This window comes from Dasypus novemcinctus, chromosome 9 (assembly GCF_030445035.2).
Source record: "Dasypus novemcinctus isolate mDasNov1 chromosome 9, mDasNov1.1.hap2, whole genome shotgun sequence".
NCBI classification, from domain to species: Eukaryota; Metazoa; Chordata; class Mammalia; order Cingulata; family Dasypodidae; genus Dasypus; species Dasypus novemcinctus.
This window is the reverse complement of record NC_080681.1, coordinates 98070576-98314368: the sequence shown is the minus strand read 5'-3', so window position 1 is coordinate 98314368 and position 243793 is coordinate 98070576. Positions and strand designations below refer to the sequence as shown.

At 46.4% G+C, this 243793-nt stretch overlaps 8 protein-coding genes, 1 long non-coding RNA gene, 1 other non-coding gene and 1 pseudogene across 27 annotated transcripts; 5 read left to right on the top strand and 6 right to left on the bottom strand.

The window, feature by feature from the left end:
* Window positions 1–2270: 2270 nt before the first annotated feature.
* THRAP3 (thyroid hormone receptor associated protein 3) lies at window positions 2271–70030 on the top strand. 4 transcript variants are annotated; one of them, XM_023582728.3, is made up of 12 exons: window positions 2271–2414; window positions 23271–23384; window positions 49996–50164; window positions 54180–55085; window positions 56788–57501; window positions 58667–58839; window positions 59583–59694; window positions 60649–60733; window positions 62655–62842; window positions 66093–66291; window positions 66807–66944; window positions 68468–70030. In XM_023582728.3, the coding sequence occupies exons 3-12, from the start codon at window positions 50028–50030 to the stop codon at window positions 68687–68689; spliced, it is 2874 nt and encodes a 957-aa protein (XP_023438496.1). In that variant the 5' UTR covers window positions 2271–2414; window positions 23271–23384; window positions 49996–50027; the 3' UTR covers window positions 68690–70030. The 4 variants fall into 4 exon arrangements, with proteins under 4 accessions (XP_023438496.1, XP_004472309.1, XP_004472308.1 ...); XM_004472251.5 differs by having other exon boundaries at window positions 2287–2414; window positions 66804–66944; XM_004472252.4 differs by lacking the exon at window positions 23271–23384 and having other exon boundaries at window positions 2284–2414; window positions 66804–66944.
* A 1053-nt stretch (window positions 70031–71083) lies between these two features.
* SH3D21 (SH3 domain containing 21) lies at window positions 71084–78204 on the top strand. Its single transcript, XM_058304725.1, is given in 17 exon segments — window positions 71084–71129; window positions 71312–71454; window positions 71548–71611; window positions 71851–71969; window positions 72141–72202; window positions 72204–72223; window positions 72417–72472; window positions 72563–72608; window positions 72753–72853; window positions 72972–73058; window positions 73273–73315; window positions 76181–76274; window positions 76365–76408; window positions 76536–76630; window positions 76811–77775; window positions 77868–77931; window positions 78019–78204. Coding segments are annotated over 17 exon segments (2121 nt in total). The 3' UTR covers window positions 78091–78204.
* An 800-nt stretch (window positions 78205–79004) lies between these two features.
* EVA1B (eva-1 homolog B) lies at window positions 79005–81427 on the bottom strand. Of its 2 annotated transcripts, none has more exons than XM_058303879.1 (3): window positions 80459–81427; window positions 79961–80058; window positions 79005–79600 (listed from the first exon to the last, which is right to left on the bottom strand). In XM_058303879.1, the coding sequence occupies exons 1-3, from the start codon at window positions 80915–80917 to the stop codon at window positions 79243–79245; spliced, it is 915 nt and encodes a 304-aa protein (XP_058159862.1). In that variant the 5' UTR covers window positions 80918–81427; the 3' UTR covers window positions 79005–79242. The 2 variants fall into 2 exon arrangements, with proteins under 2 accessions (XP_058159862.1, XP_004472311.1); XM_004472254.5 differs by having other exon boundaries at window positions 79005–79682; window positions 80459–80769.
* A 6026-nt stretch (window positions 81428–87453) lies between these two features.
* STK40 (serine/threonine kinase 40) lies at window positions 87454–131185 on the bottom strand. Of its 3 annotated transcripts, none has more exons than XM_058303876.2 (11): window positions 131088–131185; window positions 109169–109288; window positions 107402–107487; window positions 106873–107016; window positions 104352–104579; window positions 103020–103072; window positions 95642–95757; window positions 92187–92331; window positions 91918–92037; window positions 91467–91551; window positions 87454–89793 (listed from the first exon to the last, which is right to left on the bottom strand). In XM_058303876.2, exons 2-11 carry the CDS (start codon window positions 109278–109280, stop codon window positions 89575–89577), a joined length of 1308 nt encoding a protein of 435 aa, XP_058159859.1. In that variant the 5' UTR covers window positions 109281–109288; window positions 131088–131185; the 3' UTR covers window positions 87454–89574. The 3 variants fall into 3 exon arrangements, with proteins under 3 accessions (XP_058159859.1, XP_058159861.1, XP_058159860.1); XM_058303878.2 differs by having other exon boundaries at window positions 130976–131179; XM_058303877.2 differs by lacking the exon at window positions 131088–131185 and adding an exon at window positions 113861–113881.
* LOC139439690 (uncharacterized) lies at window positions 111912–112651 on the top strand. The gene is made up of 2 exons (XR_011649696.1): window positions 111912–112051; window positions 112436–112651. It is a non-coding gene; the product is annotated as an uncharacterized lncRNA (long non-coding RNA).
* An 8933-nt stretch (window positions 131186–140118) lies between the features above and the next one.
* LSM10 (LSM10, U7 small nuclear RNA associated) lies at window positions 140119–143344 on the bottom strand. Of its 12 annotated transcripts, none has more exons than XM_071217538.1 (5): window positions 143182–143344; window positions 142702–143052; window positions 142065–142112; window positions 141775–141850; window positions 140119–141160 (listed from the first exon to the last, which is right to left on the bottom strand). In XM_071217538.1, the coding sequence occupies exon 5, from the start codon at window positions 141134–141136 to the stop codon at window positions 140501–140503; it is 636 nt and encodes a 211-aa protein (XP_071073639.1). In that variant the 5' UTR covers window positions 141137–141160; window positions 141775–141850; window positions 142065–142112; window positions 142702–143052; window positions 143182–143344; the 3' UTR covers window positions 140119–140500. The 12 variants fall into 12 exon arrangements, with proteins under 12 accessions (XP_071073639.1, XP_071073640.1, XP_071073642.1 ...); XM_071217539.1 differs by having other exon boundaries at window positions 142065–142109; XM_071217541.1 differs by lacking the exon at window positions 141775–141850.
* Window positions 143345–158745: 15401 nt separating this feature from the next.
* Window positions 158746–206597, bottom strand: OSCP1 (organic solute carrier partner 1). Its single transcript, XM_058303868.1, has 10 exons — window positions 206028–206597; window positions 196704–196858; window positions 179660–179827; window positions 178595–178675; window positions 163100–163203; window positions 162536–162664; window positions 161958–162027; window positions 160275–160414; window positions 159341–159404; window positions 158746–159092 (listed from the first exon to the last, which is right to left on the bottom strand). The coding sequence occupies exons 1-10, from the start codon at window positions 206137–206139 to the stop codon at window positions 158976–158978; spliced, it is 1140 nt and encodes a 379-aa protein (XP_058159851.1). The 5' UTR covers window positions 206140–206597; the 3' UTR covers window positions 158746–158975.
* Window positions 167670–168465, top strand: LOC139439583 (bisphosphoglycerate mutase pseudogene; annotated as a pseudogene).
* Window positions 176697–176803, top strand: LOC111758826 (U6 spliceosomal RNA). The gene has a single exon (XR_002792980.1). It is a non-coding gene; the product is annotated as a U6 spliceosomal RNA (small nuclear RNA).
* Window positions 206598–211710: 5113 nt separating the features above from the next.
* Window positions 211711–218242, bottom strand: MRPS15 (mitochondrial ribosomal protein S15). Its single transcript, XM_004472258.4, has 8 exons — window positions 218057–218242; window positions 217734–217775; window positions 216794–216869; window positions 215952–216000; window positions 215394–215478; window positions 213958–214016; window positions 212119–212310; window positions 211711–211859 (listed from the first exon to the last, which is right to left on the bottom strand). The coding sequence occupies exons 1-8, from the start codon at window positions 218160–218162 to the stop codon at window positions 211725–211727; spliced, it is 744 nt and encodes a 247-aa protein (XP_004472315.1). The 5' UTR covers window positions 218163–218242; the 3' UTR covers window positions 211711–211724.
* Window positions 218243–219496: 1254 nt separating this feature from the next.
* On the bottom strand, window positions 219497–233752 carry CSF3R (colony stimulating factor 3 receptor). Its single transcript, XM_058303867.1, is given in 22 exon segments — window positions 219497–219874; window positions 219876–219935; window positions 219938–220063; window positions 220065–220148; window positions 220150–220242; window positions 220245–220294; window positions 220594–220730; window positions 220967–221028; window positions 221030–221072; window positions 221389–221518; window positions 221642–221788; window positions 222587–222688; window positions 223073–223261; window positions 224183–224390; window positions 224784–224863; window positions 224961–225114; window positions 225239–225408; window positions 226379–226566; window positions 226706–226829; window positions 227635–227931; window positions 230130–230214; window positions 233513–233752. Coding segments are annotated over 21 exon segments (2622 nt in total). The 5' UTR covers window positions 230194–230214; window positions 233513–233752; the 3' UTR covers window positions 219497–219760.
* Between the last annotated feature and the right edge of the window lie 10041 nt (window positions 233753–243793).

Sequence of the window (243793 nt, the reverse complement as noted above, 5' to 3'; positions counted from 1 at the left end):
TGATAAAATGTTCTCTTCCTTAAGAGGAGCTCAGAACCTAGTGAAACTGAATTATATACTTGAAAGTGGTTAAAATGGGAAATTTTAAGTTGTATATATGTTACCACAATACATATTTTTAAAAAACAAAACCAATGAAGAATGTAGGCTTGTAAACAATTAACCACTACACAACTATGTAATGCTGTATCGAAGGAAAAAAAGAGTTCAGTTTCTTAAATTTAAATTACTTGTGGAAAATCAGGATGACTCCCATAACATCTGGACCTACGTAGGAGAGTTGAGGTTAAGATGTAGATAAGGTAGTAAAATGCAAAGAGATGTTAAAGCTACCCCTGTGTGCCAGATGACTCAAGGAAAAAGGTCATTCAGGGAGAGAGGCTGGACTCTTAGGATGTTTCCATGACTAGGGATGGGGCAGAGGGTGAAGATGATAAATCAAGAGGAATGACTATGTTTTATTTTATCTTTTTTGTATCAATATAGTTCATCACTGTTCCCGCTATTTTGCACTGAAGCATGACATATAGTACACTCAAAAAAATCTGTGAATTAGGGAAACGGACTTTGGCCCAGTGGTTAGGGCGTCTGTCTACCATATGGGAGGTCCGTGGTTCAAACCCGGGGCCTCCTTGACCCATGTGGAGCTGGCCATGCGCAGCGCTAATGCGCGCAAGGAGTGCCTTGCCATGTGGAGCTGGCCATGCGCAGCGCTAATGCGCGCAAGGAGTGCCTTGCCACGCAAGGGTGTCCCAAACGTGGCGGAGTCCCACGCGCAAGGAGTGCGCCCGTGAGGAAAGCCGCCCAGCGTGAAAAGAAAGAGCAGCCTGCCCAGGAATGGCGCCGCCCACACTTCCCGTGCCCCTGACGACAACAGAAGCCGACAAAGAAACAAGACGCAGCAAATGGACACCAAGAACAGACAACCGGGGGAGGGGGGGAAATTAAATAAATAAATAAATCTTAAAAAAAGAAAAAAAACTGTGAATTGAAAAAATTAAATGAAAACAGAACATTTCAAGAAGCATTACCCAGTATGTGTCCCACAAGAAGTGCTCAAAGAAAGATTGAGCAGTCTGCAAGGAATGCTGTTGAGGTCAGTTAGGGATGAGGGCTGATGTGGCATGGTCTGCAACCTGATGAGCATTTCGTTCAGGCAGAGTAGTAAATTATCTCAATACTTATTGATGTTTACTTTGTCAACTTAGCCCTGGAAATGCAGAAATCTATCAGAACTTAGCTCTGTTCTCAAATCTGGTGGAAAAGACAAACACAGACCCTTGATAATCACAGTATATAATCCAAGTGTAGCAAAGAAATGAACACGAGCTAGTAAACTTGGAAGGCGTCACAGAATTATTGGCATTTAAGCTGAGATGGCATTTAAGGTACTCGCTTGTTCACTAGGGCAGGAATTCTAGAAGTAACCAAGCTGTGCAAAAAACCCTGGTAAATGCACTGGTTCCCAAAAACTTCTACGTGCCTAAGAATCACTGGAGCGGTCTGATTAAAATACATATTCCAGGGCCACACTTCCCCAAGCTTGTGGCTCAGCAGAAAAATGGCACCCGGATATCTGCATTTTAACAAGTTTCTCGGGAACAAGCTTTGGAAAAACGTCTTTGTGGGCTCCCTGTTTAGAAGACAGAAGGGGTAGGGGAGTGGATAGCGGTGGGAGACAGCTAGAGTGGTCGGCTCATCCGAGGTCTTGGGTCTCCTAAGGAGATCACAGTATCTCTCTCTCACACACACACAAAGCCAATTCCATTGTGCGTTGCGTTTTCAGGGTAAAAGAAGCTTTCCTGTATCTCACTTTGTCGGAGCATCCCAACTCTGAGGGATCAAAATTATGAGCTTCATTTCATAGCAGAGGAAACTGAGGCTCAAAGAAGGAGGGCGATTTGCTCAAGGTCACAAGACAAGACGTGGCAGGGAAGAGACTAACCCAGGAAACCCGATTCCCGGCTTGGACACCCCACAACAACGCATGCTAGGCGGCGAGCGTTAGAATCGCAAGCCGTACCTCGAGAACCGTACCAAAATGGTGGGCGCAGTGGCGTCAGCAACGCCCCCGCCCCTTCCGTCCACCTCCCCCCTTCTTCCGTAGGCCACCCAGGCGGGGGGAAGGGATGGACTGGAGCAACCCACGTGACCGCCGACAGTCCGGCGCGTGACGCAAAGCGGCGGGACCAACGCTCGTCTTGCCTTGTCGGAAACGTAGTTCAGTGACCTGCCAAATCGGCAAGAAGAGGCGGGCCCAAGACTACATTTCCCAGGAGGCAGCGGGGCGACGCAGCCGCTGCTGCCGCCGTCGTCGGAGAGCGGGGACGCTGGGCGCGTTGTCGGGCGGGGGCGAGATTCGGGCCGGTTGTGCCGTTGCGAGGCTGCAGCTGCGATCGCTGCGGTGGGCCCAGGTGAGTGCGCGCCTCTGATAGGAGTTAGGGCTGCTCGGCCTGCTCTAGTTGTTTCGTCTTGTATCCTTTACGTGGCGGCTGATTCAGGGTCCCCGAGAAGGTGCGGCGCGGAGCCGCTCCCCCGCGCTTACCCCGTCACTTCTGAGCGGGCCCAGCTCCCTCCGGCTCCTCCCCCTCCCCGCCCTTCAGGGCTTCCCTTTGCTTCGGCCTTGCTCTCGAGGCTCGGGGCCGCCTTCTCTCGAGCAGCTGCTGTTCTTATTTTTTCTCTGCCATCTGCCGTGGGTGGGCTGGGGCAGGGTGGGGTGGGGTAGGGAGCTCTACACCCTTTCTCCTTTGGTGGTACGAACCTTGTTATTTCGATTTTTCCTTTTCTCGGAACTCTTGAGTGCCCTTCCCCCACCTAGCCTTTATTGGCCTGCTTCTCTTCCTAGGGCACATGTGGCTGGCACTCGGTATTTGTTAGTACCTCTTCGGTTCTTCTCTGCCTTGTAGCCGAAGGCATAATCCAGATTTATCATCTACGGGGGTACTATTGCTCCCCATTCCCTGTTCCACTCCTATTTCAATATCCTGGGCTGGGGGTGAGGCCGACTTGCATTCCAGTGATGATTGGCGGGTGTTCTCCATGTACGAGACAATTTACTTTGCTTCTCTTACCACTTAAACAACTTTTATTAATTATACTCTTTGTTTTCCTAAATCTTAGGCATGGAGCAGGGCGCCTAGCTTTGGTTTCCAGAAGTTGGAAGCCATCAGTGGAAGTACAGTGTTTACAGGGAGGTTGTTAATTGGATTGAAGGGAATGAGAGTATGGGCCCTAGCAGGAGAAAGCCAGTGAAGTTTCTGTTAATAGTATAACGGAAGGATTCTGGAACCAGTTTTCCTGGGCTCTAATTTTTGTCTTCCTAGCTTTTGATTTTGTTCGAGGGGCTTCTCTTCCAGGTGCTTCATTTCCTTATCTACAAAATAGCGGTAAATAAGTGGCTACATTTTAAGATTATTGCGAATATTACGTCCGATAAACTGAAAACCTCTCGGTCATTGCATGGCACATGCTAAACAATTTATATTATTTATAACATTTTAAAATCGTGGGTCCAGAGCAGAAACTCATGTAGTACATCGTCATTTTTTCCCCTTTCAGATGACCTTTTTCCACCCTTTTTTTGGTTGTTTGTGGGAATAGGGTCTGTTGTGTTGTCCAGACAGCCTAGTGTACGTATCATAGAGAAGCTTGTCAGAGAGCCAAAACCGGAAAATGGCTGCTGCCGTGAACAACTTGTGGAGCAAATCGGGCTCATTTTGTTCCTTGCTGGAAGAGGTATTTTGCAAACTAGTTGGCGTACTTTAAAAGTCTCAAAAGCCAATTTTACTGCAGCCTTTTAGGCTTAATTGCATTCTGTAAAAGAGGTGATTGAAGTTTTTATATGAAAATGTTTAATTAAAAACCTTCTGTGCAATATAATTTCACCTCTTGTTTTTCAAACCTTTGAGCACCAGAAAAAGGTCTCTGGTTTTGGAGACAAATTTTTAGTCTGCATACCAGGTGGAGCAGTAGTGGTGATAGTCGTAGCAGCAGCAGTAACTCAGCGTATTTCTTTAATACAGTATGTATATATATTTTAATCTGGTTTAGCCAGTGAAATTATGGGCTACAAAGAGAGTGATGTGTTTTGTGTGAGAAATTGGAAGTATTTGTAAGAAGCTTGGAGTATTTGTAAGGTTAGCACTGAGCCAGGGAGGGATGAGACATATGCTTTACTGATTTTTCTTTTAGAATTGGTAATCTTCACCACTAAGAATCTTAGGATGCTAGTGTGTTTTTCTTAGGCTGCTAGCATGTTTCTCTTAGGCATAGTGACATCTGAATTGAAGGAAGTATGGTTAATGCTGTTTTCTCAAATACTAAATTTTTTAAAACTTTGTGTTTTGAAATAATTTCAAACTTACATGAAAGGGACAAAAATAGTACAAAAACAATACAGGGAACACTAATATATCCCCTACCCAGATACCCAGATTTCCCAACTTTTAACATTTTGCCGCATTTCCTGTCTCATTCTACCTACCTATCCATCTATTTTCTAAACATCAAATATTAGATTTTGATTGTTTTGTATCTTCTATAGACACCTAAGATTGAGTCACTGTGTAACTCTGATTGATCAACTGATTTAGCAAACAGTGCCTAAGAGCCTACCATGTATACCAGCTCATGTGTTAGACTCTGCATGTACCGCGGGATGTGAGGTAGATGAGGCTTGCCTTTCTGGAACTTACAGTGTAGTGCGGAAAGACAAATAGGTAAGCAAATAATTGCAAATTAAGAAAAGTGATGTGGTAGTAGCATTCAAGCAGGACACTCTGATGATAGTCACTAAAAGGCGGGGGAGACCTAAGAATGATCAGAGTAGTTCTTTTTGGGGAGAGTGAGAAGCCAGATCTTTAGGGCATTAAGGGTGAGCATTCCAGGTGGAGGGAACAGCAGGTGTAAAAACTTCAAGATGGGAAGAATTTCGTGTGCTTTATGAATTGAAAGGAGGCTAAATGTGGCTGACACATAGTGAGGAGAATCCCTGAAGAATGTTGGAGAGGTAAGCAGAGCTCAGGTTGTTTTAGGGAAGCTTGTGAGAAGCTACAGTGGGTGGGAAAAAGAGGAGTTGCTATTTATAATTTTAAAAAATCACCCTGAAGCAGTATGGAAAATGGATTGTGGGAGATATCAGCTAAGAACTATTGTTCTTGTTGGTAATGGTCTGAGGTAGGGTGGTGGGATAGGTGGAGAGGGGTTGGCAGGTTTGGAGATTAAGTAGGATTATTTATCTCCAGAGCAGGGCATTCTTTTTTAGGAGGTACGGAAATGGAACCCAGAACCTCATACATGGGAAGCAGGTGCTGAGCCACTGAGCTACATCTATTCTCCAAGGGCAGTCTTAACCTATGTACCGTGGACTCCATGGGGATCTATGAACTCTGTAGAATTGTAAGAGGGTTGCTTTTTCTCAAAAAAAAAAAGGGGGGGGGGCGGATCTTTACCTTTTATTATATTTATTAGAGTCTCAAAAGTTTAAGACCCCTGCTCTAGAGCCTGTAATGAAGGTTTTTATAACCCATAGGACAATAATTGGTCCAAATATCAGGATAGTAAAATATATGTTACATTTTTCTACAAGATTGAATTTCTTGGTCTTTCAAAGGATTTTTTTTTTTTTTTTGAGGAGAAATAATCTTTTAGTTTCTTTTTGTCCATAAGTTAGAAACTGATTTTGCATATAGCGAGGAAACTGAAAATTGATGAGAACCCAGTTTCACGAAAATCCACTTGCTAATGTTTTCTCCATTGGGCTTTGTTTATGGTTTCTATTTTAGTGGCAAAAATGGAGCATCCTAGTGTGTGAAGAGTACCATGGTTTTATTCTGGCTTTCCTTTAAGAATTAGAGGTTTCAGATTTATATTAGTATATTTATAGTATATTTTCAGTTGTAGTATAATACTAGGTGAAAATGTCTTACTGAAAGCAAAGGTTGTGCTTTCTGCCTTGAAGGTTAGAGCTCTACCTCTGAAAGAACCGTGCATTTTTCTATTTATAGCAGAGGCTGAAACCTGAAGTCTCGTGGACTAAATCCAGTCTGCAGATGTTTTGTTTGTCCCACACAGTGTTATAAATTTGAATTGGTTGGAAAAATTTAAAAGCAGGGAGATTTCATATAAAATTTTGGATTCTGCCTGCTCTTGAGAAATCAGATCTGGCAGCCGAGTACTGTGTTTGCTTTGCAGCAGCTATCTTCAGGAGTTGGCATATTCTCCAGTTTGCTACAGACCCCACCACAGCCTTTGCCATGTGTTGCTGACATGGTGCATAGTAGATAATGTTTATCATTTTACACCCTTATATTAGTTCTCTGTTGTAGACATTTGAATTTGCTTTCCCTGTTCTGGGTATATGATACAGGTCTCTATTCTGCTTCCCTAACCATCACTATTTCTGTTGTTTGTCTTGGTGCCTTATTTCTTTTCTTTGTTTCTTCTAAAAAAGGACATTTTAGGTAACTTTGAAAGAGGGAGGTGAAGCAATAAAGAGGAGAGAACTCCAGAATATTATTTTGTTCCAAACTGAAGAGTTTGGGATATGTAGAAAGTATAAATGCACTTATCTCTGACCCCTGCACGTGTGTTTTAGCTGGCATGTGTGTCCTCATTTTTGTTCTGCCTGGTTTGCATTAGCATCTGGAATGTTTTAACTGCATAACATGGCCAGTATCAGAAGATAGAAGGCCAAGCAAAGAGGAATTGCTGAATGTCTGATTAGAAGACTTTTGACTTCTGTCCTTGGGTATTAAGAACCAGTTATGTAGGATTTTTTTTTTAACTGTGGACCCATGTGATCCATTGCTTCCCTCTCCCTCTCCCTCTCCCTCTATTGATTTATTCTCCCCATTCCCTTGTTTTTCACTTGCTATGTCTGTTCGTCTTCCTTGTTTCTTTAGGAGGCACCAGGAGCCTAACCTGGGACTTCTCGTGGGAGGGAAGTGCCAAATCCTTTGAGCACCTCTGCTTAAGGCCATCTGCTTTGTTGTATCTCTCATTCTGTTTTTCTCCCCGTGTCTCTTGTTGCGTCAGCTCGCTGTCTTCTTGAAGAGGCACAGGGAAGCTCTGCTCCCTGCTTTGTTTTGTCTCTCAATATGTTTTTTCTTCTTGTGTCTCATGTTAGCTTGCCATGCCTTTCTGTTGCGCCAGCTCACTGTCTTCTTTAGGAGTCACTGGGATCCAAACCAGTGACCTCCTGTGTGGTAGGAGGGAGCCCAGTCACCTGAGTCACATCGGCTTCCCCCATTGCTTTTCTTTTCTTTTTTTTTTAGAGATTTATTTTTCAATTGTTTCTCTCCCCTTCCCCCCACTCCCACCCCAGTTGTCTGTTCTCTGTGCCCATTTCCTGCATGTTCTTTTGTCTGCTTCTGTTATTGTCAGCGGCATGGGAATCTGGGTTTCTTTTTGATGCGTCTTCTTGCTGCATCAACTCTCCATGTGTGTGGCGCCATTCTTGGGCAGGCTGAACTTTCTTTTGCACTGGGCGGCTCTCCTTACAGGGCGCACTCCTTGCGTGTGGGGCTTCCCTACGCGGGGGCACCCCTGCATGGCAGGGAACTCCTTGTGCGCATCAGCACTGTGCATAGGCCAGCTCCACACGGGTCAAGGAGGCCCTGAACCGCGGACCTCCCATGTGGTAGAAGGACGCCCTATCCACTGGGCCAAGTCCACTTCCTCCATTGCTTTTCTTTTAGTAATTCTATGTGATTTTTGGAGAGGTTTCTAACTCAAATTTCTGTGGGCGTCCTTTTACCCTCTATTAGTAAAAAGGATGGAATAAATAAGGATTGATAGAGTATGTCCTAGAGGTGAGACTGTTTTCTAAAGTTACCAGGAGATTCTTCATCCTAAAACTCTGTTACATGAGGTCTTTCCAGAAGATGGTCCCATGTTATCTAGAGTCTTGACTAAGATTACCTTTGGCTCTGAATTTTAACAGTGAAGACAAAGGATGCCAGGGTGGGGTTACCCAGTAGAAAAAATAAATTGGGTAAACTTTTTAATATAAAATTCTTGCTTCAGGCTTAATAAAGTTGTCTTTTACAAAGCTTTGCTTTGTATAATCTTATGTTCTTACTGCTTAGCTGTCAAATTGCTACATCACTTTGTACAGCCTTAAAAACAACCTTTGAATTATGGTATTTTGTTGTTCTTACATGAATAAGTGTACATGAGAACACTGTAAATTCCAAATGCCATGTGTGAGGCATTATAAATTATTGTCTTCATGGTGCAGAGATTCAGAGTTAACCGAGTGTGAAGAGCTTTTGAGAAACAGATCTATCCTTTAGCCCCTTTGACTGAACAGGTGTGGGCAGATTGCAGTCACGCAGCATTTTCTTCCTCTGTCTGTTTCCTAAAGCCCTTAATGCCAGGGCCATTAGATTACCCTTTAACAGCGTTTTTATTATATTTGGTTTCTGAGCATAGCATATTGAGTTCTTGGTAGAAAGGCAGTAAAATTTTACTGTATTTAAAGTTTTATGAAATAAAATCTAGAGTTAACTGGGGGTGGTTTGGGATAGTTGGCTTGGCTTAGTGGCAAGTTAATAGTCAGGCTGAAATACTGAAGTTTCTGACTCAGACTTTTATGTAGAGATAGAACTCAGCTTGCATATTCAGAGATTACACATAAATGAGTAGTAGGAAATAATCACTTGTTTCAAGTATATCAACATGAAGCCTGAAAAGTACTAAAAGGAAATGTATGTGAGTATGTGCATATACATGTGGGATGAGGGTGGGGAACAGGTTGACACCCATAATCCTGAATGTCAGAGTTGGGACTAGAGTTGCTGCCTAGAGTATTCAAGGCACCTGTGCAAGAGTGAGAGCAAGATTTTTGGAGGAGCAAGAGGCACGCCCACTAACTTGGAGGCAGAGATATGTGTAGTACTGGGCTAGTGTTCAGGGTATTATAACTCAAAAAGGATCTGTAGTCACACAACCACTGTGCCATTTGAAGATTTATTTTATTTATCCATTTCTCCCCACCTCCTTGTTTGCGTTTGCTGTGTCTGTTTGTTGTGTGCTTTTTTTTTTTTTTCCAGGAGGCACTGGGAACGAACCAGGATGGGAGGGAGGCACCTAATGCTTGAGCCACCTCCGTTCCCTGCTTTGTTGTGTCTCGTTATGTTTTCCTCCATGTGTCTCTTGTTGCGCTAGCCCACCACACTAGTCTGTCGCATCAGCTCACAGTCTTGCTCATCTTGAGGAGGCACTGGGAACTGAATTCAGACCTCCCGTGTGGTAGACAGGAGCTCAATAGATAGAGCCACATCTGTTTCTGCACTATGCCATTTGAAAGTATTTTTCTTCAAATCACATGTTGTTGGATCTGACTGTCTCTGTCTCAGAGCCATTTTTTCTTGCCATCATGTGCTTCCTAGATGTTGCGAGTGACTATACTAGGTAGTATTATCAGTGATCTTCTTGCTGGTCCTATCCTGCAAACTAATTATTATTCTCTTTACACATTTGACTTCCCTTATGTTCCCCTGAGTCCCCATTCTTGTCACATTCCAGATGATGTGCCTCTCCTCCCTGCCCTCAACTGCTGTCTTAACCGAGTGCATGGGGGAGAAGTGGGTGATCACCTCACCTCATTGCTAAGTACTGTTGGGGAGTTACCTCTGTGAGCTGTGCAGTCTTTGCCAAACTGGGATGCTTAGCGTCTTGCTTTAGGTTTTCCTGTGGAAACATTGACATACTGTAGGCTTGTACCAGTCACCTCTTTCCTCTCACCGTTCCTAGAGACTCATCTTTCTAATGGTAAATAGCTTACAGAGAGGTCTCATTCATGTGGAATACCACTTTAAAGAAATAGCCATTTCGGGAGTGGAGGTGGCTCCAACCATTAGGCACCTCCCTCCCGCACAAGATCTTTCTGGTGCGTCCTAAAAAAAAAACAAGATGGGCAGACAGCAGGTGCAAACAACTAAGGGGAGAGAAATAAATAAGTGAAAACAAAACAAACAAACATATATAATCCTTTAACTTAGCACATTCTAAAACTGCAGAGTCAGAGTTAGATAGAGCTTTAAAAGTTATCTAGTCTTGTATCTTGTGTTTAATGTGAGAGCTTATATTTTAAAAAAATACCAAAAAATGAAATTAATTTAAAAATAGTAAATGTAACCTTTTTAAAGCAATTATTTATTTTACACTGAATATTTATCAGTATTAGTTACATAATTTACAAGTTCTCTATGCTCAGTATTCTGAGTATTTATAGTAAAGATACTTAAAAGCAATTAATACTGCATAAGCATAGATTTTCTGAAAACTGGCCTGGTTCTGAAAATGCTTTATTTAGGGTAAGTTGTGGGAAAATATCTACATATGATCTGCCAGAGTTAATCAGGACAGGTAAAAAGGGATATTTGCCTATTTTACTAACTTAATGTCCTTTTTTTTTTTTTGAGATACTTTGGGGCAAAGCAGTCTCTCAACCACTGAGCTACCCACTCTTCTCTCTTTGATTTCATACTCAGTCTCCTTGACTTTGGCAGTTTTGATGTCCCTTTGTGTCCATGTATTTATCCCATAGAGAAGTGTTCTAGGGACACCTTCCTTAACTACTTATCTATGATAGCACCCCCATCACTAATCATGTTTAGTACTACTTGATTTTTTTTTAAAGATTTATTTTATATTTCTCTTCTCCTCCCCTCCTAATCCCCGTCCCCCTCCCCCCCCCATTGTCTGCTCTTTGTGTCCATTTGCTGTGTGTTCTTTTCCTGGGCTTCTGTTGTCAGCGGCACAGGAATCTGTGTTTCTTTTTGTTGCTCTTGTGTGTCAGCTCTCTGTGTGGGCGGCGCCATTCCTGGGCAGGCTGAACTTTCTTTCTTGCTGGGTGGCTCTCCTTAAGGGGCGCACTCCTTGCATGTGGGGCTCCCCTACGTGGGGGGCACCCCTGCATGGTAGGGCACTCCTTGCACACATCAGCACTGCGCGTGGGCCAGCTCCACACGGGTCAAGGAGGCCGGGGTTTTGAACCGCAGACCTCCCATGTGGTAGACGGATGTCCTATCCACTGGGCCAAGTCCACTTCCCAGTACCTCTTGAATTTGATTGTCTCACTCTTCACTTCTCTAGAGAGGAAAGTAAGAATTTACCTAATCAGCTGGTGAATCCTCACATCTGGCATGTTCTCTGATACATACAAGAGCCTCAGAAAATATTTTTTGAAAGAAAACATGCATTAATATGTAAATAAATAGATGGCTGGCAGTGTGGCAGTCTCTCTGGGAGTGTTTCCACTACCAAGTTCTAGCTTACTCAGGCTAGCAGTGGAAAAGAATTTGTACAGTGGGGGAGGGGGAGTGAGGAGATTGCCAAGGGCAAAAGGGTACTTTCTGGAGTGATGAAAGTGTCCTGTATTTTGATTGGGGTGGAATTTATGCAGTATATGTTGTCAGAACTCATTGAACTTTGTTCTTAAAATGTGTTTGTTTTATATGTGAATTACACCTTAATAAAGTTGATTTATGAAAATTGTATTAAAAACCCATCCTCTAAAGGCTCTTCTGTAGAACTGCAGGTAACTAAAAATAGATTTTGGTAAGGATGGTTTTCCTTAAATTTTTAGTAGATTTAGCCATGGATTGGGCAGGTGGTTTTTAAAATATTTTGTTGGAGTGAGGAGGTTCCTCAGGAGCCCGGGAGGGAGAGAGGCTGAGCTGGCAGAGCTTTGAGCTGTTCACACCCTCTTCAGTCGGAGCAGTTCTGCATTTGTTTTCCTTTTTTTAAAAGAAAATACAGTGGAGTCCCCAAAAGCCACTCCACCCCCAGCATTCACATTCTGTCAAACCATTGGTGGAGGCACGGTATTGGTTTCAATTTTTTCCTCCTCTACTCACAGATCTAATATCGGTGCTTGTTAAAAAAAAATTAGATATTATGGAAATATTGTAAGGTAGAAAATAAAAGTTTCCTGTAATGCCATCTCCTTGGGCTGATGTTAACCATTTTGATATATGCAAGAGATTTCTATCATTTTGGTGTGTTGTACTTGCGATTTTTTTTCCCCTATGAAGGCTGGTTATAAGGCTTTTTTTTTTCCTTCAAGCAAGGGTATTTATTTATTTTCTGAGGTACTGGGATCGGGATTAAAGCTGGGACCTCTCACATGGGACACGGGCATCCAACTACCGAGCCACATCGGCTCCCCTGCAATGTTTGTTTTTCCCCCGTTTGCGCATTGCCTGTTTTTTGTTTGTTTGTTCGTTCTTTGGAGGTACTTGGAAATGAACCCCAAATGTGGACTTCCCATATGGGAAGCAGGTGCTCAACCACTTGAGCCATATTCCCTTTCCTATAAGCATTTCTGAATAGTAAAGGTAAACAGTAAAGACCATGGAGGAAGTAATGATAAACCTTTGGGGTTTATTATGAAAACTTAATATTTACAATTTTGTTTCAGAAGGACTTGAGTTGCAAAAGTGTATTGGTCCTGGAAACGGACTTGGCCTAATGGTTAGGGCGTCTGTCTACCACATGGGAGGTCCGTGGTTCAAACCCCGGGCCTCCTTGACCCGTGTGGAGCTGGCCCATGCGCAGTGCTGATGCGCACAAGGAGTGCCCTGCCATGCAGGGGTGTCCCCCGCGTAGGGGAGCCCCACGCGCAAGGAGTGTGCCCTGTAAGGAGAGCCACCCAGCGCGAAAAAAAGTGCAGCCTGCCCAGGAATGGTGCCACCCACACCGAGCTGACACAAGATAATGCAACAAAAAGAAACACAGATTCCCATGCCACTGACAACAACAGGAGCGGACAAAGAAGAACACGCAGTAAATAGACACGGAAAACAGACAACTGGGGCGGGTGGAAGGGGAGAGAAATAAATCTTTAAAAAAAAAAGTGTATTGGTCCTGTTATTCCTCTTGTTTTCCTGGAAATTTTGGCAGGTTTTATGTTGTTTTGGTTAATTGTAAATGCTTTTTGTTCATAGCATAGAACTTCACTTGCTTGATCTTTTCTTTATTTCTCTTTCAGGCTTGTTAGTCACTTAGACGTGTTGTTATTGCTGGACATTTTATTTCCAGCAAGTATAAATTGTTTCAGCAAGCTATGGATGACATAATTGAGTGGCAACATAGAATGAGGAAGGATGAGGAAGGAATATATTTGATTATTGGCTTACAGTCTCCCCTACCCCCCAATTTTTCCCCCTCTCCTGTGGAGGCGTCTTGGTTTTAGGAGATACTGGTGAATGTGATGAGAAATGGAAGTCCCTGCTTCATCATCAGAAGCTTTTTTTTAAACTGGGATTTTGGGGCAAGTTGCTTAACTGCTTAAACCCTCCTGAAGATAGAATTCTCTAGCTCCAATGGGGTTATTGTGATGGCTAGGTTATTAGGCACACTGCAGGGACTCAAAATAATCTCATTATTATAAGTGGAAACAAGAAACACTGGGTCCCTGGTAACTATTTGGAAAAGTGAAGTAGTCATATGAAGGTTATTTTTTTCTTTCTTTGTTGTTTGTATCTCCTTCCTCCACCCCCCCAAGCATTTGAAGTTAAAGTGTAAAAGAACAGTGAGAAAGATCGAGGGTGCTCAAGTGATAGCAGATGGAAAGAGCAGAGTATTTGTTAATGGTGATATTTCAATAAACTGTGCTGTAACAACTTACTGGTCATTTTGAAAAATACTAGATTCTTACACTGACAATAAATCTTACATGAATTAAAATGAAACCATGAAAAAGCTAGGGATAAAAATGCATAATTGAATATGAATATAATCTTGTGTAGGGAAGACTTTTCTAAGCATGATATAAGCATAAACCAATACAACTATTTTCCTAGGTTTTGGGAAAGAGAAATTTACTTTAATCTTCAGTCTAGATCTGCACTGTCCAATTCAGGCTTGTTAAATTTATTTATTTGCTTATTTTATATACATTTAACAGTAATATAAAGAATACATGAAAAATTACACAGTTCATTATTTCTTCTGAAAATTTACTTTAATATGACTAAAGAACCAGGCAATTTTAAAACATAGTCACATACTGAAAGTCCTTGTATTTACTAAGTGGTTTCTGACCTTTAGTTTGGATGTGTAAAAGTGATGAAAATCCTGTGTCACATGGGTTTAGGCACAAATGGAACCAAAGACCTTTAGTCTATGACTGATTTTGCCTGTTACATAAACAGTGCTCCTTGAGCACACCAAAAATTCCTAAATGTACTTGTTTCAGAGTCTTTATTTGGAATTGACCACTGCAGGGAAATAATCTAAACATATCCATCATTGTTGATGGACTCTTGGTTAAAAAGCAAAGCATGGGGGAGCGGATGTAGCTCAAGTGGTTGAGTGCCTGCATGCCACGTATGAGGTACTGGGTTTAATCCCTAGTACCTCCAAAAAAAAAAGCATCCACACAAATGCAAAATGTTAGTAGGGAAAACTGTGTGTGGTTATATGGAAACTCTCTACTCTTCTGCAGGATTTTTCTGTAAACATACAACTGCTGTAATTAAAAAAAAAAAAAAGAGGCAATGGATCCAGTATCCATTTCTTTGTCTCCTCAAGAACCCCATCAATAAATACTTATTCAACGACTGATAGTGTCATTTAACTCTTTAAAATGCTTTGTCATATCACTTATGATCACTCCTTTATACACCTAAAAATTCAAATCTAATAATATGATAAAAACATGGATCTCCTTTACCTTTAGGATAGGGTAAAAGCCTGTGGCTCTGCAAGGGCTGGCCTCTACCATCTTTTTTACTTTCTCTTTTGCTCATTACTGGATTTCTTTTCTCAAGTACTGTATGAGGGCACAGACTATTCCCTTCACCTGGTCTCTAACTCTGCCTCAGGTAGGTTCCTGTGCTCTTCAACTTGGTCAAGCTCCCATTAGACCTATAGCAGTGATTGTGCTTAAAAGGTTTTTGGTGTTTATTTGGGATTATTTTATTGCTGCCCTCAGTGTAGATTTGCACGCTATAATATCCCCAGTACCTGGCATAATATGTAGTAGGCTTACGTATTGTGTCTGTGTGTGGTTCTCATTTTTGTAATAGAAAGTGTATCGCCACTGATGATTTTGCTATGAAATGTCACTACTGTCTGTTAATAGGGGTGGAACCAGGAGTAATAAATAAGGATTAACAAGAGAAAAAAATTGATAGGTTCTGACTTTGGAGTGGAGAAAAGATAAGACCAAGATCTACCAGTAAGAATCCTGAGGAGTCTGTACCATAGATGGTGGCTTAGTATTGATAAGAGGTAAACATGACAAACTGGTAGAGAAGACAGACTGAATAAAGGAGGTGAAGGAGCAGTTGCTCGTAATCATAATGATAACTCTTGAATTTCTCCAAGAAATTAAATTTTCTGTTAGCGTAAGGTAGGGAACGTATTATCCAAGGCATTATCCATCAGTGCTATAAACTTGAATAAATTAAGTCCTGTGAACCCTAGTGTCTAAACTGAAAAATAGAGATGGGTAGATATTTGCAGAAGTCTTTCTGAAATTGTGTTTCATATTTTCTGAAGATGCCGATGCAGTGTGTGGTCAGACTAAATACCTACAGTAGAGAAGCAGTATGTCACTCTACCTTCAGAAACGTTTAGAAAACATGAACAGTGATTTAAAAACAAAAACCTGACAACTTTAATAACATTTAAGACCTGGAGGATTTTTGGGGAAGAAAGTGGCAAGGGGACTGGTACTGTGGAAAGATGTGATAGTCCACCAGTTTACAGAAGAAAGGACAGGCATGGTTTAAAAGAATAAATTATTTGAAAAATTAGATTGAACCAAATGAATTTAATTTTTTAGTAGGTAAAACAAGGCTAACAAGTCCCGACTTGCAAAAATGACACTTGAATATGGTTCAGTCTAATGTTAGCAGGAAAACCTTTAGATTTAAAAATAAGTTCACATAATTTATACCAAAATATCTCAAAGAAATTGAAATGGCAAGAACAGTTTATTAAAAACTAAGATACACATGTAATCTATGAGGTTTATTTTATATTATGTTAGGTCACATCATTTGATTGGATGCCCGTAACCATTTCAGCATGCTTTTCCAATACAAACTAGAATGACTTTAAGGCAGTGCAAATCAGAATGTCAAATAAATACAGTTAACAAACCAAGGTTTTACATAAATTAACCCATTTATTATAGGCTAGAGATGTTTCATATTTTGGCTGTCTACTACTGGTCTTTCAATTCCTTCATTCTACTGATGGCACACTTTACTGTGGTGTTGTAGGTCCAGACTCCACTAGCTGCTGTTTTCATGCAGGAACCACAGTACCAGACCCCTACAGCTCTTCTCTTCATTTGGTTTTGCCGCAGAAGGAGCAGGTGTACTTGGTGTGCTGGCTGATTTCAGTTTCATTTTTCTGAGTGAGGTCCCATAATGGGTCCTGTATCTAATGTCGATTCTGACCTTGGTGTGATTCACCATGTTGCTGTGAGCAACTCTTAGCCTAGAGAAAGTGAACATACTGCTTTTAAGTACCTTTCTTTCTTGTTTTGGCATTGGCTCTGTTTTTGCAAGCCTTTAACTGTTTTCTGGAGCTTTGAGAATGTGGTTTCTGCCAGTTCTATTTGTTCAAACCACTGAGGCACATCGGCTCCTGAGTAGGTTTTTTTCATTTGTTTGCTTGTTGTTCGTGTTTGTTGGTTTTTTCCCCCAATCTGGTTGAGTCATCTTTTTGGGGCAGGGGTCCTGTGCCTCTCCACACTGCACAGGTCTGGGACACCTTTTTTTTTTTTCTTTTTTTACCATGGGGTCCCAGGGGTCCTACCCGCTTGCTTCCCTGTGTTTGTTTTTAGGAGGTACTGGAGACCCATGTGGGAAGCAGGAGCTCAGCTGCTTGAACCACATTCCCTCCTCTGCACATATCTTTTTTTTTCTTTTGAATCCCCCTCCCCACGGCTTGCTTGCTGTCTGCTCTCTTTGTCCATTTGCTCTGTGTTCTTCTGTGTCTATTTATTTTTTATTTCCCTCCCCCCTTGTGACTTGCTTGTTGTCTTCTCTCTGTGTCCATTTGCTGCATGTTGTTCTGTGTTTTCTTTTCACTTGTCTCCCTTTTTTTGTTGCGTCACCTTGCTGAGTTGGCTCTCTGTGGCCTGCCGGCGGCACTCTGCAGCGCTTGTGGGCCAGGCAGCTCTCCACCAAGTGCGGGCGAACCTGCCTTCACAAGGAGGCCCCAGGACGCAAACTCACGGCCTCTTGTATGGTAGATGGGAGCCCAGCTGATGGAGCCACAAACACTTCCCCATATCATTTCATTTCATTTTATTTATTTATTTTTTTGAGGTACTGGGAACTGAACCTGGTACCTTGAATGTGGGAAGCTGGTGCTTATCCACTGAGCCACATTGGCTCCCCTGCATTGGTTTTTCCGTTTGTTTTGCTTGTTGGTTTTTGTTTAGGAAGCGATGGGAACCAAACCCAAGGGCCTCACATGTGGGAAGCAGACATTCAACTGCTTGAGTCACAACCATACCCTGCATGTATCATTTTAATTGAATGTATTTATCATAGGCAGGCATTTATTGAATCTATTAGTTTTTTTTCAAGATATTTGCTTTTTCAGCATGTTGTTAAATTGTAGATTGATCACTTCTGGTTGAAGGTTAGGGAAGCTCTTCAGTTGCACAGTCAAATGGATTTTGAAAAATTTGCAATCATATTGAAGTGGGAAAAATGCTGGAACTATAATTTGAGCTTAGGAAATATATCTACAAATTTGTGTGGGTATGGCAATTTCGCTTTTTTTTTACTTTTCTCATCGTAGGATGTGAATAAAGTAGATTGACATTACTTGTGATATAGAAAAATGTGCTTTTTAAAGTAAATATTTGTTCACTAAATCACAAAAAATAGAAGAAATGTGAGAAGTGTGGAAATGTTTTAATTTACTGCAGTGTAAGTTTTGCATAGAAGTACTATTTGCCTTTAATTTTATGTTGAATTTATTAAAAAACACTACCAAGTTTTCAGCAAAAGCTAATTTTCAAGCTATATGTTTGATAATAGTTTTTAAGAGTTGTTCTTGTTCAGAAAAATGTCATTCTTAGCCTTGAGCTGAAAAGTAACACAGTAGCACTTTACCACTACTGAGCCATCGAACTCCTCAGTGGTAGGGCAAGTCAGGATATTCAGCTTCTATTTCTGATAAAAATTCATTCAATTGACAATAAGTCTACATGACTGAAATGAAAGCCATGAAGTTTACTTTTCCCACTACTGGCTCAGTAACACATGATAGATACAAAACTGTGCAGAGCATCTGCTGATGAATATAATACAATAATGGACTTTAAACTTCTTACATTTTCAATTGTGAATTTGTCCAACTAAGTTCTTTTCTGCTCCACATATATTTTTACCACCGTCAGTTGAAATAAACATTAGCAGATTCGAGTTCAGGTTATGTTGAATTAGTGTTTTCTCACCTGACTATTCCTGGAGGAGTACTTTTTTTTTTTTTTTTTTTGAGGTGGAAAAGAGTCTTTAATACAGTTAATCTACCACACCATACCATACTTTTTTCTTAATTATTCCATATATTTCCACCCTCCAAATGAGAAATATAGGGTCACCAATGCCTTTTGAAAAAACTTACGCCATTCACAGTGTAGATTTCAATTATGTAAATATAACTGCTACACAGTAAATACTAGTGATAATTCTGGACTTCAGCCCTTTCTGTGCAATTCACTTGAGTTTCAGAAAATGGAGGAAGATAGAGCCAGACTTCTGGTATTGTTGGATATGATAGTTCAGATTTGGCTTCCTTGGTCTCCTGCTCTCATTGTCAGACATTCTAGGGCAGGAAATTAAAAGAAAAGTTGAATATCACCAAACTGATCTCTTGCTACATCAGCATCAAAAGGACTGAAAAAAAAAAAAACCAAAACTGTCCACATTTAGAAAACTTAGTTCAGCAAATGACTTCCCAACTCTTTCACCTCCAGGTCATGTTATTCTCATTCATGTTCCTGAGAACTAGACCAGTAAAAATGGGGAAATAGTCTTTAGAAATCTGTCTACATGGGGATCTCAGTCTAAGCTGCCTTATACTGATGCCTTGATGCCTTCTTCTGATACTTTGAAGTAAGTTAGGAGGCTTGTTTTAGGGCTCTATTTAACACATTACAACAGTTAAGTTGTCTTTTTAGGTCCCTCTTTAAAATATATGGCCAAAAGCACTTAAGAAAAATTGCTACCGAATTTTTTTTTTTTTTTTTACAATTAACAACCACTTAAGTTTACTTTATTCATTGAAGAGAAGGTAGATCTACATTTCCTTTTTGAACTTGATTTCATTAAACATGAATTTAGAGCTTTCATCATCTTAAAGATTTAATAAATACAATATTAATTTATTTAATTGATATACTGTAAATTAGGGAGATTACACATAAACTAAATAAAATTGAAACCATTCTATTTTATTCTGGAGAAGTACTTTTCAGTCACTTCATCCTCACCAATAAACATCAGGTGAGCACAGGATTGATAGCATCTTTTTTTTTTTAAAGATTTATTTATTTATTTAATTCCCCCCCTCCCCTGGTTGTCTGTTCTTGGTGTCTATTTGCTGCGTCTTGTTGCTTTGTCCGCTTCTGTTGTCAGCGGCACGGGAAGTGTGGGCGGTGCCATTCCTGGGCAGGCTGCTCTTTTCACGCTGGGCGGCTTTCCTCACGGGCGCACTCCTTGCGCGTGGGGCTCCCCCACGCGGGGGACACCCTTGCGTGGCACGGCACTCCTTGCGCGCATCAGCACTGCGCATGGCCAGCTCCACACGGGTCAAGGAGGCCCGGGGTTTGAACCGCGGACCTCCCATATGGTAGACGGACGCCCTAACCACTGGGCCAAAGTCCGTTTTCCTGATAGCATCTTTTGAATCAAGAACCAAGGAAAACCACTTGAAATCATCTGCCCTTAACTTTTATTAAGTAAATGTTTTATTTTAGAAAAGCTTTATATTTACAGAAAATATGCAGAGTTAGTAGATTTCTCACATACACCACACCCAGTTGCCCTTATTTGCTAACATCTTAAAATTATTATGGATGTTTGTTGCAGCTGATACATTATGTTTGTTTTAGTCCATGCCTTCTTCATATTTCTTTTAGTGTTTCACCAATTGTCCTTTTCTGTTCCATGATCCGTGCAGGATACCACATTACATTTAGTCATTGTGTCTCTCCTTTGGCTCCTCCTGGCTGGTTTTCTTAGACTTGCCCTTTTGTTTGTACCTCCCTCCCCATGGCTCCCTCCTCTATTTGCTCATTGGTGGTGGTGTGTCCGTCCTCCCCCCCCCCGTTGTTTTTGCTCATTGTCTCTTTTTTACTTGAGAGGCACTGGTACCTCCCATGTGGGAGGTGGGCACTCAAATGCTTGAGCTACATCCTTCCCCCTTGCCATGTTTTTGGGGAGTACTGGTCTGGTATTTTGTAGGATTGGTCTGGCATTTTTCTCATGATTAGATTGGGGTTATTGGTCTTTAGGAGGAAGATAAAATGCTATTTTCATCACATTTCCAGGGTGCATGCTAGCAACATGGCTTATTACTGTTGATGTTAACCTCGTCACCTGACTTGGGATAGTATCTGACAGGTTTCTCTATCATAAATGACTTCTTTTTCCCCTTTCCTCGTCATTGGTAGGAAGTCCCTATTTGCACCCTACACTTAATGTATGAGGCATTATGTTCCACCTCTTGGTGGATAGAGTTATCAACATAAATTGCTTAGAATTCTTCTGCATGGGAGATTTGCTTATTCTCCCTTGTTTGTTCTAATTGCTCTAACTTGGACCTTTGAGAGCTCTTTCAGTTGACTCCTGTGTCTTTAAGGCATACCCTCTTTATTCACAAAATGGTGGTTGCCCGTATTGTCCAGAGTAAAAGCAAAATCCTTATAATGGCCTTCAAAGCCCTGTGACTTGATCTACCACCTGCTCCCTTGGAACTTTTTTGTTTTGCCACCATCCTTGTTTTCTGTTCCTCAGACAACCAAACGTGTTCTCTCCCTTTCATCTTCGTACTTTCTTTTCCCTCTGCTTGGATCCCTAACTCTGGAATCTCTAGTGCCTAAAATGGTGTTTGGCATGTAGTAGGTGTTTAGTAAAATTTTTTTGTAGACTAAGTGGACGGTTATTATTATATGTAGACGGTAAAAGGTATATTGTTGGCAGTGTCAAATTGTCCTTGCTAGTAATACACTGGCATCTAGCCTAGGGAGGTTTAGGGGCTAGAGGCTGAAAAGTAACCTGTTGGCTTGCTGGATGACAAAGGCAGAATAAGCTGGGGGTCATAAAAACTGTGGTGGCAGAGGTGACTCAGGGCTTCTGGTATCTCCTTACAGTCAGGATAACAAAGGGCCAGAGCCTCAGGCTTCCTTCTCCACCCCTCTGCAACAATGAAAAATTGAAGACTGATAACATTCTTGCCAGTATCTGTTAAGAGGTTAATTAGTAAGAACATGAAAGAATTTTTGGATAAATATTTGCCATCTAGCTAGAATTTTAAGAATGAATGTATTGGAATAGTTTGTTTCAGTCTTGTCAAGATTTCTCTCAAGCAGACTGATGTGAGACCCTTGTGCTTGGCTGATGTAACCTAGGTTGCATTATAAGAATAACTGCAAGAATATATGCAAAAGTATTTTAAAAAAAAATGAGTTTTTGATAGTGTTATATTTTTGCTATTTAGCAACTAAGTAAATACATACCCATATTGCCATCATTTTGGTAGAATTTGAATACTGATTTTGTCTGGATAAAACAGTCTTCCTGATTGTGTTTTTGTTGGTTCTTTGTTAATGTTAATTATTTAATTAGCTTTGGTATAGGACAAGAATGTATTGCTTGGGTATTCAGTTTACTTACAAACATCTATTAGTATTAGGTATGTAAAGAGTTAATAGTAAGCCCAGTGGAAGAAATCAATTTAGAAATGTATACTACGACCTGAGTGTAAGAAGAGACTTTTCCAGGGTAAGACTGAGAAGCTATCTGTAACATAATTAGCCTGGAAGAGCCAGGGGAAGCTTGCTAGGGAAAGAGACACTTAAAGAAATGAATAGGAGTTTGGTGAGGAGGGGGCAGGGGGAATTCTAACCTGAGGGTTCTGCTTATACATAGCGTTTGGAGATCATAGTTTGAGGAAATAATTTCCTTTTCCTCCTGGCTAAAAAAGCAAGGGGTCAGCTTTGTGCAAACCATGGGTTTCAGAGAAAGCTCAGGCTGGTAGCCTGCACTTGAAGCGCTTAACATCTTCTGAGGTCACTTGAGTTCACAAGAATGGAAAATCAGCTCCAGAGATTGAAGAGAATCAGGAAGGCTGGGTCTTGGGATCAAAAGGGCATGCTGCAGACTGGATTATGAAGTCCAAGTGGAAAGTTTTCCATGTATTTGTAAGCTAGGTGGACCCCTGATAGGCCCCAGATGAGATAGTTGGGGAAAGTGGAAGAAGGGAGGTTTGTTACCTTCACTTACTAGCCAGCTCACTGAGTTAGTGTTGTTTTGTTGTTTTATATTAACTATACTTAGTAATAGAAAACAAAAGTTGAGTACATTGACTCAGACCTAGAGGTTATCTAAGAGCACATACAGGCGCTTGGTAAATATTGATTGAGTGAATGCTGCGTTAAATGAAGAAATAAAGGTTACTGTCGAGATTGTATCTTTGGGTTATTTGGATCTTGGGTGCCTTCCTACATCTACAGTAATAAAAATCAGCCATACAGCTTTAATAAGCTAAGAGTGAGGACATTAAGTCCATACATGAGCTTGCTGATCTTAGAACTTTGTTTTCCTGTTTCTACCTAGCTTTGATGTATTTAGACACTGGAGTAGATTATTTTGTGTGTTTGTGTGCTTTGAGAATGGTGATGGGAATTGTTTTAACTTGAAATGTATTTGTTAAATTTGGCTGAGCATAATTTTTTCCTTCAAACGTCTTATTCCTATGAAGTTCTCCTGGTTGAGTTATGGAATTTGTGAGTTAGGCTTGCATAATGTAAACTCTTGCACCTGAGGTATTGCTAGTGAAAGTATCAGGTTCTGAGAAGGTTTTAGTTTTCCATACTCCACCTTTATTCTAGGAGGTTGGGTGGATGAAAATGTGAGAGAGACCATCATCAGACCTGTATACTGTGTCCACTTGAAGTGGAGGACTAAAGTAGAGTTTTTGCTTATAGATTTCAAGCATCGGTGATGCAGTCTGCAAAGTGTGTGGGTAGCTGTTTTATCAGTTCTTATTTCCTCTCGTTCCAGAATTGTATCCTGGCTTTGTAAATTGGAGAAGACAGTGGCACTGCCCGTGTTCTTTTGTGATAGTGTCTCTTTCTGTTTGGGATCCAGTGAAAGTTGAATCATTGTTCAAATAAGGTAAATGCATGGAGGTAAAAGGATGTAATTACTTCATTGATTCATAATACCCATCTTTGTGTTAAGAATTAATTATCTAGAAGATTCCAAAATGTAAGGTCTGGTTTCTTTTTAAGCAGTATTTGTTTTTCAGTTTAACAAACAAGCCAGATAAAGTAGCTTTGCTCTCTGATTCCGTTCTAAATTGTAGAATAGCAGTTACTATTTTCTGACTTTCGTGTTCTTTAATAACATGTATTCACTTTTTTTTTTGTAAATTTTCAAGATCATCCATAAATATGAGGTACATACTGTTTAGTATTTTGATAAACAGTCTTTTCATGTATGTATTACTCATATATTTGGGTGTTTAATAAAAATTCGGGTTGTACTTTTTTGTCACCAGGTTCTTGTAAACAAAATGAGAGATATCTCCTGTTACTTGTTTTACTGCCTGAATGGATTTCATCATATGGATGTGCCATATAATATATTTAACTCATTCCTTTTGGTAGACATTTAAGCTTTCTCCCCATCTTCCCTTATCATAGAGAACTGTGATATACATGAATAAATTATTGTATATATCTTATTTCCCCCATGATACATTTTCTTTTCTTTAAAAAACATTTTATGTTTATTTGTAGATTTTAGTTTCAATTTTTATTAATACTTGTGTAAACAAACAAAAAAACAACACAGCACTATATATAGACATATGAGACAAACAATTCCACAGGGCTTTATATGAAAAACAGCAGTTTCTCCCCACCCTGGTTCCTTATCAGTCCCTAGAAGTAGTAATTTTCAATTCTTTGGCTAGTTCTTTCGTGTTGCCTTTCTAAATAATATGCTTATTTGCTACTTACTGATTTTCCAGTTGTTGGTATTATCTATTAATATTCCACCTTGGGGGGAAATTTTTTTTTTTTTTTGATAGACCACCTCACTTGCCCACGCTTAGTGTTACTATAGCGATAATTTCATTTTGGTTAGAGCAATATTCACTGTTGACAATACTATGATTCTGTGTAGCTTATTCAGAACCAATCAATTTGAATGCTATGGTTTTTCTTTTTTTTGAACACCTTTTTGTTTTCTCTTAATTATCTTTTGTCTGTTTTGTGTAGTTTTCTGTGTTTTTTGTCAGTAATTCTTCCCCAGACTCTACCCAGAAATATAAATCTTCCTCAGTATATTTAAGCACATTAATTATATTATAAATGTTATTCTCTTGGAGATGCCTGTTCATCTGCTCCATTCTGAATGTGTGCTCCAGGCACCTGCACAGCTGTCACACTAGCTAACCCCAACAGGATCATTCTGGTGATTTCCCACCCCCACCCCCCACCTTTCTTGTACTGAATCTCATTACCTAGTCTCATGTCTTTTTCTTTCTTGATTTAATCCTGTGCTTTGGAGGAACATCACTCTACAGAGGCTTTCTGAGAAAAGGCTATATGAGATGTAAATTTTTTAGACATTGCATGTCCAAAAGTACCTTTATTCTGTCCTTATTGGTTTTTTTTTTGACTGTATATATAATTTTAGTTTTCTAATGGTTAAAAATTTTTATAGCAAATATGATTTCTTACATCTTACATACTCCATAGACAGATACCCCCAAAATAAACAACATAAAAATGAAAATTTGGAAATATTTATGAGAAGATTTTATGATGGATATTTTCGCCTATTTAAAAATTCATTGCACATTTACTGCATATAAGAACAATACTATATTGGGAAGCGGATTTGGCTCAACTGATAGAGCATCTGCCTACCACATGGGAGGTCCAGGGTTCAAACCCAGGGCCTCCTGACATATGTGGTGAGCTGGCCCATGCACAGTGCTGATGCATGCAAGTAGTGCCGTGCCATACAGGGGTGTGTCCCGCGTAGGGTAGCCCTACGCGCAAGGAGTGTGCCCCATAAGGAGAGCCGCTCTGTATGAAAAAAGCTCAGCCTGCCCAGGAGTTTTGCTGCACATATGGAGAGCTAACGCAGCAAGATGATGCAACAAAAAAGAGTCACAGATGCCTGGTGCTGCTGACAAGAATCCAAGCGGATGCAGAAGAACACACACAGCAAGTGGACACAGAGAGCAGACAAGGGGGGGGAAGGGGAGAGAAATAAATAAAAAATCTTAAAAAAGCAAAACAAAACAGTGCTATAGGGAAGTGGAATTGGCTCAACTGATAGTGTGTCCACCTACCATATGGGAGGTCCAGCGTTCAAACCCAGGGCCTCCTGACCTGTGTGGTGAGCTAGCCCACGCACAGTGCTGATGCATGCAAGGAGTGCCGTGCCACACAGGGATGTTCCCCGCGTAGAGGAGGAGCCCCATGTGCAAGGAGTGCAGGGAGCTGCCCCCTGTGAAAAGTGCAGCCTGCCCAGGAGTGCTGCCGCAGCAAGATAATGCAACTAAAAGAGACAGATTCCGGGTGCCACTGACAAGAATGCAAGCGGGCACAGAAGAATACACAGCAAGTGGACATAGGGAGCAGACAGCGGTGGGGAGGGGGACGAAGGGGAGAGAAATAATAAAAATAAAAGAACAGTGCTGTGTGTTCACCTGGTTCAGTGTTGAGCCTGTGGGTTTCCTTTGTTTTTGTTTTTGTTTTTGTTTTTTAAAGATTTATTGTCTGCTCTCTGTGTCTGCTTGTATTCTCGGATCCTGGGACCTTCCAGAGTGGGAGAGAGGTGATCATTCTTTTTTATTTTTTCAAGATTTATTTATTTCTCTCCTTTTTCCCCCCAAACCCCCCTGTTGTCTGCTTTCTGTGTCCATTCACTGTGAGTTCTTCTATGACTGCTTCTGTCCTTATCAGCGGCACTGGGAATCTGTGTTTCTTTTTGTTGCTTCATCTTGTTGTCTCAGCTCTCTGGGTGTGCTGTGCCATTCTTTTTTTTTTTTTTTTTTTTTAAGATTTATTTATTTCTCTCCCTCCGCCCCCCGTCCCGGTTGTCTGTTCTCTGCGTCTTCTTTGTCCGCTTCTCTTGTTGTCAGTGGCATGGAAATCTGTGTTTCTTTTTGTTGTGTCATCTTGTGTGTCAGTTCTCCGTGTGTGCTGTGCCATTCTTGGGCAGGCTGCACTTTCTTTCACACTGGGTAGCTGTCCTTATGGGGTGCACTCCTTTCGTTGGGGCTCCCCTACACGGGGGACACCCCTGCATGGCAGGGCACTCCTTGTGCGCATCAGCACTGTGCATGGGCCAGCTCCACATGGGTCATGGAGGCCCGGGGTTTGAACCTCGGACCTCCCATGTAGGCGGACGCCATATCCATTGGGCCAAGTCCGCTTCTTGGCATCATTCTTTTGCACCATCTCACCTCCCTGATCTGCTGCGTCTCCTATTCTCTCTCCTCTGTGTCACTTTTTGTTGAGTTATCTTGCTGTACCAGCTCTCCATGTGGGCCAGCACTCCTGTGTAGGGCAACATTCTGCACAGGCCAGCACTCCACATGGGCTAGCTCACCACATAGGCCAGCTTGCCTTCAACAGGAGGCCTTGGGCATCGAACCCTGGACCTCCTATATGGTATATGGGAGCCCAATTGCTGGAGCCACATCCACTTCCCTCCTTTGTTTTTAAGTCAAGGTCAAAATCTTTGTTCATACTAGTGTGAATAATATGCTTTTTCTATTTAACAATAGAAATTTCTTGCTGTCTTAATCTTAAAATAATTCTGTTTGTCATCAAATTTAATGTGATTATTGAGTCAAGATTTTAAAAACAAATAGAGCTTTTATCCAAGTGTTTTTCTCTAATGTTTCTAGCTTCTCTTTTGGAAATTAGTGATGCAATACTTTACATAGAGAAGAGAGAAGTTAGAATATTTCATTTAGTTCAAAATTGAATTCATTAAAAGTGTTCTCTTCAGTAAACTGCACGATCTTGGTATAATTTTAGTTTGGGAGTAATTTACCTTCAGTTTTTTTTTTTTAAGACATTTATTTTTCTGCCCTTCCCCGCCTCCTCCCCTGCTGTTTTTTTTGCTGTCTTCTCATTTGTCTCTTCTAGGATTTACTGGGATTCGATCCTGGAGACCTCTGATGGGGAGAGAGGTTCCCTGTCAATCGCACTACCTCAGTTTGTGGTCTCTACTGCACTTCACCCTTGTCTCTCTCTCAATGCATCATCATCTTGCTGCGTGACTGACTTGCACGGGGCACTGTTTCACCACGCAGGCACTCGCTCACCACATGGGCACTCACAGTGGCACTGGGTTGCCGCGCAGGCATGCTTTCTCTTCTTTTTCACCAGGAGGCCTCAGGGATTGAACCCAGGTCCTCCCATATGGTAGGTCGAAGCTCTGTCACTTGAGCCACACCCGCTTCCCCCTTCAGATTTTTAAAGATATTGCTTTATTGCCTTAATTTTTTTTTAATTAAAAAAAATTGTAGCATATATACAACATAAAATTTCCCATTTTAATCACTTTCAGGTATACAGTTCATGGTGTTAATTACATTTAAAATGTTGTGCTCCTATCGCCACCATACATTACCAAAACCTATCCATAATTTTACTGCATGGGTTCTTTTTTTTTTTTTAATTTTTATTGTCTTTTTTTTTTTAATTTTTATTGTCTTTTTTTTTTTTTAAAGATACATAAATCACAAAAAATGCTACATCAAAAAATAAAAGAGGCTCCCACATACTCCACACTCCACCCCTCACTCCTCCCACATCAGCAAACTGCAGGGGTTCTTAACCAGGGATCCTCTATGAGCTTGAATTGAAATTCATAAAAAAACACTATTCTCTTGTGGGTGTGATATATTTATTAAATAATATACAGTATAGTGTGGATTTAGTAGGGGGTCCATGGTTCTTACCTCACTGGCAAAGAGGTCTGTGGAACAAAAAAGGTTAAGAACCCCTACTCCTATTATCTTTTGATTTCTACTCTAAGTGAAATGTTAGTTGCCTTTACATGTAACCTGTATGTAACTCCTGAAATTTCATGATATTTTGTTTTATGGCTGTTTTCATCCACTGTGCTAGCCTCTCAGTGGACTGAAACTTATTGCCCTCAGTTCTGGGAAATTTTCTGGAAATGTACCTTTAATTTTTCTCTTCTTCATTTTTGCTTTTCATTTTCTAGAATTATTTGGATGTTGGATCTTCTAAACTGATCCTGTAATTTTCTTGTTTTTCCTCCTAAACCATTTCTGCATTTTAGTTTTACTTTCTGGGAGATTTCCTTACCTTTGCTTTCCAACCTTTTTGTTTCCCTTTTTTGTTGTTGATGGTGGTGGTATACTTTTAATTTCCAATAACTCCCTGTTGTCCTCTGAAGTGGAGAGATGAAATGGCAAGGTATATAAGACTGTGGATAGTTTCCTCATATGTAAAATGGGGGGAATAATAAATGAAACACTTCATAATATTGTGAGTTAAATGTTTTAATGTATTCAAAGCATATATGTAGATCACTACCTGTTTATTCTATTATTATTTTTACTGTTAGTGAATTTCATTTTGTAATATATATGTTATCTTTTTTTCTTTCTGAGGAAATTAATGTTGTTTTGATGAGCTAAGTTAAGACTGGCATAGCAAATATAACTAATATTTTCTTTTTTAATAGCTGAATTTTTTTTGTAGTTCTTTAATATGTCTGAATTTTATTTTTGTTTATGGTAAGAAGTGGGCAGTCTTTTTATATCAGGTAGTTGATTAGTTGTCTCAATCATTGATTTATCCTTATTTCTCCCACTGATTTGAAAAGCTACCTTTTCTAGATATATTTCTAGAAGTTGTATTTTGTTCCATTGATCTATTTTTTTCCTTCCTTTTTCTTTATTTCTTTATTTAATTTTGATTCCTTTTTTTTCCCCTTTATTAGAGAAGTTGTGGGTTTATAGAACAATAAAACATAAAATATAGGATTCCCATATACCACCCCACCCACTGACCCCTTGCATTGGTATGGAGCATTTGATGTTACAATTGATAATAGTACATTTTTATAATTGTACTATTAACTGAAGTCCATGTTTTAACTTAGGTTTTACTGTTTGTATAGTGTAGTTCCATGGATTTTTTTTTTTTTTTTAAGATTTATTTTTTATTTCCTCCCCTCACCCCCCCCATTCTCCCCATTGTCTGCGGTCTGTGTCCATTCGCTGTGTGTTCTTCTGTATCTGTATTCTCATTTGTCAGCTCTGGGAACCGATCCTGGGACCTTCTGGAGTAGGAGAGAGGCGATTACTCTCTTGTGCCACCCTAGCTCCTCTGTTCTGCTGCGTCTTCTTATTTTCTCTCCTCTGTGTCTCTTCTTGCGTCATCTTGCCACGCCAGCTCTCTGTGTTGGCTGGCACTCCTGCGCAGGGCCACATTCCCGAGTGGACCGGCACTGAGCATGGGCCAGCTTGCCCTCACCAGGAGGCCCTGGGCATCGAACCCTTGACCTCCTATATGGTAGGCGGGAGCCCAGTTGGTTGAGCCACATCTGTTTCCCTGGATTTTTTTAAATTTAATTTTTATTCTGTTATATATATATGGTAACATATATATATAACATACATTTCCTCTTTTTTTGTGTAGTATTTATTTCTCCCCCCACCCTTGGTTGTCTGTTCTCTGTGTCTGTTTTGCTGCTTCTTGTTTCTTTGTCCGCTTCTGTTGTTGTCAGTGGCACGGGAATCTGTGTCTCTTTTTATTTTTTATTTTATTTTTTATTTTTTGTGTCTCTTTTTGTTGCATCATCTTGTTGTATCAGCTCTCCGTGTGGGTGGCGTCATTCTTAGGCAGGCTGCACTTTTTTTCGCGCTGGGCGGCTCTCCTTAAGGGGCGCACTCCTTGCGCGTGGGGCTCCCCTACCCTGGGGACACCCCTGTGTGGCACAGCACTCCTTGCGCGCATCAGCACTGCGCATGGGCCAGCTCCACACGGGTCAAGGAGGCCTGAGGTTTGAACCGCGGACCTCCCATGTGGTAGAGGGACGCCCTAACCACCTGGCCAAGTCTGTTTCCCAACATTTCCTCTTTCAGTCACATTCAGACACATATTTCAGTGCTGTTAATTTCATTTGTAATGTTGTGCTACCATCACCACCATCTATTACCAAAACATTATTGTCATTTCAGATAGGATCTCCACCCTGTTACCTGGTAACCTATGTTCTATATTCTGATTATATGAGTTTATTTTAATTATTTAAAATCAGATCATATAATAATTGCCCTTTTGTGTCTGGCTTATTTCGGACAACCTGATATCTTCAGGGTTCATCCATGTTGTCTAATATATCAGGACTTCATTCCTTTTTATGGTTGAATAATAATTCCATTGTTATGTATATGCCACATTTTGTTTATCCTTCTTCAGTTGTTGGACACTTGGATTGTGTCCATATTTTGGCATTGTGAATAATGCAGCTATCAATATCGGTGTGCAAATATCTGTTTGAGTCCCTGCTTTTAATTCTTTTGTGTATGTACTTACTAATGGTTCTCTATTTAATTTAATTTAATTTTTAAAAATTTTTTATTTATTTTTAAAAAAGGATTTATTTCCCTCCCCCCCACCCCCCGCTCCCCAAGTTGTCTGCGCTCTGTGTCCAATTCGCTGTGTGTTCTTTTGTGTCTGCTTCTATTCTTGTCAGCAGCACCAGGAATCTGTGTCTCTCTTTGTTGTCATCTTGCTGCGTCAGCTCTCTGTGTATGTGGCGCCACTCCTGGGCAGGCTGCACTTCTTACATGCTAGGCGGCTCCCCTTATGGAGTTCACTTCTTGCGTGTGGGGCACCCCTATGTGGGGGACACCCCTGCGTGGCATGGCACTCCTTGTGCACACCAGCACTGTGCATCGGCCAGCTCATCACATGGGTCAGGAGGCCCTGGGTTTGAACCATAGACCTCCCATGTGGTAGGCAGACGCTCTATCCATTGAGCCAAATCTACTTCCCTATTTAATTTTAATCTTATGCCAATACCCAGTGATTTAATTATTATAGCTTTATATCATCTTTAAATACTTAGTGGTACAATCCTTTCTTTATTCTCCATTCTCATGAAAAAAAAAAAAGATTATTTCCGTACTTTAAAATTTATTAATCTGACATATATATGACATAATATTTGTGATTTTAGCTATTTTTAAGTGTACAGTTCTGTGGCATAAATTGTATTCACAGTGTTGTGCCACCATCCATTACAAAGACTTTTTTGTCACCCCGTACTCATTAAGTGTAACTCTCTATCCCTGCCCCTGCCCCTAGTAATTTCTCATCTATTTTCTGTCTCAAATTTGTTTTTCTAAATGATTTGTGTAAGTGGAATAATTTATTTGTGTTTAGTTGTTTTTTTCCTAAAGATTTACTTTATTTATCTCCATATAGTAGGCAGATGCTCTTATCAGTTGAGCCACATCTGCTTCTCGTATTTTTAGTTTTTTATTAGAGGAGTTGTGAGCTTACAAAACAACCTTGCATTATGTGCAAAATTCTCATACATCACACCTCCACCTTACATTGCTGTGGAACATTTGTTAACATATTATGAAAGAACATGATCAGACTGTTACTGCTAACTACAATGCATAGGTTATGCTTGGTATATTTTTTTCATATACCCCTATCATTAACAGTTTAGTAGTGTACATTTGTTATTCATAAAAGAACACTTGTATTTGTTGGAATCATTTAAAAAAATTTTTTTATTGTAACACATAACATAAAATTTTCCATTTTAACCATCTTAAGGTGTACATTCAGTGATGTTAATTACATTCACAATATTGTGCTACTAATGCTACCATCCATTACCAAAACTTTTCCATTACTCTAAATAGAAACTCTGAACTCTTTAAGCATTAACTTCCCATTTTCAGCCCTCCACCCCTGTCCCTGGTAACCTGTAATTTATTTTTTCTCTATGATTTTACATATTCTAGTTATTTCATGTAAGTGGGATCATAATATTTGTCCTTGTGTATCTGGTTTAGTTCATTCAATGTGATATTGTCAGCGTTCATGTTGTAGCATGTATCAGAGTTTCATTCCTTTTTATAGCTGAAGAATATTTATAGATGTATATGTATACTGCATTTTATCTGTTTATCTGTTGATGGAGACTTGGGTTGTTTTCACATTTTGGCTTATTGCGAATGATCCAGCTCTGAAATCAGTATATATTTTATTCCTGTAGCTCATCTCAATTTGTATCAGCCGTATATCAGCTGCTCAGTTGGCAGTGGCTCCTATATTGAAAGTGCAGCTCTAATAACTTATACTTCTGAAGGGAACAGATAATTAACTTAATATGCTTCATTTGGTGAATGATACTATACCATATTCCAAACTTAATTTAAAGCTGTGAAAGATTAACATAACAATGAAATGAACTTACACACACATTTTTTACTCCCTCCAAACCTCTGTGATAGATTTTTTTAGAAAGATGATTTGATTTTAAAAAGACTAGTCTCTATAAAAGATGTCAAACAAGTTATTTCTCCTACTACAATGTAAACAAGCTTTGTATAGAACTCTGTAAATAGTGGATGTGAATGTGTCATCGGTGGGGATGATCACTAGATGGAGAATCCCAGTACTTGAAATCTGTACTGTTGATAGCCCACTGGCTCAACTCTTTCCACACTCTTTGTTTCCCAAATTAGAATCTTCGTGAGTAGACATTTTAATTATTTGTATTTTGGTAACATATATACAACTCAGAAATTTCCATTTAAACCACTTTTATGTGTACTATTCAGTGGCGCATGTTTTCAGCGTTGTGCTTCCATTATCAAGACTTTTTCATCATCCTAAACAGAAACTCTATACTCATTAAGCAGTAATCCCTTCTACAGTATCTAATTTACTTTGTGTCTTTGAATTCGCTTATTCTAGATATTTCCTGTATATGGAATCATAGAAACATTTGCCATTTTGTATGGACATTTTTAAAAACTGTAGGTAATTGCATGTCTGCCACTGGTTCAGCTCAAGGTCTTAGTAGGAATAATTTCATTTTTAAAATAGTTAAGTGTCAAGATTGGCTGCTTAATTTAGTTTTTAAAAAGGTTTTGAGGTTTTCCATAATGAATGCTGGAAAGAAGCCATTGGTTGTTAGTTAACCTAGGCTATAGTGTCTTTATTTAGTAAAGTTGAGCGTTTCTCTAAAACGTGAGAAGAAAATATTCCCCACTGATAACACACACGCATTTAATACGGGAACTAAAATGTTGTTACCTTCCCCTAGGAATATAGGAGAGGGGTCTCTAGGGTGAATTGAAGATTTTTTAAGCTGCCGATTATGCTGTTCATGCTGTTTCTCTAATGAGCAGAGATTAATTGCATAGATGATCCTGAGTTTTAATAGACATCCATTTGAATAAATTCTCAAGAGGACATACACCAAGTTGCTTATACTGGGAATATTGTGATGAAAAGTTCCAACTGAGTGCTACTCTGTTTGACATTGATTTTCTTTGCCAGCGTCCAACAGCACAGGGATTTGTCTTCTGAAGGTCATGACCTTGAGAACACGATCTTTTCTTTTGCTTTTCGTGCTCCTTGTGTGCGCACAACATATGCCAGTTTAGTCAGTAAAGGTACAAAACACTATTGTACTGTGTATGAAGATATTTATTACTTATAGACAGATAAACAGTAAGAAAATAAGACTCAGTATTGACATCTGTTTACTCTTAGGAAAGTCCCCAGATATCTTCCTCTTTACTCTGTGCTATAGCTAAACATAGCCTAGGGTGTTAACTCACCTGCTGTATGTTCGGTGCATTCATATATACTTCTTTACTTCTCTTGCTCCTCTTGTGAGGTTGGACATATTATTCCACTTCTGCACATCAGAAGACTGAGAGAATCTGGCTGATGGGTGGCGGAATCAGGATTTGAACCCTGTTCTCTTTGCTGCCAAAGTCATAACCCATTGCAGAACCTGGTCCGGTGTTATAAAGTGACACTGTAGGGTTCTGTCCATTTTGGACAGGGAATTTTAGATTGTTAATTTACTTCAGCATATGTCCTCATCTAATAGCAACACTGACCTTTTTTTTTTTTTTTTTTTAAAGATTTATTTTTTTATTTAATTCCCCCCCCTCCCCTGGTTGTCTGTTCTTGGTGTCTATTTGCTGCGTCTTGTTTCTTTGTCCACTTCTGTTGTTGTCAGCGGCACGGGAAGTGTGGGCGGCGCCATTCCTGGGCAGGCTGCTCTTTCTTTTCACGCTGGGCGGCTTTCCTCACGGGCGCACTCCTTGTGCGTGGGGCTCCCTCACGCGGGGGACACCCTTGCGTGGCACGGCACTCCTTGCGCGCATCAGCACTGCGCATGGGCCAGCTCCACACGGGTCAAGGAGGCCCGGGGCTTGAACCCCGGACCTCCCATGTGGTAGACGGATGCCCTAACCACTGGGCCAAAGTCCGTTTCCCTTAATTTATTATTTAATTAATATTTTTTCTGATGTTGAAAATATTAGATAGACAAGAGCTAATTATTGCCCCTCCACATGCTGTATTCTGTGCCCTTATGGAAAATACATATCTTACTTTCCAAGTTTTTCTTACTTTTCCAAGTTAGTGTAAAGTAATGTCATCCTGTTCCTTTAAACAGTGAATGATGGAGGTGGTGGAGTTTGCCCTGCCTTCAGGATAGAAAACTAATTCACTTTCTGAAAAGCCAAGAAGGAAATGTAACCTCTTGCCTTCTCTGTGCTGGAAGAAAGACAGCAGTGGATAGTACCTTGTCCTGACAGGGTTCTCTAGTGGACCCTTAACTTTCTCTGGAGCTCTTCTTTCCCAAGTGAGATTGGTGCCACCTTAATTTGGTGTGGGTGGATTGCCTCAGATGCAAGTGGTAAGTTCAAGTACGTTCAGCAGGTCCCTGGACTCTGTTACTTAATATCAGACTATTTTCAGGTAGATTGGTTAGTTTTAAAAAGCTAGAATATGATATGGATCTTAATTTCTTGTACAGTGAATTTCAGAGTTGATTGGGGGATGTGGAGAGGATTCTCTTTTAGAAACAAAAGTTTTAACCCATTTTTAGGGCATGGCTGAAGTAGTGATGGGGCATGTCTTTCTTAATTTGTGTAAACTTTTAAGTGATAAGAGTGTTCCAAACCATCATTTTACGCCTGAAACGAGCAGAGAGGTAAAAACACTTGTTCCAAAAAAGCTTTATTAAGAGCCTAGGTATAGTTTTGATACATTTCTCTCGTTTAAGTGGCTTGTACACTTGGTGCAGTTATTTTTTTCAGTCTTTCATTGCCCACCAGTGGCCATGAAAAAGATCCATTTCTGCCCTCCTTTTGGGGCCTTGATATTTGGGCAGGAAACAGGGCAGTTTGCAATAGCCAAATAGGAGGGAGAAAGCTTGGTTGTGCTTGGAAGGAAATGAGTCAGGAAGAGCGTTCTTTCTGAGGCTCCCTTGCTAGATGGACAGGAGCCCATGGTTCCCACATCCATTTTCAAAATACAGGGTACCTGGTGACTTTTGGAGAGCAAACAGGTCCAAATGTAGAACAGGACTAATGCAATACAGGTCCTATTTGCATTGTGGAGCCCAAAGTATGAGTAGCAGTACTATTAGAAAGGAATTTTAAAACTCTTCCCTCAAATTTGAAGTGACAACAAAATGTCTTTTTTTTTTTGGCAGTACAGTTTAGTATGAATTTTCTAAGAGGCCGATAACCCAGTGCTCCTGTTTGCTGTCCAAAGAGTAATAATTGGGATAGGACAGGAAGATCAGAGATGGGTGTTTTGGAGCGCTTGAAATTGGACTTCTGGATTAGAACTGGTCTAGTACTCCCATGCTGGCAATATTCTTGACCTAGGGGGGAAAATGCTCTTTTATTATTACAAATAATCCTTGTGAAAATTTATGCCAGGCTTGCCATTCCTTAGTGTCTATACTTTAAACTACTTCTGAGTTTTACCCTCAGAGAAACTTAACATCCACTTAGAGAAATTACCCATGGTTTTTTTAAGTAGTGAAAACAATACACAGAGATGGGCCTTTTGTCTTCTCAGTTACCCTGAGACATGAACCAAGGACCAGGTGTTATGGAGCTTGTGGGCTTTACCGGTCATCCCTCACTCTCTTCCATTTCTGACCACGGAGGCTCCCTGTGCTGAATTGTTTCTTCCTTTGAAGAAGGAGCTGGTTCTTTGAATTCTATATCAAGCTCAACAACTATAGGGAAGGACAGTTGAGAATTTGTTGTGTAAACAGAGGCATTGTTAGGATGTGTGAACTAAAATACGTGCTTTCGCTAATAAAGGAGTTATTTCAAAGTTGATAGACTAAAAAATATATAAATAAATAAAAGACAAACAAAAAAGATAGTAAGACTAGAATAGAAACACACTGGTAAAACGTTGGAATGTCAGATATTCCCCCAAATGCCAAACAGTTGAGGTGAAATAAAATTTTATAGAGGATTTGGGCCTTACCTTTTTTGAGTTACTAGTCTGTGGATTATTAATGTGTATTTTTTCCCCTCTCATAATAATTTTCTCAGCTGTTACAGAGTATTCACACTTCTAAAAACAAGTTGATGAAACAAACAGTCCACAGTGGGAATGGTATTTTGGACTACTCATGTCCTGTAATTAGGAGATAGTTTAAGGTTGCACTTTGGAATTCACTTTAAATGTGTTTGAGCTTAAATTGGAGTGGTTATTTCCTGATGGATTTTTTTTTTTTTTTTAAGACTTATTTACAGAGCACACACACATGGAGAAGCAAGTAGAGGTGGTGAGCCTTTTGTGGGTGCCTTCATTTCATGTCTGGTTTCTTTTTACAAGGAAGCTATAATTTATTTTTATTTTTATTTTTTGGAAAAAGGTAAGGGAAAGGAGCTGCAGAGACTGGCTATATCCACCCAAACTTAACTAAGATTTTGATCATGAAAGGAGCTTACCTGCAGAGTGTTGATACTGTTTTAAAGTTGGTTGATCAGTACATTTGGGTTCCTTACATACTATTCATTTTACTTTTGTGTATGTGTGAACAATTTCATAATAAAAATAATTTTAAAATGATAGAACCCAGTTGTTATGTGGCTAGCCCTCCTTAAAATTATATAGCAAATGAATGGCACATATGTTTGTTTTTGTATAATTGTGGACAAAAAAATAAATCCTCTTTTGCAACCCAGTATAAGTTTTTATTTTTATTTATTTTTATTTTTTGGAGGTATTGGAACAGGGGATTGAACCCATGACCTCATATGTGGGAAGCCGGCACTCAACCACTGAGCTACACTGGCTCCTAGTATAAGTTTTTGGGTTTTTTTGTTTTGTTTTTTTATATATATTTAGTATGAGGTGTTTTTTGTTTTATTTTTGTTTGTTTTAGGAGGTCCTGGGAAGCAGGTGCTCAATCACTTGCTACATCTGCTCCCTTAGTATGAATTTGTTTGTTTTTGTTTTTTTTTTTAAGATTTATTTATTCTCTCCCACCCCTCCTGCCCGACCCCATCATTGTTTGCTCTCTGTACCCATTCGTTCTGTGTTCTTCTGTGTCTGCTTGTCTTCTCTGTTAGGCGGCACTTGGAGCAATCCTGGAACCTTCTGGAGTGGGAGAGAGGTGCTCAATCTCTTGCGCCACCTCAGCTCCCTGGTCTGCTGTGTCTCTTACTGTATCTCCTCTGTGTCTCTTTTTATTGCATCATCATGCTGGGCCAGCTTGCCATTACCAGGAGGCCCTTGACATCAAACCCTGGATCTCCCATATGGTAGATGGGAGCCCGTTTGCTTGAGCCACATCTGCTTCCCAGTATGAATTTTGATATAGATAAGAAGGGACATACATGATGCCTCGGACAGTTTAAGGTTTTGGGGGTATTGATAACCATAAAGGTTAGTTGTAGGACTGTAGAATAGAATAATAATAATTAAAAAGCATCCATCACAAGGGAAATAATAGGTATGATAATTTACCATTCTAATTTTGATATTAACATAAAACATTGAAATCAGACCTCTCTGAGGCCTTATCATGAGATCCTGATGTATGGAGTTTCAGGTATTGGCATATCCCATAGATCTTTACTTTTCTTGGCTGTGGAACTTTTAGGAGCAAGATAGGAACTCATGATTAGAGGTTGTCTGAAATAACCAAGCAGATCTACCTGTTCTGATTCTAAAGGCCCTAAAAGTAAATAATTTGAAGATATTACAGCCCAAAAGTTCTAGGTAGGGAATTTTTGAAGTATATCACCAGTATGTCCATATGCAAGTGGAGATGAAAAGTAGCCCATTTAAAAGAATTGTGACAAGACTGATCACTAATCACCAACAGTTGGGATTTTCTTTTTTTTTTTTTAAGGGCTATCTTGAAGATAAATCTTGCCTTAAGCTTCAGAGGAACTAAAGTGAATGAATGAATCACAACCTGTCAAACTCCTTAAGTAAAAATTTATTGACTTTAAAAGGAGAGTAAATTACTTCTTTGTAATAAGGTTTCTGAAATGGACTTTGAGTAATTAAAAATACAGGTTTTGGGAGTGGATGTGGCTCAAACAGTTGAGTGCCTGCTTCTCACATGGGAGGTCCCAGGTTCAGTTTCTGGTGCCTCCTAAAAACTGAAAAACAACAAACAAACAAATGGAAAAAAAAAAATCAACCTGGGGAAGCCAATGTGACTCAGTGGTTGAGTGTTGGCTTCCCACATACAAGGTCCCAGTACCTCAAAAAACGTGTGTGTGTGTATTTTTTTTAACTTAGGGCCATATGGAAATTACTATTTTAGATTTCACTATTTCAGCAGAAGATAGGTAGCTGTTTGATTCCACATTAAAGATAGGGAATCAAGGCCATTAACTTAATGAATGTAAAAACAGGTGGGTTTTTTTGTTTTTGGGTTTTTTTTTTTTTTTAGAATAATGGGAGTAAATCACCTGTAAGATTACTGACCCAAAAAAAAAAAAGATGTAAAATAAGGAACAAATGCTTCCACCCTGTTTGCTCCATCTGGTGTCCACCCTCTCCTGCCCCTTTCCTGTTGACAGCTTCCTTCCTGCTCCATAGATGAAACAGCTGGTAACAGTTTGCTGCATGTGTTTATCTAGGTATAGCTTATGCAAGCATCTTTACTTATATATGACACAATTTTAAAGCAGGTTCTATCAAATTCCACCAAATTTAATATTTAAAATTTAAGGATTTTAATATTATAGAATAATTCTGATTTTATAACACTGGCAAACTTTTGTTGTATCTTTAAATTGTTTAAGCAGTAAAATCACCACTAAACCCAAACAATCCTCCCCTTTTCAAGGGGGATGCTTAATGATTATGTGGGTATACATTTTCTGTAAAGTTAAGACCTCAGAATTGAAGTGAGTGCTGTATTTGTAAATCTATCTAGAGAGCCTTGGTAGCCACTTTAGTAAATGTTAGGAAGAAGTCTGGTTTGATTTCTTTAGGGATATGGTTGGGGTTGGTAAAATGGTAGGAACCTAGAGATATCCACAGCTGCTTTTGATTCTGTTTCTCTCTTTCCCTTCCTCTTATACTTAGGAAAGGATAATCTCCAGAGAGAAGCATAAAATAGTAAACATGTTTAATATCTCACCTGAGTGCTGCTTTCCTACCCCTAAGTTAACTATCTAGAGGCATACAGAACAAAAATCAGGTTCACAGCTTTGTCTAAAACCCAAACCCTTTTTGAGTGATGAACTTCTTTCTTGGTATAAGGGTCTCCTTTTTTTTTTTCTCCTCTAGGATTCACTGGGATTTGATCCTAGGAACCTCTGATGGGGAGAGAGGTTCCCTGTCAGTTGTGCCACCTCAGTTCCTGGTCTCTGCTGTGTTCCACCTTGACTCTCCCCTCGGCTCTTTTGTTGAGTCATCATCTTGCTGTGTGACTCACTTGAGCGGGGCACTGGCTCACCATGCAGGCACTTGGCTCACTGCAGGCACACTTTCTCTTTTTTACCTGGAGGCCCCAAGGATTGAACCCGGGTCCTCTTATATGGTAGGCACTTGAGCCACATCTGCTTCCCAGGGTCTCTCTTCTTTATCTCAGTTATTTGTCTCTTGTTCAAGAATTTTCTACTTCTTTTCGTTTAGTGACTGTTGAAAGCATGACTGTCTTAACTGCTCTTGGCAGCCCTTGGAGTTTTACTCTAATCTGGCACTAACAAATGAAGCACAAGTTTCTCCCTAATACTTAGATCAGCTTGGCCTTTAAGTTAGTATAGGGATAAGATTGGTTTCAACTTTTGGTTTAGCAGGAGTTATTAGGGCTTTGGTGTATACTTATTTTATTCCTGGGCTGTATTGTTAATATTTGATGAACTGAACTTTTGTTATTCCTGCTTATATGGTGAAGAGAATGGAGGGTGAAGAGGAAGTTTAAAAGAGCCTGTTAATTCACTTAGTAAATACTGTCTACTTCGTGACCAGCACTGTAAAGCACTGGAGATAGAAAAAGGGTGTGCTGTCTACTTTTCCCATTCTCTTAGGGCTATGCTGGAGATCCATGAACAGGGGAGACTAATTTTGACATCCATTTTAAAGGAAAGTGTTAAGAGAAATAATAATTGAAAGTCAGTTAATGTTAAATACACCATTATCAATAGACTAAAGGGACAAAACTGCATGAGCATCTCCATAGATGCAGTAAAACTGTTTGATAAAAACCAGCACTTTTTCATGATTAAAATATTCAAGAAATTTGAAATAGAGAGGAATTTCCTCAACCTGATAATCTATGAAAAATCTGTATTTAACATCATACTTAATAGTAAAGGGCTGAAATGTTTTCTCTTTAAGATTAGGAACCAAGACAAGGATGTCTGCTCTTGCCACTTCTGTTCAACATTGTCCTGGAAGTTTTAGTCAGGGCATTTAGGCAAGAAAATGAAATAAAAGGCATCCAGATTGCAATGGAAGAAGTAAAACTATTTGTACATGACATGATCTTAAATATATATAGTCCTAAGGAATCCTCTAAAAACTGTTAGAACTAATAAATGAGTTCAGCAAGGCTACAGAAAGATTAATATATTTTTTAAAAAATCAGTTGTAGGGAAGTGGATGTGTCTCAAGCAATTGACTTCCCATCTACTATATAGGAGGTCCAGAGTTCAATGCTCAGGGCCTCCTAGTGAAGTCAGGCTGACCCCTATGATGAGCTGGCCCACCCAGAGTGCTGGCCTGTGCAGAGTACTGCCCTACGCAGGGGTGCTGCCCCGTGCAGGAATGCTTCCCGGCGCAGGAGTGCTGGCTTATGTGGAGAACTGGTGCAGCAAGATGACGTAACAAAAAGAGACACAGAAGAGATAATAAAAGACACAGCAGACCAGGGAGCTGAGGTGGCGCAAGAAAATGATCGCTTCTCTCCCACTCTGGAAGGTCCCAGGATGGGTTCCTGGAGCTGCCTAGTAAGAATACAAGCAGATAACAGAAGAACACACAACAAACAGACACGGAGCAGACAATGGGGGGGGGGGTGGGTAAAAAAAAAACAAAACAGTTGTATTTCTGAATGCTACCAGTGAAAAATCCCCAAATAAAATTAAGAAAACAATTCCATTTCCAGCAGCATCAAAAAGAAAAAAAAAACAAAACACATAGGAATAAACCTAAAAATCCTGTACAGCTTGTACTCTGAAAACTATAAAACATTGTGGAAAAAAATCCCAGGTTTATGGCCAGAGGCAGCACAGAAATCCTTTGCTAGATCATGTGTTAATTTTTAGGTTTGAACTCTATGGTCTTTCTCTAGGTGGATATTTTTCTTTAGATAATTGGTAGATTAGCCTTCTCTTTCCCTGAACTTGGAGAAAATGCAAGTTCTTATGCTTCATTTTTCCCCTTCCAGTATTTATTAATTACTAAAAACTGTTTATAAACTTATATTATAGCTATATTACACATTTCAGTATTTCTGCCTATCTTTCAAAATTCTTAAATCAGAGATTCCCTAAGAAAATTCTAAATCTTATGCTGAGATTTTTGCATTTCTTTTTGGAGCTTATTTCTTGGAACAATTTCCATAAGTGTCCTTATCCATTGTTGTGACCATTAGTTTCCGTTTAAAGGATGGTTATTGACTGAATTTTGAAATTCTCTAGGCTTGGGTCCTGTAACCCAAATTAAACAAAACAAATGATGTTCCTTTAAGGCACTCCTTCTTCTTTGAATTAACATTTAGCTTTTGTGTGAGAAGGCCATGGAAAAAGAATTTGGTAGTGCAAGCTTCTAAAAACCTAGATAATAAATTCTAATAACCTAAGAAAATAAGCCACCTCTGAATGCTTTGTTGCTGCAGAAAGCAGTCAGTGCTAAGAGCCTTGTAAGGAGAATACCCTACTTTGTTTTGTCCTAAATTGGTTATAATGTAAACATTGAAATGAGTTAACACATGAGAAATGTTCTAAGTATGTTAAAAGGTACATCAAGATCTCGAAGAATTTGAGTATCCTCTGAGGCTGTCGGTTTGGTATTAATGAGAGTGGGAGTGTGGGGGTGTTGGTAGTAGTTTTGCCCAGCAAAGCACTGCAGACATTAAATTACAGCTGTGGAGCCATTCAAAACAGTTATGTGCAGATATCTAGAGATCAGATTAGTCACTTTAGGCATGAATTACCATATTCTTCCATAGGTTTGGAGAGCTTAGATTTGAATTGATTTTACATACCAGGAAGGCTTTAGGTCTCTCTTTATTTGACTTGTTTTGTTGTTAGCTTATAATATGTTTGCCTTTTTTTTGTTGACTTAACGGTAAATTGTTTTTTCTGTAAAGTTAAACAGTTAAGGCTTTTCTTTTTTTTTTTTTTTTTTTTTTTTAACGATTTATTTATTTATTTAATTCCCCCCCCCTCCCCTGGTTGTCTGTTCTTGGTGTCTATTTGCTGCGTCTTGTTTCTTTGTCCGCTTCTGTTGTTTCTTTGTCCGCTTCTGTTGTCGTCAGCGGCACGGGAAGTGTGGGCGGCGCCATTCCTGGGCAGGCTGCTCTTTCTTTTCACGCTGGGCGGCTTTCCTCACGGGCGCACTCCTTGCGCGTGGGGCTCCCCCACGCGGGGGACACCCTTGCGTGGCACGGCACTCCTTGCGCGCATCAGCACTGCGCATGGGCCAGCTCCACACGGGTCGAGGAGGCCCGGGGTTTGAACCGCGGACCTCCCATATGGTAGACGGACGCCCTAACCACTGGGCCAAAGTCGGTTTCCCCAGTTAAGGCTTTTCTGAGAAGACCTTTTTGAATATGAACTGGGTATTTGTGGACTGAAGGATGGTTGTGTAGTTTATATATAGCTTGGTTGTTCAAGGCTCCCAAGATTGGAATCCCCAGAGTGGCCTGCTGAGAGGTTCTATTTGGTACTGCTCAGTTCAGGGAACCCAGCCCCTGCCAGATAGAACCTCTACCTTTAGGTTTCCAGACATCAGGGCAAATTACAGCAAATACTTCCAAACTGTTGGTTTTGAATTCAGCAGTGACATACCTTGTGCCAAGCATGATGCTGTCCTGGTCACAGGCAAATCAAAGAAGAAACTAATAATCTGGAGTAAGAAGGGGAAATGGAGAATCTTGCTTTGGCCTTCTCTACCAATATTATTAACTTTTTCTTGGAGTTGAAAAATAAGATATTAAGTCCACAGGTGGTGTTGGTTTTTTTGTTTTTGTTTTTGTTTTAATAAAATGCATCTTACCACTAACACTGTGTTCTTCAGAGGCAGTTGATCTGCTTGCTAGTTAAGCAGTGGTTGGGGTAGAGAAGCATTGGGATTTGAAAAGGGTGATAAATCTGGGAATACTCTTTCATGTGGCTCTGCAGAACATTTTGAAAGCACACCTTTGCTCCAAGTGATGGAATCATACCTGAAATTATTTCAGTAGACTATTTAAAATTCCATATTTGGATTTTAAATAAAAGGGGTAAATGAAAGAAAGACAACAGGAGTTGTATAAATACAGGCTGGAAGGGGAGGACATCTTGCAGCTGCTGAAGATTTTATGGAACAGGACTTCAAAGCTTAGTGACTTAGTGACTATGCTCACCGCAACTCTATGGTGTGGCTGCCAGAAAGACTTAAAATTTTTGGATGCATTAAGTGTCCAGATAGTTCTGTATTAGACAATATTTAGAGAATAATGTTAATAGCTGAGTGTTGCAGGGCGGGAAGACAAACTGGAATTCATCCAGGGCAGACAGGGTAATATGTGGGGATGAAAAGATGTCATCTGAGGACTGTTGGAAAGTTGAGGATATTTGGATTATATATATTGCAGGCCCTTAAAGAGGAGTTTAGGAACCAGGTCCTATATTTCTGCATCCTTAACTTGAGGAACACATACTCCACGTGGTGATCATTACTTGTTTACTTGGTAGAATCTTCTAAGATACTGATGTAGGATCATGGCTGGTATCTGTTGTACCTACCTTAATTATGTTACTGTTGTGAGAAAAATTCTTTTTTTTACCCACAATAATTGCATTTGAGAGGACATGTTTTTAGAGGCACATTTCATGTCCATGAAGTATGTTACAACATTATTCCATAGTTATTCTCTAGTGACTGGACTTTTTCATAACACCTATGAAACTGCATCTCCAGGAAGATTAGGCATTATTGACTAAGCCTAGGTAAACTTAGTTTGAACTGAAACCAAATGTTAGGTGCGCAACATGTAAAAGGTACTTACCTGATTTTTTTTTTTTTTTTAAGAGTTCAGCCTTTTATCGAACATTTTACAAAAGACAGTTCTAGTCAGAAAGACCAAAGCCCATTTTATCATCTAATTCCTCAGATTCTTCTTTCTTTGCTTCTACTTTCTTCTCCTCAGCTGGGGCAGCAGTGGTGGTAGGGGCATGCTGGTGCAGCACCTGCTGCTGGGCAGGTCCATCAGCCCTTATGTTGCAGATGAGGCTCCCAGTGCTGACGCTGGCCAGGGCCTTTGCAAACAAACCAGTCCAGAAAGGTTCAGCATACACACCAGCTGCTTTAGTGAGGGCATTGATCTAATGCTCCCTGACGGTGACTTCATCGTGGAGTATGAAGGCCAAATAGAGGCAGACAAGCTCGGAGGTGGGGGGCCATTGTGCGGGTAAGTGCCAGGCGCGGTGTTAGTCGCTGGATGAAGTGAGGGTCTCACCTCAGTGCGGCTTTAGCTTTCTCGGAAGAACCAAGCACCTTGGCAGCAGCTGAGGAAAGAACCTAAACTGATTTCTAAGACTGTATTTTCCTGTACCACTTCCTGTTAAATTTTTAAAGCACAGACATGGAAGCAATGTTGCAAATGGATAAAAGATTTGTAATCAGATGAGGTTTAAAGGTCTTCAAAATAGAAATGAGTTTTTTTGAATGAAATTTGTCCCTAGTGTTGATTGTCCTTACCATACGTGAAAATGTATATATGAATTTTTTTCTTTTCCTCTCTCTGGTTGTGTCATTGTCTTTTTGGTGCACCTCTCCGCGCCGCGTGGGGGACCTTGCGCCTCACTGCTCCAGTCTGGGATGCCTTTTTTCTTTTTTTTACCAGGAGGTCCAGAGGGTTGAACCCGGGTCCTCCATATGGTAAACAGGAGCGCAGTTGCCTGAGCCACGACCATTTCTCTTTGTATGTATATTGGGAGCAGAAACTTCACATCTTTTGGACACTTCTTCCCTTTTCACATGACTTGCTTTTCGTCTTTAGGTGTCAACTTAAATGCTTCCTCTTGGCCGCCTTACCAAAATAAGTCACTACCACCCTGCATTATCTGCCAACATTATATGCTCTTTGTCTTCTTTCCTAGTACTTACCAGAATTTGTTACTATATTTTTGTCTGCTTGCTTTATTTGTTATCTGTCAGCACCTCTAGAGTATAAGCTCCATGAAGGTAAGGACCAGGTCTATTTTAATTTACCAGTGTTTTTCCACTGTCTTAGGGTCATGTTCAATGAGTTTAGTGATTCAGTGATTTATTTCCAGCTGTGATTTTGTATTATACAGAGTTATTCCACTTAATTCACAGGGCATAATGATGTCATTAAAATTAGTTTCAATTTACATTGAAGTAGGAGTGGGGTAGGGTATAGTATTGTGGCTGTTGAGTTTACTTGTCAATTCCAGTAAGTTTTAATAAATGTAGAATTATTGAGTTAGGCTCTTTTTGTATTTAGGTGACTTTTTCTTCCATCTTAATGAAAATTAGCTTCTTATTTCTCCAGTTCCTGGATGTAGATGTGAGGGTTGTTTGTTCCTCTCACTTGTATAGTGACACTACTACCAGAAATCTCCAAATTGAAACACCTCTGACCTTGTTAGAGAAGACAACAGTTTGGTGCTTTTGGCAGGAACCAAACTGCAGATGCTTGTACCCTCATCTAGCAGTCTCTTAAGAGACTCCTCTCTCTCTGTTCCTGGCTTCTTATCAGTTTCTCAGTCCTCCTTCAAATTGTGTTTCCAAGATTATGGAGCTGTATCAGCTTCTGGATGTCTTTGCTTTAACAGAATTTCTTAAATTCAAATCTAATATTCTAATGTAACAATTAGGAACAATTAACACCTTTCAGTTTGTCTATTCCTTGCCTTCTTTACTTGATCCTAGACTCTGTAAGGATGGGGACTTGCATTCATTCATTCCATACATATGTGAGTGTCTCCTTTGTGCCATATACTGCTCTAGAAAGGCGCTATAACATAGCAGTTAAGAACACTGACTTTTGAGGCAAATGGTTTGGGTTCAGATCCCAGCTATGTGATTTTCTCCATGTTGCAGTGTCCTCACCTATAAAATGGAGTATAATCATGCCCATCTTGAAGATAAAATGAGTTAATAAAAGCACTGTTTAAGTGTTTGCTGTTAAGACCATTGGGGACACAATAGAAAATCAGAAAGACAATTTCTGCTGGTGTAAAATTTACGTTCTAGTTGGGTAAAGACAGAATAACAAAAAGATAAATAAACAAGATAGTTTCCAATACTGAATTTAGGGCTCTGAAGAAAAGGGTGCTGGACTGACTGGACCCTAGAGGAAATAGACTGGGTGGCTCCTTTGAATTGCATAGTCAGGCAGATCTCTTAAGTAGATAGCTTTTGAGCTGAGATAACAAGAAGGAGGTAGCCCCATAAAATCTGAGGGGTAGGGGAAGGTTAAAAAAGCGGGGAGAGAGTTCCAGAAAGCAGGATTAACACGTGCACAAGCCCTACTTTAGGAGCAAACTTGAGCAAACTTGTGTTCAAGGGATTAGGAGAAAGTCCTTGTGATGGTATTATATTAGGTATGAGATGAGCGACTTGTCCTTTTAACTTTTTTTTTTTAAAGATTTATTTTATTTATTTCTCTCCCCTGCCCCCTCCCCCAGTTGTCTGTTCTTTGTGTCCATTTGCTGCGTGTTCTTCTTTGTCTGCTTCTGTTGTTGTCAGCGGCACGGGAATCTGTGTCTCTTTTTGTTGTGTCATCTTGCTGTGTCAGCTCTCCATGTGTGCGGTGCCATTCCTGGACAGGCTGAACTTTCACACTGGGCGGCTCCCCTTACGGGGCGCACTCCTTGCGCGTGGGGCTCCCCTACATGGGGACACCCCTGCGTGGCACGGCACTCCTTGCGCGCATCAGCACTGCGCGTGGGCCAGCTCCACATGGGTCAAGGAGGCCCAGGGTTTGAACCGCGAACCTCCCATGTGGTAGGCAGACGCCCTATCCATTGGGCCAAGTCTGCTTCTCATTTTAACTTTTTTTTTGTCTTGTTAATTTTTACACCCCAGAACAAAGTTCATTCCCTTATACAGTAAATATTTGTTGGTTGTTATTTTCCCTCCACATTCAGGGGCAGTAAGTATGACTTATAGGAATGTTTTACTAAGCAGTGAGGCAGTGAGGTGTGGTAGAATAAGCCCTGGCCTGGAACTCACTCTTGGAGTTTGGGCTGAGTTTGAGTATTAACTAGCTTTGTGTGATTCCCTTACTCTTACTGGTCTTTGATAGACATGTGCTTAGCAGTTGAAATTTTTGCTACCTGGAAGATAAACTTGAATTGTCCAGTGTGCTAGTAGGGTATAAAGGAGAGAAGTTCAGCTTGATAGTGCACCTTGTAGACCAACCCAGTGCACCTGCTTATCAGGGCAACTTTGAGGCTTTCTCCATTTCTGTGGAGTGGGAAAGGAAAGAAAAAAAGACTGTTTTTTCTTTGTGGGAAGATGGCCTTGAAAAAAAGTTGACTCGATGCTAATGAAGAACTAGAAAATGATAGTTGTTCTTCACTTTATAAATTACTTTAGTCCTATATTTATTGCCTAACATCCTATATTTCACAAGGGTGGAGTATATATTGTAGTATTAGAATATTTCACAGTCCTCTCTCCTTTAACCTTTTCCTTGGGAGCAAATACTAAGGATATGTTTTTGGCTTTGAAGGCTGTGGAGTCCTCAAAGAAAACTGTTAGGTGTAAAAAATTGTTAATTGTTTTACGTACTCTATACCAAGATAAAATTGCATAGATTTTCTTCTGTTGAAAGTGTGAACCCACAACTGCCTTCTCACGTCGTGAGAAGAAGCCGCTGGGGGCATTTGTGCGGACAAACAAAAGTGTAGGTGACAAGCTGAGACTTTGCCGCCAAGCTGGGAACTGGTGAGATGGCCGAGACTGACCCCAAGACCATGCAGGATCTCACCTCGATGGTGCAGACACTCCTGCAACAGATGAAAGACAAATTTCAGACTGTGTCTGAACAGATCATTGGAAGAATTGATGGTATGAGTAGTCTCATTGACGATCTGGAGAAAAACGTTGCAGACCTCATGACAGAAGCTGGAGTGGAAGAACTGGAAGGTGAAAACAAGATTCCTGCCACACAGAAGAGTTAAAGGTTGCTAATTTACATTGAAATCTGGAACACCATTTTTACAAGCCAAGAGAAGATAGAATGGCTTTTTGCAACTACTGTGTGTACATAGGTTTTATATTATAAAGTATGCATTCTTATCATATACTTTTTTAAAAAGTGTGAAACCTGGTTAAGTCATCTCGTACTATTATTAAATAGTTGACTTAGTTCTCAAAACTTGCCTGCTTATTAAGAAAACACCATGTGTTTCCATCATCCTCATCAGTCCTTCATAATGTTTTCCCCAGTTAGTTACTTGTCAGATTTTCCCTTTGCTGCTGTGGCTTGTTCTGTTTGGCATTTGTATTACTTAGAAATCCCTCTTGAATGAGCAAAGAGTGATTTTTTTTTTAAAGATTTATTTTATTTAATTCCCCCCTCCCCCGGTTGTCTGTTCTCTGTGTCTATTTGCTGCGTCTTGTTTCTTTTGTCCACTTCTGTTGTCGTCAGCGGCACGGGAAGTGTGGGCGGTGCCATTCCTGGGCAGGCTGCACTTTCTTTCACGCTGGGCAGCTCTCCTTACGGGGTGTACTCCTTGCGCGTGGGGCTCCCCTATGCGGGGGACACCCCTGCGTGGCACGGCACTCCTTGCGCGCATCAGCACTGCGCATGGGCCAGCTCCACACAGGTCAAGGAGGCCCGGGGTTTGAACCGCGGACCTCCCATGTGGTAGACGGATGCCCTAACCACTGGGCCAAGTCTTTTTCCCCAAGAGAGTGATTTTTTAATCAGTCATTTCATCTATTTTTTTTTTTTAATGTTTTAGTGTCTAGAAAAGTTCAAATTTGCTGAGGGACTCACTCATTTGTTTGAATTTATTTACTCACATTAGGTGTAATTGAAAAGTTGACCCTACCTTCAGAGATGTCAAAAACAAATAAATCCAAGTCTGGATCTCGCTCTTCTCGCTCAAGATCTGGATCAAGATCTCGTTCTCGTTCATTTTCAAAGTCTCGGTCCCGAAGCCGATCTGTGTCTCGCTCAAGAAAGCGCAGGCTGAGGTAAGAGGGTGTCACTGTCTGTTGATGTACTCACTGCATCAGTCACGGTGGGGTTCTGCAGATCTTTTGTTAGACTCTCTCCCTCGGTTTCAGATGGGGTGGGGTGGGGGGTTGACCTGAGGTGTAGTGTTAAGTTGTAAGATGTCCAGGTCTCTTCAAACATCACAAATCCAAATCAGCATTGTGTGCCCTGCTTTTTGGCTAATTTTTTTCCTCCTCTGTCAGCACTTACTATTTTCTGTCAGTTTTAGATGAATGAGTATTTTATTTTTATTTGAGCTGCTTATATCAAATCTCTTCACCTGATTGTTTTTTTGCTGAAGTATTTTTGAAGACTTGGTCCAAACTTCGTTTGTGTCATCAGTGTAGAAAGGGTAGCTAAGAGGATTCATACATAGTATGAATGTGAGGAGAGAAGCCATAGCCCACTAAAAATAATTAAACTTTAAAAAAACCTATCAAGTCATTTGCATATACCAAATGTGCCAATTACTAACAAGTTGCATCTATTTAGTAAAACACAACTAAAAAGTATCTAAAAATCAAAATTGTTGTAAACATCACTTTGTCTTACTAAATGTGAAAATAATTATTTTGAATTTATTGCCAATATTCTTTAATCCAGTCAGTTTTCACATCTTTAGGTGGATTTCCCTATTTCAGTTATGTCTTGGGATAGGATGCCAAACCTCCAGCATCTTTCCTCTTTTGATGTGTTGTGAGTTGGGTTTTTCCTTCTTTCTAAGTGTTTTAATTTTTTGTGGGTACGTAAGAACCTTTTGGTAGATAACACGTTTCTGTATGTGGCTTTGGAAAATGTGGTTGATGCATTTAAGTACTAAAGGGGGATCTTGGCATAATTTTTCTATCAGAATTACACCAAACGAGATAATTTCTCAGTTTTGCCACTTGGAATCCCTGTTGTTTATTTTAGTTGATTATCTACAATGCTTTTCGTAGATGGAATTTAAAGTAAGCCTCAGAAAAGGTAATTTATTAAGCTTATATTGTTGATGTTTTCCATAGCTTCATAGTACTTCTAAAGAGTCTGTTTCTATTGGGGTTTTTTCCTCCCAAAAAGAACAAGTTAATTCTTTAATGGATTCTCTAAAAAGCCTGCCTGAAAAATTAATTTGAACAAAAAGTAGGTGTACATAAATATTGATAGCTCCAGTGTAATGCAGAATGGAAAGTTATAAATTTTGAGTATCTCCCTCAAACAAAAGAAAAAATAGATAAAGAAAAAAGATAACATTATATTTTGAGGGTAATCAAGTCCTAGCTTTTGTTTCCCTCTCCTATATTTTTTGGGCATGCATGTTCATTCCAAACTTTGTTCAAGCTCTAAGCTGGAGTCTCTCTGAAGCCAGTTGTGTGTGTGTGTTGGAGTCTTGAGTAAGTTAAATTCCATCCCACCTCTCTACCCCTCCCCCAAAAAGGAGAAAAACTCACTAAATATATTTACTTCTACCTCAGGAAATTGCTATAAAGGCCTTTGAACTGAACAGAGACATTTAAGCAGCTCCTATCTTTGCACCCAGCATCTTTTTGATTTTGGTGGTTTAAACCTTAGTTTTATTTACCTCATTTTGTTCTGAAAGGTACCATTTTAAAACTTAATCTAGTATATGAAAATTTTTAAATTGGTTCAGAAGAGGAGATTGTATAACCAAAACTGGGAAACAGAATTGAATTGACATAAACCAAATTGAAAGATGTTAACCAACTCTGAAATATTTGTGACAACTGATTTCTGGGCAGATCTCTAGACAGGTCTTTTCTCCTTGTTTTATTAATCATTTGGCATGGTCATTGATTTAGCAAATGGGGGGAAGTATCTCAGCCAGGCAATTATGTGCTCACTATATGTGCTGTTTTATACTTCGAAGATCTTAATATTGAAGAACTTTCTCTACTAGAAACCCTGCCTTTATACTTGCTTCTAGTCTGAGTTCTCTGTTTTTTAGAAGCAGATAAATTTGCCACTGACGGTCAATTTTTATTTCTGGCTTATCTGTTTCATGGTTTGTTTTTTTTTTCCTTTTGTTTTCCTTCTCCTACAAGGGAACTATACTATCCAGAGAGTTTGAGAAACCATACCTTTAAATTAACTAACTGCTGAGTTCTACAGATTTGGAGAAAATTGATTTGTTTCCTTGTATTTCACAGACTGTATCCTTTTAAGTGACTTCTCATAAATAACTTCATTTGCAATCTGCAGACTCGCATTCCTGTGTCTGTACCATGGCTGTGGGTTTTGGATGTAGTTTGCCTCAGGGTCCTCACTGGTAGCAGCAGCAGTAGCCGTTTGAGGATGGGAACATACATGCATTAAACCTTCTTGGTACTGGTGGATCACCTTTCCCTAGCGTGGTTTTTTAATTGGGTTGTACTCAGTTTCAAAGCTCATCTGCCTCTCCTTTCTTTTTCTTATATTATTGTTACGTTATTCAAATGAAAAAGTGTGGAAGGTAAGTTTTTTTGTTTTTTAAAAATTGTACTTAAAAGCAACTATTAGTAAACAATAAAATGCATTTTTGCCAGTTTCTGTATTCTTGGGGTAGATAAAGAATCTGAGCATGGTGGGTAATAAATAGTGGAAAAACCAACCATATTTATTTTCTTTAGATTAAACGGAATGTAAGTTTGTTTTTTAAAAAGTGAGTTGTTTCATTTAGTTGTTAAACTCTGAAAGAACTTCACACATTTGTTAAAGGGTTATTTTTTAAAACAAAAATGTATGTTGCATTCAGGTCTGAAATAAGGTGGCATACAGATAAACTGAAGGGTTTTTATTCTATTTGCAAAGAAAATATTTTTGGAAAGAGTTTTCTAGTGAATTTTACTTATGTATAGCTAACTGTTTAGGAATAGTGGTCAATGTTAATGGTATAAACTGTAGTTAACGAATTAAGTGGTATCAAGAACCTTAGTGTATTTTTATACCAACAAATGTATAGTTTTTGACTTTTTGATGGACACAAAGCCCCCTGTCATTGACAAGCCTGGAGTGTATAGTTTTTACAAAGTTAGTTACTATTAAATCCCTGTGGTTCTGGAATTGTGTCTTCTGTATTAAATGAAGAGCAAAATGCTGGGCCTGAGGTTGACTTCATATGTGCATGCATGCTGGGGTGTGATATGTTTTTGTAGAGCCTTTCTTATTGGATACCTTGTGGTCAGATGGTGCCCTCTTGTGGCACCTACGTAAGAGCTACAGAAATTTGACCCAACGAGGTCATTTCTAGGATTCCAGTAAATAACCAATATTCATATACTTTGCTGATCCGATTTTCATAAATCCTTTGAAGAAATGAAGAAATGCATCCTCCAAGTCCCTATTTAAGTGCTGTTTTGTTTAGATCTGTTTTAACTGTATTTTTACAGCATCAGGTCTTAGTGGGAACTAAGAAATTAGCTCTGCACAGAGAGAGGTGAATATGCTAGAGAATAATAAAGTGTTAAAACTGTTGTCTAGGGCCCGAGGATCTGAATAGTTATTTACCTGTCTGGCATCACAGCTTACAGTTCCTGCTCACTTCCAGTCATCTCGGGACCTGTCAGATTCCCTGTGCCTATGAAACTGAGTAGTTATGCTATATTGTTTAGTTTACTACATTAAGAAAATTTTGATATCCTACCAGTCATTGTAGAAGTACATTTCCATTTCAAATGTGCTGTAATATTAATGAGGCAATCTAAGTGTCTTATCATTTGTTGCAGTGATTCTTATTTATATTTTTGTACTTAAAATGGACCACAAGTAGTGGGGTTAATATTTAAGTTTGTGTCTGATTTGAAAACAAAACTGAAAACGGATGACAAGTAAGAGTCAACAGCCATTTCAAAATGTTACCTTTGTTGATAGGCTTTTCTTGAATAAAAATATTATGTCAAAAATTGAAATGTAAAAGGAAAAAAGGGGAGCAGGTACGGCTCAGTGGTTGAGTGCCTGCTTCTCATGTACGAGATCCTGGGTTAAGAAAAAAAATTCAAATATGTTTCCTCTTTTCAGTTCTAGGTCTCGTTCCAGATCATATTCTCCAGCTCATAACAGAGAAAGAAATCACCCAAGAGTTTATCAGAATCGTGATTTCCGAGGTCACAACAGAGGATATAGAAGGCCCTATTATTTCCGTGGGCGCAACAGAGGCTTTTATCCATGGGGCCAGTATAACCGAGGAGGTTATGGAAACTACCGCTCAAATTGGCAGAATTACCGGCAAGCATATAGCCCTCGTCGGGGCCGTTCCCGATCCCGGTCCCCAAAGAGAAGGTCCCCTTCACCAAGGTCCAGGAGTCATTCTAGAAACTCCGATAAGTCTTCCTCTGATAGGTCAAGGCGTTCCTCCTCCTCTCGTTCTTCCTCCAACCACAGCCGAATTGAGTCTTCTAAGCGCAAATCTGCAAAGGAGAAAAAGTCCTCTTCGAAGGATAGCCGGCCATCTCAGGTTGCTGGAGATAACCAGGGAGATGAGGCCAAGGAGCAGACATACTCTGGAGGCACCTCTCAAGATACAAAATCATCTGAGAGCTCGAAGCCATGGCCAGATGCTACCAGCTACAGTGCTGGTTCTGCATCCAGGGCCTCTGCTGTTTCAGAGTTGAGTCCCCGGGAGCGAAGCCCTGCTCTCAAAAGTCCTCTCCAGTCTGTGGTGGTTAGGCGGCGGTCACCCCGTCCTAGCCCTGTGCCAAAACCTAGCCCTCCACTTTCCAACCCATCTCAGATGGGCTCTACTCTGTCGAGTGGTGCTGGGTTTCAGGCTGGGACACACCAAGGTCAGTTCGACCATGGTTCTGGGTCCTTGAGTCCATCCAAAAAAAGCCCTGTGGGTAAGAGTCCACCAGCCACTGGCTCCACATATGGCTCATCTCAGAAGGAGGAGACTACTGCTTCAGGAGGAGGAGCCTATGCAAAAAGGCAAGTAATCTTGTTTATTCTGCTTGTTTCTATCTCACCAGCTGGCAGTTTAATTGTAAAGCTGTCTGAGATAGAGCTTTGATTAATGGTCATAAGCTAATCCCCATTTCTTAAACTTTTCATTAGCAAACTTTAAAAGCATCACCCAAGGATATCTGTAGCCTACTTCTAACTTTCCTACCTTCCTGAATTTGTGTTGCAGCATAAAGTTTCTTTAGACTACTCTGTAGTGATGTTTTCACATTTAAAGTTTGCCTTGGATCCTACACATGTAAGCCAGAGAGCATTAGAAATTTGTTGGTCAGCTACCAAAAAGCTATGGCTTTGCCAAAGTGAATGGCCGTTGGAGCTTTTAGACCCACTAGGACCGACCATCTGCTGTTTGATCTGCATCAGCCCATCATGGTGAAGAGCTGTACCCTCACACCTTCCAGTTGAGACTGGGCAGAATGGGAAAGTCCAAGGCTTAGTCCAGGAAGGCCTTGTTTTAAAACCTCAAGGTGGGTTTATGTCCCACCTTGCATATTAGGAGAGAACATGACAGTGCTTCCATCTTTCTACCCTGGGGGACACGGTGAGTGGAACATGAATCTTTGTTTCTGTGCCTGAGTGGATGAATGGATTGGGTTTGCAGAGAGATTACAGGGAGGTTGCATTGGGAACAGGATGTGGTTAAGAGGGACTTACCAGGCAAGTGGTTTCAAAATTTTTCTTCTCTCTTATTAGCATATTCTTTGTTATCCTGCTACCCTCTGCTTCGTCTTTGCTGTTTTAAAGCACCTATAGCCTGATTAGGCTTTTTCCATTAATGGTACAAATGAAATATTCAGAATCTGTACTTTCTAGCTTTTATTAAGTCTTACTTTAAAGTGAGTTTTGTTCCTTGCCAGGACTCTGAATTTCTTTTTTTTTTTAAAGATTTATTTATTTATTTAATTTCCCCCCCTCCCCTGGTTGTCTGTTCTTGGTGTCTATTTGTTGTGTCTTGTTTCTTTGTCCGCTTCTGTTGTTGTCAGCGGCACGGGAAGTGTGGGCTGCGCCATTCCTGGGCAGGCTGCTCTTTCTTTTCTGAATTTCTTTAGAAGGCTTGATGAGCATGAGCTCTGCTTTTCCATAAGAAAACATCTGATAAATTTGTCCCCAATTAACATCTATTTTGTTTTTATTTGTGTTTGCAGTACATTTCATATTTAGATCTTCTAGGTGACTTGCATCAAATTTGAAGTCTCTTTTGAGACTTATATTTCCAAGTGTGTGTTGTATAAAAGCAAAACAGCCCAAGTTTGAACATTTTATGTTTACTTTGCTGAAAGCAGATTTTAAGTGACTGAGTGAAGGTTGGGTAAGACCTTCTCCCTCCCCCTCCCCCAACCACATTAAAGGTAAGTAGGTTTAAAAAATTTTTTTAACTTTTTTTTTTAAGTATCCTAAAAATAACTTGCTGTTCTCTTTTTGGTTGTTTTTGTAAGACGCAGTTCCATGGACCATATATTTTCCTCTTAAATGCCAAGCTCATGGAGCTGTATAGGTCAGTTTAGAAATTATTAGAAAGTAACCAGATACAAAATTCTTTGGTAACACTGAAATATATGAGATACATTTATTTTGAGAATCAAATATCAGAGATGATATAGTGCTATTTTAGAACAAGTTGCTTAAGAAGTGCATTTTTTTTGTTTCTCCCTTGTATTTTTTTAACTAGGTATCTAGAAGATCAGAAGACAGAGAATGGAAAAGATAAGGAACAGAAACAAACAAATACTGATAAAGACAAAATCAAAGAGAAAGGGAGCTTTTCTGATACGGCCTTGGGTGATGGGAAAATGAAATCTGATCCATTTGCTCCCAAAACTGATGCCGAGAGGTCTTTCCGGGGCAGTCAGTCTCCCAAAAGGTATAAGCTCCGAGATGACTTTGAGAAGAAGATGGCTGACTTTCACAAGGAGGAGATGGATGATCAAGATAAGGACAAGGCCAAGGGAAGGAAGGAATCTGAGTTTGATGATGAACCCAAATTTATGTCAAAAGTGATAACAGGTGCAAACAAAAATCAGGAGGAGGAGAAGTCAGGCAAATGGGAAGGCCTGGTGTATGCACCTCCAGGAAAGGAAAAGCAGAGGAAAACTGAGGAGCTGGAGGAGGAGTCTTTTGCAGAGAGATCTAAGAAAGAGGATCGGGGAGCAGCCAAGAGAACCGAAAGTGGGCACCGGGGGTTTGTGCCTGAAAAGAATTTCCGAGTGACTGCTTACAAAGCAGTCCAGGAGAAAAGCTCATCACCTCCCCCAAGAAAGACCTCTGAGAACCGAGAGAAGCTAGGAGCCAAAGGAGACTTTTCTACAGGGAAGTCTTCCTTTTCCATTACTCGCGAGGCCCAGGTCAATGTCCGGATGGACTCTTTTGATGAGGATCTTGCACGGTGAGATATAGTTCTTGATCCACAGTATGTTAGTGGCCGAAGTGGTGTCTTCTAACCCCTCTTCCTGAGGATTTTCTGGACCTTCTTTGTTGTCCCTTATTGTCCAGGTTTCAGTGCTGACACTCTGATCATGTCTCCTATCCTCAGTGTAGGGTGCTTGTCACTGAACAGTTAGGTGCTAGGGCCAATATCACAGCAGAGATCAAGTGTCTTTTCAGTCTTTAGCGACAAGCTTTCTTGGTTCCTGGAACATGCTCTCCATCACCCCCACTCTCAAGCTGTTTCTTCATAAGTGTGTTTAAGGTATCTTTTCCTGTGAAGCATCCAGCATCCATTTGTCCATACTTACCTGGGTCACCAAATATTATATCGCAATCCTCACAAACAGATAACAGCAATTTTAGAGTTGGGATGGGAAGGGTAGATCGGGCAGGTAGATGTGTTTGCTTCCCTCCCTCAACCAGCACATACACAGCTTTAGAAAGGGTGAGTGGTAAGGCCCAGGCTGGCTGCTTTTCACTTTTTCCTGGTGAGTGGGACATCGGCCTGAGCAATATTCCATCCACAGCCCACTCTTGCTTCATTGTGTCATCTTCCTGAACGGCCCTAGCCAAGTTAGTTGATTTTTAAAAAATACCTTCCCATCTGCTATGTATTTTCTGGTTTTTGTTTGTTTGTTTGTTTTTTTACAGTTCTGTGAGTTGGTTAAAAATGTTTATTGTGGTAACATATGCAGCATAAAAGTTCCTACTTTAACCACTTTCAAGTATATAATTCTGTGGTGGTAATTATATTCACAGTGTTGTGCGACCGTCTATATTATCCATTACCAAAACTGGTCCATCACTTCAAACAGAAACTCTGTATGCTGTGTGTTTTAAAACCATCAGCAACCCCGTGAGCAAAATCAGTGAGGTTTAGCATTTTACCCTCAAATTTGTTCCTATTAAAGATTTTTAAAAAAGAAAAGAAAAAGCATGGAACAAAATTCTGTTTGCTCTTTACCCTAGTTCACTTACACTGAATGTTTGTAGGAAGAGAAAAGGAAACTTTATGGATAGATTTTAAAAAACTCCTTAGGGAAAGCAAATACTGCTTATTTTGGGGGTTTGAATGTTCTGATTTTCATTTTGTTACATTGGGCCTCCCCATGTTTCTTTTACAGACCCAGTGGCTTATTGGCTCAGGAACGCAAGCTCTGTCGGGATTTAGTCCATAGCAACAAAAAGGAACAGGAATTTCGGTCCATTTTTCAGCACATACAGTCAGCTCAGTCTCAGCGTAGCCCCTCGGAATTGTTTGCCCAGCATATAGTGACCATTGTTCACCATGTTAAAGGTGAGTCCAGACTCGGGCTTGCTTCAGGCTCCCCCTCCACACTCTTAGAGTCCTCATTTATAAACAGAAGGACAACTTGGTGAATACGGGAACCTTTTAGGGCTCTTTATCTCTTCTAGAGGGCTTTTGAAGCTAGGAGCCTTGAAGGAAATTCCTTCCAGGCAGGATTCCACTTTTTTAAATTACAGAATTGAACATTTTGAAACACTAGCAACCAGTGATCGTGAGAATAGGTAAAATCCTTTAATGTGAAGATCTAAGGTGCTGGATAAATTGAAGGGATGGAAAATGGCTTTTCCAGCACCTCTGTCTTTTTTAGCAGGTGGAAACATCTGCTGGTCTCATGCAGACCTTCTGGTGTGCAAATCATTCTACCATTCCCTGGCAAATGGAGGTGGGCAGGTTGGGGAATAGCCTAGAGAAATGATGTAGAAGTTGGAGTGGGCCAATTACAGGTTTCATCTCAAACTTAAACTCAAGCAAGAATTGGTGCTGTGCTTTAGAGGGAAGTAAGCTCCAAGTTTCTGTGTCCAAATTCTAAGCCAAGGATGCTGCAATGGAAATCCAGTGCCTAAAATTGGATTGTGTCTGAACCAGCCTTTTTTTTTTTCCCTCTTTCCAGTATTTTTGTTGTATGAGTTTGACTATTTTAGTCACATCTCTGCGGGTTCACGCAGAAGAGTTGAATAGCATGTCTGTCTTTAGTAGCATAATGTATTATGTGTCTCTTTGAATTTCCACAGAGCATCACTTTGGATCCTCAGGAATGACATTGCATGAACGCTTTACTAAATACCTAAAGAGAGGAACTGAACAGGAGGCAGCTAAAAACAAGAAAAGCCCAGAGATACACAGGTGAGGACCTCAGCCTTACATTGGATGTAGCAATCAAAGAGTTTGCGTCAGATATTTAACTTGTCTGTTTTTTTGGCCATGTTATCCAGAATTTAGGATAGCTGAGAGTAGAGGGGACATGCTGTATATATAGGTGAACCCTCTGTATTCTTGGGACTGGCACATGGCAACCTGAAATCACCAGGCTTTCTATAGGTAGAATAAATAATGTTAATTTCTTTAAGTGAACCCATGTGCTTAATATATCATTTCTTCTTTTGCAGCAGGGGTGAGGATGGAGGAGCTTATAGAATTACCTCAAAGGGTTTAAAAGCCTGGCAGGGGAGTGGGTATAGGTCAGTGGTTGAGCACCTGCTTCTCATGTACAAGGTCCTGGGTTCAATCTCCAGTACCTTCTCAAAAAAATAAAAATAAAAAGCCTAGAAGAGTTAATGAATATCCTGTTTGATTATGGAAGTCTACTCAGCAAATAGGGAATTTGTCTAGAAAGAAAGTTGACCTTATCCTCAGTAGGCAGCTCATGAACCTGTTGAAGTAGGTTGGAATACCAAGTTTGTACTGCAGTCTTGGATATTTAGGGTCTCTTGGTATGTGCACACCAATCAGTTTTCTCTAACCTACACCTAAATGTCATAGGGGAATAATGGGCCCTTAAATTCTAATTCCCCAAATGGAAACTGCACCTGGAAGTTAGCAGGGCCTACCTAAATGGTCTTGATGTGATCTTGAGATTAACAAACATGACTATAGGAGGATCTGTGTGCCTGACTGTAACAGTATTGGGAGGGAACAAGCAAAATGCCTTTGAACTTGATTTAGAAATTTAGGATTTAGTATGTTTATGCAATAAAAAGGAATGCCAGTGATTTTGTTACCCAACTTAATAACTAGAATATTACCAATACTGTATGCACGCAATGGAATATTATATTAATTTTGTATTTTCAATTTTAGGAGGATAGACATTTCCCCCAGTACATTCAGAAAACATGGTTTGGCTCATGACGAGATGAAAAGTCCCCGGGAACCTGGCTACAAGGTGAACTGTTGATTTGATCAGTAATTCAAACAAAATGAGTGCGTTGGGCATGAACTTGACAGAAATGTGTTTGTTTAAATTACTCTCTACTTAAGTTTGTGTTTTTCTTTTAAGGATGGGCATAATTCTAAAAATGAACTACAAAGGGTTAATTTTTATTAAATGTATCAACAACCTTTGTGAAGTGGTTATTAGAATATGGTAAATGACCCCAAAGTCTATTGAGGTGAGCTTGAGAAAAAAAAGAGAGGAGTTTTGGAACAAGTGCCCATGATGAGAGAAGAAACTTTTTGTGATATTTTTCTGCTTGTAAGTATTATCAAATCAACTGTATACATGCACTATTTCCAACCATGATTTCAAAAGACATGCATGTCAGAGGAGAGTGAAATATTCATATCTTAACTGAGTAGACGATTTTAAACAGTCCAGTTTTTTCCTAACATTGTACCATATCTATCATCTGTTGGTTAATTGTTACTTTAAAACTAAACATTACTTTGGTAGCCCAGCTACATTTTGCAATTCTGTGCACGTAAACACTGTTCTTAAGAGGTTTAGAGGGTGTATGCAGTCTTTTACTATAAAATACTAGATTTGGATTTTTGTTTTTGTTTTTTTAATCTTAAGTATTTATTGACCTTCATTCACATATAAAAATGAAATTTAAAATTAGACATGGCGGTTCCCAAGCTGCTGAAAGCTTTTCTAAAATATTAATTTTCAAGTTTTCCAGACAATTATGAAATTGGTTGAATGTGATGAGAGGCACTCTCGTGCACTCCCTCTTCTCTCCCAACCCCTTCCTCTCTTTCTCCCAAGTACCTACCAGCTTGGCACTAACCATGTGAAACTCAAAGTTCTGAAACATCTGAAGAGATCTCGTCCTCAGAAAGCCAACTCATTAGAGGTGCTGTCCGCACTGCCTAAGGGAACAGCAGCTGCATTTGTCTTTTTTTTCTTTTTTGTATGTCTTTGAAGGATACAGAGGCCCCATTCCCTCCCTCAAAAACACAATAATAATAAAACAATAGACCTACTTACAACCACCCCTGCTGCAAATTAAACTTTATTTTAACAAAAAGTTTAGTAGTTCATGTAAATAAAATGTTAATACAGGGTGGACCATTCATTCCTGCCTTTTTTAGGGAGGATTTACTTCCATGAGGCAAGTCCTAATGTAAGATGTCCCTGAAATGGCCTTCCATATCTGCTGTCTCTGAGTTTTTTGCCTCAAGAATTGTTGAAAGCCATTGCTATGCTGTCTTGGGGGCATTATGCTGCTGCCACTGCTACTTGGGTTCATACAGTATCTGCAGCATACTCCAATTTGTGAAACTTCCAGAAAGTTAGCAAAAAAGTGTTGTTTTTTTCCTCCCTCCCTTTTGTAAACTTAGACCTGGTGTTACCACATAACTCGGCACTTTGGAAAGTCTCTTAAATTTTGCTTAAGTCTCCCATTGTCTCTCTTTGGACTTAGCACTCAGAGAGGATAAGCAGAGGGGCCTGTTTACCCTGTTAGGTGGGGAAGGGTAACATGAGCAGGGCTATGAGGTTTTCCACTTTGTATGGCAATCTGTCCAACTGATTTCCAGAGCTGATTTTGGCCTTCTCAACTTGTAGGCTAGCCAGTCATTAATGGGTTACATAGGAAACACAGAAATAAAGCAAGATCAACTCAGAGCCTTTTTAAAAGGCTACCATCTTTAATTTAGAGAATTGGCTTGGACTTTGTTGAGGGATGCTCATGAAGGGACTCCTGGGAAACATCCTGCATCTCCCCCCAAGCTTGGGTGAGGTGACTTGCATTCCCAGTGCTTCCTCTGCACCACTCCATTGGAGTAGAAACCACAGTTTGTGGGGTGGTTGAATTGGCATCCCTGAGTCCCAAAAACCTTAATTTTGACTTCTCTTTTGGCAGACTGAGGGAAAATACAAGGATGATCCCGTTGATCTCCGCCTTGATATTGAACGGCGTAAAAAACATAAGGAAAGAGATCTTAAGCGAGGTAAATCAAGAGAATCAGTGGATTCCCGAGACTCAAGCCACTCAAGGGAAAGATCAGCTGAGAAAACAGAGAAAACTCATAAAGGATCAAAGAAGCAGAAGTACGTAAACCTCTGTCACCCCATTCAGACTCTTTGTAGGGTCTCTCTCCTGTCCCTTTTGGGCTGTGCCCCAGACCTTCAGAACCATAGGGCTTTGGGTTAGGAATGATAGCACCTTGTGCAGTTTCTTCTTTTATATAACAGTCAACTGGGACCCTGTCTTAATTTGCCACAGTTTGCTGATGTAAACTACCAGAACCAGGCTGGCTTTTATAATGGGGATTTTATTTAGGGTAAAAGCTTACAGTTGTGAGGCCATGAACTATCCAAATGAAGGCACCGTTAGAGGTGCTTTCTTACCAGTTAGCTACAGGTAATCCTGACGTCCTGCCTTGTGATCAGGCATATGGTAGGGTTCCTTTCTTCTTGATCCTCTCTCTGGGCTTTGTGCTTAAGCTTTGGGTGCTAGTGATCCTTGAGTCCTCTCACATAACAGGGTCAAAAAATGGCAGCTTCCTCTTTCTCTCTCTGTCTCCCTTTATATAAGACCCAGGAAGAGGGTAGAGATCCCTCACTGATGTAGTCCAATCAGAAGGCCCCACATCCACAGGAATAGATTAATTAAAAAACATAATCTTTTTCTTTTGGGATTCATAAAAGAACTTCAGACAGTCATAGGCCCCTAGGTTGAAAACAGAACTTTCTTTATCAAAGTATGATCCTTGTCCAAAGAAGGCCTCCTAGGAGAGCGGCAATTAGTCTGGCTATAGGGATGTTGTGGAGAATCATTTAGAAATTCCTTTTGCAGTTGTTTTAGACCTCTGCGTGTGTTCTCTGACGTGTTCTTTCTCATCACAAGTCTTCATGCAGAAGTTATACTTTAAAAATGGCTTAGAGTCATTGTTAGGTAGTAACATTGTTTGGCCACAGAAATAGGGTGGAACTAGATAGGGCAGGGTAGTTGCTCTTATATTTTAACCTGGTTTCAAAGACAGTTCCAAGAGAAGTGTTCCAATTTTTTTTTTTTTTTTTAAGATTTATTTTTATTTATACCCCTCCCCTCCTCCCCAGTTGTCTGTTCTCCGTGTCCATTTACTGTGTATTTTTCTGTGTCTGCTTATATTTTCATTAGGTGACTATAGGAACTGATCCTGGGACCTTCCAGGGTGGGTGAGAGGCAATTACTCTCTCGCGCCACCTCTGCTCCCTGTTCTGCTACATCATATTTTCTCTCCTCTGTGTCTCTTGTTGCGTCATCTTGCTGCGCCAACTCTCCGTGTCTGCTAGGACTCCTGCGCAGGGCGGCATTCCTGCGCAGGGCGGCATTCCTGCGCAGGGTGACATTCCCACATGGGCTGGCACTCTGCCTGGGCCAGCTCAATGCATGGGCCAGCTTGCCTTCACTAGGAGGAGGCCCTGGGCATTGAACCCTGGACCTCCTATATGGTAGGAGCTCAATTAGTTGAGCCATATCCGTTTCCCCGACATATTCTTTAAACAAAGGTAGCATTGTTGAACTTTGTAGGACAAAGGACCTGATGATTTTATATATACTTTTGACAGTTCCATAACTTTTCAAACATGCTTCATTAAAAGGAGAAGAGTTGAAGCCCCACCATACCTTGTAGGAAGCAACACTCCTGCTGTTTCTGAATGTCAACATACTCATTATCCATTTTCTTATAATAGCCCTTTGAGATAAGTTGAGTGGTTTTGGTGTGATTCCTGTTTTGCCTTTTGAAAGATAAAATAAAAACTAAGCTTAGAATGACTTGTCTGAGATCACACAAGGATGGGCTGGCATCAGACCCATGTATTCTCTTCTACTTCATCTCATGTTCCACTGTGTTACTTAAGCATTAGAATCTCTCATAGCTCTCAGGGCTGATGATGATAAGAAGACCTGATACTTTTCAACAGGAAATGGAAGTGGTGGTACATAAAGACCTCAAGGCTGCTGCTGGAGGAGGAGGGCAGAAGCCCTTTAGCATTTCAGGGTTGGATTTGGTTATCTAATTCTGATTTCTCTCCCTGGAACACCTGACTCTACTTCTCCCTTGCTGGGTGACCTTGAACAAATCCCTTGCAACTCTAATTTCCTGTGATTTGAGGCAAGAAAAAAAACGGTAGAAATGATCCTGTTCTCATTATCACACTACCATTTATAAGAACTCTTTCTGATGTAACTGAAGAATGTCTTACCTAAGGTAATGATACAACTAGAGCCAGCAAGTGGCAGTGTTGACATTATTTTTGTAAACCTTGAAATGACACTGATTTCCAGTGTTTCAGTGTTACACATCTGAGTTATAAGAATTTTGTGACAATAACTTAGTATTTGAGTTCTGAAGCTTAAGTGTGTGTGTGTGCGGGGTGGGGGGAGGGGGGGGCTACTTATCAAGTAGAGGGGACAACAGATTACAGCATTTACCCGATTCGGAACCCATGTCTATTCCTGAGCTGAAATATCTGCCATCTTAGAGGTAGCTGGTAGCCTTCACCTACCACATCACCTACCACATGCCAGAACTGGCACCCATCTCTGCTACAAAGACAGTGACTCATCATATTAAGCTAATTTGTCCTAGACTATAATTTCCCCCAGATGAAGGGTTTCTTCAGATCCTAAGCTTAATAGCACAACCTGTTAGGACTCAGTGGGAGGTGATTGGTAAAGTAGTGGTAAAATTAGAGCTAGGTTTGAACCCAGGTTCTGTTCATCCTGTCATCTGAGTCACCCATTTATAAAATGGAGGCGACTGTACTGAATAATTATAGTTGCCATTAATTCATTTATTGCATGTCTCTTATGTCACTGTAAAGTGTTAAAACACATTTATTTAACCTTTAGAGTAACCCTGTAAGACAGCAATGTTATCCCTATGAGACGTACAAGTAATGTAAAGCACTAACATGGTAATATATAAAGCCGCTCTGGCCCTGTATCAGATCCAGGGTGGCTCTTAATGCAGTGGTAGTTTCCTTATCTCTTTTTAATTCATGCAAGTGTATATGACTGAGCTCTTAGAGGCCATGACCTTGTTTAGTTTCTTCTGCTGTATATGTCCCGTGTTCATCACAGCTCAGGCATAGATGTGTCACTGAACATGACTAACAGAATTGGGAGGAAGTTCCCTGGGTCCCTTGGATGGACAAGTTGGGGGTGAGTTGGGTAGTTTTAGGTTGCTTGTCTTCAGTTTCTTCATTACAGCCTCACTCCTGATGGCCATGGGCCTCCATCCATGATGCTCCAGCCAAGGGCCCTATCCTCAAAGCTTCCGTGACTTACCTGGCTCTTCTGTCTTCACAGGAAGCATCGGAGAGCCCGAGACCGGTCCAGGTCATCATCCTCTTCCTCTCAGTCATCCCACTCCTATAAAGCAGAAGAATACACTGAAGAGACAGAGGAGAGAGAGGAGAGTACCACGGGCTTTGACAAATCAAGATTGGGGACCAAAGACTTTGTGGGTCCAAGCGAAAGAGGAGGAGGTCGTGCTCGAGGGACCTTTGTAAGACCCTGCCCTTCCCCCTTTCTCCAAGTCCCTTGTTCCCACTAATTCTGATGATATTTTTTATTAGGGCACCAGTTTTGCTACCTTTGAAATGAGTAATCCAGCCTACAGGCCCTTCTTCTGTCCCCCAGGCTTTCCATTTTTACAATAATTTTTCTGTCCATAATCACTTAGCTAGATCTTCCCCTCTTGTTGACTCCTGTGTAAGGGGAGGACATGGGACCTTGTTTATCTTCCATTCAGGCTATCACCTTGAGATGTGGTGAAAGGGAATGGCTAGAAACCAGTCAACAATCATATGATGGGTGAGGGGGTGGGGGTATATGGGCACCTCATGTTTTTTTTGAATGTAACATTAAAAAATAAAGACAAAAAAAACAATCATGATGGAAAGGCACCTGTCCATTCTGTGCTAGAAAGATGTTTGAACAGAATGCAGGAAGTTAATTTTTGTTCATTCCTAACATAGTCCTTTGTTCCTTCCACACCCCCACATTTCATTGCCACAGCAGTTTCGAGCCAGAGGAAGAGGCTGGGGCAGAGGCAGCTACTCCGGTAACAATAACAATAACAGCAATGATTTTCAAAAGCGAAACCGAGAAGAGGAGTGGGACCCAGAGTACACCCCCAAAAGCAAGAAGTATTACTTGGTACGTGTTTGGGGATAACTAGGAAGGGCCAAAGGGCCTTTGGCACACGTGGTGGCTGATCCTAAGGCCTTAATTGTTCTCTCCAAAATGGTGATTAAATATGTGTGCACACGTATTTGCTCATGTTGGGGAATATGAGCTTGGTGGGTGTTACAGTGGTGGCTTGGGTGGGTGTTCTCTGGAGAGGTAGTGTTGGCCTTGAAAGGGTTTAACATCTAAGGTGTTATGGATTCCCAAGGTAAGCAAGAAGCTCTTGCCTTTTTCATCTGTGAATTTATTTAACTGCTCATCCACATTTTAACATCCTTCTAGCCTGATAGAGCCATAACTCTCCCCTGATTCTGCAGTTCCACTCTTGTCACTCCCAGTGCAAGATTGACAGTGAGGAAAAACAGCTCAGAATTTCTTTGAGAAAGGAAGTCTGTCTCCAAAATTAAATGCTACTGGGGCTTCTGTCATCTAAGCTGTTGGTCATTCCCAGGTATCTCTAGGCCTCCCTCCTGTTCTCAAGTAGGCACTTCTCGGCTGGTTTACCTGACTGGCCGATGAGTGAGCTTTCTTCACCTTGCTATGTAAACAAATCCAAGCAGGTGTGACTCTTGAGTGTCATAACTAAGGTAAACTTGTAACTGAGTCTCCGTCACTCACCAGAAAGGCTGGTGTGGACCTGTATTGTCCCTTGTTAAGCTAGGAAACAGGTTGTTGTGTGGATGACTGCATAGCCACTTGGGCTCTGAGGCACCCAAAGCAGTCCTGACCCTGTCTCTAGGGAAATGTAGTTGTCTGGGCCCAGGACAGGTCCTGGAGTGGAACTGCTAGAGGGGGAAGGATTAAAAGCCACACAAGGCCCCCTTCCCCTGACTCCACCTGCCACCCTCATTCATTTAGGCTGGTAAACAGACATAGCCCTGGTAAGAAGCAGCTGGCACTTTACCCAGGCTGACCCTAGTAGCTTAAGGCTCTAACCTATGTGAGTGTGTGAGGGGAATGGGGACAGGCAGGAAGAGCTGGGGCCCAGCTCTGTATTTCAAGAATTGCTTCCTCTGACTGTTAGCAACCCAGATCAGGCATAGTTTCATATTTTGGTGCGATTGGCTTTCTCAAACTCGTGCGTTTGAGAGATGCTGCACTAAGTAATGTAGTCAGAAGTTTTTAAGCCTCTTTCCTTGTTTTCATTGTGCAGGGGTGGAGGTGATGTTAGGGTAAATGTGAGAATTAAGTGAGAGAATGCTTGTAAAGATCTTTTAGTTCAGTACTCAATGAAGGTTGGTTTCGTTATGATTATTGTAGAGCCCAAGTTACTGCCTACGGGAGAAAAATCCCAAGGCATCCAACTGAATATGCTTTTGGCTTTATATTGGTGGCTTATTTTGGAGTAGGGGCATAGGAGAAAGGCCGAAGGAACAAAAGGCTGGCTTGGGGCACACATCCTTTTGGCAGAGACACATTTGGATGGGTGCCAGAGAAGAGGGGGCTGGCCACTTCTGTACATTCTGGCATTGATGACAGCTTTTTCCTTTCAGCATGACGACCGTGAAGGTGAAGGCAGTGAGAAGTGGGTGAGCCGGGGCCGGGGCCGAGGGGCCTTTCCCCGGGGTCGGGGCCGGTTCATGTTCCGGAAATCCAGCACCAGCCCCAAATGGGCCCATGACAAATTCAGCGGGGAGGAAGGAGAGATTGAAGACGACGAGAGTGGGACAGAGAACCGAGAGGAGAAGGACAATTTACAGCCCACAGCTGAGTAGGGGCCACTGTGATGGGAGCCCCTGCCCAGGGGAAAGAAGCGCTGGGAAGATGGCTGGTGAAGAGCTAAACAGAGAAGCCTCAAAAAGATTCTGAAAATCCCCCACCCCCCACCAGCCATGCAGAATCTTAGAACAGCCGAAAGCATCCCTGGCGCTGCGTCCCACTGGACAGAGGAGGCCGGCCATGAGGCCTGGGGTCAGGCCCAGCTCTTCAGCAGAACACAACGCATTGGGCTTTAGCTGTGTTTCTCATTTGTTGTTGGTGTGTGGGGTGGGACCTGGGGTGGGGAGGGGAAGAGCCATGCTTGGATTTTGGTTTGTTCCCCATTAGAAACCAACAGTTTTGTTCTTAATTTCATTTTATTTGGAGCTAAGAGGACTAATTTTGATTATTTTCAATCTCTTCTCCCCTTTCCTGATTTTAAAAGCCCTTTTTTTAGGTATATGTAGTAACATTAGCAAAAAGATTTAATTTGGGCAACTTTGATTCTTAAAACAGAAAACAAAGCATGTGAATAAACATTGAAGTGTTCACCTCAGTTTGGGACCAAACTGCTTGGATCTTTGTAAAAACCGGTTTTGTATGTCGTGGAGGAGTTCAAGGCCTTTCTCACCACCTTGTGTTCCCCTTTTCTGCGCAGCCATGTATCTATCACATGGTGTTGCTCTTAACCACACCCCCGCCCCCATCTTTTCTGATTTCTTCTGGGCTGGGCTTCCCATCCTCCACCAGCACCTCCAGTATCCCAGACTTCCTAGTCGTGCTGATCCTCTCAGCAACTGGGTGGAAACTGGAGGGTGGTTTCTGGTCTGTTTTCTAAGAAACTTCTGAATTCTATTATCTTTACAAATATAAGATACAAGAAAATAATTTTTTCAATATTTTTTATTAATCTTTTTATAAAATGAAAAGAAACTCCTATGATTGATTAAGGAAGGTGGTTGTGGTTGGGTGGTTGTGAGTTTTGTGGGGTTTTTTGGTTAGGTTTTTTTTTTTCCTCCTTTTTTTAAAACCTTTAACTCGTTCTCAGATGTTTGGGGGGGTGGGGGGGACACATTCTCTTAAACTGGGTCCTTGTGCTTGCCTTCTGGGGAGGCGGTCCTGAGCAGGTGAATCATATGGCATTATGCATATGGTATATGCGGACTGCACCCATCTCTTTCCCTCATCTTTGCCTAGGGTTGTTGTGCTACTTTCCCCTTACTTTGCTACATTTCTATAGAGTTAAGTTGGTTTTACTTGAATGATTCATGTTTGGGGGGGGATGAAAAACACCCTTAAGACTTGTTTCAAACTCCTCCTGCAAATAAAAAAAAAATAAATGAAGTGGCAGACGTAAATGGGCTGTGGTCATTGTCACCCTGTGTCTGGGGGGTGGATAGTGGATATTTCCCCACAGCAGTTTCAGGGAACCCGCAAGAAAGTGTGTGGAGCCTGGGCCCAGATTGTTGCTCAGCCCCATCCTTCCATGCCCTGCGTGCACTCACCTGTTCGCTGAGGGGGCCCTCAACCATCTCTCTCCCGGCCAGTAACACCTCATTCCCACCCCAAGTACGTTTGTTGCTTAATCCCAGTCCGTGGAGCACGCTTGGAGACGTTTTTTCCCTCTGGTGTCATGGGCAAGGATTTTGGCCTCCTCGGGTGGGGCAGGGGCTTCTGCTTACCACTGACCTCTGGAGGATTACCCCAGAAGCCTGGCCCCAGGTGGGCCCTGGCCTTCAGCCCTTCGCTAGCTCTGGGCTTGCTGTGAGCAGGTAGCTGGGAAAACTTTTTAAGTTCCTTGTTCTGCTTCCTACCCCACCCCATCCCCAAGGAAAATTCGAGGTGTGGAGGTGTTTCTTGAAACCACTCTAGGCTGGGGTGGGGTGACCTCTCCAAATGGGGTCTTTTGCTCTCCTTCCTCTTCTGGAGAGGGAGATGCACCTTGTAGAAAAGCGAGATTTGAAGTCTTCCAGTAGCTTTCTGTCCTCCATGCAAGCAGCCACCACCTCCACCCCAGGATTTGAGCAGTTCCTGCCTCTGGGAGCCCCACCCTGGTATGTTCCTCTCCCTACCTTTTCTCCTGCAACTAAAAGCTTGCAAGCTGGGAAATAGGGTGGGCAAGGGAAGGCTTCGTGGGTGGGAATTTTGGGGCCAAAATTAGGAGAAGGGAGACAATGGGCAAGGCAGAGTGTGGATATTGCTCTAGGCACAAAGACCCTGGGGTCCCTTCAGACCCTTGGTTTGGGGGCCACACCTGCTGAGCCAGGCTGACCCCTCGCCCACACCCACTCCCAGCACCTGGGTGCTGCCTATCGGCTAGTGTCTGCCTCCTTTGCTTCCGAACCACGCGGCCTGCCCCACCCTAACCGGGCGGGCCTGGCATTTGGCCACTGGTGATGCCACATGGTCCTATGTCCCTACACTGCCGAGCTCTGGAAGGCATCCTGGAAGCTATGGGTAGGTAGAGGGATTTGTGTGACTGCTCTGAGCCACCTGTAAATATAACAAATTCCACAATCACTACCGCACTCTCGCTGTCCTTTATATGGAGCCCGGGCCTTGCCTGGGGACGTGCCCTGGCCAGTGTGCACCAACTGGGCCTGGCTGAGCCGTGTGCCCGTCCGGTCCTCTGCCCGCAGAGGTCCTGGCCCTGGCTGGATACCGCGCACAGAAGTTTGACCAGCTGAGCCTGGCGCCCCGGGGACGTGAGAGCCCGGCACCGGGCTGGCTGCGCGGAGAGTTGGGGGGCTGCTGTGGCCTTTTCCCCGAGGTCCTGTTGCAGGTGAGGCCGGGCCGAAGGCGGACCGGGGGTCTCAGCGCACCGCCAGTGAGCTGAGCGCCCCCCGCCCCTCCCCTCCCCTGCCTTCATTCCCAGGAGAGTCCTGAGAAAATGCGGGGCGCCGAGAAGGCGTGGAGACCGCGCTGTGCGCGCCGCGGCGGTGAGCGCCAGGGCCCGTGGGCCAGTGCGCGGACCCCACGCGTGGAGGCCGATCCTTCCCTGCGGTGGCCGGGCGGGGCTCTGGGCGGGGCCGCGCAGCGTTCTGTGGCCTGTGATTGGCTCTTGAGTACAATGCTCAGGCAAGAGGCGGGGCCCGGAGGTACTAAGGGGTGCGCTCGGGGTCCACCTCTCCCCTGCGTAGCGGACCGGGAAAGCTGCTGTCCTCTCGTCCGACCCCAGGTCACCCCGCCAAATATCGGGCGCCACAAAGATGGTGCAAAGTGAACTTCAACTACAGCCCGGAGCAGGCGGACGAGCTGAAGCTGCAAGCTGGGGAGATGGTGGAATTGCTAAAGGAGGTGAAGAAATGAGGCGTTGAGCAGTATTGAGGGAGATAATGGAGCAAGTGAGGGGTGCTGCAGAGATGGGGAAGTGGGGGAGCAAGGGAGGAGGGTGTCCTCGGGCAGAATGGCAGAACCAGGGGTGTCAGCCTTCCACAGCCCCTTGGGGCATCCTCCTCCCCTCCCCAGACTAAGGACGGCTGGTGGATGGGGAAGAAAGACAGGCAACTAGGAGCCTTCCCATCCAAATTGGTTAGACAGTGGGCCCCCAAGTGAGACCTCTATCCTGTGACCCTGTCAACTCTGTGACCATATTCTGCAAACTCCAGTGACCCTCTCCGGGCCTGAGCCCATATCACACACACACACACACACACACACACACACACACACCCTTCGACCCTCTCCCATCATCTAACCTGTGAACTAGCAACTCCCCCTCTAACTTTCATTCTCCCCTACCAGGCCTTGGTCACCCAGACATTCCTGCGGTCATCGCTGGTCCCCAGCGGCCTCCCAAGGTAAACTGGAGTGGGCTGGGCATGGATAGGCTGGTTCCCCTTAGGGTGGACAGAGGCTCAGCTTGTTCTTCCCTTCCCTGCCCTCCACAGCTGAGTCACCTGACCTATGACAGCCCTCCAGACTACCTGCGAACAGGTGAGCACTCTGTCAACAGGTTCCCCGGTGCCCGCCCCCCCAAGTGACACTGACCTGGGAGAGGGGGAACCAACGAGGAGGCTGATGGGATAGGGAGTGGCTGACGGAGGGATGGTTGGCTTCAGTGGATTGCCCTCCTCTCAGTCTCCCATCCTGAGACCTACAGGGTCCTGTTTGACTACCAGCCTGAGGCCCCAGACGAGCTGGAACTGCGCAGGGGAGACGAGGTGAAAGTACTGAGGAAGGTGTGAAAGGAACAGGGCAGGGGAAGGCTTAGGGAAGGGGGTTCTGGGAATGGATGGGAGCAGGAGAAATGTGCTTGGGGGCCCTAATTCACCTCCCCATCCCTTCTCTCTCTCTTAGACCACAGAGGATAAGGGCTGGTGGGAAGGAGAGTCTCAAGGCAGTCGAGGAGTTTTCCCAGACAACTTTGTGCTCCCACCACCCCCAGTGAGTACAGACCCAGAGCCAGACACTCGGTGGGAGGGCTGAGCTAGTTTGAACAAAGTTGGGGGTTTTGTGGCTGGAGGGGCCTAGGACTTCCTGGAAACAGCTATGGGTTTATGGCAATTCCTGGACCCAGCTGGAGGGTCACCCGTAAATGAGGGTAGACTTGAAAGTGTGGGGACTCCTCCTCAGATTCTCATGCTTCTTTTTTGAATAGATCAAGAAGCTGATCCCACGGAAAATAGTATCTCGGGACTCAGGTGGGTGCCCTGGAAGCCTGGGATTTGGGGGGGGAGGCATGCTCTCTGGGAGGTCTGCCAGTTGAGTTGCAGTCCCCCCCACTCAATATACCATCACCCTCCCCTGTGGGTCAAGGCCTGGTAGGAATTTATGTGGGTCAATGTGTGGGAATATGCCAGTTTGTATGTGTTAATGTGTTACTGTATTTTGAGAATGGGGCTGTCAGGGTACATGTACTTGTTCATTTTATGAAGAAATGTATGGGTCTATGAGTCTGTGTCCGTGAGACTGTGTGCAGTGTAATGTGTCCGATGTCAGTGCTCAGTTCTGCATGTGTTCATGTGTCATCTATCTTTTAACAATATTTGGCACATGCCAAAAACCTACATAACATACGTAGTATAAAGTATGATAAACTCATAGTCTATCATCAAAACCCAGGAACTAAAACATGGCCAATAGTTCATGTGTTCTCTCTCCCATTCAGTTACTTGCCCTACCCCAAAAGTAAACACACTCCCGAATTCTGGGTTTATAATTCCCTTGAGTTTCAAAACTTTCTTACTTATGTATGTGCCTAAACAGTGTATCACTTTTTATTTGCGGAGCTTGTTTTAAACTTTATAAAAATGGTATCATCCTGTGTATAATCTTCTGGGACTTGCTTTTTCAATCAACCTTATGTATCTAAGATTCATCCATGTTGTTGTGTGTAAATGTAGCCTATTTATTTGCTCTGCACTATAATATTCCCTGCAGGGAATATACCACAATTAATCTATCCAGTTTCCTCCTAATGTTGGACATTTTAGTTGTTTCTCTTTTTTTCTATTGCAAATAGTGCTTCTATGGACATTCACGTGCATGGTTTTTTTTTTTTAAAGTGTGCAGTTTCAATAGCTTCCTTAGGGTCTAATCGTAGGAGTGGCACTGCTAGATTAAAGGGTATGTGAATGTTCAGCATTTAAGAGATAGTCACATTGGTTTTGAAAGCGACTGTAACCTTGAACACTCTACCATCAGTGTATTAGCAGTTCTATTGGTCGACAGCCTCTTTAACACTTGATATATTATCATATTTCATTGCTTTTGTGAATCTAGAGGAAACTAAAATGACATCTCATTGTGGACTTGATTTGCATTTCCTTGATTACTAAATATTTGCAGGAGTTTTTGTTTTTTAATTAATTAATTAATTAATTTCTCCCTATCCCTTGTTGTCTTTTACTTGCTGTGTCTCTCTTCCTTGTTTCTTTAGGAGGCACCAGGAGCTGAAGCTGGGACCTCTGATGTGGGAGAGAAGTGCCTAATCACTTAAGCCACCTCTGCTCCTTGCTTTGTTGTGTCTCTCATTACGTTTTTTCTTTTTGTGTCTCTTGTTGTGTCAGCTTGCTGTGCCTGCTCGTTGCAACAGCTTGCTGTCTTCTTTAGGAGGCACCGGGATCTGAACCAGCAACCTCCCATATGGTAGGCAGGAGCCTGGTCACCTGAGCCACATCCACTTCCCTGTAGAAATTATTTATACAATCTGAATACTAATCCTTTAGGAGTTTTACAATCTGTAAATATTTTCTCTAAGTTTGCAGCTTGTATAAATTATGTTCTTTGATGAAGAAACATTCTTCATTTTTAATTTTTTGGGTTTTTTGTTTGTTTAAACAATCTTTCTCTACCCTAAATTCCAGAAGACAGTTATATGTACTTTAAAACTTTTAAAGTATTGCTTTTCATATTTAAGAGCATGTAAGTAGAATTGATTTTAATGAGTTAGCCAATTATACCTCTTTCCATATGGACAACCAGTTGTCCCAGCATCATTTATTGAATAACCTCACCTAACTTCACCTTTCCTCACCTATCTGTGATGACATGTCATCTGTAAAATTCATGTATGTGGGGGTCTATTTCTGGGCCTTCTATACCATTGATCAATTAGTGTATTTCAGCATCATTAATACAATCTCTTAATTGCTATAGCTTTATTAGTTTTGATCTTTGATAGGACGTGCCCTCCCACCTTGTTCTTTAAGAATGGCTTTGGCTATTTTTTTTCATGACCAAAACATTAATTAACAAAAAATTAGTACAATAGAGAAAATAATAATAACAAAAAAAGAAATTAGAAGTGGGATTCAGGGTAGAAAAATTGTAAAAGCCTTGGTCCCTAGGAGACCAACACTCAGGCTGAGCTGGCCTTAGCCCCAGCCCCTTCTGAGTTTTCCCTGGCTGCTGGCTTCTCGTCTTCCCCCATGAGACAAATGTGCTTTTCCCAGAATACATTTAGTTCTTTTACGTTTGCCTGAAGCTACTATGTTAGTGTCTCAGTAATCTTCTGTATCTGCTCCTTGTTGGTTTCGGATGTTTCAAGTGTGTGACGTCACTTAGCAATCCAAATGGAAATACTGAAAGGGCAGTTGGATATGAGTCTGGAGCTCAGGAAAGAGGAAGCAGGTAGAGATGAAAAATTGGGAGTCATTTGGCTTATAGATGGTATTTAACTCCATGTGACTGGGTGCGATCTCTTAGTAAATGAGACAGAGAAGACCAAGAAGTGCTAGAGAGGGTTGATTAGGAAGGGGAAGGCCGTTGCAGTGGTCCAGGGAAGAGATAAGGTCTGAACTAGGGAAGCAGCCAGGGGCACTAAGAAGGAGACAGGTCTTGGAAGTGTGGAAATAAAATAGGCAGGACATGGAGTCATCTTCCTGGCAAAGCCTTCCCTGACACCCAGCAGGCTAGGTGTCCCTCTGAGGGGCTCCCATGTGGCACGAGGGTGGTCAGAATATGATTCATCTGTCTCTAATCCCCTGTGCACAGCACAGGACAGAACCAGTGACTGTTGAATGAACAAATGAATGAGCACATGACTCTTCTCTTTTCCCTCCCAGTTCCTGTTAAGGAAACCAAAAAGACGATGGGCAAAACAGCCGTTCCTATAGTCAAGAAGCTAGTGACAGCCCCCACTGGGCCCAGCAAAATCAAGTAAGGAGTAGGCTATGGGGGTGGGAAAAGTGGGGGGAAGGTACAAAGTAAATGCCCCCACACCCAGGGGCTGATGAAGGTATGTTCCAGGACACCCAGTGGGGAGAGTCAGAAGCGCCCCTCCCGTGACTCAGGTGAGGACTGCCTCCCTCCAGTGGCGGGGAGCCTTGGGGGATAGGGGTGGGGTGGTGCTGAGGGACATATTTGGGAAGAGACTAAGGGTCAGAGTAGGCCTGGGCCCCTAAGGTTCTTCTCCCATAGGTTCCAGCAGCAGCTTCCTCAATGGGAGTCTTGGCTACCCTGGCAGAAAGCAATCAAAAACTCAGGTTCCCCAGCAACGTTCTGCACCCGATCAGGTGAGAGGCCCTGAGACATGAAAGTAGAGAGGATGGGGGTGGAGTGGGGAAAGGAAAGTGGGCAGAGTCTGGTTCCCAGAGATACGATGTGCAAAGGTGAAGAATCCCAGGCAAAGGGGAACCAGACCGGAATCTTCACTGTGTTGAGCCCTCAGTTGATACCCAACCCCGTCACTACAGGGGGAAGAGCAGAGCAGCCTGGCCAAGGCCGCCTCTGTGAATAAAGCCCCTGCTCTGGACAAGACCCCCAACCCAGAGAAGATGCTGTCTCCAAATAAGGCCATCACCCCAGAGAAGACCCCGACTCCTGACAAAATTCCCACCCCAGAGAAAACCCCATCTCTGGACAAAGTCACCACTTCAGAGAAGACCCCAACTCCTGACAAGTCCCTTACCCCAGAGAGGGTCTTTTTTGTAGATAAGGCTTCTGCCCCAGAAGTCCCACCTGAGGATGAAGCCCCTTACTCAAAGATGACCCCTTCTGGGAATGAGGCCCCTCCGCTAGACAGCGTCTTCACCCCAGAACAGGTGCTCCCTGAAGAAGAGGCTTCCACCCAAGATGATACTCAGCTCCATCATGCCTTTTCAGAGGACGCCCTGCAGGCGGCCAGGTCCTCTGTGGTCAAGGAGGCTCAGTCCCAAGAAGAGGTCCACATACCGAAGGAGCCCTTGCTCCAGCCTCACTCCCCAGAGAGTGTTCTCTGCATGATGAACCATCCCTTGGATAAGAGGGACAGCTCCCCACTCCAGCCTGAGCCCAAGTCCAAGCCCAAGTCCATGGCCTCCCTTGAGAAGCCCCACCCACAGACAGAAGCTCCAGCCCTCCAAGAGGAGGCACCAGTGAAAGATGAGACTACCCCAAAACAGGAGATGGCCTCGAGAAAGGAGGTTCCCCCTAAAGAGGAGATGCCCCTGAAAGAGGAGGTCTCTCCCAAAGAGGAGGTACACCGCAAAGGGGTAGCTCCTGCCCCAAAGAAATCACATCCCATCAAGCAGACTCCAGATCCCCAAGAGACTCCCTCCCTCAAGTCCGTGGCCCCACAAAGTCCCACCAAAAGCAAGGGTCACAGCGTGGACGTAACGAGTCTAAAGGGCGAGATGGAGTCTCTAAGGAGGTCGCTGGAACTGATGGGGGTGCAGCTGGAGTGAGTGGAGTCTAGGAGCGGGAGTGGGAAGAGGGGGCGGGGCTCCAGGCCTGCCCGTTCCTCCTCCTCACTACCGGCTCTGGTGTATGCAGAAGGAAGCTGACCAGCATCTGGGAGGAGCTGAAGAACGAGCGGGAGAAGCGCCTCTTGCTGGAGGTGGGCGGGATGTGGGCCCCAGGTGGGTGGGCGTGTGTGGGGAGCGTGCTGACGGGTGGCTCTCCCCTGACGCCCTCGCCCTACTAGGTTCAGATGGTGCAGAAGACGCAGAAGTGCCCGAGTCGGGACTCCATCCCCGCGGAGACGCAGACGTACTGAGGACAGACCCGGGAGGGCTCATGGTCCGCCCTAGAGGGCCAGATGGACACATGGCTTCGGCCACCCACGTCCTTGTACAGGACTTGGGGAAACTCGTGAAAGTAAACTCGCCTAGTGTGCGCACCGTGCCTGGTGGGTGAGGCGCGGCGGGGCGGGGCCTGCGCGGCGGGGGCGGGGCCAGCCGGCGCTCGAGGCCCTGCGCGTTCCTGAAGGTCTCTCCCGGGCACATCTGGCCAACATGTGGCTCCCATTACCGTTCCCAAGGCCTGCGCGCGGCTATTTTTATCCACCGGAAGGTGGGGGGGAGGCTTTCTCCTTCCGACGCCAGCCCTGCGCAGGAATCCTGGCGGGCTAGAGGGGCCCCGCGGGGTCAGCCTCGGCCCGCGGGGCCGGGAGGCCTGTTCCCTAGCCCCGACCCCTCCCGGTTGGCCCCAAGTGACCGTTCCGAGGGACCCAACAGGAACCCACCTCGGCCCCTCCAGAACTCCGCAGCCAGCTCAGGCACACACTTTTCCACTGGGGCTCACAGGAGCTTGGCTTCAAGGTCAGGGTCCCCCAGAGGCCTGGTGCGCGCGCCTGCGCGCTTGTCTTGTTGTACCGTGAACCTAGGGCGCTTGCAGGCGCAGGTGTGACGTGCTGCTCAGGCGTTTGCGGTAAGGAATGCAGTTGTAAGGAACGCCATGGTGATGTGTGTGTGAGCACGAGAAGTCACTAGGGTGGAGACTGCTGATAGCTCACGGTGGGTGTAGAAGTGTGTGCTTTTGCCGTCCAAGAGGTGAACACGGAGGCGTTGGGTGGGGGCACCGAGGGGGCTGCAGCAGGGTAAGCAGTGGAGTGGGGCCTCGGCCGGGGCGCCCCCAGCATAGAGGGTCCTGGGGCCGCTGGGGGCAGGGCTAACAGAGGGAGAGACGGAGTCACAGAACGCAGCTTTCATTGGTCACGTCACCTCTTCACCTGGGGACCCCACATCCTGCCCTCCCCCCAGGGACTTCGGCAGACTGGGGCAGAGTCTGGGGGTCCTGGCCCAATAGCACCATGGGGGCTGTGGAGGCGGGGCCGCCCTCACACCGGGTGCGGGAAGCCGAAAGGTGCGGGGCAGCGCCGGGCCCCTCCGAGTCCAGTAGCCAGAGTGCGCGGCAGCGGCCCGGGCCATCAGTAATAGTGCAGGCGGCCCAGGGTGCCCGCGGCCGCGGGGCCGGGCCCCAGCGTGCCTGTGCCCAGCAGGTCCGGCTGGCCGGTGCGCCAGATCTCCCGCAGGATCCGCTCGCGCTCCTCCAGCCGCTGCGCGCGCTCCAGCTCCTCGGCGGACGTGAAGACGTTGACGCCGAGGGGCCCGTCGGGCTCGGGAGACAGCTCGGGTCCCGGCAGCGTGTCGTCGGGGCCCAGCCGCGTCACCGTGTCCTCGTCGTCGTCGTCGTCCTCCTCCTCCTCCTCGGGCTCGAGGATGCTGCTGCGGGGGTCGCGGCGTGCAGCGGGGCCCCGGGGCCGCGGGCGGGGCGCGCAGGAGATGCTGATGACCAGGAGGCACAGGGTCAGCAGCAGGCCGAAGCAGACGCCCAGCACGAAGTAGAGGCCAAAGCTCTCGGGGTTAGCTAGGGGGCGGAGGGCACAGGTCACGCCGGGGGCCGGGGCGGGAGGGAGACATTCCTTCTCGAAAAGGCTCCAGGTTGTAGGTAAGAGGGCAAAGACCTTCACCCAATTCCAAGGGATCTGAGGGAGCCGCCCACGGCGCCGGGGGGGACGGGGCAGTGAGGGTGGGGAGAGCTGGGAGTAGGTGACTGGCCAGGAGGTGGGTATGCTGGCAGGGTGGGGTCGGAGAGGAGCAAGGAGGGGGCCAGTCTCCCCGCGCCCTGGCGGCTGCAGCGCTCACCGCGGATGTGTGCGTAGGCCGCCAGGCTGTTGCTGAGTAACTCCATGTCCCTTCTGGGGGCGTCCATACTGCTCTGGGCGGGTAGCTCCCCGGTCCGCCTGCGAGGGCAGCAAGGCCAGAGCCGGCCCCCCAGGTCAGGGCTGAGTCCGGCCCTGCGCGCCGCTCGGGCAGCGCCTCTGCCGAGGAGCAGCCCCAGCTTCCACCCAGTTGCGAAAGCTTCCCTAACTTTGCAGCAGGCCTGGGCCCGATCTTGGGGGGTGGGGTCACCTCCCTGGCCCGGTCGGCCCTCCATTCTGGGGGGCAGGGGAGAGGGCCGCCGGAGCCCCCGCCCCCTTGCGCCGGCTACGCCTGCCCGGGCGCGGGATGGAGAACAGGGACGCGGGCGCTTCCCCCACTTCCTTGGCGGCCTCGGGAGAGGTGAGGCCGCCTCCCTCCCCGCATCCCGCCCTCCCGCGGGGACCCGCCGGCAGGGAGGCCAGGAGGCCCAGGCTCGCTCACCGTCGGCGCCCCGCTTCCCGGCGAGTCCGGCGTCTGTCCCGGGGGCCGCGCACACGCCGGGCCGGCCGCTCCCGCCCCGTCCGGTCCTGGCCGCCCCACCCGCCGGGCTCTGCTCCCAGGCGGCGGCAGCGCGGCCCCGACACGGGCCGATGGACCAGCGGGCGGAAAGTTTTCTCCGAGGAAAGAGGAGGGATGGGGCGGGGCGGGCGGGGGAGGCGGGGAGGAAAAGGGCCGGGAGAGGAAGGGGAGAGGAGCGGGCGACCGGGAGGAGGGGGAGCGAGGCCTGCGGGGGCCGTCTGCTCCCCTACAGGAAACCGCCCGGGGCGGGGGGGGGGGGTGTTGCAGGGACCCACCCCCAGACTCCAGCAACAGTGACGATGATGATAGCGCCCGAGGAGGTGCCAGGCAGTGGGCGAGTGCCCCACCTACTCCTTCATTTAATCCTAACAACCCTAGCATGGAGGCACCACCACCCCCAGTTTGCAGAGAAGTAAAGATCCAATTTACCAAACAGGAGGACTTGAACCCCCTGCCCTCTGACCCTGAAGCCCAGGTTCTTACCCACTTCCCTATACCTTGCCCCTCCCAGAAGGCCCGGCCCCTCCTTCCCAGCCCAGATGCTCAGCCCCAGCTCCCAGCCCTTCTGGCAGAGGTCACCAGCCCCAGTTCCTCACCCCCCTTGCAGGAGAGGGCTCTCTGCCCCTCCTCCCAGGGCCCAGGCCTTGAGTGTGTCCAGCTGGCCAAGCCCTGGTCGTGCAGGGTTAATGATTATTGGACTCGGCTTGGAGCCAGGCCTGGGCCAGCCTTGCAGAACCCAGCGTGGGGCCTCTGTGTGTACACTCGAGCTCCTGTGCTCTGCCACGAGCCTGTGGCAGGGATGCGTTGCCCCCTGGCTAAACGTGCCTGTGCGCACAGTGCATTTCCACCCGGATTCAGGGCTTGGGCACGAAATGCACTGCCCTGTCAGTGTGCGCAGCTGGGGGCTTCTTGCCCGGACTCCCAGCACACCCTCCTTATGGGTCCCCCCTCCCAGTGAGGAGGCTGGGGTGAGGGGGAGGCTTTCTTGGCAGGAGTCTTAGAAAGGAGGAGGGAAGGAAGGGGGAGAGGAAATTGCAGGCATAGCTGAAGGCGCTGCCTGAGGCCTGTGGGCCAACGACCCCCTCCCTGTCCAGGCCGGAGACCCCCACTCTCAGGCCTGTGACTGGGTTCAAGCAGAGGGCAGATGGAGATGGGGGATGGACTAGGACTGACCCTGTGGAGATGGGGCGGGACTGGGTGACTGTTGGGTCTGCTTTGTGCGTGTGTGGGGAGCTATTTCTGCCCACATCTGTTTATCTGTGTGTGTCTTTATGTGGTATCTGGTTGAGTATTTTTGTGGAGGAGAGATGTCTGTGTGTAACTATATGGCGGCTAGTCAACAAATACTACAGCCTTCTCAGATAATGGGGACTCAGCAGTAAACAGAATGGGCAGCGATCCCTGCCCTCACGGAGCTGACACACTAAATCGGAGGATATTTTGGGTACAACTAAGTGGTTGGAGGATGATGGAATAGGGTAATGTGATGGAGAGCACCTGGAGGTGCGTCTGCAGGGCCCTGACTCCTGAGGAGGCGGCCACCATGCCAACATCTAGGGAAGAGAGCAAAGGACCTGAGGCAGGAGTGTCCTTGGCTTATTCCAGGGCAGATAGAAAACCGTGGGGCCATTGGATGTCATGTGAGCACAGGGCAGAGTGATGGGGTGATCATGAGGGGACTTGTGGGTCCTGGTAAGGACTTGGGAGCCCCCTGAGGAGTTTTAAGCAGGGAAGTGGCGTGGTCTCATGGCACACTTGGGAAAGTGTGTCCTGTGGCTCAGTGTAGGATGGGCCAAGCCGGACAAGAATGGAAGCAGGGAGAGCAGTGAGCAGGCTGGCGGCTGTCCAGGCAGGCAGGGGCAAGGGCTGGGACAAGGATGGCCAGGAGAGGAGGTAAGAAGTGGTCAGATTCAGGTGGGATTCTGAAGGTTGTGCCAACAGGACCTCCTGGGTTGCAGGTGGATGGGAACAAGGAATTTAGGGCCACTTGATTTGGGACCTGAGCACCTGAGGAGTACTTATTGGGGAGCAGGGTTTTGGAGGAATCAAGGTTTCATTTTGTATATGTTAGGTTTGAGATGCCTGGTAGCTATTTAGTGGAGATGTCAAAGAGGCATCGGGGCTGGAGATGGAGAGCTGAGAGTCCTCAAGTAAGAGGGATCACCTAGCGCGAGGGGCAGGGAGAGAAGAGGTCTGAAGCAGGCCCTGGACACCCCAACACTGGGGGGGGGGGAATCTCCTGTTGGTGAGGAAATCCTGATGGGGGGCAGCAGGGAGAGGAAACAGGACTGAAAGAGGCCATGCTCAGCCATGCTAAATTGGGTCGAGACGCGAAGATAAGGCCAGAATTCATCCACTGGGGTGTGTTCTCCATGGGTGTCCATGGGCCTTGATACGTGTGGACCTGCAGTTTACACAGGTCGTGTGTTCCTGGTATCGGTTATACATGATGTGCATAACATGGCAGCCATGCTAACACTGGCGTAGGCTGCAGCTGTGCTTCTGTGGTGGCTGTGTGCGTTGAGTGTGTCCCTTGGTTGCATGGCATGTCCCTGTACCTTTGTGAGGTCCACCTACCTTTTTCTTTGCATGTGTGTAGGGTTTTGAGTTTTGTATCCATCTTCTGTTTATCTCTGTGCCATGCATATCTCTGGAGAGCTCTACTTGCAGGCAAAGCTGTGTCTGTGTCTGAGTTTGCGTGTTTGTTTGGAGTGGGTCAGCTATGACTCAGCCCAGATCAAGTAGGTGGCCCTGCTGGTGCAAGGTAGGGGCTGAGGTGGTTGCTGGGCCCTTCAGAGAGGAATGCACAGCGCTGAGTGTCGCTTTTTCCAGGGAGACGCATGTGGCCATGCTAGGCCAGATGGGAAAGGTGGCAACCTTGCTGTGGAGCATTCCTGGAGGCCCCAGGGAAGTTACCTGTATTAGTCAGGGTTCTCTAGGGAAAGAGAATCAACAAGAGATACCCGTCGATAGTAAGATTTTATCAGGGTCTCTCACATGACCGTGGAGATGCACAAGTCCAGGTTCCGCAGGCAGGCTGTAACCAGGGCTCCAGTGAAAGTCCAGTGAAGGTCCTCGATGAGTTCTGGGAGATGTTGGCTGTCCAAAGAGGAGCTGGGAAATTCTCACTCAATGCTCTAACTTCCCCTTTTAAGGCATTCAACTGATTGGATAAAGCATCACTCATTGTTGATGGCCATCTCCCTGATATGTAATTGTAATCAGCCATCTATGATTTACCACTGCAGTAAAGTCAATGGTGACTAAAGTCCATAAATGCCCTTGTATTACAATTAGCCCAGTGCTTGCTTGACCAAACTACTGGGCACAATTACCTGGCTGAGTTGACACAATAGCCTAACCATCATAGTACAAGAAGCCTTTTGCCCATGGGGGCCGTCCCTCCTAGTCTGTGTGTCCTTCAGGCCACCTGCCTGTCTGCTTTCGGTCGGTCTCTCCCTGCTTGCCGGCCTGTTGGCAGGTCTGCTCAGACACCTGCTCTCCAGTCTTCTGGCTGGCATCTCTGCACATCTGCCACCTGCCTGCCTGGCTGGTCTCCCACCTACCCACCTACCGACCCCCTTCCCACCTCCTCCCTGCCTGTCTACCTAGGACTGAGCTGCTGCCTGCCCATCTGCCCACGTGTTGGCTGCCTCTCTGCCCTCCTGTCTGCCTCTGAGACTAGGAATGTGTCACCTTGGAAGACACAAAGAATGGTCCCAACATGAAACACAGGTAAATCAAGTGTTGACGAGGGGTCCAGCGCCTCTGGGAGGGGCCGCAGGGGCGCTGGTCTGGCCTACTCAGGGCCCGTCACAAAGCCCAGCACAGCTGGGCTCCTTCCCCCTGGCCGGGCTGGGGCTGGCCCCCGTGGCTGTGTTCCTGACACTGGAGCCTCACCCCGTTCGGAGGGCAGGGGCTGCCTAGGTCCAAGTGGGGAAAGGGGACTCCCTCAGGTACTCCCGAGCCTGCTCAGGCCTCAGCATCCGGCCCAGCTGCTGGAAAGGCCCTGGGGTAAGTTTGGTCACTGAGTAATAATAGTTAGGCATACTGAGTGAGCTCCTGGTACCTGGCCCTCTGCTAAATACTAAGCACACCCAACCCTTCAAATCCTCCCCACAACCCTGTGTGAGGCTCAGAGGAATTAAGGATGTTTGTGCAGCTACTCGGATGTAAGTGGTAGAGTCTGGATTTGAACCTCAGAGCCCATGCCCTTAACCATTCTTCCACAGGGCAGCTCTAGGTCCCCATGAGACCCAAGGCTGCCTTTTTACAATACTTTTTATTGCCCCTTTGAGGCTCCTGAAATGAAATTTATGGTTAATATACCAACCTCCACATGTAACTAAAAAAAAAATTATATATATATATATAAAATTATATATATATATATAGTTCTATAATATAAAGGAAATAAAATATAATGATATGTATTTAGTTGTGAAGTGGTCAGTTGCTGGGAAGGTGACAGCTATGTGTGCAGATTGATCCAGGAATATTGTGACAGGGTCAATGTGAAATGATGAAAAACTCTTGGCAAAGTTCCCCCAATTACCATGCCCCAACAGTGGACACAACAGAAAAGATTCCTGCTTACCATTTGAGTAGGAGAGAGATATAATAATCAAATATATAATGTCAGGTTGTGTTAAATGCAATGCAAAAAAGTAAAGCAGGGTAAGGGGCCTACTTTGCCAGGTGGATGGGGCAAGGGAAGGCCTGTCTAAAGAGGCGATGTTTTGAGCTGACACCTGAGAAGTGAGGGAGGGGACCATGCAAATGTCAGGGGGAAGAGTCTTCCAGACAGAAGAGCCAATGCAAAGGCCAAGAGGCATGCATGGCTTGTTCATGGTGTGACTGGAACAGAGAAGTGAGCGGCACAGACTTGAGAAGCAGCCTGACAGAGTTGTAGGCTTTGAAAATTTTTTTTTAAAGATTTATTTCTCCCCCCTCCCTCCATTGTCTGCTCTCTGTCCATTTGCTATGTGTTCTTCTGTGTCTGCTTGTATTCTCATTAGGTGCCTCTGGGAACTGATCCTGGGACCTTCTGGAATGGGAGAGAGGTGATAGTTCTATTGCGCCACCTCAGCTCCCTGATCTGCTGTGTCTTTTTGTCTCTCCTCTGTGTCTCTCTGTTGTGTCATCTTGCTGTGCCAGCTCTCCATGTGGGCCAGCACTCCATGTGGGCCAGCACTCCTGCGTGGGGCAGCACTCTATGTGGGCCAGCTGGCCACACAGGCCAGCTTGCCTTCACCAGGAGGCCCTGGATAGCAAATCCTGGACCTCCTATATGGTAGATGGGAGCCCAATTGCTTGAGCCATATCTGCTTCCTGGTTTTGGGATTTTTATTCTGCACGGGATGGGAAGCTATTAGAGGCTTGTGAGCAGACAGAGATAAAATCTGACTGTGGAAACTGGGCCTTTTCAGGGTCAGAGCAAGAGCAAGACCAGTGAGTCAAGAGATGGTGGCTTAGATGAGGACGGACACAGTGGAGGTGTGCGAGGTGAGCAGATCCTGCCCAGTTCTGAAGGCTGGGCTGGCCCACAGGAGGAGCAGTAGGCTGGACATGGGGTATGAAAGAGAGTCAAGGGTAACTTGGGTTTGGAGCCTGAACCACTCAGCTCTCGAGACGTCATTTCCTCACATCCTTTCCTGCTTCGGATGGCTCCAGCTGGCTTCTCTCTGAAACTGTTCTTTCAGAGGACCCTAGAGACCAAGCGGTAGCTAAAACTGAGCCTCCTCAGTTCTTGCTTGACCTCTCAAGTGCATAGGAGGCTGTTGATCACGCTTTGGTACTTTCTGGTTCTTTTCCCTTTCTTTGCTTCCAGGGCTCACAATAAAAAGTTGTTTACCAAAAGCAAAAACCAAAAAAACAAAAAACAAACCCAACAACAAAAACTCTCGCTGAAGGAAGAGCTTCTAACATTCCAGTATAGGAAATTTTCAAACAGTCGTGGAGTGCCACTGTGTACCAGGCATTGTTCTAGGTGCTGCAGATACAACAGTTAGCAAATCGAAGTCCCTGCCCACATGGAACTTGCTACCTTGTTTATGGCTGACTCTAAGTCTGACAAACGTAGGCGCCCTGGAGACATCTGCACACCAAATGGAGGCTGAAGGGGTGGCAGCACAAGGGTGGTGCTGGGGTGGGGGTGGGGCTGTAGGGCTCAGGGCCTGCTCTGGAGCATTTGCAGAAAATCCCCCTACGAACAGGGCCTCCTCGCATCTTGGAGAGCCCCCTCACCCCCAGTCTGGCTGTAGGGGACCCTTAGCTGGCTCTGCCTGTACAAAGCTCTGCTGTTCTTGTGATCTGGGCCCGAGGGCTCCAGGCCTATGTGTGTGGGGATGTGTGACGATCTGGGTGTGCGTGTTTTTCTGGGACCATAAACACAAGAGTGAGTCCATGTGGCGCAGAGGCCTGCCGGGGAGGAGCTGGCCCACCTCTAGCTTCACTGCTCAGGAAGTTCAATCTGCAAAAGTCTAAATTTAGGTAAAGGAAGGAAGGAAAGAAGGAAGGAAGGCACCCCCTTGGCTTCCTATGGAGAGAGGGGAAGGGAAGGGGAAGAGGGGCAGGAAAAGGCCTGGCCTGGCCCCTGCCCTTCCCCCAGCTGCCCCGAGGGGCGTTTGAGCAGGGAGAGAAGCTCAAGACTCGCCCAGCAGCAGCTGCTCTGGGCCGCCTCCTGCCTGCACTTAGCAGGACGCTGGACCAGTGGGTTTGGGAGACCACTGGGTGGCTCTGGCTCCCCTGCCCATTCAAAACAGTGGTGCCACTTGCTGGCCAGGCGTGTATCGGTGCACCTGGTGGCAGAGCCAGGTGCTACAGAAATCTGAGTTTGGGACCCTGCACTGTCTAGCCGAGAGACGGAGGCGTGGGTGAGAAGGGCGGGAGCGGCGGACAACACAGGCTACGGCGGCTCCAGATGAGGAAGTTTTATTGCTGACATGCAGGAAGAGTCCCCATGTAGTACAAAAATATGTCTTTATACAAACTTTTTTGTGACTTTTTCCGTTTTGTTTTGTTTCTTTACAATAGGACTTCTCTCAGTGTGACACCCAGTGAGGGCAGACCTAACCTCCTCTCGTTTGCTTTGCCAGAAATGTAATCAGACACATGGGTGAGCCTTGGAAGGGGCGGTCTGTCTGACAGGGCTGTGGAGACCCGGAGGATATTGCTTTGAAAAGGAGGAGAAAGACCACACGAGGAAAGCAGGCCCTGGAGGGGTCTGGGCAGGCTGCTGGCACGAGGGGCTCTGCAGTGAGGCGCCCCGGCCAAGTCTCAGGGCTTCCCAAGAGGAGTCACAGGGGCTGGGAGCCCTGGGCTGGGCTGCCTTTCTACTCCCTTAGGAGTTTTCTTTTTGAAATAAATATAGACAGGAGGGCACCCCCTGTCAGCACGATGCCCTGGCTTTCAGCAGTCAGGCAGCTGATAGAGGCAGAGCTTGACGTTCAGGGGGAGTAAGTGCTAGGCTCAGGTGGGCTCCCACAGACCCACTGAGGCAGAGGCATGAGCTGCCCAAGTGCTAGGATGGGGCTATGGGGAAGAAGGGGCGTGGGTGGCCCTGCTACTGCTGGCAAGAGGTGGCCCCATTTTTTCCAGATGGGGAAACTGAGGCACAAGGAGGTTTGGGAACTTGCCCAAGGTCACTCACAGTGAGTCAGCTTTGGAGAGGCGGCAGCTTACACTCTGGGAACATGGTCACTGAGGCTTTGGGCACCTCCCCCTGGGGAGCAAGGCCAGACAGGAAGGGGCCCGAGGGCCCAGGGCTGCCTGGAAGGGAGGCTCAGCCTCTCTGCGGGGATCCTGCCAGTTGGGCAGAGGTGTGGGGGTGGGCCTCTGGGAAGGGTCTTTGCTTGACACTGGGCAGGGTCAAGTCCAGTGAAGGGCAGGGGAGGGCATTCTGGTGAGAACAGCGTTTCTGGCAAGACAGGCATCCACTTCAAAAAAACTTGGCTCAGCAAGGGCAGCGGGGCTGCTCTCAAGCCAGGCAGGCCAGGCCCCCAGTCCCTCCAACTCTCCCCACGAGCCCCTACTGCCACGGAGGACCCTGGCCAGGGACTGCTAGGAGACCCCAGGGCAGGAGACGTGCCACCCCAACCATGCTCTGAACATAAGCATGGGGAGGGGGCAGCAAGAGCGTGCAAGCAGGCCCCCCCAGCTCTCAGGTCCGGCCCAAGCAGCAGGGACCCCCTCTCACACTGTCAAGGTGACCTCGGTACCACGGGAAGGGCGAAGGAAACCAGGGTTAATGCAAGTGTACAGCACCTCAGAGAAGCTACTGAGATGGGGAAAGAACCGAGTCTAGAAAGGCCTCCCTGTCACCAGAATAGGGGCTAGTGGGCTGCAAGTGAGCGCCTGGGGGCTGAGGAGGGGAGCCTCTCTGCGGGTGGATACCCGGGACTGTTCAGCCAGGCTGGGGGGGCAGGGGGGACAGGGGCTGAGCCACCTGGAAAGGGGAGAGAAATTGGTTTCAGTAAAAAAATAAATATAATTTGAATTAGGCTGTGGATGAGGTGGAGGTTTTCCAAAGCTGGAGGGAATGAGGGGCCTGGGCCAGTGTGGGGAGGGGAGGGAGGGAGGGAGCAAACAGGGACCATGGGAGGGCCACAGAGGCGGGGAGGAGTGGGAGTTCATTTTGGGGGCCAGCAACGAGCTGCACTTTCAGCTTATTTGGACTGTGGGGAGCAGCTGCCCCTGGGCTGGGGCCCCGGGCGGGGTGGGTGGGCTCCCTCCTCCTCCCTCACGCTCAGTCCAGAGACAGCATGGTTAGAGAGACAGAGGTAGATTAAAAACGTCATGATCAAAAGCAGATTAGTTATCTAGGCTTCTCCAATTAAAAAACCAACAACCAAGCAGTCGTTCTGAAAGGTAGCCACGTGGTACCTCTGCTGACCCTGGGTGTGACCTGGGCTGTCCCCGTCCCTGTCCCCATGGCAGCCTGGGGAGAGTTCAGCACTACAGGGCTCAGCCCCAATGGCGGGCCTCTGGCTGGGGGCCAGGAGGAGGCGGCAGCTGGTGCTGGTGCCTCGCGGAGGCTGCTATTTCCGCAGGTAGCGCTGGGCCAGGATGGCGGCATCGAAGGGGTTCATGGGCTGCGCGTCGTGGCCCAGGCGTCGCACCGGGGGCACGCTGCCGAACTGCCGCTTGGGCACCCAGCCCCGCGCCTCGTGGATGGAGCTCTTCTCCTCAGCCAGCAGCAGCTGCTGCCGCATGTAGTTCTCAAACTCATACTGGGAGCACTCCTCCGTCACCTTCGCCTGCGAGGCACAGAGAAGGAGGGAGCCAGACGGAAAGAGACATGGAGTGACCAAGAGACAGGATGACGGGGAGACAGAGACAGAGGGAGAGGGAGAGTGGCGGAGATAGAGGGCAGAGAGCGGGGGCTGAGGGCCGGCTGGTCTGGTGCCTGAGGCCTCCCTTCCCAGGGCACCCCACCCTCGGGCCTGACCTAGGGCGGGTGGCTGAGCACTGGTCCCTGAAGCCCTCCAGCCAGCCTGGGCCTTGCTGGCTGCCACCGGGGCTGGTGCAGCAGGCTCCAGCCGGAGCACAGACCTGCCGTCAGGTCCAGCCCATGCCTTCCTAACCCCCGGACCTTCAGTCAGCTCTCTTCCCTGCAGCATGGGGTGGGAATCTCCCCTCCAGACGTTCTCGTGAGCCCTGAAGGGCCCCTGGGTGTCAAGTGTTGAGCGGGGCCTGATACATGCTGCAATATGGATGAGTCTTGTAGACACACTGAGAGAAGTAACTAGACACAAAAAGCCAGATATTGCATGAAATAACTAGAAGGTGCAAATTCATAAAGACTGAAAGCAGATTACAGGGGCTGGGGGTTTGGGGAGTTACTGTATTATGGATGCAAAGTTTGGCTGATGGAAAAGTTTCAGTAATGGATGGTGTCCGATGGTAGCGGGACACTGAATGTAATTAACATCACTGAATTGTACACCCAAAAGTGGTTAAAATGGGAAATTTTGTGTTGTATATGTTACCACAAAAATTAAAAAAAAAAAAAAGAGTGGGGCCTGGCGCTGGGCTGCTCAGCCTCTGGGCGACCCTGCTTTATCTTGGCCACCTGTATGGGGTCCCAAGCTGAGCTCCCCAGAGTGGCCCAGGCAGACAGAAACACGCTGAAGTGGCGGGTCCCTGCGCTCAGCAGCAGAGGGAAAGCAGCCTTGGATTCAAGGCTCAGGTCCACCACTTCCAAGCTCTGAGACTTTGTGCAAATGATTCTCCCTCTCTGAGGCTGTTTCCTCTTCTGTAAAATGAGGACAGAACACAGGCTAGCCAGGCCTGCAGTGAGGACTGAAGGAGATGGGCTGGGAATGAGTCCTTGGCACCGACTATTGATGATGATTGTTTTTGGTGGCTGAACAGCCCCAGAAGCAGGGGGACCTGGGGGCATGAGGACTAGCAGTCCTTCTCCTAAAGGACCTGCAGCCCCAGGCCCAGTCCTTCCCATCCGACCTGCCCAGTGCCTGCTGTGGGACTGCAGGGCAGACTGGGAGGGAAGACCCTTGCAGCAGCCTGGGCCCGGCATCCTTCCTGAGGCCCGGCCAAGCCCTGTCCTCCAGGGGGCACCCTAATATCACCTACCAGCTGCTGCCCAGTGCCCTCGCCTCCTGTCCCCTCCCTGGGCCCAGCACTTTCTCCAGTGCAGGGAACAGGGCAGGAGAGAAAATGGAGAAAATGAATCATCTGAAAATTGAAAAGCAGGAAGGGTGAGAGAGAATGCTATGAGTCAGAAGAGCAGAGAAATGACCTTTTAAAGGGCCAGCACATGGCACAGCCAGGACGGCAGGAAGAGGAAGCTAAGGAGCTAGCTCCCACCTCAGCTGCTGGGCAGCTGCTGCCTCTGCCCCTGCCACCTGCCCTCCCTGGGGGCTGGGCCCACAGGACTCAGGTGACAGCCCGGCTGCCCTTTCAAACTCACCTCCTGGGAGCTGTCCGCATTGCTCATTTGGTCATCGATGTCAGGAACCACTTGCAAAGGCCCGCTCAAAGACGACAGGGACTGCCTGCAGGGAAGCAGACAGGTCAGGCGGCTGCAGGCAGCCCCAGGCGTGGCTCCTCACAGCTCTAAGACTTGGCTGGGTTTGGGTACTTATTTGGGTTTGCTGGGTTTGGTACCAACTCAGCCTCTTCTGGTTTGACTGACTGCTTCTCTCAGCCTCAGTTTTCTCATTCAACAAAGGGGGGCAATTTCTACCTCATAGGATGTGGTGACAGCTCACAAGTGGACCTGGCATGAGGGAGATGCTCAGACCTTGAGTTTTGCCTGCACCCATCCATTCTGGAATTCACGCTGCCTGGCAGAGCCTAAGGATGGGGGAGCGCGTCTTAGAGCCCAGATGTGTGCCTGGTACCAGTGCTGGTCCACTTACCAAGAGGCAATGATGGCACTGAGAGCCTCCAGGACATCAGCGGCGGCAAGGCGCTGCTGAGGGTCGAGGACCAGCAGTTTCCGGATGAGACACACCGTGTTTTCCGAAACCCTCCCGTCCCTGACGCAGGGAGAGAGAGGGAGAGAGAGGGCTCAGTGGGGTGCAGAGGTGCTGCTCTGTGACCCAGGGCTCCAAGCCTTGCTGTGTTGCCTTGGTCCCTGGAACCCTAAGGGCTGGGGCCCCTCCCCTTCCCGGGAGGAGGGACTCACTCAGGGATGGTGTACTCGGCAGCCTTGATCTTGCGGAAGAGTTCCTGCGGGATGCTGTCGTAGAAGGGGAACTGGCCGTACAGCATGGTGAAGAGCACCACGCCCAGGGCCCACATGTCGCTCGGCTTGCCCCGGTACGGCCGGCCTGGAGGCAGAGACACACGCTCAGCCCCCCCCCGCCTGCCTGCAGGGACCGCACTAGAGCCTGGAAAAAGAACGGCCCTGGGATGCCTCCTGCCAGGGGCTCGCGGCTCCTCAGCTTACCAGCCAGGTGCCTGACTTGCGACCCACGGCCCCTCCATCTTGCCACCCTCACCTCCGGGCACCACCCCTCCCCCCATTTCCCAGAGCAAGCCACACACACACTGCCTCAGTCCTCTCCTGAGCTTCTGCACACTCTGCCCTCTCCTGCTTATCAAACTGATTCCACTGTGTGCTGTGGAGTGCGGCTCAGCAGATGCTGTTCCCGACACCCAGGGAGAACAGAGCCCCCCTGCTGCGTGCCTTGCGCAGCCCCTCGAACTCCTGTCCTGCTCTACTGTACTTCCTGCCCCCTGGGCTGTAAGTTCGAGAGCTGGGCTGGGTTTCTAGTCCCTGCACCTGAGCAGGTCAAGAAAGGTTTATAGAATGAACACGTCAGCTTCAGCCCCCCGATTCCACCACCCGGCCTGTGTCCTGCCTAGTACCTCTCTCCGTCTGTACGGCTCCCCCTTTTGGTCTATTTGTTTACAGCCTGCCTCTCCCACCGGCAGGTAAGTTCTCTGCTACAGGTGCCTTCTCTGCCTTTGTTCACTGTTGAGTCTCAGTGCTGCCCATGGACTCAAATATTTGCTAAATGAATAAATGTCCAGTTAAGCAACCTCTTTGTGCAGTTTCCTCCTCTATAACACAGAAGAGAACTAACATTTAACGGAGAATCCCCTTCACGACAGCATTGTAAGAAACACTTTTGTTTCATTAAATGTGCCACAACTCTGTGAATTACATATTATCTCTGTTTCCCACAGAGGAAACTGAGGCCCAGGCATCTTATCTGCCCAAGGTCACATGGCTGGTCATGGGTAGAGCTGGGACATTCCCATTTTGGGGGAGAGTCCGTCATCTCTCCATCAGTAAGTGAACACCTACCACATGCCAGCTGCCTGAATTATTCCCCCAAATATAAAATACGATGATGACTCAAGCCTTTCAACAGCCCCTGCCCCAGCAGCCACTCCCTCTGTGATGGCGCCGTCTCTGGCACACCAGCAGGCACCTTGGCCACCCTGGAGTCCCCTGAACTCAACCCAACTCTTGATGGGCATGGAAGAGATGCTCTCAGGTACCTTAGTGTCACCTCCCAGGTAGCACTCAGGCCACTAGAACCCTCCTCTAGGTCTCCTGTAGTGAACATCCTGGCCTCAAAGCCTCCTGGCTAGCTGCAGGTGCCTCTGGGGTAGGGGACACTGGTTCTGAAGGTCTCACCAGGCCCAGTGAAGGTCAAGCAGCTTACCTGGGTGGGTAAATACATGAGTGCCTGGAGGGCCTTTACAAGATGCCACGGAGCCTCCTAAACTGAGCCTGGTGGTACACTGTCAACAGGATGGCAATGATGCTGCCTTCCCGGGGCTGCTGTGAGGCCTGCTCCTGCCCGGATGGTACAGGGAGGCTTTGTGGAGACGAGCCTCTCCCAAGCTATCCCTGAGGCTGCATGGCTCCCAGCCCTTTCCAAACCCCCAAAAGCCAAAGAGCAGCTCAGGGGACCTTGTGTAGTGGATCGCAAGGTCACCTCGAAGGCAGCCCCTTCCTTCCAGATCCTGTTCTATCACGTGAGGTCAATTTGACATGTGAGTCACCTGCAGAGAAGCATAGCTCTATATGGTCTCAGAAACTAGAAGGTGGTTCAGATGTCTGAGATGTCATCACAGGTCTCAGGAGGGGCTGCTCCTGCCAGGATAGGTGTGGTGCCCTCTCAGCCTGAGCTGGCTGACAGGGAGGCACCCAGAAGGTCCCCCAGAGGGAGGACGACTGCCTCTTCCCACCAGACAAACTCTCTGGGGAGCTCCAGCTCCTGCTCCTGAGCTTTGGCTTTTGAGGGTTTTTACAAGAACCTCAAATTTTCCTTATAGTAATAATAATGCCACCTAATGTTTATTGAGCCAGACATTAGGTCAAAGACTTTTATTTAATCCCTCAGGGACCTGATGAAGTAGGTACTATTAATATTCCTGTTTTATAAATGAGGAAATTGAGGCCCAGAGAGGTCAATAACTTAACCAGACTATAAACTCTATGAGGGCAAGGCTGTGTCTGCCTTGTCACAACTCCAGGCCAGATGCCCTAGGCCAGTGGAGGGGCAGATGTGGGGCTGGAACGCAGGCTGCAGGACTTCAGAGCACACACTGCCCGCCCCCCATCATCCCACTTAGTTCTCGTAATGTGGGAGCCACGACTGTTTTCAGCTTTTAATCCACGAGGAGACTGAGGCTTGGAGAAGGGAGTTAAGGGCCACAGTCACGCAGCTGGCCAAATAGCAAAGCAGAATTAGAATATGGGTCTCTGGCTTCCCAGTCTGGAACACTTTCTCCCGCTCATTCTCCCAGACTGGAATGAGTCTGGAAGAGCCAGAGAGACAGGCCATGGCAGCAGCAGGGAAAGCCAACTGCACGAGGGAAAGTCTACAGTAAAGCAGTTCTGAGCATGGGCTTTGGCAAGAGGTCTGAGCCTCAGTTTTCAGGTTTACTACTTGCCATCACTTTAAAGAAGACATTTAATCCCTCTCAGTCTCAGTTTTTCCATTTGTAAAAAACAGGACTAAAAAAGGGACTAGTTAACTATGGATTTTCAACAGAAAACGCAGGTCATGTGCTCAGCACAGGACTTGGTACCTAGAAATGTACAGTAGGTGGTAACTGTGTAATTCACTTTTATGTATCATTACCCATCTCACCGCCCACTAGGAAGTCAGCTCTGCAAAGGCAGGGACGTTCGTCCATTTTGTTCAATTCTGCATCCCAAGTGCCTAGAACACAGCCTTCTGCATATGGACCGTCAGAAAACAGAAAGAGACTATGGAGTGGAGGCACGAAGGAGCAAATGGGGTGATGTCTTTGAAGTGCAAATCTCCAAGGTGAACTCTTACACCAGTTTGTGGCTTCCTACTGCACTTGAACGGGACACACTGCCTCACCACCCCAAACACACACACCCAGTGAATTCCTATTTATCCCTAAGATCTCAGCTCAGCTGTCACTTTCTCAGGGAACTCCTTCAAGCACCAGCTACATGCACTCACAGAAATCATGTTCCTTTCTTCTGAGCATTAATCTCAGAGTAATTAAACAGGAGTTAGTGCGACAATCACCGTCGTCCACCACTGAAGCCCTAGTACCTGGCCCAGGGCCTGCTCACAGACATGATTTGTCTAATGAATGAGCCAGGCCGGGCGGCACGAAGGTCAAGGCGTGCTGACATACCGCTGAGCACGTCGGGACTGATGTAGGCTGGGCTCCCCCTCTGGTCCTTCAGCAGATCCCCCTCGCTCACGAGATGCTTCCCGAGGCAGAAGTTGGTGATGGTTATTCGATGCGTCCTAGGAGTGGAAAGAAGCGTGAACTAACCTCAGTGCATGTACCCACAAGGGCCAGAGTGGAGCAGGCACCCCCCACTGGGTCTGCCACAGCCTTGAAGGAAAGGAGCTCTGGGCCTCACTTCAGAGGGTGGACCAGTTGCCCCCACACCATATCCAGAGAGCAGAGGAGTCATGCCCACGTCCTTTTCTGCTCCCCTGGCCCTCACCCAAAGGCTGTCGGGTGCTATCTGCACCCTTGGCTGCCGCCTGTCAAGCTGTCTCAGCAGGGACCTGAGGCCCTGCCAACCAGGTGAGTGCTTCAGGATGCACCCCTGAACCCTGCCAACTGCTTGGGGCTCAGGGGCTACAGCTTAAGGCTTAGAAAAACTTTCAGAATTTTCCAAAAAAACTCCCTCATTTATGCCTGAAGAAAAGCAGTCCAGGAGAGCTCAGTGACTTCTAAAAGCTCCCACGCAATGCTATAACGCAGCCAGCGAAGGGGCTGCCCGAGTCTCCACCCCACTGCGGAGCATGTCACCTCACTGGTTTGCTTACTCCCCACAACTAGAGACGAGGAAAGGGTGAGGAGCTACATCAACTTCCCTGGGAGGGGAGGGGACTGAAACTAAACCTAGCACACACGGTCCCAGGGGAAGGTGGAGCTGGGCTCACGGGGACGCTGGTCCTACTGCCACCTCCCCGGTGTAGCGTGGAGGAGCTCCTCCGCTGTGTCCTCTAGACAGAGACCAGGCCCCATCCTCTCGGGGCCCCTGGGTCATTCCAGCCCCTCAGAGGGCAATGGGAGGAGAAAGGAGGGGGGCGCAGCACGGTCGTCACGGCACACCCAGACTCAGGCACCCTCTGCCCTTCCAGTCCCTGCGTGGGAGACCCTAGCATTGGAAGGATGCCCTGGCAACTTTTCTGGGCAATTCCAGGATAGCATTACCTCTGTCAGCATGTGTGACTAGTCAGTGGCCCAAGAGCCCCTGCTCTCGTGAGCAAACAGAACGCTGGATGTCCTCCCTCCTGACGGGCAGGGCTGCTCCCACTGGTGCAGAGCCAGGGTTGTTGGGAGGGGAGGCCTCACCGCTGGGGGCTGCCCATCTGTGCCAGGGCCGACAGGTTACAACCGGGCAGATGCTGGGACCACTCACGGGGGACCTATAGTTTGACTTCTCTCCACTGCATGGGACATGGCGCCTGTCAATGAGACAAAGATGCTCCATGCATCGGGGAGAGCTGTGTGTGTTGTGTATGTTCCTCCATGTTTTCTGTTCAGGGAAGAAATTCCGTGAAGGAGAAAAGCAGGCAGGTGGACTCCCTGCTGGGACCAGTCCACCTAGGCCACCAATCGAGGACCAGCCCATGGGCCCTTCCCAGAACTGCAGTGCCTGGGGTCGGCTAATTTGATGGAGAGAGGGAGGGGGAGGGGAGCAGGACAGGAGAGTGGTTAAGTTCACCCCAGGAAGAGGACACAGCCCTGCTGGAGACTGTGAGGCGGAGACAGCGTTGCACGCTACCCGGAACTGAGGGACCACCATGAGCCCAGCGTGAGGGTGAGGACGAAAAGGCAAGCTTCCCACAAGCCCAGGGCTGTTCTAAGCACTGTGTGGGGTCTAGCTAGTTTAATCCGCCACGCTGTTCTCATGTGCCAGATTGGGAAACTGAGACACAGACAGGTTAAGGACACACAACTACGTTGAGCAGTATAACCTCCACCCCACCTGTCATGGGGAGGACTTTTGGCAGCCAGCACTGGAGCACGGGCAAGGGGCCAAGACAAGGCTAGGTCTGGCCCTGGGTTTGGCCACTTACCAGCACGACGAATGACCTGACCTCTCTTAACTCTCATCTCCTCCTGAGGACTGGTGAGGACAAATGGGGAGGGCTCCTGGGTGTGGGTAAACCGCTTGGGCAGAACCCAGAACATGGAAAGCCCAGGCTAAATGCTGGCTATACTCATTACACAAGAACCTCACCCCAGTCCCCAGCCCTTGCCACTGCCCAGAGGCCTTTGGGGTGGGTTCTTGGAGTCCGGCTTTGAGCCCTGAGGGACGCAGCACTGACAACGGGAGCCTGGAGCTGGAGGTGCAGAGGGAGGAAGGCAGGTGAGCCCCCACCTGCAGCCACTGTGGGTTACTACGCTAGCACGCTCTTCTCCAAGCGCTACCACTCCCCACTGCAGCAGAATCTCCTGACCATATTCATCATGCAATTCCTGGGCTATGGCCCAGACCGACTAAACCAGAAGTGCTAGGGATAGGACCCAGGTCAAACCCTGGAGTCTGAGGCCTACTGTGCCAGAGCCCTTTCCCTTTTACTGTGAAATAGCAGCAGGGGCCTGGTCTTCACTGGCTTTCTCTGGGTTCAGGCCTATGGCCTCAAGGCCCCCCAGCTTTCTACCTATGACTGTGAGCAGATGAGGCCACAGCCCAGCCCTCCCATCTTGGGGTCCCCTGGCTGGACAAGCAGAGCCTCGCGGCAGTCGACCACCTGGGAGGCTTCCAGAAAAGCTCTGGGGCTCTACTGTGGGCCTCAATGAAGGCTCAGCAGTAAGCACCTACAAAGTACGTGGTCTCTGCCATGGACAGGAAGGCACCTACTCTGACTACCACCACCTGACAGCCAGGCACTGTCTTAGCAGTCGCTGGGAAGCATCTGCAGGCTGTGTGGCTGGTGATTCGGTTGAGATCAGTGACTTGCCCAAAGTCACACAGCTAGCGAGGGGGGGGGGAGCCACACCCAGGGCTGCCTGCCCTGCTGGGCTGACACCGGGTAGGTGAGTGTCCCTGGGCAGCACTTCAGCCCCTGACATTTCCTCCCATTCCACCAAAACCGACTCATCTTTGTTCTTGTACTTAAGGCTCTCCCCTGACCTGCAGAACCACAAATTCACCCTGACAGAGTCGTGGGTAAGAGCAGCTTTGGGTCTTTCTAGGAAGCTCACAATGTGCACAAAAGCAAGTGCCCCAAGAAGGATGACTTCCACATACCTGCTTGATGGGAATGGGGAGGGGGAACAGGAGTCAGGAAGCCCTTCTGTCCCCTCAAAGCCCCCACTGGCTCCAGTGTGCCGTTGGCAGGGGTTGGGAAAGGTCAGCTCAGAGGCCCAGAGGCTTCCTCACCCCTTCAGGGGAGAGAGCAGTGAGGAGGCACCCCATCCAGGTCAAGCAAGCCCGCACCAGCCAGCGGGACAGGGGCCCTGGGGCGGATGGCAGGAGGGAAGCTCCCTAGGGAACTCGGGCCACCTCTCGCTGGAACATATGTCAAGGGTGGAGAAGAGGGCAGCTCAGGGGTACAGGGTGTGTGTGGCTGCGGGTGGAATTCCCCAGGAGCTGAATCCAAGAGGCTCCAAGAGCCCTTTAGCTATCTTGGGGAATTCTGCGGGCAAAGGGCTTGGTGCAAAACAAAAACTAGTCTGTCTTCTGCATTCCAAATGCAAATGCTGATTCTAGTTCTCCATATAGGCCTGTCAGATGCCACTGAAATCTGACTGGTGGCCCCCAGGATACTGGAGCTGAGGGTACAGGCAAAGGATTTTAACCAATGATCACGCACATGTCAAGAAGTGGGTTGCTCCAGCTCTAAGCCTCCAGGTCACCTGCTCAAAACGTGAGGCTGCCCAGGTGTCTCACTGGGAAGTTTCCCAAGAGTAGATGTACTGGTCAGAGATGGCCACTGCAGCTGGCAACGTGGCCTGCGGAGGTGGTCTCTGAGGCCCGACACTCTGGGAGGAGGAGAGCTCAGGGGAGGGCTCGGGAGTTGGATTCAGGGTTCTAGTCCAGGTTCTGCCACTTCCTTGCCGTGTGCTCTCGGGCACGTTACGTAATGTCTTGCCAATAAGCCTCAGTTTCCTCATCACGGGGGAAATATTACCACGTGAATCCCAGCACTGTGTCAGGATTTAATACAGAGAATCTCATAGAAAGCACCTAGCCCAGTGCTCAGTGAAGACAGCCAGCACGATGACCTCATCCTGACAGGGTGGCACACCTGGCAGAGGCTACTGCCGGGAGAGCTCAGGAAAGAAACCACTTCTGGGGAAGGGAAAGCCTCAGGGGTGGGGATGGAGGCGCCATGTTGTGACAACAGGTCTGGAGGGCACAGGCCAGTGTGCGCTGCCGGTGAGGCTGTGGGCTCAAGGGAAACGTGGCTGAACCACGACCCCGCTGGGTAGCAGGGCTGAGTCTGCCTGTGCGGCTGGGCCCGCGGGGCATCCTGGAGTCTCTCCTGCAGAAAACAGCATAGGCAGTACCGAGACCTGCTCAACTGGCCTCCTGAAGCTTGGCTGTGGCCCCCTGCCCTGCCACTGTCACCCAAGTTGGCAGGATGGCACACAGTACCGTGGGAGTCCCAGAAGCCCCAGTCTCCTCCTGACAGGAAGTGGGAGGCAGCGAGGGGAAGGCGGTGGGCATCAGCAGGAGCAGCTCTGAGGGACTGTCACTCTTACTATGGCCCTTCAGGCAACCACAGTGTTTTTCACCTTTTCTAGGAACTTGGTATGCATCTTGCCTACCCAAAAGGAAAGGAGGAAAAAGAATGAACTCACAGCAAACCTCACATAACCCCAAAAAGGGAATTTCAGATTTCAACCCTTTCTTTTTTTTCCAAAACAGGATGCACTTGTCATTGCGGCTGCGTCACAAACACTCCTCTCTGTTCCCTCCCCTGGGCACTCTCTGTTCTGCTGCGGAGAAGGGGACGAATGCCTCCAGCTTGCCTGCCCATTCTTCAGCTCAGGGACTGGCACGGTGGGCAGGAAGCGGGTGGAACTCCCTGCGGTTGGCCCTCCACTTGGCAAGGGTGAAAGTGAGGGGCGTGTCCCAAGGCACACAGAGCCGGTTCTGAGCACTCAGGGCCGGTCTCCGCACCACCCCTCCCTGCCCCTCCAGAATGCCTGGGACTCAAGTGAATGGGGCCAGGACCTTTCTCTGTCCCAAGATACAGTAACAAGGGTTATTAGAGTAAAGGAAGTGCAGTCAGGGGGCAGGGTCTGAAGGAGGCATCTGTGCTCTGCAGTCTGAGGGCAATGTACACAGCAGAGCTGTTACCAGTATACGGGTGTCACTTAAGAGAGGTTTGACCTCCCGGTGACATTCCCAGAACCTAGGGGGCTTGGAGGAGAGAGAGCTGGAAGCAGTCCCACCAAGGAGACAGAGGTCTGCACTGCAGGTGTGGCTAGCAGCGCAGGAGCCCCTGGTTGTGTGCTCCCATAACGACCCTTAGGATGCTCACTGAGAGCCTGGGAACGGCCGCTGTGGACAGCCCCAAGAGTGGTGGATTTGGTGGTACCACCCAGGTGGATTTTGGTGTTCAAAACAGATGCTCTTTCTCTTATGAGCAGTCCGGAGAAGGATGGTGACAGGCCAGGCAGGACCAGGACTCAAGTGTCCCGACAGTCAGACCACCAGCTCTGACAACCCAAGGCTTGCACCCCAACGCTTGCCTTCCTCTGACAATTTGGACCTGGGGCTGGGGACCTGCTGGGCCTCCTCTCCAGAGGGAAGCAAGCAGACAAGGCCTCATTCCCCCGTCTCTTGGCCAAAGGGCCAAGCGATCTTCAGTAAGCCTCGCTTCTCACAGGTCTAACCCTGCCAGGCAGTTTCACATCCACTTATTTGCATCTCAAGCCAATCCTACCAGGAAGGTGTAATCCTCTCCCCTTTCACAGATGAGGAAATGGAAGCTCAGAGAAGTGCTTGCTACCACAGCTGGTGAATGAACCAACTAGTCAGTAAATAACCCAATGAGCGAACTCTCATGGTCTCAAAGATAATTAGGCAGTGCTGAGATGTGATCCAGGTCTGACCCTAAAGTCCATGCTCTTCACTGTCTTCCCTAACTTGCTTCATCCAATCAGGGGTTCAAGCAGCCCTGGAATTTCCTGTTGTCCTCCTCTCCTCTCTGCAGAGCACAACAGGCCAGGTTTTCATCACTCCACTTTCTCAGGCTGGCAAGTTTTGACTCATCCTTCAAGAATCAACACAGATGGCAGAATCGCTGGCCCCTCTCCCTGCCTCCAACCCTCTGCACATTTATCCTTGAATCAATGACAGCTCAGTGAGTGAGCTCTGCAGGCCAGGGTTCCAGGCCTTGGCACAAGAAGTGCATATGGTCAACAAAGGATGGCAGGGCTGACTGAGGGTGGAGACAGGCCCAATTGCTCAGGTGGGGCCCTCTGAAGTCCTCTCAGGTTGGAGCTGTGGGACCTGGTGCCGCCCCCCCCCTCCAAGGCCCACATCCCCACTTCTTTCTGGTGACCCCTGTGGCTCTGGTCACTTCACAGGGACAGTGGGCCCATAGCCCCCCCAGTGTAGGCCAGTTGCATGACGGAACGAATTCCACCCCTTCTGCAGTGTCATTTGTGCCACTTGCCATTTGCAAGCCTTCAGAGCCACTTCAACATCTGGAAGTGAGAGAAAGGTAAGGGAGGCTCTGGGAGAAGTGAGGAGAGGTCCACCCTTCCCAGGCCTGGGTCGTCAGGTTCCTTCTCAGTCAGTGCCCCTCTACCTGGTGGGGTGACGGCCCGAGGCAGGGGCCTCGGGTAACCTCCCTCTGCCGCTGGTTCACTGAAGATGCTGGGTGAGCTGCCCAGATCCCCTTCAAGACTGAGGCACTCTCCCCAGTTGCCTGAAGAGTTGGTTGCTGAAGGGTGGCCCTTAGCCAAAGGAAGTGGTCTTGCCACGGCCAAGCCCCTTCCTGGGGAAAGCCCACACCCAGTGACTGGTTGCTGGGGGTTAGGGTACTGAGGCCATGCTCCCTTGCCTTGAGTTGGGACACCCCTATAGGGCCATGTGGCCCTCGAACTGTTCAGGCCCAGGCCCTGTTGGGACTGCACCACAGTTCTGCTTCCTTCTCTGTTCAACTCCACTCCCCTCTCTCTGAGAGCACACCTCAGTAAGCCTCCTGTGCGCAAATTTGAGTCTGTTCCCTGGGAGACCTGACCTACAACAAGGCTTTATTTTGTTCATCTGAAACTTCTTTCACCCATTTGTGTCTATCTTTTAGCTATTTACTGAGACTTCCTAAAAGCCAGGCATGACAAATGAATGGACCAAGAGGACCTCTGAAATCCTTCCCAGAGCTCCCTCACGGTGCCTGCTGCGACTCCCATTCTTAGCAAGCATCATATTCCCCTGTGGCAAAAGGCAGAAGCAGGCAGCCCCATTCCCCAACTCCCTGGATTCCTGGGAGAAGTGGCTTTTCTGAATGAGGACCCCCATGTGAAGGCTGGGGAGTTGAGCCCCAAGGCTATACCACAAAAGAAGATAAGCAAGTCTTACCTTTTATTGAGCACCATGTTCCCAAGCTTCAGGTCTCTGTGTACAATGTTTTTCTGGAAAAGAGGCATATGGTTTATATATCATGAAGGTGAGAGTTGGGGTCAGGCCAATCTGTGATTGGTGAGCTCTCCTGCTGTTTGGGAAGGCAGGAAAAGTTCTAAGTCTCTTTGTATAGAGACTGATTTGTAAACCAAAGACAGATTAGGACAATTCGGGAAGCAGTTGTGGCTCAGCTGATAGAGCATCCGCCCACCATATGGAGGGCCCATGGTTCGATAACCAGGGCCTCCTGACCCACGTGGTGAGCTGGTCCATGCGCAGTGCCGATGTGTACAAGGAATGCCATGCCTCGCAGGGGTGTCCCCCATGCAGGGGTGCCCCATGTATGAGGAATGTGCCCTGCAAGAAGTGCCACCCTATGCGAAAAAAGCACAGCCTGCCCAGGAGCGGCGCCGCACCCACGGAGAGTTGACGCAGCAAGATGACGCAACAAAAAAAGCGACAGTTTTCTGGTGCCACATGGCAATAATGCCTGTGGCAATAATGCAAGTGGACACAGAAGAACACACAGCGAATGGACACAGAGAGCAGACAATGGGGGGGAAGGGGAGAGATAAATTTAAAAAAATAAATCTTAAAAAAAAAAAAAGATTAGGACAATTCCACCACCTCCTCAATCATGTATATGAACGGGACAATACACCTGGGCAGATTTTCTAGCTCTTTCTCCTCTCAGGGCAGGAACTGAGGGGGAAAGCCACCCCTTTGCCTCCCCTCTACCAAACACCTCACTGAAAAAGACAAGCATCTGTCTGCCTGGATTTGGTCATCAGAGATGAATTATCCCAAGGTTCTGGAAATCAAATAGTACAGGCTTGGCCCACAAAAGCTGTGAGCCTAGAAGAGGCCCAGGTTCTCCTAACCTTTACCTTGGGATATCTGACATCCTCAACCGTAGGAAAGCTCTCATAGACTGTGGCTGAACCCAGCGGCTATCTCACAGTTGTCACTTGAGCTGGCAGAGAACAGCTTAACCTCTTAAGTGATGGGGAAATAGTGAGCTGGGCTCTAGCCGGCTGCTCCGACAGCCCTGCTCCAGGATTGTAGGCCATGGCTTGCAGCAGTGGGTCTCACCTGCCACACATTTCATCCAGCCGCTTTCCCAGACTCTCAGCAGCAAAGTACGCTGGAGGGCAGGACAGAGCTGCTTTCTGCTGAGCAGCAGCAAGAAGGGGGCTTTCCCTGGTACGTGGGGCCAGGTGGCCTTTCCATCACTGGGAGGCGCAGGGCTCTTCCGGAGACTGAGGGAGCTGCAGAGGGGCAGAGGCTCACCTGGTGCAGGGCTTCCACCACACGCACCACGTCGTAGAAGATGACCACGGTCTCCCGCTCACTCAGGCGCTTTTCCTTGATGACGTAGTGCTGCAGATTGATGAGGTCGGCAGTCTTGTCGCTGAAGTCATGTGCACAGAGGCAGTCAAGGACGAGGCAGATGCGCTTCTTCATTTTCTTAACCATTCGGCCAGATTCGATGTCCTCGACAATTTCACAGGTGCGGTCCTGGGAGGCAAGGGGGCAGACCAGAGCTGGGCTGGGGGCCCAGCAGGGCCAGAGCCAGGGGTCTGAACTCTCCTCTGGAGTTGGATACAGGAACCAATGAGAGAGACCCACACAAGCCTGGATGCGTGTGGGCCGCTGAAGACTGAGGTCTGGGCAGCAAGGACCACGTGGCTGCTCAGCGTCACCTGGCTTTCCATGTGCAAGTGCCAGGTCCAGCAAGGGGGTCAGACCCAGGTTCCAAGCACCCCAGACCGGGGACCAGAGCCCAGAGAGAACAAGCCCACTTCCTAAAGGAAGAAGCTCTAGGTTAAGGTTTAATGCTCTGATCATAATCCAAAGGTTCTGGGTCAGGGCTGGGCAGTTAAAGCCAAAGGGCTGACAGAGCTCAGGGCACAGGCAGCAAATCTGGGGGCCAGGGGCGTCCTCCGCTCCTTGGCATGCCCAGGGATTCCAGCAATCATCAGGATAGATTTCCCTTTGCTGATCTGTGTCCAAGATGGTAGGGGGTAGACGGGGGCCAATCTGAGAAGGTTCTAGGGCTTACAGTGTTCTGTGTGCAGCCATGTATGGTAAAGAGTACAGGCTCTGGCATCAGACAGCTGGGTTCAGGTCCCAGCTTCACTGCATCCCAGCCATGTGACTCGGCAGTTTCCTTAACCTCTCCAAGTCTTTAGTTTCTCATCTATAAAAGGGAGCAAGCAACTCACAGGTGGGTGAGAGAAAGAAGTGTGTCACCGCCTGTCAATGGTTTGGCCAGGTCCTGCCAAGCAGGACTTGGTAAGGGGCCACTTACTACTAACACTGTGCTGCGAGCTTGAGACCCATTTTCCTTGTGGGAAAGGAGCTTCGAGTAAGACAAAACACAGGTGTGATGTGGGGATTTTACCCTACCAGCTCGGGGGAGCCCTCGGTGTCATCCCTAGCAGACTGAATGGCCCTTTGGGAGAATTCCTGGAGTAGTGAATATCCACATTTCTCCTCCCCGCCCCCTGACATTTCTCCTTAAGAGCAGGATCATACCTCTTCCTTTCTCTTCTCCAGAGGTCTCAGCACAGCGTCTGGCACACAGGTAATACACAAGAATCACCCAGGTTCTCTCATTCAAAATAACCAAGGCCAGGACTTTGAAGATATCAGGGGCAAATTACTAAGAAATCACAATCACCCTCAATTTGATTTCATGTTTCAGGAAAACTCTTTAACTTCTGGAGTTGTCTTATGATATTATGAGTTGCCTCTAATTGCAAATCTAAGAATCAAGCCTTGGTGGGGTGTGTACGTGGGGGGGTGGGGGGGCGTTTTCCATTTATTTTTATTTTAGGAAATTGAACTGCATCACCTGAAATAACAATGATGATGACAGCATCCCAGCAGCACTTGGTGCTTTGCACATTCTCACTCATTTTCCCAGCCACCTGATGAGGTAGTTACTTTCATCATCATCCCCATTTTACAGATGAAGAATCTGAGGCTCAGAGACCTGAAGTGACCTAAGGTCACATAACCTGAATCAAGACTGTTGGCTCCAAAGCCTGTGTGTCTCCATGATACCAGGCTCCCTGTCTAATATAAGGTCCATTTCAGCAAGAATTGGTTCTGGCCTGTGTGTTTGGCTGAGAACTTTGCAGAAGGTTTGTGGGAAGAGCACAGCTGCTCCCAGCCCTGAGCAGGAGGGCCCCTGGTCATTCAGAGTCCAAGTCTTCATTTCTGAAAACACAATTTCAGTTCTGCCCCAAAGATAGCTTCTTTCAGGGCACAGGGTGCTTGCTAATCAGCACCTTTCCTAAGGGACCTAGGGTATCTGAGCACAGGGCCCTTGCTGAACATACTGAAACACCTGGGAAGGGAAATGGACTGAGCACCCAAAACAACCGTGAAGATCTACAGGCCCCAAATGCCAAGCCTTCCTCATTTTTCTCTCTTCTGGCCTGGCCTGGCCAATTCCTGACAATGCAGCCGGGAGGGCCAGAGCCACTGAAACAGCCCATGTGTTTTTAAATGACTTCCTGCTTTCCTCTTTTCTCGGAAAAGCGGCTCTTCAAAGAAAGCTTAGCTGCTGTCAGCTGCAAACTGTGTGTTTCCTGCTCGGCTGTGAGTGTCACAGGAGGCGTGCCACTGCAATGAGTATGGCCCCAGCCTGACCTCCAGTCCACCCCGCCCAGGAAGTCCTGACGTACCCAGCATGGTAGGGATACCAGGGTGCCATAGGTCGGGAGCTGCTCCAAGTATGGACGTGGAGCCAGCCTGGGGTGGGGCTGAGGGGTGGGGTTGGAGGCAGGTGCCTGCCACTCACCTGGAAGAGCCCGTGGTGGTGAACCACGCCATCCTGCGTGTGGAGGAGGGAAAGCAGGGAGTACTCGGTGTGTAACAGCATCTTGCCTTGCCTTTCCTCTTGGCTTTCTATTCCTTGGTCCCCCCTTTCCTCAAGGGTAAGGATCTTTAGGGAAGTGCAAAAAAGAAACAAACAAACAAAAAAACCCCCAAAACATTACTTTACAAAGCAGAATCATGAGAAAAGGAGAAATGGGGGGAGGGGAGGGGTTCACTTTCTACCATGCAACACTTCACACACACACTCACACATATGCATACGAGGTAAAACAGGTTTTCTTAATGTGATGACAATGTAATTTGTGCACAGATAAAGGTCTTTTCAAGTCAGGAGTTGTTCAGAGTGAGACTGTGAACTTGATTGCTTCACAAGAAGAAATGGTGCTACTCTTGCTCGCAAGTGATGCAGGTGTGAAGGTGGAGAAGGGGGAGGTGCTGGGCTGGTAGGATGGGTCCCTGGGTCCTCAGCTCCTCCCTAGTGCCCAACTTACCTTCAGCTGGTAGAAGTCATCTGTGCCATCTTTCCTTGCCAAACACTGCACAATGCTCGGCACTGGCGAGTTGCCCAGACGGGGACCTTGGCGCAGGGAAGAAGAGCTGGCTTACTTTTCAGAAGCCCTGGCTAGCGGGGCACCACATTACCACGTGGTCTTCCAATTAGCTCTTCCCTTCAGGAGGTGCTAGAGTTCATATCCACTGCACTGACCCCCAATTAGCTCCTGAGACAGAGTTCTCCCAGTCTCTCCTCCAAAAACGGAGGAAGGTCTGTGCATCTGCTTCAGATACACCTGGCTTTTGTAGGCACACTTTTCAACCTGGGTGCATGTTGGAATCTTTGGGGAGTTTCTGTTAAAGAGACCTGGATCCTCTGAATCGCAAAATGCGGGGTGAGGATCCGGGAACTTACAGCTTTAACAGCTTTCCCTGGTGATTCAGATGTAGCTCACTGGGCTCCAATCCAAGTAGCCACTTTGGGGAACTTCTGTACTTCTGGAGATGCGTACTGTGCCTTGCCTTGTGACAGCACCCTGCCTGAGCTTTCAGAATGTAAATCAGATCACATCATGGTGTCACTGGCTTGCTAAAAACCCTTAACAGTGAGCCACTGCTCTTAACACACCATCTATACTCCTTTCTTTGGCCTCCCAAACCTCTGTGATTTGGCTCCTGCCCACTTTGCTAACTTTGTATGTCACTTGACTTGCTCTCCACACTCCAGCACTGGTCTCTTCATGTTAAGCCGTTCCTGCCCCTGGGCCTGTGCACTTGCTGTTACTTCTGTCTAGAATGCTTTCCCCTGCTCTTCACAAGGCTAGTCCTTATCACCCCTGGATGTCAGCTCAAATGCCATGTCCTCACCAACCCCTTCCTCGCCCACACTAGCTGCAGGCCCTTCTCATTCTCATGTCATCTTGTTTATTCCCTTCAAGGCACCTATCACCACCGGTGGTGAGTTCATCTGTTGTTTATTCTCTGTTTCTTTTTCCAGCTGGAATGGTAAGTTCCATGAGGGCAGGAACCTTGTCTGTCTTACAGTTGCAGCACTGCCAGACAGCACAGGCCGGCACATAGCAGGCACTGTCAACCATATGCGACTGAAGGGGGTGGAAACTAACCTGGCCCACAAGTCCACAGTGTTGTCCCAAAGCAGATCCCATACCCAGTTTCTGGCTGCCTGGAGAGCTGGGGTTCTCAGAGCCATACAACCTAAAAGCTTGACTTGCTGGACCTCAGACATCATGCAGAAAGGCCTTCCTGCTCCTCGGGACTACCAAGAACCCAATTCTATGGGCTTTCTCTCCTAATTTTAGAAGTTCTGTGAACTACACAAAATGCTTTGTGAAGCTAATCATGCCATACAAGAATGATAAAAGTACCACCTAGCATAAATGGATCTTTGGTTCTAATGCAGCTTGTGTGCTTCCCAGGGGCACTGCTGGCATCCTGGGAGCACATACAGTATTCTTTGGGGAAAGAACAGGATCTAGCTTTCAGCTGAGATTGACTGAAGGCCGGTGTAACTACAACAAAAATAACAACTCTTGGAGTGACCTAAGGCTCCTAGAGCCTCCATTGATTTAAATACACTCCATTTAAAGCAGTGAAGCTAGGGGACAAGGCTGAGGGTTGGTCTGGGTTCTGGTGATAGGTCAGGACCCACATACTTCACTCTGGAGTCTGCAGGTCTGACCATACAAGCCAGTGTGCCCTGTACCCATCCCCCAGCACACCCACTTGCCCGAAGGTCAGAGGCTTACCAAGGATGAACGGTCCTGCTCTCTTTGCATTATTTCCGGAAATCCCACTTCCTAGAGCCTTGGCCCTAGTCGACGATTCCCCAGCTCCTCTGTCTGATGCTCTCCGCTTCATTCTCAGCTCTAGACAAGACAGAAAATATCCCTTTTCACTGAGTAAGTTGGAGGGTTTCCTTATGCTAACCCAGCCTGGTGCTGCAAGTCTGACTTGGGGATGCGTCACACAGCTGCTGTTGTTCCTGCTGCCACCACCTCCACCCCCTCTTCCTAGAGGAGCATTGAGAGTTCCCACTGACAAAGAAACAAGGCGCCTTTACTTGGGATTAATTAGGGCTACAGGGGCATGTACTTCAAGGGAGCATCCACTGGCTGCAGAGGTGAAGGAGCCAGCCTGCCTCAGAGGTGTTGGTTGAATGCAGTGAGGAGGAAACTGGGCTTTGTGCAGCTCTGAAGCCAAAGGGGAGTCCTGAGAGACCACTATGGAGACAGAGGGGAGCCAGCCCCACCCAAATGAGACCTGGCCTTGAAGTGACTGTTGGCAGAGAGGCCTCCCCTCCAAATGCCTGCAGCACAGGGACCTGAGATGCCTATTTCTGGGCCCCCTTCTCTGTTCTCTAGGAAGCAGTGGGGAGTGGGACCTGGGAAATGACGTTAGACACAAGGCCTAGAGGGATTCTTCTCTCCCATGAAGTTTGAGAACTCCTGCTCTTGAGGATCCCCTCTCCCAAATATTCCTTGATTCTTAGGACTTCTACATGGAGGAGCATCTTTGGGTGTAAATGGGGTGTTCCCTTCCCACTCTGCTATTTTCCAATTTTTCTTAAATGAACACACTATTTTTAAGGGGAAAAATACACTGTGCATTGAAGAATCAGTTAAAGGATGCCATGGGAGATGGCTGAGTGCTTTGATTTATCTGATAATCCCTATCTCCTCATGGCTAAAATGAAAGGTGGATATAGAAGCCAGATTCTGGAAGACGTTAATCTCTTGACTTGGGAAAACAAAAACAAAAAAGGGGGTTTCTCCTCCCATCTCTCCAAAGTCAAACACCCTGGAGGTCTGGGAGGTGGAGCAAGGAAACAGATGTCCACAGACGAGTTCCACACGGGGCAGAGGACCTGAGGATAAGTCCCTGGTCCCACCTGAGTGAGGGGGCTCAGGGAGAAGTTCCCTGAGGAGGTGATGCCAAACTAGTGAGTAGGAATAGCCGGGCAAGGGGCAAGGCCATTCCAGTTGAGGGGACAGAGCGAGCAAAGGTACGTAGGTAAGAAACAGCAGAGAAGCAACAAAGAGTAGCTTGTGTTGCTGGAGTGGACAACATAAGGCAGGGAGAGGCGAGGAGTGACCCCGGGGGTGGGCAGGGGCCAGACCTAGGGGACCTGGTGGCTATGTTGAGGAATGGAGCCTTTACTCTCCCTTAAGGGGCCCAGAAATATACAGCCCTAAAGTTCTATATTTTTTCTTCTTACAAGAGTAATTAGTGTTCCCTGCAGAATCATTAGAAAATACAGACATGCAAATGTAAGGAAACAAGGCACCGTGACTTGCCACCCAGAAGGGACTGCTGTTAGCATGCTGGCAGACTTTTCCTAAGAGCATGTTTTTGTATTTTTCTATATAGTTGTATATAGTTATCAACCCTACAACAATGTGGACCCTGTATTGCGAGTTAGGAAACTTTTTTTCCCCATTTAAAATATAAGGGTGATTTTTTTTTTGAGGTATAGGGGCCAGGGAATGAACCTGGGACCTTGTTATGTGGGAATCTGGTGCTCAAGCACTGAGCTACACCAGCTCTTCTGAGTTGGGTTTTTGTTTTGTTTTGTTTTTAGGAGGTACCAGGGATCGAACCTGGGACCTTGTACATGGGAAGCAGGTGCTCAACCACTTGAGCTACATCCACTCTCCATATATGAGTGACTCTTTTTTTTTTTTTTAAAGATTTATTTATTTATTTAATTCCCCCACCCCTCCCCCGGTTGTCTGTTCTCTGCGTCTATTTGCTGCGTCTTGTTTCTTTGTCCACTTCTATTGTCGTCAGTGGCACGGGAAGTGTGGGCGGCGCCATTCCTGGGCAGGCTGCACTTTCTTTCGCGCTGGGCGGCTCTCCTTATGGGGCGCACTCCTTGCGCGTGGGGCTCCCCTACAAGGGGGACACCCCTGCGTGGCAGGGCACTCCTTGCGCGCATCAGCACTGTGCATGGGCCAGCTCCATACGGGTCAAGGAGGCCTGGGGTTTGAACCGCGGACCTCCCATGTGGTAGACGGACGCCCTGACCACTGGGCCAAGTCCGTTTTCCATATGGGTGACTCTTAATGGTATGTGAAACCTATCTTAATAAAGCTGTGAAATAAACAAAAAAAAATTATTATTGACATCCCTGCACAATATTCGTCTGTAGCATCACTTGAAATAGCGACAGTCTCCCTGGTATGAACAGATCATGATTTATCCTACCATGCCCCTCTTTATGGACATCTAAGCTATTTCCCCTTTTTCTTAGTCTTACACATACATCATGGTATACCTGTCCTATTGCCAGGTCAAATGGAGAACACAATTTTTTTTTTTAAGGTTTTAAAGTTTTGTTTTATTTATTCCCCGCCCTTGCCGCTTGCTTGCTGTCTGCTCTGTGTCCATTCACTGCGTGTTCTTCTGTGTCTGCTTGTCTCCCTTTGTTGCATCATTTTGCTGCACCAGCTCTCCAGAGGGCACAGACCTTCAGCTCTCTGCAGGGTGAGGGCAAGCTTGCCTTCACAAGGAGGCCCTGGGACACGAACCCAGGGCCTCCCATATGGTAGGTGAGAGTCCAATCGGTTGAGCCACATCCGCTTCCCTGAACATAATTTTTAAAGCTGCTTGCCATATACTGCCTGACTCAGGTAGGCTCTTTTAATTTACAGTCTCACCAGCAGTGTGGGCAAGTTAGTCCCAGCACCTATGCCAGGACTGAGCCTCTTCCTGTTCTTAAAATCTACCAATTTGGTAGGTAAAAAATTAGGCATATCATTGTTTAAATTCATAATTCTCTAATTAATCATGAATTTGAATTCACATGCTTACTGGTTGTATTATTTACTTTATGAATTTCCAGCTCATATTCTTTTTCTTTTTACTGGTATGTATTAATTTTATTGATATTTTTTGGTGCTCTTTATATATAAAGGCTATAACTAACATAGGATGTAAAGTTTTTCTTAATTTTTTTTTTTAATTTTAAAAAGTTAAAATTTTATGTAGACAAATATTTTTGCCTTTTCCTTTAGAGTCTGTGTTTGCTCTTATTCCTGGAAGGCCTTCCTTACTCCTACAAGTGCATATTCATCACATATATGGCTTTGGCCCCTATGCTAAGCCCTAGGAGACCAGATGCAGTGAACTGGAAAAGTAAGAAAGATGACTCAATGCACTTCTAGCCCAAGCTACCAGGCCTGCCTCCCATCAAGCCCCAGTGTGTTGATATAAAAGATCTGTGCCACTGAGGAGTGCACCCATGATTTCGTTTTGAATATAACCAGGACCACGTACCATCTCAGTGGGCCCCTGACACTCAACAGCCCCCGGGTGGAGCAGAAGCCATTTAGGTTTGGCTGCGACTTTCAATAAAGAGGCTCATGCAGGAAGCCCAATCAGCTATTCACACAACAGGGGGGAAGAACAAAAGTGCTTCTGGAAACATCTTAAAAAGCTGGGGATTAATGTAGCTGGAATGGTGTTTTCTTTATTCCTTGCCTGGCTAACAACTAAGCATCCTCCTCAGTTTAACTATCACTCCTTAGAGAAGCCTTCCCTGATACCCCCTCACCAATAGGTCCAAGTTAGTTTCACACGTGGATCATGTAATTTTCCTTCATCACACTTTCTGTATTTTGTAATTTCGTATTTATGTATATGCTTAATATCTGCCCTCCCCTATTAGACTGAACACTCCAAGGGAGGGGATATACCTAGATATACATATACATACACACACAGATATACATACATACAAATATAGACAGACAGGCATACAAACCCCATGGATGAACAGATGCCTTCCCTCCAGGCTTAGTAGCCCTGTGCTTGTGTGCCTCAGGCAGCTCCTGAGCTGATCACTGCCCTCACCCCCCAGGCTGGCAAGCCCCTTGGTAGATAAGCTGGTATCTCCACCATTCCCAGGCTGCTCTCCCTCCTCCCTGGAGCACTAACCTCCTCCCTTTTCCCAGTTCCCTGGGAAGAACTGCAGAAGCACTGTCATGTCTGTGTAGATGCTGCCTACGCCCAGGCATGGTCTAGACAACAGTTGGCTGGGAGCAGCTGCGGCACAGACAATGAGTGGGATCAGCCTGACCCCACCCACCCCACTCAGGATTCTACTCAAGCAAATGGCACGGGAACTACTCCAAAACGCAGGAAGACAGAAGGATGGGAGCAGACGGGCAGGGAGAGGAAAAAGATGCTGGCAGGGGAAGTAGTAGCAAGGCTGCTTCCCTTCTTGCACACCCCTTCATGCCACCCAGTGTTGACTGCAGCACAGGAAGCCTTGGGAAGAGGCAGACTGGAAAGTCAGCGGCTCCTACTGGCTTGCTCATCGGGTGAGAGAAATCAGCGCTCTTGGGAACAGACTACCCTGACTCCATGTGCCTGCTGATGTACAGGGAAGCTCTGCCTCACCCCCGAGTCATCTGATTGGTGCCCCTCTCGAGACACACCTCCAAGCGGTCCACAGATGCTTCTGTGGGGCAGTCCCGTCTTGAGGGATACTGGCTTCACGATAAGATCCGTGATGAGGAAACTCTGGCTCCCTTCGTCTCAGAAGGGCTTGGGGTATCTCAGAGCTGCCTGGTCCTCAAGCTGGAAGGGCCCTGGCCAAGCCTGGCACAAGGACAGCCATTTGCCTGGTCTTTCCCGGGACCATTGCTCAGCTTTCCAGGAACTTAACATCTCCAGCTCAAATGTTTCTGGAACTTTAAATCTGTCAGCTCTCCCATGTGCTATCCTCCCAAGTTCCTTCAGAACCTAGACTCAACAGGAAGCTCAGTGATGCAACAATGGGGGTGAGGGGTGGGGTCTAGGAGGGAGGCACTGCGAGAGAGCCCACCTGGCATCTCTGCCCCCCTGAAGACTGTGGCTGCACACCTGAGATCTGTAGGCAGGGGCTTCTATGTGCTTTGCCAAGCCCAGGGAGTGAGTGGGGCTTCAGAGTGAAAGGGCTGGGGCAGGAAGGCCTCTGTGACAACCACCAGGGCATGCCAGTGTAGGGAATGCTGCATCCCACCGTGTCATGTGGCGCTAGGCAATGAAGCCTGGGCTGCTGCAATCAGCTCACAATAGGTTGGCTCGAAGGGAAGGCAACACAGAACTTAAAGAAATAATGGGCAAAGAGAAATGCGAGTGGGCAAACCAAGGATAGAACCAGGAAACTCATAGTTTTTGAAACTGAGAGCCTGAAACCTAGTTTCTACATTGTATTTATTTAGGAACTAACAAGAAGCTGTTTGTTATTTACTATAATAAAGGACAGGTGCAACATTTACGATAATTACAGTACAGGTCATACAAAGTTCAAACACCTCCTCATGCAAACAATTTCTTGTGCTGACCAGACGGTGTTCTGTCTAGCCAAGGCCAGGTGTTCCTAAGCCTGCACTTTTTTTGTCTGCATTATGGAAACGTTTCAACTTAAAACCATGTTCCTACAACACTGGACTTTTAGGGTACATGCAAGGGTTCTAAGGCCAGTGAGGCCCAAAGTCGAGTGGTAGAGCCAGATAGGGCCCAGCAGTCAGGTGCGGTAGGGCCATCGGAAGGACACCGTACGGCAGAGCGGTGTTCAATGTAGTTCAATACCGCACCAACTTCCAAGGGCAGGTGGGCTGCAAAGGAAGATGGTACCCCAGCTCCACTCAAATGACAAAGCAGCTGAAGCCAAGCCAAGGCAAGGCAGGTCCCGTGCCCATACCCAGAGGCATTCCCGCAGGCACCCACACGTGCACATCCACACGCAGCCAGACACATGGTCCCTATGCACCAGACACTAGCACGTGCACACGGTCAGAGCAAGCCCCCCACACAAACACGGGCAGAGGAGAGGGTGGGGGGGATGCCCAGGTGTGTAGGTTTTGCACTCAACTTTTACTATCAAAGGACATAATTTCAGGGTGTGTGTATTTGTCAAAATGATTAAGCTGTACAGTTTTAAATGATCTGGGAAATTTACTGTGTTAAATTATACCACCACTAAGAAAAAAGAAAGCTGCAAGTTTAACCAAGTCAGTTTTTATCACTAATAAAATAAATAATGATACTGATATTGTGTGCCTCCTGATGTGATGCATTTAGGAGATAACATCGCCTATGTTAAAAATGCATAACCTGAACCTAATCATGAGGAAACAGGCAAACCCAGACTGAGAGACATTCAACAAAAAGGCCTGGATGCTTCAAAAACGTCGATGTCATGATAGTTAAAGAAAGGCGGAGAAACTTGCCAGATGAAAGGAGATTGGGATGGGGGGAAAAAGTTATAAAAGACACTGTGGTAGTTTGATATTTATGAATTCCAAAAAAGGAGAAAGATTATGTTTGTAAATGTCTCCTCCTTGGGTTTGATACCCTTTGGCTGTATTAAACTCGAAAGTTTAAAATTTACTTGATAAAATGAATTTAGGGCTTTTGATTCAGCAACATCAGTAAGGCATGACTCAGGTTAAACCTCTGCCCCCTTGGTGGGCCTATATAAATGGACACTCACTCTAGAAGAGACAAAGAAGAAGAGAGAACTTGGTCATTTTGGTCCTGCCATGTGACAGAAAGAAGGCTCAAACAGCTCAAGTCCTGGGGAGAGAAAAGTCAATTGCCTGATAGTCTGTAGCTAAAGAGAACAGAGCAGCTGAGCAGCTGAGCAGACCTGGAAAGAAATAAGTCCAATGTCAGAGACTGATATAGGAAGCCATAAGAGACCAGGCAGAGACTGCCCGCCATCTTGCTTCAACACGTGGCAGCTGACTTTGGTGAGAAAGTACCTTTTATGGTACCTTGAGCTGGACTCTTTAGGGCTTTGTAGCTGTAAGCTTTTACCCCAAATAAATACCCTTTAGAAAAGCCAATAGAGTTCTGGTACTTTGCATCATTATTGGCTGACTAATACAGACACTACTGGGGCAACTGGCAAAATCTGAATATATATACTGTATATTAGATAATAGTATTGTATCAACATTAAATTTCCTGAATTTGAAAATCATTCTTGTCACAAATTACATATTTATACATGAGTCCCAACCACTGATTTATCATTACATTTTATGCATTTGCCTTTTAGCCCTTGAAGGAAGTAAAAGATGGAGTTACAAACTAAAACTATTTACCCATGTCATTACCATGACTGTAGATCTTTATTTCTCCATGCAACTTCAATCTATTGTCTACTGCCCTTTCCTTTCAACTTACAGAACTCTCTTTAACATCTCTTGTAGGGCTGGTTTAGTGATGACAAACTTCCATAGCTTTGTTTATCTGGGAATGTCTTAACCTATCCGTCATTTGTAAAAGAAAATTTTGCTGGATATTGAATTCTTGGTTGGAAGTTTTTTGCTTTCAGCATTTTAACTATGGTCCTCCCATACCCTTCCTACCTCCATGGTTCCTATTGAGAAACTGGAACTTAATTTTACTGAGGCTCCCTGTACATGACATTTTGCCTCTATCCTGTAGCTTTCAGAATTCTCTGAGCTTCGACATTTGACAGCTTGATCATAATATGTCACAGCAGGGGAAATGGACTTGGCCCAGTGGTTAGGGCATCCGTCTACCACATGGGAGGTTCGCGGTTCAAACCCCGGGCTTGACCCGTGTGGAGCTGGCCCATGCCCAGCGCTGATGCGTGCAAGGAGTGCCTTGCCACTCAAGGGTGTCCCCCGCATAGGGGAGCCCCACGCGCAAGGAGTGCGCCCGTAAGGAGAGCCGCCCAGCACGAAAGAAAGTGCAGCCTGCCCAGGAATGGTGCCGCACACACTTCCCGTGCCGCTGATGACAACAGAAGCGGACAAAGAAACAAGACACAGCAAATAGACACAGAGAACAGACAACTGGGGGGGGGGGGGGGGGGAATTAAATAAATAAATCTTTAAAAAAAAAAAGAGAGAGAATGATTCTCTACCACAGTAAACTTCATTAAAAAAGAAAAAAAAATAATATGTCACAGCACGGGTTTGTTTGGGTTTATACTGTTTGGAGCTTGGGTGTCTTAGATATTCATGTCTTTCAATAATTCTGTAAAGTTTTCAGCCATTATTTCTTTGAATAGTCTCTCTGCCCCTTTCTCTCTTTCTTCTTCTGGGACTCCCACAAAAGGTACATTTGATGGGGTTCCGTAAGTTCCTCAGGCTCTGTTCACTTTTCTTGGTTCTTTCTTCAGTCTGCTCCTCAGATGGGACAAAATCAATTGTCTTATCTTCAAATTTTCAGGTTCAATGATTCTTTCTTCTGCCAGTTCCAATCTGCTATTGATCCCTTCTAGAGAATTTTAAATTTCTTTTACTGTGGCCTTCTGCTTTTTGCATCCTTTTTATATTTTCCTTCTATTGATATTCTCTTTGTTTTCATCTATTATTTTCCTCATTTCTTTTATTTCTTTGTCCATGTTTTTCCTTTAGGCTTTGAGCATATTAACAGTTATTTTTAAAAAGTCTTTGGTATACCCCAGGTCTGGTTCTTGTCAAAGATTTCTCCTTTGTCTGGATCATCACTTCCTGTTTCTTTGTATGTTTTATAATCTTTCGTTAAACCTGGACATTTTGATATTTTAATGTGTTATTGCTGGAATTCAGACTCTGAGGTATCTGCAAGCTTGTACCCAGTGTTAATTAAAGAAAAAAAAAGGGAATGAAGGAAAAATACCTTTCTACTCTGTGTGGATTTTGTGGATTGACCTGCTCCAGTGCTTTCCTTCAAAGCTTATCCATACAATGAACTTAGAGGATAGTCAAGGGCAAGGGTAGGGGCTGCCCTGATCCCTTTCTGCACAAGAGTCTAATCGTGGGCATGTGGCCCTGGGAATTCTGCCGTTTACTTGGATACAGATGTCCCTTCCTCCCCAGGCAATCAGTGTCCTCAGGGCCCCTGCATACTGCATTGAATCTCCTATAGTCAGAAATTCCTTGCCCCAGGCAGCTACTTAATTGCTTTCCCACAGTGCTCTGTAGGAGAGCTCTGAGAGTCTTCAATACACAGGGCAAGTTTTGGGACTGCAAGTCCCTCAGGCCATCACAAGATATATCAGGCCAGACATAACATGCTCCCAGAGGGTTACTCTACTCCCTCTGGAACTGGGACCGGGGTTTGCTGCTGGGATGGTGGGCTGGCTCTGTGCAGAGACGGGGAGGAGTGGGGGTGGCGCCAGCCAGGACTAAAGACCCAGGGCTGTTAAGTAGCCTTCTTGATTCCGTGCTCACTCTGCTACTGCGTCCACTGTTTTCTGGAGTTTTGAGAAAGATGTTTGTGCCTGTTCTTGCTGGTTATTCAAAGTTTCTGTGGGAGCACAGAGCCCTGAAGCATCTCACTCTGCCATCTTGCTCTGGGTGAGATTCATGGTAGGTTGTATAATTTTTTTGTAAGTTGTATAATTTTCTTAATTAAAACCAAAAACTTTTTTGTAGGTTGTATAATTTTCTTAACATTTTTTGTAGGTTGTATAATTTTCAAAATTAAAACTAAAAATTTCATTAACTTCAAATGCAATAAACTGAAAACACATATGTATGACCTGGGGTGATCACCCCTCCCCACTCAGAGGTGGGTTCTGAAGCTCAAGGTGTTATTAGGACCACACAGTAAGAAGGAAACACACCAATGCTAAGTGCCAACAACAGAGGGATATAAGGAGTACGGGGCTTTTCTTTTGGGGGTAATGAAAATGTTCTAAAATTGATTGTGGTGATGAATGCACAACTCTGTGATTACATTGAGAACCACTGACTATACACCTAGGATGAATTATATGGAGTATGAAGGTATCTTAAAATTCCTTTAAAACATGAGGAGCCACCTCTGCCCTAAGGCAGTCTAGAACCCCTCACCCTGTGACGGAAAGAAGCCTAGCTCTGCTAGGACCTTGGAATATTCTGGATCAATGGTTCAATAATCCAAGTTATAGAGAAAAGGGTGGGAGTATGGCTGGGCAGAAGAGGTGAGACTGCTTTTGGGGGCATGGGTCAGTAGTGGGGGCTAGAAGGACAGGAAGAAATGGGAGGAGGATTCTTCACACTGTCCCCCCGCTCCCTGTCCAGCAGACAGCAGCTGGTTCCCTGATTTGTCTGGAGAGAATCTGCTTCTCTCACATCTGCTCCCAGACTGCTGTGCACTGGCAGGGGCCAACTCTGCCCTTGATTCACAGAGGCTGGAGAGGAGAATCTGGCATGCTGGGGCCTCCACATCCAAACCACGGAAGGGCACTGGGGGATCTTTTTCCTCGTCAGACTGGGGTCTTTCATCAGGTTGGTCTAGTCAAGCTTTTAGGACTCCTCTGTTTATTCAAGAATTTCTAAATATGAACAGCAATGGCAGCATAATCAATCAAGCCCCCTACCCACCACAGGCCAGGTGTATTCTGCTGAAGCTGCCAGCAGCCCCAGGCTGGGGGTCCAGGCTGAGCAGCCAGGTGGCAAGGTGGTGGCAGACGTGGGGATGGAGCGTCTGCCTTTCGGTGCCCACAACTACTTGAAGGGTGTGGAATCCTAAAAGTTCAGAGCTGGATGGGGCTGCTGATGTCTCTAGTTCAACTCCCTCATCTTGTACAGGGGAGACAGTGGGAGCATTGGAAGACATCCACAGTACAGAGAGACCCATAGACACAGCGTGGGCCTAAGTCCCCAAGACAGCAGAGAAAGTGCAGCCTGCTGGAGCAGCTCAAGACCCCGGAGCAATCTGTGGTCCAGACTCACAGGTTCAAAGGGACTCACATGTGGGCACCCAGATGACAAGAGCAAAACTGGGACTTGTACTTGTTGGGCACCCAGTCAGGCAGCAGCAGGGCTTCATTCACCTAGGGCTCCCCCAGTCTGCTACACCTAACACTGCTGAATGAGTGGGAAGGAAGGAGGCCTTGTATCTCAAGCTCTTTTTATGACTCATCTTCAAAGGGCTGGCTAGTTTCTCAGACGAAGGGGAATCCTCTCTGTACTGGATGCAAGACGGTGGGGCACTGCTCTTCATCAGGGTGAGCAGGAAGGATGCAGGAGCGACTCCATCAGAAGACCCCACCTCAACTACCCACGGAGTAAGAGCAGACCACACATTCCTCCAGGATCTTGGGAGCTGCTCCAGCAGGCTTCACTTTCTCTCCTGCCTCAAGGACCTGGGCTGTTTCTCCCAAGGTCTTTAGAAAGAAGATGAGGCCTGTGCTACCTTTGCCTCATTGTGTTTATATGTACTCTAAATCCAGCCAAAACAATTTACTCAATTCCCTGAGTAAGCCACATATCCCCTCTCTTTGCCCTCCTCTCCCGACTGGCTCATTCTTCTCCCTCAGGACTCACTGAAGGCCTCCTGCAGAGCTGGCTGCTGCTCCTGCAGCCCCCAGAGGCCCTGAGCTCACCTCCATCCCCTCCCTCTGTACTGTGCCATCAGCTTGTCCACCAGGCTGTGGGCTCCCGTGCGGGAGCAACCCCAATTCATTTCTGCTTCCCTAGCACCTCACCTGTGCCTGACAAGATGCTGAATGAGGAAAGAGTGAGTATGGGACTGTTTATTATGCACCCAGCCCTTGGTGGGAAAGGGGACGTAGGTGGATACAGACATAGCTGAATGGAGAGATACAAGGTCTAGTTCACAGGCAGACTCTGCCCAACTAGAAGGCACCACTGACTTCTCAGTGCAAAACTGGCATTCCTCCTTTGAACACACTCATCTTGCATGATGCAGAGTTGTAATATTTTAAGTCTGTTGAATTGTTATTGCTTATTTGTGACTATCCTCCACTCCAAACCCTTGTCTATAAATAGAGATGAGTCTCATTTTTCTTTGTATTCCCTTCTATTATACCTAGTATCTCCCAAAAGCTGTTTAAAACATAAAAAAATAAAAGTGATAGCAGTAAAAAACAAAACAAAAGAACAACTCTACCCAACTAAAGGCCAGGGGTCTGAGTGGTATCCAGGGGACAGTGTGGATGCCTGGGCCAGCTGGTATATACCAGCTCAAGGCAGGAAACAGGATTAGGCAGAATTGAGGACCAGAGACAGGGCTCTGTAGATAACTGGGGCTGCATGGTTTTGGGAACAGAGTTTGGCCAACAAACTCCAAAGTCAGAAATGCATGGGGCAGGCATGTCCTGGGCTGACTAAATTGCTAAGGGTTGTTCTTGGTCAGTGTCTGCTGGTGGAGAGCAACCTGTACTGAAGAATGAAATCCTCAAAATGCCTGCAGCTTGTGCTGAACCCTTCATTGACCAGCCCCCAATGTGGAAAAATCCATTCTGAATCCAGCAAAAACAATCTGCTTTCCTAAAGCAAGACGGGGAAGAGTGTGAGTGACAGCTGGTCAGGCCCTCCAGGCCACTTTAGGTTTGTGGTGTGAAGCACAGGTCCTTCTGCTGGTCATAAAAATTCCTACAACTTTCAATTCCGAAAGAGAACTTCTGACCCAACAATGCATTTAGCTGACTACATCTGGTAAGCAATGTGAAAAGTGCATACTTGGTCCAACCAAGGCAATCTGTGAATTTAAGCTTTATAGACCCAGCTCCAACCACACTAGAGGAATGATTAAATATATGTATGTTACCACAATAGAAAAAAAAAATCAGGAAAAAAAGGAAAGCTATAGTTGAGCAGAGAAAGGAGGGGCTGTACTTGACCCTGGAGGAGGAGGCACTTTGGGCCCCTTGAGCAGGATCACCCTGCAGAAAAGGGGAGTGTCAGTGGCTGGGTTGCTGATACTTCCTTCCACCAGCCAACAGGGCAGCAATCCCGACTCTCCTGACCCAAGCACCCTGGGAGCCACCCCTATTGCACCTCAATATTCACATGTAGGTGCTTGTGCAGTGCCACTGACTTCCTACACATCTTGTGCCACTGACTTCCTACACATCTGCTCTCCATTCATGAAATCAGCTCAGGAAACCAAGGGAAACAAGTATTTCAAATCACTGGACAGTCACCCAAAATGCCAGTTTGAGGAGCAAGGTAGATTTAAGGGCCTTATAGGTCCATTACTCACTTGCTTTGTGACAGTGAACTGTCACCTACCATCAGTGGACCTCAATTTCCTCATCTGCAACATAGGGACACTAATCCTTCCTACTTCACAGGCCTGCTGAAGGATCAAACGGGATCCCGTGGCTGGCTGTGGTGCTGTTTGCTAGGTGAAGAAGTGAGTGTTACCTGATCCAAGGGAGGTCACTTCACTGGTGGCAAGTCTCTCCAGGCACATGTAATTTTCACCACCATTTAATGGTCACCCACTACTTGCCAGGTAACATTCTTATATTACCTCAAGTCTCTAATTCTCACAACTTTTATGAAGGAAAGATTTCCCCCTTCATTGCCAAGAACCCAAAGCCCAGTTAGAGGGCAGGACGAGGCTCCCTGAGGCTCCTTGAGGCTCGCTGAAGCCTGCTCGCTCCTCTCCTGCTAGGCCACCTGAAACGGAGTTCTGCATGAAGGCTTTTCCTTTGAGTCTGAATGACAGCCATCCCTGAAGCAGACACAAGCCCTCTCCCAGGGAGCTTGAAGGCTACAAGCCATTTCTCCAGAAACCCACCAGAAGCCATTTGCTTCTGTGCTCAGGATGGATGCTGGGAGGCTGGGGAGACAGATGGTGAGGAAGATTAGTAATCCCTCGGCTTCAGCCAGGACTCCCTGATGACAAAGATGCATGCGTGTGCTGTCATCTTCACTGTTCCAAAACAGAGTGATGATTTTGTTCATTTTGAAAATGCAGGATATGTATAGTTCCAATTTGTCAAGAATACATAACATCACATTATTCTCTAAAGGATATGCTTGACTGCCTCCAGGCTATCAAATGAACTTGTGGCTTCTAGTAAGCCCTCTCCTGCTTCACAGGGGGTGAATCCCACCCCCCTGAAGCCCAGCTCTGCGCAGAGCATGTGGGAGAGTACCTGCAGCAGCCAGAGAGGAAGTGACTCAGCCAAGTGGGAAGTGGGAGGGGCAGCCAGAAAGAGGCCAGAGCCGGGCCCACTTCCCCTCAGCATATCCGCACGGGTTCTCCTCCACTGCCTTTTCCTCAGCAGGACCAGAGTGTGCTGAGCACAGTGGTCCTGAGGGCCAGCAGAGGCCAGAGGGCTACACTGCTCACAGAAAGCCAAGTGTCTGCAGCTCGGGGGTCCAGTTTCGGTTTCCTTCAAGAGACATAGATTAGCCCCACACAGGAGATTATGTAATCAGTGATGTGTCTTTTCACCTCACTGCCCTGAGAAAGTCCCAGCTGAGCTCCTCTGAGGCCTACTTGAAGGCAGGAAGCTGGAGGAGAGTCTGGAGGCTAAAGGCCCATGGCCAAGAGGATGTGTCCTGGAGCAATTCTGGGAGAAAAGCCTCGGGGGCTGTGCATGCTGAGGCGGAATGAAGCTCTCTTCACAGGCCCCTCTGGGGAAAGGATAAATGGAGGAAACAACCAGTCCCTTGGATGCTGAACCAGGCTGGCTGGCCCTGGAGCCAAGGGCTTCACCAGCAGCCATCCTGAGGGCCACCAGAGCAGGCACGTGGCCAGCCCTGGCACCAGCTCACCCCCCTAAGGGCCTCCGGAAGCAGCTGATGTGATAACAAATAATCCTTCGCTGTGTGTGGGTGTTGGAGGAGGAAGGGACAGACTTAATAGCTCTTTCTGGATTGTGTGCTGGCCTGGTTCCTCCCATCCAAGGAAAGAGCCAAGCACACTGGCTCGGGACACATTCGTGGTGGCCTCTTGGCTCTGTAGGGGGCCTTCTGCATGTGCAGCGGCAGCAGACTGAGTCATTGATGGGCTAGCCTGCCCTGGCTGTCTTAGGTCAGAGAGAAGACTGTGACTAGAAGTTCCCTGGTATGAGCATGTGACTAAGGCGCCCTTCAGCTCAAACCATCAGCTGCTGCTTTGCTCAGTAACCCAGCCCAGGAACCAGGCCTGCCAAGGAGTGCCATGTGGAGCTCAAGTTATTGCCACCCTGCGCAGCCCGAGTCAGGCAAGAAGGCAGTAAGTGACAGAAGGGCGACTGGGTCTGAGAGCCACCTTCCTGTCCACTGTGTGACCTGGACACGTGTCCCTCTGCTTCGCAGTCTCCCCACCTGGAGGAGAGGGAGAGCGTGGCCTCCAGATAGGCTTCCCTGGAGGACTGCCGGGAGCCAATGTTTGGGAGGCACAAGAAAAATGTTTCCTTCCATCCAGACTTCCAGGGCAATGGACAGGAAAGCCCAAGCCAGGCCCAGGTACATGCAATTCTCTCTCTATATAGTTTCCAACAGCAAAAATTACTACAGTCATCCTGTGAGAATGGCAATTTGGACTGGGGATAGCAAACTGCCTTTCCCTAATTACCTGTCAAAATTAAATTTTAATAAAATTTCATGACTTTGACAATGAAAAACAGAGTTGGCCTTCTGAAGTTCTCCCAAATGCTGCCGGCTGTGACTGCTTAAGAGGCAAAAGGTCACCTGGCATGATTACAGAGTTAGATGGCAGGCTCTGCCACCAGCATGTCCTCGGCTGGTAGTTCAGACGGGGGGGCCTACATAAGGGCCTCACCGGCTTGGCCCTGCGGGGAGGCCAGCCACTCAGCCACTCACGAGGGCCACCAGCCACCCCCCGCTATTCACCGTTCATGCATCAGCAAGAGCACGCTCACCACATGTCTGCTTGATAGTGAGCTCCTGAGGGCAGGGCCTGGGCTTTCTCCCCTCAGAACCCCACGCCCTGCAGGGGCCCAGCAGGGGTACAGAAAGCATGTGTGAAACCACATCCACCAAAGTAAAAAAAACGCACATGTCTCTGACCTAGCAATTCCAGTTCTGGGGATTACAGAGCTACAGAAATAAGCACTCAAGTATACAAAGATAAACAGCCCAAAGATGGACCCTGTAAAACCATATGTAGCAGCAAAACAAACAAAACAAAAACGAGAATCAAAGCGCACCCTCCCATGTCCACCAAGAGGGGACTAGTTAACTAAATTATGTCCCATCCACACAATGGAATATACTATCTATTAAGACTAGATGCACACCTGCTCGTGAAGAAAGATGTCCATGATATGTTAAAGCAAACTGCAGTACTCTATGTATAATAATATGATCCCATTTGGGGGGGAAAAAACATTATAAACACTTTTGAAAATGTGTAGGAAATTTCTAGAAGGACTTAATAGTGGATACCTCCAATCAGTGGAACCAGGGATCCAAGGAGGAAGGGAGGGTTTTATTTTATATTCTTCTATACTGTTTGAAGAGTTGGGGGAAAAAAATCAGGCCTGTATATTGCTAAGCGATGGAGAGCCTGAACTTAACACCCGAGACTGCCGTTAGCCCGAGAATGGACACCTCTTGGCTGTAGGCTTCTTCAGGGACAGGGGATCTCAGCACCCCCTCAGGAAGAGGGATGTCAACCCCAAACAGACTGGCTCAAAGGGGTGGGGAGTGCAGGGGAAATAAAGCAGCTCCAGTTTGCTAAAAGGGTACCTAGAAAATTTAAAAACATTTACTCTAAGAGCTAAAAGGTGCACTTTGAGGCAGCAACCCCATTTCTAGGAATTTATCCTGCAGAGGCCCTACAGTGGGGAATATCATATGTATGAAGATACTCTCTTCCTGGAGAGCAAAAGACAGAAAACAACCTAAGTGTCCATCAATACCTTGTTGAGTAAATCACATACAGGATGGGATACCATGTAGTCAAAATGCCCTAGATGTGCATGTTACAAGGTGGAACGATCTCTTAAGATAGTAAGTAAATCAAAGCAAGCAATGCCATCCTTCTCCCTCTTGGCTCTTGATCACAGAACCTGGGAGGATACACAGGGTTGCTGTGGTCCCTGTGCCACCTCCAAGGCCATAGGCTCATCTGAGCAGGTGGAGGAAGAAGAAACACTCCTGTGCCAGGCCTCTTTCTCTTCTACCTTCTTCACACCACAAACCCAAGGACAACTCCTGCGAAAACCTCCTAAATTCCAAAGGGTGTGTGCAAAGCCCCGCCCACCAGCCTACCACCCTCTCAGAGGCAGGATGGCACCCACAGTTCTCAGGGGATAACGGGATAAGGGCACTAGGGCAGCCCCCTCTCACTTCCCTGATGGGGCCAGATGAGTGCAAGGTGGCCCTCTGGGGGAGGCCTCTCCTTCCTGAGAAGAGGGACCAAGTCTGTTGATCCAGTGTCAGGGGATAAATTCAATCCCAAGGTCTCTTTCTAAACTAGATCTCCTGGGAGCCCTGCGAAGGCCCTCTCTCTCCCGAGGATATGCTGCTCTTCAGGACTCTACCCATCAGCTGTATTTGCTGAATCAGGGTGGATATCCCGAACAAAGGGCTGCTTTAGGACCACTTGACAGCTGAAGAAATCACAGGAGTTTTGGAGACTTGGAGGCCCAAGTTTCTGAAAAACTGAGGAAGTTCATCTCCCTGGCCAAATGTGGGCAGAGGGAAGGTGAAGTAAGGGAGCTGCCCTTCTCCCAGATGCTGACTCACACAAAACCAGAGGGATGCCTGGCTTCCAAAGCCGGAGAGTGCTCCACGAGACGTTGCCACTGATCCTTTCCCATGAGGGTGCACTCAGGGCTTAGTGAATGGAGCTGGTGGGTTTCACTGACCATTATCTTCTTCCCGAGCCATTCCTATCTCTGCGTCACCCCTCACTCTGACATCCAAACCAGGAATCTCAGAGTCACCTACCACTGTTTCTTCCAAACACTTACAAACACTCCCAAAGTCCAGCTGATTTTCCCCTAAACAGCTCTGATCTCTGCACTTCCTCTATCCTCACTGCCTTTGCCCTGATCCAGGCCCCACCAGCTCTTCTGACGATCAGTGCAAAAGCCTCCAAAGAGGACTCCAGACCTGCTCTCTCCCCAGTCCAACTCTCCATCAGTAGCCAGAGGGCCCTCTGGAACATACAGGTGTAATGGTTCCCTTCACTTAAAGCCAGACATCCTATCACCAACAAAATAAAAAGTTCAAGCATCTTTCACTGGTGCCCACCTACTTCTCCAGCAAGCCCTGTGGAGAAGCCATGTGCCCTCATGCCCTGTACTAGAGCCCCTGTGGATCCCTAAAGTGCCACATGCATCAGCACGCATTCATGTCTGTGCCACACTGGGCCCTCTGCCTGGAGTGTTTCCCGAACCCCCAGAAGACTCTATTCACCTTCAAGGTCCAGTTCAAGGCCTAAGGGAACCCGGAAACTCTCTCCGACCTTCTCCTTGACTCCATGGTGATTCACTCCTTCCTCTAGGTTCCCACTGTGGGCTGCACAGATTTCTGTGAGCAACTTATCAAGCTCTATGCAAGCTCAGTTGGCTAGGAACCTGCCTCTATCCTTGCTCGACCACAAGCTCCTCCTAGGGCAGAACATGCTTCTCTAGCCTCCTTCCTACTACCTAGTACATCTCCAGCCACATATGGGAGATGCTGTGTGTGGAATTGGGGTTCTGGATTTTGAGCCACCATACAGAGTATGTGATGATACTAATGATGATACTAATTCAGATGCCAGACTAGGATGGTGGGTGGGGACATACAGAGAAGGAATTCTAAATACATTTTCTCCCATGTTTATTTTAAAATACTATTTTTTTCCCAGCAGTCCTACTTCTATTTTTAAAAAATGGTTCTTTTAAAAAGCCTAGTCAAATCATCTGCATGGCTCCCATACAGACTAGGTAAACTCCCCACAGATTTCCTTTTCAGAAAGAATACAATAAAATTCTGTGATCTTGTGATCCTTCCAGACACTTCTGACAGCTCAACGGGGCACAGTTCACTAATTGCTTCAACTAATTCTTGGAAGTTCTTTCCTGCAGCCTGTAATAAAAGTTAACACTGGGAAGTGGATTTGGCTCACCTGACAGAATGTCTGTCTACCACATGGGAAGCCCAGGGTTCAAACCCAGGGCCTCCTGACCCATGTGGAGCTGGTCCATGCGCAGAGCTGATGTGCGCAGGGAGTACCGTGCCACGCAGGGGTGTCCCCCGCGTAGGGAAGCCCCACGTGCAAGAAGTGTACCCCATAAGGAGAGCCGCCCCGCACGAAAAAAGTGTAGCCTGCCCAGGGGTGGCGCCGCACACATGGAGAGCTGACGCAGCAAGATGATGCAACAAAAAAGAGACATAGTTTTCCAGTGCCGCTGACAAGAATACAAGCGGACACAGAAGAATACACAGCGAATGGACACAGAACAAACAAATAGGGGTAGGGGGGAGAGGGGAGAGAAATAAATAAATAATAAATCTTTAAAAAAAAAAAAAAACCCTAACATTTACCAAGTATTTATTACTCTGGAGTGTGTTAAATGCTCAACTAGCAACTTCTTACTTAATCCTCACAATTGCCCTCAAGGGAGCTACTTGTATTACCCCCATTTTACAGATGAGAAGGCTGGGCACGGAGAGAATAAGTAACTGGCAGGGCTGGGATTAGAACCAGATCTGACTCCAGAGCCAAATAAGCTCTTAACCTCTACAACCTATTGCCTTCCCCAAAAGCCAAATTAAAGGCACAAATGAGCAAATGCAGCCTCCCCCTCCCTCCAACTGGCCTTCTGACCACCACCTGGTCCCTGAGGGGACCTGAAATCCCAGGAAGAGAGGGGCACATGTGCCAGGCACTTCTGTACCAGGCAGAAAAGCCCAGGCCAATGCAGGGAACTTGCACTTGGCACTGGTTGCTGAGAAAGCACAGAGTGCTTTTTTCAGCAAAGATCCACCACCCAGGCACCAATTCTCCTCTTTGAGAGGCCTGCAGAAGCTTCTGAAGAGGTTCTCAGCCTCTGATCTCTCCTCTTCCCTCCCCTTTCTTCCCTCCTCTGCTGAGACACCAGGGAGATCTTTCTTAAACAGAATCTAATCATGTCATTTCTCTGTCTATAACTTTATTTGGCTCCCCACTGTCCTTGGCATAAGGCCCAAATTGTTAAAGTGGCACTCACTTGTTAACCTATCCAGCCTCACCTTGTACCATGTATCCTTCCATACCAACATTTTGAACAATGTGAAGTTTCTGGAATAAACTAGGAGTTTATTTGCCTCTCTTTCTCTAAGTAGAACACCTTCTTCCTTCATTCTTTTTTTTTTTTTTTAAAGATTTATTTTATTTCTTCCCCACTCCGTTTGCACTATCTGCTCTCTGTCTTCATTCTTGCCTGTCTAAGCCATCCCATCCTTCCAGATTCAGCTTCAGAATCACTCTTCTGCAGAGCCTTCGTATTTTTTTTTAGACCACATTTCAATTATTTCTTTACAGGTCAGTCTCTCAATTAGATCATGAATTCCTGGAAATAAGAATAACAGCTGACATTTCTTGAACTCTAATCATGTGATAGGCAGATATGTTCTATGTGTTTTTTTATGTGTTAACTTCTAAAATCTTTATAACAACTTTATGTTATCACTCCATTTTATAGATGAAGAAACTGAGGCACTGAGAGGTTAAGCAATACGCCCAGTGTCATACAGCTAGAAAGCTACTGAAGCCAGAACTTGGGAAGTCTGGCTCAAGAGCCCACTCTTAACCACTATATTATACCTCTCCAGGGAAGGACCCTGTTGTTGTCCTGTGAAGAGTGAATGAATGAATGAATGAGGGCTACTTTCAGGATGTCTAGATCTAAAGGATAAACAACTGGCAGAGGAAAGCCATTAAAGGACTCTGGAAGAGCTCACAAGCCTGTTTACAAACAAGGATTCTTGTGGCCCTATGATTACATTTCCCCTGAGCTAGAGTCACCACCTATTCTGCTTTTCCTTATCTCATGCAAAACTACTGGGCAAAGAAGGAGATGTGCCCAGCCCAGTGTGACTACCCTCTTCTCCGATTCTCAAAACTAAGCAAAGCCAACCGGTTTCCTCTCATGACCTAAAACAGAGCAAAGTCTATCCTGCCACAGAAGGCGGCTGTCATCTCTTCCTTCTGCCAACAAAAGGGCTTCAAACACGAAGAGCAGGGGTGGGCAGAGACTGCTGCATCTGGAATGGGGATGCCCAGACCTACTGGTAGAGGGTGGGGCCAAGTGACACCAGAATGGGTGAGGCTGATTGGGGCATGGCAGGTGAAACACTGGCCACAGCAGTCTCTCTCCTTGGAAAAAGCTGGCCAAGTGTAGTACTTGCAAGCAGGTGGCTCTGACTACTAGCACCCGAACACTGACAGGGATGAGAAAATTCCCCAGCAGGGATGAACTCGTGCCAACGGGTGAGAGATCCCGGGAGGAAGCCCCGGTCCTCCCTGTAGACTCGTTCTAACTTTCAAATCACTCTGGGGATCAAAAAGGAAGCATGGAGAGGCAGGGGGTGTCTCTTGGGAAAAACATGGCTAGGTTCAAACGCCGGCTCCTTCACTTACTGGCTGAGTGACTTTGGGCAGAGCCAAGTCCCAGGGCTGCGGCGGGCACCAAGGCTCCCAGTGGTCACCCCTTGCTGGGAGGGCAGCAGCCCCCGCCCCCGGCGACCTCAGCTGCCCGGGAAGGGCAGACCTCAAAGGTAGAGGGGGTGGGAGGCGTTCGCTGTTGCCATTTCTGTAGCACCTGGATGGCCCAGGGCTGTCACCCGGATCCCACCGCCACGGCCGCCGAGGCCCTCCCCACCAACCCCCAATCCTTGCCGGGGTCTCCGCCCCGAGACCCCAGCCCTCACCTTCCCACGGTGCTCAGCGCTGCTCGCCCATAGTCCGTAGCCCTGAGCCGGGGCAGCTCGGCTCTCCGTCCCGGGGGGCCGGGGCCGGGCCGGGGGCGTGGGAGCCGCTTACCGCCGCCTCCCAGCGCAGCCACTCGAACAGCCGCCGCCGCCGCCTCCCTCCATGGCTGCGGCGCCGCCACCTGACAACGGAAGTGACGCACCGCCGCCCTTCTCTCGGGCCGAGCCGCAGCCCCGCCCCGCCCCCAGGGCCCCGCCCCCTTGCCCGGGTCCACCGTCCCTCGGCCTTCGGATTGGGGCGCCATCTTGACAATGGGCGGAAGCTTTCAGGCAAGAGGCCAGAATTCGATTGAGGATTGGTTTGAGGTAGGGCCTGGGCCGAAACCTGTGAAACGATTGGCCACTGAGAGCTAAAGGGGCGGTACCTACCGCTCATCTGTGTCTGTTGTGAGGCTGGACGGCGGCACCGCCTCCGCCCTGACTCCAGAGAACCTCGTGTGCCCTACTACACTTGCCCTGCTGGGGTTGGAGAAGTCTCGAGCAGTTGGAAGGTCGGCTAACTGGAGTGTACTTGTCAGGAAAGTGGCTCTTTCTCGACCCCCCATTTCCCGGTTTCTCGAGCTCTATGCGGAGAGCGCTGCGATTAGGTTCGATAAAGGACAGGAATTCCTGTCGCAGCTTTCACAGTTCATTCCCTTCCAGGCCCCTCGGTAGGAACCCTGAGGATGGGTAGCTTCAATGTGGTCAACACTCCTTGTCAGGGCTTAACGTGAAGAGTTCTTTTAACGCTTCCAACCTTCTAACCTCAAGTCCTTCCTGCTGTAGTTTCGGTCCCTTTCTCCTCCTCCTCCTCCAGCAACCACGCCCTCCATGAATCAGCTTCTTGCACCAGCAGATGAGCCCTTTAAAGGGATTGCATCAGGCTGGTGACTCACTGGGGCCCTCTGAGAGCCTGGCTTTTCTCCCCTGGCATGCAGAAGCAGCTAGAAGGGCTCAGTGGCAGCAGCTCTCATGGCCAGAGACCCACTCCTCTGTCTCAAAGCGTGAGCCAGGGCGTCTGCTGCATATGACTATCCAACTCCTGGGTGCCTTTCCAGCTGCCCATGGGCCACTTTGTGTCCACGTGTGGGCACACGTGTCCATGCCTGTGTGCACTGCTGGAAATGTGGCCAGGTAACTTAGGCGTATGTGCATTTGTCATCTCCACACAGGCAGTGCCGAAATGCCTGTGTGAGAGAGGTCTAACTGCCTCTGCCTGTGTCCTTTTCTTTGTCTCTCTGAATGCCTGGTGTCCACTGAGCTAATAGGACTGTATAACAATAGTAATAGAAACTGCTCCTGCTATTGTGCCAGACACTGTGTTAAGCACTTTAGGGACTTCGGTGTCTGATGGTGGGAGAAGGGAAGTTACCTGTCCAAAGACACACAGCAGACAATGGCAGGGCTGTGATTTGAATGAAGCCTACGAGATTTCAAGAAGCTTAGATTTGCATCCGTGCTGCATCAGGTACCAGCTGGGTGACTGTGCAAGTTCCTTCCTCTTCTCAGCCTGTCCAAGTACGTAGAACACTTCATGGGATTGCTGTGAGGATTCAGTGAGTTATAGAAACAGTTTCTCATAGTCCCTGGCAAGTACTCCACACTTACCTCAGTTACAGAGCTTATTTGAAGTGCATACCCAAAAGACAAGCATAAAGAAGCCAAGCCCTGGCCCACCAAGCTCCTCTTTCTGACAAAGGGAAAAGTCTAGGGATTCCGGAAGCCCTGACTCTGACAGGAATGAGTTTTGGGTTTGTCAGAGCTCTAATTATCAGCTAGATGAATCACTCGGGGCTGACACCACCATTCCCACCCCCAGGAGACTCAGCTGATTCAATATATAGGATTTTAACAAAGGAGAGGAGGAGGAAGAGAGAGAGGGGAGGAGAAGAGGTAATGAATAGAAACTAAAGGCGCCAGCCAGAGGAAATGAAAAGCTGTTATCAGGACACCAACATGGGGAGGAGGTGAGGCCGCCTGTGTGACTGACACACACATGGTGACATACTCTCCCCCTGGTTCTCCAGTTCTGGGCATACTGGCAGATGGCGCTGCCATAACAAAGTGATGCCTGTCACAACAACATGAGATGAGATGGTTGCTTGATGAGGTATAGGCAGATCTGCCTATCACAGAAGGAGAGAATGAGACCTCCAACCTGCAGGGGCTTCCTCAGCTTCTAACCCAGCCAGCCCTAGGGACTGGCTGGCTTCTGTTGTGGCCAGACCCCAAGGGCTGGGTATAACAAGTTTTGAGTGTCAGACCCATGCCCTGTGGCTGGGTACCACACCTTAGGTGAGCAGAGGCATTTATCTTACTCTGTCATCAGCGTGATGTGTTCAAGGGGGCTGGGAGGCAGAAGAGTATAGTGTCTGCAGACCCACGATCAACTCCTTCCCCTGAGGCTCACTGGCCCTGTGACCTTCGGCAGGTCACTTAACCTCTCTGAGCCTGTTTATTCATCTGTAAAATGGGGCCATTAAAATTTACCTCCAGGGTTGCTGTGATAACAAAATGAGATTATTCTTTCATTCCACAAAGATATTTGGAGAAACTGCTACGAGCAGAACACTGAGCTAGATGGGAGGGGGGCAGGGGTCCAGTTGGTACCAGAACAGACAACCGTTCTGCTCTCTGCCCTCATGAAGAATCACAGACCTGGCCTGGCACGCAGTGAGATTTAACAAGTAGTGGCTATTTTTATGAGGGCCCCTTGGCACTCTGCCACTAACTTAATCACAGGACCCTTTTTCCCTCTCTGCACCTCAGTTTCCTCAACTATAAAATGATGTAGTTGGACTGGATCAGTTCCTAATCTTCTCAACTCTAAAGCCTCTTTTAGTATTTTCCCTCCACATGAACCTCATACTTGGGTAAGATTCTGTCTCCTGTTCAACCTGCATCAAGTCATTTCTTCCTTTTACTTGTTACAGGCTCCTATTACAGTCCTTAGAGCTGGTGCTCGATAGGAGCAAGTCAATGTAATCACCACACCGAGCTGGGAGAGTTCCAGCCCAAAGCAGAGCCTGAACCAGCTGCTCACCCTCCGCACACTGTTTGCTATTTCTCTGGGTCCTTCTGCATCAATGCCAAGAGCTCAAGGAACCCTGCTGTCCTCAGAGACCCTTAAAGCTGGGGATGCCAGACAGGAAACCACTGAACTGGATGCTCTCCTCCAGCTTGGCCAGGCTGAGAGCTGCAGATACTAGGGACTTGTATATCCCCAAGGAGAGCAGAGCTTCAAGCTGCATGCCCACCAGCCTTCCTCAGAACCCTGGGAGTCCCCTCTCCCCAAATGAGAGAGACCCCTGTACTCTTCTCTCTAGGAACAGGAGGGAAGGGAGTGGAAACCCCCAGCCACATGAGTCCTCAGTATTCCTGGGGGCTGTCATTAACTGGCACCCCTACACTGACTGAAACTGCAGAGTGTATTTGTGTGCTTGAACAAAGACCATTGCGATGAGTAGTGTAAAACCCAAACTCTGATGAGGGCATAACTTTTTTTAATATTTGTTTCTTATTTATTTCTCTCCCCTACCATCATGCCCCTGTTGTCTGTTCTCTGTGTCCATTCGCTGTGTGTTCTTCTCTGTCCACTTGCATTTTTGTCAGCGGCACTGGGAATCTGTGTCTCTTTTTGTTATGTCATCTTGCTGCGTTAGCTCTCCGTGTGTGCAGCGCCACTCCTGGGCAGGCTGCGCTTTTTTCACACAGGGTGGCTTTCCTTATGGGGAGCACTCCTTGTGCGTGGGGCTCCCCTATGCGGGGGACACCCCTGCATGGCACGGCATTCCTTGTGCACATCAGCACTGCGTGTGGGCCAGTTCACCACATGGGTCAGCAGGCCCTGGGTTTGAACCCTGGACCCTCCATATGGTAGGCGGACGCTCTATCCGTTGAGCCAAATCCACTTCCCTTTTTTTTTGTGTGTGTGGTACCAGGGCTTGAACCCAGACCTCACATGGGAAGCAATCACCCAATCACTGAGCTACACCTGCTCCCTGAGGGCATAACATTTTGAAACATAGTTTTCATCCTTTCTTTGGTATCCTTGGCCCTTCCTTTATGCAGGTAGTTGGATTCTCTTGCCTTCCATACTTCAGGAAAGAATGATACAGCAGAATGCAGTCAATTTTTAGCTTCTGAATTCCAAGAGTTTAGCCTTCTGGGAGGAATGGAAAGAATTCCTGTGCAGAGATACCAATTTAGAAAAGTAACAAGGGGGAGCTAGAAGATTGAAACTTGGGAGGGTCCTGAGAACAGAGGAGCTTCTTCCCAGTTGAGGGGAGGGATGTGAGAGCATAGAGGAGCTGTGCTGCGTTTCGGGGGTGGAGCACCCAGTAGATAACAGGCCCCTCAGAAGAAACAGCTGGATGCTGCATTTGGGCAAAAGGGCCTAATGAAACTAACACCCTAAGAATTCCCTGGGCCTATGTGGCCTGGGAAAAGCACGGACAAAAAAAGATGAACACCTGAGAGGGCTTCGGGCTACACCTGGAGGGGTCTTTTGGTCAGAGAGGAGCAGCTCAGCGGCAACCTTCATGGACAGATACGAGAGACCGGCCGAGAACAGAACAAGAGCTTCTCAATGCGCACCAGTGCGGTCAGCTGACTGCCAGATGGATCCCTTTCCCGGGCTCTGGCATCTTGAAAACAAGGGCCCTAGAATTCAAACACAATTCCAAAGGAAGTGGAGGAATCTCTAACTGACTGGGATTAAGTTTCTGCCAGTCTGGCTGACTAGGGTAAAATAGGAATTCAGTCGAGTCCAAGAAAATTCAGGTTACATTTCTTGCACACCAGAGACTAGAACTTGCTACATTCCTTACCCACAAGGCCTTGTATCAGTTGCTCCACCCCCTTTCCCCTCCCCTCCCCCAACCCCCAAACTTTCCCACCTCAGGACCTCTGCAGTGGTGGTTTCCTCTGCTTTCCTTTTGCTCTTATTTATTTATTTTAGGAGGTACTGGGGATTGAAACTGGGACCTTGTACATGGGGAGCAGGTGCTCAACCACTAAGCTCTACCCACTCCCCCCTTTGTTCTTTTTTTAAAAAGATTCATTTATTTATTTATTTCTCTCCCCTCCCCCCCCACCCCGGTTGTCTGTTCTCTATGTCTATTTGCTGCGTCTTCTTTGTCCGCTTCTATTGTTGTCAGCGGCACGGGAATCTGTGTCTCTTTTTGTTGCATCATCTTGCTGTGTCAGCTCTCCGTGTATGTGGCGCCATTCCTGGGCGGGCTCTCCTTACGGGGCGCACTCCTTGCGCGTGGGGCTCCCCTACGCGGGGGACACCCCTGCATGGCAGGGCACTCCTTGCGCGCATCAGCACTGTGCATGGCCAACTCCACATGGGTCAAGGAGGCCCGGGGTTTGAACCGCGGACCTCCCATGTGGTAGAAGGACGCCCTAACCACTGGGCCAAGTCTGCCAGTCCCTTTGTTCTTTAAAGGCAGTTTCCTCCTCGGTTTAAATTTCACCTCTTTAGACCACTTTCCAAAATGTTATTCTTTCTCAAAATACTGTTTATTTTCTTCATTGCATCGGTAGATTTTATCATCTGTCTCCCCCTCTGGACTGTCAACTCCCTGAGGGCAGGGTCCTTGTCCATCTTGTCTTCTCCCTGTAGCTCATACTGTGCTTGACACATATTTGGCCCCAGAGAATTACTTGTGGAATGAATGACTTGTTAACAGGGAATTCCTGGATTCCCATAGGCCTGTGTGTCCTAAGCTCCCTCAGCCCTTACCTGGGCTCCTGTCAGCCTTTCACAGGGCTGGATGCCAAAAGATCCATATCCTTGGGGCTTGAAGATTTAGCTGCATTCTATCCCAGGGTTTCAGTGTGTGTATGTCTCAGCAGGCCAACTAGGGTCTGGCACAAGCACAGTGTGAAGGAATGTGTCCTGAGTCTTCTCAGCACTCTACTCTAGCTCTGGTCCGGGGGACCTCCCTTGCTCTGCTGAGCATATAGAAGACCCTGGCACAGCATTTAGAAACCTCCAAGCTAGATTTTTCCTCCAGCCCTAGGCTAAACTCCTAGCATACACCCTCTTCAAGTTTGGAAACATCTGCAGGCCTGTGGGAAACATCTGCCAGGGAGGCTGTCTTGGGGATGTACCACCAGTTCTTCTCATTCCCGATGGCCTGGCTCTCTCCCCACCAAGGGCACGTGGGAATTTTCAGGAGAGAACGTTCCTTCTGTGCCTGCCCTCTCGTTTCTCTTACCACAGTTACTTTGTGGTGTTGGTGCCCTTAACTCTTGTTGTCAGAGGGGCCTGGAAACTCACAGAAGTGGTTTTCTCACTTAGGACCTCATTGTTCTCTCTGCAAAGGGAAGAGGCAGAGTTGGGATGCCAGGACCTCTAGGCAATGGAATAAATATGATGTGCAGAAGAGTCCTGGGTGTATGCGTATTAATAATGTGAGCTCCTGGGTCCCAGATTCTGATTCCTTGTGGATCCAGGAAAGTGCATTTTCTACACACATCCTGGTTGGTTCAAATGAGATAGTCCAAGGACAACACTTTGATAAAGACTGGGCTGGAAAGTGAATGCAATGACCTTGACCTGAGCCTCAGCAGACTTGCAACTCCTACCCTGTGGTTTATTGGATTTAAACAGGGAGGTGAAGAAGGTCAACCACCACACCAAGGAGCCAAGAGTGCCTACAACTGCAAGCAGGAGAATTGCATCCAGCATCCATGTGGAATCTAAGCCCCATCTTGATGTAGAGGGGGAGTGGACATAACCATCCCAGGGTCCACAGGATGGAGGAATAGAGTATGGATTAGAGTGGACTTACTAGTGTTCTGCTGTGTAACTATTGTGATTAGTAATGGAAGAAATTGTAGCATTGATGTGGAGGAAGTGGCCACAGTAGCTGCTGATGGTAGGGAAAGGGAAGAAGAGATGTGATGTGGGGGCATTTTCAGGATTTGGAGTTGTCCCAGGTGGTACTACAGGGACAGATGCTGGATATTGTATGTCCTGCCACGGCCCAGGGGGAGGACCGGGGGAGATTGTAGACCGCAATGTAGACCACTGTCCATGTGGTGCAACAGTGCTCCAAAATGTATTTACCAGGTGCAGTGAATGTGCTACGATGATGGAAGAGGTTGTTCATGTGGGAGGAGTGGGGTGAGGGGGATTGGGAGTATGTGGGGGTCTCATTTTTTGAATGTAACTTTTAAGAGAAAATAAAAAAGAAGCCAAAAAATAAAAACAAACTTGAGAATCAGAAAAAAACACAACTTAATCTTGTTCAATGCAAGTAATAAAAGCTAACATAAAGATGCCCCCACGTAGGGGAGCCCCACGCGCCAGGAGTGTGCCCTGCAAGGAGAGCTGCCCCACGTGAAAAAAAAGTGCAGCCCGCCCAGGAATGGCACCACACACACGAAGCGCTGACACAAGATGATGCAACAAAAAAGAGATGCAGTTTCTCAGTGCTTCCTGACAATGCAAGCAGATCCAGAACACACAGCGAATGGACACAGAGAGCAGACAATGCAGGGGGAGGGGAGAGAAATAAATAAATCTTAAAAAAAAAGCTAACATAAAAAGATAGTTTAAAAAAAAAAAAAAAACTAAAACCAAAAACGATGACCTTGAGTCGCTCCTGCCCAAATGAACAGTCCTCTCGCAAATCTCCCTTAGGAAATGAAAACACTTCTTAAGGCCAGGGGCCCTGCCTTATCAAGATGGCACAGCAGTTCTTCAACTGGAGTCCATCTGTTTTTCTTGTGGCTTTTTTTTTTTGTAATTCCCCCTTACACACACACCTTGGGCTTGCTTGCTGTCTGCTCTCTGTGTCCATTAGCTGTGCGTTCTTCTGTGAGTCTGTATTTATTTTTTATTTACCTCCCCCCACTTGCGGCTTGCTTGTTGTCTGCTCTGTGTCCATTTGCTATGCACTCTTGTTTTTTCTTTTTTTGCTTGTCTCCCTTTTTGTTGCGTCACCTTGCTGAGTCAGCTCTCCACAGCACTTGCAGGCTGAAGGCTCTCTGTGTCGTGCCGGCGAGCCTGCCTTCACAAGGAGGCCCCAGGACCAAACCCAGGGCCTCCCATATGGTAGATGGGGGCCCAACTGATTGAGCCACAGCTGCTTCCATCTTTTGGATTTCTTTTTTTAAATTTATCACATTTATTTCTTCTCCCCCCTTGTTGTTTTTGCTTGCTGTCTGCTCTCTGTTTGGTGTGCTCTATGCCTGCTCATCCTCTTTTAGGAGGCACCAGGAACCGAACCTGGGACCTCCCATGTGGGAGGGAGGCACCCAATTGCTTGAGTTGCATCCACTCCCTGCTTGTTGAGTCATCTAGGTGTGTCAGCTCACCACCTTGTCTTCTTTATGAGATGCTGGGAACTGAACCAGGGACCTCCCCTGTGGTAGGTGAGTGCCCAACTACTTGAGCCACATCTGCTTCCCTCTTGTAGAATTCTTCCAATCCCCACTGGATTAGAAGGCCCTCTCCAGCAGGGACAAACCAGGAGAAGGCCTGGCCCACAGCTGGAGCTTTGTGGATTTTTATTTGATTACTACAAACACGGTTTCCACAGGACGATGAGATAGGTGTTTGCCTACAACAGGACTAGAAATGACCCCAAAGCATCTCCAAGTCAGCCCTGAGTTCTAACTCTGATAACCCTCTCGTCCCTCAGGACCCAACAACTCAGAATCCAAGACTGATTTCTTGCTGTTGGCTGAAATTAAGGTGATTTCACATCCTTGGTGAAGGGCCAGGATCCTCCAAGCTCTCTGCCTCAGGAAATGGAATGAGCCGAACAGCCTCTGCCCATGGGGGAATCTGAATAGAAAAGCCACTTTCTATCTGACCAGACTGAAGTACTTCCCTACTACAGGTCTCAAACTTTGCTGTGTATTAGACTCACCTGGGGAAATTTTTTAAAACTCCAGTGCCCAAGGCCCCACACTATACCAATTAAATCAATTAAATCAGAATCTCTGAGGCTAGGACTTGAGTCTCAGTAGTTTTTAAAGCTTCCCAAGCGATTCCAATATGCAGCCAAATCTGAGAACTAGTGTCCTACCACCCAGGAAAGACAGAGCTCAGCATATTGCAAGGAAAAGCATGAGGCACAGACTTGTTTGTATCCAAATTTAGTTTTATGAGAAAATGAACACAATTGCCAGGGAAAAAGGGACACTTAGGGTGGCTAAGGTCAAGCACATTTAATCATTCTTCACTGGGAGAGAATTCAAAACTATTTGGGAGCAGATATAGCTCAAATGGTTGAGTGCCTGCTTCCCAAACATAAGGACCAGGGTTTGATTCCCAGCTACCTCCTAAAAACAAAAACAAAACAAACAAGCAAAACAAATGAAAAAATCAACTCAGGGGAGCCAGCATAACTCAGTGGTTGAGCACTGGCTTCCCACATGTGAGGTCCAGGGTTCAATCCTCAACCCCATAACCTCAAAAACAAACAAAACAAAACATATTTGCATATTCTCTAAATCAGTCAATCAGGGATTCAGATGCAAATGATCAGAAGAGGGGCTTTTTCCAACACCAAGGCCACAGGCAGATAAATAGGATTCTGGATCCTGGGATGAGTCTGGGAGGGGGAACCCTGTGAAAGGCAGCTGTGACAGGTGTCTGTCAGACTCCAGTCTCTGAGCTGGCCCTGCTTCCTTCTCAGGATCTGAACAGGGAGGGGTGGCAGGGAGTTGGCTCACAACTTTGGCAGAACCTGAGTGGGAGCTGGGGCTTGCTGAGGAAACAGCCTCACGTATATAGTTTTTGGAGGGAAACTCGCGCCGGCCCTGGCCCTTGCCCCCAAAGTTGCGCACCCGATGGATGAGCTGCAGCTGCTGCTCGATGGTAGCGGTGATGTTCACATCATCTGGGATGTGGACATAGCGGACATTGCGGCCTGTTACAAAGAGATCATCCAACTTGACCTGATGCCCCCAACGGTCCGTGTAGGTGACCTCAGCCAGCCGGATGTTCATGAAAGCATCGACGTTGTCTATGCGTCCGCGGGCCACACTCTCGTCCCGCAGGTCCACTGTGGTTACCTGGCCCTGGAGGCCCTGCAGAAGGATGATCAGGCTGTTTTCAGAGATGGTCCGCTCCTTCACCGAGTGGCTCACGGCCATCCTGCTACACTGGCTGGCTGCTCACTGTAGGCAAGAGCACACAGATGGAGCGGCATCAGGCTAGAGGGTACAGGTGCCAACTCACCTTCACTGGGTTCTAGCATAAAATTCCCAGCACAGACTTCCCCAATTTTTGTGTTTATGGAGTACCCTTTAGGAGCCAGGTACTTCAGGTCCATATCTCATAGAATCCTTACATAGCCTTGTGAACCACAGATTACTTATATCCATTCATAAATGAGGAAAATATGGCTAGGAGAGGTGAAATACCTTGCCCGAAATCACAGAATTGGTAAGTGGAAGTGCTGGGATTTAAATCCATGGCTGCCAACTCCAGACCCTATGCCAATGGTTCTGAACCTGCACTATACATCAAAATCACCTGGGGGGCGGGGGGAATCACCTGGCAAGCTTTTACTTGGCCACCCAGGGATTCTGGTTCATTTGATCAGGGGTGGGGCCCAGGTATTTAATTTTTCAAAGCTCCCCAGGTAATTCTAATGACAGACAATTTTGAGAACCACTGCTCTAAAGTGTAATACATATCCTTGCTACTCAAAGCATGGCCTGAGGACTAGCAGTGTTAACAACACCTGGGGGTAAGTGGATGTGGCTCAAGGGATTGGGATCCTGCTTACCACATGGGAGGTCCCTGGTTTGGTTCCCAGTTCCTCCTAAAGACAGTGAGCTGGCACGACAGGAAGGCATGGCAAGCTGACGCAAAAAGATAATGCAACAAAAGACACAAGAAGAAAAACAATGAGAGAATCAACAAAAGCAAGGAATGGAGGTGGCTTAAGTAATTAGGCACTTCTCTCCCACATGGAGGTCCCCGGTTCAGCTCCCTGTGCCTCCTAAGGAAACAAGACATACAGACACAGCCAAGTGCAAACGAGGAGGTGGGGAGAAATTGAAAAAAAAAAATCACCTGGGTACTTGCTGGAAATGGAGACTCTCAGATCTCACCCCAGACCTACTGAAACAGAATCTTCAATGTAACATGCTGAGGAGACAGTCTCACTTATATAGTTTTTGGAGGGAAATCAAGTACATGTTAAAGTTTAAGAATCATTTGTCAAAACCAGTTCTCAAACTTTAGTGGACATCACTATCGCCTGGAGGACATGTCAAAATACAGATTGCTGGGTCCTATTCCCAGAGTTTCTGAGGAAGGGCCCCAGAATGTGCATTTCTGACAAGTTTCCAGGTTCTGCTGGTCCAGGGAGCACACTTTGAGAACTACAGAATGACAGCTCTACCCTCTGCAGTCACTGTTTAAGTAGAAATTGGGGCAATTAACTGAAAAAATGGTAAGCATATAAAGCACGTTGGCTTTAAAGATAGAGACCTGGGTTGGAATCCCCTCTCCACCCACTAATGCTGTAAACTTAGGACAATTTCCCTGAACCTGTTTCCCACATCTTTAAACACTGGTTTAAATGAGCTAACAGAAACTCACTACAGTAACATGCTTTCAACATGCCCTGATATTATATTAATGTGACTATGTCTTATCTATCCCCTATCTTCAGACCCTGAGTGGAAGGTGGTGGAATTTTTTTTACCGTAAGACTGCACTCAGAATCCACGCCAGGGTCATGAGGGCTGGCAGTGGCGCATCGGGCCAGACTGCAACACTGGTGAGGGTGATGAGGGAGATTGCGAGCTGCGCCCTGGGAAGAGTCTAACGATCCCCATCTCCACCCAGGTTTCAGTCTGGGAAATCTGTGATTAAGCAAGGGCTTGGAGCTGCAACTGTGACTGCAAAGAGCAATCACTGGATCCGGATCAGGCCCGGACCTGGGTTATAGGGTTGGCTCTGCCACTTCCAATGAGGGAGATCTCGCAAGCCGCTTAGCTCCACCAAGCTTGTTAACCCATCGGTAAATGGGAATGCTGACCCTTTACTCAGAGAGCTGCGGAATTGGGTTTGGGGAGATGAGCTATATTCAGTATATTTCCCTTGCTCCCTCGCCGCTCTCCGGGGTTCCGGGATGCCCCGCGCTCCGCCCCGGGCTCCCAGCACACCGCCGCTCCTGACCCACCGCGCGGGATTCCTTTCGCTTTCCCTGTCCGGGTTGCCGTCGAAGCTAGCGGGTGCGTAACTGGGATGCCTCCTGCCCGCGACAGGCTGAGCAAGAAGCCATGGCAACGATGGGCCACTCTATCTTCCGGGAGCAGAGAGAGTGCGTCAGTACGTATGACATCACCGAGGGACGAGCCGGAAACTACAATTCCCAGAATGCCTCGCGGAGTATCGTGGCTGGCACTTGCAATGCCCGGGCTCAGGTCATTGGATTCTCTCAGAGTTATTTGTTCATGTAACGAATATTCGTTGATCTGTCACTATGTGTCAAGCAGTCAGGCACTTTTCAGACACGGGGCATGCAGAGGTGACCAAGTAGACAATCTTACTAATTTGTGCTTAAATCTATTAGAATTGGGGTTAGTCTATAGGGGAATTAAATATATATATGTATATATATATATAAACGGAAAAGCCAGTGAAGCTAGAGAGAGTGGTTTGAAAAGAGTACTGAGGGAAACGCAGGGACGAGAGCATTTTGGGCTTTGTAAGCAGAGGTAAAGACTTTGGATTTCATGGTTTGGAGGGCAGATTCTGGAGACAGTGCCTGGTGTCAAATCTGCTACTTGCTAACAGTATGACTTTACGCAAGTTAATTATTCTCTCCGTGCCTCAGTTTCCTTATCTATTATTATCAGTACAAAGATAGACTTTCAAAGGTGAGTTACAAGATCAGGTTTATCTCGTCTCTCAGGCTCAATTTCCTCATAGAGTGGGGGTGGGGGGAGATAATGCCCATGGCAAGGAATTGGAAGGTTTGAGTGACTTTCATTAATATGTGAAAGCACGAAGGAGCAGCTCAAACTTTTTTTTTTTTTTTAAGATTTATTTATTTCTCTCCCTTCCCCTGCCCCGATTGTCTGTTCTCTGTGTCTATTTGCTGCGTCTTCTTTGTATGCTTCTGTTGTTGTCAGCAGCACGGGAATCTGTGTTTCTTTTAGTTGAGTCATCTTGTTGTGTCAGTTCTCCGTGTGTGCAGCACCATTCCTGGGCAGGCTGCACTTTTCTTTCGCGCTGGGCGGCTCTCCTTATGGGGCGCACTCCTTGCGCGTGGGGCTCCCCTATGCGGGGGACATCCCTGCGTGGGGCGGCACTCCTTGCGCGCATCAGCACTGTGCATGGGCCAGCCCCACATGAGTCCCGGGGTTTGAGCCGCGGACCTCTCCTGTGGTAGACGGATGCCCTAACCACTGGGCCAAGTCCGCTTCCCAGCTCAATCTTTAGGCTTCTTTCTTTCCTCCCCTCTCCCCTCCCCTCCCCTCTCTCCTCCCCTCCCCTCCCCTCCCTCCCTTCCTTCTTTCCTTTTTTCCTATTAATTAAAAGAGCTTTCCCTTCTTACCAGGGACCTCAGTCCAGTCTCTTCTTATCCCAAGAAGAAGAAAAGCCGTATTTCTCCTCCAGGCAAACTGCTATTGTTGCAGTCAAACCTCTCATGTTTGTGTGAGACTGGATTTCCTTCATACACTTAAACCAACCAACATATTACAGTGGATTAAATGCAGAAACAGACATGAGAATCCAGCTGTCTTCTATTAAGACAGACATAAGAGACTTGTAATAATGTCATTTTTTTTTGCCATTTAAAAAATTGAGGTATAATTCATATAACATAAAATTAACCATTTTAAAGTGTACAACTGAATGGTATTTAGTACATTCACAATGTCGTGCCACCACCACCTCTATCTTGTTCCAAACGATTTTGGTCACTTTCAAAAGAGAACACCGTACCTACAAAGCAGTTGGTTCTCAGGCCTCTTATACCCATTAAGCCAGGTGTTCTTGACCTTCTTTGTTCCAAGGACCCCTTTGCCAGTCAGGAAAACCAACGACCCCTTACTAAGTCCACACTACACTGCACTATTTAATAAAGATATCACACCTGCACCAACACATCCCCACAAAAATAATGTTTTTTTTGAATTTCAATTCAAGCTCATGGACCCCTTGTTAACAACCCCTGCGTGAAGTGGTCAATTCTCAGTCCTCTTACCCCAGTATCTGGCAACTACCTGTTCATTTTTCCTCTTCGGATTTACCTATTCTAGATCTTTCATATCAATGGGATCATATGTGGCCTTTTGTGGCAGGCTTCTTTCATTGAGGATAATGTTTTCAAGGTTCATTTATGGCTGAGTAATTCCATTGTATGGATAAACCATATTTTGTTCATTCATTGGCTGAGGGACTTTTGTGTTGTTTCTGCCTTTTGACTACTGTGAATAGTGCTGTGATGAACATTCTAGCACAAGCATTTGTCTGAGTACCTGTTTTCAATTTGGGGGGCATATATGCCTACAAGTGGAATTTTTGGGTCACGTGATAATTCTATGTTTAACTTTTGAGGAACTGTCAAACTGCTTTCTATAGCAGCTGCACCATTTGACATTCCCAACACTTTATAAGGGCTCCAATTTTTCACTTCCTTGCCAACACTTTTTATTTTCCTTTTTTAAAAAAATTATAGCCATCCTTGTGAGTTTGAAGTGGTATTTCACTGTGGCTTTGATTTTCATTTCCCTAATGGCTAATATGGTGAACATCTTTTCATATGCTTGTTGACCATCTACCATCTGCATACCTTCTTCGAAGAAATGTCTATTCAAGTCCCTTTTTGATTTTTTAAAATGGGTTGTCTCACCAAATTTTCTTTTGGAAAAGTTATTTTTTCATAAAATATTTTTATATTAACAGATAATGGGGTTATTGCTATTTTTGATGAATTAATATTTAAAAATTTTAATGTCTAATGTAAATATTGATGTGTGTGTGTGTATCCCACATAAACTAAAGCCTTTTGGAATTTTCAATCATTTTTAAGAGGGGAAAATGGGGTTATGTGACCCAAAAATTTGAGAACTGCTGCTCTATACTGAGGGTTTCCACTTTCTCACACCTACTCACTGTAGGTGGCTTCTGCTCCCCAGACTCTACTAACTTCCCTGGCGAAGGTTACTAATGATCTCCTTGTACATAAAACCTGTATTCCTATTCTGAGGTGTTTTTAAAAAAATTCTTGTGAGGTACCAGGGCTTGGGGATTGAACCCAGGACGTTGTGTGTGGGAATCCAGCACTCAACCACTGAGCCACATCGACTCCTAAGTTGGTTTTCTCGACCAACTCAAGTTGCTTGTTGTTTGTTTGTTTTAAGAGGCATCAAGGAGGAAAGCAGATGTGGCTCAAGCAATTGGGCTCCTCCCTACCACATGGGAGGTCCCAGGTTTGGTTCACAGTGCCTCCTAAAGAAGACATGCAAGGCAGTGAGCTGATGTGATGGGCAGGTGCAGTGAGCTGATGCAACAAGATGATGCAACAAGAGACATGAGGAAAACATAATGAGAGACACAACAAAGCAGGGAGAGGAGGTGGCTCAAGCAATTAAGTGCCTCCCTCCTATATCGGCGGTCCCAGGTTCGGTTCCTGGTGCCTCCTAAAAAGAAGACCAGCACACAACAAACAGACACAGCAAATGCAAACAATGAGGTGGTGGGGAGAAATAAATAAAATAAATCTTTAAAAGAAAAGGCACTGGGAAACTGAACCTGGGTCCTCCCGTGTGGTAAGCAGGTACTCAACCACTTGAGCCACATCTGCTCCCTCCCATTCTTAGTTCTTATTTTCAGGATTCTCTCCAGTGCTTGACAATACTGACCTTCCTCCTGCTGGGTATTTTTTTTTCTAGGGCATTTTATCATTTGGTTTCACCCATTCCTCTGATTGCTTCTCCCACTTCTCTTTTCTTTTAAGCCCAGTTCATTCTCCAGCTCCCTAACAGTTCCATATTTCTAGCCCTCCTATTTCCTTGCATCTATTTCCATGCCTTCTCCTATCACTGATAGCATGAGTCTTATCTCTGGGTTTCCAGCCTGGACTGCTCTACAGATCTCCATTTTCCAACTGTCTGTTGCTTATTGCTTCATGTCTTACTGGTACTTGGAACTCAGCACATGGCTACAAGACAAATTCATCAAGTCCCTACCAAATCAGTTGCTGCTCTGACTTTTTCTATTTCTGTGGTTGCTACCACCATTTTTCAACTACTCAAGTTGGGTATCTTGAACAACCTTGATCACTTCTATCATAGCTGCTATTCATTTGAGGCTTGCAAATTCTGTGAGGTATGTCTCCCATCCTTCCCCTGCCTTTTCATTCTGACTACCACCATCCTAGGCAAGACCCTCTTTTTCTCATCTGATTCATTATAAAAACCATATTACTGGTCTTTCTTTCTTACTTGCCAACAGATCCAAAGTATAATTCTGATCTCATCATTTACCTGCTAAGAAAACCTTCCATTAATGGTAGAATAAAGTTTCCAATTCTGACATTTAAGGTTTTTGATTTGATTCCACCTACTTTTAATTGGATCTCCCTAAGGTTCTCTACCCAAACTCCCTAACCAGTGTTTTCCTTCTTTCTTCCTCCCTCCTTCCCTTCGCTCTTTCTGCCTCTCTCTCTTTCTTCTGCAAACATTGTAAGAGGTTTTGAATCACATCCAATACAGAAGTAAGGCTTGAGTATTCCAGAAAACTTGTCATTTAGGGTATGGATATGAGACCTCTCATTCCAACTGTTAAACAAAATCTCAACCAAGTCATAGTCCAAATAAATGCCAATTCCTCTGGGCCAACTGGTGTTTCTTAAAATAGTATGGGGACCAATTGCCTCAATTCTCTAGGATGCTTGTTCAGCTTGTTCACCTCAACCCCATACTTACTGAATCAGCAGTGGAGCCCGGGAATCTGCACATCTAATAAAGCACACTAAAATTTGAGACCCACTGCCCTACTCTCCAGTCAGACACAACCACTCAGCAATCCTTGGACAAGCCCTACTCTTCTGTCTCTGCCTTTGCAAGGTACCATCTGTCTTGGATCCTCCTTTGTTTATCCTTGGATGTTAAAATCCAATCTCTACTTCAAAGCCCATCTCAGCTGCCATACCTTTCTGAAGTCTTCACTGATCACCCCAAACTGGGGACAACAGATCTCCTCTCACCCCTCATTCCCTTTCCAATTTGCTTGTTGCATACTGATTCACCAGTTATTTATGTAAATCTTACATCTCTGAGTGCTGGGACAGGGAGAGGCCTTAGGAGGCCCAAATGTTTAACCCTGCAAGCCACAATTGCAAGAGGAATATTAGTTTTATGAATGTGGTGAGAAGATGATAGTATTCTGAATGAAGATGGCAGTGGGATTGGAAAGGAGGGATAATTTAAAGACCCTAGAAAGAGCCCGTCAAAATCCTTGGAGGTTGATTAAATATGGAATGTGGGCAGAAGAAGGAATCAAAAAAAATTTTAAATATGTTTAGCATGATTTAAATTTATCCAGAGAAATGGTGACCCACTGGTGGGAAAAATGTTGGGAGAGGGGGTTGTGGTCATGCCTGTGGAGTATATCTTAATTTTTCACTACTCAGTGACTGAAACTCCTTTCCTCAAGTTTGGGGATATCTGCCATTCTATGAATTTCAGTAGGAAGTAGAGTTCTGCATCTCACTACAGTCGATTTAAAGGCTAGATGTTGTCTCTGATCCTTGTCAACTTGGGTGTGGGCTTGTGACCCACACTCAGCCATTGTCAACTTTTAATCTGGGGCAAGTGACATAAACCAGCAGGACTGTCTAGAGTCCATCCTGACGGGTGGTGCTGGTGCTGGCCTTCTTTCCTCTGCTGCCTCCTCTTCCTTTGTGACCACTGCCCATTTCCTCCCTCCCTTTTTCTTCGAGCCTTATTTTATTGATTTTTTATTTGTTCTTTTGAGGGACTAGGGCCGGGGATTGAACCCGGGAACTCCCATGTGGGAAGCTGGCGTCCAACCACAGAGCCACATCGGCTCCCCTGAGTTGGCTTGCTCATTTGTCTTCTCATTTTTAGGAGGCACTGGGGACTGAACCTGGGACCCCCCATGTGGGAAGCAGTCAGTCAACCACTTGAGCCACATCTGCTTCCCCCTGCCCAATTATTTTTTTCTTATCTGGTTGCGTCATCATCTTTTTTGGTGCATTGCTTTGCCGCGTGGCTGCGCGGGGGCCTGCACCTAAATCTGTTCTGCACAGGTCTGGGACACCTTTTTTCTTTCTTTTTTTTTTTTTTTTACCAGGAGGTCCTAGGGATTGAACCCGGGTCTTCCATATGGTAAATGAGAGCTCAATTGCTTGAGCCACAGCCACTTTCCCCTCTGCCCATTTTCTGATGCTTTCCCAGTCTTCCTGACAATTCTGTGTTGCCTAATGGCCTTTCAATAAATCTCTTTTATGTTTAAGTAGCCAGAACTGGCTTTAGTACAGGGGCTGTTGGAACTGAGTTCATTTCAGAAGCCTTAACTATCTCTCCTCCCTTTAGATGAGCTGTTTTGGTTCTGCTTCCAACTCCAGAGGATCACGGAATCCTAAGAGTTAGAATGGACTGCCTAGGCCAACTGCTCCAACTTAACCACAACCCTCTGCAGATGCCCCCTAACCTCTGCCAGCACAACTCCTGTGACTGGCAACTCATTTCTTTGCAATGAGATCTACTTCATTGGTTTTGGAACTCTTGGTAACTTTTGCTTCTAGCTCTTGTCTACAGAAAAATGTCTTATTATTTTTTGAAGTTTTATTTACCACATCCCTCACCCCCTGATGGTTCTCTAGTCTCTCTGCTCATTGTTTGCTCACCTTCTTCAGGAGGCACCTGGAGCTGAACCTGGGACCTCCCACATGAGAGGTGAGTGGCCAACGGCCTGAGCCACATCCGCTTACTGTGGGCTGTAGCATCTGCTGGCTTGTGGCATCTGCTCTTTGTGGGGGATGGGGGTAGTGGTGTCTACTAATCTTTTAGGAGGCACTGGGATCCAAACCTAGGACCTCCCATTTGGTAGGCACCCAACTGGTTGAGCTACATCCGCTTTCCCCTTATTTTACTATTATTATTATTATTTAAAGATTTATTTTTTATTTATTTCTCCCCTCCCCCCAGTTGTCTGTTCTCTGTGTCCATTCGCTGTGTGTTCTTCTGTGACTGCTTCTATCCTTATCAGCGGTACCAGGAATCTGTGTTTCTTTTTGTTGCGTCATCTTGTTGTGTCAGCTCTGTGTGTGTGCGGCGCCATTCCTGGGCAGGCTGCACTTTCTTTCGCGCTGGGTGGCTCTCCTTACGGGGCGCACTCCTTGCGTGTGGGGCTCCCCTACGTGGGGGGCACCCCTGCATGGCAGGGCACTCCTTGTGTGCATCAGCACTGTGCATGGGCTGGCTCCATACGAGTCAAGGAGACCCTGGGTTTGAACCACGGACCTCCCATGTGGTAGGTGGACGCCCTATCCATTGGGCCAAGTCCGCTTCCCTTTTTTTATTATTTTAACTTCAAAAGTTACTACGTTCATTTTGAAAGCGCAGTAAATATACCAAATTTTAAAAATGACTTTAGTTTTAGATATCTTAAATATAAGGTGCTGTGGAATAGCTCAGTGAAAATAAGTTTGCAGCACAGGTGGGGTGGGGGTGACTACAGAAATTTGGGACTCAACAGAACAGAAGTAATGGCTGAAGTTACTAAAATGTCCTCTCTGGGGGAAAAAAGTGATGCACGCAATTTGCAGAAGAATACAAACCGAGTCCTGAGGGGTACATACGACTTTCAGTCAGCAATGAGATGACAGTAAGGAATAGCAAGGGTGAGAAATTGAGTGAGAAGAGAGGATGTGAGGGTAGGGAGTGGAAAGAAAAGCCAGGGATGAAAGAAGGATCAAGTGTAGCAGATGGCTGATGATTACAGACAAAGGGGGCCCCAGGGATCCACTATCACTGACACAGCCTACGCTGAGAGAGAGGGAGACAGCCTAAGGCTGACTCAGCTTTTGACCCATAAATATGGCCTGTTGTGTTCCACAAATCCTTCCAGACCAGGTGGGGTCCCGCTGTTGTTTGCCTTGGGAGCCAGGATGGGACTAAAGAGATCCAACCCTCTCAATCTTCCTCTTTACTGACCAGGACTAGTTGTTGAGGATACAGAGGGGAGTGGAAATATTTCCTACCCTGGAAAAGGGAAGGGGGCTGCCAGTAAAGATTGGAGAACTGCCTCTGAGAAAGTTTCAATTACGAAGCTCTTAGCTTCCAGGAAGAAACTTTTGTTACATTGATCTGGCCCATGTTGCAGCAAATACACTTTGACCTGGCATTGAACTGAGAGGGCTGCCAAAGTGCACCATCTGTGGGCAGACCAAAGAAGTACATATGAGGAAATTTAAGTAAGAGAGGCTTTTTCTGGCCTTTACAACCTTCTTCCCCAAGGCCCTAGGAAGTGGGTCTGCAACCCATTATTGGATCCAGATCCCAGATCTGAACAACTAACGGACAATCCTAAAGACCCAGAAGACGTTGAACCAAGAATCAAAGTTCAGCAGTAACACAGCCTCCTGCCACTAAATCCCTATGAAAGAGAGAGAAATTGAACATGAGTAAACTCATCACCCTAATCAGATGCCTAGACATCAGCAAAAAATTATAAGCCATATTAAGAAAATGGAAGAAATGACTCAAGAAAATAATATATTAAAACCCCAGAAGAAACGCAGACCAGCAGAATATCCCTGTCTACATATACTAACAGGAGTTAAAAATGCTGTTTGACCTAAAGTAAGGGGGAAATGGAAAGGACAAATGAGTTTATATGGCTATGAGTCTCTAAAAAAGAGTCTGGAGGTTGTCAGAAGGATTGCCCTTATGCACACCTGAGCAGAGTCTCAGAGACAGAAAAAGTAGACACAACCCTAGGTATTGGTTCTTCTGAGGGCTAAAGAAAACCACAGGTTCTGTGGTCATGGCAGATGGGGTTCACTGCCATGTCAGTTGGCCCTTCTTTGGAGCTGGTGTTTCTGCGTGATGGAGCTGGACTCAGATGTAATCTCTTTTCACAAGCCTTTCATGCTACTTTACTGGAATTGTAGTTGGTGCTGGGGTTTAAGATATATCTAGGGGATTTGAATCTCTGGACTGACAATATGATAACCAGGCCCTGAGCCTCAACAGACTTCAGCTCCTACACTCTGATTTACTGGACTTACCCCACTTAGCTAACATGGAGTTGAAGAATGCCAACCACCACACCATGGAGCCTAGAGTGCCTACAACTGAAAGCAGGAGGAGTGCATCCAGTATCCATGTGGAATCTAAGGCCCCTCTTGATATAGATGTGGAATGGACACAGCCAAGCCAAGGCCCACAGGAAGGAGGAATACAGTAAGGATTAGAGTGGACTTAATGATATTCTATTCATGAACTATTGTGGTTAATAATCGAGAAAATGTGGCATTGGTGTGGAAAAAGTGGCCATGGTGGCTGCTGGGTGCGGGGAATGGGAGGAAGAAATGAGATGTGGAGGCATTTTCGGGACTTGGAGTTGTCCTGGGTGGTGCTGCAGGGACAATTGCTGGACATTGTATGTCCTCCTATGGCCCACTGGATGGAACATGGGAGAGTGTGGGCTATGGTGTGGACCACAGGCCATGGGGTGCAGCGATGCCCAGAGATGTACTCACCAGATGCATCTGGATGTGTCATGATGATGGGGGAGAGTGTTACTGTGGGGGGAGTGGTAGAGTGGGGGCGGTGGGGGTGAATGGGGACCTCATATTTTTTGAATGTAATATTTTTTTAAAAATGAATAAATTGAGTAGAATTTGGGAAAAAAAATTCGGATTTTAGCATAAAACAACAACAACAACAACAACAACAACAAAACCCAGATGAGATGGAGGATCTGAGACAAATAATTGAGATGCTCACAAATTTCCAAAATCAAATGAATGAGTTGAAAGACAACGTGGCTAAAGAGATAAAGGACATCAAGAGGACACTGAGGGAAGCAGATTTGGCTCAACTGATAAAGCATCCGTCTACCACATGGGAGGTCCAGGGTTTAAACCCAGGCCCTTCTGACCCATGTGGTGAGCTGGCGCATGTGCAGTGCTGATGTGCGCAAGGAGTGCCCTGCCAGGCAGGGGTGTTCCCAGTGTAGGGGAGTCCCACGGGCAAGGAGTGCACCCTGCAAGAAGAGCTGCCCTGCACGAAAAAAGCACAGCCTGCCTAGGAATGTGTGCTGCACACACGGAGAGCTGACACAAGATGATGCAACAAAAAGAAATACAGATTACCGGTGCCACTGATAAGGATAGAAGCGGTCACAGAAGAACACACAGTGAATGGACACAGAGAGCAGCCAGTTGGGGGGTGGGGGAGAGAGAAATTAAAAAAAAAACACATTAGAGGGGAGTGGATGTAACTCAAGGGTTGAGTGCCTGCTTCCCATGTATTAAGTTCGATCCCCAGTACCACCTAAAAAATACACAAATTAGACGCATACAACAACAGACTCAAATAAAGAATAAATGATACAGAAGACAGAACAGCTGAAACTGAAGAGAGAAAACAATGGAAAAATTGAGCAGGGAGGAAGTGAATGTGGCTCAGGGAGTTGGGTGCCCTCCTCCCACATGGGAGGTCCTGGGTTTGGTTCCCAGTGCCTCCTAAAGAAGAAACAGACAGACAATGAGCAGACAATGAGAAAAAATGAGCAGACAACAAGTGAAAACAACAAGCACATAGATGAGGGTGTCATTTGTGGGGGAGGGAGGGAATTGAGGAGGGGCCCAGGGAGTTGAATAATAACATGAAACACAACAATGTATGTATCATGGAAATTCCAGAAGGAGAAGAGAAGGGAAAGGGGACAGAAAGAGTATTTGAGGATAATAATATCTGAAAATTTCCCAACTCTCATGAAAGAAATGAACTTTACATGTCCAAGAAGTGCTGCATACCCCAATCAGAATAAATCCAAATAGACCTACTCCAAGACACATACTACTCAGAATGTCAAATGCCAAAGAAAAAGAGAAAATTCTGAGAGCAGCAAGGGAGAAGCAAACCATCACATACAAGGGATGCACAGTAAGACTTAGTGTGGATTTCTCAACAGAAACTATGGAGGCGAGAAGACAGTGGTATGATACAACTAGGAGAGTGAAAGAGAAAAACTGCCAGTTGAGAACTCTTTATCCAGCAAAACTGTCTTTCAAATATGAAGGTGAGTGTAAAATATTAAAAAACCTACAGAAACTAAGGAAGTTCATAAAAAAAGAATCCACTTTTTCAGGAAATATTAAAAGAAGGCTTAGAGCCTGAAAGAAAAAGATCGGAGAGAAAGGCTTGGAGAATATAAGAAAGACTAGCAGAAAGGATAACCAAAAGAGTAAAAAGACAGATGAAAATAAGATATGACATATGACAACCAAAGAATAAAATGGTGGAAGTAAATAATGCATTTACAGTAATATCATTGAATATGAATGGATTAAACTCCCCAATCAAAAGATATAGACTGACGAATGGATAAAAACACATGAGCCATTCATATGCTGCCTACAAGAGACTCACCTTAGACCCAGGGATAGAAACCAGCTAAAAGTGAAAGGTTGGAAAGAGATACTCAGTGCAAGTAGTAACCAAAAAAGAGCAGGGGTAGCTATACTTATATTGGACAAAACAGACTTTAAATGCAAAAACGTTATGAGAGATACAGAAGGTCATACTATATTAATAAAAGGGACAATCAAGGGACAAGATAAAACAGCCGTAAGTATCTACACACCTAACCAGGGTTCTCCAAAATACATGAGGCAAACTCTGGCAAAAATGAAGGGAGAAATAGACATCTCTACAATAATCATTAGAGACTTCAACACACCACTCACATATTAGATAGAACAACTAGACAGAAAAGCAACAAGTAACAGAGAACTTGAACAATATAATAAACGAACTAGACCTAACAGACATATACAGAATGTTGCACCCAAACGCAGTGGGTTATGTTCTTCTCAAGAACCCATGCATCTTTCTTCAACAGAGACCATGTTAGGTCACAATGCAGCTTTCAATAAATATAAAAAGATTGAAATTATACAAAGCACCTTTTCAGATCATAATGGAATGAAACTGGAAATCAACAATAGACAGGAAAAAGTAAATTCGCAAGTGTGTCCATCAACCGATGAATGGATAAGAAAACTGTGGTTTATACATGATAGAATATTATGTAGTTGTAAGAAGAAATGAAGTCATAAAGCATATGACAACATGGATGAACCTGGAGGACATTATGTTGAGTGAAGCAAGCCAGACACGGAAGGACAAATATGGTATGACTGCACTACTATGAACTAAGTATATTGTGTAATTTCATGGAGTTAATAATTTGAATACGGGTCACCAGAAAATAGAATGAGTTTAGAGAATGGAAAGCTGAGGGTTAACTTGTGCAGAATTGGTAAAAAGCACATCTTTGGAAATGAATAGAAAAGGTGAAAGTTCAACATGTTTTGTAACTAGCAGTATTATGTGGGTGTGAAAGTGGTTTAAAGGGTTAAGTCTAAGGTCATGCATATTACTAAAAAGAAAGCTAAAAAATGTAACATGGGACTGTAAAGCATAGTAAAACCACATGTGAAATATGAATATGGGTAAAATAGCATATATATGATCATTTTTCTTTAAAATTGAACAAATACATGTTAATACTACAAGATGTTAATATCAGACTAAAAACCATTATGCTGAGTGAAAGAAATTAGACATAAAGAACTACATATTGCATGATTCCATTTATATAAAATGTAAATATAAATCAATTTTATAAATATCAAGTCAGATTAGTGGCTATGTAGGGCTGGGGAAGGACTGCTAAGGGGTGTGTTTTTCTTTTTGGAGTAATGAAATGGTTCTAAAATTTTTTTGTGGTGATGAATGCACAACATTGTCATTACACTAAAAGTCATTGATTATACACTTTGGATAGATCATATGCTATGTGTATATATCTCAATAAAACTGCTTAATAAATAATTGTGCAAGAATAGTCAGAAATAGCAGCTATATGTACAGCAGGGGAAACAGAGTGATTGAGAGGTGAAGAATTTTCTTGTTTATTATTATTATTACTGAAATAATGAAAATGCTCTAATAATGATTGAAGTGATGAATGCACATCTATGTGATTATACCAAATACCATTGATTGTATACTTTGTATGAATTGTTTTATTAATATGTATCAATAAAATTTGTTTAAAAAAAGTTTAAAAAATTAGGTATTATGCTAAATACATATATTTTTTAATTTGCATTTCTCTCTGTGGTTTTCTGTGAATCGTGTTGGTTAAAATGGGACAACTTGGCTCTCTACTGGATGTAAAACAGTGACAAACCAGATGGAAGTGGAGTAGGGAATCTGATCCTGTTTAGATCTGGGGATCTCTGGAATCTGGTTGTCATGCTGAATTTTGTTTCTCTCCTATTGGGATCTGGATCTAAGGATAAAAATGAGTTTTACCTTAAAAGCTTGTTAGAAACTTATGTGGGCTACATGGGATGTCTTTCCTCTTAGAACTGGGGACTGAGTATTCTTTCCCTTCTTTCTCTTCCCCCTCATCTCAATTTTATTGTAGCTTTCTTCTGGGTATCATTAAAGTACTGTTGTTTAGAAGGCTTTTCTAGAGCTCTCCCTTGTGTCATCTATACGGCATTCCATCACTGTGATAAGAACAAAGAGTGGGACAGCTGGAAACTTACTTGAGAAGAGCTTACAGTCACAGAAGAGGTGAAGGACAGCTGATAGACCCCCAAAGATTAGGAATCAAGGAATAGAGGGTAGCATGGGTCAAAATTCTGTTTCTCGGGACTCACCAGGCCCAGGGCTTAGGAATCTATGAACTCAACAAATTCTTTGGGTAAGCTGGGTTTGAGCCACTGAACTAGTTTTTTCACTTTCTTACAGATGAGGGTAACTGATCTGAGGTGACACAGGGAGTTTGGGGCAGGGAGGGGCCCAGAGCCCAGTGTCCTTGCTCTGGCCACGGAGTGCCTTCCTCTGAAGTGCACTGGGTGTCATTGTAAGAGGACACCCTCCTACTCCTTTGGCCTGGTTTCAAATGAGCATTGAGGCGTTGTTTATACTCAGTCCACATTTTAGCCAACGCAATCCCTATCTTCTTTTCTCTTTGCTTCTTCCTGACTCCCATGTTTTCTCTAGATGTCCTGAACCAACACGCAAATAAACTTGTTTTTCTCATTATTTGTGCAAGTCTAGAGACATGAAACTCAGAGATTGCCTCATCACAGAGTTGTCTTACCAGAGATCTGTATCTTGCTTATTTAACAAGAGGATAGGTAAGTTTGAAATCATCAGCATCACTCTGGGATAGGTGGAGAGAGGAGGCCACTTCTTCTCAGCAGCTTGTGGCCCACTTCCAAGGACATGCTCAGGGCAGATGGTGAAGCTTAGGTTTGTTATAGTGTGGTAGGAGCCAGGCTCAAAACAGGGCAGAAACTTCCCCTTCATCTGTCACTTGGTCGGGCCACTCAAGTGGTGGCAGATTGCTTCAAAGAGCACTTCTCCTCCCAACAGACCTTTTGGGAGGTTCTTTGTGGATAAGGAAGCATAATTTTAATGGATAGGAAGCAGCTTACATTTATTTGGGGATTTACCTTTTTGTAGTCAAATGCTTTGCCTTGTGCCAACGAAAGGGCAAATTCCCTGGTCCTCACATTTCAGCACTAAGCTTGCCTTCACTCTTCCCAGGATGAGAGAGGCCGCGGAGTCCCTGTAGTTGGCCTATACTCAGGAGATGATAGGCTCAGTTCTGTTTCTCTCCTACCCTCTGCCATTCTGGATATTCCTTCCCTAAGGCTGAATGGACCTTGATCTCTGGATGTTCGTGACCCAAACTCTGCCTGTTACTCAGTCTCAGGAGGGAGCATGTACCTGATGGCTAACTCTCCTTCCTGAAATAAGGAGGGCAGGCTGGGCCTGAGATACTTCACATGGATCTCAATTCGACTTGGCATCCTACCTCCTGAAGGGAAGTAACTCAGCTGGTGCACAGACGGGAAAGTGGCATACGGCACTGGATCCCATGATTCCAACCTAAGGTTCTGCTTGGTGACTGATGGCAAAGAAAAGAAGACAGATGTCACGACACATCATGCTGGGTGTCTTTACAAGGCAAGAACACTAAGTGGTGGAGGAAGAATCTGGGGGTATGGAGAACATACCTTGCTGAAAAGCAAAACATTTTCTTGGTACACATCTCCATATGGAATAAACCCACATTCACATGGAGAGAGAGGTGCAGAGAACTACAGATACCCACATGCCACCGCTCGGGGTCCAGCTAAGTGTTCCCTGTCACAGCCTTGCTCACTCTGCCTCTGAGGTTATAGGGAAAGGAAGGTTGTCAAAACTGGGTCCCAACTGTTATTCAACTGCCTTTTCTACCTATTTCAAATGCAACTACAAGGCAGAATACATCCCAGAAAGCTATGAAGTCTTTGTTATGATTCACAGGCATCTGTGAGATGGAGATCCCCATAGCCAACATGAAAGGGGCAAAAGGACTGTCCCCTTTCCAACTCTGGGGCTCAAGCCCACAGCCCATGATGCTTTGGATGGTTGCCACAGAATTAGAAAGAAAATGGAAAAGGTCCAATTTAAAAGACAGAATATATTTTGCTAAAAATATATGTGTGTGCCTTCTAGAGGGTGCACCTCTTGAGGGAGCCTTGCACATTTAGTTACAACAGAAGCAGGAACAAGAGGTAATGATTTCACCCAGTAGAAAACTAGCAGCATCATTTGGGACGCTGGGGCCATCCCCAGGGTCCCCTTCAAGAGGCCTCTCCTGTGGTGTGGGAGGGGTGCCTGGTCGGCAGAGCTATAACTCATCCATCATGGCGAGCAAATCATCCCCCTTGCTGGCGCTCCGTCTTGGCTGGTCTGTGACCTCAAACTCCCCCATGATCCGAGCCAGCTCTTCCTTTCTCTGCTGGTCCTGTTAAAGAAATGAGAGGTGAAGGGGAATGCAGAGGATGTGCTAGCACAAACATCTCTTGGTGCAGTAGGAATTTAATTTTACATGATGTACCACTGTGATGCATTTTAGTTCCTCACTGGTTTGTCAGGATAGGGACGATGGGTACAAACTGATTAGAAAGAAGCGGGTAGGGTCTCTGAAGTTCAAGGTTATTACAAGATGAAGAAGAGAATAAGATTTGACCCTGTGCAAGCCCCTCCACATACCTGGGTAGCTTGTATGTTAATCACTTCATAGGATAACTCTTCTGGCCTGGTTAATGCTGCCTGTCTGAATGAGATCAGAAAAAAAAATGGGTTAAAGGCTAAGGTTTTTTCTGTGTGGCAAACTGGCTCTTGATAATTTGGCAACCTATTTTTCCTGTCATTTCCACCCAACCCTAACCAAGGTCCATCCGCTCCATTCCAGAAAGTCAAGTTCTTCTATGTCTTTGTGCTTTTGCACATACTAAACTATGCCAAAGGATGCTTCTCCCCTTTCTCTGCTTGGCAAATACCACAACCCAGCTTAAACACCAACTCTTCCAGTCTGCCTGTGCAAAGTCAGCCACTCTGTCTTCAACAAGAACATTTTTGGCTCTAATTGAAGTAACTTATGCACACGTTCTCCATTCTCCCACTCAGCTGGGAGCTTCCTGAGGAAAGGCTCTAGGTCTTACACTACAACTTTGTATGCCCAGCACCTATTACACTACCCACCACCCAGAAACACTCAAAAAGTTACCTCAATAGATAGGGAAATAGAAGACAACCCCCACCCCAAATGGTTGTGAAGAGGATCACATGAGATAAATACATGCTTTGTAAATTGAAAAGCACAGTATATTACTACAGCTATTGGTTTTGGGTAAGAACGTCTAATCCCAATGTCATCAAATTTCCACCTCCCTCTCTGGCTTCTAACAGACTTTTCTTAATATGAGCACCTTGGCTTTCAACACTTCTTGTTCAGTTCTGCTCTGCTAAGTAAAAAAATTAGAACACCCTTTTGAATGAATCCAAAGGTTTAGGCAATTTAATCCTGGTTGTTCTACTTTAACTAGGTTATTGAATTCATACATGTTTATGATGATCATTTTTTGGCTCTTATCATGTTTAGGATTTTTACAGATGGCTTTAAAGAAATAGGTCCAAAACATACTCCTCTTCTTCATCTGTGGTAAAAAGATTCAACCGGAATCCTGGCTCAGGACCTACGGGTTTCTTAATCTCGATTCCTCCCATAAGCCTGGCCAAGAAATTCAGCTCTTCTTTAGCAAGAGGGTTTGGAGCCATGCTTTCCTGCGGAGACAATTTCATCATTTTTAGCCAAATGAAAGTGATCACATTTCCTGCTAAAGACCCCAGAGTTCCAGGGTGGCATTCTAAAACAAGATAAAACAATAACTGTTTATTTCTGGGGATTACTGGGTCCAAATAAAGTGCACAGAACAGGGTTAACCAAAAGAAAAATAATCCAGGTCAGAAGCAGAGGGACACAGCCAGCAAACCAGCGACTTTTGCACTTTCAAGATGAGTGGGAGCCCCAGGGATCCTTGCTTCTCCTCAAACCTTCCTCCTTGAAGGACAGTGCTTCCTCTTCAGAGTTAACCCAGTTCCCTCAGCATTTACAAGTAGCCAGTCAAGGCTCTAGGTGCCAGGGCACTCATTCCGTAGGAGCTCCGACACTGCCCTCAGGTGGTGATAGTCATGAACACACCCTCAAGTCCGTTCCCTCCTCTCAGTCCTGGCTCCGGACTTCAGCCTCCCCAATCTACCTCCAGCCTATATCTTCCCCTGCTCTGCCTTTCCCATTACCCTGCTTGTGAGAGTTAGCTAAATTTAGTGCTGGTCTCATTCCTTCCTTACTTGCAACAAACTCCCCTGCCTCCTGCTTAAAGAACAAAATCCAAATTGCTTAAGGGCCTTCCTAATCAGGTTCTAAAGTCCCTGCCTAGTCAGATCTCGGGCCACCTGCCTCAGTTCCTTTATGACCTGGCCACGTGGGACAGATGCTACCTCCCTGCTTTTGCCCCTCTGTGCCGTTGCTCATGCTGTCACCTTGACCTACATACCCATTTCTCCTTCTCTGCTATTCAGTATCTTACCTACTCTTTAGAGCCCCGCTTGAGTGCCATCTCCTCTGACCCTCATCCTCTGTCCCCCATCCCACTGGAGGGAACATGCCTTCTGGGCCAGTACTTTGCAGAGAATACCTAGCTAGCTCTTCCTACGCCATCTTATAGTTATTTGTTTCCACCTCTCTCTTTCCTAGGGTAAGAGGCCCTTCAGGGTGGAGCCACATCCAAGTCAGCTCTGTGTTCCTGGGTACCCAGTCCATAGGTGCAGTTCAGTAAACATTGGCCAAATAACCAATAACTCATGATTTGTTCTATAGCTAGCTAGTAGCTAGTTAATTGAAAAGTTGTAAAGATGGAATTCAGAGAACCCAAAACTCCATTTCTAACTTAGCTAGCACATCACTATACAGGAAAGCATTAAAAAGGGATGTTATAATGATCAGAATACACACAAGTGCTGGAATCAGCAACCACAGACCTAATGGCACGGGAACAATGCTATTTCACATGTCCTGGTGTGTGGTTCCTGTTTAATTATGGTTGTTGAGCCAAACCTAAAATTACCTAATTAGTCAGATCACTACAAGTCTCCATGAGAAACTACAATTAAAAACCTATGTACTTGTAAGGCTGAATCAAGATTGCAAACAACGAGGGAAATGTTGGCTAGCTTTGAAATCTAAACAGTTCCCTCCTCCCTCCCTCTCCAGATTTTTGTATCTAGAAATAAACTCTGAAGATAAGTAAGGGAGGCAGAAGTTCACCTCTGTCCGTGAAGTCAAATTCTTTGATGCTCCAGACATATGTGTTTCCACTGGCCGATTTACACTATACCTGGTGTCAACAGAAAAAGGTGAAATGTTACCCAACCCCTTTACACCAACTTCCTTCTAATGCATAAATGCAGCTAGTAGTTTTAATTTTGGGATACAAATTAGCATCCAGAAAGGATATGGGTGTCAACCACTTAAACTTTATTTTTTACCAAAGAAAAATGCTTGGTGATGCTGTGTGGAAATGACTCTTGTAATGTGTATTACTAAAAAAATATGTAAACATTACATGAAGGCCAAGCCTTTCTGGATTTCCCATTGCAAACAAACTTTTGGTTAGTTCTCTTCCATAGCTATTTAAAATTATGTATCTTTTTAGCCTGCCTAGTCACCTTATGTTTGGAGTTTTTGGGTGCCCTTTGGAAATGCCAGGACTCTGCATGCATTGTATCCTGGGGGAAATTACTCAGCTTGTCAGCAGGGATTTTCATAGCAGATGTCAAGCTGGTTTTTAAATGAAATGACCTCCCTTAGACTTGAATTCATTCAGGGAGGGAGAATTTGCTTACATATTGGTTCCCAGCTTTAGGAATCGGTCGCCATAAAGTTCAAAAGACCCTTCTTTTGGTGCAGTGACATAGTTTCCACTGTGCTTGAAGTTTACCTTCTTCACTTCTTCACCTTTGTTGTTGAATATTCTACAATACAAAGTATGACATGATGGAATGTTCTTCAAGTTTGGGTAGTCCTGAGGGTTTCTTTGCTCTTTGTATCACAGGAAAAAGGAATTCATGAACTCCCTCAAGATAAAGATGATTGCTAGAAGCACATGGTTATGGTAATAAAAATAATTTAATAACAATAAGTAATAGATATTGAGCACACTTAGGTGACAAGTGCTATTATCTAACTCATCTTCATGGTAACCATTTAACAGCTGAAGAACTCAATCCCGGAGGGCTGGGGTGCTGTGCTGAAAGTGTTAAGTGGCAGAGTCGGGGTTGGAATCTGACTTCTTAACCACCATGCTTTACTGAGGAAAGGGAAGGCCCAAGTGAGCAGAGCCTGATGGCCTACACATTGGGTTCCTGGCACCCCAGATGTTGGTCTAACAAGCATTACTGAGAATTCACCTGATGAGTCCAGGAACTTCAGTTCCCCAGGGAACCGGCCCAGACACTGGCAACACAAAGCGACCATTAGAATTCTGAACTCTGTCCTTTAGAAATATGGACACCTGGAAAACAAGTACAGTTACTATCATTTTTTTTTGGCATATTTTCATAGACATGGCATTCTGAGGATGGACAGTATGTAATGGCTGGGGAATGTTACCCAATGAGTTTATAACAATATCAAGAAGGAAAAACTCATTGTAAATACCACCTGTGCAGTTACAGTGTTTCACAAACAGAATTTCTTTCGAGCAGCACAGCTAACCTTCCAGGTGAGCTGAATTACCTCCATTTTAAAGGTGGGGAAACTGAGGGACAGAGAATGACCCAAAGTGAACAATAAGAGGCAGGACCAGGAATCAAAACCAAGGTCGACTCCAATCCCTCTTGGTTCCCTGCTAACTTGCCATGCAACTGCTAGGCTTGAACTACACAAACCTCACTGTCTCCATTTCATGAATGAGGAATCTGCAGCTCAGAAGTCATGACACTTCCTCAAGTTCAGTCAGTCCCTAATGGCACAGCTGGGGATTCTAAGCCTGTGTGCTCCTGGCTGGGGAGCTGAGTTCTCGGCCCCGTGCTGGGCTCATGAGAAAGGTGGGTTGGAACAGGGGGATCCAGTTGGTTTTAGAGTTCGAAAGTCTTTTTTATGACAGAAAATACCACTTTCTGCTTATTTCTCCTCCCTGTTTTTATTCTCTATGTTGACGTTTTGATCATTCGCAGGTTAAATCCCATAAAGACTGTGGAGGTTAGTTACTCTGACTGGGACTTACTTCCTCATCTATAAAATGAGTTAGTTTAACTGGGGGTCCTTTCCAACTCTGATACTCCACAAGTTTATATATTTGTGAAATAATCAACAATAAGCAAAGCAGTGAAAATATATAGTGATAACAAAATTTGTAAGCTGGCAGTGTGGCATGCTGATCAATTAGATGGGCTGGGCTCATATCTCAGCTGGGCCATTTCCTGGCTCTGGGTTTTTGGTAAGTTATGCAATTGTTCTGTGCACCAATTTTATCTTTGGTAAATCGTGGGTAATAATAGCACCTACTCAAGGGGTGAGTGTGACAAACTAAATCAGATCATGTATAAAAAGCAATTATCACAGAGCCTGACATAATAAGTGCTCAATAAATGGTAGCTATTCCTCTTATTACAGTCTAATTGGACTCAAGATACAGGCAGAAAATGGAAAAAAAACTACCGCTATAAAGCAGGCCCCACTACCCAGCATATTAGTTCATCGAGGGGAATGACTACAGGCCTGGGGAGGTGGGTGGGCAGGGAGCAACGTGGGTTTGGAGCTGGGCCTGGGAGGGAGAAGGTGGGTGCAGAGACACTCCAGAAGCAGAGATGGACAGGCACAGGGTCTTGTGGGGGCTTATGAGTAAACTGGTTTGGCCAGAGGATTTGGTTGGATGACCTTTAGGAATTCTGTGCCCAAGGGATGTGAGTTCAGGAATGTAGAGAGAAAATTTAGTGAGAGAGAGAAGTGCTGGATCCTGTTTGCCTAATTCTAATAAGGTGAACTATGTCACAGTAGATATGAAATGTACAAATTTCCCAGTCCTGTGTGCATCAGTGTTTGGCCAGAGACTGCCCTCTTCCGGGCAGAACTGTTGGGTCTGTCTGCTTGCCCAGCCCCTCTGCTGGTCCTCAGCTGTGGGTGTGACTCTCCGTATTGTGTCTTGTCCTGTCCTCTTGAGGTAGGGAAAGATAGGAGAAGAGAGACAGGAGGAGGATCAACAGAAAATTACCATCAGATAATACCTAACTGCAGTGGCAAATCACCCGCCCAAGGCCTGATGCAGGAAGATACCAGATGACAAAAGCCCCCCCATCCCCTGACCATCGCAGGGTTCACAGAACCCTCCCCTGGACACTTCCCACTCAGAGGAATATGGAGCCAGGAAAAAGCTGTAGTTTTCAATTCTTCTTCTGCCTAAGGCAGACCAATGAGAACCCTGGGGCTTACAAGGCCTCATTTACAAGGAGGGGAAAGTAAGGAGCCCAGGCTTAATAAAACAGTACCCCAGTCCCAGCAGGCACCGCCGCCTAGAGCGTGTACTTAGGCTTTACATTAAATTCTCTGGCTTCTATATGCCTAGTCCCTGAATTCTTTCTCATGACTGTGTCAAGAACCCTCTTACCCTAGGTTGAGGTCTTTCTACAAGAACTCCCAGGGCCTCTCTGTCATCACTCATGCCACCCTTCTTCCCCCAAGTGATCTCAACTACTCCCCTAACCTCACTGCCCACCTCTGTGCTGACGGCTCCCAGACCTTAAGCTCCCACTCAGCCTTCTTCCTGGGCATCTGACCCATCTATCCCATTGCTCCTTGGATGTGCCCACCTGTCGGTTCCACCCTGTCAGATTTGGCCTGTTCAGAACAGGGATCAACATTCATCTTCCAGCCTTGATCCTCCTCTGGCATTCCCAGTCTCATTGAACGACACCAGCAGGCCACTGAGTCAGCAATCGGAGTCCCCTCACCCATCACCTTCCATGTCTATTCGGTCACCAACCCCTATCAACCTAGTGACCACTCCTTGTATCTGGTCCCTCCTCTCCAGTCCAAATAGTCCTCCCTGGTCAGACCTTTATCAATTCTTACCTGGCCCAGCAGGAGCCTACCTATTGGTCTCCCTGCCTCCCTCCTTGCCTACTTTTTTTTAACTTTGCTTTTTAAATTTTTAAAATTAATAGACCACAAGGAATGTTACATTAAAAAACATTAAAAAAAAAAGAGGTTCCCATATAACCCACTCCCCACCACATCATTTTTGTAAATTGTATTTTTCTGAAGATATATACATCACAAAAAAACTGTTACACTAAAAAAATATAAGAGGTTGCTGTATACCCCTCACCCCCCCATTCCTCCCACACCAACAACCTCCCTCATCATTGTGGCACCCTCATTGCACTCAGTGAACACATTTTGGGGCACTGCTGCACTACACAGATAATAGTTTACCCTGTAGTTCACACTCTCCCCCAGTACATTCAGTGGGTTATGGCAGGATTTAAGATCCAGCATCTGACCCTGCAATATCATTAAGGCAACTCAAAATCCCAAAAATGCCCCCACATCACATCTCTTCTACCCTCTCCCTGCCCTCAGCAACTACTGTGGCCACTTTCTCCACCTCGATGCTAAAATTTCTTCTATTATTCATCATAATAGTTTTATAATAGAGTATCAGTAAGTCCACTCTAGTCCATACTTTATTCCTCCATTCTGTGGACCCTGGGATGGTGATGTCCACTCCACCTCTAGATCAAGAGGGGGCTTAGATTCCACATGGATGATGGATGCAATTCCTTTGCTTACAGTTGTAGGCACTCTTGCTTCCCTGGTGTGGTGGTTGTCCATCTTCACCTCCCTGTTAGTTGACCTGGGTAAGTGATGAACCAGAGAGTAGGAGCTGCCACTCTGCTGAGGCTCAGGGACCAGCTGGCACATGGGCAGTTGAGAGATTCAAGTCTCCTGAATATGGACCATCCTAGCACCAACCACAGGTTCAGTAAAAGTAACAGAAGAGCTTGCCTGCTTTTAATCTAGCCTCCATTCTGCTGCTAAAGAGAATCTTATAAAATCCTGACAATGTCCTGCCCTTGCTTAAAACCTTTCACTGGTTCTTTGTTGTCTGCCTGATGATGTCCAGTTGGCCCTAGTTCTTCTCTCTAGCCATGTTGCTACCAGAACTCCACAACCCAGCCATACTCAACTGATTACAGCCCTCCCTTTGCATCCAATCCAACCAACCAACCAACCAACCAACCAACCAACCAACCAACCATATCAGGTAGTTCCATGCCTCTGTGCCTTTACCAAGTTGGTGTCCTCTATCTACGATGTCATTTCTTTCTTTCTTTTTTTTTTTTAACATCTATAAGATATATTTATTATTTTTCTGACCAAAGTGCAATGGTTTTTAAATCTTCTTAAACAAATAACTATTTTAAAAAAAGTATTTAAGAAAATAAAATACAAATGAGAAATTTAACCATTAACATTTTCTTTTCTACTTTATACTAAACCTATATTTATCTAGGGAAAAAAAACAAACTTTGAAATGTAACTAAAAGAGGAAGACTGAGTATGTGAGGGTGGGAGAATAAAGATTTGAAAGTGAGGGAGAAGCTGGCAGAATGCTGCCCCTGCTTCTCTCACCCTGCCTGTGGGTAAGGGAGAATGATCAACCTCCACCAAGTGATCTGAAGACTTTAAATACCATTTCTAGGCTGTTTGCTGATGATTCTCACATTTATGTCTTCAGCCTGGATCTCTCTCCTGAGCTTCCAATTTGTATACTCAACTGCCTACTTGATATTTTTACTTGGATATCTCACAGGCAAATCAAACTTAAATAGAAATATTCAATGAGTCCTACTAGGTGTTGGCTGCCCTGCAGCCCCAGGAAGCTGCTGCTACTGCTACTGGTGGCCTCTGCGCAGATGTACTGCTGTTATTGAACACTGACACATTTGAAAATGCCAGGGATGCTCAGCCATCAGTATGTCCAAGTATGAATTTAATATGTTAAGACATGGAGTGGGTGCATAGAATAAGAAGAACCATTTTGTAGCTGGATGGATTAGAAACTCAACAGTGGAGGAATAGAGGAAGCTCAGAACTGTGGGAAGGAACTGAAAGCACTAAACTTTGAGTTTGATTTTATGTTCACATCCATCCTTAATCACTCCATCTACACAGCCTGGCTGATCCTAGAAAAACTCCATCAGGAATGGTTCCCATAGAAAGCTCCTGGTACCTAAATGAGTGTCACTATGGAGACTTAACTGGTCTTAATAGGAAGAAAATGGCTTTGAATCATGCTGAAGAACAAGTGAGGGTCTGGAGAAGAAACTACAATGTGATGCCACCTCCTATTGATGAGTCTCATCCTTACAACCATGACATCTACAATGACTGGAGATATAGTGTGATATGCCTGTGGATCAACTGCCATGATCTAAAAGCTTAACAGATGTTCTGGAGAGACTCCTTCTTTATTAGAATGAAAGGATTGCTTCTGAATTATTAAGTGGCAAAACCATTCTGATATCTGCTCATGGAAACAGCAGTAGGGCCTCCTGAAACATCTGGAAGGTGTCTCAGATGAAGACATTATTAACATAACCCTTCATACTGGTGTCCCCATTCTCCTGGAACTGGATGAAAATCTGCATGCTGCTGGACCTCAGCAGTTCCTGGTAAGCTAGAGGCGATCCAAGAAGCCACTAAGAAAGTAGAGGATCAAGGAAAAGTGAAAACAAGCTGGAAAATAAAGTTTTTCCCAAATGCTACCTAAGAATAGCTGCAAAAGGAGTGACACACAGTTTGTTATGGATGCTGATTTCTTGCTTTCTCTATCTTTAAAATAAATTTGCTTTTTCCAGAGGTAGGCTGTGAGATAGTTTGTATAGGTAACTTGTCTTGGTCCAGATAATGATTTTAGGATGCCTGAGTACTTTTGTCATAAGTCTTATAAATTAGTTATCCTGCTAGCCCTGCTTGAATTAGTCAGCAAACTAGTAACCACTGGGGCTTGATCAAGGTCATAAGCTTTTGAGATGGGAAAGTAATAAATGGAGGTGAAGTTTAAGGCGTTAATCATTCAGCAAACCATTGAGTCACCATTGCTAGGCACTATTCCAATCTTCGGGTTACAGCAACGAACAAAAAATAATCCTTAAGTGTGCATTGTACCTCATTTGGTAGTTAAGAACATCTACATTTTCTGTGGTTTTTCTTAGATGATAGTGAGAGATATTAGATAATATGCCATATTTAAGTATTTATTACTAGTCAGTTTCCTCTAGGAAAAGGAATCCTTGAGAATTAAAACCAGAGGAGGGAAGTGGACATGGCTCAACTGATAAGAGTGTCCGCCTACTATATAGGAGGTCCAGGGTTCGATCCCCAGGGCCTCCTGACGCATATGGTGAGCTGGCCTATGTGCAGTGCTGCTGCACGCAAGGAGTACCATGCCACACAGGGGCACCCCCGCATAGGGGTGCTCCATGCACAAGGTGTGCGACCTGCAAGTAGAGCAGCTCGGCATGAAAAAAGCGCAGCCTGTCCAGGAATGGCGCCACACACATGGAGAGCTGACGCAACAAGATGACACAACAAAAAAGAGACACAGATTCCCGGTGCCGCTTTTAATGGAAGTGGACACAGAAGAACACACAGCGAATTGGACACAGAGAGCAGACAATGGCGGGGAAGGGGAGACAATAAATAAAATAAATCTTAAACAAAACAAAACAAAGCAACAAAAAACCAGAGGACCATGAAATGGGAAAGTCACAGTAGTTTCCTCCAAGAAACCCAAAAAACAACAACAAAACTTTCTAACTTGTCTCCAGTCCAAGGATATCATTTGTTTGGCATTTGTTAGAATTCCTCTTTGGCCACATAGATAACCACAGAAATGGTTTATGTTCTCTTTTGTTTTGTTTTTGTTTTATGCGTTTAATCTCAGAGTACTTAATATTGATTTTGAAATAGAGTTCTGTGACTGAAAGTGAAAAAAAATAGAAATAAGAAGTTTTCTACCCAAATATACTATCAGCCCCCCCCTATCTCAGGAAATGGCATCACCAGTTGCTCAGGCCAAAGATGTGGTCATTGTTCTTCATTTTCCTTTCTCTCTTGCCCTACATCCAATCTCATAGGAAGTCCTGTTGGTCTTACCCGGAGGTATCCCAAATGTTCACCTTCCAAAACATAAATTAGATTTATGTTAATCCTTACCTGAAAATGCTCAGAATCTTCTCTTTACTCTGAGAATAAACTCTAAACATCTTACTATGCCCTAAGTTCAGACTGATAGTCAACTGGTGGGTTGTTCACAACTGGCGTCTGTACTGATTAGTTAGTGCCCATGCTGCATAGGTTGCTAAATTTGAGCATCACTCCTGCCTACAGGGCACATGCCATCCACATGGGCTTTTTCTTTGTCCTAGGAGCACAGCATACTTGTTCCCACCCAAGGGCCTTTGCACTGGCTGCTCCTTCAGCACAGATGCCCTTCCCTGAGATCTTCGTAAGTTTTGTCCTCACTGGAAATGTTTCTCCTGAGAAAGGCTGCTCTTGACTCTAACTCTATCATATAAAGATGTGTTGTCCAATAGGGTAGCCACAAGTCAAGTGTGGCTATTTAGATTTATATCAGTTAAGTTAAATAAAACGAAAAAATTCAATTTCTTAGTCCTGCTTATCAATCATATTTCGAGTGCTCAACAGCCACATGTGGCTGGTGGCTAGCATGCTGGAGAGTGCAGATACAGAGAATTTCCATCACCACAGAAAGTTCTATTAGATGGCACTGGTCTAAAGGAACAGCCCCTCCCAGATGCCCTCTATAACTTAATATTGCTATCTTCCTAAAATTTATCAGTACAAGAAAATGACCTATGTGTCATGTCTGTCTCTTCCTACTAGCACAGAACCTCTTCAGGGCAGGGGCTCTGTTCACTTATGCATCTCAAAACAGGGCCTGGCACATGGTAGGCACTCAATAAATAATTGTTAGACTGGCTAGTTTTCCATGAATGAGGTATTTACAAGGAAATAATGGAGTGGTGATATAGGGAATATTCTATGAAGAGCCTAAGATGGAATGATGTTTTCCAACAGTAGAATAATGGAAAGAACAGGAAGAAATGATGGAAGCATGTATTTTTGGGAATAAGTGTACAGGAGAGGGTGGGTGACCTGAGGGACTTACTCTTTAGGAAGCAACTCTGGAGGAGCTGTAGGGAGCCAAAGGGGGCTGGGAATTGAGATGGTTGTAAATGACTGGTTCAAGGGAAACAGATGTGGCTCAATCAATTGGGTCCTCGTCTACCATACAGGAGGTCCAGGGTTCGATGCCCAGGGCCTCCTGGTGAGGGTAAGCTGGCCCATGAGGCGAGCTGGCCCACATGGACTGCCGGCCCATGTGGGAATGTGGCCCTGCGCAGGAGAGCCACCCTGAGTGGGAATGCCGCCTTGTGTGGGAAAAGCTGCCCTGCACAGGAGTGTCAGCTGATGCAGAGAGCTGGTGCAGTAAGATGATGCAATAAGAGACACAGAGGAGAGAAGATAAGAAGATGTAGCAGAACAGGGGAGCTGAGGTGGCATGAGAGTAATCGCCTCTCTTCCCCTTCAGAAGGTCCCAGGATCAGTTCCCAGAGCCACCTAATGAGAATACAAGCAGACACAGAAGAACACACAGTGAATGGACACAGAGAACAGACAACGGGGAGGGGGAACACGGGATGGGGGGGATAAATCTTAAAAAAATAAAAAATAAATAAATGACTCATTCAAGATTCCAAATGGAACTGGTCTTAGTGCCTTCTCTGGCCAGGCCCCAGTGTACTGTTTGGGGCCTTGACTACCTGTCACAGAAAGCTTTGCCTATCAGGCTGAGGAGTTTGTATTTGCTTTTGTTAAACAATAAGCAAGCAGTATTAGATGAGGGCTGTGTTTTTCTTTAGTTAGTTGGTTTAGGCAACTAATCTTAAAAAAAAAAAAACTATCAAAACTATTTTGAAAACAGAGAAAGGCTCAAAGGCAATGACAAATTGCAGCTGAGCAGAAACACCATTAAAGCCCAGACTTGGAAAAGCAGCCCAGCTGTTACAGACCAGTGGCAGAATATTGTCAGAATATGTGATTCCTATTTCTCTTGATGAATGTTCTAATGCTTCATTCCCTGTCCATTTAGCAATTAAAGCTTAATATAGTTTGTGGTTTAATCTATTTTAATACTCATGCTATGGACTTATTAGGAAAGTCTTTTCATTATTACGGATTTTATCTTGACAGAATTGAGAAATCCATATGGCTGCTTGTATTACTATAGTCCATAAAATAATGTCCAAATATGCACAGCCTCGACAGCAGTAGGATGCAAACTTTTCAATATTTTAAAGCTTAATGCAAAACTTAATCTTACTTGTACTTTCATGTTTTTTATTGTAATCATGACTATTAGAGATCTTAATTTATATTGATGCTATTATTGCTCCATCCATGGTGAGTAAATTATTCATGAGGGTTAAAAACAAAATTGGCAGTAGAGCTGAAAACTATTTGTCTTCCATGGTACATGGAAGGGAAATAACAATCAGGCTCTATACATACTCTATTTCTTCTCTTTTTTGGATTTTAATTTACTTTTAAAATGTTTTATATGTACATGTGCAAAGTTTAAAGGGTTCAAAAGGATATATAGTGGAAAGTCAGTTTCTCTCCCATCCCTGTTCTCCTTACAGTTTCCTATGCCCAGGAGGCCACTACTGTGATCAGTGTCTTGTGTCTCCTTCTAGGAGCAATCTAACTGTACATATACAAGCAGCTCCTACATATTACATATGCTACTTCAGTTAGTCCTCCCCACCAGTTCTAAATTAGGTATTATAATTTCCATTTTGCAGACAAAGAAACTAAGGCTCAAGAGAAGTTAGTAATTTGTTCAAGGTCCTGGAGCGAGCACAGCAGCTGGGATTCAGGCCCAAGAGTGAGTCCAGAGCCTGGGCTTGCTTAACCATATCATACCATCTTTTCCTTTTCAGCTTGCTAAATTATGAGAAGGAAAAAGCCCAAGTCCAAGAGAGACAGGCCCATGTTTCAGAAGCTCGAAAATGTGTTTTTAATTTTTGGTGTGTAGACAAGGACATATAGATTAATGGAATAGAATTGAGAGTTCAGAAAGCAACCCTCACATCTAATGACCGGTTGATTCTTTTTTTTAAGTTGTATTTTTATATGTCCCAATTTATTGTGAAAAAAATCATTTCTGATATATACCCAAATGAATTTGAGATTACAGTTATCTCAAAGTATACAGGAATTAGGTTTTCCTATAAATGAAACACTGGTAAAAGTACACCTAACATATTGTTTAAGGACTTTAACATAATAGAATCCTTTCAGCAGCTTTTTTTTTTAAAGATTCCCCCGCATCCCCTGAGATGGCTTCCTTGTCTGTTTGTTCATTGTTTTTGCTTGTTTCTTCTTTAGGAGACACTGGGAACTGAACCCAGGGCGTCCCATGTAAGAGGTGGGTGCCAACTGCTTGAGCTACATCCGCTCTCTGCTTGTTTTTATTTTTGCTTGATGTCTGCTTGTTGCTTGTTTTTCTTCTTTTGGAGGTACCAGAAACCAAACCTGGGACCTCCCATGTGGGAGGCGGGTGCCCAACTGCCCGAGCCACATCATTCTCCCTCTCCAGTGTTTTAAACTACTCTTTTCTCATCTAAGCCAATATATATTTGACATTTGGGTGCATTTGACATTATATGTGCATATAAAAACAAATCCATTTGTCAATGTGAGCATAAGATAAAACAGCATTCCATGTCCTTTCTGGATATAATTAAATTTTCAAAGGCAATGTGATGCAAATAGGGGCAAAAAAGCTGACTTTCCTTATGAAATAGACTAGATAAACACAAAAATTAAGAAAAATCAAAGATACTAAAGATTAATTCCATAAATCATTCTCTTTCCTATCCATTTAACATACAACTGTATACTATGTGTGTATGAATTAAAATATTTCCAATCAAGATTTTGGACTCCTAAGACTAAGGACATGTAATTCAATAAAATGCACTGGGATAAAGAGAGATAGTGCAAGTGAATAGAGGATATTTGCCCATCAAATTATCCATATCAACTTACTGAAGAGGTAGATTATTTAAAAGTCTCAAGGGGCTCAGATACTGACTTGTGCCTTAAAGTGATTTTTTTTTAAAGATTTATTTTATTTTCTCCCCTTCCCCACCCATTGTCTGCTCTGTGTCCATTTGCTGTGTGTTCTTCTGCATCTGCTTGCATTATCAGGTGGCATTGGGAAACTGCATCTATTTTTTGTTGTGTCATCTTGCTGCGTCAGCTCTCCATGTGTGTGGTGTCACTCCTGGGTGGGCTGTGCTTTTTTCACATGGGGCAGCTCTCCTTGTGGGACACACACCTTGTGCGTGGGGCACCCCTACGTGGGGGCGCCCCTTCGTGGCATGGCACTCCTTGTGTGCAGCAGCACTGCGCATGGGCCAGCTCACCACACAGGTCAGGAGGCCCTGGGGATCGAACCCTGGACCCTACATATGGTAGATGGACCCTCTATCAGTTGAGCCATGTCCGCTTCCTGATTAAAGTGATGTTTTATTTATTTATTTTTTAAAGATTTATTTTTAATTTATTTTTCTCCCCTTCCCCCCTGCCCCAAGTTGTTTGCTCTTAGTGTCTATCCGCTGTGTGTTCTTCTGTGTCCACTTGTATTCTTGTCAGTGGCACCGGGAATATGTATCTCTTTTGGTTGCGTCATCTTGCTGCATCAGCTCTCCATATGTGTGGCGCCACTCCTGGGCAGGCTGCACTTTTTTTGTGTGGGGTGGCTCTCCTTCCAGGGTGTATTCCTTGTGCGTGGGGCTCCCCTATGCGGAGGACACCCCTGCGTGGCATGGCACTCCTTGTGCACATCAGCACTGCACGTGGGCCAGCTCACCACATGGGTCCGGAGGCCCTGGGTTTGAACGCTGGACCTCCCATGTGGTAGGCAGACACTCTATAAGTTGAGCCAAATCTGCTTTCCTTCATTACTTATTAAAATAACTAAGCATATTAGAATGCTAGCTGTCACTGGATTCATACCTTAAGGTTAAACACTAAAAAAAAAAAATTTACTGTGTTACAAAAGCCACACAAAACATTATATTTTATGGTTCAACTATTTGTTCCACTATGTATTTGGGGCAAGGTAAGGGGTCCAATTTGTTTAAGAACATTTAATTGATGATTATAATGATCTCTTTTTCTACTCTAGATCATATGCATAGGGATGCTGAACATGCTAAAAGTCTTGGTAAACTTTTTCTAAGCTGTTAATGAATGTGCCTATAAGATAAAGGAAGGGTTGTCTTAAGTACTGTGGCAGTTTGATATTATTTATGAATTTCAAAAAGAGATATTGATTATGTTTGTAAACTGGTCTGCTCCTCTGGGGGTGATACCCTTTGACTGTATTAGATTCAGCTGAGATGTCTTTGATTAAATTTTGTTAAGATAAGGGCTTTGATTTGACCATGTCATTAGGGCAATTCAGTTTGAGTCCCCGCTCCTTTTGTGGGTTATACAAATGGACACTAAATCAAGGAGACACAGAAGTAGATAAACAGAGAAGATACATGGAAGAAGAGAGACAGCTCCATAGACATGGCAGAGGCCCTGGGAAGAGAGAGAAGCCATTTGCCTGATAGTTTGCAGCTAATCTTGTGATGAGAACAGAGCATCTGAGCCCAGAAAGAAATGAACCCCAGGAAGAGAGATGAACCCTTTGCCAGCCTACAGCTGAGATGGAAGAACCTGGACCCATGGAGCCTTAAGAGGAAGAGGAAGGCTGAACCCTCGCAGATGTTGCCCACCATCTTGCTCCAATACGTGGCAAAAGATTTTTGTAAGGAAGTTCCCTTGAGTCGGACTCTTTAGGGCCTTGAAATGGTAAGCTTTTACTCCAAATAAATACCCTTTATAAAAGCCAACAGATTTCTGGTACTTTGCATCAGCACCCCTTCTGGCTGACTAATACAAGTACTAATTTTATTTTGCTTGCTATATGACTGTCTATGTGAGTTTATGTCTAGGGCAGTGCCTATCCTAAGCATAACCACTGCTATGGGAACTGGGGCTGGCAATTTATAGCACACCCAGCAGGCTCTCCTCAGACTTAACCAACAGCATAGAAGAACTCAAGGAAGAATGCTGTTTCCTATCAGCTTTGTAAGGATGCAGCCCTGAAGGAGCCTGGCCTTTCTAGTGTGGTCTAGTATGTCGTGGCTGGTCCCCTTTTTGGGCCTGCCTACTTCCATCTTCTTTATCCTTTTAGTGGGACCATGTATCTTCAAAATTCTAATTAAGTTTATTTCTTACAGAATCAATATCTTATTAGTTATGTGGGGATTTCAGAGAGTTCTAACCAGGATACTGGGCCCATCTTCTCTCAATCACTTTCCTCTGCCATCTTCTTAGGCTCAAAGACAGAAACAGAGTACAGTTGTTTCTTGACAAGGGTGCCAAGTCTACTCTATGGGGAAAGAATAGTCTCTTCAACAAATGGTGCTAGGAAAACTGGATATCCATAAGAAAAAGAAAGAAAGTGAACCCCCACCTTAAACCATATATAAAAATTAACTCAAAACGGATCAATTACATAAATATAAGAACTGAAACTATAAGACTCTTAGAAGAAAACAGGGAAATATCTCAGCACCTTTGTATTAGACAATGTATTTTTAGACTTTACCCCCAGAAGCACATGCTACAGAAGAAAAAAACAAATAAATTGGACTTCCTCAAAATTAAAAACTTTTGTTCATCAAAAGACATTATCAAGAAGATGACAAGACAACCATACAATGGGAGAAAATATTTGGAAACCATATATTTGATAAGGGTTTAATATACAGAATATAGTAAAGAATTCCTATAAATCAACAAACAAAGACAAACTACCCAATTAAAAAATGGGCAAAAGACTTAAGTAAAGTGCTTGCTTTGGTAGCACATACATTAAAATTGGAATGATATAGAGAAGGTTAGCACAACCCTTGCTCAAGGATGACATGTAAATTTGTGAAGCTTTCCATGTTTTTCCTGACCAATGTCATCCATAATTTGGTAAGCACTAAGTCATACCCTTATACCCATCCCAAGCCTTCCCCAACCCAAACCAATAAAATCACCAATTCTTTGAGGAAAAAAAAGATTTAAGTAGATATTTCTCCAGAGAAGATATACAAATGGCCAATTGCACATGAAAAGATGGGCAATATCATTAGTCATTAGGGAAATGCAAATCAAAACCACAATGAGACACAATTTCATACCCACCAGAATGCCTATGATTACAAAACATGAAAAATAACAAGTGTTGACAAGGATATAGAGAAAGAGGAATCCTTGTACCTTGTTGGTGGGAATGTAAAATGGTGTAGCCTCTATGGAAAACAGTTTGGTGGCTCCTCAAAAGGTTAAACATAGAATACCAAATGACTTGGCAATCCCTCTTCTAGGTATTTACCCAAAAGAATTGAAAGCTGGGACTCGAACAGATATTTGTATACCAATGTTTGTCACAGCATTATTCACAAAAGCCTAAAGGTGGAAGGAACCCAAGTGTTCACAGGCAGGAGAACGCATAAAAAATACGTGGTATATATACATCCAATGGAATGAAGTTCTGTTATAAGCTCTAACGTGGATGAACCTTGAAGACATCATGCTGAGTGAGATAAGCCAGACATGAAAGGATGGTATTCCATGTCTTCACTTAAATGAAATAACTAGAATTCATGGAGACAGGGCAGGGATGGGGACAGAGAATGGGGAGTTAATGCTTAATAGGTGCAGAGTTTCTGTTTGTAGTGAAAGATAAGTTCTAACGGATGGTGGTGATAGGAGCACAAAATTGTGAATGTAATTAATGTCACTGAATTGTTTGCTTGAAAGTCATTAAACTGGGAAGTTTTTTATTGCATATATGTTACCACAATTTTTGAAAAAGTTAGCATGTAGAATTGCCCAGAATAGGCATGACAGGAGGTGAGAGGATCAGTGAGGAGGGCAGAGCCAGTGAGAAGTGTGAGGACCTGAGCCAGGTTGGTGGCAGCAGGAAAGGAGGGCATGGTACTGAGAAGACAGACCAGAGAGGGGAGTCAAAGGTGCCGCTCTGTTCTGAGTAAGGTGAGCCTGGCTGTGGTGATGCTTGACACAGAAATTTGGAAGTCCAAGGCAGAACTTGAACTGGGGAGACTGGTTTGGCTCCCAGTATGACGTGTTAGGCACTGGTGGGCATCCTTGTGGAGAGTTTCAGCAATAGGCCAAGTGGGGCAAGGGAGGGGTAGAGGATGGACTCAGGAGTCAAAGGTGAGGAGTTGGTAGCTAAAGGGGGTAGGAAAGAGATCCATAAAGAGCAGGGGATGGCGTGGAGACAGAAGGAGGAAAGTTTGGGGACAGGAGGAGGGACAAGAAAGAGTGAAAGGCATAGGGAAGGCCAGGATGGTCTGGAGCCATGGAAGTTTAGGAAAGGAGAGAGTTTCCCATGGAGCAGGATGGCAGTCTCCTGACAGTGTCAGATACTGGAGATGTCAAGGTTATGGAATTGAGATCAGGCGGTGGCCTGAGAGCACATTTTCTCTAGAGAAGCAAGGGCAGTAACCACAATTCAAAGAAACACATAAGGTGACTGGGAGGGAATGAGGTAGCCATCATCTTCCCTGGTCCATGTGAAAACTGAGGTTTGTTATCCAAAAGTTTATCATCATGGAGTCAACAAGTGAAGACATTGCCAACTGGGCAAAATGTCAGCCCCTGTCTGCCCTGAACAGCTTGCACCATTTCTCTACTATGTTGCAGGGGGTTCTGGTGGCTGCCCACTCACGTACTCGGATGTGCAGGTCCTGGAAGAAGCTGAGGAGCATCTGCCGGATCAGCTGGAACTCCCCAGCAGAGAGACCCCCATATGTCTGTAAAGGCAGAACAGAAAGAAGCACTTCACTTTCAGAAGTGAGTTGAGGGAAGCAGATTTGGCCCAACGGATAGGGCATCAGCCTACCACATGGGAGGTCCAAGGTTCAAACCCAGGGTCTCCTGCCCCGTGTGGTGAGCTGGCCCACATGCAGTGCTGATGCACGCAAAGAGTGCTGTGCTATGCAGGGGTGTCCCCCGTGTAGGGGAGCACCACGCACAAGGAGCGCGCCCTGTAAGGAGAGCTGCCCAGCGCGAAAGAAAGTGCAGCCTGCCCAGGAATGGCACTGCACACATGAAGAGCTGACACAGCAAGATGATGCAACAAAAAGAAACACAGATTCCCTGTCTTGCTGATAAGAATGCAAGCGGACACAGAAGAACACACAGTGAATGGACACAGAGAGTAGACAACTGGGGGGGGGCAGGGTGTGGGGAAGGGGAGAGAAATTAAAAAAAAAATCTTAAAAAAAAAAAAAAGACGTGAGTTGAGGAGCACAAATAGGTGGTGCTGGGCAGGCGCTCAGGATAGAGGCCAGATTAAGCCAGGAGAGGACCCAGTTGCTGGGGCAAGTGGGGCAACAGAAGAGCCAGCACTGCACCCTCACCAGAGGGACAAACCCTATTGGCCACACCTGAGCAGGGGTACGCTGCATCTCTCCCTTTTCCCCACAGACCCAGAGAGCTGCTTCCCCAAGACCGAATTGAACATCCAATTCTAGAACTCCCAGTTCAGAAAAGTAAGGTAAAAATGGCTATGCCCCATATTGTTGCTTTCCCAGTTTTGAAGGCCACAGTAAGAGGGCATGATAACAGCTAACGCACAGTCAAAATGGATACTTGTAGAAGTTTTCAATTTTCTGGGAGAAGGGCAGGCTTTGCCATTCCTCGGCCTGTCCTTGCCATCATGGACCCTGCCTATTCTTAGCAGAGGAAGGAGAACAGTGTTGGAGCTGAGAGGAGATTAATGAGGATACTCTTACTTCAGTCAGCAGCCGGAAAGTCTCATCCACTTGGTGCAGGATGGTTGGGGAGTCTCGGATGAATTCCTTGATGGTATCTAGATGATTGAAAGTGACCAGCAACACATCCTTGGGGCGGGGACACAGCAATACTTGATATTTGAAAGCCATAGTCATCAGGTCATAGAGCTGAAAATCCATACCACAAACAAAATAAATAGGACCATAAGAGCAGATGTCAGAAACTCTCAACAATGAGTCAAACATTTATAGAAAACCAGTTCTGGACTGAGTGGCCATATCAGTTTATCATCCAAACCAAGACACTTTTGAGAGTAAAAGGGGGTGATATTAATAATTAGGAGAGAGGACTTCTGGGAAGATGTCAGACTAGAAAGACATAGGACTCTCTTCTCACCCAGAAAAATAGCTAGAGGATAGGCAAAAACAGCCTGGAAAAAAATCTTCTAGGGTTTAGGACACCAGGGGAAGCCTGGACACTAGCCCAGAAGAGAGACGGACAAAGGAAAAGAATTACAACAGCAAAATTGTGAGTTAAAAGTGGCAGCTGCTATTGCTGCCACCCTTCTCCACACTAAAGACACTTTTGACTAACCAGGCCTCTGGGTCAGCAGCTAAAGACAAGGGGGAACCCAGGGATCCACCTTCCCAGGAAAGGGGAGAAAGAAGGACACAGCCTAGGGATGACTCATCTTTTTTTTTTTTTTAAGATTTATTTTTTATTTATTTCTCTTTTCCCCCTCTTCCTCCTCTCCCAGTTGTCTGCTCTCTGTGTCCATTCACTGTGTGTTCTTCTGTGACCGCTTCTATCCCTATCAGTGGCGCCGGGAATCTGTTTCTTTTTGTTGCATCATCTTGTTGTGTCAGTTCTCCATGTGTGCGGCGCCATTCCTGGGCAGGCTGCACTTCCTTTCGCTCTGGGTGGTTCTCCTTACAGGGCGCACTACTTGCGTGTGGGGTTCCCCTATGCGGGGGACACCCCTGCGTGGCATGGCACTCCTTGTGTGCATCAGCACTGCGCATGGGCCAGCTCCACACGGGTCAAGGAGGCCCGGGGCTTGAACCGCGCAGCTCCCATGTGGTAGATGGACACCCTATCCTTTGGGCCAAGTCTGCTTAGCCTGACTCATCTTTTGACCCACAAATTTGGTATGCTGTGTTGAAGGGCTGGTGGGGCCGCACCATTGTTTGCCTTGGGAACCAGCTCCAGACTAAAGATATTCAGGACTAAAGAGATCCCACCCTTTCAATCTCCCCTTCTACTCACAAGAACTGATTGTTGAGGATGAAGAGGGGAGTGAAAATATTTCCTACCCCAAAACAGGAGGAGGCTACCAGTGAACTCGGGAGAACTGTCTCTGAGAAAGTTTGAATTAAAAGGTTCTTGGTCTCTAGGCAGGAACCTACAGCATATTGATCCATCTCTGTTGCCGCCAACACACACCGACTAGGCACTGAACTGAGAGGGATGTCAAAGCCCGCCATCTGCTGGTGGACCAAGGAAGTGCGCATGAGGAAATTAGAAATAAGTGAGGCTTTTTCTGGTCTTCATAGCCTCCCTCCCCAAGGCCCGAGAAAACAAGTCTGCAACCAATTACTGGGTTGCAGAGCCAGTTTTGAGCAACTAACAGGGACAATCCTAAAGACCCAGGTTGAACCAAGAAGCAAAGAACAGCAGTAACACACAGCCTCCCACCACTAAATCCCCATGAAAGAGAGAAGCTGAGCATCTGAGTAAACCCACCATCCTAATCAGATGCTTAGACATCAGCAAAATATTATGAGCCATACTAAGGAAATGGATGACATGGCCCCACCCCCCAAAAAAGGAATATATCAAAGCCCCAGAAGAGACAGAGGATTTAAGACAACTAATTTAACAAGATGCACACAAATTTCCAAAATCAAATTGATGGGTTGAAAGACAATATGGCTAAAGAGATAAATGACATCAAGAAGATACTGAGAGGGAAGTGGACTTGGCCCAGTGGTTAGGGCGTCCGTCTACCACATGAGAGGTCCGCGGTTCAAACCCTGGGGGCCTCCTTGACCCGTGTGCAGCTGGCCCATGTGCAGTGCTGATGCGCGCAAGGAGTGCCGTGCCACGCAGGGGTGTCCCCCCTGTAGGGAAGCCCCACGCGCAAGGAGTGCGCCCCCTAAGGAGAGCCGGCCAGTGCAAAAGAAAGTGCAGCCTGCCTAAAAATGGCGCCGCACACATGGAGAACTGACACAGCAAGATGACGCAACAAAAAGAAAAACAGATTCCTGTGCCGCTGACAACAGCAAAGGCGGACAAAGAAGAACATGCAGCCAAGAGACACAGAGAACAGACAACGGGGGTGGGGGTGGGAAGAGGAGAGAAATAAATAAATAAATCTTAAAAAAGAAATTCACAAAAAAATAAAGGGTTTATCATTAAAAAAAAAAAAAGAAGATACTGAGAGAGCACAAAGAACAATTTGAAAACTTGAATAGAAAAGTAACAGCTCTTGGGAAGGAAAGACACAATAGGTGAGATAAAAAACACATTTAGAGGGAAGCAGATTTGGCTCAAGGGATAGAGCATCTGCCTACCACATGGGAGGTCCAGGGTTCAAACCCAGGGCCTCTTGATCCATGTGGTGAGCTGGCCCACACGCAATGCTGATGGGTGCAAGGAGTGCCGTGCCACGCAGGGGTGTCCCCTACGTAGGGGAGCCCCACACGCAAGGAGAGCTGCCTGGCGTGAAATAAGTGCAGCCTGCCCAGGAGTGGTGCCACACACAGGGAGAGGTGACGCAGCAAGATGATGCAACAAAAAGAGACACAGATTCCCAGTGCCGCTGACAAGGATAGAAATGGTCACAGAAGAACACACAGCAAATGGACACAGAGAGCAGACAACTGGAGGGGGGGCGGGGGGAGGGGAAGGGGAGAGAAATAAATAAAAAATAAATCTTTAGGGAAGTGGACTTGGCCCCGTGGTTAGGGCATCTGTCTACCACATGGGAGGCCCGTGGTTCAAACCACGAGCCTCCCTGACCCATGTGGAGCTGGCCCATGCGCAGTGCTGATGTGCGCAAGGAGTGCCCTGCCACGCAGAGGTGTCCCCGCATAGGGGAGCCCCATGCGCAAAGAGTGCGCCCTGTAAGGAGAGACGCCCAGTGTGAAAGAAAGTGCGGCCTGCCTAAGAATGGTGCCATCCACACAGAAAAATGACACAACAAGATGACACAGCAAAAAGAAACAACAACAGAAGCGGACGAAGAAGACACAGCAAATAGACACAGAGAACAGACAACTGGGGTGGGGGGGAGGAGAAATAAATAAATAAATCTTTAAAATAATAATAAATAAATAAATACATTAGAGTCATACAACAGCAGACTCAAACGGATAGAAGAAAGAAAAAGTGATAACAAAGATGGAACAGCTGAAATCGAAGAGAGAAAGTAACAGATAAGAATGGAAAAAATTGATCAGGGTTCAGGGAGTTGAATGACACAAAACGCAACAACATATGTGTTATGTGAGTTTCAGAAGAAGAGAAGGAAAAGGGGCAGAAAGAGTGTTTGAGGAAATAATAGCTAAAAATTTCCCAACTCTCACAAAAGAAAGAAATCTACATGTCCAAGTAGCCCACTGTACACAAATCAGAATACATCCAAATAGACCTACTCTAAGACACATTCTACTCAGAATGTCAGATGTCAAAGATAAAGAGAAAATTCTGAGAGCAGCAAAGGAGAAGCAAACCATCACATACAAGGGACGCCCAGTAAGACTTAATGCAGATTTCTCATCAGAAACCATGGAGGCGAAAAGAAAGTGGTATGATACAACTAGGAGAGTAAAAGAGAAAAGCTACCAGCTGAGAATTCTGTATCCAGCAAAAATGTCCTTCACATAAGAAGTTGAGTATACAATATTCACAAACAGAAATAAAAAAGAACCCACCTTTGCAGGAAAGTTTAAAGGAAGCCTTAGAGCCTGAAAGAAGACAGGATAGAGAGGCTTGGAGGAAAATACAGAAGAAAGAATAGCAGAAAAGTAACCAAAATAGTAAAAAGACAGATGAAAATATGTTAGATTATATGAAAACCAAAGAATAAAATGGTGAAAGTAAATAATGATTTATAGTAATATCATTGAATGTGAATAGATTTATTAGTAACTCCCCAATCAAAATCTATCGGCTGACAGAATGGATAAAAACACATAAGCCATCTATACGCTGCTTACAAGAGACCCACCTTAGACCCAGGGATAGAAACTGGCTGAAAGTGAAAGGTTGGAAAAAGATACTCAATGCAAATAGTAACCAAAAAAGAGCAGGGGTAGTTATATGAATATTGAACAAAACAGACTTTAAATGCAAAAAAGTTATAAGAGATATAGCAGGCCATTGTATTAGCCACTGGGATGCTGATGCAAAATACCAGAAATCTGCTGGGCATTATAAAGGGTATTTATTTGGAGTAGGAGCTTACAGATACCAGGTCATAAAGCATAAGTTACTTCCCTCACCAAAGTCTATTTCCACGTGTTGGAGCAAGATGGCTGCTGACATGTGCGAGGGTTCAGGATTTCTGGGTTCCTCTGGGCTCAGCTCCTCTGTTTCTTCCACAAGGTCAGCTGTAGACTATGAGGCTCTCTAGGCTTTGCTTCTCTCCACAAGGTCAGCTGTAGATTATGAGGCGAACTGCTCTGTCTCTTTCCCTGGGGCTCCAGTTTCAGCATCAAACTCCAACATAAAAACTCCAGCATCATGGGAAACGGACTTTGGCCCAGTGGTTAGGGCGTCCGTCTACCATATGGGAGGTCCGCGGTTCAAACCCCGGGCCTCCTCGACCCGTGTGGAGCTGGCCATGCGCAGTGCTGATGCGCGCAAGGAGTGCGCAAGGGTGTCCCCCGCGTGGGGGAGCCCCACGCGCAAGGAGTGCGCCCATGAGGAAAGCCGCCCAGCGTGAAAAGAAAGAGCAGCCTGCCCAGGAATGGCGCCGCCCACACTTCCTGTGCCGCTGACGACAACAGAAGTGGACAAAGAAACAAGACGCAGCAAATAGACACCAAGAACAGACAACCAGGGGAGGGGGGGAAATTAAATAAATAAATAAATCTTTAAAACAAAACAAAACAAAACAAAAAAAACTCCAGCATCAGAAAGTCCCAACCCTGTCCTTTGCCATGCCTTTTATCTGTGAATCCCCACCCACCAAGGAGCAGGGACTTAATGTCCTAATGACGTGGCCCAATTAAAGCCCTAATCATAACCCAATCAGGCCCAGGTACAGATCAGATTACAAACATAATCCAAAATCTATTTTTGGAATTCATAACCATTATCAAACTGCCACAGCCATTAATGTTAGTAAGAGGGAAAATCCACCAGGAAAATTTAACTGTAATAAATATCTAGGCACCTAACCAGGGTTCTCCAAAATACATGAGGTACACTCTGGCAAAATTGAAGGGAGAAACAGACATCTCTAAAATAATCATTGGAGACTTCAACATTCACACCATATTAGATAGAACAACTAGAGAGAAGATCAGCAAGGAAACAGAGAACTTGAACAATATGATAAATGAGATAGACCTACAGATGTATACAGAATGTTGCATCCAAACTCAGTGGGTTATACATTCTTTTTGAGTGCCCATGGATCTTTCTCCAGGACAGATGACATATTAGGTCACAATGCAGCTCTCAATAAATATAAAAAGATTGAAATTATACAAAGCACCTTCTCAGATCATAATGGAATGAAACTGGAAATCAATAATAAGACAGGAAAGGGAAGTGGATGTGGCTCAACTGATAGAGTGTCCACCTACTATATAGAAGGTCCAGGGTTCAAACTCAGGGCCTCCTGACCCGTGTGGTGCACTGGCCCACATGTAGTGCTGATGTGTGCAAGGAGTGCCATGCCTCGCAGGGGTGTCCCCCACGTAGGGGAGCCCCACACGCAAGGAGTGCGCCCTGTAAGGAGAGCCACCCCATGTGAAAAAAGTGCGGCCTGCCCAGGAGTGGCACCGCACAGATGGAAAGCTGACGCAACAAAAAGAGACACAGATTCCCGGTGCCGCTGACAAGAATGTAAGTGGGGGAAAGCGGGCTTGGCCCAATGGATTGGGCGTCCGCCTACCACATGTGAGATCCAAGGTTCAAACCCCGGGCCTCCTTGACCCATGTGGAGCTGGCCCATGTGCAGTGCTGATGTGCACAAGGAGTGCTGTGCCACGCAGGGGTGTCCCCTGCATAGGGGAGCCCCCCACACAAGGAGTGCGCCCTGTAAGGAGAGCCGCCCAGCGTGAAAGAAAGTGCAGCCTGCCCAGGAATGGCGCCACACACACAGTGAGCTGACGCAGCAAGATGACACAACAAAAAGAGACACAGATTCCCGGTGCCGCTGATAAGGATAGAAGCGGTCACAGAAGAACACACAGCGAATGGACACAGAGAGCAGACAACTGGGGGGGGGGGGCGGGAAGAGGGGAGAGAAAAAATAAAAAATAAATCTTAAAAAAAAAGAATGAAAGTGGACACAGAACACACAGTGAATTGGACACAGAGAGCAGACAACTGGGGGGGAGGGGAAGGGGAGAGAAATAAATAAATAAATAAATCTTTTAAAAAAACACAAACCAGCATAGTATTGGCATAAAGATAAACATATCAATCAGAGGAGTAGAATTTAGAGTCAGAAACAAACCTACCAAGTCCATGTTAACGGGACAAAATGGTTTCTTCAAAAAATGGTATTGGGAGAACTGGGTATCTATAACCAAAAGGATGAAAGAGGACCCCTATCCCACTCCTTATATAAGAATCAATTTGAAATGGATCAAAGATCTAAATATAAAATCTAGGACCATAAAACTACTAGAAGAAAATATAGGGAAACATCTTAAAGACCTATCGTTAGGTGATTGTTTCTTGGATCTCACACCCAAATCATGGACAACAAAAGAAAAAAATAGATAAATGGGACTTCCTCAAAATTAAACACTTTAGCACCTCACAGGACTTTGTCAAAAGGATGAAAAGGCAGCCAACTTAATGGGAGAAAATACTTGGAAATCACATATTCAATAAGGGTTTAATACCCATGATATATAAAGAGATGGTACAATTTAATAATAAAAAGACAACCTGATTAAAACATGAGCAAAAGACTTGAATAGATATTTGTCTAAAGAAGAAATACAAATGGAAAAAAAACATGAAAAAATGTTCAACATCAATAATGATTAGGGAAATGCAAATGAAAGCTATAATGAGATATCATTTTATACCTATCAGAATGGTCACTACTAAAAAGAGAACTACAAGTGTTTGAGAGGTTGTGGAGAGATAGAACACTTATTCACTGCTAGTGGGGATGTAGAATGGTACAGCCACTGTGGAGGACTGTTTGGCAGTTCCTAAAGAAGTTGAATATAGATATACCATGTGACCCTACAATATCACTTCTGGGTATATACCCAGAAGAACTGAGAGCAGTGACACAAAAAGACATCTGCACATTGATGTTCATAGTGGTGTTACTCATGATTGCCAAAAGTTGGAAGCAACCCAGGTGTCCACCAACCAACGAACGGATAAACAAACTGTGGTATATTCATATAATAAATATTATGCAGCTGTAAGAAGAAATGAAGTTGTAAAGCATATGACAACATGGATGAACCTGGAGGACATTATGTTGAGTAAAGCAAGCCAGACACGGAAGGACAGATACTGTACGACTGCATTACCATGAAGTAAATATATTGTGTAACATATTGTATGATTCCATTTTCATAAAATGGAAATATAAATCAATTTATAAAGATGAAATTAGATTAGTGGTTATGTAGGGCTAGGGAAGGCATGCTAAGGGGTGTGGAGTTTTTCTTTTTGGAGTAATAAACGGTTTAAAATGTTTTGTGGTGAGGAATGCAAAGCACTGTGATTATAGTAAAAGCCATTGATTATACACTCTGAATAGATGTATGGTATGTGAATATTTCTCAATAAAACTGCTAAATAAATAAATGAATGAATAAATAATTGTGCAAGAATAGCCAGAAACAGCAGCTACGTACAGCAGGGGAAACAGAGAGATTGAAAGTAGAGAGTTTTCTTGTTTGTCTGTTTTTATTATTAATATTATTGAAATAATGAGAATGCTCTAATAATGACTGAAGTGATAAATGCACAACTATGTTATTATACCAGATACCACTGACTGTACACTTTGGATGAATTGTGTGTTTTATTAATAAGTACCAATAAAATTGATTTGTTTTAAAAAATGAAGGTACTAGATCAATACTAAGGGTCAATAATGGGGGGAATGGGATTTTTTCTTTTGAACTAAGGAAAGCGTTCAAAAATTTATTGGGGTGATGACTGCACAACTTTGTGATGAAAGTGAGAGCCACTGAGTGTATACACCTTGGATTGTGCAAGGCATGGGACTATATAACACAGTGAACCCTGTAGTAGAAGGTGGTCTGTCATTAACAGAACAAATAGAGGTAATGTACAATACTATCACACGGTGTTAATACTAGGAGGAGTATGGAAAAATATACCAAATATATGATACGGACCATAGTTAGTGATAATAGTCTGATGATGTTCTCTCATACTCTATAACAAAAGTTTCACAGTAATGTAAGGTGTTGGTAAAGGGGTGTTATATGGGAATTTTGCACATTATGCACGATTGTTTTGTAACATATACACCTTCTGTAATAAAAAGTATATTTTTTTAGGTAGGGGCTTGTCAATTTTATTGATCTTCTCAAAGAATCAGCTTTTTCCTTTTTGAAGTAGTTTTGGACTACAGAGAGGTTCAACTAAGGCAGGGGAGGAGCACTTGTGTGGGGTATCATTAGTGGGGGGCACACGGTTGGGAAGGAGTTCTCCAGGGCATGTATACAGGATACATAGAAAGGTTTGGATATATTTATAGTGGTTTCAGTTGGAAATGATAGATGAGAGAGTGCTGACTTCCTGACCAGGGGAGCTCTATCACATTCCCCAATGGAACAACAACAATCCCCCAAGTGCAATGGCAAAGACCAATAAAGATGGATGGTTCAAAGATGAGCCCTTGATACTGGTGGCTCTGATTATGAGCCTGTGTGCCTGAAATATGAACTAGGCCTATAGCTGTGGGGGGCCTAAGAGTTACCTCCTGAGAGCCTCCATGTTGCTCAAACGTGGCCACTCTCTAAGCCAAACTCAGCATATAGATGCATTGCCTTACCCCCAGTGTGGGACATGACTCCCAGGGATGAGCCTCCCTGTCATCGAGGGATTACTATCAAGAACCAGCTGAGGATGTAACTACAAAAAGACCATGAACAAAGAGGTCAACTCAAACTGGCAGAATATCTCAGCCTACATGTAATATCAGGTGTTAAAAACTGCTTTTTGACTTTGGATAAAAAGGGGGAAATGGAAAGGACAAGTGAGTTTATATGGCTAAGAGTCTCCAAAAAAGAGTTGGGAGGTCATCAGGTGGTGATGCTTATGCATTTCTCAACAGGGTACGAGAGACAGCCAAGGTAGATGGAAACCCAGGTGCTGGTTCTTCTGAGGGCAGCAGTGATCCACAGGTTCTATGGTCAAGGCAGATGGCTCTGGAGTTCAGGGCCATGTCAGTTGGCCCAACTTTGGAGTTTGTGTTCCTGGGTGTGATGGAGGTGGACTCAGATGTAACCTTTCTACACATGCCTCTTCTGTTACTTTTACCTGACCTGTGGTTGGCGTTTGGGTTGGTGTATACTCAGGAGACCTGTAACGGCCAGGTCCTGGGCCTCAGCAGACTTGTGGCTCCTACCATCTGGTTTCTTGGACTTAACCTGGCCAGCTGACAGGGAGGTGAAGAGGGTCAACCACCACACCAGGGAGCCAAGAGTGCCTACAGCTGCAAGCAGGAGAATTGCATCCATCATCCATGTGGAATCTAAACCCTCTCTTGATGTAAAGGGGGACTGGACATAGCCATCCTGGGTCCACAAGATGGAGGAATAGCGTATGGATTAGAGTGGACTTACTGGTGTTCTGCTGGGGAACTACTGTGATCAATAAGGGAAGAAATTGTAGTAGTGATGTGGAGAGGGTGGCCACGGTGGCTGCTGATGGTCGGGAGAGGGAAGAAGAGATATGGTGTGGGGGTATTTTCAGGAGTTGGAGTTGTCCTAGGTGGTGCTGCAGGGAAGGATGCTGGACATTGTGTGTCCTGTTGTGGCCCACTGGGTGGACTGGGGGAGAGTGTGGACTACAGTGTGGACCACTGTGCATGTGGCGCAGCAGTGCTCCAGAATGTATTCACCAGGTGCATTGGATGTGCTGCAATGATGGAAGAGGTTGTTGATGTGGGAGGGGTGGCGTTGGTGGGGTGGGGGGTATATGGGGACCTCATATTTTTTTAATGTAACATTTAAAAGAAAATAAAGAAGAAAAAAAAATTAAAAAAAAAAAAGTCAAAGAACCAGTTTTTGATTTTGCTGATTTTCTCTATTGTTTTTTTTTTGTGCTCAATGTAATTTATTTCTGTTGTATTTTTTTTTAAGATTTATTTATTTCTCTCCCCTTCCCCCCACCCCGATTGTCTGTTCTCTGTGTCCATTCACTGTGTCTTCTTTGTCCGCTTCTGTTTTGTTAGCGGCATGGGAATCTGTGTTTCTCTTTGCTGCGTCATCTTGTTGTGTCATCTCTCCATGTGGGCGGCGCCATTCTTAGGCAGGCTGCATTTTCTTTTGTGCTGGGTGGCTCTCCTTACGGGGCGCACTCCCTGCGTGTGGGGCTCCCCTACATGGGACACCCCTGCGTGGCACAGCACTCCCTGCACACATCAGCACTGCGCATGGGCCAGCTCCATATGGGTCAAGGAGGCCTGGGGTTTGAACTGCGGACCTCCAATGTGGTAGACGGACACCCTAATCACTGGGTCAAGTCCGCTTCCCTCTGTTCTAATCTTTATTTCTTTTCTACTGCTTGCTCTGGGATTGGTTTGCTGTTCTTTTTCTAGTTTCTCTAGTTGTTCAGTTAAATCTGAGTTAGCTCTTTTTTTTTTTTTTAAGATTTATTTATTTCTCTCCCCTTCCCCAACCCCTGCCCCAGTTGTCTGTTCTCTGTGTCCATTTGCTGCATGTTCTTCTTTTTGTCTGCTTCTGTTGTTGTCAGCAGCACAGGAATCTGTGTTTCTTTTTGTTGCATCATCTTGCTGCGCCAACTCTCTGTGTGTGTGGCACCACTCCTGGGCAGGCTGCACTTCCTTTCACGCTGGGTGGCTCTCCTTATGGGGCGCACTCCTTGCGCGTGGGGGTCCCCTATGCGGGGGACACCCTGGCGTGGCATGGCACTCCTTGCACGCATCAGCACTGTGCATGGGCCAGCTCCACATGGGTCAAGGAGGCCCGGGGTTTGAACTGCGGACCTCCCATGTGGTAGACGGATGCTCTATCCACTGGGCCAAGCCCGCTTCCCTTTCTTCTTTTTTAATATGGGTATTTAGGGCTATAAATTTCCCTGTCAAGACTGCCTTTGCTGTATCCCAGAAGTTTTGAAAAGCTGTGTTCTAGTTTTCATGTGTCTCAATATATTTACTGATTTCATATGCACTTCTTCTTTGACCCACTAATTATATAGGAGTGTGTTGTTTAGCCTCCACACATTTGTGAATTTACCTTTTTTCTATTCTTGATTTCCAATTTCATTCCATTATGATCTGAAAAGATGCTTTGTATAAATTTGATCTTTTTATATTTATTGAGAGCTCCATGGGCCCTAACATGTGGTCTATTTTGGAGAAAGATCCATGGGCACTTGAGAAGAATGTATAACTTGCTGAGTTTGTATGCAACATTCTGTATATGTCTGTTAGGTCTAACTCATTTATCATATTGTTCAAGTTCTCTGTTTCCTTGTTGATCTTCTGTCTTGTTCTATCTGATATTTGAGTGGTATGTAGAAGTCTACAATTATTCTAGAGATGCCTATTTCTTCCTTCAGTTTTGCCAGAGTTTGTCTCATGTATTTTGGGGGATCCTGGTTAGGTGCATAGATATTTATTACAGTTAAATCTTCCTGGTGGATTGTCCCTTTTATTAATATATAATAGTCTTCTGTATCTCTTATAACTTTTTTGCATTTAAAGTCTATTTTGTCCAATATTAATAGGTTACTATTTGCATTGAGTATCTTTTCCCAATCTTTCACTTTCAGCCGGTTTGTATCACTGGGTCTAAGGTGGGTCTCTTGTTAGCAGCATATGGATGGCTCATGTATGTTTTGTTTTTTTAAAAAAGATTTATTTATTTATCCCCCCCATCCCATTGTTTTTTGTGCTCGCTTTCTGCTCTCTGAGTCCATTTGCCATGCATTCTTTTTTTTTAAAAGACTTATTTATTTATTTCTCTCCCTTCCCCACCCCCCCCCCCAGCCCATTGTCTGTTCTCTGTGTCTATTTGCTGCATGTTCTTTTGTCTGCTTCTGTTGTTGTCAGGGGCACAGGAATCTGTGTTTCTTTCTGTTGCGTCATCTTGTTGATGTCAGCTCTCCGCGTGTGTGGCACCATTCCTGGGCAGGCTGCACTTTCTTTCGCACTGGGCGGCTCTCCTTATGGGGCGCACTCCATGCACGTGGGGTTCCCCTACGTGGGGACACCCCTGTGCCACGCATTCTTCTGTGTCTGTCTTCTCTTTAGGTGGCACTGGGAACTGATCCTGGGACCTCCTGGAGTGGGAGCAAGGCATTCAATCTCTTGCACCACCTCACTCCCTGGTCTGCTGTCTCTCTCATTGTCTCTTCTCTGTGTCTCTTTTTGTTGCATCATCTTGCTCGCCAGCTCTCCACATGGGTCAGCACTCTGTACGGGCCAGCACCCCTGCGTAGGGCAGCACTCCTGCAAAGGCCAACACTCTGCGCCGGCCCACCCTCCGCATGGGCTAGTTTGCCTTCACCAAGAGGCCCCAGGAATCGAACCCTGGACCTCCCATATGGTAGACAGGAGCCCAATTGCATGAGCCACATCTGCTTCCCGCTCTTGTGTTTTTATCCATTCTGTCAGCCGATAGATTTTGATTGGGGAGTTACTAATAAATCTATTCACATTCAATGATATTACTATAAATCATTATTTACTTTCACCATTTTATTCTTTGGTTTTCATATAATCTAACATATTTTCATCTGTCTTTTTACTATTTTGGTTACCTTTTCTGCTATTCTTTCTTCTGTATTTTCCTCCAAGCCTCTCTATCCTGTCTTCTTTCAGGCTCTAAGGCTTCCTTTAAACTTTCCTGCAAAGGTGGGTTCTTTTTTTATTTCTGTTTGTGAATATTGTATACTCAGCTTCTTATGTGAAGGACATTTTTGCTGGATACAGAATTCTCAGCTGGCAGCTTTTCTCTTTTACTCTCCTAGTTGTATCATACCACTTTCTTTTCGCCTCCATGGTTTCTGATGAAAAATCTGCATTAAGTCTTACTGGGCGTCCCTTGTATGTGATGGTTTGCTTCTCCTTTGCTGCTCTCAGAATTTTCTCTTTATCTTTGACATCTGACATTCTGAGTAGAATGTGTCTTAGAGTAGGTCTATTTGGATGTATTCTGATTTGTGTACAGTGGGCTACTTGGACATGTAGATTTCTTTCTTTTGTGAGAGTTGGGAAATTTTTAGCTATTATTTCCTCAAACACTCTTTCTGCCCCTTTTCCTTCTCTTCTTCTGAAACTCACATAACACGTATGTTGTTGCATTTTGTGTCATTCAACTCCCTGAACCCCTGACCAATTTTTTCCATTCTTATTTCTGTTACTTTCTCTCTTTGATTTCAGCTGTTCTGTCTTTGTTATCACTTTTTCTTTCTTCTATCTGAGTCTGCTGTTGTATGACTCTAATTTATTTATTTATTATTATTTTAAAGATTATTTTTTATTTATTTCTCTCCCCTTCCCCTCCCCTCCCCTCCAGTTGTCTGCTCTCTGTGTCCATTTGCTGTGTGTTCTTCTGTGACCGTTTCTATCCTTATCAGCGGCACTGGGAATCTGTGTCTCTTTTTGTTGCATCATCTTGCTGCATCATCTCTCCCTGTGTGTGGCACCACTCCTGGGCAGGCTGCACTTATTTCATGTGGGGCAGCTCTCCTTGCATGTGGGGCTCCCCTATGTGGGGGAGACCCCTACGTGGCAGGGCACTCCTTGCGCGCATCAGCACTGCGTGTGGGCCAGCTCACCACATGGATCAGGAGGCCCTGGGTTTGAACCCTGGACCTCCCATGTGGTAGGCAGATGCTCTATCCCTCTATCTGCTATCCCAAATCTGCTTCCCTCTAATGTGTTTTTTATCTCACCTATTGTGTCTTTCCTTCCCAAGAGCTGTTACTTTTCTATTCAGGTTTTCAAATTGTTCTTTGTGCTCTCTCAGTATCTTCTTGATGTCATTTATCTCTTTAGCCATATTGTCTTTCAACCCATCAATTTGATTTTGGAAATTTGTGTGCATCTTGTTAAATTAGTTGTCTTAAATCCTCTGTCTCTTCTGGGGCTTTGATATATTCCTTTTTTTGGGGGGGGGGCCATGTCATCCATTTCCTTAGTATGGCTCATAATTTTTTGCTGATGTCTAGGCATCTGATTAGGATGGTGGGTTTACTCAGATGCTCAGCTTCTCTCTTTCATGGGGATTTAGTGGTGGGAGGCTGTGTGTTACTGTTGTTCTTTGCTTCTTGGTTCAACCTGGGTCTTTAGGATTGTCCCTGTTAGTTGCTCAAAACTGGACTCTGGGCCCAGTAATGGGTTGCAGACCTGCTTCCTAGGGCCTTGGGGAGGGAGGCTATAAAGGCCAGGAAAGCCTCTGTACCTTATTTTAAAATTTCTCTCATGCATTACCTTGGTAGGCCAGCAGATGGCGCTCTTTGACAGCTCTCAGTTCAATTCCTGATCGAAGTGTTCTTGCTGCAACACAGACTGAATCAATGTGATAGAGGTTCCTACCTGGAGTCTAAGAGCCTTGTAATTCAAAGTTTCTCAGAAACAGTTTTCCAGCCTTCTCCAGCAGCCCCCTCCCTTTTCACAGGTAGGAAATAATTCCATTCATCTCTGTGTCCTCAAAAATCTGTCCCCAAGGGAAGAGGACTTGGCCCAGTGGATAGGGCGTCCGTCTACCACATGGGAGGTCTGTGGTTCAAACCCCGGGCATCCTTGACCTGTGTGGAGCTGGCCTACGCGCAGTGTTGATGCATGCAAGGAGTGCCGTGCCACGCAGGGGTGCCCCCTGTGTAGGGGAGCCCCACGCGCAAGGAGTATACCCTGTAAAGAGAGCCATCCAGCGTGAAAGAAAGTGCAGCCTGCCCAGGAATGGTGCCGCACACATGGAGAGTTGACACAGCAAGATGATGCAACAAAAAGAAACATAGATTCTTGTGCCGCTGACAACAACAGAAGCAGACAAAAAGAAGAACACGCAGCAAATGGACACAGAGAACAGACAACTGAGGTGGGGCAGGGTGGGGGGAAGGGGAGAGAAATAAATAAAATAAATCTTAAAAAAAAAATAAAAAATTTGTCCTCATTAGTAGAGAATGAGATTGGGAGGGTCGGATTTCTTTAGTCCCTTACAGGATCTCAAGGTAAATAATGGTGTGGCCCTACCTGCCCTGGAAGGTTTAGTGGGACACAGCAGACTGAATTTGTGGGTTGGAAGCTGAGTCAGCCTTAAGCTGTGTCCCTCTCTCCCCTTTCATGGGGTGGTGGATCCCTGGAGCTCCCTTTGTCTGTAGTCAGTTCAGAGGCCCGAGAATTCTAAAGTGTCTTTAGGGTGAGTGTGAGGGTGCTAGTAGTAGAAGCCCCTGGTTTCAACTTACAGTTTTGCTATCACGATTCCCCTCATTTGTCCCTCTCTGTTCTGGGTGGTGTTCAGTCTTTACCTGGTGTCTTAAACCCTAGAAGATCTTTTCCTAGGTCGTTTCAGGCTGCCCTCTTAACTATTTTTCTTGAGAAGAAGAGAGTCCTTGTCTTTCTAGTCTGCCATCTTCCCAGAAATCTCACAGCCATGGCTTTTAACTCACGGTTTTGCTGTAGGGATTATTTTCCTTTGCCCCCCTTCCTTCTGGGCGGTGTCCAGAAGGTCTCCTGGTGTCTTAAACCCTAGAAGATTTTTTTCCAGGCTGTTTCTACCTGTCCTCTAGCTATTTTTCTGGGAGAGAAGATAGTCTTGTGTTTTTGTAGTCTGTCATCTTCCCATAAGTCCTGGGGTTATAGGTTTTTGGGAGGAAGATCACAGAGGTAAAGTGCTCTTTCCACTAAATCATTTCAGGATACATACTATCCACATGACTTACTGCTCTTGATGTTGACCTTGATCACCTGGCTATGACAGTGTTTGTCAAAGTTCTCCATTGTAAAGTTACTCTCTTCTCCCTAGTTTCCATATTGTACTCTTTGAAAGGAAGTCACTAGGCACAACCCAGACTTACAGAGCAGGGAGTTCTCCTGTACCTCCTTGAGGGTGGGGGTATTTATGTGAATTATTTGGAATTCTGCACAGAATATTTGTCTATTTCCACCCCTTTTATTTATTTGGAATTTTTATTTTAAAAACCAGAGTGTCTCAATAATTTGCTTCCTAAGAAATAGATTATGTTCATGTGATAAACATTTTATAAAGACTGAGTGGTTTGAATTTGCTTCAAAAATGTCTGATTTCCTGTCAAACTATTCCTCACTGCAGATCTGAAATTTGTGATGAATGAAGGAGAATTAGTTTTTCATGTTGAGCACTTGGATAGAGTTGAAGCATGCAATCCCCATGTACACAAATACGGGCATGAAAACCAGTCCTTTTGTGGGCAGGCAGAATGACATAAATACCACGGGGGTCTGGGTCGATGACTTCTGAAGTCCTCCCCAACTCTGGAACTCCACAGCAACAACAGACATTTACAAGTGCCTATTTTTTGCAAGGTACCACTGCAAATATCATCTCGTTTGATCCCAGTCTATGATCATCCAAAGAAGTGCAAGAAATGCAACTGAGAGGTCAGAGGCAGCTGTCTGCTCACCTTATCCATGCTGGCCTGGTTCAGTCTCATGATGGAGGCATGAGCCAGGCGGTCGTAGATAGTCCTCAGGGCCTTCTTGGAGTAGAGCTCTTGGGGTTTGAACAATTCCTCCATAAACTTTCTGTTGAACATGGTTGAGATGATGTCATTCATAACTGTAAAGATGAGGGAGAATACATCTGAACAAGGTGCTGGAGAAAGCTTGATTCAGACATGAATTCTGTGAGCAGCCCCCTCTATGAATGGAGGACCTGGGCATATACAGAATTGAGATGCTGAGGTGCTTGGTGAGATCTGCTCCCTGGGGAGAAACCACATAAGTGGCTTGGTAGGAAGCCGGAGTCCAAAAGTGCCTTATGAGGCCATCTTAGGGCAAACATAAATGATGACAATGTAAAATGTGTTGTGCTTCCAAAGTTAAACACCACTTTACTTACATTATTTTACTTAATGATAGGGAAAATCTTTCTTCAAAAAAGATTCCTTTCTGTGTCATGATGATGGGAACGAGTGTTGTTGGGGGGGGGAGAGGGGGGGGTGGGGGGGGTGGGGTTGAATGGGACCTCACATATATATTTTTAATGTAATATTATTACAAAGTCAATAAAAAATAAAAAAATTAAAAAAAAAAAAAGATTCCTTTTTATGAAAGTAGACAAGTCTGTCCAATGCTTAGGGCTGAAAATACTTCAATGTTTCTACAAGGTGTGTACTTTAGATTAGCATTATTGTAGGACTTAATGTTTACATTTGGCCTATAAAACTGCAGTGGTGTGTCTCATATATTGTACAAATGGAAGCTCTCTATCTGGTCAGAGAACAGGAGGTCCTAAGGGGTGTATCTATAATTCTAGGTCTGAGTTCATTCCAGTATTTTGTGCTACTCAAATAAGCATCATTAGGTAAGGGCTAGGCAAACGTTCTGGTATAAGAAATAGGAACAAGTATGGTTGAACATAGATTATTCCTAATTCAGCCAGATATATTCTGGCCTAAGGGTGATAGTAATTAAAATCTGAAAGAAAACTGGGTTATTTAAAATAATTTTACAAAATCATTATTAAACATGGTTGATTATTATGGAAAGATGTAAATTCCTCTTCCTCTTTGTCTACACAAAGGACACTCCAGGTGACTGGCCATGGCCAGGTATCTTAGAGAGCGAAGGCAAGGTAGAGGACAGGGAGGTTGTCTTTCCAGGTACTCTCTCTACCTGTAGGTAATTGGGAGAAGTACCCTGAGGGCTAAGGCCTGCATTTTAAAGCACCCCAAAGCATTTTATGGGTGGAGAGGGAGCTGAGGGTAGGCTGTACTTAAATCTTAAATGGAAGGGCCATGAAGAGGGAGAGGGAGAAGGAGAAGGGGAGGGGTGGGGGGGATTTTTTCCCATACTGACATAAAAGAACTATGTAACTCCTTACAGAAGTGTTGAATTTACACTTGGCTTGTGGGTTTTAATCTAGTCTCCATCCTATTAGTGTTGAAGACCCAAATCCATTATCAGCACAGGGTATCTTTCACATCTAACAATTTCAACCCATCATAGCTTGCCCTTAATATGCATTAACGTTTCCCCAATGTGGACAGCTTGGAGACACGTGAACTCTTCTGGGTTTGCCTCATGCACATCCTTTTTCCTTCAACTTAAACAAGTGAGGGTCTGCAATAACCTGCAGAATTTGAAAGAAAATGGGTACCATTGAAAAGCCACACATAAGGCCTCCAAGGAGAGAATATGAAGAATTTTCCATAGATTTTTTTTATGTAGGCCAGCGTGAAGTGCCAAAGAGAAAGGATTCAAGAGCAAGTTTCACTGTCAGCTCCAATTAGGTTAATGCTTACAAATAGCTACGGGTCACCTGGGTGCGAAGTCTTTTCTCTAGGGTCTTTGAGCCCTGAGCAGTACCTAGGAAAATACCTTAGTTTCAAATAAATCAGTTCTGAAAGAAAGTATCCCCAGGTGATTGTTAGCCACTCTGGCAAAATAAAAAGCAAAGTGAAGCCCTTCCCCTGGGAAGTGAATAAGCTACATGCTGTCATGGCTCTTTGGACAAGGACATGCAGGAAGTTCACCTGGTGGGGAAAGAGTACAACAGGACCAGCCCCTGGGGGAGAGCAATGCACACAAATGCTCCCAAAGAGGAAATGCCGATTTACTGATGGGTCCTGGCCCCCTGGGCTCCCACCTCCCATTGAATTCTTTGGAAAGAATTTGGGGGCAAAGATTAACATGTTTTCACCTCACAATTTACTTTACCTAGCACTTGACTGAGGCAGGCCTACTATACATCAGACACTAAGAAAAAGCACCACAGTTACAAAGAGGAAGATGTTATCTTTGCCCTAGAGAAGCAGCCACATCTGTTCAAGTTAATCCTGGGAAATGTCACAGTTTTAACCAGACCCATTAATCTGTCTTGGTGTTAGTTTTTAGTTCTCAACTGAACTCTGCATAATTTTCATGAGGCAGGAATGTATAGGGAACCAAATTCCATCAGGAAAAGACCAACACAGGGGAGGTAAGTGATTTTTCAAGGACTGCAGCAAAAGGTTGGTAGCTGAGTCCTCAACATAATCAGGCTTCTAGTTTTAGGTTCAGATGAGGAGGTCGGTTTCTCCTCATTATTTCTAAATGCTTAAGTTAAAATAAATTCCAGTGATTCAAGTGCATTTTGAAAAGCCTTCAAAAAATCACACTTCATGCCTGAAATTCTGCCATGAGTCAAGAGGTAGGCCAAAAATTGCTTAAGAGAAATGTGAAAAGATGGTTGGGAAATATAATCAAAGTGTATGAAGCACTTCAATTGGGCTTTTCTTTGAGCCTGGCCTGATGAAATAATTACCCTGATGAAAGTGATAGAGTGTTTACCAATTACTTCTGCTCTAAATTAACCTGTTTATGGGACTGTGCATTTTGGAGCCAAGGCTAAGAGAGAGAAGCTGGGCTATCCTGGATAGTTACCATGTTTTGAGTCTTTACAGGCACTGGGCTCCGAATGTTACATTTGTTATTTCATTTAAACTCCAAGACAACTCTGAATTAATACCCTCTTTCTATAGAGGAGGAAACTGAGTTGTACAGAGGTTGAGGTCCAAGGTCACAAGGTTGGTAGAGGACTTGAATTAGAATGAAGTCTGTTTGGTCCTAATGCCTATGCTCTTAAATATCACATGTTGTCTCCCCAGCACACTTGGTGTGGTGAGAGCATATTGATAAGGATGCCTGATGGCATGCATACACTGCACCCAAATGATGGAAGAAACCTGTGACATTTAAAGGCTGAGAAAGGCTAAGGTTTTGTTCTGAGGAGTCGGCAACTTTTTCCATTTTGCTGCTAGTTTCTAGGCAAAATCACTTGATATGTAGGTGAAGGGGAAACTTCAAGATTTGGCATGATAAGGTCATACTGCATGCATGATCTCATGCCTTCTGCCCACGGTCCTGGCAGCCATGCAGCCACATGCTTCTGTTTTTCTCTGTTGCTCAATAGATATCTCTATGTGCTAAGGAGACTGGCTCAAGAAAGGTCACTAGTGTTAAAGCATATTTCTTTGGTTATATGACAGTATAACAAAGTTGTTTTAAGGACTTCCAATTAGGACAACCTACCCGGAAATTGTAACTATTGCCCAGGGGTTCCTGCAAAGCTTGGAAATGATAAAAGAAATATGATCTTTTAGGTGCAGTGTGGTCCCTTTGCCAAAGTTTGCTTAGTTTTCATATTATATGCTGCACTTATTTCTTTTAAGCCAAAGATTCAAATGTACAACCAAAATCTCAGCCAAAGAGAAATTCATGCCTATTTTCTGACTTTGAAATATCTAGAGCAGTCCCACTTTATGTCCCACTATAAAGGACTGAGTGAACCTGTGGATGCAGACCAAACACATGCAGCCAAGAGATAGCATACCTCGTTTTCTGTCCACCTCTGTCCATTCATCTACATGAAGCATATAAAAAGAAAACACCAGTTCATGAAGCAAGAATGTTATTTTCAAGGAGGCTTTAAAAAATACCAATTCCAATAATCCGGTCTATGAAGCCTTATTTTTCATGTTTGCATTTAAAGTTCAATGTGAACACTCTGCCTTCCACTTGAAACTTTTAAAAGGATGCCAGGTGAACAACAAACTCCAAAAAATCCCTAGGGAGGCTATATTTTATAGTATGTGGCTTAGGAGGAGAGGAAACTCAGGAGGGCTAGCTATGCTGGGGTCCATCTTGAAAGGCTAAAGAAGTCACGCTCTCTAGTGCTGTGAGAATACACATTATTCAAAAGAGGGCTTTAAAAAACACTAACCTTCATGAGGAAGAAAAATTCAAAGAATGGGTTGAGAAAACCAACCATCTTTTTGCACAACCTGATTTTTTATTCATGTAAGATTTCTTTTTCAAGAGTATAGATGGAACTGCTCCCATTAGAAAATCTGAAATGTGAATTAAAAGGAAAAATGTCAATATTTGTTTCTGCCTTTTTAAAGATGTGTGATTTCCATGCAAAAACAGAGGAGTAACAATGGAACTGTGTAAAGAAAGCTCCTGAGGACAAAGGCAATCAGAAGGATGCTAACAGCAGCCCAAATAAGGAAAAATGCACTCGTCTAGAGAAATCTGGGAGAATCAGTCATTTTATGGGTAGGGACCTGGCTTTCTATTTATTCAGTTGAATATCTTTGAGCAACTTGTGAAACCTCTTTGAAGTCTCAGTACTTTATTTGTAAAATGGGGTCATTAATAGCACCATAGAGTGGTTGAGGGGATGAAGTGGTTAAGACACACCAAGCACTTAGCTGGCTACTCCTGCAGTTCCATTTTCTCTAATGAAGTATATTGGACACCACCCACAAAGGATGAGTTTTGAATTTTTTTTCTCTTCTTCCAATTTTTAAGAGATTTCAATCTAGAAGAACCAGTTGTAGATAAACAAGAGTTCTAGACACATCCACGTTCAAAAGACATTTTGTAATTAATGGTCTCTTTTGGAAGCATTTGCCACTAAATTGTTTCGGAGATGATTTCTGAGGTTCGCAAGCATATATATACCTTCAATACACAATTGGCACTGCCTTTAGTATACAACAACAGTTGGTAAGAGTCCATTCTGAAAGCACGCCCAGGGCTGTGCCCTAACTGGCAGCTGACGATTTCCATTGGCGAGGTCAGATCTAAGAAAATTCACCATCCTTCTCTCACAAGAGCCACAGGTTTTGGAGAGAAAATATTTGGGAAACAGCACCAAGAATCTGAAGTTCCTAAAGCAGATACTGGTTTCTTTGGCATACTGTCTGCGTCTTCTTTCTGTGGCATTTACTTAGTAGGCAGGCATGCGGGAATTCAGAGAGGTGGCGTTTTCATTTTGACCCTCTTCAAGGTGTGTTTGGGAACAGTGGTGCTACAAGGGGCTCATTTTCGCTGAGTGATAGTGAATTCCTTGCTGTTGACAAAAAGGAGCTGGTGACTGCATTCCCGGGGGGTTCTGAGTACACTCCCACAGGCAATGACACTCGGCTCCAGCAGAGGTCTCTGCAGGGCTGTGTGCTCCCCTCCTGTTTCTCCTGAGGATCCATCCAGGCAGAGGTAAAATTGAGGCTCGTTTTTCTCTTATGTCTCCAGATAACTTGTTTGTGACTATTCTACTTTAGTTATATTTTGAGTGGGAGTCAGGCCCAAGGCTATCCAGAAATAGCCATTAAACTGAAGCCAGAAAAAGAAAAACAACCTGATGGCAGTTTGGTTGCTCAGAACCGAACTGCGGTTTGTACGCTTTGGAAAAATCACCCAATGACCCTCTGCCTCACTTTTCCCTCCTGTAAAATGAGAACATAAAACGAAATATAATAGGGTCTTGTTTAGGAATAGTTGTAGGGTGATGGGAGTGAGGAAAAGGCAGCTTTTATTCTTGCTATTGCTTAAAATGTGGGACAGCATTCAATATGCAACACTCAACAGTTGCTCCATAGTGAAAGGACTTCCTTTCTGTTGAATGCTAAATAGATATGCTGGAGGGGAAAACTGCAACATCTGCCTTGTGGGAATAGGGTGGCCTCCAGGCGGCCAATTAGTTGTGTAAGATAATGAAAACATCTAGAAGAAATGTGCTCTCCATTCTAAGCTTCAACAAAGTAAAGGTTTACCATGTCTGCTGTTTTACATGCCTCTGTGTATAGGTATTTGTCAGAGTGGCTCCTGTTCCTGCAGTCATACCAACTCTGAACGGTGGAACAGACGAGTGTTTCTCAACTTTTTGAATTCTATGATCTCCACCATGCGTTCTCACTCTTATCTTCCACAAATCCCCATCAGCCAACTACTTTTGGTCATTTGTTTTATAAAATCAGTGGGTATAGTGGATTTTTTTTCCAAACCCTTCCCAGTCCTTATGACTTACCAACCCCCACACACCCAAAGATTCTGATACAGTCCCCCAGGTAAGGCAGTATAGTGCAGTGGTTAAGAGCCTACTGGTTAAGAGTACGAGTTCTGGAGCCTGACTGCCTGGGTTCAAATCCTTTGCTCCTCCTCTTACCAGCTATGTAACCATGGGCAAATTAACCATAGTTTCCCTATCTGTAAAACGGGGATAGTAATGTTACCTACATGTTACTAGTAGTAGGGTAGGCGTGGGGATTAAGGCGTTTAGAGGAGTCCTCGGCACATAGTAGGTGCTTAATAAATGTTCGTTGTTGTCATTAGGAAGATATCTCCCCTACGTTTAGATCTAGCTACTGGGCTAGCTCATCAAAAGCCCTGCCTCCAGTGAATAATGAGAAAAGCTGATCAGGTTCTACCGGCATCTCACATAGTGACTGATACTCAACCAAAAACTGTGGAATGAGTGTGTGAATGTGAGTTACTAAAAAAAAAGGCTGAAAATCCTAAATTTGTATCCAGTTAAACCAGAAGAAGGCCTAAAGTTTCTAAGGACAAAGGGAGCTGGTCCCTTAGTAATCATAGGGCCTTGTCCAGACTGCCTCTTGAAGATAACATCTACTCTTCAGGTATAAAACATATTACATACATTATTTCATTCAATCCTTATAACTTCACTTTAAGGTATATATTATTATCCCGTTTTTATGGAGAAAGAAACAGGCTTATAGAAGGTATATCCCAAGGTCAGACAACTAGTTAGATGGCAAGCTGGAATTGGGACCCAGATCTGTATGACTTCAGAGTGCATTCTCTTAACTGCTAATCCACACTGACTTCCAAGATACAGATTACCAGACTGGAAACCCTAGTCTGCCAGCTCACTGGTGCCATTAGCCAGAACGAAATCAGGTAGGAAAAACAGAACCATCTTGGAGCTACGGCAATGTCATATGAATCAGCCAAATTAGACCATCAGTTCTACAAACATTTACTGAGAACAGATTTAGGTACTATATTAGGTGATGGAATACAAAAATGAATAAAACAATCAAATTGGGGAAACAGATATATACACAGATGATTTCTGTAAAGCTATGTGATAAGGTAGAAAGAGGCATGCACAGAGTGCTATGGGAGCACAGGCAGGCCACTTTCCCCATTTGGGGAGGCCTTCTGATTGAGATGATCCTTAAGATGAATACTGCAGGATTGACAGGGAAAAATGGTGGGAGCTAGCAATGAAACATAAATGAACATAGTTTAACTGGGGACCTACAAGCAGTTCAGTATTATCAGAATACAAAGTAGGAGGCAGAAAGTGGTGGAAGATGGGTCTGCAGAGGTGGCCAGAGATCAAATCAAGAAGGGTTCTGAATTGTACAAAGCATGTGACAGTATAACAGGAAATCCGGTGGTGGATAATGGACTATGGTTAATGGGACAAATATGAGAATATTTTCTCCTGTATTATATAACAAATATATAATATTAATACAGAGTGTTAATAATTGGGTGGGTTGGGGGGGAAATACACCAAATGAGATACAGGCTATAGTTAGTAGCAATATTTTGATGATGCTCTTTCACAGTTTGTAACAACTGTTTCACAACAACGCAAGGTGTTGGTGGTGCGGTGATATATGGAAGCATTGTATGATGATATGCAAGTTTGTGGTACAAGTTCACCATTTTTACTATACACTTATTGTTTATGTATGAATAGTATACTTCAATAACATTTTATTTAAAAATAGAAAAAGGAAAAAAGAAAGAAGGGTCCTAAAATGTCATGAGCAGGGGCTTTGCCTTGATCCAGACAGGAGTGGAAAGCTGATGAAGGGTTTTAAGCAGGGGGGCAGTATGGACAGATTCACATTTTAGAAAGTTCACTGGCAGCAGTATGCAGAATGAATGGAAGGAGTATGTTATAGTGGGAGTTCTTTTTATCTTCATATGCATGGACTCAACTTAGTCACACCAACACAACACCTAATATCTGAATATGTATGTTTAACATCAATTGAGCATACAAAGACTATTGGAGAGAATAAATGTTTTAATCAGTGGTCACAGTTGCCTTTATATCAACTTTTCCTCCTCTATTTTGATCCCAGGAAGCTTGGTGAAAGCAGTTGTTGGACCAAGATGGGAGGAAGGAAGAAAGGAAGGATTGGAAAAGGGTGGCAGAGTGGCTAGGAGGTAATTTCTCTGGAGATTAAATGTGGTGAACATAGGAGTCAGATTTTCCATTTTCGATACTCTCATATAATTTTTTCCACAATTGCATTCTCCTCCAACACTTGTGAGTGTTAAGATTTAGGCATTCTCATGTTTTCTTATTTATCTATATTACTTCAGAATCCCATGTTTCTAGAAATAATTTCTGATATAAGCAAGACTGGTGTCCAGCTTATGGGGTGGATGCTACATAGAGGGATGGAGAGTCAAAACCTGCTCCTTTGGGATGAAGAAGATGCTTGGACTAGCAATGGGTATGCTGCAAAGCAGTGGGCAGCAGGGGCTGCTACATTTGGAAGGCACTGGTTGTCAAGAGACATTGTGAAATCACCTCTCTCATTTCAGGGGAAGTGGAAATGGGGAGGTACCCTAATTACAACCAACAGGAGTCTGCTGTGAAAGGATCTTTTGAGGGAATTTGACTCCTGAGGGACTTTGATTGGATGGGGGTTGTGGCGTTGTGAGAAAGGTCCCTGGCTATAAGATGTAGTGTTTAGCGGTATTGGTCAGGCTGTAAAGTGGCGGTGTGGTTGTGGGTGTTGGGGCGGCAATGAGAAGGCTGGGTGCAGGGTGTGGGTGCCGGGGACGCGGTAAGGAGGCTGGGTGCGGGGGAGGGAGTAAGGAGGCTGGGTGCGGGGTGTGGGTGCGGCGGAGGCAAAGAGGAGGCTGGGTGAGGGGTGTTGGCTTGGCTGTGCGGATCGGACGCCTCTCACCTTTGCGGGCCTTGTCTCCGGGGATGTTCTGGGCCCGCAGCCGTTGGTCCAGAATGTAAAGCATCTCCCCGCCCAGGTTCAAAAAGAGCAGCGGAAGCGTCCGCACCGACATGGTGCTGGAAGTAAGGCGAGCTGGTGGAGCGCCCCCGGGCCTGGCAGCCAGTGGCCTGCAGGCACGGCCGCCGCGTCCTCTCAGCCTGGTTTCTACGGCAACGCCGCTCAGAAGAAAAAAGAACCAATCAGAAAGTCGTTTGGTGGGAGGTGCCCCGAGAGCGGATGCTTATTGGGCTGAATGATCGAGACTATCCACGGCGGATTGGCCCGAGGCAGACGCGGGAGAGACGTTGGCCCTCAATTGGAGAGCGCTGGATTTCGGTTTCTTAATCCTCTCTCTGCTCGGCCAGGGTCTGCTGGGAGGCTTTGGCGGGCAGAACCTGCCAGTCCCACCGTAGCCAGCCAGCATGGAGCTTGGGGCTCGGGCGGGTAGGAAGGGGACGAGCAGGGCGACTCGGCCCCGCCCTGTTCACACGACGCTCCCACCCCGCGCTGAGCTTGCTGCATCACCGGCTCCTAAGAGAGGAAACCCCAAGCAAAACATCCTTAGAATAGAAACAGGACGAGTTCACGACTCTGCTATCTCCTAGTTTCCTCATGTTAAAGTGGAGATAATACCCATCTCACAGTGTTGCTGAGAGGGTTTATTTATTTTTTGCTCTGAAGGTTTAATGTGATCATAGACAGTACAACAGAAGCACTCTAAAATGGTAATGGACTTTTCTTTTAGATTGGGGAAGCACCCAAACTCCCTAATTTTTTTTGCAGTTCTTTCTTAAAAGCTACTTAAAGTGAGGCCCCACGTGGTTTCCTATGTGACGTAAACCAGGCCTATTCATGTCTGCCCCCTTCTCTGAGTAAGGGGCTCTCCCAAGTTTCTCCATCCTTTTTTTTTTTTTTTAAAGTATTATTTCTCTCCCCTTCCCCTCAGGGTTGTCTGCTGTGTCCATTTGCTGTGTGTTCTTTTGTGTCCGCTTGCATTCTTATGTGAAACCTGCCTTTTTTTGGTTGCATCATCCTGCTGTGCCACTCCTGGGTGGGCTATGCTTTTTTCGCGTGGGGTGGCTCTCCTTGTGGGGCACACTCCTTGTGCGTGGGGCACCCTACGCGGGGTACACCCCTGCGTGGCATGGCACTCCTTGTGCATGGCAGCACTCCGTGTGGGCCAGCTCACCACACACGTGAGGAGGCCCTGGGTATTGAACCCCGGACCCCCCCCATATGGTAGACGGACACTATTGGTTGAGCCACAACCACTTCCCTCTCCTTCATCCTTCATTTATTTATTTTAAAGATTTATTTCTCTCCCCTCCCCCCCCCCCCCCCCAGTTGTCTGCTCTCTGTGTCCATTTGCTGTGTGTTCTTCTGTGTCTGCTTGTATTCTTGTCAACGGCACTGGGAATCTGTATCTTTTTGTTTGTCATCTTGCTGCGTCAGCTCTCCATGTGTGCAGTGCCACTCCTGGGCAGGCTGGACGTTTTTTCATTCAGGGCAGCTTTCCTTGCAGGGCACACGCTTTGCAGGTGGGCCTCCCCTATGTGCGGGACACCCTTGTGGCACAGCACTCCTTGCGTGCATCAGCACTGTGTGTGGGCCAGCTCACCACATGGGCCAGGAAGCCCTGGGTTTGAACCCTGAACGCCCACGTGGTAGGCAGATGCTCTGTTGAGCCAAATCCACTTCCCTCTCCTTCATCCTTTAAAGCAGGGCTCCCAGCCATTTCTCTGCTTTGTGTGACCCCCCCCCCCAATACTTCCTCTCCACCTTGAGCTCTAGGATAGCCTTCTTCGCCATCAGCTATACTGCTTTACTTTGATGAACAGCCATTTCTGTTCATTTCAATACTTCTAAAATCTAATTATCTTTACTTCCAGCTACTCAGACTTGAAATCAGGAGTCAGCCAACTCTCCCTGGTCTTAACCATTAGTCACCAACCCTGCTCTTTTCCCTCCAAAGCCTTTCTAACATTTATCTCTTCTTTTTCTGTCTATATTACCAAGTCCCTCCATATCACTGCTCTTTTCTCTTTCATGCATTGGCTGCTAGGCTCAATTTCTGAAGACACTACTTTCAATATGACACATCCCTGATTAAATACCTTCAGGGGCTTCTGATTGGCAAATTATAGTATGGTATTCAAGGCCCTTGGCTCCAACAACCTTTCTAGACACCTTCTGCTCCCCCCCACCCCCAATCCTGATGAACTCTTTATCTACTCAGCAAGTTGCCTTCTTGTGGAGGGTCACTGTGATGGTTAGGTTACTGTGTCAACTTGGCCAGGTAATTGTGCCCAGTTGTTGGGTCAAGTCAAGCACTGGCTAACTGTAAAACAACGGCATTTATGGACTTTAGTCACCATTGACTTTACTGCAGTGGTAAATCATAGATAGCTGGTTATAATTACATTAATCAGGGAGATTGCCATCAGCAAGAGTGACGCTTAACCCAATCAGTTGAATCCCTTAAAAGAGGAAGTGATTCCAGCATTGAGAGAGAATTTCCCAGCTCTTCTTTGGAAGAAGAGCCAGCATCTCCCAGAACTCGTCGAGAATCTTCATTGGACTTTCATCAGAGTTCCTGGTTGCAGCCTGCCTGTGGAACCTGCACTTGTACATCCCCACGGCTGTGTGAGAGACTGATAAATCTCTTACTATTGACAGATATCCCTTGTTGATTCTGTTTCCCTAGAGAACCCTAATACAGTCACCTTCTCTTCAGTCATACTACTGCAGTCTTGTTCTGACATACTTGACAAACTCGGACAGCTTCCCTCTATTCCACACCCCCTCTAGTCTGTTTTTCCTCCCTTCACAGCCAAGCTTTCTGAAAGAGTACACTTATAACCTCAACTTACCATTGTCACTCCCTACCTCACTGCAACTGGGATTCAGCTCCTTCCACCTCAAACAGTTCCACCAGGACATACCTTTAGACACTTCCCTTAACTGACCTTTCAACATCAGATACTGTCCAGCAAATGAAAGCCGACTGCTTAAGGCTTTGGTTTTGCTGAGTTTGCTACCTTTTAAAAGACAATGACCATCCCAAGCAACAGAGTCTACAACTGCAAGCAAGATAGTCCCATCCATCTGCCCCGTGGGATCTAAGTCCACTGTCATTTAAAAGTGGAGCAGGTCTCACCATCCCAGAATCCTCAGGATTGGGTAATGAACGATGGACTAAAGTAGACTTACTGTTACTCTACTATAGACTTATTTTGATTCTACCAATGGAAGAACTTTTACCACTGATGTGGAGGCAGCAGCCACTGGAGGTTCTGAGGGGAGGAAGAGGGAAGAACAGGTGTAATATGGGGCATTTTCAGGACTTGGGTATTGTCCTGAATGACATTGCAATGACAGATACAGGCCATTATATATCGTCATGTAATCTAAGTATCTTATAAAAAAGTATATTAAAAAAATAAGTAAAATGGTAGCACAGACAATAACCAAACAAAACATAAAAAGTAAAAGAAAAGAGAATGTAGCTAGGATGGTAATGTAGCAAGCAGCATGGCACCATTGCCTTATAACCGGCCTTCATACCTTTGTTACTTGCCTGGCTCCTAAAGCATTAGAGATTGCCACATCGCAGACACCTCCTTTAGCTTCTCAGAACTTTTTTTTTTTTTTTGCCCCTAGGCAGTGTGGTATAATGGAATAGCCTTTGGAGTCAAGACAGATCTGGGATTCAATCCAAGGGCAAATTATCTAACTTTTCTGTTTTGGTTCTTGTAAAATGAGGATAACCATGGCAATGTTGGGGATAAAGGTGGTTTTGAAGTTGAGATAATATGGCTAAGGCGGCACCTAAAACAGTTCCTTTCCCAAAGGGCCTGTCCCTTAAAGTCTATTCCTTTCTCTAGCTACTCTTAGTTTCCTTCCCCTTTACTAGCTCCATGAAATGTTGGCTCCTGGCCCTCTAGCGCAGCACCTCTAAGGAGCCGTGTCCACTCAGAAGTCCTGCCCCATAAAAGGCCTTCCCCTCCCATTCCTGGAGGTGATGCCTGAAGAGATCCATCTTCAGTTCTGAACCTCTCATTTCTCCCTATTCTGGAGGATCCTAGGTGCTCTATTCTACCCTCGCTTCACCTTCCCTTCAACCTTAGCTGTTCTTCCTGACTCTGGCAGGACCTCTCCCCTCAGGCTCTGACCTGAGGGATCACCCTTACCATCTGACCCAGGCACAGACACTCCCACCAAACCAGCCCTTGGCCCTTTTCTTACATACTCCCTTGCTGGGCAATTTCACTTACACCCATGACTTCAATTAATATCTAAATATAATTCCCAAGCCCATCACTTCCCTGGATCTTTCTACTGAGTCCCAGATCTAAATTTCCAACTGCTCTTTGGACATCTCTAACATATCTTCCTTTCCTTGGCTTTCTTCAATGGCTTCCCTTCTTACAGAGAATAAAGTCCTGTTTTCTCCCCAGGAAAGCTCTATGTCATCTGTTGTCTGCCTGTTCCTTTGACCTCATCTCTTCCTACTCTTCTTTGCTCTTTCAGTTCTAGATATACTGATTTCCTTGCATTCTTCAAACATGCTAATAATAATCAGGCTTCTAGGTCTTGGCACTTAACTTGGTATAAATGGATGGCTTTATGGGAAGGGAGCATCTCTAATTCCCCAGAAATTATAAGCAATATTTTGTGTGGGTGTGCAATTTCCTGGGGACAGGACTTAAAGCTTTCATCAGATTTTCAGTCTGAACACTGAGACTCTGGCTCCCCACCCCTCAACAAATTGCTCTAGTCTCTCCCCCTCTTATCTGCCTTCCACACTGCTGCTGCTTAATGATATAAAGCCAGATCGGTTGCCATCATCACCCATTCGGTTTTAAAACCTTAACTGTCAGGGAAGAGATGTGGCTCAAGTGGTTGAGCACCTGCTTTCCACATGGGAGGTCCCAGGTTTGGTCACTGGTGCCTCCTAAAAACAATCCGAAAAAAACAAGAAAAACAAAACACCAAACAGCAAATATACAAAAAAACCACCTCAGGGGAGCTAATGTGGCTCAGTGGTTGAGCACTGACTTCCTTCACATGAGGTCCTGGATTCAATCTCTGGCCCTAGTACCTCAAAAACAAAAACAAAAAAACACCTTACCTGTCTCTCAACTCTAGAGGACAGTGTAATCTCCCCAGTCTAGTATATAAAGCCTCTCATCCCAGCTTCAGCCCACCTTTCAGGCTTTATATCCAATCCTCACTGCTCTCTGAACACAGCATACACTTGTAGAAGTCTTTGGCTTTGTACTTGCAGTTCCTTCTGCCTGGGATGCCCCCCCACCCCCACCATCTCTGCCTGGTGAACTCCTGCTCATCCTTTCGGGCCGAGTCCAGAAGAAAGTTCCTCCACCTGGCTTTCCCTCTCCAGTGGCTGGCCAGCTACCCCTCCTCTGTGTTGCCACATGCTCAATGTTGCGTTCAATGAAATATATGCCACCCGGACAGCAGGCAGCTGTTTATTCGAGTGTCTCCCTTCCCCTCTATGAGGATAAGGACTTTGCCTCAGACAATTTGGCTTCCCAGAGCTGAATGAAGGAATGAATTCCTCCTCCTCCTCCTCAGGCTAAAATGACCCCTATCTTCTCTCCTCAGGGTTCAAAGCAGAAAGAAATAATTGAACAGAATTTATTGGTTTTCTTTAAGTGTCTCTGGTTTGGCTGTGGATAGGCTCTCCAGGTTCTTCTGACTTCTTTTCTTGGCTGCTGCTGCAGCTTTTAAAGCCTGTTTTTCCTTTTTCAGCTTTTGAACCTCTTTGAAAACCTGGTGATAAAAAGGATAGGAAAAGACTTCATAACCCCAGGCAAGGCCTCAGACTTGGAGTGGGCAGGATAGGACTGTCTCCCCCAGTAATAACCCCAGCCTTTCTCCATTGGGTTGGAGACTTGTGACCTCCTGTGTCCGCTGGAGGCCCTGGCAGAAGCCAATTCTATGCCTTTACCAGAAACAGACAACCCCTCCCTCCTGTTCCCTTCATCTCAGTCCGAGTGGGGCCAACCAAAGCGGCATTTCTCTCTCGTACCTGAAGGCACAGAGCCCTCTTGGTTACTGAGCGGCGGTGGGCCCGTCGGTAGTACAGAGGGGGGAAGGTGTACTCAATCCCCAGCTCCTTGCACGTCTTCTCAAAAACATCAAAGTTGGTCTTACGGAGGTTTTTGAGCATCTTTTTCCTCTGGTCAATGCTCATCAGCAAATAGCGCTTGTGGGCTTTGTCCTGTAATGGAGTCTGTGTTATTTTCAGAATTATATAAATATATGGTATGCCACGTCACAGTTTCAAAAGGACAGTCACTTTATCATCTCATTGAAATCTCCTAACAATCTTATGCAATGTTAGTGCCTCTAATTGTCATTGTTATCTCCATTTTACAGAGGAGGAAATAAAGGTCAAAGATATTATCTGATTCATAAAAGATCCTAGAACTGCGGGTGCTGAGGTTGGAGCTTGAATCTGGTCTAGCAGTCTGACTCCTATGCCATCCACTCAGCCTCTCCGGTTTAGCAAACTGTCAGCTGGGGTGGAGAGGAGGGAAGCCCTTGTGCTCCTCCTGGAGACCAATCACAGGAGGGTGCGGCTTTGTGAGGGACCAGTGCAGTGGGGCTGGTGTACCATGCCAGTAATGAACAAAACTATGATCTCCCAGGTGTAGGATCCACCAACTCCAGAATCACCAAGGTGCCAGGCATGGTGCTGGGCCCATCTGTGCCCACCAACCATGTTTTCTCTAAAAATAACAGCAATTGCTAATTAAGGCAGCTCCGTGACAGGCATTGTGCTAAGATATGGCATAATGGTTAAGCATGTGGGCTCTAGAAAGAGATCACCTTGTTTCAAGTTCCAGCTCATCACTTCCTAGTGATGTGCCTTAAAGAATAACTTTAAAAAAAAAAAAATTTTTCCCCTATCCGCCCGCCCCCAACCCCAGTTGTCTGCTCTCTCTGTCCATTTGCTGTGTGTTCTTCTGTGACCACTTCTACCCTTATCAGTGGCACCGGGAATTGGTGTTTCTTTTTGTTGCGTCATCTTGCTATGTCGGCTCTCCGTGTGTGCGGCCCCATTCTTGGGCAGGATGTACTTTCTTTTGCACTGGGTGGCTCTCCTTACGGGGCGCAATCCTTGCGCAGGGGGCTCCCCTACGCGGGGGACAGCCCTGCGTGGCATGGCACTCCTTGCTCGCATCAGCACTGCGCATGGGCCAGCTGCACACGGGTCAAGGAGGCCCGGGGTTTGAACTGTGGACCTCCCATGTGGTAGGCGGACGCCCTATCCATTGGGCCAAGTCTGCTTCCTAAAGAATAACTTAATCACTCTCTGCCTAGGTTATTTCTCTGTAAACTGGAACATAAAGATATGCTTATATGGGTTAAATGAGATGATGCCTGTAAAGTATTTAGCACAGGACCAAAACTATATGCGACATGTTGGCTGTTATTTCATGTGTTCCTCATGATCCTGTAAACGGATACTATTATCTCCATTTACCGTTAAGGGAACAGAGGAGGGTCAGGCATACAATATAGCTTTTCCAAAGGCATGCAGCTAGTCTGGTGGTAGAGCTAGGATTTGAACCCAGGGCTATTTGGCTCCATTCATACATTCACCAAATATTTACAGAGCACCCCCTATGTGCCAGATACTGTGGTCATGCTCTACCGTTTGCCCTCTTAACCACTGGTGACACTCAGCACAGCTGGGCAAAACTCCCATTTCTCCAACACAGGCAGCAGGGCAATGTGTCTCCCAGTACAGCTGAGTGGTGGGCACTCTGGAGGAGCAGGCACCTGGCTTCTCAAGCTGCTTCTCGGGATCAGAGCCCTTCTCCTCCCAGACTTCCCTCCCCCAGGAATGCCCAAGGTTTACCTTTCGATGCTTCTGCATGTGTTCTTCATAATTGCGGATTTTGACTGTCAAGGCAACAACTGAAACCACAAACCACAGAGGATGAGAACGGGCACAGAAGGAAGGAAGGAAGGACCCAGACCTGGCTTATATTTCAAGAACTCAAGGAATGACAATCACCAATGCTTTTGTACAGCTCTCTATAAATTCCACAGCTCTTTTAATTTCAAGATCTCAAAAGCCTGTGGATTATCTTTCTAAAGAAAGCAAAGTCAAAAGAAGGAAATTTCTTAACCTGATAAAGGTATCTTCCAAGAAACCCACAGCAAATAGCATTCTTAGTGGTAGAACTTTACAGCATTCTCATTAAATTCAGGAATTAGACTAGGATAAATACTATCATGGGAGAGTTTAGTGGTGATAAGGTAGAAACAGATGAGGTGAGGTAAGCAGCTTGCTGCAGTTGAGTGGTCCCCAGACTGGGGTTTCAGGGGATGAAAAGATGCTGAAACTCATCTTCTCAAAAGGGGCTATGGAGGAATTGGGCCCCCAGATCTATTTTTTCCATGGGAGTTTAGTGTCCTGTATGAACTCATTGGATTCTAACCCACTAGAATGAAGGCAGGAGGGTGGGAGAGGGAGAGGCAGTAATACAGGCTAATGGTAAAGGGGGAAGAAATGGACAGACCCTTTGTAGGTCCACTAGTCTATCCCACTTGCTTCAGTGGTCAATGAAGATAAATTTCTTCGCCTAAAGCAAGAGGAGAGGGGAGTGCTAGGGTTTTTTCATCTACACCTAATGCGGACTGCTGTTCCAGCTTGAAACCAAAGGAGGAATATTACCCTGATGGAGATTCTCTCAGAACCCCCAGCTCAGGAGCAAGATTGCCTAATCTTGAATCCTGGCTTTTCCATTCACAAACTGCGTGTTCTCAGGTAAATAACTTAATTCTGTGCCTCAATTTCCTTCTCTGTACAATGAAAGTAAAAACAGTGGATACCACAAAGAATTGTTGTGGGGATTAAATGACTTAAGTTATGCGAGGTTTAGTACAGTGTCTGACACAGAAAGGCTGGGTAAATGTCAGCTCTTGCTATTAATAAAGCAGAAAGCTTTAGTTTCCAAAGTGTGTTTGCATCCTGTGGCTTCTCATAATTCTACCATGAGGTAGGTAACATTACCTCTGCCCTACCCCACAAACTCCCGTTTTCCAGACTAAGGAAGCAGAGGCTCAGAGAGGGTTGGCGACTTGCCCAGGCTCAACAGTGGTATGAGGCAGGGTCCGGACCCAACTCTAGGATCAAACAGCCTGGGACAGAGTCCTGTTTTCATTGTCTTGGCCTGCAAGTCTCCCTCTGCCAAGCCACATCTAATCCCCAGAATGTCTGCAGACAGAGGCTCTGGCTCAAGTGCCAGCTAGCATACTACCTCCATACCCCCTACTCCCCACACCAACTTCGAGCCTCCAGTGAGCTGGTGTCCTCAGGATTTGCCAGGACCTTGTTCATCAACTGCTCCTGCTTGATTTTCAGTTTCTCCTTCTGTTGAAAACAGAGGAACCATCAGAAACAAAGACTCTGTGAGGTCTGCCACCCTCCATGAACTAGTCTTCAGGACACAGGGTTAGACTTCATTCTGCTCATCAAACCATGGCAACCACATGGTTATTTATATCTAGGGGAGTCCAAAGCCAATACCACTGAGAGGAGAAATGCCTTGTGGGGTAAGTGCCCCCGAAGCTTGCTCATTCATTCATGTATCAGGTATTTATTAAATATCTACTATTTGTCAGGTGTTAGGGGTACCATGGAGAATAAGACTGTCTTTGCCCTCAAGATGTCCTGGGGGTACTGACAAGTGAAAGGTGAATGACACTGGGATAAGTGCTGTGACTTGAGAAGCACTGGGAGGGGGTGGAAAGTGAGGGGTGTAGAAAATGTTAACCAGATGTCATGGTAGGAGAGTCCCAGACAAAAAGACTGAGGGAGGCCATTGTTTGCAACAGGCCACTCACCCGGTTGGCCATCTCCAAAGACAAGAGTCTTTTCACGACATCGTCAACGCTGTGGAGAAAACATAGCAATGAGATATAGGTTAGGGGTGGAGGTGGGGAGAGAGAAGGCAAAACTGTTTTCATTTTAGTTTGAAAAGCAGAAAAATCTATCTCTCTGGATATGGGGACCCATTTCCCAGGGATTAAGAGGTACCATGAGTTTGGCTCGCTGGGCTGAGAGCACGGACCAATCTGATAACTAGAAGAAACTGGAGCTGTCAGCTCCAGTGTTCTGGTCTCATCACAAGGAGGGCAAGAGGAGGATTTCCATTTTAGCCAGAACACGGTTCAATCTGTTTTGAGACACTTCACTTCTCTAATTTTGTTTCTTCTCAAGTAACACTCCACCAGGGAGACTGGAAGGATTGCTCAGCCCCTACCATGCCCAACAGGCATAAGGACTTTGGTCTGGTGTTAGCCTTGCTGTGGAACCCAGCTCTGCCCCTTAGTAGCTGCATGACACTGGGCAGCTTGATAATCTACAAAAGAGGGGCGCTATTTCCTTTCTCACAGAGTTCTTGTGAGGAACAAGAGCTGAGGGATTTCTACAAAGACCTGTCAGACACATTAGCTCCTTGGTAGCTGGTGGTTTAGAGTCCTGGCCCAGAATACAAAAAAAGGCAAGCAGTTGCACTCCACCTGCCCCTGCTGCCCACTCACCCTTACCATGCCTGGGCCTCTATAACCTCTCTGTCCCATTCCATAAACAAGCTTCAGCCCAGGCCTTGAAGCCATGTTATTCCTCCTCCCTGCCAATCCTCCCAGGGCCCTGTGCCTCTGCAAAGAGATTTCTTCCTGCTTACTTCTCAATTCCAGGGACATTCTGGTAGTCTTTGAGCAGCATGGAAGGGGGTGGGTCATCGTCTTGTCTCGGTTGGACTGTCCAGTGCAGGGATGGAAAACATCCAGAGTCAGCTCTCACAGCTCATCCTCCCAGACCTGGCTTTTCTCACCCTTCCCCCACTTTGAGTCTCCAGAGTCTCAAGCAAGGCACTGAATATCTCTAGGCTCAGGTTCTTCTCTGTACTTGCCTTGATAGTTCACCCTGGAGTGTTTGGTTTTTTCCATACTGTGCTTGCAGCTCTCACACAGCTGTCTGGCTCTATAGTTATCAGATTCCCACTAGGATGGGTCCTCCTAGGGACAGGTCTGAGTTGGATTCCTTCTGAATCCCCTACAGCCTGGTCCCATGGCCCAGCCTAGAAAAGGCACTCAGCAAACCACTTGATGGCTGACTGCATGAGTGAAATAAGGGGGTTGAAGAGGGAACCCCTAACTTTATGATGCCTGAACACCAAGTAGAGACACAGGGAACCTCAGCCTTGGTGAGAGCATCCCTGCCATTCTTTGGAGGTGAGGGAGGGGTATGGGGAAGATCAATTTGTCTCACCAGTTTGACTCTGCTCTGCTGCTATGCGGTAAAAGGGATCATAACCATTATGCTATACTGTCGTGGAATGGGAAATCGAGTTCTCCAGCTCAAAGGAGCAACCCTTGGTAGGCTTGGGTAATGCCGGTCACGCACTCCCTCTTGCTTGCTCATCTTCACTGGGGCCCACTCCAAAAGCTCCCGCCCCTCCTCCCCATGCAGGCTTCAGACTGTGGGGTCTTCTGCTCTGATTCACCCCTTGCCAAACGAGGGGCTAGACTCTGTCCACCCCATCTACTGCTTCTAACTCGCCATCTCTGATCCCTTTGCCACCCCACACTTTCTGTCCCAAGTCCCACCCCAAGTCCCCGTACCTGGTTTCTGGACGGCATATCCACGCGCGGCCTGGAGGAGACCTGCGCAGAAGAGGAAACGCTAGGACCGATCTCTTTAAATAGTCCAGCCGCATTTCTTTCAGTGACCTTCATATATATCCTTCCCCCATGCCCTTTGCGCCTCTGAACTTAGCCGCCGTCGGGTTTCTTACCCACACCTCTCAAACTTCGTCTCCTTTCGGCACATTTACTGCTCTTTCAGCTTCCGCTGCACTTTCGCCCTTCCCCCACCACTCTGTATCCTGTTATTTTCGTCGAACCCCATGTTCCTACTACCGTCGCCCCAGTTCTCAGTTCCTCACCTCGAGGCTGCAGAACCCTCTGGTCGGAAGGACGCCCAAGGACTGGGGTCTGGGCCACAACCTGGGTCCGAATCGAACGCAACGCCCTCCACGCCACCCTGAGCATAGTGACTTCCGACTCCCGCAGGGCGCAGTACGGCCGGGATTATACGGGCGCCGCCATGTTTGCACAGGCTCGACCAATAGAGTGCAGTCGCGGGATCGGAGCGATGAGGACAGAGAGAACGGATTGCAAAGTCAGGACTCAAAAAATGTAGCAAAACTTTGGGAGAAGTTTGGGTTACCGGCTGTGTGATTGGTGGTCGTTGTCTGGCCACGTTGTACCTGCTGTATAAATACTAAAATGCCACTTTTTCTTGGGCATGCATCCTGCTCTATTTTTTTTTTATTCATTAAAAAAAAATATTACATTAAAAAAATATGAAGTCCCATTCAACCCCACCGCCCCCACCCCCACTCCCCCCACAGCAACACTCTCTCCCACATCATGACACATCCATTGCACCTGGTAAGTACATCTCTGGGCATCGCTGCACCCCATAGTCAATGGTCCACTTCATAGCCCACACTCTCCCACGTTCCATCCAGTGGGCCCTGGGGGGATCTACAATGTCCCGTAATTGTCCGTGAAGCACCACTCAGGACAACTCCAAGTCCTGAAAACGCCTCCCCTTCTCATCTCTTCCTCCTATTCCCCGCACCCAGCTGCCACCATGGCCACCCTTCCCACACCAATGCCACATTTTCTCTGTGGACATTGGCATCCTGCTCTTAATCCTTCCCTGATACCCCTGGTCTCTGGTCCAGGTTGTTTTGGGGGCTTCCTTGAGGTCTGCCCCCGTCGTCTACCCCGATTTAGTATCTTCGCCTTCTCTCCCTTGGACCCTGTGAGAACCACTGGGTTTCATCCTGATGATTAACATCGCTGACTCAGCCATTTCCTCACTGTTTTCTTGTGCGAGTCCCTCAACTTTTCTGGGTCTCAATGTACTCATCCATTAAATGGGGATGGTATAATAATATCGATCTTTTAGGTTGCTGAGATGGTTAAATGAAATGGTTGCATGCAAAGTGTCTGGTGTATAGTAAGCATTCAATAAATATTAACTGAAATAATATTTGTGAAATGAGGGGCTAGACTTTTCTGGGTCAATTCACCATGTCCCATGGCACTCTGTGACTCCCTGCATGTAACCCTTGCCGCTGTGTTCTAATTACTAGTTTTCAAGTGCCTGCCACTAGAATGGGGGCTCTCTTGAGGGTGGACTGAGTTGAGTCAGTTCTGAATCCTGCTGCCAGCCCAGCTGAGGGGCTAGATGAGGGCTGAGTGAAGGAAGGAAGCAATGAGTAAACTAACAATAAACTAACAATTCTAGTAAGTACCCCTGAAGGTTAGGGCCCGGAAAAGAAAAAGAACTGAGACTCAGACACACTCAAGAGTTTCTTTAGAAAAACCAGTTTAAGAGAGGGCAATGACAGGAACAAGCACAGAAGGCTATCAGGTGGGGCTGGATGAGGCCAATTTATATAGATTAGGGGTATGTGGGGAGGAGTGCTGGGGACCAAGGATAGGAGGTGGGAGCTCTCTCTGGCTTTCCTGGGGCTGGGGTGGTTTTCTAGTGATGGATTACTGACCTGACTTTCTCCTCTGGACAGCCCAGCCCTGTCAGGAGGCAGGCCCAGGTGGCAGGGTCCCAGGAAACCCTAAAAGCCCCCCAGCTCCTCCACCCCATGGACCTGGAGCCCCTGCAGCAGGGGGAAGTCAAATAGTGGTCCAAAGGCACAGTCATCTTCCTGGTTTGGAGATGGGGGTACTGGGGGCCCCAAGGGGGCTGGTTTGGAACCAGAGGTTCTCATAGGGACTTGGGGCTGGGGGTGAGGGCCTCCCAAGAGGGGCTGGGTGGAGTCGCAGCGGAAGTAGTGCCCTGGCCCTGACCCTGTGGGGCTGCCCAGCACCTTCCCATAAAGGACTTGGTCACTGGTGCCAGACTGAGGCTGGGGCTGGGTGGGAGGTTGCTCTTGGGTTCCCCTGGAGCACATAGGCCTGGACTAGGGTGGGGAGGCCACATGCCCCCGTGCTGTCGCTGGACTCCCCAGGGCCCTGGCTTCTTTTCTTCCTCCTCTAGCACCGTGATCTTGGCGATGGGGGGGCATGCTGGAGTCCTGAAGGCTGGGCAGCTGGAAGGTCCTCCTGAACATACGGACGTGGGGTGAGTGGATGGTTCATTTCTGAAGTGTCTACCCCAGTCATGATCCCTTCTTGAGTCGGGATGGTCATGGGACATTTCTGCTGCTCTCTGCTGGAACTCAAAGAGTTATACTTGCAAAGCACCTCACCTGTCCTGACTCACTGCAAAGAATCTTCCCGACAATTCTCTGCAGGATTATCCCATTTTACAGTGAGGTAGGTGAGTGAATTCTGATACTTGCAAATCTGGGATGCAAACTCAGGTCTGTTCAACTCCAAAGTTAGGGGATCTTGTTAGGAGGTGACAGGAAGGTTCTGAGTGGTCATCCTCAGAGGGCTTTCCGTCCACTGTGGGCCTGGGCCAACACCCCGCCCCATTTTCCCTGTCCCTCCAGGCTTCTCACCTCTGCCACGATGGAGGGCACCCAGGAGCCCAGGCTGCTGTGGGCTGGGTCTGGGACACTTGGCCAGAGGGGATTCTTCCTGCTGGAGGAGGGGGGCAGGTGAAGGCTGGGTCAAACATGCCCTCCCATCTTTCTACCCTTCCTCCTATGCATGCCCAGCAGCTGAATGGATGGTCCCTTAGTTCAGAGAGAAGAAGGTGGATTGTCCGGACTCCCAGATACAGGCTTTTGGAGCTGGAAAGACTGGAGGGACTTAAACTGGTCCACCCAGTTGAACTGCAGGCCCCTTTGAGAATCAGGTCTCTTGAAAGGACTCACCTGGGGCTACAGCAGAGCCGGGCAGCCCCACAGAGACAGATGATCAAGAACAGGAGGCTGAGGCAGGCCCAGGAGGATGTGCAACTCTGACTCTTCTGGGGTGAGGAGAAAGCCAGAAGATGTAAGAGTGCCTGTGAGATGCCAGTGGCTGGGACCCCAGGACAGGGCTGGGTCTCCTCCCTCAGTCTGGGCCTCCTCCCTCAGGCTGGGACCCCAGGGCAGGGTTGGGCCTCCTCTCTCAGGCTGGGACCCCAGGGCAGGGCTGGGCCTCCTCCCTCAGGCTGGGGACCCCAGGGCAGGGTTGGGCCTCCTCGCTCAAGTTGAACTCTCAAGGCAAGATCTACTCTCAGAATGGGAACCCTTTGGTTGGAGCACCCTCCCAGCAACCCTCTCTGCCTAGCTCCCCTCTCCCCTTACCCAGAGTCATCAGCTTGAGACCTGTACTATTGGTGGCCCCGGCCTGGTTGGTGGCCATGAGGTGGACGTGGTACAGGCTGGCAGGCTCCAGACCGTGGAGGACAAAGCCATGGGAGGAAGCATTCAGGACGGTGGCTGGGGTTGGGGAGCACCATCAGCCTGGGCCTGGATGCCGAGGCCTCAGGCTCCCTCCATGGTTCCTGAGTGCTTCCCTCCACCAGGCCTGCTGGGGCTGTAGGGGCTTGAGGATAGACTCACAGAAGGACTGGTCCTGAGCATTGGTCCAGAAGATGGTGTATTGGGTAAAGGGGCTTTTCCCCAGCTCAGGAGCCGCAGGTACCCACTCCAGCTGGGCCCACGTCTTGCCAATGTGCTTTAGATGCAGCTCTGGTGCACGGGAGGGGGCTGTGGGAAGAGAGTTGCAGACGGGGAACCGAGATGGGCAGAGAGCCTTATGGCTGGACTCCTTATGGCTCGCCCAGACCCACAGCCTGTGGGGTACTGAGGAAAGAGTCCAAAGGGACTATGTCCAGTTTCTACCTGCTTAACAGTTTCGTTTTCCCAGAAGCTTTGTCTGAATTCCACCTACTGCCAAAAAGTGGCCATGTTAGGACCTGAATCTGGCTTTCTTTGACTCCAAAGCTTTTCTCCTTGATTTCTGCCAGGCCTGATTTTGTCTGACTCACTATCTGATTTCTGCCTCTTGCCCTCTGAATTTATGCTAGGTCCTCTGTCTAATTTCTCTCTGGAGTGGCACCTGATTTCTGTTGGGACAATTGATTGAATTTTACTAAACTGGCTTCCTGAATTCTTTTATTTTCAAACACAATTGTGAGCATGTCACACCCAGATCAACACTTCTCATTGTCTCCCCACTTCCTATAAGATAAAAAAGAATGCCCTTGGCATGGTATCCAAGACAAGTCCTAAACCTTGTCTGGCTCTTTAGCTCCATATCCCGCAGTGCTCCCTGCCTTCTGCCAAACCCACTGTCCAATTTCTAATACGTCTTCCTCTCACTTCTGTCCAGCTGCTTTTGCAGGGGTGAAATGCAGGGGTAATCTTAGGATTGGGAGAGACCCCTCTCCACGGCCAGAGGTAGGAAAGATGGAAATGTTCTTTCATATTCCTGTCTGTTGGGGCCAGGCAGGCCTTGGGAGAGGGGCGTGAGGGTTGTGGGAAGGGGCCTGCTGGCTGACGGACCTTTCTCTTGGGAATAGGTGTAGATGTGCTGGGAGGGTCCCATGGTGTCCTGGTATAGGGGCGTCACAGTGATCTCGTAGAGCTGAAAGGGCCTAATGTTCTCTGTGGAGAGAAAATGGGGTGAGTGCTCTGGTTAGGGGCTAACCTCTGCTGATGATCAGGTGCTAACCTCAACCTCTTCAGGCTAACCTGGGCTTCACCATGCTGGCCTAAACTCCACAATATCACCTTCAGATCATTTTGATGGGGATAAGAGAAGAAAAGTGGAAGCAAGAGCTGGAAAAGTGGTAGGGCCAGAAATGACAAAAGAGAGGCCCATGGTAGACTGTATTCTGAGGATGGGAGATGAGAACAGTGAAGGATGGAGAAAGGCTAGGGAATCTGTTTCTCTGGTATGGTTCAGGTTGTCCCTGGCCTACCTTCAGATGCCCAGCCACCCCTCTCCCCGGCCCTGCCCACATGCCCGGCGCCCAGGTGCAGCCTCACCCTGCAGCAGAGTCCCTGTGAGGCTCCCATTATGCTCTACTCTCCAGGCTTTGTTGCTGCCGCTGGGGCTGGGGGGTCCCAGGCCCCACTCAATCACATAGCCCTGAGGCTGGGTGCTGGGGGGCTCCCAGCCCACCCAGAGACTGTGAGGATCTGGGGCCGTGGTGTAGAGCCTGGTCAGGGGTGGGCCTGGAGACAGAGTGAGAGACAGTGGAATGCAGGTGACAAGAGTGCAGGCCCAGAGTCAGAAGCCTGGGTTCAAATCCTGGCTTTGCTACTCACACGCTGGGTGACCCTGGGTAAGTCAACATCTGAGCCTCAGTTTCCTCATCTGTAAAATGGAAATGGTGATAAAAAGTTCCTACCTTATAGGGTCATGGCATGGGTTAAATGAGATGGTGCATGGAATGAAGGCTACTCTAGTGCCCAGCGCAGAGTAGGGCTAAAAAACAGTAATAGCTGACACAATAGAGTTCTTGGTATATGCCGGGCATGGTCCTTGATCCACGTTGATTCTCTGAGACCTTCAACAGTCCCAGGACAGGGAAGTATTATTATGTCACCATTGTATTCATGTGAAAACTGAGAGACACAGAGATTATTAACTTGTGGCTAGTAAGCAGGAATATTAGCTATTCTTATTGTTATCATTATTATTAGTCTCACCTTGTGAAGACCCATATTTAGGGGAACTTTTTGGTGTGGCAGCTGATCCCCTGGGAATGAGCAATTAATCCAGGGACCATATTCCAGCTGGAAAGGCTTAGGACTTTCTCTCCCAGCTTCCTTGGCAGAATGGTCTCTGTGTGTGTGTGTGTAACCAAGGTAACCTGGTTCTGGCTAGTGATAATAATAATAGCTAACACATACTGAACAATTACTTTGTGCCAGGCGCATATCTTAACTTATTTAGATCTCACAACAACGCTCTGAAGTGGGCACCGATATCGTCCCCATTTGCCAGGTGAGTAAACAGAGGCCAGGGAGGTGCAATAACTTGCCCAGGTCATGCAGTTAGCCAGCGGTGGAACTGGATTTGAGCCCAGGCAGCCTAGCCTCAGCACTCACGGGCTTAGCCACGGTGTGCTACTGCCTGCCAGGCCCCGTTACCTCTGCTCTCCAGGAAGACCACTGGGGTGGGGCGCGAGGTCCCGGCCGTGTTGTAGGCCATGAGGGCTACCTCCCGGGCTTCCCGAGGCAGGTAGAAGGTGCAGTTTAGCTCTGTGGTGTTGCAGAGGGGTAGGACTGCCTCAGTCTGGCCCGAGGGTCTCCAAGAAACCAGGTATCCTTGGATCTGCCCTCCAGCTTTCTCCAGGGGCTGGGTGGGCACAGTAGGAAAAGATAAGGGTTAGCACTCCTGGGGAGTCGGGCAGAGCCTCTGGATGGGCAGATGGATCACAGGAACTAAGCCCCCTAGGCTGGGAGCAAGGCTTCCCGCCTTCCTCCCTCACTCTGTTCCCCTGGGCCAGGTCCTGGAGGGAGGGAAGGCAGAAGCACGTCACTGCACTTGGCAGTCACTTCACTATTCACAGAACAGACCCTTTTGGACACAGATGAGTCCTGCTTTGTTGTCTCTCCAAAAAGGGCACTACCCCACTTCCTAAGCACACACAAAAAGGGCATGGAAATCACATACAAATTGGATCACAGGGGTCTGCCTGGGTAGGAGGAGGTCTCAGGGGTGAAGGGATGGCCTTCAGAGGGGGGTCACCTTCCAGAACAGCTGCACATCCACTGTCCTGGGATCCAGCTGCCTGTGCCGCCACCACGTGTCCATTTTGACGATGGGGGCTGTAGAGGGAGAGGGCGGAGAGCGTGCCGGTCAGGAGGGCCCTGGAGGCTGGTCTGCGCCGTGATGGCTGCTCCCAGCCCCTTGCCACCTTCTTACCCAGTTCTGGCGTGCTCAGCTCCAGGCGGGGGCTCCAGTCGCTCCAGAGGCCAGGCAGGGGCCAGCGGATGCAGCGCATCTGCAGGGTGTAGGCTGTGGCTGGGAGGAGCCCACAGAGCTCGTGCTGGAGGGTCCTGGAGAACAGGGGGGCTACCTGGTGGGGGGGCGCCGTGGCTCTGAGCCTGGGTGTCTGGGCCCTTCCAGGGCAGCTCAAGCCCGTACTTCCCCACCCCTCAGCTCCCCACACCCCAGGCTCTTGGGGTTGCACTTGGCCTCACCAGGGCCCAGCTGGCTTCTCCAAGCTGTGGCTGGTAGCGCAGCTCGCACTTCTGGCTTATGAACAGGCTTGGCCTCCATGGCTCCCAGTGCAGCCGCAGGCAGTCTGGCCGGGGAGGAGCAGCCTCAGAGCTGGGGTCTGGGGCCCACAGCGAGGGGGGCTCCAGTTTTGCTGCAAGGAGAGGGGTTGTCAGAACCTCTCCCTGCCCCACCCTATAGGGCTCTGCCTTAGCTCCCTCTTGTCTCTGTCTGTGGTTCCATTTTCCAACCTGGGTTTCTCTCTCTTTCTGTCTCTTTCTGTGTCTCTGTCCATGTCTCCATATTTCTTTGGATTTGTCTCTGCATATGTGTGCCTCTGTTTCTCTCTAGGTCTCTATTTTGTGTTCTTGCCCCAGGGCCTTTGCACTGGTTGTTCCCTCTGCCTGGAACACTTATTCCCAGATATCCACGTGACTCACTCCCTCATCTCCTTTGAGTTTCTGCTCCAATGTCGGTTTCTCAGTGGGGACTTTTCCTGACCACTCTGTTGAAATGACAACTGTCTCCCACCCTGCTCACCCTCTGCCCCCCACTTTTTTTAGAGGAGGTACTGGGGATTGAACTCAGGACCTTGTAATGCAGGGCAGGCACCCAACCACTACATCTGCTCCCCGGTGAGAGTTGTTTTTTCCATTTGTTTGTTTGTTTTGTTTTTGGGAAGTACTGGGGATTGAACCCGGAACCTTGCATATGGGAAGCAAGTGCTCAACCACTTGAGCTACATCTGCTCCCCCTTCCCTGTTTTTAGTCCCCATAGCACTTATCTGCTGACATCTGATTGTTTTTTTTTTACTAGAATGCAAAGTTCTGAGCGTGGGATTCTTGCTATTTTGTTCACTGCTGTATCCCTAGCCCCTAGAATAGTCCCTAGTATGGAGTGGGCGCGTCAAGAAGTGTTTGTGGAAGTAATTGGTGACTGTGTCTCCTGCCTCTCTCTTACACGTGCCTCCAGCTGCAGTCTCCTTGGTGTCGTTCTTTGATATCTCTGCCTCTCGGTCTTCCGGTGTCTGTTTGTCTGTCATGGGTCTGTTTCCCTCTCCTGACCTCTCTGAGTCTGCCTATTTTGGGGGACTCTGCCCTCCCCCACACTCCGAGTCACCCACCAACATCCATGGGATTAAGGCACAGCTTCAGGGACAGGCTGGTCCCCAGCGCATTCTCTGCCTGCACCCAGATGCCCATATTCTGGTACAAATGCAGGTTTTTGCGTGGGATGGAGCAGCGGCTCTGCCCGGCCTCCGGCACGCAGTCCAGGATGGGCTCCTCTTGGGTCTGGCAGTTGCCCCGGCTCCTGCCAATAGGACCAGCTTGGGTGCTTGGGCAAGGAAAAGAGCAAGGCTCCCTTCTCCCTCCCACCTTTGCCTCGCAGTACTGCCCATGCCCCACCCCGGGACTCAGAGAAAGGCGCTGGGGTGGGAGCCCTTACTCACTTGAAACTCTTCAGGGTGAAGTTGGTGGGCAGGTGAGTGTTAGGTCCTGGCTCCCACTGGCAGGTGAGGTGGTTAGTTTTGAGGTCCAGGAGGCAGGACAGGTTGTGAGGTGGGGCAGGAGGGTCTGTGCGTGGGGTGGGGGACAGTGGGAGGACTTCGGTTAGGGCTACTCTGAAAGCTTTAGTTGGAACCTGTTTGCCATATTTCCCTGCCCTGGGTCAGGCCCCCTGGGGTCACCTTGTCCATCCCCCTGCCTCCATGCAGGTTGATCCTTGAGGGGCAGGCCTGGAAGTATCCAAGTATTGGCATGTACAGGGACAAGCATCACAGAATCCTGGTGGTCCCCCTCTTCCAAACCCTCCAACTCCAGACCCCTTTGTCACTGACAATATAGCACCTTCATCCTGGTTCTGCCATTCACTTATCTGTGATCTTGAAGTGACTTAACTCCGCTGTGCCTCAGCTTCCTTGCTCTACATAAAGTGCTTAGATGACTGCCTGGCACATAGTAAGCACTATGGAAGCGTTAGCTGTGCTGTTATTCTTGGACAAGCACTTTGGTCATTGTTGTTGTTTTTACTGATGCCTCAGTTTGGCACAAACTGCTAGTGAGGCTGGGGTTGGGGAGAAGCTGGGAGCAAGCTCAGCTCGTAGAGAGTGTCCTCCCTGGACTCCCCCTCCTCTGCTGAGGAGCTGGGCTTGCCCAGCAGCCATGGAGAGCACTGGCTTTAGAGCCACACTTCCTGATTTAAATTTCGGCTCCATCCTGATTAGTTGTGTGACTTTGGGCAAGTCACTTACTCTCTCCAACCCTCAGTTTCCTCATCTGCAAAATGGGGCTGATGGTGTTACCCTCTGGTAGGGAAGATGAGTTGATACACTGTCCGTAACGTGCTTACTGAGGACGAGCTCTGGCTGGAGGGACTTACAGCCAGCCTGCAGCTCAGCCTGGTCCAGGATCTGCACGCGGTTGTTCCAGCGCAGACAGCAGGAGAGAACGGCCTGTGTGAGGTTGAGGTGGGGCAGGGTGATGGTGGACTCCAGGGTCCCATTGGGCAGGTGCTGCTGCCTCCCACTGGGTTGAAGCTCTGAGTCCAGTTTCCATAGAATCTGTGGCTCAGGGTCCAGGTGGTTGCAGTTCCCGCCAATGGTGCAGGAAGCTGTGATGGGGTCCCCCAGGCGGACGATATGGGCAGACAGGCTGATGTGCCCGCACCCCTCGAGGCCTGGGTTGGAGAGAATATGCCGTGGATAACTCCTGTGCCTGGTGGAGCTGGGCTATCAGCCAGGTCTTTGCCCTCCTGGACCAGGGCCCTCACTCTCCTGCCTCACCCCTGAGGCACGGGGGCTGGAGTGGTAAAGGTGCCTTTGGGGCGATGAGAAGCTAGAAGCAGTAGGATAGGGATTATGATGTGCTGGTAAGGTTTAGCACAATCCGAGCAAAATAGACCCACTTCCCATGGTGTGAACCCTCCTGCCATGGCCAAGTTCAAGCTACAAATGTGACATCACTGAGTGTAGAGCTGGGAAGAGATGAGCACAGATGGCTACCAGGTAGAGACCAGTCCCTTCCCCAGCTCCCACCCCAAGGATGGTGAATTCAGTGTTAGAATGATAAGCAACCCGCAGTCATGGTAAGCTTTTTAAAATTCAAATCTGATTGCCTTACCCTATCTTGATCACAGCACTTCAGTGGCATGTTATTGCTCTGAATGGATGGATAAGAGCATGGATGTTGGGGCTAGACTGCTTAGGTTTAAATTCTAGCTCTGGGGAGCGGATGTGGCTCAAGCAGTTGAGCGCCCACTTCCCACATGGGAGATCCCGGGTTCGGTTCCCGGTACCTCCTAAAGTAGACAAACAACAAGCAGACAATGAGCAGACATCAAGCAAAATCAACATGCAGACAATGAGCAGAAACAATGAGCAGACAATGAGCAAAACAAATGAGCAGGGAGTAGATGTGGCTCAAACAGTTGAGTGCCTGCCACCCACATGGGAGGCCCCAGGTTCAGTTCCTGGTGCCTCCTAAAGAAAAAAAAATTCTGGATCTATCAATTATTATGTGACACTGGCATGTTCCTGAGACTTTCTGTGTCTCAGTTTTCCCCCCTGTGAAATGGACATAAATATACTTCCAGGCTTGGTGTTGTTGGAAGGATTAGATATGTTAACATGTGTAAGGCATTTAGAACAGTGCCTGGCATCTAAATATCCACTGCACTGATTAGTATAACAATCCAGATCCTTCGCCTGTCCCTGGTACCTGGCCCCTGCCTAACCTTTTTAGTTCCAGCTCAGACCATCCTCTCTCCACTTCAGTGCTTTGATTTTCTTGCTGTTCCTTGAAAATGCCACGATCTCATTAATCAATCTCCAGATCTTTGTACCTGCTGTTCCTTTTTGAGAGGCTCGTCTTCTTTCCCCCTACCCCTCTTTCCATGGGTTAACAGGCAGGTTTCCTGGGGGGACCAGACCAGGTCCAGACCAACTTGACCAGGCCAAGCCCCTTGTACTTCCACAATGCTCTTACTAGATTTATGATTACAGAGTCCCATGCGTATCGGTTCATCTGTCTCCCCAGCTAGACACCATCAGTTCTGTGAGGCCAGGGACCTTGTCTGTTTTAGTCATTACTGTATTCCCCATGCCTGGCATAGAGCAGACCCTTAGTGAAAATTTATCGAGTAAATCAGTAAGCGCTGCAATTTGCCTACCCTGCCTTCTCTCCTCTCGCTGGTGTTCTTAGGTCCATTTTCTGATGGGGATGCCGAGGCCCTAAGAGGAGAAGCAGCTTGGCCAGGGTGACAGAGCAGGTTCATGGTGCTCATCATGGGACTCCTACTGCTTCACAGACTCAGACTTGTAGCCTAAAAGGAACCTTGCAAGGCTGACCACTTCACAACTGCACCTGATGCTGAGTCTTCCACAGCAGGGCTCAGGTGGCCTGTTTTTGTGTGGCCGGTGAGCTAAGAATGGTTTTTACATTTTTAAAGGGTTAAAAAGAGCAGCAGCAACCGCCTGCTGAGACCAGAAGTGACCTGCAAAGCCTAAACCTTACCATCAGACAAAAGTTTGCAGACCCCTGCTGGATGGCATCCTGTCAATCTTGGCCTCAGTTTACTCACCCCTGGAGATGGCAGAATCTGCAGAAGAACTTGGGTCTCCCAGCCTTTTCTAGGCTGACCGGCCCAGACCCTCTCAGCATTTCTCGCGAGGGGTGGCTTTCCTGCAGAGGTCTGTAGTGGTGGTGGGATGGATGGGGGTGGGCCTGGCTGCCCCACATGCTATGACCCAGTTTTATGTCTCCTGGACTTCTCTAGGAATCCCTGGGTAGATCCTGCAGGGAAATGATTCCCCACTCCCAATAGCTCTCCCCGTTCCTCCCTCTCCCCACTGCACCCCCACCCCGGGCCGCACTCACTTCCGGGGAGCAGAAGGATGATCAGGGCAGCTCGGGTCAGGCTCCAGGTCCCCGGCCCCGCCATAGTGCCAGTCTTGGTGTTCACCTGGAGGCAGAGGGGGTGGTTAAGAGCACGGGCTTTGGAGTCAGAACTGACTTATTCCTTGCTCTGCCATGGTGCAGCTTTGGCTAGCTTACTTAACCTCTCTGCGTCTCAGCTTCTTGGTCTGTAAAGTGGAGGTAATATCCATATATGCTGCATAGGGCTTTGGGAGGAGGAAGACACAAAATGATGCATGTCAAGGGCCCAGCGCACTGCCTGGCACGTAAGAAATGACTCTCTAAGTGAGAGCCACTGTTATTATACTTGTCTTCCAGGAGAAGCAGGGAGGGAGCAGCGGGAAACAGCAATCTTCCCTCTTCTGCTTTTCCCCCACTTTCCTTCTGTATTAGCTGGGTTTTCCTCCAAAAAGCAGAGCCTGAAACAAGGGCTTGAAGGGAAGTAGTTTATTTGGGGAGGATCCCAGCAACAGAGTGAGAGAGCGGGGAGAATGGAGCAGGGAGGGGAGAGAGCCCACATAAGGATGCCTTAGTGAGCTGGCCATCTCTGCGGGCAGCCGGCCTTGATTCTGCGGGACCTTCCAAGGAGCCATGTGGAACACACCTCAGAATTGTCCACCCGATGGACAATTGATCCCTTTCATGGGTCAGAGGACAGGAGCACTTATCCATCCACTCTTGCCTCCCATTTGCCAAGGGATGTCCCTTGGGGTGTTAACGTCCTCGTGCTTCCAGGTTGTGCATACATAAGCACCAGGTAGGTTCTTGGAGGAGACCCACGACAAGGGGGCTAGAGATACTCTCTGGAAGAAAGAGAACTCCCAGGAGCAGCTGGGGGGGGGCTTTCAGGTTACACCCAGGGAAAGCTAGCGGTGATGACTAGAGGAAAGGTGGACTGAGCAGATGTGGGAGAGGGGGGGCTCCAAGGGGTCCAGTGCACCCCCAATTCTGGGCCCAGACCTCTGGGGCCAGGCGTCATATGGTCATGGTGATAGTGCCTAGATGGAGAGAGGATGAGCGCTAGTCTCAGGAAGTATCTAAGGTTACTGCCACAGGTGTGGGCAGTTTCCAGCAGCACCCCCCCAACCCTTCTTTTGCTTCCAGCCTAACCCTCCACCCTGCTCTTGTTGGGGTCTTGGGGCCAGACACCTGATCCTCTAGTACTAATTGGTGCTCTTGGTGGCAGGTGAGTGGGAATCGCTAACCAGTCTGTATGTATACACATGAACACATACACTTAAGTGGTTTCCCAGCAGATATCCTGTGCGTGGAAGGGAGAAAAAGCTAGGAGAATCTTTTTCTCTTCCTCCCAGATGGAGATGTGAATGAGAATCTCCTCAGATCCTCAAGGCTGTTTTTACTTGCAGGCGCCTCCCAGGAACTAAGAATCTGCCTATATATATGGTGACTGCTAACGCATAAGTTACCTTTGTGAAAATTAGAAAAAAAAGCACCCCAACTATGGACAGATGCAGCCCCACACTAGGACTCACGGCTTGGAGGCCGGAGAACAGGCTGAATTGATATCAGCCTCCACTTTTCCCTCATCTGGACACCATTATGCAGTGAGAAACCTGCACCACTGTCCAGAGCACTCCTGCCTCTCAATCAGTTGGCAACCTTCCTGCTCCAGCACACCAGTTTGATTATCCCCCACGCACATTTGTTGGGGGAGGTTTTGTCCCCTAGATCTAGAGTTAGGGACTCTTGTTCCCATCTGCATGCATTTTTGATTAGTATCCCAGCCCTGCTGCCCTAGTGAGGGTCAGCCTCAGGCCCAGCAAGGTCCAGCAAGGTCCAGCCCATCCTGTTGAGAGGCCCAGGTATCCTCCTCATGGGATCGTGGGTGCTGGGATTTCTGGCACCAGCCCCTGGTCCCCCACAGCAGCCCTGGGCACCCCCTACCAGGTTGGGGAGGAACTGGGGCCTGTTGGAACATGGTCTCACTCTCGGGGTCAGAATGCAAGGAGGTTGAGAGCCCAGCTCTGGGTCACACTACCTGATGGGAACCCTGGCTCTGCCACGTACCAGCTCTATGGCCTTGGACAAGTTACTTCACCCTTTCCAAGTCTCAGCTTCCCCGTCTGTGAAAAAGGGATCAGAACACCCACCTCTCGGAGTTGTGCGGGTGGAATGAGACGATCTGCCGTAAAAGCACTTAGCGCTGTGCTGGGCATGGAGTCAGCACGCAGTGCCCGTAACTTCTTTCATGAGTCATAAAGCAGGACACCACCCCATGGGAGCCAGCTGGGTTTAGCACGCTGTCCCCTGCCCCCCACAGGCTGCACGGTTGCCACCACCTTGTGCCTCTGTCACACTGCGTAGTTTCAAAGCCCGGCTCCTGGGCCCCCTCCTTTAAGCTCTCTCAAGCTCTCCCCCCTTCCCTCCACCTCCGCTTGGCTCCCAGGAGCTCCAGACCCTTTCTGGGCCCCAGCTCTCTGGGGGGCTGCCATCCCCCTCTCCACGCCCCTCTGTGCTTTCCTCACCCTTCACTCCCATCACATTCTACCTGCTCCCCGCACCCTCCCTCCTCTGCTTCGGTCCCTGTCCCTTGTCCCTCTCTCCCCTGTCCTTTCTACTCTTGGGATTTCTTTTTTCTGGAGAGGGAGGGCAGAAGGGAGGGGCTGGGAATAAACAGGGAGAGGCCTTCCCAGAGGTGGTTCAGAGAAGGAGGGAGTGAGGCACACAGAGGGGGAGACGCAGCAGAGCCAGGATAGAGACCGAGCCCAGGGAGACAGCGAGACACTGAGGGAGAGAGCAAGAGAGTCCACGGTACAGGACCCAGCGCAGCAGGGGACGCCCTGCAAGGCCCAGGGGCAGTCCCATGTCCAAAAGATTGTAAGATTTGAGTGACAAAGGGAAGCATGAGACAGAGAGAGGCACTGAGAGACTCTGGGAGGCACCAGACAGACAGAAACTGCGAGAGGAAACAAGCCAGAGGGGGGTCGAGGAGAAAGGACAGAAATGAGAGTACAGGGAACGGAGATGGAGTCGGGGGAGGGGAGAGACTGGGCACACAGACAGACACATAGACACGGGGAGGGACAACACCTGGCCTCTTCTGAGCCAGCTCAGGGTCTCTAAGGATATTCGGCGGCCTGGGACTTCCTTGATACACCCCCACCCTCACCCCCACCTCCACGCCCAAAGCTGGTGTGTCCTCAGGAAGAGAGACTCGATGTCCAGGGCTCCGGCTCCAAGGGACAGACCCTGAAGGCAGGAGGCCTGACCCCAGGCCTCAGGGCCCCTGGTTATGGGCACTCGGCAGAAGTGGGGAGCGGCCCTGGATTCTAGGTCCCCATCAAGCCCAAGGCTCTGCCCCTCCCTGGGGATCCCCTACTCACATTGGCGCCTGCTGGCCAGGCACCTGCTTGGCCGCCCCTCTCCTCTCCTCTCCAGTTTGGGGTAAGTTCCTGAAAACAGCACAGTGCAGTCCCGTTTCTCTCCCCCAGCCCTGTCGTTAATGGCTCGGCCTCTGACAGGCGGCAGGGGCTGAGGATTGCAACACCTGCCCAGCCTCCCTCCTTCTCGCCTGCCTTCGCGCTGCAGGCACAGACAGCCCCTTCCTCCCAGGAAGGAGCCTGGGAGGGAAACTGGTGAGGCCGGGCAGCCTTCCTGCCTCGGGGGTCTTAAAGGGGCTGGGGCATGTGGCAACAACGCCCCTTCCTTGCCTCCGGATTTCCTGAGCTTGAAGCTTTGGGACTGGGCAGGGCCCAGGCTCGGACCTGGCTGGGTTCCATCCCCGTACCCCCCAGCCCCGGGGGGTGGGGAGCATCACTTGGAGAGGGATCCTAGGTTCAAGGGCTCACAGAGCCCCTGAGCCCCACAGTGCTAGGAAGGGCGTCACCCAGCACTTTACAACGCTGGGCCATCTTTACAAGTTCTCCACCACTGCCCAGAGGCCTGGCAGACGGAGAAATGGGGACTCTGGGGGCAAGACAAGGTGGTGTCCTGGTGAGGCTCAGTTTTTTTTAGTTATCTGCATTTATATATATATGTGTATATATACATTTATTTGGTTTTCCAAAACAATTTTTACACATATTTGATTTTGTCTGATTCTCTCCAGACTGAATTATAAGAGGCACAGGGTTTTCATATGTTCACCAAAAACTAGTGTAACTTTTCCTCACAATGATTCTGCTACTCTTACTTTTTGAAAAATTGAGTTAAATAGACTACGTTTTGTGTCTTTCATGATCTGTATCCATGAATCCTCTGCAACTGTTTGCAAATAACTTTCAGTGCATTTTTCTGAAAGGGTTCATACCTGTCAGTTTATTGGAGAGGTACACTGGCCCAGCAGAGTATCTTTAACACATGATCCTTTTTATAAATTGTAGGCTTCTGGGTCTGGGCTGATGTGACAGACCTGGGCTGCAGATCGGGTTCCAGGTTGAAATACTCAACTGCCTGCTCAGCCTCCCCGAGATGTCCCACAGCCCCCACAAACAGTTGCTCATTGATGCCCTGACTCATCTTTTTAGCAAATCCCGCTGACTCTTCTTTCAAAATATACCAGAATATTAGATATACGAGTATTCACTGAAAATTCCTCCAGCTTGGCTCTATGTTTGAATATTGTCGTGATAAATTGGGGAAAATATAAAAGTCACTTACAATGATACAGCTAGGTCCAAATGACCCAAATCTTTTGCCTAGATAATTGCAGCTATCTCCTTCACTGCCTCTGGCTTCCATTCATCCTTACCTATTGTTCATCAGCAGCCAGTATGATCCTGATAAAACATAAACCTGATCATATCATCCTCTGCCCTCAACCTTGCAATGGTTCTCCTCTCCCAGGCAAAGTCAAAGCTCTACACAAGGCCCTCCACAATCTGGCGTCCCTATTACCTTCTTGTCCCCTCTTCTCTCACTCTCCTCCTTGCTGCTGTTTTCCGTGCTATTGCTTGAACTTCAAATTGCTAAGCTTCCTCCTACCTCTGGGCCTTTGCACTTGCTGTTCTTCTGTTTTGTCTGTTTTTGTTCAGCACTTTATCTCATGTCTGCAGCACTGCCTGCCACACAGCAAGCCTTCAATACATATATTTTTTAAAGATTTATTTATTTTTATTTATTTCACTCCCCCCTCCCCCAGTTGTTTGCTCTCTGTTGTCCATTCGCTGTGTGTTCTTCTGTGACCGCTTCTATCCTTATCAGTGGCACCGGGAATCTGTGTTTATTTTTTGTTGTTGTTGTTGTTGTGTCATCTTGTTGTGTCAGCTCTCCGTGTGTGCGGCCCCATTCTTGGGCAGGCTGCACTTTCTTTCGTGCTGGGCGGCTCTCCTTATGGGGTGCACTCCTTGCACGTGGAGCTCCCCCACGCGGGGGACACCCGTGCGTGGCAGGGCACTCCTTGCGCGCATCAGCACTTCTCATGGGCCAGCTCCACACGGGTCAAGGAGGCCCGGGGTTTGAACCGCGGACTTCCCAGGTGTAGGTGGATGCCCTATCAATTGGGCCAAATCCGCTTCCCTCAATACATATTTGTTGAATGAAGGATTGAATGGACAATCCCCAAACCTGCCCTCTGGCCTCATCTTGATGAATTGCACCTGCCCCCACCCAGGGGCCCAGGAGTCATTCCTCACACCCCTTCTTCACGCTCCCACATACTACTGTTTTGGGGTTTTTTTTGAATAAAATTCTTTTCTTTATTTTATTTTTAAAGAAGCTTTAGATTACATAAATGTTACACTGAAAATATAGGGGATTCCCATTTACCCTCCTCCTTCACCTCCCACTACCAGTTCCTAATGAAACAGCATGGACTTTTTGTTCATTATTCAAAAAAGATGTTCCGAGAGCTTCCTCCGTGGCAGGCCGGCGCGGGGACGACAGTGAGCAGAGGCAAATTTAGTTCCTGCCCTCGCGGAGCTCTCAGTCTTGTCAACAACCCTGCAATTCCTCTCTCCTCCCTGCCTTTGGTCAGGCCTCCCCATCTCTCTCCCAGATGCAGCCCCAGCCTCCTCGTCGTGTTCTCTGCTCGGGGCTCTCTCCCTCCACTCACCAGCCAGCACCTGTCAGCACCCACTGGTCTGCTTCCTTCAGAGCCCCTCCTTCCCATCCCGGCTCCTTAGCGGGGGGTCAGGAGCCCCCATGGCCTGGCCCCGCCTCCCTCTCCTCCTCATCTGCCTCTGCGTCCCCCGCTGCTCCACTTCACACTCCAGCCCTGCTTGCCCCCCCCCCCCCCCCCGTGCTCTCCAGAACCTCAGTGCGTTTGCTCTTGTTGACCTCTCCGCCTGGTGACCCTCCCTGTCACCCGTGCCTGGCAGAGGCCAGCTCCTGACCCAGCTCCAGCATCCAGCCTGCACGGAGCAGCTCTCCTGGCATGGGCGCCTCAGCCCAGCTGGGTCAGGCACCCACTCTCCCCTGCCACCCTGTAACACTGCAGGGGGCTTTTGGGCCCTCTGCCTCCTCCATTGGACTGTGAACTCCTTGAAGGCAGAAGCTGTTTTCACCTCTGCCTAGCCAGCCTCAGCACAGGGTGGCACACGCAGAGGGCACTCGATGCGTCTCTGTTGGGCTGTGGAACCTTGGAGAAGTTGTTGACCCTCTCAAAGTCTCAGTTTCTTACCTATTACAGGAATAATAACTCCTCCCAGGGGTCTTGTGAGGATGAAGTGAGCCATCAGAAGTGCATACTTAGTACAGAGACCATAATACACTTTTTTAATTTCAATAAAATTGCTTTCCTTTTCCCCTCTGAATAGTTTAATATTTCAGGGCAAGATTTTACTGATCTCAATTGGACTCCATTCTCCACTGAGGATCTGCACCAGAGAATGGAGCTGGTGCTGCTGGAATGAAAGTTAGACTTAAGGAAGAACTTTCCTTAGGGGAGAGGCTTTAGAGTATAGAGAGGTGAAGTGCATGCGCTGAGGAGTTGGACTGCGTGACTGTGGACAAGTTGTTTAACCTCTCTGAGCCACAGTTCTGTTATCTTTAAAATGGGCATAAAAATAGCATCTGCTTCATGGGGTTCTTGAGAGAAAATGGTGAAGTCATGCATATAAAGCTTGTACAACAGAGCCGTGTATGCAGTAGAGGCTCAATAAATGTTTACCATGGCGAGCCTAAAAGTGTGAGCCAGCTGTGGAGTCATCTGCTCCACCCATATCCCGTGTCTGTTTTGTGAACACTTCCTCCTGTGGCTCCCTGGCTCCCCAACCTCCTCCTCCGTCAGACAGGGGGGCCCCTTTGAGCAGGACCCCCTTCTCGGCAGCCCAGCTACTGCAGGCCGAGCGTTTCTGTCTCTGTCATCCTCCCTGATGTGTGGGGCTGCTAGGTGGGCCCAGGAGCAGCGTGTTCCAGAAAGCCCAGGGCCGGGGAAGGCCTGGCTGGGCGAGTGCCCGGAAGTGGAGGCTGTGCTCGTCTGCCAGGGGTAGGCCTGGCTGGAACACAGCAGTCAGCTGAGATTGTGCAAACGGGTCATTGTGCAAGCACACCCCTGTGTGTGACCTCGATTGTGCAAACAGGTGTTTACCGCAGGCTGCTGGGCTTGGATGGCCCGTTTACAAAAAGCGCCTGAGCTGTTGACTCCGAAAGAAAACAGAATCTGGACACTCATCCTTTCCCTGAACACACCCTGAACTTTTTGCCTCCCGGCCTTTGCTCAGGTGGTTCCTTTTGCCTGGCGTCCCCTCCCCGACCTCCATCCTACTTGTTGAAATCTGACTCATTCTTCAAGGGTCAGAGAAAATGCCACTAAATCTTTCTCCTTAAACTTTTCCTCGTACATGTACGCAAGGCATTTGATTTATTTCTCATGTCACTGATCGTGTTTTATATTGGGGCTCCCAAGGACTCCCTTGTCTTGCTCATCTCTGGCAGGTTAAGAAACTGAGGTTCAGAGAGGGATCATGACCTGCCCCATGTCACACAGTCACACAGCAGTAGAGCTGGGCTCCAAATCAGGTCTCTGCATTTGCTGTTACACTTACCGTCTCTCTTTCTGTCACCACCCACTTTGCTGCATCTTTGCTCTGGTCTCTGGGTCGAGGTGTAACTCCAGTGCAACTTGAGGGATGGGTTGGATTTGTATAGTGAAGGGAGAGGTATTCTGGGCAGGGGAACTGCAAGAGTGAAGGCACAGAGGCTGGGATGGGAGACCATAAAAGGTGATAAGAGTAGGGGGAGATAGCACAGGCTGGGAAAAGGGGTGGTGGAGTGGTGGGAATGGTCTCTAGACCCAGAGATGGTCTAGATTGTGCTTGACCTTGGGCAGCTCCTTATGCCCTGGTTCTGAAATCCTCATCTCCCCCTTGATGCTCTACAGATACCCCCACACCAAACACACACTCAAGTGAGCTCCTTTGTGTTGTCTCCCACACACTTGCTTTTCTGTCTTGTTGAATGGCATCCAGAAACCTGCCCTTGGCCCAGACTCCTCCCTGCCCCTTAACCCCATCTCTGCCAGTCACTCCTCCCTGTGGGCTCTGCCCCTTCTCTCCAACCTCTCTGTCACTGCAGGAGTCCAGGCCACCATCACTGCTCATCTCACAACGGCAATGGCTTCTTCCTGGTTTCCCTGTCTTCATTCTGGAACACCCCCTTGCCATGCTTGGCTGGAGGGCTTCTTCTCTTTCCTTTTTTTTGGAGGTAACTGGGATTGAACTAGGGACCTTGTCCATGCAAAGCTGGCTCTCCAGCAGGCTCTCCACCACTGAGCTACGCCTGCTCTGTATGGAGGGCATCTCCTGAAAGGCAAATCCCAGCACGTCACTCTCTAACTGAAAGCCATCCATGGCTCCTTACTGCCTGTTTTAGTTTCCTTGGCTGCTCAAGCAAATATTATGCAACAGTTTGGCTTAAACAATGGGAATTTATAGCATCATCCAAATCAAGGTATCATCAAGGCAATGCTTTCTTCCCAAAGACTGGCATTCTGGGACTGGCTGCTGGAGATCCTTGGTCCTGGGCTGCTCTGTCATGTAGCAATGCATGTGGCGGCCTTTCTTGGCCTCTCCCTTCTCTTCTGGATGCTGTTGACCTTCAGCTTCTTGTTTCCCGTGGCTTTCCCTCTATCTGTCTGAATTCCATTCTGCATATAAAGGACTCTAGTAAAGGCATAAGACCCATCCTGAACGGGTTGTCCCACTTACAGTGAGTTAACACCTGCAGGAATGGATCAAGGTTAAGAATATTTTTTTCTTGGGTACATAGCTCCAAACCATCATACTGCCCATAGGATAAAATTCTAAGTCTTCCTTTAGAACCAAGTCCCTAATCCCCTCAACAAGCCTCATCTATTATCACTTCCTTTGCCAACCTCCTTTCTCTCCCTTATGAGCTTGACATGTCAGCCCTGAGCATGTGATGCTTTATCATGGTTCCAGGCGTTCTCTCATGCTGTTCTCTCTGCTTGGAATGCCCTTCCCTTTATTCCCTTTATGTGCCTGAAGAAATCCCTTTCATCCCTCAAAACCCAGCCACAATGCCACTCCCCTGCCATGAAGCCTCCCTGGATTTCCCTGACTGGGTTAGGTGCTGCTCACCTGGGCTCCCCAGTGCTCCATGAAGGCAGGTCCTGGATTGGTGACCCAGAGCCCAGGACAGGGCCTGGCATGAAGCAGGTGTCCATGAAATTCAGACATGGGGCCTGGGTCTCCAGGCCAGCGGGGTCTCCAGCAACCATCAAGCAACTCCAAGACAAGGTTACCTGCCAAGAGGTGTGGAGGAGACTCTTCAGCCTGGGGGGGCATGCGGCGGCAGTGGGGGCGGGGCCAGCACCACACTGTCCTGTTTTCCTGGTGCTCAGATTGGCAGGATGTTCTGCCTTTGGTGTCCAAAATGAGAAATGAGTTAATTAGGACACAATCAATGCTGAAGGCTGGCAGGCGAAACGCAGGGCCCCTGGCTGTGAGGAGGCTGGGATGGCTGCCCAGGCCGTCCCTTGGGGCCTGCCTCTGGGGAAGGAAGCAGAGTTCTGGCTTTGGGTGAGCAAAAGGAAAGACCCCCCTCTTCCACCCGCAGGTGGTCTGCTGGCCAGGAGGGCCTTATCTCTGCTCTCCCAGCAGGCCTGCCACGGTGTGGCTGGGGAGGGGGTGTGGTCTTGGTGGTGGGGGTGATGGGGGAATTAACCCCACCACCGTGGGCGGCTGAGTGAGATAAAAGCTCAGATGCTTATCTTGGCTTGGAGGAAACCTATGCCCTCTGCCACGCTGTGGCTGCCAGACAGGTTGGCACAGCCACACCAAGAAAAGAGGCCCCAGGCCAGGCCAATTTCTGCTCTAATCATGGACTTCCTTGGGCCAGGCAGTGGGACCCATCTATCACAGGGACTGAAACCCCCTTTCCTACCAGGCACCTGGTTTATGTCCTCGCAGCTCTGAGTTGGGCAGGTGGAAGGGAGAATACAGGGACATTTTTCCTGAATATCTTACCAGGAAGTGTGGCCAGGAGAAGTCAAGCGACCTGGCTGGAGAAAGGTAAAGGCAGGTCCAGAGCTTCTGTGATGAGAATCTGGGGTCTGCAGACCGTGATCCTGAGAGGTAACAGAGGTCCCCAGAGACAGCCAGGATGCTTCTTAGGTCCCAAGACCCCTGTCCCTCCAGTGCTTGCAGGTCAGGGTTTGCAGACCAAGGCTTCTGACCACAGATAAGCCTTTGGACTGGGGACACAGGGAAGCAGAGGGATGGTGGCTTTTGCAACCTCTTTGTGGTTATAGCTGTTTTTATGAGTGACCCAGACTGTGGGCAAGGGCCGAAGTATCATCTCTATTATCTCTATCATCTCTTTGATCTGCCAGGCTTTTCTATGTTTTCTGGAATGCCCAGTTATTCAATTTATCATTTCACTTATTCACCAGCCCCCCAGTCACACCTTCCCATTCTTCTTTTCATTTGTCCTCTCAGCCACCCATTCTTCCACCCATCCATTCATTACCTACTCACCCATCTATCCACTCACTCATCTTCCATCTGCTCACTTATCCATCACCTACCTATGCACTCACCCATCCATCCACCTACCCATCAATCCAACCATCAATCCTTCCATTCATCCCCCACCTGTCTATCAAATATTTTTGAGCACTTAACTACCTACCAGGCCCTGCACTTGGGCCTGAGGATAGAGCAGTGAATAAAAAGCCAGGCTGTCCATGACAATCAAACATCCCATAACCTTCTGAGGCTCTGTCTCAGACTCTCTGACCACCTGCCCATCTCTAAGTGCACCACACCACCTCCCTGTAGCCTTACAAATGGAGGCATCTCCTTCTTTCAGCTCCAGGTATGGCAGGAGCCAAAAACATGGTTGTTTTTCCTCTTGATTCCCAGTGTTGTATCCAGATGTGGCTCCTGCACCGTCATTAAAAACCATGGGCCTGTGAAGCTGCCCCATCCTCTACGCCTCTCCATTGCTCTGTTCTACTGGCCTCCAGTTGCTGGGCCTCATTCTCTTGACTTGGGCCTCGTAGTCTTCCTTTCCACTGCTGTCCTTTCCACTGTCTGGGGAGACTTAACCAGCACCTGGATGATGCACCCACACCTTGGCTTTTCAGTTCCTTGACCTGATCATCTCTGAGACTTTTCTACTTTAGCCACCCCATACCATGGTCATACCACGGACTCTGCCATCACCTGGCACTGCTCAACCTCTAAAACCTTTCAGAACCCTCTATCTAGTTCTCACACCCTCACACCCACAATCCCTGCTCTTTGGGTTCAGAGGGACCTCCTGGTCCCTCTACTTTCTTATCTCTCAGACTCCTTCTTGCAACCCTGCCTTCTTTCCCCCTCTGGAGCCCAGCATTAACTCACTGAGCATCCTCGGTAGACACCCTCTCAAGGTTTCCCTCCACCCTCAATTGGCCAGTAAAAGAGACTGCCCCTGATTTTCTGTCCCCCCAAAACATGCCTGTCCTGGCCTTTGCCAAGAATGAGGCATCCTTTCTGCGGTCTGAGGCCAGCCTCTCCCTCCGCTCCTCCTCCAGGACCCTCCCTCTCCCTGGAGATCTCCCACCTTCATTTATCCCAGCGTTTCTAAAAGGTAATATGCTATCACCTTTAATTGAGTGCTTCCAGTGTGCTAAGTGCCGCTTTCAGCACCACGCATTAATTAATTAATCTGTACAGCTGCTCTGCAGGGTAGTGCCTGTTATCACCATCATCCCCACATCAAAGAGGGGAAAACTAGGGGAGGAGGCAAGTGGCAGAGCCAGGATTGGGGTCCCAAGCCTGGCAGCTTGACTCCAGAGTCTGTCTGGATAACCACTCTGTCTATACTGTGCTGCTTCTAGGCTTTTCCTGCTCTGTGGTCTGCCAGCAGCATGTCATTACAATCAAGTTTCTCTCATTGCTCCAACATCACCTCCTTCTAGGAAGCTGCCCTGCCTTCCTCTTTCTCCCACTCATAGCTAAGTACTGTTAAGGGTTGTCTACATTTTCCAGCGCCTTGCCGCCCACTCTAATCTGGCTTCCGCCCCATCGTCTCTCTGTGAGTCACCCAAAACCTGCTTGCCAGAGTCTTCTCAGTTCTCTCCTTACTCAGCTGAGCTGCTGGATTTGGCAAAGCCAACCTCCTTTTCCTTGTTATCTAATGGAGTTTAAAAAAAAAAAGATTTATTTATTTATTTATTTCTCTCCCCTTCCCCCCCACCCCCACCCCGGGGGTCTGTTCTCTGTGTCTATTTGCTGTGTCTTCTTTGTCTGCTTCTGTTGTTGTCAGCAGCACGGGAATCTGTGTTTCTTTTTGTTCCATCATCTTGTGTCAGTTCTCCGTGTGAGCGGCACCATGCCTGGGCAGGCTGCTCTTTCTTTCGCACTGGGCGGCTCTCCTTATGGGGCGCACTCTTGTGCATGGGGCTCCCCTACGCGGGGGACACCCCTGCGTGGCAGGGCACTCCTTGTGCGCATCAGCACTGCGCATGGGCCAGCTCCACACGGGTCAAGGAAGCCCGGGGTTTGAACTGTGGACCTCCCATGTGGTAGGCAGACGCTCTAACCACTCGGCCAAGCCCGCCGCCCTCTAATGGAGTTTTTAAAGTAAACTTCTTATTGAAGAATAATACATCTACCTTTATTTTTTAAAGATTTATTTTTATTTATTTCTCTCCCATTCCCTCCTGCCCCAGTTGTCTGCTCTCTGTGTCCATTCGCTGTGTGTTCTTCTGTGTCCACTTGTATTCTTGTCAGCGGCACCTGGAATCTGTGTCTCTTTTTGTTGCGTCATCTTGCTGCGTCAGTTCTCCATGTGTGTGGCGCCAGTCCTGGGCAGGCTGCACTTTTTTTGTGCTGGGCGGCTCTCCTTACGGGGCGCACTCCTTGCACGTGGGGCTCCCCTACGCGGGGGACACCCCTGCACGGCAGGGCACTCCTTGCGTGCATCAGCACTGTGCTTGGGCCAGTTTATCACATGGGTCAGGAGGCCCTGGGTTTGAACCTTGGTCCTCCCATGTAGTAGGTGGACGCCCCATCCATTGGGCCAAATCCGCTTCCCACATCTACCTTAATGTAAAATTTTAGTTACAAATTTAACATTATATGGCTATGAATGTATATATTTTTAAGCTTTTAATTTTTACATAAGTTCAAGCTTATAAAAAAGTTGTAAGAAAGATACGGAAAAACTCCTGTATACCCTTCACCTAAATCCTTAAAATGTTACTGATATTTTAT

What these genes read in the sequence shown, in the direction of transcription:
- THRAP3 (XM_004472252.4), top strand. Translation starts at nt 50,028, where the DNA reads ATGTCAAAAACAAATAAATCCAAGTCTGGATCTCGCTCTTCTCGCTCA. An exon ending in TCAAGAAAGCGCAGGCTGAG is followed by an intron (nt 50,165 to 54,179) that starts GTAAGAGGGTGT and finishes TCCTCTTTTCAG; the next exon opens with TTCTAGGTCTCGTTCCAGAT. An exon ending in AAAGGATCAAAGAAGCAGAA is followed by an intron (nt 62,843 to 66,092) that starts GTACGTAAACCT and finishes CTGTCTTCACAG; the next exon opens with GAAGCATCGGAGAGCCCGAG.
- EVA1B (XM_058303879.1), bottom strand. Translation starts at nt 80,917, where the DNA reads ATGCTAGGGTTGTTAGGATTAAATGAAGGAGTAGGTGGGGCACTCGCC. An exon ending in CGGGAAGCGGGGCGCCGACG is followed by an intron (nt 80,059 to 80,458) that starts GTGAGCGAGCCT and finishes CTGCCCTCGCAG; the next exon opens with GCGGACCGGGGAGCTACCCG. An exon ending in GGCCTACGCACACATCCGCG is followed by an intron (nt 79,601 to 79,960) that starts GTGAGCGCTGCA and finishes CCTGGTCATCAG; the next exon opens with CATCTCCTGCGCGCCCCGCC.
- STK40 (XM_058303876.2), bottom strand. Translation starts at nt 109,280, where the DNA reads ATGAAGCGGAGAGCATCAGACAGAGGAGCTGGGGAATCGTCGACTAGG. An exon ending in AGCAGGACCGTTCATCCTTG is followed by an intron (nt 107,488 to 109,168) that starts GTAAGCCTCTGA and finishes CCCTGCGCCAAG; the next exon opens with GTCCCCGTCTGGGCAACTCG. An exon ending in ATGCGGACAGCTCCCAGGAG is followed by an intron (nt 89,794 to 91,466) that starts GTGAGTTTGAAA and finishes TGTGCCTCGCAG; the next exon opens with GCGAAGGTGACGGAGGAGTG.
- LSM10 (XM_071217538.1), bottom strand. Translation starts at nt 141,136, where the DNA reads ATGGCCGTGAGCCACTCGGTGAAGGAGCGGACCATCTCTGAAAACAGC.
- OSCP1 (XM_058303868.1), bottom strand. Translation starts at nt 206,139, where the DNA reads ATGTCGGTGCGGACGCTTCCGCTGCTCTTTTTGAACCTGGGCGGGGAG. An exon ending in ACCAGGCCAGCATGGATAAG is followed by an intron (nt 179,828 to 196,703) that starts GTGAGCAGACAG and finishes ATGGATTTTCAG; the next exon opens with CTCTATGACCTGATGACTAT. An exon ending in TTAACATACAAGCTACCCAG is followed by an intron (nt 159,093 to 159,340) that starts GTATGTGGAGGG and finishes TTTCTTTAACAG; the next exon opens with GACCAGCAGAGAAAGGAAGA.
- MRPS15 (XM_004472258.4), bottom strand. Translation starts at nt 218,162, where the DNA reads ATGCTCAGGGTGGCGTGGAGGGCGTTGCGTTCGATTCGGACCCAGGTT. An exon ending in ATATGCCGTCCAGAAACCAG is followed by an intron (nt 216,870 to 217,733) that starts GTACGGGGACTT and finishes TGCACTGGACAG; the next exon opens with TCCAACCGAGACAAGACGAT. An exon ending in AGAGGGCTCTGTGCCTTCAG is followed by an intron (nt 211,860 to 212,118) that starts GTACGAGAGAGA and finishes TTTTATCACCAG; the next exon opens with GTTTTCAAAGAGGTTCAAAA.